The sequence below is a fragment of the Salvelinus namaycush genome, chromosome 42 (assembly GCF_016432855.1).
Source record: "Salvelinus namaycush isolate Seneca chromosome 42, SaNama_1.0, whole genome shotgun sequence".
Classification (NCBI taxonomy): Eukaryota; Metazoa; Chordata; class Actinopteri; order Salmoniformes; family Salmonidae; genus Salvelinus; species Salvelinus namaycush.
The window spans coordinates 16,030,883-16,319,240 of NC_052348.1; the positions used below are offsets into that span (position 1 = coordinate 16,030,883).

The 288,358-nt window shown below is 44.3% G+C and overlaps 7 protein-coding genes and 1 long non-coding RNA gene across 20 annotated transcripts; 4 read left to right on the forward strand and 4 right to left on the reverse strand.

Moving 5' to 3' along the window:
• The first annotated feature begins 843 nt into the window (after positions 1 to 843).
• On the forward strand, positions 844 to 25,923 carry LOC120034758 (hydroperoxide isomerase ALOXE3-like). Its single transcript, XM_038981362.1, has 15 exons — positions 844 to 851; positions 1,212 to 1,362; positions 9,708 to 9,918; positions 10,145 to 10,226; positions 11,865 to 11,987; positions 12,723 to 12,826; positions 12,946 to 13,115; positions 13,845 to 13,988; positions 14,484 to 14,687; positions 14,926 to 15,012; positions 16,832 to 17,001; positions 18,506 to 18,627; positions 25,207 to 25,307; positions 25,407 to 25,577; positions 25,744 to 25,923. Exons 1-15 carry the CDS (start codon positions 844 to 846, stop codon positions 25,921 to 25,923), a joined length of 2,028 nt encoding a protein of 675 aa, XP_038837290.1.
• An 8,034-nt stretch (positions 25,924 to 33,957) lies between these two features.
• Positions 33,958 to 103,056, reverse strand: npnta (nephronectin a). 3 transcript variants are annotated; one of them, XM_038981905.1, is made up of 14 exons: positions 102,741 to 103,056; positions 95,208 to 95,308; positions 89,516 to 89,572; positions 84,950 to 85,042; positions 74,384 to 74,482; positions 66,904 to 67,023; positions 59,527 to 59,646; positions 56,971 to 57,105; positions 56,119 to 56,241; positions 54,016 to 54,513; positions 48,058 to 48,147; positions 45,287 to 45,385; positions 44,353 to 44,612; positions 33,958 to 35,506 (listed from the first exon to the last, which is right to left on the reverse strand). In XM_038981905.1, exons 1-14 carry the CDS (start codon positions 102,809 to 102,811, stop codon positions 35,396 to 35,398), a joined length of 1,977 nt encoding a protein of 658 aa, XP_038837833.1. In that variant the 5' UTR covers positions 102,812 to 103,056; the 3' UTR covers positions 33,958 to 35,395. The 3 variants fall into 3 exon arrangements, with proteins under 3 accessions (XP_038837833.1, XP_038837834.1, XP_038837835.1); XM_038981906.1 differs by lacking the exon at positions 89,516 to 89,572; XM_038981907.1 differs by lacking the exons at positions 74,384 to 74,482; positions 89,516 to 89,572.
• A 10,553-nt stretch (positions 103,057 to 113,609) lies between these two features.
• On the reverse strand, positions 113,610 to 176,005 carry gstcd (glutathione S-transferase, C-terminal domain containing). 2 transcript variants are annotated; one of them, XM_038981834.1, is made up of 13 exons: positions 175,952 to 176,005; positions 175,377 to 175,623; positions 174,984 to 175,211; positions 174,179 to 174,643; positions 172,129 to 172,395; positions 168,933 to 169,026; positions 138,836 to 138,951; positions 138,406 to 138,450; positions 137,737 to 137,865; positions 126,925 to 127,058; positions 125,445 to 125,475; positions 115,764 to 115,833; positions 113,610 to 114,698 (listed from the first exon to the last, which is right to left on the reverse strand). In XM_038981834.1, exons 2-13 carry the CDS (start codon positions 175,575 to 175,577, stop codon positions 114,517 to 114,519), a joined length of 1,962 nt encoding a protein of 653 aa, XP_038837762.1. In that variant the 5' UTR covers positions 175,578 to 175,623; positions 175,952 to 176,005; the 3' UTR covers positions 113,610 to 114,516. The 2 variants fall into 2 exon arrangements, with proteins under 2 accessions (XP_038837762.1, XP_038837761.1); XM_038981833.1 differs by having other exon boundaries at positions 113,922 to 114,698; positions 175,377 to 175,591; positions 175,952 to 175,974.
• A 237-nt stretch (positions 176,006 to 176,242) lies between these two features.
• Positions 176,243 to 180,496, forward strand: ints12 (integrator complex subunit 12). The gene is made up of 7 exons (XM_038981555.1): positions 176,243 to 176,374; positions 176,788 to 176,958; positions 177,469 to 177,627; positions 178,124 to 178,320; positions 178,541 to 178,700; positions 179,079 to 179,231; positions 179,557 to 180,496. The coding sequence occupies exons 2-7, from the start codon at positions 176,800 to 176,802 to the stop codon at positions 180,175 to 180,177; spliced, it is 1,449 nt and encodes a 482-aa protein (XP_038837483.1). The 5' UTR covers positions 176,243 to 176,374; positions 176,788 to 176,799; the 3' UTR covers positions 180,178 to 180,496.
• A 116-nt stretch (positions 180,497 to 180,612) lies between these two features.
• arhgef38 (Rho guanine nucleotide exchange factor (GEF) 38) lies at positions 180,613 to 200,418 on the reverse strand. 9 transcript variants are annotated; one of them, XM_038981550.1, is made up of 18 exons: positions 200,293 to 200,410; positions 199,881 to 199,943; positions 199,477 to 199,551; positions 198,888 to 199,163; positions 191,635 to 191,825; positions 191,145 to 191,262; positions 190,701 to 190,848; positions 190,563 to 190,580; positions 189,837 to 190,036; positions 189,342 to 189,478; positions 188,962 to 189,066; positions 188,417 to 188,539; positions 186,920 to 187,117; positions 186,396 to 186,575; positions 186,015 to 186,149; positions 185,148 to 185,349; positions 182,999 to 183,318; positions 180,613 to 181,429 (listed from the first exon to the last, which is right to left on the reverse strand). In XM_038981550.1, exons 4-18 carry the CDS (start codon positions 199,123 to 199,125, stop codon positions 181,247 to 181,249), a joined length of 2,496 nt encoding a protein of 831 aa, XP_038837478.1. In that variant the 5' UTR covers positions 199,126 to 199,163; positions 199,477 to 199,551; positions 199,881 to 199,943; positions 200,293 to 200,410; the 3' UTR covers positions 180,613 to 181,246. The 9 variants fall into 9 exon arrangements, with proteins under 9 accessions (XP_038837478.1, XP_038837481.1, XP_038837482.1 ...); XM_038981553.1 differs by having other exon boundaries at positions 199,311 to 199,551; XM_038981554.1 differs by lacking the exon at positions 199,881 to 199,943 and having other exon boundaries at positions 200,293 to 200,418.
• LOC120034898 lies at positions 197,026 to 201,298 on the forward strand. Its single transcript, XR_005474082.1, has 2 exons — positions 197,026 to 197,157; positions 197,751 to 201,298. It is a non-coding gene; the product is annotated as an uncharacterized LOC120034898 (long non-coding RNA).
• A 6,138-nt stretch (positions 201,299 to 207,436) lies between these two features.
• ppa2 (inorganic pyrophosphatase 2) lies at positions 207,437 to 216,521 on the forward strand. Of its 2 annotated transcripts, none has more exons than XM_038981304.1 (12): positions 207,437 to 207,688; positions 211,608 to 211,672; positions 212,315 to 212,359; positions 212,477 to 212,530; positions 213,118 to 213,237; positions 213,817 to 213,903; positions 214,431 to 214,557; positions 215,037 to 215,164; positions 215,379 to 215,464; positions 215,685 to 215,754; positions 215,895 to 215,934; positions 216,094 to 216,521. In XM_038981304.1, exons 1-12 carry the CDS (start codon positions 207,514 to 207,516, stop codon positions 216,120 to 216,122), a joined length of 1,026 nt encoding a protein of 341 aa, XP_038837232.1. In that variant the 5' UTR covers positions 207,437 to 207,513; the 3' UTR covers positions 216,123 to 216,521. The 2 variants fall into 2 exon arrangements, with proteins under 2 accessions (XP_038837232.1, XP_038837233.1); XM_038981305.1 differs by having other exon boundaries at positions 207,681 to 207,780.
• Positions 216,522 to 219,565: 3,044 nt separating this feature from the next.
• On the reverse strand, positions 219,566 to 240,200 carry tet2 (tet methylcytosine dioxygenase 2). The gene is made up of 9 exons (XM_038981855.1): positions 237,067 to 240,200; positions 236,879 to 236,969; positions 235,393 to 235,486; positions 234,579 to 234,787; positions 224,802 to 224,952; positions 224,593 to 224,682; positions 223,906 to 224,043; positions 223,345 to 223,702; positions 219,566 to 222,828 (listed from the first exon to the last, which is right to left on the reverse strand). The coding sequence occupies exons 1-9, from the start codon at positions 240,179 to 240,181 to the stop codon at positions 221,402 to 221,404; spliced, it is 5,673 nt and encodes a 1,890-aa protein (XP_038837783.1). The 5' UTR covers positions 240,182 to 240,200; the 3' UTR covers positions 219,566 to 221,401.
• Positions 240,201 to 288,358: the final 48,158 nt, after the last annotated feature.

Consider the following 288,358-nt stretch of genomic DNA (forward strand, 5'->3'; position numbering starts at 1 on the left):
CTTACATGTGTGATTTAATGAAAGTTTGATTTTATATAATTTTTTTGAATTTGGCGCTCTACATTTTCCCTGGCTATTGGCCAAGTGGGACGCTACCGTCCCACATATCCCAGAGAGGTTTTAAGGTATCCCCAAAAATATTTGATGAAACATTGAGTTTGGCCTTACTGCTCTTAGCCCATAGAAAACTTCATACATGGATGAACAGATTATCTAAAGGAAGATTGTTCTGAAGTGTCTGTTCTATATCTGAGAGATATAAGAAAGATCAGGAAACTATTTATATATATATATGTTTTTTACATGTATTTAACCCCTTATTTTAGGCACTAAACTATCTTCATATATACTTCCATTCATTTTTTGTAACTGGTTCCCCGCTACCTTAAACTAGTCTTGTGATGCTTGCAGGCTTCCTAGAGCAAAACACATGTTTGTGATAGTCTCATCTTACCATAGAGGGGTCATTATAGTTTGCAGGGCAAACCGTTCGGACGCTACAGATGTTTTCATGAGAAGACCGATTTTTGGGATGTCTCATGGTCTGACAAACACAGCTCTAGCTCTGCCATCTTTCACCCTAGATGCTGAAGGGCGACACCGGCGGATGCGATGGATTTAGACGCATCCCATGCAAAAAATGATCTCTAGCTGTCACGACTTCCGCCGAAGTTGGTCGACGTCACCGACCTTCTAGCCATCGCTGATCCATTTTTCATTTTCCATTGGTTTTGTCTTCCATCACACCTGGTTTCAATCCATCAATTACATGTTGTGTATTTAACCCTCTGTTTCCCCTCATGCCTTTGTCGGTGATTGTTTGTTGTATGTTTTGTGTAAGTCATGTTCTGGTGTGCGATGGGTTTTGTACCCATTTATATTATTTTTGTATATATTGGTTTTCAGAGTTTTTTAGCATTTATTAAACTGCTCCGTTTATACCAAGTTCACTCTCCTGCGCCTAACTTCCCTGCCACCAGCACTCAATACAGAATCACCGACCCATTTATGGAGTCAGCAGGACAAGGTACCCCGGCCATAGAGGTGGAGGAGCGCGTCCAGGAGCATGCAGCAATACTTCACCATCTTGGTATCGCCATGGACCGCGTTGTCCAGAAAATGGACCGCTGGGAGAGACAGGGAGTTCTTCCAGCGCCTCCACCAGCACAACCGGAGTCTCTCCTGAGCGCCCCTCTTCATCCTGGTCCCAGTGGGATTCGTCTCTCCCTGCTCCAGGAGTACGACGGAGAGGCTGCGGGCTGCCGGGGGTTCCGACTTCAACTGGAGCTATACCTGGCCACCGTCCACCCGGCTCCATCTGGCCGTGAGAAGGTGTCCGTGCCTCACCGGCAAAACCCTGGAGTGGGCCAACGCTGTGTGGAGAGAGGGAGATGCGGCGTTGGACCAGTTTGAGGAGTTCACCCACCGTCTCCCGAGGGTAGAGCGGCGGGTGAACGCCTCTACCATCTGAGGCAGGATACGAGGAGCGCCCAGGAGTTCGCACTGGAGTTTAGGACCCTGGCTGCCAGCGCGGGATGGAACAACAGGGCCCTGATCGACCATTATCGCTGCAGTCTGCGCAAGGACGTCCGTCGGGAGCTGGCCTGCAGAGACACCACCCTCACGTTTGACCAGCTGGTGGACCTGTACATCCGTCTGGACAACCTGCTGGTTACTCGCGGACGTTCAGATCGGGGTCTGGTGGTTCCATCCTCTCGCACTCCCTCTCCGATACCCATGGAGCTGGGAGGGGCAGTGCGCAGGGAGACCGGAGGGGGTTCCTGCTCGTGCACCATCTGTGGCCACAGATATAGAGGTATAGCTACCCGCTACCGCTCATAGGAACAACGATAGAGTCAATGCACGGGGCGCGCTTCTTCACTAAAGTAGATCTCAGGAGTGCTTACAACCTGGTGCGTATCCGAGAGGGAGACGAATGGAAGACGGCTTTTAGTACCACCTCAGGGCACTATGAGTACCTCGTCATGCCGTACGGGTTGATGAATGCGCCATCAGTCTTCCAAGCCTTTGTAGGTGAGATTTTCAGGGACCTGCACGGGCAGGGTGTGATGGTGTATATTGATGACATTTTGATATACTCCGCTACACGCGCCAAGCATGTGTCCCTGGTGCGCATGGTGCTTGGTCGCCTGTTGGAGCATGACCTGTACGTCAAGGCTGAGAAATCCCTGTTCTTCCAACAGTCTGTCTCCTTCCTAGGGTATCGCATTTCCACCTCAGGGGTGGAGATGGAGAGTGACCGCATTTCAGCCGTGCGTAATTGGCTGACTCCCACCACGGTAAAGGAGGTGCAGCGATTCAACTACTACCGGGGGGTTATCCGGGGTTTTGGTCAGGTAGCGACTCCCATTACCTCACTGCTGAAGGGGGTTCGGTGCGCTTGCAGTGGTCAGCTGAGGCGGACAGGGCTTTTGGTCACCTGAGGGCTCTGTTTACCTCGGCTCCCGTGTTGGCCCATCCGGATCCCTCTTTGGCGTTCATAGTGGAGTTGGACACGTCCGAGGCTGGGATAGGAGCTGTGCTCTCTCAGCACTCGGGTATGACACCGAAGCTCTGCCCCTGTGCCTTCTTCTCGAAGAAGCTCAGCCCGGCGGAGCAAAACTATGACGTGGGGGACCGGGGGTTGTTGGCTGTCGTCAAGGCCTTGAAGGCGTGGAGAGACAGGCTTGAGGGGGCTAGACACCCTTTTCTGATCTGGACTGACCACTGCAATCTGGAGTACATCCGGGCGGAGAGGAGACTGAACCCTCGCCAGGCAAGGTGGGCCATGTTTCTCACCTGTTTTGTGTTTACCATTTCTTACAGACCAGGCTCCAAGAACGTTAAGGTAGACGCATTGTCCCGGCTGTATGACACAGAGGAGCGGCCCATGGATCCCCCTCCCGTACTCCCCGCCTCTTGCCTGGTGGCGCCAGGAGTGTGGGAGCTGGACGCAGACATTGAGCGAGTGTCATGTGCAGAGCCCGCTCCCCTCCAGTGTCCAGCTGGGCGTCTGAACGTTCCGTCTGCTGTCCGCAACCGGCTGATCTATTGGGCCCACACGTCACCCTCCTCTGGGTCATCCTGGGATCGGTCGAACGGTGCCCTGTCTCTGTGGGAAGTACTGGTGGCCCACTTTGGCTAAGGATGTGAGGGTTTATGTTTCCTCCTGCTCGGTGTGCGCCCAGTGTAAGGCTCCTAGGCACTTGCCCAGAGGTAAGTTACAACCCTTACCCATACCACAACGGCCGTGGTCGCACCTGCCGGTAGATTTCCTGACCGATCTTCCTCCTTCACAGGGTAACACCACGATCCTGGTCGTTGTGGATTGTTTTTCTAAGTCCTGTCGTCTCCTTCCTTTGCCCGGTCTCCCTACGGCCCTACAGACTGCGGAGGCCCTGTTTACACACGTCTTCCGGCACAACGGGGTGCCTGAGGATATAGTGTCTGTTTGGGGTCCCCAGTTCACTTCGAGGGTCTGGAGGGCGTCTGGGGGTCTCAGTCAGCCTTACCTCAGGTTTTCACCCCGAGAGTAACGGGCCGATGGAGACAGTTAACCAGGATGTGGGTAGGTTTCTGAGGTATTATTGCCAGGACTGGCCGGGGGAGTGGGCAGCGTTCGTGCCCTGGGCAGAGATGACCCAGAACTCGCTCCGCCACTCCTCCACTGGCCTCTCTCCCTTCCAGTGTGTATTGGGGTATCAGCCGGTTCTGGCTCCTTGGCATCAGAATCAGACCCAGGCTCCTGCGGTGGATGACTGGTTCCGGCGCGCGGAGGAAACATGGGACGCCGCCCATGTCCACCTTCAGCGCACCGTGCTGCGCCAGAAAGTTGGTACAGACCGTCACTGCAGTGAGGCCCCGGTGTTCCCACCGGGTCTGGCTCTCGACCAGACCAAACCTGCCCCTCCGCCTGCCCTGTCGGAAGCTGGGTCCGCAGTTTGTGGGGCCATTTAAAGTCCTGAGGAGAGTGAACGAGGTTTGTTACAGGTTACAGCTTCCCCCCGATTACCGCATTAACCGCTCGTTCCATGTGTCTCTCCTCAGGCCGGTGGTGGCTGGCCCGCTCCAGGAGTCTGAGGTGCGGGAGGTTCCTCCGCCCCCTCTGGACATTGAGGGGACCCCGGCGTACTCCGTTCGTTTCATACTGGATTTGAGACGTTGGGCGAGGGGCCTTCAGTACCTCGTGGACTGGGAGGGGTATGGTCCGGAGGAGAGATGCTGGGTTCCTGTGGAGGATGTGTTGGATCCTTCTATGCTGTGAGAGTTCCACCGTCTCCATCCGGATCGCCCTGCCCCTCGCCCTCCGGGTCGTCCCCGAGGTTGGTGTCGATGCGCAGCTGGAGCCGCGTGTCAAGGGGGGGGGGTACTGTAACGACTTCCGCCGAAGTTGGTCCCTCTCCTTGTTCGGGCGGTGTTCGGCGGTCGACTTCACCAAGCCATCGCTGATCCATTTTTTATTTTCCATTGGTTTTGTCTTGTCTTCCATCACACCTGGTTTCAATTCCATGTTGTGTATTTAAGCCTCTGTTTCCCCTCATGTCTTTGTCTGTGATTGTTTGTTTTGTGCAAGTCATGTTCTGGTGTCATGTTCTGGTGTCATGTTCTGGTGTGCGATGGGTTTTGTACCCTTTAATATTATTTTTGTATATATTGGTTTTCTGAGTTTTTTAGCATTTATTAAACTGCTCCGTTTATACCAAGTTCACTCTCCTGCGCCTGACTTCCCTGCCACCAGCACGCACTCATTACACTAGCTTAAACTGATGGATTTTGATGGTGATTTTTGTTTATGCTAATTCGATTTACGCATTGGCGCAGACATAGACATGAGGGGGGGTTAAACTGGTTGGAACAAGGGGAGAGAGTACATCCCAAAAACTGTCAGCCAAGTTCTCCAAAAAGTTGTATTATACCCAGTGGCGATCCATCATTCAGGGCATGTTTTGAGCCCCACTGGGCATGTTTTGAGCCCCACTGGGCATGTTGGTGTGTGGTCCCAAATCTCGGTTTTTGGTTCTTTTCCAAGCTTAAAATGATAAACATTCAACATTGGCGATGCTGTCAACGCAGCATGATTTCTGCCGTGCTAAAAACAACTTTCAACTCAGAACTGGGAAATCTGACTTCATTGAGTTCAAGACAACTGGGAACTCAGGAAAAAACTAGCTCCGACTGGGAAAATACATTTTGAATGGTCATCCAAGTCGGGAACTCGGGTCTCTTTCTAGAGCTACGACCTGAAGATCACTGAGGTCATTATGATTCAACCTTGTTTTTTTTCAGAGTTCCCAGTTGTCTTGAAAGCATCGTAAATCCAGAGAATGACAGACTTTGACAACATTTGATGACAAAATTTGCCCACGAAGGACAGCCGCACCACATTCCTGTTCAAGTGAGCACAGCACAAGGTGAGTCCAAAAATGTATTGTATGCTGCTGCATACATGATGCAATATGCCAGAGAGAGATGTATACTGTAGCTAAGAAAGTAATACTAAGTGTATGTTGTGTAGTAAGCTGTTAGAAGCCCATGTGCCTCACCCTAATAATTTGGTCTCTTTAGCCCTCTTAATTTCGCCTACTGTTCTGACTTGGTGGTGCACATTAGCCGCTAATCTGTTTCAGAGAAATGTATTCATCAAATATTGTAAAAGCTTTCATTGTCTGCTTATATGCACCCTTTATTTATCTTACTGTTCTGACTTGGTGTACAGGTAGAACACTGTAAGAACGGCCCATGTTCTGAATTCTGTCGGTGTACATTTAAAAGTGCTGAACAAAAAGTTATTGACTACGTCCATCCTAGCTCACTCATTAATGTCTTAATCGAAATGATCTGATTGCCTCTTATTTGCTTGTCGTCCCCTTATGCCATAGTTTGTACATCTCAATTGTCAGTAGAAACCACATTAGTTTAAGCAAGTCAGCCATATCAGCTATGTTTTTTTAAAGGCAGCAAATGACACTGAATGAACTGTTTCGCTGCCAGACAAGGCTCCGTTGATAGGCAGGTGTAGCAGTGGCAAGGTGTTGGGACTCTGCTGCTGGGACATCTTTATGTAGGCCCTAATGGTTTGTGGGCACTGTTTGTCACCGTTATAGTGCAATGCATGTATTGTTTAGTGTTGTGTTGTGTAGTGGCTTTGCTGGCATGCATCCCCAAAATTTTCTTTGGGTTTGCCCCACCGATTACCACAATCCATCTGTGTGTGGAAGTATATATGGAGTAGGGCTGTCCCCCAAAACTGTTGTTAGACCGAGAGTCGTCTGTTCCAATCAATTGGTTGGAATTTTAAAACCTGTATTTTCCAAATACAGTGCCATCGGAAAGTATTCAAACCAGTTAGATTTTTCCACATTTTGTTAGATTACAGCCTTATTCTAAAATGGATTAAATAAAATAAAAATTCACAGCAATCTACACACAATACCCCATAATGTCAAAGTGAAAACAGGTTTAGACATTTTTACAACTGTATAAAAAAAGTAAAAAACTTTCCTTATTTACATAACTATTCAGACCCTTTTCTATGATACTCAAAATTGAGCTCAAGTGCATCCTGTTTCCATTGATCATCCTTGAGATGTTTTTACAACTTGATTGGAGTCCACCTTTTGGTAAATTCAATTGTTTGGACATGATTTGGAAAGGCACACACTTGTCTATGTAAGGTCCCACAGTTGACAGTGCATGTCAGTTTAAAAACCAAGCCATGAGGTCGAAGGAATTGTCCGTAGAGCTCCGAGACAGGAATGTGTTGAGGCACAGATCTGGGAAAGGGTACCAAAATATTTCTGCAGCATTGAAGGTCCCCAAGAACACAGTGGCCTCCATCATTCATAAATCAAATCACATCAAATTTTTGTTGTCACATGCGCCGAATACAACAGGTTTCCGCTGATCACTGCTTCTCGCCAAGAGCTGTCTGACCACATAGTTTAAATCCTAAGCAGCTGGACCCCAGGATTACCACAGCTACATCCGATCCAACCCACAATATCTCCTCCGAGCCCACTATACCCTCTGTTCCTGAACCACTATCCATGAGTCCTGAATTTTTGGGATGTGCACTGCACAAGCCAGATGCCCCGAACAGGACTCCTTTCCCAAACACAAAGTTCCGATCCCCACCTTATCCCATCACTCCTCAATGATGGAATCACCATGCCTCCAACTTCAGGGGAAACCCGCTCCTCCAGCACTTGCAGTCAACCACGTACCTCCACCAAGAGCACCTGCTCTTCAGCGCCCTATGGACAACCTTGCCGCTTAACCAAGAGCACTTGTTCTCCAGCTTATTTACCCGACCGTGGGACAGAAAATGTTTGTTAACACACTCACAACTCTGGGCCTCCCATCCTATTCTAACCCTCTCTCGCCAGCTTTGTATTCATGTTAGCTGATAAAATTGCTGTACAATATGATCTTGTTGACATCTGATACACATTCAAATGTCATAAAAAAGCAACACTGCAAAGCTCTCCCTGTCCTCTGCCACGCCCTGATTTTATTACTGCGGATGATATCTGGAAATGTGCATTACTGAGACATGGTTAAGAAAGACTGTTCTGAACACTGATAACCTTTCTGGATATAACCTTTTTCCCCAAGATGTCTTCCAGTGGTGGTGGAGTGGCAATCTTTACCAAGGAACACCTTCAGTGCTCGGTTGTCTAACAATTGGTTTTGCTGGTTTTCAGCATTAAGCTTTCAAATAGCTCTTTGTTGATTGTTGCTGGTTGTTTTGTCCACCATCAGCACCGGCCTGTAACCTACTTGCCCTAAGCTCTCTCCTGGGCCTTACAGTAAGTATGAATTTGTCCTGATAGGTGACCTAAACTGGGACATGATTAAACCACCGGACCAAGTCTTAAAACAATGGGACTCACTAAATCTCTCTCAGATCATTACCAACCCCAAACACCCAGAAAAGGCTCCTCTCCTTGATGTTATCCTCACAAATAATCCTGATAGGTATTGTAGTGGAAGTTCTACTCAGGGACACTCAGTCAATATTAAATGAATAATCCTTCATTACCAGCGCACTGGAGAGTTTCCAACCAACTCAATGCACCAAGTACAATGGTCAATTAGGAGCTCTCTCCTCTGGGGCAGTCCCGTTATCCCTTATATTCTGGTTACAGACATGTTACATAGTTTATAGAGTTGGTTCTGACATGTGTCTGGCACAGTCTCCTATCTTAGCTGAAAGAACATATTCTGGGCGATCTGCCAGGTGGTCCTAAGGAGGGGTCATGTCGCCCCGCCCCCCTTCATATCTTTACCAAGCACAGGCAGGAACCAAGGATTATTTATGACACTAAGACAAGATGAACATTTTCAAGGCTGTCTCTTCACATTATAAAAATGTCCATCACAGTATCATACTGGTGCTTTCTGTAATAACCTTAGTGATCACTGTTTCACGGCTGGTCAGTTAAATGACTTGTCCGGATTTGTCATAGACGCTTGGAAGGCAGCCACAGTGCGTCCTTTATTTAAAGTGGGAGCTCATGCTGATCCTAACTGTAATAAAAAGTGTTGGAAACACTTGTAGTATTCTCTCTGGTATGCAATCTGGTGTCCGCTCAGGTTATGGATGTGTCACTGATTACCATCTCTGAGGGTTTAGAGCTCGAGGTAGTCACCTCATACAAGTACTTGGGAGTATGGTTAGACAGTACACTGTCCTTCTCTCAGCACATATCCAAGCTGCAGGCTAAGGTTAAATCTAGACTCGGTTTCCTCTATCGTAATCGCTTCTTTCACCCCAGCTGCCAAACAAACCCTGATTCAGTTGACCATCCTACCCATGCTAGATTACGGAGACATCATTTATAGATCGGCAGGTAAGGGTGTTCTCAAGCCGCTAGATATTCTTTACCATTCGGCCATCAGATTTGCCACCAATGCTCCTTATAGGACAAATCACTGCACTCTACACTTCTCTGTAAACTGGTCATCTCTGTATACCCGGCGCAAGACACTGGTTGATGGTTATTTATAAAAGCCTCTTAGGCCTCACTCCCCTCTATCTGAGATACCTACTGCAACCCTCATCCTTCACATACAGCACCTGTTCTGCCAGTCACATTCTGTTAAAGGTCCCCAATGCACACACAGTACATCCCTGGGTCCCTCTTCTCAGTTCGCTGCAGCTAGCGACTGGAACGAGCTGCAAAAAACACTCAAACTGAACAGTTTTTATCTCCATCTCTACATTCAAAGACCCAATTATGGGCACTCTTACTGACACTTGTGGCTGCTTCGCGTGATGTATTGCTATCTCTACCTTTTTGTCCTTCGTGCTGTTGTCTGTGCCAAACAATGTTTGTACCTTGTTTGTGCTGCTACCATGTTGTGCTGCTGCCATGTTGTGTTGCTACCATGTTGTGCTGATGTTGTGTTGCTACTGTACCATGTTGTGTTGTCATGTTGTGTTGTCTTTCTTTATGTAGTGTTGTGGTGTCTCTTTTGTCGTGATGGGTGTTGTTTTTTCAATCCTCAAAGGAGGCCTTTAGCCTCTTGGCAGGTCGTCATTTTAAATAAGAAGTTGTTCTTAATTCATTTGCCTAGTTAAATAAAGGTGAAATAATTTTAAAAAATGAAGATTGAAAAACAACAAAACAAACAACTTAGTCAATGTTGAGAGAAAGTTGTTTGTTTGCTGGGATCATTCTAACATATCATCTATCTCTCTGTAGGTGATTGAGCTTGATGTGTCCTGTCCTTCCTCCCTGGGCCATCTGGAGTTTGTGGTGCTGGAATCAGAGCCGTACCTCCCATTCTGCTTCCTCAACAATGACTGGTTCTGCTCTAAAGTTGTGGTGACCACACCAGAGGGAGACACAGTCAACTTCCCCTGTTACCACTGGATCTCAGGCAATGAGCGGCTGATGTTCAGGGAGGCCACTGGTCAGTATGTTGATATATAGATCATTGTCTAGGTTAAGTTCTGAGTATACCTGCTGTGCCTATTATACATCTGCTCGCTGAATGTAATTTGTAGTTTCTTTTGAAATGTGTGTCAAAGGGGCCATTTTTATGGAATAATGGTGGATATACTTTATATGGCTTAAGATGTTGATCAATCCCCCCAAAACATGAAAATAATCACACTTTATGGCCTTTTGTTAATAAGGTAAACTGATATTCAATGAGACCTGGCCAGAGGCCATAGAAGAGAGACAGAGGGAGCTGCAGAATCGGCAAAAGGTCTACCGGTGAGAGGCTGGTTCTGAGATCTTGAAACTCAATTCCTAAGATGCAGAAACAATTCAAAACAACATCCAAATGCTTTTGAATCAGCACTTTTAGAGAGCAATGAACTAAAGTGGTACCAACACGAAAGTAACTAAATGTGCACCTACTGTCTTTTAAAACACACTGTTGGGACCAAAGTTACTAAACTAAAACTGAAACAAAAATGAATCATGAAAAAACTATTTCCTAAACTGAAATAAATTATTAAGAAATCAGTTTGAAAAACTATACTGAAACTATTATCTTTGCCTCTAAAACAAACTAAAACAAAAAACATCAAATTATGTTCAGTTGTAGTTTGTTTTTCTATCAATTTAATCATGTTGACATACTGCTTTACTCATCTCATGTATATACTGTATTTTAGTCAATACAACTCCGACATTGCTCGTCCTAATATTTATATATTTCTTATTTCCATTCTTTTACTTTTAGATGTGTGTATTGTTGTGAATTGTTAGATACTACTGTACTGTTGGAGCTAGGAACACAAGCATTTCGCTAACATCTGCTAAATATGTGTATGTGACCAATAACATTTGATTTGACTACTAAGGTTAAAAAAAAGCATTGGATTGCTGTTAACATGGGCAAGTCACATTGAAATTGACTTTATCATTTAAATCTAACCTAGACTATGACCTGACCCATCACCTTATTTAATACTGCCCCCCATTGGCAAGAAGTGAAATCCCCCAAAAACACTCAAACTATAGTCCAACAACACATAAATGTCTTCTATCCTCCCCATGCATAGGCTATTTTCTGTCCCTTACACAAAAAATAAAACCAAAATAATATAAAAATGAAATGCTTTTAATCAAATGAAAACAGAATCTAAACTAGAAAATCAAGTCTGAAAATGAATTGAAACTAAACAGGTTATTATTTCTTTGTTTAAATATAAAAAATAAAAACAAAGAACTATAATAGCCTTGTTTGGGACTGAACCCTATGTACGTACAGTTTTATCCAAGTAATATCGAAGCTCTCTTGCAAATGTTTTATGTGGAGTGAGCCCACTCGCGATTGAGACGTCTATGTACCTTTTTTTTTTTTTTACAATGGTTCCATTGAAACAGATGCTCATGTCTTGCTTCACTGTGGGTTATACAACAACATTAGACCGGATGTGTTTCTTCAGCTGTCCAGTCCAAAATATTATTTTAACAGTCTAGGTGAAAATAATAAATTACGACATCTTCAAGTAACAATTATGTAAATGGTACTTATCCTCCAATGGAGACTTCTTTATAAGTGCCTAATTGTCCATTTATGTACAGATTTTTGTTTATGCGTACATGTGTACAGATGTAATGTATTATAGATCACATCTCTACTGTACCATGTTTGACTATGATTGTTTTTAGTGCCTCAACTCAATTTGAGTGGTCCACAATGTATAAAAAAAACGGTAGTGTATAGTTGTAGCATTTGTGGAATGACGCATCATTTTTCTAAACTATAAACTCTAAAGAAACAAATAACTCTTAAACACAGAAACATTTATGTGAAGTCACCTAAGCTACCATTTTGTATGTAATGGTGAACGATAGGCTGTGTATCCCGTCTTGATTTACCATGTCTATTCCCTTCAGTTGGAGTATATTAGCCGAAGGTCTACCCGAAATAATGAAAGTTGCCAGCGCTTCTGATCTCCCTGCTGAGGTCCGCTTCTCTTTCACCAAGGACATTGAGTTCACCTTCACAGCAGTCGAAGCGTAAGTTGGAGCACTGGTTTTCAAAATTGTTTTGCTTAATGTAAAACAGTCACATTTTGCTCTTCCCAGAGTACCCCTGAAGTATACCCCCTCGTGTGCATTTTACCTCTAGGCCTATGCTCTTGTGAGTCTTCACAAGTACCACCTGAGTATAGGCCAAGTATCCCCAGGGGAACATGGAACCCAGGTTGAGAACCTTAAGAGGCAGCACCAGGAAATGAATGAGATATTTAATCATCTCTATTGGCATATCCCCAACACACCTTTAAAAATACTTCCTTCACAGTGAGATGAGATGTGATTGTCCTACACCAGTTCAGGTAATTGTGATATTATGAGATGTTGGGAATGTGGCCATCAGGGTTGTGGTGGAACGTGGATTATAGGAATGGTGCCAGTAATAACACCCTCAGGCAAGGTTTTCCGAAATGAATTTGTTTTTAGCCACTCAAATCATGCCTGAAATCGTATCAAATAACAAGCCAATTAACCATCTAGCAGACATTATAACCAAATAGCTGAACTTTTCACCAAATCAAATGCCAATTGACACATAATATTAAGGATATGTGGCCTGTGAATGAATCGATCACCCTAGGGGGAGGATGTAGATGATGAAGAGTAGTGGACCTAGCTCAGAGCCCTGGGGGACATCCTGGCATTGTTAGCACCATTCTCTAATCAACAGCACCATCTTTCTCATGTTGAAGTAAAGTTCCTCCTCTATCCTGGCAGATTGGTGTCACTGAAACTAGAAACCCATTCCACCAACAAGAAACAATGGAAGAGCCTAGATGAACTCAGTCACGTTTTCAATAGCCACAAGACTGACGTCTATGGTAAGTTGGGCTCAGTCTTAAAGAAGGCAGCAATCAAATAGCTCACTGGAATCATTAGTAACTCATTATTATTTTGCACAAAGTTTCATTTTACACATGATCATTTTGTTTTTTTCTAGAATATGTCGAAAAGAACTGGAAGGAGGATGAGTTTTTCGGGTACCAGCTTCTGAACGGCATCAACCCCATGATGATCCATCGCTGCTCCAAGCTTCCAGAGAACTTCCCTGTCACAGAAGACATGGTGAAGGCTTCCCTTTTCGGAAAAAACCTTGAAGCAGAAATTCAGGTTTGTAAAAATGGAGTAATATATGTCATTCATCGTTCTGTTATTGCTCTAGTGGTTTCTTCCTCAGGAAATTGTGTGTAGTACAATAGAATATGCTGTACATTGTGTCAGTGTAACGACTTTCCTCTTCTTCTGACGAGGAATAAGAGATATCGGACCAATGTGCAGCGTGGTAAGTGTCCATTTTAATATAAAAAACTGAACACTACAAACATACAAAATAACAAAGTGAATGAACAAATGAAAATCGAAACAGTCCCGTATGGTACAGACACAGGAAACAACCACCCACAAAACACAATAGACAACAGGCTACCTAAATATGGCTCCCAATCAGAGACAACGACTAACACCTGCCTCTGATTGAGAACCATACTAGGCCAAACACATAGAAATAGAACAACAGAACAAAACATAGAAAAACAACATAGAATGCCCACCCCAACTCACGCTCTGACCACACTAAAATAAAGACATAAAAAAGGAACTAAGGTCAGAACGTGACAGTCAGTACTCTTCCTTTGGCATGGTGGTGTTGTTGGCAACATCTGCCTCCCTAACTCATTCATGTCCTAACCTAAACAGAAAGGCAACATCTGCCTCCCTAACTCATTCATGTCCTAACCTAAACAGAAAGGCAACATCTGCCTCCCTAACTCATTCATGTCCTAACCTAAACAGAAAGGCAACATCTGCCTCCCTAACTCATTCATGTCCTAACCTAAACAGAAAGGCAACATCTTTCTGGTTGACTACAAGCGTCTACATGGAGTGACTGCAAACGTGATCCACGGGAAACAGAACTTCTTGGCTGCTCCTCTCTGCTTGCTCTATGTGACCCCAGAAGATAAGCTCATGCCCATCGCAATCCAGGTACATCTCACATAAGAATGAGATCTATACTTCCGAAACCCCAATTAAATAATCTTAACAGAATGTTTGCCACTGGGAGTTCTCTTGAACCAAAAGGAGTCCCATAAATCAAGTTTATTTTAATCAAGTTTATTTTTTTATATAGCCCTTCGTACATCAGCTAATATCTCGAAGTGCTGTACAGAAACCCAGCCTAAAACCCCAAACAGCAAGCAATGCAGGTGTAGAAGCACGGAAGCATGGACATAAATATTGCCCAGAAATTAACTAATTGACCAGAAAGCAAAAAGCATGAGCAAAAGCATATACTGTTAGCCTAAAACTAAGGATTTGGGGGTTTCATGATTGATGTTATATCCTATGTCTACATGAACCATACAGGCAAAACTCGTGTTAAGCAAACAACTATTAAACTTCCGTATGTCTTTAAATTGTAACAATATACACATTCTCAATTAATGAAGCAAGCCATGATTGTTCTGCTTCCTTTCACAGCTGAAGCAGGTGCCTGGAGAAGACAACCCCATCTTCCTTCCTACTGACTCTGAGTATGACTGGCTCCTGGCCAAGATCTTTGTGAGGAACGCTGACTTCGCCGAACACGAGCTGAACTTTCACCTGCTGAGGACTCACCTGCTGGCTGAGGTGTTTGCCGTGTCGACACTGCGTAACCTACCAATGGTCCATCCCCTCTACAAGGTATATACCTGCTGCTGTGCATGCAGACACAGAGTTTGTTTTCAACTGTTATAACACTACAGTTGTGCAAGTTCTCATTTTCCTATTAACTCAATACTTTTAACATAATTAAGAGAACCTGAAGTATTTGCAAATAAATGTATTCATTGTATGTATTTTTTGTAATTGAAAGTTGCAGTAGGTACATAGCTTTTTTAGGTGTGAATTTCATGTATGATCGTTCCATCTTTCTCCATAGCTCCTGATCTCTCACTTCCGCTACACTCTGCAGATCAACACTCTGGCTAGACAGGCCCTCATATCAGAGAAGGGGGTGATCACAGAGGTACTGCCTATTCCATTCTTATAATGTTCTATAATACGTTAATACTTATGGAATGTCACAATGCTAGTGGAAACTGATTCAAAAGCATAAGAGAGCTCTGTGTTAAAAAAAGAAGCACCCTACTTTCTGCATGCTTATAAATGCACCGCTGATACAATCCATTTCCACTAGCATTGTTACATTCTCCAAAAATGATTATTCTGGACGTTCCTAAATTACCAGCTAACTTATTTAAAAACTGTTCAGATTAAACAACATGAAGTACATCTAAAATAAGGCCTTCTAAACACTATACGACTATACAATCGTAACTTTTGTTACGTACCCCAGCAAAAATGTCACTCAAACAGAAGGGGGAACTAACAGAGTCACTGACCAACAACCAAAACAAAACAGGTGGGGTTTTAGGAGGGGTTCTGAAAGACACTCATGGGGGTGTCCACTGAAAGTTGACTAGTAACAACAACTGGGACCTAAAAGACACCCACCATGAGCTCCGACAAAATTTGCCCAAGAAGAGGCAAACAAAAGAAAAACCCACATCAAAATTACAGACAAGAAGCAAACCAAAAAGGTGGCGCAAAACGAAATCAGACAAAGGAATGTTTTTCTAGAACTCAAATAGGGAGCACCACACCTAAAGGTGTTGACCCTCCACATATCTCAAGACATCTGGAGCACTGGGCCACCCACTCTTCAATAGCACCTGGGCCAGCACCGGTGAAACACCTGCCCACTAGATGGTAACCAGCACAGGTGTAACACATACTGTCTAATGAGGTGACACCAATCGGTGCGCCCTACATGCTAACGAGCTGTACTGTATGTGCTAAAGTCCAACCTCAAAACATAAATGGAAAAATCAAAGCCTGTAACACATTTGACACTGAGCTGGTTATCGTTTTGAGATGTATACCTAGCGACACATACCACTGTAGAGTAAATTGATCATCAGGCTGAACTGTCAGGCGTTGTCTAGCGACACATAGCGCGGTAGAGTAAACTGATTATCAGGCTGAACTGTCAGGCGTTGCCTAGCGACACATACCGCGGTAGAGTAAATTGATCATCAGGCTGAACTGTCAGGCGTTGCCTAGCGACACATACCGCGGTAGAGTAAACTGATCATCAGGCTGAACTGTCAGGCGTTGCCTAGCGACACATACCGCGGTAGAGTAAACTGATCATCAGGCTGAACTGTCAGGCGTTGCCTAGCGACACATACCGCGGTAGGGTAAACTTATCATCAGGCTGAACTGTCAGGCGTTGCCTAGCGACACATACCGCGGTAGAGTTAACTGGTCATCAGGCTGAACTACAACTAGCTGAAACAAGCCACCTGCGATTCCCCACATGGTAGCTTCTTGTCATTGTTGCTAGCTATCTGACCGTTCAGACTCATAACACACAGCCATCTGCCCCATCGATGCGTGTGCATCATGTTTGTGATATCAGGCAACCTGTCTTTGTCGCTTAAACCACAGAGCTGCCCTGGCGTCTGTCATTAACAAGTTCTGTCTTCGATAACCCTGTTTGATATTTAAAACATCGATCGCTGTTAGAATGCACTGCATGTCCTATTATATGACACAAGGGGAGAAGTGATAGGTTTTTCTCACTGGTTACATAAAATGGTTGGATGGAAACATGGTTTATGTGGCTGAAGTACCCGACAGGCTTGATGGAAACAGCACATTTTTGCAAAAAAAAAAAAATAATAATAATAATACTTTAGACCAGGGTGGATATTTTTTTCTTTGTGAAATAGATTATGTTATGATTTAAAAAAGGTGAACTATCCCTTTAACCCATCTTGAAGAATGCCAATGTAGGAGGTCCAGGGATGATGGAGTTCCTGAAGAAAGCGGTGGCCTCATTGACCTACAGCTCCCTCTGTATGCCGGAGGACATCACTGCACGCGGTCTGGAGTCAATCCCCAACTTCTTCTACAGGGATGATGGACTCAGGCTGTGGGCCATCGTTCACAGGTAGTTTGTGTACAAGTCTTTTGAGTTTTGTGGTGAAAAAATCCAAGATCTGTCAAGTTGACAGCACAATTAGATTTGTGCATTATAAGGAGGCTAGTTCATGCAGCTACATGTTTGCTCAGTTTACTAACTCCAGTTAACTCCTTCCTCCAAAGTAAATCATGCTGCCAGATTATAATGAGGTTTACAGTATTTATTGCAAAGATTTGTGCTCTTTTGCACTATGACAATGTAGCCCATAATATCAGTGCTGGGTTGTTCCGTGAAATGAGTGCCTTTTGTGTACCTTTGATATTTTTAAAGCCTGTTATATTAAAGCTATATTAAATAGACCTCATGGAAAATTCAAAAAAAAAATTATATGAATAAAGTCTTGCTAAAGTGGAAAAATTCAACATTTTAACATGTCCCTCTGTGCATCCTCTGTGACTTCTAGGAAGATTTTAACCCCCTTAACCTCAACATTTCTACAACTTTTCACCATTATTTTAAAGCTTTAGTTATTTTGTTGCTTTGACAAAGTCGTTTCTGAAGATTATTATATATTTCACATGATTAGTGATTAATAAAAATAAAATAAAAAATCCTAATTTTAAGGTCAATCCTGTTAAGTGAACTGAACTCTTTTTAAAATGGTGAACATTTTTTGTTAACAATTTTTTTTGTGAAGAACATTGAACATCTAGTCAAATCATAACAATTTGACTAGATGTCAAAAGCGTAACACTTCAACCCAGTTACCCACAGACAGACAGACAGACAGACAGACAGACAGACAGACAGACAGACAGACAGACAGACAGACAGACAGACAGACAGACAGACAGACAGACAGACAGACAGACAGACAGACAGACAGACAGACAGACAGACAGACAGACAGACAGACAGACAGACAGACAGAGACAGGCTAGAAATGTTTTCACAATTTTTATTATTTTTAAATGAAGCTTACATTCCTGGGTCCTCGTCTTTTCAGTTTGCTGCAGCTAGCGACTGCAACGAGCTGCAACAAACACTCCAACAGGACAGTTTTATCTCTATCTCATCATTCAAAGTCTCAATCATGGACACTTACTGACAGTTGTGGCTGCTTTGCGTGATGTATTGTTGTCTCTACCTTCTTGCCCTTTGTGCTTTCGTCTGTGCCTAGTTAAATAAAAATGTAATTTCCCCTCCCTGTTGCACAGAACAAGCTTCCATTCCCTGTCACCATGAGATGTATGGCTGATTTAAGATAACATCGTCAAAACACTTACGGTCAACCCTGTTACTTTGTTTGTCACTTAATAGGCACTTACTATAATATTTTTATTTTTATTTAACCTCTGATATATATATTTTTTAATGAAGTTTAACATGTGCTCTTTATGACAATGTTAAAATTAGGTGAAATAAAAATCACCAAGTTACACTACTCATAAGGCCCCTAACTGGTGGAACAGCCCTGTGTTTTGTCATAGTGTTTTGCTAATACCTGATGTTGTCCTGTGGTTTTGTATAGGTTTGTTCAGAAAATGATTGTTCACTACTACACCTGTGACTCAGACATCCAGAAGGACTCTGAACTGCAGAACTGGATCAAGGAGATCTTCTTCCATGGCTTCCTGGCAGAAACCAGCACAGGTTACACTTTTCTAATTTAAAAGACACAGTAGCTCTTTCTCAACTCTTAATCACAAGACTACATCAGTGCAATACAAATGTACAGATCTGATTTGTTGATGAGTGTTTCTGATAATACGTAATATCCAGAAACTTAATATCCAGAACATTCCAAGTGATTCCATACAGTATCTACTGTAGGTTTGAAACCAATTGGCATCAGATTTTCATGTGAATATTCTAAAATCTTTTTTCAAATTTTCCCACCAGTGGTGTTTCCACCAAATGGACTTGTTGCGGATAGAAATCAGTGCATGATGACAATTTACTTTTTCACAATTTTTATTTTTTTAAATCTCAAGTTCAATGTGTTTCCATCACATTTTAAACTCTATCGATAGTTTTGTCACAAACTGTTGCGTTAAATAGCAAATGTGCCTACTCTGGTCTTGGCACGTGTGCTCTAGCCAACAGCTGGCAGATACAGTGAGGATGGGTGTAGTCTACATTAGGAGATTATTATGGCAGTCAAGCATCTATCATCATGTCACCAGAATAAACCTTCGATATTTATTGGAAAGTAGCATCAAGCTCATCACCGTGCACTTTCACCACCCTGGGAAGTTCATCATAATTTATTTAATCTGTAGCATGTTGCTGAAATGTGTATGCTAAAAACGAGTGGCTGTGTCAGTTCCTGGAACCATAACCACGGAAAGCGAGGCCCGGCCCGTTGCAGCTCTATAAACTTTCCACAATAACCAAGTCGTAGTGGACCATACACCATATCTTTGCGTGACTCCAAGTTTTCTTGGATATGATGGTTATTATATCAATATTTGCACAAAAGATATTTCCACTGCCATTTCTTGCATAATTCATTTGACCGACACACAAATATCCCACAATGTCGAACGAACAAATGATCTGCTGTCATTTATTGTAATTGTACTGAAACTTCCTGTTTCCATCACAGCTGTCATTACTTTTTGTATACAGTTTGAATTACATAAAAGCTGTGGATGGAAACATAGTTACAGAAACTAATGTAATTTCATAGTTCTTTCAATGGTGGATGGATGACTCTCTTTGTGGATACAATCTGGATGATTACTCTTTGTTTTTTAAAAATCTTTAACTAAACACTTTTACAAGCATTCATAAACTGCCATTCTTTCTGTTCTCTTCCAACAATTAACAAACATCTGACCAATCAGAATAGCGCAAAGTAGTTGCAAGGTAGATAATCAATTACCATTCCAATTCACCACACTGTAGAACTAACAACAGTGGCTTAGAAAATAACTCTCATACAATAATCTTACATTTCTTCCCCCCTCCCCCTAGAGAAACGTCCCCGTTTCTACATGCGATAAGAAAAAAATAATACTGCTGGAGGTCCAAAGATCTGTAGACTTCTCACTTCAGTACATAGACTCCCCTGTCACTTAAGAGACTTACTCGGCGGCGACCTGGGTTCTCAGACGAACTTTGCTCCAGTACTGCTGGTTGGGGTGGAGACATCTGGTCTACTGAGGGGTCAGGTGGGTCAATGTCTAATGGGCTGGGCAAGAGGGGTCATGACAAGGGGCCTGGTGAGGCACAGGGGGATCCAGGGACGTCTCAGGTAAGTAGCGTTCCCATGTCTCACAGGGCCTAGAGAATCTGAAGGGTAAGGCACCTGACAAGGCTGTCAGGGTGAGAGATCAAGGAGGTGCAGGAAAGTGTTCCACAGGCTCATTCGTTCCAGATCGTTCCAGAGGTGTACGGTCTTAAACGATTTTAGTGGATCACTTGGGTCTTGTTAGATTGGTCCAGCAGGTACCTGACCCTGTAGATTACACCAGGGTCCTCTTCTGTAGATCCAAGGCACTCCTCAAAAGGGACCTTTCCAGTGATGTGAAAGCTTCTGATGTGCTATTGTAAGCCACACAAGGTCTCCTGGGTTGTAGAGAATGTGCATGACATTCGTCGTAGTTCCGTTTTTGTTGAAAGTGAGCATGTTCTCTGTTCTGTGTGGGAGACCCAAAGGACAGACTGGACCATGTCGGTGAGTTGAGCTGTATGATCTGCTGGCGATCCCGGTGTAGAGACGGACCACTGCAGTCCAGACGGGAACAGTAGCCTGGCTGACATCTTCGCTTCTCAACCATGTGTCAGACAGAAGAGGCTGAAATCCGTTGTAGAGAGAGTGCTGGTGTTGTAGGCCAGGGCAAGTTGGTTGAGGCACTCGTCACCAGGCTGTTGGGGCAGTGTCTTGGTCAGGAGATTGATGAGTGTCCGATTTTAAATTGTTCCACCATCCCATCACATTGTGGATGATGGGGGCTGGTTCTGGTCTTCTAAACTCCCAGCAACTGGCAAAGGTCTCTGCCTCAAACTGATGTTCTTGGTCAGTGTTCAAGGTCTCTGGTATGCCATGTTTTGACAAAGTTCTTGAAGAGACAGTGCTGGTCTTTCATGGCACAGAGGTTGACGCACTTTGAAAAATAATCCTGCACCGCAAGCACATAAAGTGCCTTCAGAAAGTATTCATACCCCTTAGCTTATTCCACAATACTCCATAATGACAATGCGAGAATTTTGTAATTTTTTTTTAGCAAATTTATTTAAAATTAAATGCAGAAATATCTAATTTACATACGTATTCACACCCCTGAGCCAATACATGTTAGAATAGCCTTTGGCAACAATTACAGATGTGAGTCTTTCTGGGTAAGTCTGTAAGGGCTTTGCACACCTGGATGCCGACACATCTTTCTAGCGAATTTACATGCTGAAGCTATGTTGCGCTTGGTGACCTCTGATTGTTTCATCCTAACATCGTTGGTACCAACGTGGATAACAATATCCCTATACTCTCTATGCTCACCAGTTTTAGACTTAGCCAGCACCCTCTTCAGGTTATCCTTTACGTCTGTAGCCCTGCTCCCTGGTAAGCAGTGTATGATCGCTGGATGATGATTTTTAAGTCTAATATTGCGGGTAATGGCGTCGCAAATGACTAGGGTTTTCAATTGGTCAGAGCCAATGGTGGGAGTCTTCAGCAGCTCAGAACCCGTAACGGGTGGAGGGGAGACTTGAGAAGGCTCTGCCTCTGACTCATTGCTTAATGGGGAGAACCGGTTTAAAGTCTCTGGCGGCTGAATGAGCAACACAGGTTGAGCATGCCAACAGCATTTCTTTCCAGGAGCCTTGAGAAAATTGTCTGGCTGTGGAGACTGTGCAGAGGGATTTATACTATTATCTGTGCAGAGGGATTTATACTATTATCTGTGCAGAGGGATTTATACTATTATCTGTGCAGAGGGATTTATACTATTATCTGTGCAGAGGGATTTATACTATTATCTGTGCAGAGGGATTTATACTATTATCTGTGCAGAGGGATTTATACTATTATCTGTGCAGAGGGATGTATACTATTATCTGCGCAGAGGGATTTATACTATTATCTGCGCAGAGGGATTTATACTATTATCTGTGCAGATGGATTTATACTATTATCTGTGCAGATGGATTTATACTATTATCTGTGCAGATGGATTTATACTATTATCTGTGCAGAGGGATTTATACTATTATCTGTGCAGATGAATTTATACTATTATCTGTGCAGAGGGATTTATACTATTATCTGTGCAGAGGGATTTATACTATTATCTGTGCAGAGGGATTTATACTATTATCTGTGCAGAGGGATTTATACTATTATCTGTGCAGAGGGATTTATACTATTATCTGTGCAGAGGAATTTATACTATTATCTGTGCAGAGGGATTTATACTATTATCTGTGCAGATGGATTTATACTATTATCTGTGCAGAGGGATTTTTACTGTTATCTGGACTTACTGGTGGCACAGGTGCTATGTCATTCTTTCCTACACTTAAATTACCCGTGCCTAACAATTGCATCTGAAGCTGGGCTTGCAACACGGCTATCCTCACCATAAGGCGATAGTTCTCCTGTATATTATGAGTACAGTAACTGCAGTTAGATGTTACTACTTAGTTTTTTCGGCTGGTGGAGGTCCTGTAGAACCATGTCCAGATAAAGCATCCATGGTGAAAAAGTTGAATGAAGAAAGTAGAGCGAAGAAAAAACTAAGAAGTTGTTGTTAAATGTGTTAAATGCAGATTGATGAAACTGTTATTAAAAGTAAAACTGAAAAGTTTGGCAGGTAGCCAAGTAGCAACAAACAGCACAGCAGCATGGGGACAAGTCATCCATCTTCATAGAGGGTGCAGCAACATCCAGGGAAGGTGATGTGGTACAGCAGGTCTTCCACAACTGATATCCAGCAGGGCATGTTGCTGTTGCAGGAAACCAAGCCTAGTATCACTGAATGGTGGGCCCCTCTGACAACTTGAAACTCATGCTTGAGATGTTCTTTCCCTAGGGGAAATGCATACTGACAAAGTCCAGGGAATGTCCAAACATTGTCCATTGACAGAGCGAGCAAATGCAAAGGATGTCTTCATGGGGCGCTTTTTCAGAGCTGGATGTGAAGTTCTGAAATCCTCACTGATGATGGAAATGGTCGATCCTGGGTCAAGAAGAGCAGACACTTCAATTCCCTCAAAGATGGCAAGTATGTTAGCTGAAACACCCTCTGTGGAAGCCATCTTGTCACTTTCGATTTTGAACCGTGTGGTGTCAACAAGGAGCTCTGGTGCACTGGCTGAACTGGTTTGCTCCTTAACAAAGAACTAGTGATCGTTTCCCTGCTGTGTGGAACCAGACACGTTAGACTGCCTAATGTCTGTCAGGGGACTGGAAGTGTACAATGCACCTGTAATGAGGGCTCACCTATGCCTCTATCCTTGGAGGTGGACTCGGGCTGCCGTGTCATCTGTCCCTTGCATCAGACTGGTGCCTGTAGTCTGGGTAGTGAACTCTTGGTGGGTAGTCTAGAGAGTAGTAGCGACAGCTTCCACCATCAGAGCTCCAATCACGTTGGCATTGGCAGTATTCTGGAGAGGCAATAAATTACAGACGGTGACACTCTGGGCCACGGCATTCAGGTGAGTAGTAGGCTCATGATGGATGTTGAGTTTGATGGTCTGGTGAGAAGCCGAGTGCTCTTCTGGCAGCATCATTGGATGGGGTGGAGGTCCTGTCGGCCCAGAAGCCAAAACACTGTGTGAGGTTCTGGTTTTCCACCTGTAGCTGGCGTACTTCACTCTTCAGGATATTCACAGTGAGAGTCAGCTATTTCACAGCATGAAGGAGCTTCTCATCCGTGTCATTAGAACGAACCATAGCAACCTAGTCTGGGGTCTGTGCCACTGGCGGGTATGCAGCATGTAGTTGGAGAGCTGCACGTGTTCTTTCAAAGCAACTTCCAACGAGCAGGGCATCACCGATGTCCTCCGCTCCATTTTCATGAATCTTCGCCTGCAAGGCTGGGTCCAATCCGGCTGCAAAGTGGTGAAACTTCTCCCCTTCCTGTGCCTTGTGGTCAAAGTCTGGGAAGGCCTCCAGAACCAACGAGTGATGTCAGCAATGTACACATCCAAGCTCTCACCAGGCTTCCCAGGGCGAGCATTCACATGTGTCTGAAAGAATGGAAGAGAGTGCTTGAGGCCAAGGGCTTCCTTGAGTTTGGTCTTGACAACAGAGTAGGTCTTCTGAACCTTTAGCGAAAGGCTGTCCCAGTAGAGGAATGCTGAATCAGCTAGGTGTGTGGGCAATACTGAGGCTAGCACAGGTCCAACTCCATATCTGGCAGATTGTACATTGCCTGCACAGCCACTTCAAAGCGACAAGACTAGCAAGCAAACAACCTGTGCCATCTCCCTGAAAAGCTGGTGGTAGGTACATTTTCAGGCGCCGTGAGAAGTGATGGGGGCTAAAGTCAATAGCATTGTCCAAAGGTCCAGCTTGATTAGCATTGTCTAATGGTCCAGCTAGTTTAGCATTAGCCAGAGGTTCAGGGCTATTGTTGTTCAGAGATTCTGTTTCAGACACGTTCCAAGAAAGTAGCAAAAAGTTGGCAAATAAGTTTACATTTTTTTGCAAAAGTGACAAAAACTGCAGTAATCCTCTAAATCTCTCAGAAAAAGATAGTAGCTAGCTCTTACCAGCTGTCCAGATGAGTCCTTCATCCTTGTGCTAGCTGGTGAAAGTATCTACAATGTCCATGGAAAAATACTTCCTGTTAGCTTCCAACAATTAACAAACATCTGACCAATCAGAAGAGAGCAAAGTAGTTGCTAGTTAGATAACAATTACCATTCCACAAAAAAATAGCTTATTCGGCTGTACGTTTCAATAAAACAAAGCATTTGTCCACAATTCATAGATTTCTGATTGACTCATTCACTGACAATGAAGCAAAGCGAGCAGTGTACAATGATACATAATGTATCATGTGACTAGTTTTGCAGCTGTCTGCATTCAGCACTACAGAGAGAAAGAGGGAGAGAGGGCAAACTCCACCAAATTAGTTTCAATGTATGGAATCACTTGGGAATTTCTGGATTTTAGGTCAACTTCCCTTCCATGGTTAACATTCCAAAACTATATCCCGGATAATTAGCTAAATGTCAATACAGTGTCTGAATGAAGTGGTTTACTGTACCATCTCCATGCAGGAATCCCTCAGTCTTTCAGTTCAGTGACAGAGCTGGTCAAGTTTCTCACCATGGTGATCTTCACAGTGTCTGTCCAACATGCTGCAGTCAACAATGGACAGGTGATGAAACCTATTGTGTGATTTTTAGCTTGCCGTGTTTCTGATGTATTATATTGGAAAAGCAAAGTAGTTTGATCTATTTCGCCATTGTCATTCCAGTTTGATTTTGGGGGCTGGATGCCCAACTTCCCCATCTCCCTGCAACAACCACCTCCCACCACTAAGGGGCAGTGTACTGAGAGCACCATGCTGAAGACCTTCCCTGACATCAATACCACCGTCAATGGCATGGCAGTGGTGTACCTTCTGAGCGCGCAGTCCACTGACTATGTGAGTATATGAGAGAAACTGTAATAAAATATATTCTATAACTTTAAAACATTTCATTACAATCCCAATCGAATTGTTTCCTTAGTAGTCATAATTAGTATATCAGTGGTTCATGAAACAACAGTTTCCATGTTATTTCAAATTTCATCAACTCTTGCCTACTTAGGTCGCTCTTGGAAATGGCTATCAGGATCACTTCAGCGAGAAGACCCCTCTGGAACTGATTCACAAAACTCAAGATATGATGAAGAAATGCAACTTTGAAATCCAAGGCAGGAATGTCTCTTTGCCCCTGTCATATACCTACCTGAATCCCAACAATGTCGAGAACAGTGTGGCCCTGTAAAATGAGTCGGGGGTCGTATTTTTTAGGCACCAAATGGAAGAAATGCACAGATACAGGGAGAGACTACCTGGACTTGTCCAATAAGAACCACTTGTTTTCATTTTCCATTGAAGCATGTTTTACAACCTTTTTCTACGGTGTGCCCTAATAAATGCAACCTAGGTATTTGACTTTGGTTCAATTGTTAGATACATGTTGCACTTGAACTAGAACTTGAACTGAAACAAAAATATTATAAATAACATTTTACTTAACCCTTCTATTATGTTAGAAAAGACTATACACGATTGATGTTCTGGGCCAATTTGGAAATTACATTAAGTACAGTTTCCCTTATCAAAATGTGCCTGCGGATCTGACTTTTCCCAGACCTTTTCTTCTGAAAACAATGTAGTTCTCCTTCCCTTCACCTTTCTCACTGTCAATCAAGAATGATAATTCTTCAAGTTTTACCGGTGAAACCTCCATGCAGTATCTGCATACCAACCATTTAATCTCAATCAGTTTGATCTTCTTGAGTTATACAGCGTTTCAAACTATCCTACAGTGTTGTTTTGAATGATGTACATTGTGTGAATTGTGGAGCAGATAGTGTTAACTGTAGAATAGCCTACCTGTGTATTTTGCCTAGTGGACCTATTAAGTTTTGGCCACATGAGAGAAAAATGCCCTGGTGTTTTTGTCTTACAGTAATGTAATACTATGCTATTATAGTCGGTTCATTATGTGATCTTGCAGACATTGATTCAGCTTTGATCCATCTTTATTAAAGAGCACCATTCGTCAGAGTAGCCTGTTCTCTAAGAGCAGAGCAATGACTGTGGTAATGTAGAGAATAAACACATGCACAGAATGTGATGAGCAGAAGATTCAGGATCTTTAGTCCGGAGAATAAAAGATCAGGGAAAAGTCAGATCGTCAGCAACTCCGTTTAATTTAACCTTTACTCCACTTCAAATAAATGTTGCTCAGCCTCTGTGCAGGAAGCAGCTTGTTTCTAGGACACATCGTTCAAGAGTTATAAAGGTCAAAGTGCAGGTCAAATTTACCCAGAACATTGTAGATGTCTCGTTTTTTGTTGTTGTAGTGGGTTGTATTTTACAAGTGCATTACCCCTACCCAGACAAGTAGATGAAGGGTCAAAGTGCAAAAAATATTTTTGTGATTTCAATCAAAATATTCAGGTCAACTTAAGTTTAAACTTATGTTTTTTGGGGTGGCAGGTAGCCTAGTGGTTAGACCGTTGGGCCAGTAACCAAAAGGTTGCTGGATCGAATCCCCGAGCTGACAAGGTAACAATCTGTTGTTCTGCCCCTGAACACTGTCATTGTAAATAAGAATTTCTTCTTAACTGACTTGCCTAGTTAAATAAAGATTTTAAAAAATTACTTCTGTGTCATCATCATACACTTTGGTCTAGTGTGGCACAATCAGTAGAGTGAACCTTAAAATAGTCATTAACTCCAATCTCCTAGGGTCATGGCTATCCAATTAGGGAGCGAGAGACACCACTCGCTGTTTTTTTCTGGATCAATGAAAGTCAATGAACTAAGTAGACCAGACTCAGCTGTTATTGCATTGGTGTCCAAGTTAAGTAGACCGGAACTGACAAAAATAAATAAAGGAAACGACTTCATTTACAGTGCATTCGAAAGGTATTTTGTTACGTTACAGCCTTATTCTTAAATTATGTAATCATTTTTCCCTCATTAATCTACATACCCCATAACGACAAAGTAAAAACAGTTTTTCAAATTTTTTCAAATGTATACAAAAATACAACTGAAATATAACATTTACATAAGTATTCAGACCCTTTACTCTGTACATTGTTGAAGCACTTTTGGCAGCGATTACATCTTTGAGTCGTCTAAGATATGATGCTACAAGCTTGGCACACCTGTATTTGGGGAGTTTCTCCCATTCGTCTCTGCAGATCCTTTCAAGCTCTCTCAGGTTGGATCGGGAGCGTCATTGCACAGCTATTTTGTCTTGGCTGTGTGCTTAGGGTCGTTGTCCTGTTGGAAGGTTAACCTTCGCCCCAATCTGAGGTCCTGAGCACTCTGAAGCAGGTTTTCATCAAGGATCTCTCTCTTTACTTTGGTCCATTCATCTTTCCCTCGATCCTGACTAGTCTCCCAATCCCTGCCGCTGAAAAACTTCCCCACAGCATGATGCTGCCACCACCATGCTTCATCATGCACCATGCTGATTGGTCGAGTGCTGCAGAGATGGTTGTCCTTCTGGAAGGTTCTCCCGTCTCCACAGAGGAACTCTGGAGCTCTGTCAGAGTGACCATCGGGTTCTTGGTCACCTCCCTGACCAAGGCCCTTCTTCCCCGATTGCTCAGTTTGGCCGGGTGGCCAGCTCTAGGAAGAGTCTTGGTGGTTCCAAACTTCTTCCATTTAAGAAAGATGGAGGCCACTGTGTTCTTGGGAACCTTCAATGCTGTGGAATGTTTTTGCTACCCTTCCCCAGATCTATGCCTCTACACAATCTTGTCTCAGAGCGCTACGGACAATTCCTTTGACCTCATGGCTTGGTTTTTGCTATGATAATGCACTGTCACCTGTGGGACCTTATATAGACAGGTGTGTGCCTTTCCAAATCACGTCCAATCAATTTAATTTACCACAGGTGGACTCCAATCAAGTTGTAGAAACATTTCAGGGATGATCAATAGAAACAGGATGCACCTGAGCTAAATTTAGAGTCTCAAGTCATGTTGTCTGGTATTTCTGTTATTTAAAAAAAAAAAATGTTTGCTAAACTTTCTAAAAACCAGTTTGCGCTTTGTCATTATTGGGTATTGTGTGACCAGGAGATCCAGGTCACACAATACTAGAGATCCAGTGTAGTCCCCCTGGGGACAGGTAGCCTTGGAAGGGTAATATCTTTCACCTACAGCTCCCTTCCTCTAAAAGGGCAGTGTGGGGAGTAAACTTCAAAATGGCCGCTTCCTACATCCCATAGTGCCTTGCTGCTGAGAGCAAGTGATGTTCTTGATTTATTACCAGTGTAGCTTTCAATTGAAAGCCAGAAGGAAGAAGCCAGAAGGAGCCAGAAGGAAACTACTGTCCATGCAGCCAAGTTAGAGATAGTAGCTGTACCTATACTTTGTGTGTTTGCCTTATGTAAGAAACTATTTTATATGTTGGCTGATCAAGAGCTTTTCGATTTCATTAAATAAAGTATTCGTTTTTATCTTCATCCTTGTCTCTATGTTCATGGTCCATGCGGCCCAAGCCTGTGCTTTATTTTGCACACTAACTTCAAAAGATATTCATTTAGAAGCAACCTTTGTTTTGGGAAGAAATTGGAATAATAATGGTGTTTAGATAAAAGTAAGATTTGCTACAGCAATTTGTAAGTTCTTTGTGATAGCTGTAACTGTTATTATCACTACCAAATCAATAACATCTGATGTCAAAACACGAAATGTTGTGCAACTTTCATACTGTAGCAGGATATTCCATGTAGATTGCATTTGCAAGTTTACATAGAATGGTTGTAAGTTGAACTATACTGTACTGAACAAAAATAATAACGCAACATGCAACAATTTCAACGATTTTACTGAGTTAGTTCATAAGGAAATTAGTAAATATAAATAAATTCATTAGGCCCTAATCTATGGGCATGGGCACAACCATGAGTGGGCCTCGAAGGGCATAGGCCCACCCACTTGGGAGCCAGGTCCAGCCAATCAGAATGCATATGAGATGCTCTGATTAGCACTGACTCTAGCCACCTCATGCTCCTTCACCCTCGTCGGGCACTCCAAAGACGTCTACAAAGGTTGCTTCTAAATGAATATCTTTTGAAGTTAGTGTGCCAAATAAAGCACAGGCTTGGGCCGCATGGACCATGAACATAGAGACAAGGATGAAGATAATTCATACGACATGCATCAACCACTCCAGGGATATACTTTATTTCTTTAACATCAACTTCCCAAAATTACCCCCTTGACGGGTGCCCTGATCCGAAGAGCTACCCACGACATGGCATGCTTCTCAAAACACATGCTCTTTCTGCTCTGCAGAAGTAGAACAAATCAAAACTAGCCCAGTACTCGTGATCCTCACAGCTTGAACTTTACCGAATACTTTTTGCACCAGTTTAGGTATCTCAAATGGGTTCAAGTTTGGTATTTGGGTTACCTGCTCCTCTTCTACAAACCGTATTCCTAACATGTAAGAAGGTACATTATCAGAACTTAACATTTTGTTTTCCAAAATAACCTTGATCCTTTTTGCATTCCTTTGGACAACAGTCCAGTCCACTATTCCACCGCCATCAGATTCAAGATCCACGTTTGCACCTGATCCCGCCATTCCTCTCACCATTCCTCTCACCATTCCTCTCACCATTCCTCTCACCATTCCTCTCACCATAACATGGATGGACATGGATTGTTCTTTCTGACCTGGCGCGCCAAAGCCCCCGGTGCATTGCAGGTGCTGTTAATTTAAACTATAATGAGGCAATTCAGGCCAGGTGACCTGTAGAGCAGGGGGTTAGGGACCATGTCGTTTCCTATTTAGTATGTAAATCTTGGTGGGGCAAAAAATAAAAAAAGTGGGATGCATGCCAGCAAAGCCACTACACATAAAAACATAGCTGATATGGCTGACTTGCATAAACAAATGTGGTTTATAATGACAATTGAGATGTACAAACTATGGAATAAGAGGACAACAAGCGGATAAGAGGCAATCCGTAATTTCTATGAAGACATTAATGAGCGAGCTAGGACGGACGTAGTCAATATAACTATTTGTTCAGCACTTTTGAAATGTACAGCGACAGAATTCAGAACATGGGCCGTTCTTACAGTGTACTCCCTGTACACGTCAGAAACGTATGATAAATAAATGGGGCATATAAACAGACAATGAAATCTCTTACAATATTCGATCATTACATTTCTCTAAAACAGGTTATAGGCTATTTGTGCACCACCAAGTTAGAACAGTAGGCGAAATTAAGAGGTGAAAATAGTAAATTATTAGTGTGAGGCACATTGAACGCCGTTTGGGTCTTTGCGTGTCAAAAAATATACGTCATATAACACTATTTGACTGGTTAAATAAGCTGTTAATTTGACACGCCAAATAACACAACTATATTACAAAATGTTGTGTGTGCTGAATTTGCACATGCAAGTCAAGCACCACAACTACTATCAGTAGCACTGTCAAAGCTGTACACAATAAAGTAGCCAAACAAGCACACACCAGGCCACGAAGATGTGTTTACAATACCACGTTGGTAGAAATAGAGCAAATTATTAGGATGAGGCACATGGGCTACTAACAGCTTACTACACAACATACACTTAGTATTACTTAGCTACAGTATACATTTCTCCCTTGCATTTTACATCATTTATGCAGCATACAAGACATTTTTGGACTCACCTTGTGAAGGTGGCGCAGCGGTCCTTTGTTGGCAAATTTTATCATCACACTTTGTCATCAAAGTGTGGCATTCTCTAGATTTATGGTGGAAAAAAAACAGCCACTCCATTGAATAGCAGGCTAACGTTAGTGTTTTTTTTTACAATGCTTGCAGTTAGCCACTGATTCCTTCCAAACGACTCATTGTTGAATTTGCGATTTCCAACTTGTTGTGTAATCTTTATGTACAATGGCCGATCTGCACCGATACGTTTTATCTATAATTTCTCTTCGTTATTTCTCTTCATATGACAAGGATTAAAAAGGATTTGCCAGTAGATTGTCAACTTGATGACAACTGATGATGACTGCTAGCTAAGACTTTGAAAGTAAGATGTTGACATGATCAGTCCAATCAAAGCTACTGTAGATAAAACGTGACATGATGTCATTCTTTCTGTGGCCAATGACCTTGAGCCTTCTTGGATGGGCACTTCTAATGTAACTCTATGGCAGAACCCAAGGGGCTAAAATCTTTGAGCTCTAACCTTAGAATTGGGGATGACGTACTGTCCCATGAGTGACAGAAAACTGTGCCAATCAGGCGCAACGCTCTGTATTTTCTGCTGGCTGCCCCACCACCACCATAGAAAGCACTGAGCTAGGCTGAAACACCTGCATTTTGGAGCTGCCTTACTCAAGAAAGCAAAAAGGAGACCATGTTTGTATGCGGCTTTATTAACTCAATTATTATTATTTTTACATTGTTTGCAAACTGATAATATCATGTATTAATGCCAAAATAACAAGCAAAACAGGCAAGCCCCCCCCCCCCCCAAAAAAAAGTATATGGATTTGTTTTTACCTAATAGTGTGGTGCTCAAAACAGTTGGGTTTCTGAGTTATTTCATAGTTTTGATGTCTTCACTATTATTCTACAATGTAGAAAATAGTAAAAATAAGGAAAACCCCTGGAATGAGTAGTTGTACCCTGGAATGAGTAGGTGTGTCCAAACATTTGACTGGTACTGTATATACAGTATATATATACACACTGAGAATACCAAACATTAGCAACACCTTGCTAACATTGAGTTGCGCCAGCTTTTGCCCTCAGAATAGCCTCAATTCGTCAGGGAATGGACTCTACAAGGTGTCGAAAGCATTCCACAGTGATGCTGGCCCATGCTGACTTCAATGCTTTCCAGAGTTGTTTCAAGTTGTCTGGATGTCCTTTGGGTGGTGGACCATTCTTGATACACACGGGAAACGGTTGTGTGAAAAACCAAGCAGATTTGCAGTTCTTGACACAAACCGGTGCGCCTGGCACCTACTACCATACCCCATTCAAAGGCACTCAAATGCTTTGTCTTTCCCATGTGATGGAACATTTTATGTTGTTGCTTTTTTTTTCTACATTATTCTGTTCTATGTTTGTGCTTTTCTAATAACCGTTTTCTGTGTTCATGCAGGTGACTAATTGAACGAATCCTCACTATTAGTAGCTTTAATTGGGAGTACTCCCAGACTCTTGTTTTGAGAATTAAAGATCTCTCAGTTTCAAGGTCTCTGTTTAGATAGAAGAAGCCTCGTGATGTATTGGTCTGTCACATGAATGAAGCAAACGTTAATGATGAACGAATAAGCTAAATTATGCAAATATAACTTATCTGTATATAAGAGATCTAACAGGACTGCCTCGGTAGAGCTCCTGATCGACAAAATTATGACAAAAGGTTTTCCTACTAATTATTTGCCTCCTTTTGAATGTCATTGTATTTCCAAGCAACTGTAATGCACTTTGGATGAAATCTTCATCAGGGCTCATTGACGATGCATTGAGTAGAATCCTCAGTCGGGCATCAACCCAAAATGAGCGTTCAAAACAATATTGTGACAAACATGAATAGCCCTCTATATATGAGTGATTATGTCCAACACACAATTCCAATACATGGAATTGTTCTCAATTCCATGTATTGCTAAAATAATGGTTTACAGAAATACAGGCAGGCACCACATTACTACAAGACAACACAGCTTGCTCAATCAAGCATGATGGTATTGTAAGTATAAAAGCAAAGCTTCCTTTCATGTAATTAAAAAAGCTTGAAAAGGTAGTGGAATGGGATTAGTGTGGTGTGTGAAGAATCCAATACTTGAACTTGTATGCGGTACAAATTACATTATTGTTGGCACACCTCCTCAAATAGTATAAATTAGGCTCTTTGAGAAGGTTTGAATCCTAAGCAACCTGCATACACATTGTTTGAAGTACAATAGACCAACATAGCACAGGAGGCTGCTGAGGGGAGGACAGCTCATAATAACGGCCGAAACGGAGCGAATGGAATGGCATCGATGTATTTGATACCAGTCCACTAATTCTGCTCCAGCCATTACCACAAGCCCGTCCTCCACAATTAAGGTGCCACCAACCTCCTTTGCAACATAGCTACTGTAGTAGGTCAAAGCTATGTGCCGGAAAACCTTAGTGGAACATGGGTGGAGTGGTCATTGTGGTGCTCATGTGAATTTCTGGCTTCAGTTTTTTTGTTTTAGATTTTATGTAAAAGTTTGTCACACAGAAAAGACAAGGACAACATGACAATGACACGCTTAGTCAAACATGTATCAGTCAATGTCCCTTTATTTACATAATTGGCTGAGTATATTATGAGAATTTGGTGAACTGATCCAAGCATATAGGTCAGTTTGAATTTCCAACAGATCAGAACCTTCATTATGGCAGATGACACAATAATGCAACTGTGTACTGCGAAACGTTAAAAAACTACTGAGGAAGCGATCTAGTAATTCAACATAAAGCATGAACAGATGGTAATTTATGTACTGTAAACAGCCTTGTATTCCCACAAGGTTCAAATGTTTATCCATATATTGATCTTGAATTATAGAAACAAACGAAAAGCATACATTTTTCAACTCCAATTAATACTTAAGTCTGAATTTACATAAACGTATAAACCACACAGCTTAATATGAGCATGAAAGTGTTCTAGAATATGTACACACGACTACATTTACAATAATACACTGGGTGAGAGCCAGAAATCGTTGATACCGTCATCGCCAGTACAACCAACTTGCACTTAATAGAACAAAGCACATAGAGAGAAATCACGGTCAATCTTAAAATTCAGAATTCATACGCCACTTCTCCAAGACCCATTTCAGAAAGTCTTGGAAATAATCCATTCAAATAAAACAAATCTTACAGTGGGAGAAAAAAAAGATAATAATGTCTTATCATGTGAACTTGCATACGGTTGTAGCAATAGTAACATACGAGTGCCTCAGCACTAGTTTTACAGAATTTGATTTGTCTAAATAAACTCAGCAGGGTTTGGATTTTTCATTCTCCCCATTATCATTACAGGTTGGTGTCTTCTCTTGTTGTCCCTGGGTCGCGTTCATTAGGGCGCAGAACAGGAAATGTTTTTAAATGCTCTGCAATGGAAAATGTAAATAATTGTTTCTTATTGGACAAGCCCTCGTAGTCCCTCCCTGTTTCAGTCAGTTTTTCCCTGTTTGGTACCTAATGAACACGACGCAGGTTAAAACAGTCAGACAATCTAAATGATGGATAACAAACAATCAAATGTGGCTTCTGACTAAAATTTGAAAGCAAGATGATGTAACATCGATGAAGGCCTTTGGGCGGTGTGGTTGGCTGGGTGGCAGTGCTCACAGGGACGTTTCCAAGGTTACCAGGGGCATGCACACGTTAATAGTGAGGGACCGGGTGATGAAGAGTTGGAGAGAGTGGGTAGGGGTGGTGGGGGATCACATGGCGGATCCTCTTTCTCCCCTGTGGTTTGGGGCAGTCTTCTTATTGGTGGACAGGTTTGGTGCAGTCTAGTTATTGGTGGACAGGTTTGGTGCGGTCTTCTTATTGGTGGACAGGCAGAGAGAAATGCCCCTTCTCGCCAGAGGTGCTCTTGGACCCTCTATGGGGGTCCAATCAGAGTCTGCTCCTCCCTGGGCTCTATCTTCTCTCCACTTCTCTCTTTCTTTCTCTCTCCATCTCTGTCTCTCTGCTGTGTGTATTAATGTCTTCTCAGATTGTGCTCCTCGGTGCAGGAACCTTTTCTCAAGGTGATGTCATCCACGGCCATCTCTCCGCTCCGGCCGCGCCCGCGCTCGCCCTTCAGGATCACCTGGGAACAACAACACAGCACAATAAATAAGTTATTTAGCTTATATAGCACTTTCGATTACAAAATGTAATCTCAAAGCACTTGGGAATCAAAAACAAAACAAAAAAACAGGTACAACTAATTATCAAAATGGAATGTGAATGGTGTCTAGTCAGCTTCAGACAGAGGTAGCATGGAAAGGCAGTCTGCTCTGGCTTGAGAGGAGGGGGGGCATCGATGGTTAGCCAGGGAGAAAGGCAGTCTGCTATGGCTTGAGAGGAGGGGGGCATCGATGGTTAGACAGGGAGAAAGGCAGTCTCTGTTATGGCTTGAGAGGAGGGGGCATCGATGGTTAGACAGGGAGAAAGGCAGTCTGCTATGGCTTGAGAGGGGGCATCGATGGTTAGACAGGGAGAAAGGCAGTCTGCTATGGCTTGAGAGGAGGGGGGCATCGATGGTTAGACAGGGAGAAAGGCAGTCTGCTCTGGCTTGAGAGGAGGGGGGCATCGATGGTTAGCCAGGGAGAAAGGCAGTCTGCTCTGGCTTGAGAGGAGGGGGGTATCGATGGTTAGACAGGGAGAAAGGCAGTCTGCTCTGGCTTGAGAGGAGGGGGGTATCGATGGTTAGACAGGGAGAAAGGCAGTCTCTGGTATGGCTTGAGAGGAGGGGGCATCGATGGTTAGCCAGGGAGAAAGGCAGTCTCTGGTATGGCTTGAGAGGAGGGGGCAACGATGGTTAGCCAGGGAGAAAGGCAGTCTGCTCTGGCTTGAGAGGAGGGGGGCATCGATGGTTAGCCAGGGAGAAAGGCAGTCTGCTATGGCTTGAGAGGAGGGGGGTATCGATGGTTAGACAGGGAGAAAGGCAGTCTGCTCTGGCTTGAGAGGAGGGGGGTATCGATGGTTAGACAGGGAGAAAGGCAGTCTGCTCTGGCTTGAGAGGAGGGGGGCATCGATGGTTAGACAGGGAGAAAGGCAGTCTCTGGTATGGCTTGAGAGGAGGGGGCATCGATGGTTAGACAGGGAGAAAGGCAGTCTGCTCTGGCTTGAGAGGAGGGGGGTATCGATGGTTAGACAGGGAGAAAGGCAGTCTCTGGTATGGCTTGAGAGGAGGGGGCATCGATGGTTAGCCAGGGAGAAAGGCAGTCTCTGGTATGGCTTGAGAGGGGGCAACGATGGTTAGCCAGGGAGAAAGGCAGTCTGCTCTGGCTTGAGAGGAGGGGGGCATCGATGGTTAGCCAGGGAGAAAGGCAGTCTGCTATGGCTTGAGAGGAGGGGGGTATCGATGGTTAGCCAGGGAGAAAGGCAGTCTGCTCTGGCTTGAGAGGAGGGGGGCATCGATGGTTAGACAGGGAGAAAGGCAGTCTGCTCTGGCTTGAGAGGAGGGGGGTATCGATGGTTAGACAGGGAGAAAGGCAGTCTGCTTTGGCTTGAGAGGAGGGGGTATCGATGGTTAGACAGGGAGAAAGGCAGTCTGCTCTGGCTTGAGAGGAGGGGGGCATCGATGGTTAGACAGGGAGAAAGGCAGTCTGCTCTGGCTTGAGAGGAGGGGGGCATCGATGGTTAGCCAGGGAGAAAGGCAATCTGCTCTGGCTTGAGAGGAGGGGGGCATCGATGGTTAGACAGGGAGAAAGGCAGTCTCTGGTATGGCTTGAGAGGAGGGGGCATCGATGGATAGACAGGGAGAAAGGCAGTCTTTGGTATGGCTTGAGAGGAGGGGGGCACCGATGGTTAGCCAGGGAGAAAGGCAGTCTCTGGTATGGCTTGAGAGGAGGGGGCATCGATGGTTAGACAGGGAGAAAGGCAGTCTGCTCTGGCTTGAGAGGAGGGGGGCATCGATGGTTAGACAGGGAGAAAGGCAGTCTCTGGTATGGCTTGAGAGGAGGGGGCATCGATGGTTAGACAGGGAGAAAGGCAGTCTGCTCTGGCTTGAGAGGAGGGGGGTATCGATGGTTAGACAGGGAGAAAGGCAGTCTCTGGTATGGCTTGAGAGGAGGGGGCATCGATGGTTAGCCAGGGAGAAAGGCAGTCTCTGGTATGGCTTGAGAGGAGGGGGCATCGATGGTTAGACAGGGAGAAAGGCAGTCTGCTCTGGCTTGAGAGGAGGGGGGTATCGATGGTTAGACAGGGAGAAAGGCAGTCTCTGGTATGGCTTGAGAGGAGGGGGCATCGATGGTTAGCCAGGGAGAAAGGCAGTCTCTGGTATGGCTTGAGAGGAGGGGGCAACGATGGTTAGCCAGGGAGAAAGGCAGTCTGCTCTGGCTTGAGAGGAGGGGGGCATCGATGGTTAGCCAGGGAGAAAGGCAGTCTGCTATGGCTTGAGAGGAGGGGGGTATCGATGGTTAGCCAGGGAGAAAGGCAGTCTGCTCTGGCTTGAGAGGAGGGGGGCATCGATGGTTAGACAGGGAGAAAGGCAGTCTGCTCTGGCTTGAGAGGAGGGGGGTATCGATGGTTAGACAGGGAGAAAGAGAGTCTGCTCTGGCTTGAGAGGAGGGGGTATCGATGGTTAGACAGGGAGAAAGGCAGTCTGCTCTGGCTTGAGAGGAGGGGGGCATCGATGGTTAGACAGGGAGAAAGGCAGTCTGCTCTGGCTTGAGAGGAGGGGGGCATCGATGGTTAGACAGGGAAGAAGGCAGTCTGCTCTGGCTTGAGAGGAGGGGGGTATCAATGGTTAGCCAGGGAGAAAGGCAGTCTGCTCTGGCTTGAGAGGAGGGGGGTATCGATGGTTAGACAGGGAGAAAGGCAGTCTGCTCTGGCTTGAGAGGAGGGGGGCATCGATGGTTAGACAAGGAGAAAGGCAGTCTGCTCCTGGCTTGAGAGGAGGGGGGAATCGATGGTTAGACAGGGAGAAAGGCAGTCTGCTCTGGCTTGAGAGGAGGGGGGCATCGATGGTTAGACAGGGAGAAAGGCAATCTGCTCTGGCTTGAGAGGAGGGGGGCATCGATGGTTAGACAGGGAGAAAGGCAGTCTCTGGTATGGCTTGAGAGGAGGGGGCATCGATGGATAGACAGGGAGAAAGGCAGTCTTTGGTATGGCTTGAGAGGAGGGGGGCAACGATGGTTAGCCAGGGAGAAAGGCAGTCTCTGGTATGGCTTGAGAGGAGGGGGCATCGATGGTTAGCCAGGGAGAAAGGCAGTCTCTGGTATGGCTTGAGAGGAGGGGGGCATCGATGGTTAGCCAGGGAGAAAGGCAGTCTGCTCTGGCTTGAGAGGAGGGGGTATCGATGGTTAGACAGGGAGAAAGGCAGTCTGCTCTGGCTTGAGAGGAGGGGGGTATCGATGGTTAGCCAGGGAGAAAGGCAGTCTGCTCTGGCTTGAGAGGAGGGGGGCATCGATGGTTAGACAGGGAGAAAGGCAGTCTGCTCTGGCTTGAGAGGAGGGGGGTATCGATGGTTAGACAGGGAGAAAGGCAGTCTCTGGTATGGCTTGAGAGGAGGGGGCATCGATGGTTAGCCAGGGAGAAAGGCAGTCTCTGGTATGGCTTGAGAGGAGGGGGCATCGATGGTTAGACAGGGAGAAAGGCAGTCTGCTCTGGCTTGAGAGGAGGGGGGTATCGATGGTTAGACAGGGAGAAAGGCAGTCTCTGGTATGGCTTGAGAGGAGGGGGCATCGATGGTTAGCCAGGGAGAAAGGCAGTCTCTGGTATGGCTTGAGAGGAGGGGGCAACGATGGTTAGCCAGGGAGAAAGGCAGTCTGCTCTGGCTTGAGAGGAGGGGGGCATCGATGGTTAGCCAGGGAGAAAGGCAGTCTGCTATGGCTTGAGAGGAGGGGGGTATCGATGGTTAGCCAGGGAGAAAGGCAGTCTGCTCTGGCTTGAGAGGAGGGGGGCATCGATGGTTAGACAGGGAGAAAGGCAGTCTGCTCTGGCTTGAGAGGAGGGGGGTATCGATGGTTAGACAGGGAGAAAGAGAGTCTGCTCTGGCTTGAGAGGAGGGGGTATCGATGGTTAGACAGGGAGAAAGGCAGTCTGCTCTGGCTTGAGAGGAGGGGGGCATCGATGGTTAGACAGGGAGAAAGGCAGTCTGCTCTGGCTTGAGAGGAGGGGGGCATCGATGGTTAGACAGGGAAGAAGGCAGTCTGCTCTGGCTTGAGAGGAGGGGGGTATCAATGGTTAGCCAGGGAGAAAGGCAGTCTGCTCTGGCTTGAGAGGAGGGGGGTATCGATGGTTAGACAGGGAGAAAGGCAGTCTGCTCTGGCTTGAGGAGGGGGGCATCGATGGTTAGACAAGGAGAAAGGCAGTCTGCTCCTGGCTTGAGAGGAGGGGGGAATCGATGGTTAGACAGGGAGAAAGGCAGTCTGCTCTGGCTTGAGAGGAGGGGGGCATCGATGGTTAGACAGGGAGAAAGGCAATCTGCTCTGGCTTGAGAGGAGGGGGGCATCGATGGTTAGACAGGGTTTGAGTGTGTCAAGAACTGCAATGCTGCTGGTTTTTAAAATCTCAACAATTTCCCGTGTGTATTAAGAATGGTCCACCACCTAAAGGACATACAGCCAACTTGACACAACTGTGGGAAGCATTGGAGTCAACATGTGTCAGCATCCCTGTGGAACACTTTTGGCACCTTGTAGAGTCCAATAATTGAGGCTGATCTGAGGGAAAAAGGGGGTGCAACTTAATATTAGGAAGGTGTTCTGTATATATACTACTGTATACTGCTTTACACTCTATATACTACTGTATACTGCTTTACACTCTATATACTACTGTATACTGCTTTACACTCTCTATATACACGACTGTATACTGCTTTACACTCTATATACTACTGTAACCTGTTTTACACTCTCTATATACTACTGCATTTCTTTACACTCTATATATACTACTGTATACTGCTTAATACTCTCTATATACTAGTGTATGCTGCTTTACTCTGTATACACTACTGTATACTGTTTTACACTCTATACTACTGTATACTGTTTTACACTCTCTATATACTACTGTAACCTGTTTTACACATTCTATATACTACTGCATTTCTTTACACTCTATGTACTACTGTATACTGCTTTACTCTCTATATACTACTGTATACTTATTTACACTCTCTATGTACTACTGTATACTGCTTTACTCTCTATATACTACTGTATACTTATTTACACTCTCTATATACTACTGTATACTGCTTTACTCTCTATATACTACTGTATACTGCTTTACACTCTCTATGTACTACTGTATACTGCTTTACACTCTCTATGTACTACTGTATACTGCTGCTTTACTCTTTATATACTACTGTATACTTCTTTACACTCTCTATATACTTCTGTATACTGCTTTACACTCTATATACTACTGTATACTGCTTAATACGCTCTATATGCTACTGTATACAGCTTTACACTCTAATATTATTACATTTTTTTACTTTACCCCCTTTTTCTACACAATTTCGTGATATCCAATTGGTAGTTACAATGTTGTCTCAGGAGAGAAGGTTGAGAGCCATGCGTCCTCTGAAACATGACCCTGCCAAGCTGCACTGCTTCTTGACACACTACTCGCTTAACCTGGAAGCCAGCCGCACCAATGTGTCAGAGGAAACACAGTCCAAATGATGACCGAAGGCAGCTTGCAGGCTCCCGGCCCACCATGAGGAGTCGCTAGAGCACGATGAGACAAGGAAATGCCAGCCGGCCAAACTCTCCACCTAACCCAGACAATCAAGAGAATGCCAAGAGTGTGCAAAGCTGTCATCAAGGCAAAGGGTGGCTACTTTGAAGAATCTCAAATATAAAATATAACACTTTTTTTGGCTAATACATGATTCCATATGTGTTATTTCATAGTTTTGATGTCTTCACTATTATTCTACAATGTAGAAAACAGTAAAAATAAAGGAAAACCCTTGAATGAGTAGGTGTGTCCAAACGTTTGACTGGTACTGTACATATACACTACCATTCAAAAGTTTGGGGTCACTTAGAAATGTCCTTGTTTTTGTAATAAAATCACATTTTTGTCCATTAAAATAACATCAAATTGATCAGAAATACAGTGTAGACATTGTTAATGTTGTAAATGACTATTTTAGCTGGAAACGGCTGATTTTTTATGGAATATCTACATAGGCGTACAGAGGCCCATTATCAGCAATCGTCACTCCTGTGTTCCAATGGCATGTTGTGTTAGCTAATCCAAGTTTATAATTTTAAAAGGCTAATTGATCATTAGAAAACCCTTTTTCAATTATGTTAGCACAGCTGAAAACTGTTTTTCTGATTAAAGAAGCAATAAAACTGTCCTTCTTTGGACTAGTTGAGTATCTGGAGCATCAGCATTTGTGGGTTCGATTACAGGCTCAAAATGGCCAGAAACAAAGACCTTTCTTCTGAAACTCGTTAGTCTATTCTTGTTCTGTCTGAGAAATTAAGGCTATTCCATGCGAGAAAATGCCAAGAAACTGAAGATCTGGTACAATGCTGTGCACTACTCCCTTCACAAAACAGCGCAAACTGGCCCTAACCAGAATAGAAAGAGAGGGAGGCCCTGGTGCACAACTGAGCAAGAGGCAAGTACATTAGTGTCTAGTTTGAGAAACAGACGCCTCACAAGTCCTCAACTGGCAGCTTCATTAAATAGTACCCGTAAAACACCAGTCTCAATGTCAACAGTGAAGAGGCGACTCCGTGATGCTAACCTGCTAGGCAGAGTTGCAAAGAAAAATACATATCTCAGACTGGCCTTTAAAAATAAAAGATTAAGATGGGCAAAGAAAACAAACACTGGACAGAGGAAGATTGGAAAACAGTGTGAATCAGAATCTACGTTTGAGGTGTTCGGATCAAGAAAACAGACACTGGACAGAGGAAGATTGGAAAACAGTGTGAATCAGATGAATCTACGTTTGAGGTGTTCGGATCACAAAGAAGAACATTCGTGAGGCGCAGAAAAAAAAGAAAAAAAGATACCGGAGGAGTGTTTGACGCCATCTGTCAAGCATGGTGGAGGCAATGTGATGGTCTGGGGGTGCTTTGGTGGTGGTAAAGTGGGAGATTTATACAGGGTAAATGGGATGTTGCAGAAGGTAGGCTATCACTCCATTTTGCAACGCCATGCCATACCCTGTGGATGGTGCTTAACGACCACAATGCCAAAGGTCTGCATGGCTGTAATTGCTGCAAATGGAGGATTCTTTGACGAAACCAAAGTTTGAAGGACACAAATATTATTTCAATTAAAAATCATTATTTATAACCTTGTCAACATCTTAACTATATTTACTATTCATTTTGAACTCATTTCATGTATGTTTTCATGGAAAACAAGGACATTTCTAAGTGACCCCAAACTTTTGAACGGTAGTGTATATATAAACTCAGCAAAAAAAGAAACGTCCTCTCACTGTCAACTGCGTTTATTTTCAGCAAACTTAACATGTGTAAATATTTGTATGAACATAACAAGACTCAACAACTGAGACATAAACTGAACAAGTTCCAAAGACATGTCCGGGAACTTGTCCAGAAATTGAATAATGTTTTCCTGAACAAAGGGGGGGGTCAAAATCTAAATTAACAGTCAGTATCTGGTGTGGCCACCAGCTGCATTAAGTACTGCAGTGCATCTTCTCCTCATGGACTGCACCAGATTTGCCAGTTCTTGCTGTGAGATGTTACCTCACTCTTCCACCAAGGCACCTTCAAGTTCCCGGACATTTTTGGGGGGAATGGCCCTAGCTCTCACCCTCCGATCCAACAGGTCCCAGACGTGCTCAATGGAATTGAAATCTGGGCTCTCCGCTGGCCATGGTAGAACACTGACATTCGTGTCTTGCAGGAAATCAACACACAAAACGAGCAGTATGGCTGGTGGCATTGTCATGCTGGAGGGTCATGTCAGGATGAGCCTGCAGGAAGGGTACCACATGAGGGAGGAGGATGTCTTCCCTGTAACGCACAGCGCTGAGATTGCCTGCAATGACAACAAGCTCAGTCTGATGACGCTGTGACACCGCCCCAGACCATGATGGACCCTCCACCTCCAAATCGATCTTGCTCCAGAGTACAGGCCTCGGTGTAACGCTCATTCCTTCGACGATAAACGCGAATCCGACCATCACCCCTGGTGAGACAAAACCGCGACTCATCGGTGAAGAGCACTTTTTGCCAGTCCTGTCTGGACCAGTGACGGTGGGTTTGTGCCCATAGGCAACGTTGTTGCCGGTGATGTCTGGTGAGGACCTGCCTTACAACAGGCCTACAAGCCCTCAGTCCAGTCCCTCTCAGCCTATTGCAGACAGTCTGAGCACTGATGGAGGGATTGTGCGTTCCTGGTGTAACTCGGGCAGTTATTGTTGCCATCCTGTACCTGTCCCACAGGTGTGATGTTCGGATGTACCGATCCTGTGCAGGTGTTGTTACACATGGTCTGCCACTACGAGGACAATCAGCTGTCCGTCCTGTCTCCCTGTAGCGCTGTCTTAGGCGTCTCACAGTACAGACATTACAATGTATTGCCCTGGCCACATCTGCAGTCCTCATGCCTCCCTGCAGCATGCCTAAGGCATGTTCACGCAGATGAGCAGGGACCCATGGCATCTTTCTTTGGTGTTTTTCAGAGTCAGTAGAAAGGCCTCATTAGTGTCCTAAGTTTTCATAACAGTGACCTTAATTGCCTACCGTCTGTAAGCTGTTAGTGTCTTAACGGCCGTTCCACAGGTGCATGTTCATTAATTGTTTATGGTTCATTGAACAAGCATGGGAAACAGTGTTTAAACCCTTTACAATGAAAACCTGTGAAGTTATTTGGATTTTTTAAAATTATCTTTGAAAGACAGGGTCCTGAAAAAGGGACGTTTCTTTTTTTGCTGAGTTTATATATATATATATATACACTGTATATACACTACTGTATACTCACACTCTCAAGTCCCGTGCCCCACAGTGTGATCTGGGTATGTCTCCAGCCGCTGCCCCCCGTCCTTCCCCACACGGCCGGGCTGTACTGCTTCCCTTTCTTCACAAACACTTGGAGCATACCCACATGGTGTCCTGCCAGCTTGTGGCGGAACGACAGACACAGGTTACCGTCGTTCCAGGGAGGAGTCAACGGGAGGACCAGGCGCGCCCCTCGCCCGCTCTTCTTGTCGCTCACCTCAGGGATGGTGAGGTATTTTCCACCTGTGGAGAGGAAAGAGGAAGAGAAAGTGACATCACAATCAGGGTAGTGTTCAATAGGAGAAAACGGGGGAAAACGTTTGGAAATGAAGGAGATGCCAGAACACTGGTTTTAGTTTTCAGATGCATGTGTCTCAATCAGATGGCTTCATCTTTTTGTTATCGGCAGCTCCATTTGACAGAATATTGTCCTCATTGAAATCCGTGCCGAAAACCCCCCAAAATGTCCTCCTGGGACTATAAAGTTATACTACTAAACAGAGTCAGACTAGGCTGAATTACATTTACTCTTGACATATGATTGAGTGGAACCATTGCAAAAAAACACACATCTTGTTTTCTCTGAACAAACTGTCCGCCTGTAATCAAGTGTTTTGTTTTGAATACTGTTGAATCAGACTGTCAGACTTGTTTCTCAATGAATAATAACCACAGCTAGTTCTACCAAGGATCAGACCTTCCTGTGTAAAACCAGCAACACACTTTTAGAGCCAATGTTCTAATATGAAAATAAAACTTCCGTGCTTATCATTAAAATGTTAGTATCTGAATTATTTTTGCCTTCCCTGAGGAAATATTGTTTCCTCTGAACTGTTTGTAGCCATGTCCAGAATAATCTGGTTTGCATTAATCTGGCTAGCAAAAAGTAAAGTCTAAAAAAGTGAACTGGTTCTTACCAGATGGGTCCGGTGTTGTCTCCCAATGCAGGTCGCCATCCTTGTCCCGGATCCAACCGCAAAGGCCGTTATCAAATGAGCAGCTCAGGTAGCCAGCCTCTGAAGAGGAATGTAAACAACATTGTTTCACATATTACAAGTTTACCCCACAAAGGCTCTCCTTGCGTGAACTAAGCTCACACAAAGGCTCTCCTTGCATGAACGTAGCTCACACCTTGGCTCTCCTTGCATGAACGTAGCTCACACAAAGGCTCTCCTTGCATGAACGTAGCTCACACAAAGGCTCTCCTTGCGTGAACTAAGCTCACACAAAGGCTCTCCTTGCATGAACGTAGCTCACACCTTGGCTCTCCTTGCATGAACGTAGCTCACACAAAGGCTCTCCTTGCATGAACGTAGCTCACACAAAGGCTCTCCTTGCGTGAACGTAGCTCACACCTTGGCTCTCCTTGCATGAACGTAGCTCACACAAAGGCTCTCCTTGCATGAACGTAGCTCACACAAAGGCTCTCCTTGCGTGAACGTAGCTCACACAAAGGCTCTCCTTGCGTGAACTAAGCTCACACAAAGGCTCTCCTTGCGTGAACGTAGCTCACACAAAGTCTCTCCTTGCGTGAACGTAGCTCACACCTTGGCTCTCCTTGCGTGAACGTAGCTCACACCTTGGCTCTCCTTGCGTGAACGTAGCTCACACCTTGGCTCTCCTTGCGTGAACGTAGCTCACACCTTGGCTCTCCTTGCGTGAACGTAGCTCACACCTTGGCTCTCCTTGCGTGAACGTAGCTCACACCTTGGCTCTCCTTGCGTGAACGTAGCTCACACCTTGGCTCTCCTTGCGTGAACGTAGCTCACACCTTGGCTCTCCTTGCGTGAACGTAGCTCACACCTTGGCTCTCCTTGCGTGAACGTAGCTCACACCACTCCTGCTGTGTGCCTTTGATTCCAACGGATGCAGCATCATTTCCATTCTCTCTTATGTTCATGAAAGAACATACAGAAGATGTGAAAGAAAGGTGGTGAACGCACAAGTTATTACAGAACAATAAATGTTGATTTCTCTCAAGCGGTGGACTGAGAGCGCCGTGATGGATGAAATGGGAACGAACTGATCTGAATTGCCTGCGAAGTAAACCTTAATTTCACAAAATAAATCTGATGATAACTGTGTGTGGATTTGTGTGTGCGCGTGTGTGTGTATGCTTGTGTGTTTATGTGAGTGCATTGTGCATTCGCATCTGTGTGTGCACGCGTGTTCTGTGTGTGTGTGTGTGTGTGTGTGTGTGTGCGTGCGTGTGTGTGTGCATGTTCATCGAAGTGTGTCAGCCACCGTATCATTTAATTTAGCCACTCCGCATAAAACATCAACAAATACTTTGTGGTCATGACAGTGAGTAATCGGATACGAATGATCATTTCAATTTTGATTTATTTGTTTTGGACATAAGCCATAATAATTAATGCGTCGCAAGTACATTGGGTCTTGAGATTAATCTAGCATTCATCATTTTGACCCTGAACATAGGGTCGTGAAAAGCACATAGCTGTAACGGGTGTCCTCCTCCTCTTCAGACGAAGAGGAGGAGTAGGGATTTGAGGACCAAAATGCAGCGTTGGAGTTAGACATAATATTTATTCACAAGAACCAGACGAAGACGGAAAACTCTTGAACAAATTACAAAACAACAAACGAAGTAGACAGACCTGGACTACGAACTTACACGTAACGAAGAACGAACGAACAAGTACTGACTACAAACAAAACGAACTCACGATACAGTCCCGTATGGTGCAACAAACACTGACACAGGAGACAACCACCCACAACAATCAAAGTGAAAACACCTACCTTAATATGGCTCTCAATCAGAGGAAATGAAAACCACCTGCCTCTAATTGAGAGCCATATCAGGTCACCCTTAAACCAACACAGAAACACATAACATAGACTACCCACCCAAACTCACGCCCTGACCGTCAAACACATACAAAACAACAGAAAACAGGTCAGGAACGTGACAATAGCGGGATCATTCTCTGAGCCAATGAAAGCAATGTTTCACGCCAAACCGCTGATCCGATCTTGTACGGCGTGCCAAAATAAGCCCATAGTGGAATCATTAGGCAATTTAAATAGTGTTTTATTGACATCAATAAATCACATAAGCAAGCCCCAGATGTGGTGGATAACGCTCTCAAATACAAAGAGTACACTGCTCTTCCTTATTCAAGTGTGTGTGTGTGTGTGTGTGTGTGTGCGTGCGTGCGTGCGCATGTGCGTCAGCGTGTGTGTGTTTGTCTAACTGCCACATCGGTACCAGTGGAGGCTGCTGAGGGGATGACGGCTCATAATAATGGCTGGAACCATGTGTTTGATGTTGTTGATGCCATTCCACTCATTCCACTCCAGCCATTACCACGTGCCCGTCCTCCCCAATTAAGGTGCCACCAACCTCCTGTGGTCGTTACATTAAACCTTCAACTCAACCAATCAGTCAATCAATCAATCATAAAGCAATGCATTCTGGGTAGGTGTCATATAAACAAGCAGGATGAATTTAATCTGCGACTTTCCCGTGACAGTGCATCAAAAACATACCAAGTCACTATCATATCTTTCCCTTCGCAGCCTTTTTCCAAAGCGTTGCAGAACGCTGCAGAAATTAATCTGGGCTGGCGAACGTAACTCGCTCATCATCGTTTGAGTTACGTCCTCTGTAGGAAGTGTTAGGAAGCGTGGAGATGGTTAATGTTTGACAAATGTTTCTGTTTACCTGCGTCATCCTTCGCTTCGTCGGCCGTGTTGCCCAGCTCAATGTCAAAGTCGACCCCCAAGACGGTGTTGTGATCATGGTTACGTGGAACTAGGGGAGCAAAGAGAAAAAGCGAAATCAAGAGGTATTAGGGAAATTAATAAGTGTGTGTGTGTTTGTGTGTGCGCGCTGCATTAACAGAGAATAAAAAATACCTATTTTGTTGATAATGATAGATAGTAGGGAGAAGAGCAACATCCTCTGGGATATTTGGCTGTTAATCAGCACACCTACCTGGCAGTTGAATACGTTCTCAGACAGGTTTGACCAACGCCATATAAGAGCATGAATATCATTTGGATAGAGACAAAATACATGGCACCTGAATTAGACCAAAATACATTCAAACTGCAGTACACTGTACTACAAACGGGTTCACATATTAGGCCCATTCTGCCTACTGTACACAACTCTGCTAATTCAGAACCTGTGATTAGTAGCCACAGAGCAAGGGGTGTGGTGGAGGTGTGTGTGTGTGTGTGGGGGGGGGGCTCTTCAGCTGTTTCTGATGCAATGGCCGTGTAAACGATGTGACGTGCGCACGCACACACGACCCTGGGGCCCTTCTCTTGTGGCACAGTGACACAGCCACTACTGAAATAACCCTCAGTCTCTACTGACATAACTGTGGTCATACTGCCTTAAATACTGAAATGCCAAGCCGCCCCAAAGCCTAAAAGGTCACAGGTCAAATGGAAACATGGGAGTTTGTGGGAGCTTAAGACTCACCTTACTCTATGTACAGTACTTCTTGTCTAGCTCAACGTCACTCAAAGGTCTATTGACCAGGTTTAACTTGTCAAACATGATGTTAGATTAAGTAGCCTATGGAAAATGATATTTTGACAATGACAAAATCTGGTAATAACACGCATGTTATCATCAAAGAAAAATAGGATTGATAAAACATAACTGCCAACACCTCAATCAGGGTCTGATACACTGATACTGTTCCACAGGCACGACACTTGACCTCTGAATACTAACCCCTGGCTCTCCCACCCCACCTTGTGTCCTAGCAGTCTACTTCATTTACCCCAGTGTTAGCCGCTAGCTTGGGCCACTTCTGACCTGAAATTGATGTAGCACGCCTGCCTGCCTGCCTGCCTGCCTGCCTGCCTGCCTGCCTGCCTGCCTGCCTGCCTGCCTGCCTGCCTGCCTGCCTGCCTGCCTGCCTGCCTGCCTGCCTGCCTGCCTGCCTGCCTGCCTGCCTGCCTGCCTGCCTGCCTGCCTGCCTGCCTGCCTGCCTGCCTGCCTGCCTGCCTGCCTGCCTGCCTGCCTGCCTGCCTGCCTGCCTGCCTGCCTGCCTGCCTGCCTGCCTGCCTGCCTGCCTGCCTGCCTGCCTGCCTGCCTGCCTGCCTGCCTGCCTGCCTGCCTGCCTGCCTGCCTGCCTGCCTGCCTGCCTGCCTGCCTGCCTGCCTGCCTGCCTGCCTGCCTGCCTGCCTGCCTGCCTGCCTGCCTGCCTGCCTGCCTGCCTGCCTGCCTGCCTGCCTGCCTGCCTGCCTGCCTGCCTGTCTGTCTAATCAGGAAGCAGAGGACTGTGCACAGATTCCCTGGCAAGACACCAGGCTCTCCAGCAATGCCAGGCATCCAGGCCATAGACGTATCCAGGCCAAGGAGGGGGGAAAGGGGGGTCCCCATAGGGACCCCTGCTGTCCCCATAGGAGAACCCTTCGAAGAACCCCTTTTGGTTCCAGGTAGAACCCTTTTGGGTTTCATTTAGAACCCTTCTGTATGGAACCCAAAAGAGTTCTACCTGGAACCAAAAAGGGTTCTCCTACGGGGACAGCCGTAAATTTTCCATACGCACAAAAATCTTATTTCTCTCAAATGCTGTGCACAAATTTGTTTACATCCCTGTTAGTGAGCATTTCTCCAAGAAAATCCATCCACCTGACAGGTGTGGCATATCAAGAAGCTGATTAAACAGCATGATCATTACAAAGGTGCACTTTGTGCTGGGGACAATAAAAGGCCACTCTTAAATGTTCAGTTTTGTCACACAACACAATGCCGCAGATGTCTCAAGTTGAGGGAGCGTGCAATTGTCATGCTGACTTCAGGAATATCCACCAGAGTTGTTGCCAGAGAATTGAATGTTCATTTCTCTACCATAAGCCGTCTCCAACGTTGTTTTGGAGAATTTAGCAGCACATCCAACCTGCCTCACAACCGCAGACCATGACTGCGCCAGCCAAGGACCTCCACATCCGGCTTCTTCATCTGCAGGATAATCTGAGACCAGCCACCCAGACAGCTGATGAAACTGAGGAGTATTTGTCTGTAATAAAGCCCTTTTGTGGGGAAAAACTCATTCTGATTGGCTGGGCATGGCTCCCCACTGGGTGGGCCTATGCCCTCCTAGGCCTACCCATGGCTGCACCCTTGCCCAGTTATGTGAAATCCATAGAATAGGACCTAATGAATTCATTTCAATTGACTGCTTTCCTTATATGTTCTGTAACTCAGTAAAATGGTTGAAATTGTTGCATGCTGCGTTTATATATTATTTCAGTATACAACTTGAGCCCAGGTCTGGCCTACTGAAGTCCATGGCAGTTGGACACGACAATGTACAGTGCCACTTTACACTGTGAGAAACAAAGGGCTAAGTATTTCTTCAGGGAATCAATCTCCCTCGGCCAGCAGCTGCACTCCCACGCTTAATAAATCTGATTTACTCCACTGTGTTAGCCGTCCTTGTCGCTAGCGCTCCTCTTGACCCTGTCTTGTTTAATTCTGTGGCAAATATTTGGGCAGTCAACGGGGCTAAAAGCTCAAGAGGGGATTTTCACATACTCTGCTAACCAAGCCAAGCACAGGCTTTTTCAATGCACATGTTTATTTTTTTCAATGTGTCTTAAAGGGATAATTTTCTGGATTTGTACCCAATTCATAATTGTTTTCTTACCTCCAGAGAAGTTAAGTGTTTGTATTAGAATTTAAATAAAAGCTTTATGGAAAGCCGTGTGAAGTAAACAATGCATGGGATGTGAGTATGAACGTGTGACAAACACATTTGGGAAAACACTTCTCTTCCAAAATCGTACTTATATTGCAACAATATCACTCCAGAATATCTGTGTTTACTCTCTTGAGGTAATGAATAAATTAAGATTGGGATAAAAACCTGGAAAACGATCCCTTTAAAGAGGAATTTGATTACCCGTTGGTGACACATTTATGAAATGTTTGTGTGGGTAAGAAGACAGAGTTTTCCTGGGGTACTTCTTTGCTGCAACCACTTCAAGGAATGAATGGAAGGGAGGACGCATCTTCAAAAGGATTCCAACAGGACCAAGAAAGTGGTTATCGCTCAATCCCTCTTCCTCAATGACTGGCACGCGTCATCAATTACGAGCTAAAAGTACTAAAACTTTTCTTTTACTTTACAAAACGTTTTACTTCATTTACTTTACTAAAAGTAAACAAACAGAAATGTACAAACAAGCTGATGCTTCCAAGTTCTTAACCACTTAAAAATAGATATCTTTTTTAACCTTTATTTAACTAGGCAAGTCACAATGACGGCCTACCCCGGCCAAACCCTAACCCGGACGACGCTGGGCCAATTGTGCACTGCCCTATGGGACTCCCAATCACGGCCAGTTGTGATAAAGCCTGGAATCGAACCAGCGTCTGTAGTGATGCCTCTAGCACTGAGATGCAGTGCCTTAGACTGCTGACCACTCGAGAGCCCAAGTCTAATTCAAGCTTCTGCAAAGGACAACAGAAATCTGACAACAGTGTTCCTTATGCTTTGACGATCATTCTTGTCCTCTTGAATCACAAATCTAATTAAAATATTCTATTGATATGGCCGGGGCATCGTCCTTTCCTCTCCCTCTCATCTCATTCAAACAAGGCATTTCAAAGACATTCTCCGAGGCTATTCAGCTGAATATACGGATGTCTTCCTCCAAATAACGCAAACTGATGTGAATGCAATCTACCCGCTAGTTTTATTAATTTTCTAATTACGTGAGGCCATCTGGCTAGTTCGGTGGGAAACATGATCTATCTCACCTCCCAGCATGCACCATGGCTGCTGCACCGCCATCCTTTCATCCTCACAGCCTATTGATGTCAGAGGGCCTTGGCGATGACTTTTAATCAACAGCGTTCAAATGGGCACTGGGATTTTCAGATGTTTTGTAATCCAGTATTATATTAGTCTGATTGCAGATCTGTTTGTGCTGTCTTTCCAGAACAATATAACGTCACACTGACCATTGGAGCTGGCAAGCCAGATCTGGTACCAGGCTAGTGTGTTATAGTGCAGGCTAACTGTGTAAGGTCAAGTCTGGTCCAATGAGAATAAAGATGTGAGACTAGTACCAAGTCTGCATTTTTTGGATTATTGTCAATAACTGCATAGCAAGTGGTATTATCATATGGTGAGCCTATGCTATGACCTTGAATATTCCCCCAAAAGCCATGTGTAACGGTGTTCCTCCTCCTCTTCATACGAAGAGGAGGAGTAGTGATTCGACCAAGGCGCAGCGTTGTGATATGACATGATATTTATTTAAACAAGACGAAAACAAACTATACTTGACTAACTAACAAAACAATAAACGATGTAGACTGACCTGAACGTAAGAACTTACATGTAACACGAAGAACGCACGAACCGGGAAAACAGACTACACAAAAACCATACGAACAAACATACCGAAAACAGTCCCGTGTGGCGCAACATACACAGACACGGAAGACAATCACCCACAAACTAACAGTGTAAAACAGCCTACCTATATATGATTCTCAATCAGAGGAAATGAATAACACCTGTCCCTGATTGAGAACCATATAAGGCTAATTAACCAACACACTCCCACATAGAACAAACAACACAGACTGCCCATCCCAACTCACGCCCTGACCAACTAAACACATACAAAACAAGAGAAAACAGGTCAGGAACGTGACACCATGAGCCAGTATGGTTTCCATGAGCCTGTATGGTCCGTCTTGAGTTCTCTACCAGCCCTTAACTGTGTTAAAATAATGTTTCTCTAGCCTCTATTACCCCCCCCCCCCCCCCCGTACTGGCCTAGATAGATAGTGGAATATACTGTGGCAAAAAACTGACAATCCCCCTCAGTTCAATGGCATTCAGATGTTCTCCAGTTTCTGTTGAAAACGGGGTAAGATAATAATACACACGTGATTTCTCTGGACCGCTTCACAACTGATTTGTTGACAGAAAGACATAGTGTTTTCATTCTGTCATTGGGAATGGTTGGATGGACATATTTCACAATCATGCCTGATATATTACGAACCAGATGAAATAAATATGCATATGCAAATGGTCACATCCAGTTGGCAGAAACTTGTCAAGCATCTTATCAAGATAAATTGACCGCATATGGGACTCACCACCTGGATTCGGTCTTATGTAACAACATTTTAAATTGTGTTTTTTTATACATTAGATAAAAGTAGAGACTCAGAGCTAGAAAATGGTATATCATAGACTGCATTTGAGGAACAATGGGAAAGTAATTCTGCTTTGAAAGTTGATCAACTTGTATACTCAATTTTGAGAATATCGCCTTTGAATGTTTTGCTATCTAGTGAAGAGCTTTTCTTTGTCTGCACCCATTCAGCATCGTTCACACCCTCTTAAGCTTTAGCCCCACCCATCTCGTTTCGCTGTCGGAGCGCACACTTGACTCTCCGGACGATAAATATTATTTATCTTTTTAAACAAATCTGCTGAAAAGTAGCTGAGGTGGACATTCAGAAGTTTATGGATGCCACACACACACACACACACACACACACACACACACACACACACACACACACACACACACACACACACACACACACACACACACACACACACACACACACACTCTATGCATAACAGTCCATGTAAACCTCAAGCAAAACAAAAACCAAACTTACTGTGGACGTCACCTCTCTGTTTGGTGACATCCTTCTCGATGGTGTTGTCCACTGGGGTGACCGGTTCAGGCTGTTTTGGGGGAGGCGGGCGACGTGTGGGCACGTAGGGGGGGGTCCTGCGGGTGGGGGGTGGTGGAGAGGTGATGGCGGGACGCCGTGGGGGCACATAGGGCTTACGGGTGACTACAGGGGGTCTCCTGGTGGGTATGATTGGTGGTCTCGTGGGGACCACTGGCTTACGAGGGGCGGGGGGCATCGTTCTTGGAGGAGGTGGGGGAGGTGGTGGTGTGGTTGTAGAAGGTGCTCTAGTAGTAGTTGTAGTAGTAGTGGTCGTTGGTTTGGGAGTGGTTGTGATTCTTTTAGGGGCGGTGGGGGCGACTCTCTTGGCGGTCATGGGCGGTCGGATCGTGGTGGTGGTCCTCTTGTGGTCCGAGTCAGGGATAATGTTGTGGTGGTTCGGGGGGAACCTGGGGGGATCGATGACCACTTTGGGAATGGCTGGAAGGGAAAAGAACACAGGAAATGGATTGAGAGCTGAATTCTGGGTCTTGTTCATTTGGGAACGCAACATAAAAATGTTTTAAAATGTTTGCAATGGAAAACAAATGTGCGGTTCTAATTGGAGGTGTCCAGATAGTCCCTCCCTGTTTCAGTGTATTTTTTTCTTCAGTTTGGTGCTTAATGAACACGACCCTGACTGCTTCGGTGTTAATGAGGCATAAAGAAGTGGTGACTGCAGTGACCAACTGACCCTTGGAAAGAAAGGCCAGCTCTTTCATCTGCAATGACTTTACCTGAGTAAACAAGCAACCAGCTTTATCTCTGTATCCATAAAGCATACCCCCCCTCATTGAGGGACTTTAAATATTTTATCTTCGAAACCAAATCACCCCCTTATATCAAGACTAATTTTCTAACATTTATTACCACTTTATCCCCTGATAGAGCAGTCATAGTTCTCAGCCCTGAGCTAAAGCCAGCCAGCCAGCCAGCCAGCCAGCCAGCCAGCCAGCCGGCCAGCCAGCCGGCCAGCCAGCCGGCCAGCCAGCCAGCCAGCTAGCGGTATTCATGTGGGGAGTGATACCAACCACACCTAGAAAAATCCCTGCACTCAGGATCACCCCCAAAGCCTCTGATGTCATGAAGGAGAGACGCGAGACCCATTTATTGTTTGTCCTCGCATTCCACAGGTCGGAGGGCAGAATAGAAAAGGCATTTAGGGACGACTTGAGGAAAAAGGGCTTCATGATTGAGGACTGAAGGGGGGTGAGGGTAGGGGTGTGGGGCTTCTCAAAGAGAGTCTCGGCTCAAGCTTTCTCGGGTTACGGAGGGGCTTTGATACAGCATGTGACACACAAATAGGGTATCGCAAATCAACTCCCTCTCCCTTGAGCCACTTCTGTATCACACCGGTAGGGCGACAGATTGTTTCAAATACCAGTGTCGGGATTTTGCTAGTGCTCTAGGCGGGCGGAGGGGTTCTGTGTGCTGCTAGCTACACGGGTAGCATCCCAAACGGCACCCTTTTCCCTATAAAGTGCACTACTTTTGACCAGGGCGTATAGCATTCTGGTCAAAAATAGTGTACTATATAGGGAATAGGGTGAAATTTGAGATGCCGACACTGACTGGCATACAGCAGTTCAGTCAAAAGATTCAACTACTGGGGATATATAATGATAATAGATTACTTTTATTTTTGCCATTGAGCCGCTGTGCGAACAGCAACAACAAAGACAAAAGAGACACACAGGCGTCTGAGTGGTCTATCAAGTTAGAGGAAGAGGACACTAGCCGGAGGAAGAAGAAAAAGAAAGAGATATCTGACGTCTGGAAAACGTTTGACTGACCCTTTTTTGTCTTTAAAGATAAAGATGGCCGTACTAGACGATAAGGGGCGGGGTTATCTCACTCATGAGTGACAGCCATTACAAAGACAAGAGTTTCAGCCCCTTGCTCTTAAGTTGCAGACTACTTTTCCTACCCCGTAATCTCGTCCACCCTCCAGCCTTCAAAAAACACGACCAAAGAAAATAAAAAAGGGGGCCCTGTCCCCTTTAAAAAGAGAGAGGGGCCGCGGGGCCATTCAGTGGCCTAGCTTACGTTTGCAGTCATGGCCCATCCCCCTGTAGCCGTCTTTGCACTTGCACTTGTAGGAACCAGGCGTGTTATAGCAGGTGGCGAAACTGCTGCATTGGTTTTGGCCTGAGGAGCACTCATCCACATCTGAAAGACAGGAGAACCACATAGCTGAGTATGAGGGAGGGAGGGGAGAGACAAATACAAAAAGAAAGAAGGAAAGACAGATAGACAGACCGACAGACAGAAAAGAGAGCTCTTGCACAGCACATAAACACAGTGAAAGGCAGCAGAAGTACAGCATGCTAATTGGCCAAGGTTAATTTCCCCTTCACTCAGAGAGGGAGTTCAGCGTTTATGTCAATGTCTCCTTTTATTAGGGGAAGTGCTATTTATTAGAGTGAAGAGAGAGAATATTCAGTACACTGAAAACTTTACGAAGATTGCTTGTTAGTTAATTAAAACCCTCACCCATTCAGATAACACGTTATGAGGAGTTTAGTTAACACTGCACAACTGACAGTGTTGAACGTTTGATTGTTGACATCTCGAAGGCGAGAGAACAGAGGAGGCGTTATTCCAATAGACTGCTTACTGAATTATTCTCTGTTCAAGATTAAAGAGTGAATGTGATTTGTTCAGAGAAGACGCAGTAAATACTTAGAGATTTGACAGGATTTCATAAGGTTATGCCGTTTTTCCTCTTTCTTTCTTTCCGCTCCCTCGTTCTCTCTGTCCATCCCTCTCTTCTTATCTCTCTCTTAAAATGATTAATGTAAAAACAACACCTACGCTCCAGACGCCTGCCCGTTTTGACCTTTTGACCCTTAAACCCCAGGTAAGGCGTGTGGAAGCCTGGATGACCTCATTACGTACCTACGCACTGGTACTTCCCGTTGATGTATTGCAGGTCGAAGCCCTCGTGACACTTACAGATGTAACTCCCAAATGTGTTGATGCACTTACGGAACCGGGGACATATGGCCATGCCGGTCGCACACTCGTCCACGTCTGAAAGTAAGAACATTACAGATTAAACTACAGTTTATAGTTGAGTCTTTATTAATACTTAGAAGGAGAGGCATTAATACTAAGACGGAAGGGCTGTACAATATCATGGCTCTGATTCAATACATGTAATAAATACCAACGTTTAATCAGCTAGCCCACCTTCATCAGGGTTTCAATTCTTTATTAATAAACATATAGTTTCACCTATACCAAAGCCGTATATATATCCATGTAAATCAATGGAAATATATGTCTCTTCGTGTATGCTTAGGTTGGCTAGCAACACATCAACGCATTTAGGTATTACATGAATACATATATAAATATAGCCTCCAGGTTCATCTGCATCTTTCAAAATAACAGCATTTCCTCTCTTTCACAGGTCTTTTCTCTCCTTATTTCTTCTTTTCTCTCCTTTGGGTTTATTCAAACATGAACGAAAGCCGATTATGTATTAAATCCTATGATCAGAACAATACACACCACGGTTGTGAAGGTTTTAACAGCTTATTCCGTCAGGGTCGACTCAAATCACCTCTGTAGTTACATGGGCAGGAATTAATTGAAAGGACTACAGACAAAGGGTGAGTCTTTTTCACTTAAAGCCATGAGTTAATGTGGTGTAAAATGTTTCATGAGGGAAACAACTCTGACAGTTACGCCAACTTGAAACTTACCGAGTGTTATAGAGAGTCTAAGAGAAAGATGGATGCATACTAATGGGTAGCCTACAACAGGCCAAAATATGTACACGGTTTCCAATCAATCACTGCTTTTCTGTCTGAAAACCCACCCATGAAAAGAACTGCTTGTCTAGAAAGAACAGCGCTGTTTCATTCAATCACTTCATATTTAGTGTTTATCGGCTTATATTCAGTTCTGCATAGCTGTTTTTTCTGCTGACAAACCCTTTGATTAATTGGGCATTTTCTATGAGAAGGATAAATGAAATATGAAGCTGTCTAGTTTCTGGAACAATCCAAAAATCCCAGGAGTTAATCATTAATCAGCACTCATTAATCGCAGGATGACTCGTTAATCATAGCATATTGTCCTCAACATGTCTCAACTCTCGCCTCTCAATCTCCATCGCCTGTCAATATAGATCTAGTCCACGGCAAAAGATTACAGCAAAGAATTTTTGCATTTCATTTTTTGAGGGATTTGACATGGGTTTGCCATGGGCCTCTTCACTTGCCAGAGGAACAAAAACAAAATAACAAAGAGACTACAGTAGACTAGTAGTCTGGACCAGACATGTAACTCATCCAAATCATCCTACCCTGGAACAGCTATCAACTCTCTCTGGTATAAGAATATTTTGAAGATAAAGTCACCATGCAGAGTTTGAGAGTTTGAGAGGACGATCTCCCCCTGATTGCTTTGGAGTTTGTGTTATTGAAGAATAACATAAATTGCTAACACTGGTGACCCTTGACCTAAGTCATTATTTAAAGCAGACACCCTCTTCCATAAAAAAAACTCCTCTTTCCGAAAAGGGTTGAAGGGGTCTCCTCAAATATTTCCAGAGCCATTGTAACACCTGTGGGCTAGGAACCTCTCTCTCCTTCTACAACAGTGATTGAAACCACACCCCCTCTGCCTCCCCTCAGTCTCAAACTGCGACTGGAGTGCATCGCCTTAAGGCTCAGCCAAGCCAATCGACAGAGCTTGTATTTAAGCTGAGCCAATAGACAGAGCCTGCACTTAGATGTGACATGGATTAACTGCCTCAATTTGTCCATTTGAGATTTACTCATCTGAGTGGTGGCATGTAAAAGAGAGAGAGATCCCTGGTCATTTTACTCCCAGTGAACTTCAGTCAGTGCATTCACCTTCATTAAGAAAGGCCATTATGCAGTCTCCACATAGTAAAAATGTAATTAGTAGCTGAGAGAGAGAGAGAGAGAGAGAGAGAGAGAGAGAGAGAGAGAGACAGAGACAGAGACAGAGACAGAGACAGAGACAGAGACAGAGACAGAGACAGAGACAGAGACAGAGAGAGAGAGAGAGAGAGAGAGAGAGAGAGAGAGAGAATATCACATCACCGTTGAGGTTGTCAAGGACATTCAGAATGCCAATGGGCCAGCAAAGAGTGTTTGAGAATAACAGGTAGGTTTTTCTCCCTGCTGCTGTCTTCCCCATTTAAGGGATTATTTGATTTTCTAACTTGTGTTTTCATTGCTGCCAAAGGTATTTTGTCGAGCTCTGTGGCAATCAAATTTCATTTGATCATCTCTTCAGCAAATTCAAAGGCTGACAAGACAAAAGAAACTCACCCGTCTCAGGTTTCTCTATTACAAGAAAAGAAGTAACGCTTCTTCTGGCGTTGAATAATTGAATAAGGCGTGTTGTGTGGATGTGCACGTGTGTGTGCGCTTATGTGCGTGCTGATATATTTAACACTAGAACAGAACATACCCACACAGGTTCTTCCGTCCGGCGCCAGCTGAAGCCCTGGCGACGGGCACTGACAGCGCACCTCTCCCTTCAGCACCTCACAGCCATACTGGCAGTTGGCCATACCACAGGTACGGGTATCTGGAGGGGATACAGCAGCAGGTTATAGCTAGCTCTCTCATACACACACACACACACACACACACACACACACACACACACACACACACACACACACACACACACACACACACACACACACACACACACACACACACACACACACACACACACACACACAGAAACACAGACAGAAACACACAAACAAACATTAAGGACACACACACACACACACACACACACACACACACACACACACACACACACACATAAACACACACACAAACATTAAGGAGACACACACACACACATAAACACACACACGCAAACATTAAGGACACACACACACACATACACACACAAACATTAAGGACACACACACACAGATCCCACACACAAGCGGGTGCGTGGACACAGGAAGACTCACAGTGAGGATTAATTACAGCAATATACTCTGGATCACAACCTAGGTAGAGTGGAATATTGGCACTCACAAAATACCCTCCCTTCACTTTCTTTTCAACCCTTTCTCACCCTCTCTTCTCTCGCCCTCCTGTTTGTCCTGAAAACACCCCTCTGTAGTTCCATTCTCATTGGTCGTTCAGGAGTTCAAGCTGCTCTCCAAAATAACATGAAATCATTTCTTTGTGTGGAGCCCCCCCCCCCCCCCCCCCCCCTTCTCTTCCACAACATGTCCAAAAAAGGAAATGAAAGTTGCTACGTTTGTTGCTGCAGCAGGAACTCTGGAATAGACTGGAGGAGAGGAGGGACGCAGGCCAGGCTGATAAAACGTTAGAGTAGCCTGTTGATCAAAGACGATGAGGAGGAGGAAAGGAGGGACGCAGGCCAGGCTGATAAAACGTTAGAGTAGCCTGTTGATCAAAGACGATGAGGAGGAGGAGAGGAGGGACGCAGGCCAGGCTGATAAAACGTTAGAGTAGCCTGTTGATCAAAGACGATGAGGAGGAGGAAAGGAGGGACGCAGGCCAGGCTGATAAAACGTTAGAGTAGCCTGTTGATCAAAGACGATGAGGAGGAGGAGAGGAGGGACGCAGGCCAGGCTGATAAAACGTTAGAGTAGCCTGTTGATCAAAGACGATGAGGAGGAGGAAAGGAGGGACGCAGGCCAGGCTGATAAAACGTTAGAGTAGCCTGTTGATCAAAGACGATGAGGAGGAGGAAAGGAGGGACGCAGGCCAGGCTGATAAAACGTTAGAGTAGCCTGTTGATCAAAGACGATGAGGAGGAAAGGAGGGACGCAGGCCAGGCTGATAAAACGTTAGAGTAGCCTGTTGATCAAAGACGATGAGGAGGTGGAAAGGAGGGACGCAGGCCAGGCTGATAAAACGTTAGAGTAGCCTGTTGATCAAAGACGATGAGGAGGAAAGGAGGGACGCAGGCCAGGCTGATAAAACGTTAGAGTAGCCTGTTGATCAAAGACGATGAGGAGGTGGAAAGGAGGGACGCAGGCCAGGCTGATAAAACGTTAGAGTAGCCCGTTGATCAAAGACGATGAGGAGGAGGAAAGGAGGGACGCAGGCCAGGCTGATAAAACGTTAGAGTAGCCCGTTGATCAAAGACGATGAGGAGGAGGAAAGGAGGGACGCAGGCCAGGCTGATAAAACGTTAGAGTAGCCTGTTGATCAAAGACGATGAGGAGGAGGAAAGGAGGGACGCAGGCCAGGCTGATAAAACGTTAGAGTAGCCTGTTGATCAAAGACGATGAGGAGGAGGAGAGGAGGGACGCAGCCCAGGCTGATAAAACGTTAGAGTAGCCTGTTGATCAAAGACGATGAGGAGGAGGAAAGGAGGGACGCAGGCCAGGCTGATAAAACGTTAGAGTAGCCTGTTGATCAAAGACGATGAGGAGGAGGAAAGGAGGGACGCAGGCCAGGCTGATAAAACGTTAGAGTAGCCTGTTGATCAAAGACGATGAGGAGGTGGAAAGGAGGGACGCAGGCCAGGCTGATAAAACGTTAGAGTAGCCCGTTGATCAAAGACGATGAGGAGGAGGAAAGGAGGGACGCAGGCCAGGCTGATAAAACGTTAGAGTAGCCCGTTGATCAAAGACGATGAGGAGGAGGAAAGGAGGGACGCAGGCCAGGCTGATAAAACGTTAGAGTAGCCTGTTGATCAAAGACGATGAGGAGGTGGAAAGGAGGGACGCAGGCCAGGCTGATAAAACGTTAGAGTAGCCCGTTGATCAAAGACGATGAGGAGGAGGAGAGGAGGGACGCAGGCCAGGCTGATAAAACGTTAGAGTAGCCTGTTGATCAAAGACGATGAGGAGGAGGAGAGGAGGGACGCAGGCCAGGCTGATAAAACGTTAGAGTAGCCTGTTGATCAAAGACGATGAGGAGGAGGAGAGGAGGGACGCAGGCCAGGCTGATAAAACGTTAGAGTAGCCTGTTGATCAAAGACGATGAGGAGGAGGAGAGGAGGGACGCAGGCCAGGCTGATAAAACGTTAGAGTAGCCTGTTGATCAAAGACGATGAGGAGGAGGAGAGGAGGGACGCAGGCCAGGCTGATAAAACGTTAGAGTAGCCTGTTGATCAAAGACGATGAGGAGGAGGAGAGGAGGGACGCAGGCCAGGCTGATAAAACGTTAGAGTAGCCTGTTGATCAAAGACGATGAGGAGGAGGAAAGGAGGGACGCAGCCCAGGCTGATAAAACGTTAGAGTAGCCTGTTGATCAAAGACGATGAGGAGGAGGAAAGGAGGGACGCAGGCCAGGCTGATAAAACGTTAGAGTAGCCTGTTGATCAAAGACGATGAGGAGGAGGAAAGGAGGGACGCAGGCCAGGCTGATAAAACGTTAGAGTAGCCTGTTGATCAAAGACGATGAGGAGGAGGAAAGGAGGGACGCAGGCCAGGCTGATAAAACGTTAGAGTCGCCTGTTGATCAAAGACGATGAGGAGGAGGAAAGGAGGGACGCAGGCCAGGCTGATAAAACGTTAGAGTAGCCTGTTGATCAAAGACGATGAGGAGGAGGAAAGGAGGGACGCAGGCCAGGCTGATAAAACGTTAGAGTAGCCTGTTGATCAAAGACGATGAGGAGGAGGAAAGGAGGGACGCAGGCCAGGCTGATAAAACGTTAGAGTAGCCTGTTGATCAAAGACGATGAGGAGGAGGAGAGGAGGGACGCAGGCCAGGCTGATAAAACGTTAGAGTAGCCTGTTGATCAAAGACGATGAGGAGGAGGAAAGGAGGGACGCAGGCCAGGCTGATAAAACGTTAGAGTAGCCTGTTGATCAAAGACGATGAGGAGGAGGAAAGGAGGGACGCAGGCCAGGCTGATAAAACGTTAGAGTAGCCTGTTGATCAAAGACGATGAGGAGGAAAGGAGGGACGCAGGCCAGGCTGATAAAACGTTAGAGTAGCCTGTTGATCAAAGACGATGAGGAGGAGGAAAGGAGGGACGCAGGCCAGGCTGATAAAACGTTAGAGTAGCCTGTTGATCAAAGACGATGAGGAGGAGGAGAGGAGGGACGCAGCCCAGGCTGATAAAACGTTAGAGTAGCCTGTTGATCAAAGACGATGAGGAGGAGGAAAGGAGGGACGCAGGCCAGGCTGATAAAACGTTAGAGTAGCCTGTTGATCAAAGACGATGAGGAGGAGGAAAGGAGGGACGCAGGCCAGGCTGATAAAACGTTAGAGTAGCCTGTTGATCAAAGACGATGAGGAGGTGGAAAGGAGGGACGCAGGCCAGGCTGATAAAACGTTAGAGTAGCCTGTTGATCAAAGACGATGAGGAGGTGGAAAGGAGGGACGCAGGCCAGGCTGATAAAACGTTAGAGTAGCCTGTTGATCAAAGACGATGAGGAGGAGGAAAGGAGGGACGCAGGCCAGGCTGATAAAACGTTAGAGTAGCCTGTTGATCAAAGACGATGAGGAGGAAAGGAGGGACGCAGGCCAGGCTGATAAAACGTTAGAGTAGCCTGTTGATCAAAGACGATGAGGAGGTGGAAAGGAGGGACGCAGGCCAGGCTGATAAAACGTTAGAGTAGCCCGTTGATCAAAGACGATGAGGAGGAGGAAAGGAGGGACGCAGGCCAGGCTGATAAAACGTTAGAGTAGCCTGTTGATCAAAGACGATGAGGAGGAGGAAAGGAGGGACGCAGGCCAGGCTGATAAAACGTTAGAGTAGCCTGTTGATCAAAGACGATGAGGAGGAGGAGAGGAGGGACGCAGCCCAGGCTGATAAAACGTTAGAGTAGCCTGTTGATCAAAGACGATGAGGAGGAGGAAAGGAGGGACGCAGGCCAGGCTGATAAAACGTTAGAGTAGCCTGTTGATCAAAGACGATGAGGAGGAGGAAAGGAGGGACGCAGGCCAGGCTGATAAAACGTTAGAGTAGCCTGTTGATCAAAGACGATGAGGAGGTGGAAAGGAGGGACGCAGGCCAGGCTGATAAAACGTTAGAGTAGCCCGTTGATCAAAGACGATGAGGAGGAGGAAAGGAGGGACGCAGGCCAGGCTGATAAAACGTTAGAGTAGCCCGTTGATCAAAGACGATGAGGAGGTGGAAAGGAGGGACGCAGGCCAGGCTGATAAAACGTTAGAGTAGCCCGTTGATCAAAGACGATGAGGAGGAGGAGAGGAGGGACGCAGGCCAGGCTGATAAAACGTTAGAGTAGCCCGTTGATCAAAGACGATGAGGAGGAGGAAAGGAGGGACGCAGGCCAGGCTGATAAAACGTTAGAGTAGCCTGTTGATCAAAGACGATGAGGAGGAGGAGAGCAGGGACGCAGGCCAGGCTGATAAAACGTTAGAGTAGCCTGTTGATCAAAGACGATGAGGAGGAGGAAAGGAGGGACGCAGGCCAGGCTGATAAAACGTTAGAGTAGCCTGTTGATCAAAGACGATGAGGAGGAGGAAAGGAGGGACGCAGGCCAGGCTGATAAAACGTTAGAGTCGCCTGTTGATCAAAGACGATGAGGAGGAGGAAAGGAGGGACGCAGGCCAGGCTGATAAAACGTTAGAGTAGCCTGTTGATCAAAGACGATGAGGAGGAGGAAAGGAGGGATGCAGGCCAGGCTGATAAAACGTTAGAGTAGCCTGTTGATCAAAGACGATGAGGAGGAGGAAAGGAGGGACGCAGGCCAGGCTGATAAAACGTTAGAGTAGCCTGTTGATCAAAGACGATGAGGAGGAGGAAAGGAGGGACGCAGGCCAGGCTGATAAAATGTTAGAGTAGCCTGTTGATCAAAGACGATGAGGAGGAGGAAAGGAGGGACGCAGGCCAGGCTGATAAAACGTTAGAGTAGCCTGTTGATCAAAGACGATGAGGAGGAGGAAAGGAGGGACGCAGGCCAGGCTGATAAAACGTTAGAGTAGCCTGTTGATCAAAGACGATGAGGAGGAAAGGAGGGACGCAGGCCAGGCTGATAAAACGTTAGAGTAGCCTGTTGATCAAAGACGATGAGGAGGTGGAAAGGAGGGACGCAGGCCAGGCTGATAAAACGTTAGAGTAGCCTGTTGATCAAAGACGATGAGGAGGAGGAAAGGAGGGACGCAGGCCAGGCTGATAAAACGTTAGAGTAGCCTGTTGATCAAAGACGATGAGGAGGAGGAAAGGAGGGACGCAGGCCAGGCTGATAAAACGTTAGAGTAGCCTGTTGATCAAAGACGATGAGGAGGAGGAAAGGAGGGACGCAGGCCAGGCTGATAAAACGTTAGAGTAGCCTGTTGATCAAAGACGATGAGGAGGAGGAAAGGAGGGACGCAGGCCAGGCTGATAAAACGTTAGAGTAGCCTGTTGATCAAAGACGATGAGGAGGAAAGGAGGGACGCAGGCCAGGCTGATAAAACGTTAGAGTAGCCTGTTGATCAAAGACGATGAGGAGGAGGAAAGGAGGGACGCAGGCCAGGCTGATAAAACGTTAGAGTAGCCTGTTGATCAAAGACGATGAGGAGGAAGAGGAGAAAGAGAGAGGAAGATCAACAAATACTTGAGGTGACCTAAAAAAAAATACATAACTGCCAACTGTATGGACAAAACATTATGAACACCTGCTCTTTCCATGACCAGGTGAAAGCTATGATCCCTTATCGATCTCACTTGTTAAATCACTTCAATCAGTGTAGATGATGGGGAGGAGAAATGTTCAAGAAGTATTTTTAATGCTTTTAACAGTTTCCCTTGTGTATCAAGAATGGTCCACCACCCAAAAGCCATCCAGCCAACTTGACACAACTGTGGGAAGCATTAGAGTCAACATGGGCCAGCATCCTTGTGGAATGCTTTGGACACCTTGCAGAGTCCATGCCTCGAGGAATTGAGGCTGTTCTGATGGCAACGCAATTTGGAATGTGTTCTTAATGTTTTGTACACTCGGCATATGTAGATAGAACACACATGGATATTCTGATGTTATACTTCAACGGTATCTTGGGGTTTTTGTTCCTGATGGGTAAAAGTAGTTCATAATAATCAAATCAGAAAAATAAAACAACCTTACCTGTCAAAGAGGGGGCCTCCACATTCAAGTGGGGCGATATCATTACTGCTTTCATCAAAGGAACACTCAAGTGAGCACTTTCATACTTTTATAAGGTTCTCGATAAGATTGTGTGGTTGCAAAAGGTGCAAGGAAAGGAGAAAGAAAAATAGCAGCGGTTACTGGAGGGCAAGCACAGACACACCATCACCTCTACAGGATGAGTCAGAATACCTTTAGGGCTAAGCAATACAAGTCCCATTTTATATACAAAGGTTAAAGTTCACGTCTACTTCATATTTGACTGGGGGTGCGTCCCAAACAGCACTCTATTCTCTATACAGTGCACTACTTTTGACCTGGACCTATAGTCATTTAGGATGCATACTGGGGTTGGCTCCCCAGAGCCTGCCTGTAGCTGTAACGGTGCCGGTCGGTGACGGTGAGTGGATAGAATGGGATGTTGACTTTATTTTCCTAAACATTTCATCACAACAGGAGAGACTGTAGTGTTGTCAAAGGTCTAAACGTGGATGTGAAAATGGACTTCATAATTGGAGAGAGAGCACAGTATTCTAATGGCTTTAAAGAGGGAATACATTTGAGGTGAGGGAGAGGAAGCGAGAGAGAGAGAGAGAGAGAGTGAGAGAGACAGAGAGAGTGAGAAACAATGAACAGAGAGAGGGCGGAGAAATCAAGAGAGAGAGAGACAGAGAGGAAAAATGAAGAGACAACAGACTGACAGAGAAATACAAACAGAGTCAAAGAAGAGAAGAGGGACAGTCCGTCACACTGTTCACATCACACAGACCCACGTCATGTGACATTCCACTCACTTCCACAGGTCCCGTCAGGCATCAGCATATAGCCATTGAGGCAGTAGCACTTGTAGCTGCCGTATGTGTTCATGCACCTGTGTTTGCACGGCCGGGGCTTCAGACCGCACTCGTTCAGGTCTGGAGGGAGAGAAAGAGAGGAATCAGAAGGAGGTAGCGTGGGGGACGGAGAGGAAGGAGAAAGAGAGGGAGGAGAAAGAGAGGAAGGAGAAAGAGAGGGAGGAGAAAGAGAGGGAGGAGAAAGGGACTAATCATAAGGTAGCGTGGGGGACGGAGAGGAAGGAGAAAGAGAGGGAGGAGAAAGAGAGGAAGGAGAAAGAGAGGAAGGAGAAAGAGAGGGAGGAGAAAGAGAGGGGGGAGAAAGGGACTAATCATAAGGAGGTAGCGTGGGGGACGGAGAGGAAGGAGAAAGAGAGGGAGGAGAAAGAGAGGAAGGAGAAAGAGAGGAAGGAGAAAGAGAGGGAGGAGAAAGAGAGGAAGGAGAAAGAGAGGAAGGAGAAAGAGAGGGAGGAGAAAGAGAGGGAGGAGAAAGAGAGGAAGGAGAAAGAGAGGAAGGAGAAAGAGAGGGAGGAGAAAGGGACTAATCATAAGGTAGCGTGGAGGACGGAGAGGAAGGAGAAAGAGAGGGAGGAGAAAGAGAGGAAGGAGAAAGAGAGGGAGGAGAAAGGGACTAATCATAAGGTAGCGTGGAGGACGGAGAGGAAGGAGAAAGAGAGGGAGGAGAAAGAGAGGGAGGAGAAAGGGAGGAAAAGCAGGAGTTAGGCTTCTTCAGCCCACACTTATTTTGTGTCTGGAGGTAGGGAGAGAGAGAGAGAGAGAGAGAGAGGGAGAGAGAGAGAGAGAGGGAGAGATGGGGGGATAGAGAGAGAGAGAGAGAGAGAGAGAGAGAGAGAGAGAGAGAGAGAGAGAGAGAGAGAGAGAGAGAGAGAGAGAGAGAGAGAGAGAGAGGGAGAGAGAGAGAGAGAGAGGGAGAGATGGGGGATAGAGAGAGTAGGAGAGAGGGATGAGAGAGAGAGCGAGAGAACAGAGGGATGAGAAAGAGAGAGAGAGAGAGAGAGAGAGAGGGAGAGATGGGGGGATAGAGAGAGCAGGAGAGAGGTACGAGAGAGAGAGCGAGAGAACAGAGGGATGAGAGAGAGAGAGAGAGAGAGAGAGAGAGAGAGAGAGAGGGAGAGATGGGGGGATAGAGAGAGCAGGAGAGAGGTACGAGAGAGAGAGCGAGAGAACAGAGGGATGAGAGAGAGGGAGAGAGGGAGAGAGAGAGAGAGAGAGAGAGAGAGAGAGAGAGAGAGAGAGAGAGAGAGAGAGGGAGAGATGGGGGGATAGAGAGAGCAGGAGAGAGGTACGAGAGAGAGAGCGAGAGAACAGAGGGATGAGAGAGAGAGAGAGAGAGAGAGAGAGAGAGAGAGAGAGAGAGAGAGAGAGAGAGAGAGAGAGAGAGAGAGAGAGAGATCAAAGGGCACAGTGTCAATCTGGGTCAAGCCCAGCACATCATTTGTATGGAGTATATGGGAGGGAGTGGGGTGTGGAGGGTGGGGGCCAGTCTCAGGTAAGTGCCTAAAGGAAGTGAAGTGTTTCCATGTTCAGACAAGCCCGGCCGCTACCTTCCTCCTCTCCTCCTCTTTACACAGGAAGACACAGTTAACAGCTGTTCCAACTGACCAAGCTGCTTATTACATGCTGCAAATGGTAAAAACAAATCGCTTCCTCGTACGTAACCTTTTCAAGTTCATACCGAAGGTGACGTTACTGTTGTGTATCGCCTTCACAACTCCATCGCTGATTTCAGGGTGTTTCTTTTTGTGACCGTAAATGTCTGGAGCTCCACCCCTCCACCAGTCTATGCAGATATTATTAGAAAACTATCCCTTGTTAAGGTTAGACGCTGTGTGAGCTCAGAGAGAAGAGAATGTACCCGAGGCTCAACACCTGTCAAATACTGCTGAGAAAAACTCAAGTCATTATCTTTACATTGGTCTGAAACACACAAACACTAACTCAAGTCATTATCTTTATATTGGTCTGAAACACACAGCCACTAACTCAAGTCATTATCTTTACATTGGTCTGAAACACACAGACACTAACTCAAGTCATTATCTTAACATTGGTCTGAAACACACAGACACTAACTCAAGTCATTATCTTTGCATTGGTCTGAAACACACAGCCACTAACTCAAGTCATTATCTTTACATTGGTCTGAAACACACAGACACTAACTCAAGTCATTATCTTTACATTGGTCTGAAACACACAGCCACTAACTCAAGTCATTATCTTTACATTGGTCTGAAACACACAGACACTAACTCAAGTCATTATCTTTACATTGGTCTGAAACACACAGACACTTACTCAAGTCATTATCTTTACATTGGTCTGAAACACACAGACACTAACTCAAGTCATTATCTTTACATTGGTCTGAAACACACAGCCACTAACTCAAGTCATTATCTTTACATTGGTCTGAAACACACAGACACTAACTCAAGTCATTATCTTTACATTGGTCTGAAACACACAGACACTTACTCAAGTCATTATCTTTACATTGGTCTGAAACACACAGACACTAACTCAAGTCATTATCTTTACATTGGTCTGAAACACAGACACTAACTCAAGTCATTATCTTTACATTGGTCTGAAACACACAGACACTAACTCAAGTCATTATCTTTACATTGGTCTGAAACACACAGACACTAACTCAAGTCATTATCTTTACATTGGTCTGAAACACCAATGTAAGTTGAGTAAGTCTTCCATAAGAGTACTGATGTCCACGGTTGAAAAATTATACAATTCAAGGGGTTACTTTTTTGTTAATGCACTGCACCTGGAGTGGACACCTTTTGAAGTGTGCTTGGAAGTAGGGTCCCTTGGGAGAACAGGGACCACCAGGAGTGCTTAAAAGGATACTTCAGGATTTTGTCAATGAGGCCCTTTATCTACTTCCCCAGAGTCAGATGAACTACTAGCATGCTAGCAGATACCCAGAGACTTCCAGTCATTGGGATAACGCCAGTTAGCATGGGCTGGCGAAGCTACCGCTAACTTCCTGCATGCTGGACACAGAGGCGTACAAATAGTATCCACGAGTTCATGTTCATCTGGGGAAATAGATACAATGCATCATTCCCAAAACCCAGGAGTGTCCCTTGAAGTGTGTGTGTGCGTAAGGAGGGGGGTGACACACATATACACTCACACACACCCTCACAACAACATTAAAATAACATCTATCTAAGTTACACCCCCCCCCCCCCCCCCCCCCCCCCCCCCCCCCCCCCCTTCATGTCTAATTGAGGCATGCCATGTCAATAGATCTCCATCTCAGCTGTACATGATGGCCGGTCGTTTTAAAGCCTGGCCCACTTCAGAGTAAAACCATGAGCGGCGCCATCTTTAGCTCTGGGGCAACGTGCGGAATGGTATTGCATTCTTTGGGTGCTTTGGCCACTGGCATGCCCGTCTGTATCGGACAGATGCTACAGATTTAAATAGATGAACGGGACGAGGAGCGGAGTGTACCTCGGTCGTGTACCTCGGTCGTATACCACGGTATTAATGTGAATTGGCTAGCCCGCTAAGGTCATGTCAGCACCGTGATTGGTGGTAGGGGAGAAACGGTCTGTTTAAATCCTCCGCTGTGCCATTGGGCTTAAGTCAATTTCCAATGCAGTAAATGTTAGGGGATGACTGACAGTCTGACAGAACGGGTTGGCGACGGTTTAGAATAGAACACCGTGGCCCACTAGAATACAGTAAATGTTAGGGGATGACTGACAGTCTGACAGAACGGGTTGGCGACGGTTTAGAATAGAACACCGTGGCCCACTAGAATACAGTAAATGTTAAGGGATGACTGACAGTCTGACAGAACGGGTTGGCGACGGTTTAGAATAGAACACCGTGGCCCACTAGAATACAGTAAATGTTAGGGGATGACTGACAGTCTGACAGAACGGGTTGGCGACGGTTTAGAATAGAACACCGTGGCCCACTAGAATACAGTAAATGTTAAGGGATGACTGACAGTCTGACAGAACGGGTTGGCGACGGTTTAGAATAGAACACCGTGGCCCACTAGAATACAGTAAATGTTAAGGGATGACTGACAGTCTGACAGAACGGGTTGGCGACGGTTTAGAATAGAACACCGTGGCCCACTAGAATACAGTAAATGTTAAGGGATGACTGACAGTCTGACAGAACGGGTTGGCGACGGTTTAGAATAGAACACCGTGGCCCACTAGAATACAGTAAATGTTAGGGGATGACTGACAGTCTGACAGAACGGGTTGGCGACGGTTTAGAATAGAACACCGTGGCCCACTAGAATACAGTAAATGTTAAGGGATGACTGACAGTCTGACAGAACGGGTTGGCGACGGTTTAGAATAGAACACCGTGGCCCACTAGAATACAGTAAATGTTAAGGGATGACTGACAGTCTGACAGAACGGGTTGGCGACGGTTTAGAATAGAACACCGTGGCCCACTAGAATACAGTAAATGTTAAGGGATGACTGACAGTCTGACAGAACGGGTTGGCGACGGTTTAGAATAGAACACCGTGGCCCACTAGAATACAGTAAATGAGATACTATGATAAGTCTAGTTTTGACTTCCAATTGTCCAATAGCACTAATTCACATTAAACAACTAAGAGAAGCTTCTCTATTGGTGTCAGTGGTTTATATAAAAACATTAAGGTTTTAGTAAATAAAACACATTCAGAAGTTGTTTTTATTGTACTAAATGCTGAATAATTACTTTACCCCACAAGCAAATTAATCTGTTACAGATTTATATCCAACATAGTGAATTGTGAAAAAAAATCTGTAAAATCTCTGTCTGTGTGTTTCATCTTCTACACTTGATACCCTTAAGTACTAAATGAGAAGAGATGGCCCATCTGGAGCTGTCACGACAAAGTCATCATATTAAATACCGACTCCCACCAAGACATACAACTAGAAATCGTTGACAGAATGAGAAACTAAAGTGGCCATTTCAGCTCTGAGATTTCGAATCCAGGCGCAATTACTTGGTCATTTGTATTATAAAAAGAAAGACTGTCTCTCTCTGTGGAGTAACTTTGGACAGACAATCATTAGCACCTGTCGGTGTTCTTTATCATCAAAAAGTGAATTCATACGTAGAATGGAGTGATACGAAACAATGTCATTGAGATTTCCATTGGGCGATAACCACACTGGATATATTGGGTGCTTAACATGTGTTATAAAAATCCTAATCCTTTTTAGCGTTAACTTCCAAGCGTAACTCAAACTTGTTTCAAGGTCAAAGAACAATTCCCAACACTTCAACACAGTCTTGTTAGCATCATTAGCACTGTCACTACTGACATACAGTGATTGTCGCTAACTATCATTAGCATCTCCTCAGCTACATGGCCAAACACATCAAACAAGACAAAATGCCCTCTCAACTAGCGACAACTCATCCCAGACATCTCACCCTGTCTGCTATTTTGGTCGCCATCCCTGTTTTTTTTATTGTCACCTTTCATTTGGCCAGTACCCTCCCTGACAGTTCAGTAATCGCACACGCACACGCACACACACAGAACCCTGGAGCTGGTATTTGCCAGCCATTTCTCCCACTGTCACTGCTGCTTTGTCTGCCGGAGCTCTGCCTTCATCATTAATAAGAGCTGCTGTGGAGAGAGACAAGGGTAAAAGGCAAATAAACATTAAAAAAAACATTGTCCATTGAAACTCAATTGAAACTGGAGAGAGAGAGAGAGAGAGAGAGAGAGAGAGAGAGAGAGAGAGAGAGAGAGAGAGAGAGAGAGAGAGAGAGAGAGAGAGAGAGAGAGAGAGAGAGAGAGAGAGAGAGAGAGAGAGAGAGAGAGAGAGAGAGAGAGAGAGAGAGAGAGGAGATTCGCTTGTCCAGGCAGTGACAACTGAAAACATCTTGAAAATGTAAATGAAGAGGATGATGGGAAAGGAATGGGTCACGTTCTGAGACAGCACAAGCGCCAAGCAGCAACTGGCGCAGCCAAATGACATACACAGCCTGGCTGAGTCTGTTCCCTGTTGGAAGATAGACAAGATAGAGGGAGACTGGAGGAGATAACGAACGAGAGCGAGATGAGAGAGGAGATAACAGAGAGGACTGACAGATAGGAGAGATAGAACCACCACTTGACAAGGTCTTTGGGAGTCTATTGTATGTGTCTCTGGAGTTGACCCCTTCACTGAGATATTACTATTTACTGTCAATGAACTGTCGTGATGCATCGAGAGAGGGAGAAAAAGAGAGAGCCATTTTTTAAAACCAGGCAAGTCAGTTAAGAACAAATTCTTATTTACAATGGCAGCCTAGGAACAGTGGGTTAACTGCCTTGTTCAGGGGCAGAACAACAGATATTTACCTTGTCAGCTCGGGGATTTGATCTAGCAACCTTTCGGTTACTGGCCTAACACTCTAACCACTAGGCTACCTGCCGCCCCAGACACAGAGAGAGAGAGCGAGAGAGAGACAGAGAGAGAGATACAGATAAAGAGAGAGATACAGATAAAGAGAGAGAGGATAAGGAGAGAGTAGTCCAAGTGATTTATTGGGTGGACTGCTTCAAGGTATGCGTCGGCGGTGCGTTTCTGACACGCCACTATCACTTGCTAACAGATTACCCAGGGGGCTCTCTGGTCAAGAACATGCAGGTCTTGAAATAAAACAACACGATAACGCCGGACAGACAGAGTGGTCCATTGTTCGAAGGTGGCTGAGAAACCATGACAACCCATGTATGTGATGGTTCCCCTTCCGAGCTGTCGGAATTTCAGGAAAAATAAGAGAAGGTGGGGGGAGAAAAAGAACGAAAAACAAAAACAGAGGAAGAAATTGGGAATAGCACAGCAGCTTTCAGTGCTGATTGATGAAGGAAAAGGCCACTGCTTCAGAGGGATAAAGGAGAACAGAGAGAGAGAGAGGGATGAAGAGAGAGAGAGAGAGAGATGAAGAGAGAGAAAGAGAGGGATGAAGAGAGAGAGAGAGGGATGAAGAGAGAGAGAGAGGGATGAAGAGAGAGAGAGGGATGAAGAGAGAGAGAGAGAGGGATTCAAATAAATACAGGAAACCGAGTTGCTGGAATAGGAGGAATAGTAGCTGGAATAGGAGGAATAGTAGCTGGAATAGGAGTCCAGAATAGAAACAGGGTTAAGTGCAAAGAGGCACAGAGTGGTGTGGCATATTGGCATCATGGCATGCTTGGCGTTCGCTCTGCCATTCCTGCTGCCAGGCCAGGCTCTGGCATCGGCTCTCCTAGAAGGAGGAGGGGAGGAGAGGAGAGGAGGAAAAAAGGGGGACATTCATTCTCACTCGGCCCAAGCCATAGAGGACTGAGCCATGCATGTGGGGCATACAGTGGGTGCTGGGTGTGGCGGGGAGCGGGGGGGGGGGGGGCACCCTTCACCACCTCACGTTCCACAGTTTATCTCACCCTCCATCAACACCCCTGCTGGAGGCTGGTGGTCCACAGGAAGAAAGATAGGGGGGTGACTGTCCCATGTTAGGGGGGTTACATAGTCCAGTTCCTCTTCTTAAATAGGGGAGGGAAGGGGGAGACAAAACAGCACACAAGGAGAGAGAGTGAGAGCTCGCCGCCGGTGGGAGAAACACCCACGCACACACTCTGAGATTAGTACACCTCTGACCACGACTGCATTCCTGGAGAGCAAGAACGACATTATGCAGCAAAGAGGATTACACATTTGCAGACTAGAATCACACCAAAAAAGAGAGAGGAGAGAGAGCCTGTTTCTCCTTCTTCTCCGGACTTCTCCTCCCTCCAGCATTCCTTTGCGTCAGCGATGACATGAAAAGGCGTCTCGGAGTCAGAGAGAGTAATCAGTCTGGCTTCTGGACTTCAGTGTGTGTGTGTGTGTGTGTGTGTGTGTGTGTGTGTGTGTGTGTGTGTGTGTGTGTGTGTGTGTGTGTGTGTGTGTGTGTGTGTGTGTGTGTGTGTGTGTGTGTGTGTGTGTGTGTGTGTGTGTGTGTGTGTGTGTGTGTGTGTGTGTGTGTGTGTGTGTGTGTGTGTGTGTGTGTGTGTGTGTGTGTGTGTGTGTGTGTGTGTGTGTGTGTGTGTGTGTGTGTGTGTGTATGCTATTGAGAGAGTAGTGACTACCTGATTGAACCAGGCAGTAATACCTGGTCTAAGTACTTCCTTGCCAACTTGATACAGTCCAGGGCCTCTTGTCTGCCTTCCTTCCTGTCTGACTTTGCCTGCCTGCTTCCCTCCCTCCCTCCCTGTCCACTGACCATTAGGTGACCTTGATAAGGGTGGAGGAGAAGGGTAATTGAACAATGCAAAGGCCTGGGTGACACAAGGCTAATCATATGATGACATGTAAAGTATCATTTGTAATCCTGTGGCAGCTGCAGTGTTTGACATTCAACTTTAAAAATATCACCCCAACTAAACAGAGAGAAAGAGACAGAGAGACAGACGGAGACAGAGACAGAGAGACAGAGAGAGACAGACGGAGACAGAGACAGAGACAGAGACAGAGACAGAGAGAGAGAGAGAGACAGACGGAGACAGAGACAGAGAGACAGAGAGAATGGCGCTCAGTTGGTAGAGCATGGCGCTTGCAACGCCAGCGGTGTGGGTTCAATTCCCACGGGGGACCAGTACCAATCAAAAGTATGAAAATGTACGTGCTCTAGATGAGAGCGTCTACTAAAATGAAGAAATAGATAGATATCTAGATAGAGTGTAAGTGCGTGCTTGGTTTCCACATAATAAACACAGCAAAAAGCGTTAAACAGGGGTGTTTCACTTCATCTAACTACAGAGGTTTAAGGCTACTTCCAAACCTTATATTAGCTAACGCTCTCAGAACAGAAAGAATAGAACGCGCTTAGGATGACATGAAGGCCAAGCGTTACTCAACTTGAGGTACGTGAAGCATAATATTTGGAGAGATGCCACCGCCGCTGGCTCGCTGACACGTATGTGAGAGAGAGAAATGTAGGGGGAGGGGGGAGAAAAAAGAGGGAAAGAGAAATGTAGAAAGAGAGAGAGACAGAGCAAAATAAATGGACAGAGGAGGTCGCATAATCTGAAACGGTTACATGGCGCTCGCTCCCTCACAGGACCGTTTAATAGCATCTAAACAGCGGGAGACAAGGGTTTAATTGAAACCTCCCGTAGAAAATAATCATCTTATTAAAGGGATTTTGATCTGCGGGAGTGACGGAGCGGGGGGGAGTGGGTCTGGTACGTTGTCTCAGTGCTAACTGGATTATCTTGGTAATGAGTTTGATTTGGTGTGGTACAGCATCAGTACCCATCTGGCCCCGACACCATGGCCCCAGCATGACAAGATGTCATTCTGTTAAAGGGGCCATCTGCGATTGGTAAATCCATTGTTGGAACTGCAGAAAGTAAATACATAAAAGCGTTAACATTTGAAAACAAGCTGGACGTGATTCTGATCAGTAATTGTGACAGAGAGAAACATTTTCAACAGTTGGTGTTATTGCAGGGGATGTTTGATCAATGACACGGAATTAATAGCAATGCACAACGTATAATTGTAATACCTCTAATCACAACCCTAAGTTGCTGGAATAATTGCTCACTAATATGAATAGATCATGGGTATACATTGGTCTAGCCATTACAGTGGTACAGGAAGAAAGAGCGACATAATGTCATGTTCCTAACCAAGCTGGAACCTAGACAGAGAGACTTTAAAGTAAGAGGGAGAGAGAATTCTCCTCAACGATCACCTCTATGGTCCCTCTTGTCGCTGTCACAAACATCTGCTGTGTCGTGGTGCTTTAACACTGTTGTTAACCACAGTGCCTTGAGGATCATTCCTCTGTGCTCACCACTCAGTTATTGTGGAAGCAGAATGCCTAGCCCCGAGCATGCACTGCACTGCACGTGTGTGTGTGTGTGTGTGTGTGTGTGTGTGTGTGTGTGTGTGTGTGTGTGTGTGTGTGTGTGTGTGTGTGTGTGTGTTATACTTGTAACTACTGCTTGTAAACATGTTTCTCTGTTTACAACGCCACATCACTATTTCAACCATTACAGTTCACCTCACCATCTAAATGGGTGTCTAACCGAACATAAATGAAACATAAGATAGATCGATCGAGTATCGGCATAAAGGAAAATGAACATTCACAGTGTGTCTTCGACTGACATTAGAACGACAAATCAACGGTTAACAGCAAATCACTACTTTGAATGGAGAAAAGAAATCCAATCTTTAGGTTTTGAATAATTAATGATGTTTCCACGGCGACGTGGAATGATTCCCGCTGAAGGTTATATCTATTAGACGTATTAGACATACATTATCTCTAAATAATCGATCGCTTGAAAAGTCCCCAGATTGCCCCTTTAATGAGCTCTTCAGTCAGGGACACCAGATGTCATAGCCAAGTGCTTGTCTAAGGCCCGGCTCTGCCAACTGAGTTCCATGCACACTTAAGCATTTGATATTTTTTAAATGATAGTTTGTCAGACAAGTCTAATTATTATTAGTACATTGATAAAAGAGCAACGTCCGTCCTAGTCGAAGTAAGGAAGTTAGAGGTGTTCATTAGAGCACGCAACGGAAAATGTTTTAAAACATTTTGCAACGGAAAATGATTTAACATTTTTATTGGACCTGTCTAAGTAGTCCCTCCCAGTTTGAGTCTGTTCTCTTCCTTTGGTTACTAACGAACATGACCCATGTTTGATTCTTTTCTAGCGACTACATCAAAGTTGAGCCGTCCAGCCAACCTGCCATGGGCCACCTTAGCCTGAGACATGTACGATGACTCATTTCTACATTCCGGAAAGGATTTCAACTCCCTCTCCCTCTCCCCCTTCTCTCTCGCCCCCTCTCTCTCGCCCCCTCTCTCTCTCTCTCTCCCTCCATGTTTTTAATTACATGCTATCCTATTCCTGTCTTAAGGCGTGAATTCCACAAGTAGTTTCAAGCCACTCGGATTTACCTGAAATTAACCCTCCCTGACTGAGGGGGTCATTCAATTCAATATAGAGGCACAGACACAGACACATGCACACACACTCACACACTGTGTTGTAACTCTCAACAGACTACTCACTGTGTTGTAACTCTCAACAGACTACTCGTTGCACTGCATTTTCAGCCTGCTCTCTGAGTTATCTCAGGATAGTAATTGAGATGTTATCTGCAGAGGTTGCACTCCAGGCATCATTCACTGTGTGTGTGTGTGTGTGTGTGTGTGTGTGTGTGTGTGTGTGTGTGTGTGTGTGTGTGTGTGTGTGTGTGTGTGTGTGTGTGTGTGTGTGTGTGTGTGTGTGTGTGTGTGTGTGTGTGTGTGTGTGTGTGTGGCCCTGGTGCACAGCAGGCATTTCCATTTGTGCTGATTCAGGCTGTTTCTACCACCCTCTCCTGTGCGATTATAGTATCTAACTACTATGGAGAGAGCTAGCCTGCATCCTGCATCAGCTATGAATCAATGAATAAAACGGCAACATTACTACACCTGTTCCTGTTGCTATGTATGTGTGCATTGTAGACAATAAACAATGATTATCATGCCATCGCTCAGGGCCGGGTGAAGTTTGACTTCCATTAGTTTCCTTTGGAAAATGTTAATGTCAGCAGGTCTGGATGGAGGTGGATGAAAGGGGCCTTGAAGCACTGAGTAAAGGCATGCTGGCTCAGATTAGAACGACCACTAACTCACTACGGCTCTCTCTCTTTCACTGACTATCTCTATCTCTCACCAACTCTATCTCTCACTTACTATCTCTCTCTCTCTCTCTCATCTCTCACTAAGTACCCATCCCTCTCTCTCTTGCTTTCTCACTATCTCTCTCTCTCTCTCTCTCTCTCACTCACCAACTCTCTCTCTCTCCCTCCTTATCTCTCACTAACTACCTATCTTTCTCTCACTAAACTCTCTCTCTCTCTCTCTCTCGCTCTCTCTCTCTCTCTCTCTCTCACACTAACTGACTAACTCTCTCTCTCGCTCTCTCTCTCTCTCACACACTAACTGACTAACTCTCTCTCTCTCTCACACACACTAACTGACTAACTCTCTCTCTCTCTCTCTCTCTCTCACACACTAACTGACTAACTCTCTCTCTCTCTCTCTCTCTCTCACACACTAACTGACTAACTCTCTCTCTCTCTCACACACTAACTGACTAACTCTCTCTCTCAAATTCAAATTCAAATTCAAGCTGCTTTATTGGCATGAAAAACATTGTGTCAATATTGCCAAAGCAACAATGTATACAATATACATTGTAATAAAATTATAAACAATGACAAATAATAATATAGAATGGCAGTAAATAATAATACAAAATTAAATATAAAAATAGTAACAATAAAATGGTAACAGTCAATAATCGAATGTAATGTAATAAAAAAATGAAACTATAACTAACTTATAACTAAATAACGGTCATCTTCACCATTACATTGGTACTACAACTACTATCATCATTACCACTACTACCACCACCACCATCATTAAACTGCTATCATTACCATTACCACGATACCATTACTACTTGGAATGATCAACAACAATAATAATAGTAATAACAATAACAGTAATAACAATAATAGTAATAATAAGTAAGTTACTGCTTACTATGCAGATGTTATTATTCAGTGTCCCTCAGGCTATGGCAGGCAAATACATATTTGGCTGCAAGAGGAGCCATTGCTCCTTCGCCCATGAGTATTTTTAGTTTTTCCTCTGGGTTTAATAAGTTAAAATTTGGAATAAATGTAGACATTTCTGTGAATAATGAATCTCTTGGTGAGGAATATTTATCACAGTAAAGGAGAAAGTGCATCTCTGTTTCTACATCCCCTGTCGTGCAGTGACCACATACACGCTCCTCTTTGGGTAGCCATGTCTTTTTATGTCTGCCGGTTTCTATTGCCAATCGGTGGTCACTCAGCCTGTACTTGGTAAGGATCTGTCTCTGCTTCGTATCTCTGACAGAGTAGAGATATTCAGCCAATTCATATTCTCTGTTTAGGGTCAGATAGCAATTTAGTCGGCTTTGGGATTTTGTTTCGTTTTTCCAATGTTGTATATATGAGTCCTTTGATTGGTTCATGATTTTGTTTATTGGAATTCTTTCTTTTGAAGCAGTGCTGGTGTCAGCTTGGTTGGTGAGGTCCAACACCAGCTGACTGAGAGGGCTCGTTTCTGGGCTCAGCTCTTTGTAACGGTTCTCCTCTTCCTCTTCATCCGAAGAGGAGGAGCATGGATTGAACCAAGACGCAGCGTGATACTTCGACATTAATTTATTAGACACGACAAAACAACGAAGACAAAAAACGAACTATACTTGAATTAACTAACAAAATAACAAAACGCATGTAGACAAAACCTGGACGTAAGAACTTACATGTAACACGAAGAACGCACGCATATGGAAATGACTACATAAAAACCGAACGAACAAAATGAACAAACAAACCGAAACAGTCCCGTATGGTGCAACATAGACAGACACTAACACAGGAGACAACCACCCACAAACAAACAGTGTGAAAACACCTACCTTAATATGACTCTCAATCAGAGGAAATGAAAACCACCTGCCTCTAATTGAGAGCCATATTAGGTCACCCTTTAAACCAACATAGAAACAGAAAACATAGACTGCCCACCCAAACTCACGTCCTGACCAACTAACACATACAAAACTAACAGAAAACAGGTCAGGAACGTGACATAACCCCCCCCCTTAAGGTGCGAACTCCGGGCGCACCAGCACAAAGTCTAGGGGAGGGTCAGGGTGGGCATCTGACCACGGTGGTGGCTCAGGCTCTGGGCGAGGTCCCCACCCCACCATAGTCAATCCCAGCTTACGTCTCTCCCTCAGAATGACCACCCTCTTACTCCGCCCACCTAATATACCGGGTAACATCAAAATAAGGGACAGCTCCGGGACAAGGTAGCTCAGGACAGATAGGTAGTTCAGGATAGAGAGGTAGCTCAGGATAGAGAGGTAGCTCAGGATAGAGAGGTAGCTCAGGATAGAGGGGCAACTCCGGACTGAAGGGCAGCTCCGGACAGAGAGACAGCTCTGGACTGAGGGGCAGTTCTGGATACATGGCAGCTCTGGACTGAGGGACAGCTCATGGTTGGCTGACGGCTCTGGACGCTCATGGCTAGCTGACGGCTCTGGACGCTCATGGCTAGCTGACGGCTCTGGACGCTCATGGCTGGCTGACGGCTCTGGACGCTCATGGCTGGCTGACGGCTCTGGACGCTCATGGCTCGCTGACGGCTCTGGACGCTCATGGCTAGCTGACGGCTCTGGCTGATCCGGTCTGGCGGAAGGCTCTGGCTGATCCGGTCTGGCGGAAGGCTCTGGCTGATCCGGTCTGGCGGAAGGCTCTGGCTGATCCGGTCTGGCGGAAGGCTCTGGCTGATCCGGTCTGGCGGAAGGCTCTAGCGGCTCCTGTCTGGCGGAAGGCTCTAGCGGCTCCTGTCTGGCGGACGGCTCTGTAGGCTCATGGCAGACGGGCGGCTTTGCAGGCTCATGGCAGACGGGCGGCTTTGAAGGCTCAATACAGACGGGCAGTTCAGGCGCCGCTTGACAGACGGGCAGTTCAGGCGCCGCTTGGCAGACGGGCAGTTCAGGCGCCGCTTGGCAGACGGGCAGTTCAGGCGCTGCTTGGCAGACGGACAGTTCAGGCGCCGTTGGGCAGACGGCAGACTCTGGCCGGCTGAGACGCACTGTAGGCCTGGTGCGTGGTACCGGAACTGGTGGTACCGGACTGGAGACACGCACCTCAAGGCTAGTGCGGGGAGCGGTAACATGACACACTGAGTTCTCAAAGCGCACTATAGGACTGGTGCGTGGTACCGGGACTGGTGGTACCGGGCTGAGAGCACGCACCTCAGAATGAGTGCGGGGAGAAGGAACAGTGCGTACAGGACTCTGGAGACGCACAGGTGGCTTAGTGCGTGGTGCCGGAACTGGAGGCACTGGGCTGGAGACACGCACCATAGGAAGAGTGCGTGGAGGAGGAACAGGGCTCTGAAAACGCACTGGAAGCCTGGTGCGTGGTGTAGGCACTGGTGGTACTGGGCTGGGGCGGGGAGGTAGCGCCGGAAATACCGGACCGTGCAGGCGTACTGGCTCCCTTGAGCATTGAGCCTGCCCAACCTTACCTGGTTGAATGCTCCCCGTCGCCCGACCAGTGCGGGGAGGTGGAATAACCCGCACCGGGCTATGTAGGCGAACCGGGGACACCATGCGTAAGGCCGGTGCCATGTAAGCCGGCCCAAGGAGACGTACTGGTGGCCAGATATGTAGGGCCGGCTTCATGACATCCGGCTCAACGCTCAATCTAGCCCTACCAGTGCGGGGAGGTGGAATAACCCGCACCGGGCTATGCACACGTACAGGAGACACCGTGCGCTCTACTGCGTAACACGGTGTCTGCCCGTACTCCCGCTCTCCACGGTTAGCCTGGGAAGTGGGCGCAGGTCTCCTACCTGCCCTTGGCCCACTACCTCTTGGCCCACTACCTCTTAGCCCCCCCCCCCCCAAGAAATTTTTGGGGTTTCTTCACGGGCTTCCGTGCTAGCCGCGTACCTTCATAAATCCGGTCTCGAGCTTGATTCTCCGGCTTCCATCCACGTCTCCTTGCTGTCTCCTCATACCACCGCTGTTGGGCTCTCGCTGCCTCCATCTCCTCACGAGCGCGGCGATATTCCCCAATGTGCGCCCAGTGTCCTTTTCCCTCTAATACTTCCTCCCAAGTCCATGAGTCCTGATCTCTTGGCCGCTGCTCGAACTCACGCTGCTTGGTTCTGGATCGGTGGGTGGTTCTGTAACGGTTCTCCTCTTCCTCTTCATCCGAAGAGGAGGAGCATGGATTGAACCAAGACGCAGCGTGATACTTCGACATTAATTTATTAGACACGACAAAACAACGAAGACAAAAAACGAACTATACTTGAATTAACTAACAAAATAACAAAACGCATGTAGACAAAACCTGGACGTAAGAACTTACATGTAACACGAAGAACGCACGCATATGGAAATGACTACATAAAAACCGAACGAACAAAATGAACAAACAAACCGAAACAGTCCCGTATGGTGCAACATAGACAGACACTAACACAGGAGACAACCACCCACAAACAAACAGTGTGAAAACACCTACCTTAATATGACTCTCAATCAGAGGAAATGAAAACCACCTGCCTCTAATTGAGAGCCATATTAGGTCACCCTTTAAACCAACATAGAAACAGAAAACATAGACTGCCCACCCAAACTCACGTCCTGACCAACTAACACATACAAAACTAACAGAAAACAGGTCAGGAACGTGACACTCTTGGGTTTGAAGTGCTTTAAATTGCAGACTCGAATTTGGACTTCAATTTAGATGTAGCCAAAATTTTAATGATCTTTTCTGTATTTTCATTATTACTGGAAAGCGGCCCAATTCTGCCCTACATGCATTAGTTGGTGTATTTCTCTGGACTTGTAGGATTTTCCGACAGAATTCTGCATGTAGGGCTTCAATTGGATGTTTGTCCCACATTTTAAAGTCCAGTTTATTGAGTGGCCCCCAAACCTCACTTCCGTAAAGAGCTATTGGTAGGATTACACTGTCAAATATTTTGGTCCAAATTCTAATTGGGATGTTGATTTTGAATAATTTCATTTTTATTGCATACAATGCTCTGCGGGCTTTTTCTTTGAGTGCATTCACTGCCCTATTAAAGTTTCCCGATGCAGATATGGTCAGACCAAGGTAGGTGTAATTTTTTGTGTGTTCAATGATGGTGTTGTTCAGGGTGAATTTATATTTGTGTTTCTGACATCTGTTTTGTTTTTGGAAAATCATGATTTTAGTTTTTGGGAAATTTACTGCCAGGGCCCAATTATGGCAATATTGCTCTAGAATATTAATGTCCTGTTGAAGACCTTCTTTGGTTGGTGATAGAAGTACCAAGTCATCAGCATATAGCAGGTATTTCACCTCTGTGTCAAATAGTGTGAGTCCTGGGGCTGGAGAATTGTCCAACATGTCTGCTAATTCATTGATATAAATGTTGAAAAGATTTGGACTCAAACTACAGCCTTGTCTCACACCTCGACATTGTGAAAAGAATTCTGTTCTTTGGTTTTTGATTTTTATTGCACACTTGTTTTCTGTGTACATACATTTTATTAAGTCATACACCTTACCACCAAGCCCACTTTGGAGAAAAATAATGACTCTTTTTTTTTTTTCTCTCTCTCTCTCTCTCTCTCTCACACACTAACTGACTAACTCTCTCTCTCTCTCTCACACACTAACTGACTCTCTCTCTCTCCCTCTCTCTCTCTCTCTCACACACTAACTGACTAACTCTCTCTCTCTCTCTCTCACACTAACTGACTAACTCTCTCTCTCTCTCTCTCTCTCTCTCTCTCTCTCACACACACTAACTGACTAACTCTCTCTCTCTCTCACACACACTAACTGACTCTCTCTCTCTCTCTCTCACACACTAACTGACTCTCTCTCTCTCCCTCTCTCTCTCTCTCTCACACACTAACTGACTAACTCTCTCTCTCTCTCTCTCTCTCACACTAACTGACTAACTCTCTCTCTCTCTCTCTCTCTCTCTCTCTCTCTCTCTCTCTCTCACACACACTAACTGACTAACTCTCTCTCTCTCTCACACACACTAACTGACTCTCTCTCTCTCTCTCTCTCTCACACACTAACTGACTCTCTCTCTCTCCCTCTCTCTCTCTCTCTCACACACTAACTGACTAACTCTCTCTCTCTCTCACACACACTAACTGACTCTCTCTCTCTCTCTCTCTCTCTCTCACTAACTGACTAACTCTCTCTCTCTCTCCCTCAGAAGACACCAAGTGGTCTATCCAATCTTAGTGTAGGGTGTAATCACAACGTCATTAAGCGTCATTAAGCATCACAATGTCACAATGTCACAATGTCACGATCACAACGTCAACCCAGTTACTGATCGGCGGTGAGGAAGACGGTCTTACCTTGATTGCAGGTTTTTCCAGTGAAGCCAGGGTGACACTTGCATTTGCTGGGTCCTACGCAGTCTCCATGCTTACACCCGTGCTGGCACAGAGCTGTTTGGGGAGGATTCCCATAGATAGGAAAGAGGCAAGTGAGAAGAGCAATTCCACACTCACAGCCTGTTTTCATAAAGCGTCTCCGAATAGGAGTGCTGATCTAGGATCAGGTGCCCGGTGTCTATGAAATCTAATTGATTATGAGCTAAAAGGCTAAAATGATCCTAGATCAGAACTCTCAGACACTGTGAATACAAGCCCTGGTCTCAGATCAGATGTGAGAAAGCATTTAATCCTGTCTGACTTGTGCAGTAACTTAGTGTGCATTACTGTTGATCTACTTTAATTTATTCGTTTTTTTAGAAAATCATTCAGAAAACATTTTCTTGCATTGTTGGTTAGTGGCTTGTAAGTAAGAATTTCAACGTAAGGTCTACTACACCTGTTGTATTCGGTGCAAGTGACTAATAATATTTTCTTTGATTTGTTGATTTACTAAGTACGACAATGCAAGCACAGCGGCACGTGTGTGTGATACTTGTGTGGGATTAGGGGCGATGGGAATTGTGGTTCAACAATGACCAGAGATAACATTTTCATGTGAAACCATGTTTTCATATAACTTATAAACTGTATTACTGTACAGCGCTGGCTTAATGGGAGAGAGAACCCTGTTTCCTTGTTGATTTTGATCCATTTCAAACCGTACAAGCCCTAAGCGATTAAAACACTTGAACTTTGTGCGAGCACTGAAGCGCTGATTCTCCTGGCTTTGAAAGCGGCTGCACTGATATTTACGGTGGAAAACGGCCAACACAGCTAAACGAGTAGCCTAATACCTCACTATTAGCACGGCGCTAAAGCACACAAAAGCAACCGCTTGCCGTGAACATTATGTTCAGTATCAGGCAGTAGAAACAACATAAAACATCAGATTTTCTGGCTGCTGCTTGTCCGTTGTGTGAAGTGATGTTTAGGGCAACTGAAGGCATTAGGACTTGAGGCAATAGTAATGCTTTACAGTATCTCTGTGTGTTCTGGTGTTGGAGACGCCCGAGTCCCAAATGCTACCCTATTCCCTTCATAGTGCATTACTTTTGACCAGAGCTCAATTGACCCTGTTCCAAAGTAGTGCACTACATAGGGAATAGGGTGCCATTTGGGACACAAACACAGAGCTGGAGGCTTGCTCTGCTTTCTGTTCTGTCTAACTGTGCTGCTCACTGTGTTCACTGCAGCATACTAACCATGGCTGATATACAGGGGCCTCAGCCAACTGGTACTAATTTCCATTAAAAGCTTCATTAAGTCCGTCATAATAGGGACCAATCAGGCTCGTTAATTATCCCTACGGTTGGAGTTGGAGACGGGGGTGGGGGGTTATAGGTGTTTGTGCCGGGAAGCGGGGTGAGTGTGCGTGTGCGCATCATGATTGGACACGTCTGGGCGAGCTCACTTATCTTGTCACAGATTTATTGTGCGCCTGATACCGTCATTATGTGAAGTACAATGTAGAGGTGCAGTGGGAAAGAGTGGAGACTCAACATCATGACTGATGCTTAGTGGAAATAGACAATGGACCTGTACAGAAGGCTAGCTGAGCATTGCTTAACCATAAAGATATAAGCAAGCATGAAAAGTATTTAATTGTGGCACTGCAAGTACACCCTACAGATGTAGGATCTTAATTTGATCACTCTTTGTTGCTGAGAATTGTCCTGCACAGCATGGAAAATGTACACTTGTAGTGTATTCAAGGCTTAAAAAGTCTTCTAAAGTTTGCAATTTACATGTTAGTCATTTAGCAGATGGTGTTATCCAGAGCAACTTACAAAAGCAATTAGGGTTAAGTGCCTTGCTCAAGGGCACATCGATAAGAGTTTTCACCTTTTACATTTCAGAATTCCTCTAAAAAAAATCTCTGTTCATCATAATCCACATAATAATTCACATTTCCTGTTGCTGCAGGATCATTTTCCTGCTGTAGCAAACCGGCTCAAATTAAGATCCTACACCAGTATATAGGTTACCCAAAATGCCCATTCACAAAAGGTCAATTGAAATCGAATTAGGTAGCTTTATGAAGCGTATCATTGCGGCGGTTAAACCTTTGAGCATGGGGCGTTGGAGGTGATAGAGGGATAGTGTTCATATTTCGGCTTGGAACATTGTTCATATTGAATTCACAGCCATTAGTGGGGATTCCTTCACCTGGAGGAGATAGCATTGTGTAGTCTCATTCCACTTTATTAGAATGTGTAACCTAATAGACAAGACAGTGTTAGCCCATTTTCCAAACCTGGGATATATGAGATAGGGTGTTAACGCGAGGACGCAGGTGAGCTGTGAAACCTCTAGATTACGCCCCTGATTAAAAATCAAAAAAGGGTTTGACATATTTTGGCGGGGGGAGTTGAATCAGGGAAACGTCTAAAACTTGTTAGGTCAAGTTCAAGTCCTTATCTGGTCAGCGATTTGGGCCAATTAAAGTCGATGAAATCATTTATTAATACAGCTGACACGGTCACTGTCACGAGCTCTGAGGGGTTTTTATTTTAAAGTTTTTCCACAGAGGGTAGTATGAGGACAAGCATGCTCAGAAGTAACCCATCCCAGGCTGTTGGGTTCAGAGAAAGGTTGGTCTTTTAAAATCTGCGGTGCGGCCCAGGGAAATACCCTGTGTTCATTAGACCACATCCAACGACATGAGGAACTAAAAATGGCCGCCGCAACCGTAGAGGATCAACTACATGCTCCAATTCAACGCGCTTCTCGTTCCCTGAATACCTACTGATGACATCGCTTCACACCAGTTTGCATCAGGCATTCCTCTGGCCATCCATCCTTAGAGCCCCCAGTGTCCAGACTGGAGCCTGAAGTCACGAGCTCTGCTGGTCAGCTGCTGCTAGCAACCTAGCAGTGCCAAAAGCCCTGGTCTGGCCTAGAAAGCCTATGTATATTACAATCGCCAGAACACCCCCCATCCCCAAAGAACATTTTGACGGCAGTTTTAGCCTCCAATATTAGTTTATTATCATCAAGTTCAATCCCACGGTCAATCAAAACAAGATATTTCATTAAATAGTGATCCATTCTGACTACTACATTTGTCGTGACACAGGACCATATGCTGACACAGACCAATCACGAGCAGGCTACGAGGAGGCTCACGCCCGGTGGAGTTGGCTGTCTCAGGCAGGATGAAAACGACTACATCGACCATGATCCTTTGCTAGTTACGGCCACTTTTACCATGATCCTTAACGATGTCTTGGTGCCATTCAGCCCCATTCAGAAATATGGCGTGGTTCAAATTCAAATAGTTCCGGCTTCCATAGGAACACGTGGATGCCGTCAGCGCTATCACCATCTACTGGTTTTAATGTCTACGCTAAGGATGTTGGTCGACTTTTGGTCTCTGGGGGTCCTATCAGATGTTTGTGAACTTCATTGGAATGAGGAAGTATGCTCCAGCTACATTGACTAACTACTGTCACTTGACAGTGTTTGGCAAAGACAGTTGAAATGTTAAGATACAGTATATGATATTGTCAAAATCGTTGTATTTGGGTAGAAGAAAATATGGATATTTTTTTTTACTGTACTGCTTGACAACACATTGCTAGAAAAACCCTTATTTGACAGCGAAGTTCATTTCGTGCAATTCTACACATTTTGCCACAGGGCAGAGAGGAAAATTAGCTATTTTACATCTCATTTCCTAAAATTATATGCATTTGCCACAGGGTGTAGAGAATTTGCATGCAGTTTTTAATATGATACAGTATCTGAGTAAGACTGAATAACAAAATCAATGGGGGCCCCCCGGCTGGTAATTCGACCATGATTACTAAGTTTAGATAGCTGGCCGCTAGACTAACTTACCAATCTAAAATAGTTCAGCTGACATGGCTAATTGAGTGACTATCAGTGACATAACAAGAGAAACACTGCTGATGCACAACCACATTGTTTTATTGCACCTTGTTTATTCTACTAATTTAACTTGCAACAGTCAGTTGAGACCCCAACTGAGCCCCCGCCCCCCCCCCCCCTAAAAAAAATCTAAACAATATATAATCTTTAATCACTGATGTATCCATTTTGAAGTTTGGGAAGTAGTCTACATTGAACTACAATTATTTTACATAGGCTCTTGGTTGATGAAGTTTTCATGTACTAACTAGGCAGATGTATATAGTTTATATAAGGATATCAAACTCACAGGAAATGAATAACTAACACTTAGCCATCTGAGGGCATCACATAGCTCTCAGTCAAGTTGCTGGTGTGAACGCCAAACATCTCAGTCATGCTGCTGGTGTGAACGCCAAACGGGGGCTGCACCAGAGTTCTCAAGCCAGAAGGGGAGGAGATATTTCTTAGCCAAGGGGGGAGGATGAGGGAGAAGGGGGGAGGTGGCTATTAATAAATCAGAGAAGCCAGGATTCAGAGGATGTGTGTGCCTCGCTGCCTTCAGGACCCAGTCTTGCCAAGAATTATTTTAAAGAAATATGTGGAGCAGCTGACCTTGTGGCGGACACCTTATTCTCCCGACTACTCTGTGGGTTAGAGCGAAGACGCCTGCTGCAAAACAAATGTGCAAACACAAAGAAAAGAACATTCCAGCAGGCGTTTTGTCTTGGTTGGATGAGAGAACAGAATCACGGCATGAGAGAGCCAGAGAGCCGTACTCGGGTCTCTTTTTGACGAGTAAAGCATTCTTGAAATGATGCACAAAGCACAACAAGGAGTCACACACATTACATGGTCACAAGCACAGAGAATGGGCGTCGGATGTCACTTCCCCTTCGCAACATGCAATGTAGCTAGTAGCTACATCTTGAATATGCTTACAAACGAAGTGAAAATTAAATTTAAATGAAAGTTAGCATTAGCCGCATGGAGAACGGATGCTTCTCATCACGGAATGTTGCTAGTAGCTAATAGCTTTGTTTGAAATATGTTTACAAATTGGAGTTTAGTTGAATTAGTTACATTGGTGGTCAAATTGTGCCGTGGTGTCCGCAGAGATTATGCGTGGCATCATGCTGGCTAATTGCATGTTTGTGGAACGTTCACATCACAAGCCGAGAGAAGAAAGATAAGGTGTTGAGTGATGTTCAATTCAATTTCCTCCTCCATTCCTTTGATGGATAGAAATAGCACCACCGGCACCACATTTTGAAGGAGGCCGCAGCATATCTTTCTGTGTCTGACAAATAATTGATACAAGTGCTTAGGTATGAACAGATTGATATTTGACAAAGTATTTGATCCTTCCTAGGCCCACGTTGAATTGAAACACAATCTATTGATTTCTCCCTTTCAGAATCCATGTACTTTTTATTACCTTACCTTCCTTGTCTCTTTTACCTCATGATCACTAACAGATCAAACTACATGATTAAGTTTCTATTGAATGGATTTCCCCCATCCAGCTAATATCAGATCAGTGGCCTTGAAGAAAACGAGACAAAGAGAAGCTCTTTAAGACTATTATTACTAATGGGTGCTTAAATAGGTCCTATATTTGGAAATGTGTTTTTTGCATTTCCTCAGGGGTCACGGCCAGGGTATTGGTTAAACTGTATCAGTTTACACATTTTGTCACTCACTCATTGGCTTCCATTACCAATTAAAAGTCCTCTCCTAAGTCCTCTCCTAAGTCCTCTCCTAAGTCCTCTCCTAATCCAAGCTACTTTGTACTTCGAGAGGGAAACCGACTAAACAGTCTCGGGGAAAACTGCACTGAAGATCCGTATCCTCTTGGATTTCTTTACGAAATCCGGGATCAAAGCAATAGACCGGTAAGAGAGAGTTAATTTGGGACTTTCTATTTGGAGGGAGAGCGAGAGAGAGAAAGGAGAGAGAGAGAGAAAGGAGAGAGAGAGAGAGAGAGAGAGAGAGAGAGAGAGAGAGAGAGAGAGAGAGAGAGAGAGAGAAAGGAGAGAGAGAGAGAGAGAGAGAGAGAGAGAGAGAGAAAGGAGAGAGAGAGAGAGAGAGAGAGAGAGAGAGAGAGAGAGAGAGAGAGAGAAAGGAGAGAGAGAGAGAGAGAGAGAGAGAGAGAGAGAGAGAGAGAGAGAGAAAGGAGAGAGAGAGAGAGAGAGAGAGAGAGAGAAAGGAGAGAGAGAGAGAGAGAAAGGAGAGAGAGAGAAAGGAGAGAGAGAGAGAGAGAGAGAAAGGAGAGAGAGAGAGAGAGAGAGAGAGAGAGAGAGAGAGAGAGAGAGAGAGAGAGAGAGAGAGAGATGGAATAGGATGCAACTGAGGAGGCTTCTAGATATTTGATTAAATTCATTAAAGAAATCACAGTCCATCTGTGTCATTTGTTTAGTGTTGGTTTGATTAATTGCAGCTCTTTGCCATCATTTTAGTATAATCCGAGAGCTTGTTATGACTAAACGACTAGGATGTGAGGACTAAGGGAAACTTGTTGATTTGCCAGTGGTCTATTCTCATCCTGACTGTGAGTTAAAACTGAGGGACATTCTGATGTGTATGTAATCATTGGAGATATACTGCAAATGCTTAGCAAGGCAAATGCATCTCTATTTATGGTGGCACTTGGATAAAGTAAAGTAACGCTGCCTGTGATTTAAACCACCCAATCGCATGACATGTCAGTGTAGTACCAATGGAAATGCTTGGCCTATAATAAATATCTCGGTTCTCTCTTTCTGTCCCTCTCTCTCTCTCTCTTGCTCTCTCCTCTCTCTCTCTCTCTTTCTCTCCCTCTCTCCACCATCTCTCTCCTTCTCCATCTCCACTCACTCCCTCTCCCATCTCTCCTCTCTCTCTCTCAGTTGTGGGGACAGGGAGCTTTAAATTCGGGGCAGACCCATTCCAGTTCTCCATTCTTTGTGAGCAGTCACCCAGACCGATCACTGAACTCTTGCAGGGCTGGAGACAGCCAGAACCCGATAGCACCGCCAATCTAATCTCCGGGGCCCCAAAACTGCAGTGGTGTAATCTGTAATCCATGACAACTGGCCTCCCTCCGTCTCCGAAGTTTAAATCAGCCCTACGGCGGCATGATGGAGTACTGATTGAGGTCTCGAGTGATTGGACTCGTGTGGTACGCTCGGTCGGGGGCATTTGAAGGCGTGAGCGAACACTCTGGTTTTTCTCCTATGGCATTGATTTATCACAACGTCTGAGACGGATGGCTGGCGGGAAAACGATACGGTTTCCTTCAAAAACAGGTGGTGGGTAAAAGTAGCTTTTGCCGAGAGGGGGGACGACTCTCCGAGGTGAAGGCGACGTTTTCTCGTACTTGACATGGAATGTGTGAGACTCCTGATGGGTACTTTGGAACAGTGTTAAGAGAAAACAGCCAGATAACACACTGCTGTTTAATGAACAGAAACAAGGTCCTGTCAAAGGTATCTACTCACCCAAAGGACTTTAACATGTCAATCAAACGTCAAGCGGAAACACGGCTTACTCTACTAATCCCTGTCACTGTAGATCTGGTCTATTACTCAATTGTCTAGAAACTCTGTCCTCTCCTTGCCTCCTGTCTTCTCCTTCATTGCACTGATCTGAGAGAACTGACCAGGTGAAAGACAGCCTTATGATGGGCTTGATTCCACCATATTGTTTTCACCTGTCAATTCATTTCAAATCAATGCAGAGGATGGAGCTAAACCCAAACAGAATAAAACAAATATTTGGTCTGATCAATGATGTTATATTCTGTCTACTCTAGAAACTGAGCTAACTTCCTCTTCCTGGTTGATCCAACATGGACAGCTGGGAGGACCTGAGCCAAGCCCAAAATGACCAGGAAGCAACACTTATTGAGTACAGGGATTCCTGCCAACACGACAGCAGAGCTCTTAGCTAACTAGCCTAGCAACATGTTGGTGCCTTGGCTGTCACAAATAATAGCAACCACAAAAGCATCCCATTCTGCCACTTTGTCTTGAGCCTCGTCTCTTGAGTTCCCTCCCAGCACAGTCTTGGTCTGGCTCTAAGTCTGAGTCGCTATGTCATTACCATAACTTGTTTTTCTCAAGCTAGGATCTATGTGAGAATGCAATTACCATATTCTGTTTTTCTTTTCACCTCAAATGAGGAGCGAGGGATAAAGAGGAGAGGAGAGTCAGCTGGCGGCGAGGCAGAATGTTAATCTGACACGATAAGTGGGCCTACAGGCACTAAGGTTACTCAACTCAACACTAACACTCTCACCTAGGGGAGAAGGGAAGGGAACGAGGTCGACCGCCTTAACAGAGCATCTGAAAGGAGGGCCTGATGCCAGACCTAAACCAAGTGAAGGTTATTGAGCTCAACACCCTCGCCTAGGGGAGAACGAAAGGGCAATAAGCGGGCCACCATTACAGTAGCCTGGTCCCAGGTCAGTATGTACTGTCTTGATAGCTTCTCTGGTCATTGTAAGACAACACAAACAGATCTGGGAACCAGGCTACCATAACAGGGCATCCAATGGAAGGCCCAGTGCCAAACGGAAAAAATAGAGCTCAACGTGAAGTAAATACCTTTGGACAGGGACCAGCAGTGTGACATTTTAGTTTAGTCTAAAAACGACAACATGAACAAACACCAAAAAATCTAGCATGATTATAGCATGAGTCATGACAAGTGATTAGCAAAACAACAACAACAACAACAAAACAGCTAAACAAAATGCATATGAGGTGAAAGGTTATGAAGGTCATGTGAAGTATTATAACGATGACATGAAGCATTATAACCCATCCCCCACCCCCAGGCTTCTAGGTTAGTAGATTGACAGAGACGGAGCCAACATGCAGCCCAGCCTCTCTCTGTCTACTCTCTACATGTTGTGCGTAAGTACGCCCGTTGTGTCACCCATCACACTTCCGCAGCCGAAGCAACAGCTGTACCATCATGTGTGCAGCAAGCCATGCAGTGGATCTCCCATTTGTCAGGCTGCTCGACACTTTCAGAGCTCCCTATTAATATCATTCACACATCTCTGCAGGATATAATTACACAGTATGGCAGCAGCCAATACTTCTCTGTTTCCATAAGAGTCAATATTTGTCCATAGGGCTAGATATTTTATTAAGGGTCAATATAATATCAGACGGTGGTATAATGTAATACTGTTGCAAAAAATGTGTTCATTCATACAATTAGGTATATTGAGGCTACTGTAGGCTCATTCTAGCAAAACAAGGTATATTGAGGCTACAGTAGGCTGATTCTAGTAAAACGAGGTATATTGAGGCTACAGTAGGCTGATTCTAGCAAAACAAGGTATTTTGAGGCTACAGTAGGCTCATTCTAGCAAAACGAGGTATATTGAGGCTACAGTAGGCTGATTCTAGCAAAACAAGGTATATTGAGGCTACAGTAGGCTGATTCTAGCAAAACAAGGTATATTGAGGCTACTGTAGGCTGATTCTAGCAAAACAAGGTATATTGAGGCTACTGTAGGCTGATTCTAGCAAAACAAGGTATTTTGAGGCTACAGTAGGCTCATTCTAGCAAAACGAGGTATATTGAGGCTACAGTAGGCTGATTCTAGCAAAACGAGGTATATTGAGGCTACATTAGGCTGATTCTAGCAAAACAAGGTATATTGAGGCTACAGTAGGCTGATTCTAGCAAAACGAGGTATATTGAGGCTACAGTAGGCTCATTCTAGCAAAACGAGGTATATTTACAGTAGGGGCATCCTCTGAATCCATGACTGGATTTACTCAACATGCCACCAAAATGATTCCCTGCACACCTGCATTTACATATACATGACATTTACTAAATATTAATTCACAGCAATCATTTACAATTATCTGTTTACATGGCTACAAGCTTATAATGGGAATCTGCTCACTAGAGCCTTATTCTCGGCTAGAATATCTTTCCCCCAACACGGAAAACTCAACAGCAAATGTCAAGTGTATTTTTCACTTTGTGTGTGTGTACGTCCACGTATGTGCCTATGAACAAGTGTGTGTGCCGTGTGCTCGTAGGTAGAGTGTGTGTTTCAGAGCCCTTAGTTACTATATGTCTTCTGTATAGCACTTTGTGACATCGGCTGATGTAAAAAGGGCTTTATAAATACATTTGATTGATTCTACACTGGTGTTTAATCCTCTTTCTACATCCTAATTGTGGTTAGATCCCAGCAGCTACACCCTGGTAACCCACGGCAACCCCCGTTGGAAACCCTGGTTGCCCCCGGTAACCCTAACCCGGCAGCGGGCACGGTAGAGTTGGCACTACTCACGTTGGCAGTGGCCCCAGGAGCGCCTGGTCCATCCCCAGCAGCAGTCGATGCGGGCGCCGTAGCGACACAGCCCATTGGACGAGGCCATCTGCCGAGGCCACCTGTCAGGAGACAGCTCTATCAGTTCACAGCCAATTAAAATAGACGAATTTAAAAGCCAGCAGGGTCTGTTGGTTCTTGCCCACCATGCCAGGAGAGAGAGACAGAGACAGAGACAGAGACAGAGACAGAGACAGAGACAGAGACAGAGACAGAGAGAGAGAGAGAGAGAGAAGTCTCATTCAAAACAAAGCCCAAGGCACTGACTGACAGACTGAATATATGTTTGTTCATTCTTTACCCAGCACATAATTAAATGTTACTTGTTTTCCAAATGCTAAGCTACTCCCATGTCCCTCAGAATGTGTAAGGAAAGTAAACAAACTTATCTGTGAGCGAGCTGGCACAAAAAACACAGGACATTTCCCAATCAGCATGTTGGCATTTATTGCACAGGGGAGCCATGTTGGTTGGTGTGATGTCAGAGCTGAAGCCTTACGGGTGAGACTACAGAAGAACAGGACCCAATGTAACTAATACGACAAGCTTCTCTCCACATCGGTAATCACTGACACTTTAATCTGTGGGGCCAGGCAGAGACTCACATAGCTCAGAATGAAGGTGTGTGTGTGTGTGTGTGTGTTTAGAGATTAGCCTGCGGTGAGTTATCATTGTGACGTTCATAATGTGATCCCCCCCATCTTCAGACTGGGGTGTATTCAGTGATGTGAAATGTTCTGAACATCGCAGATAGAATTAAAATGAATAGATCTGACACAATGGCATGACAGACAGTCCTATCTGCTCTGCACACCACAGTTCTATCTGAACGTCACAGTTGAACAAGCCCCTGCTCTGAGTGCTAATACCAAAGGACGTAGAGGCGTCATGAGCATCGACTGTCTGTGTGCCAACGTCCAAATGAAACATTATCAGAAGCAGAATGTCAGAATGTCATTTGCTATTAAAGAAAGTGGGGAATGATAATGCCATCTTTCAGAAATTGGAAAGAACATGAGGCTAGTGCCGTTTTCATCCTGGCAATGGGCAAATACCTTATGACAGTTCTTGTATGAAAACCAGCCTAAATTATGTTTCTGTGAACTGACGTTACGTTCTGTTCTATTTCAGAGAAATAGCTTCTTGGCAGAGTAGAGTAGGATTACTTATTTATCTGTAGCGGAAGCACAGCACAACATATTTTTAACAGGAAATAGAGAAAGATTAAGCCCATTTAAGGATGCCTCGGATGGGGACAACTATCAGAGCATGGTGTTCTGTGACGTTAGCGAAATGAATCAGAGACAGTAGAAATAGAATGAACAGAGCTGACATAATTCTAAATTCTACATGACACAGAATCATCTCCATTCTAGACAATTAATTTATATCTGAACGTTTTGTAACGACAGAGAGATCAAGGTTCTGATGCTTGTTATCGAACCGAAGGAGCCAAAGGTGTCTTGAAAAAAAACACTTGGCATAAGGGGCGTCTTGCCTTGCTCTATCGTGCCTCAGCATTGAGGGCTGAGGAGACTGAGATTGACGTGGTTGTGCATGCGGGACACGTCCTACCCTCCTGCTAGCCCATCCAGTTAGCCTCCATTGCCAAAACTCTGGAAATGCTAATGTCTGCCCCCGCTGCCAATCACTTCACAGGAGAGAAAACCTGATGGAAGATGCTAAGTGGAAATGGCAGGACCAGGGAAAATGTTTGTACGCAGCATGGCTGGCAAGGAGAGAGAGAGAGAGAGAACAAGAGAGAATCAGGAGCCCTGAGCACAATCCAATAGGAGACACATTGGGAATGTTAAGGAGAGAAATAGGGAGAGGAGGAGAGAAGAGAAGAAGGGAGGAGAAGATAAAGAAGCAGAGGAGAGGGCTCTGGAATTGATTGCCAGACATGATTGTGAATTGGGGGCCGAGAGTTACCGCACACACACACAGCAGGACCACTGACCAGATGGAGCCACAGGTCACCCACCCACACACACACACACACACACACACACACACACACACACACACAACAAACACACAACAAACACACAACAAACACACACACACACACACACACAATGAGCACCTGGTCAGATACAGGGATATCGTCCCATTGCCACAGCTTGCACTGAAAACACATAAACCCTCTGCTGATAGCTAATAGCATGCCTTGCTAATAACTATCAATATTGAATGTAGATCAACGGGTGAAAAACATCATTAAAATAGTTGATTAACACATAATAACGAGGAGGAAGAGTTGCTGCAAATTGGTCCATCATCGTATTACTAATTTAAACATAACTCCTTGGCTGTTATTATTCAGGGGTAATTTTTATCCACCCGCGTAAAACTAATAGGGCCTAAAAGTGATATGATATTGCGGGCATAGCCTCGCCAACTGAGTGGGAGGATGATAATTGGTTTGCCTGAAGCGTTTTAGCAACACAAAAAGTGGCAGTGTAGTCGACCCTGTGCGGCGGGCAGGCAGGGCGGCAATGCCAACGAACAGGCGATGATGCAAATGAACTTTGAGCGGCACCTCATAAAGAGACGTGTGATGCCATGCCAGTGGAACAGGAGGTGAGGTGGGAGGGAGAGAGAGAGAGAAAGAGAGAGAGAAAGCGCTCTCTGTCACTCTGTCTCTCTCTTTCCATCTCTACCACTCTCTCCCTCCATCTCTTTCCCTCTCTCCCACCATCTCTACCACTCTCTCCCACCACCTCTACCACTCTCTCCCTCCATCTCTACCACTCTCTCCCACCATCTCTACTACTCTCTCCCTCCATCTATACCACTCTCTACCTCCATCTATACCACTCTCTCCCTCCATCTCTACCACTCTCTCCCTCCATCTCTACCACTCTCTCCCTCCATCTCTACCACTCTCTCCCTCCATCTATACCACTCTCTCCCTCCATCTCTACCACTCTCTCCCACCACCTCTACCACTCTCTCCCTCCATCTCTACCACTCTCTCCCACCATCTCTACTACTCTCTCCCTCCATCTCTACCACTCTCTCCCTCCATCTCTACCACTCTCTCCCTCCATCTCTACCACTCTCTCCCTCCATTTCTACCACTCTCTCCCTCCATCTCTACCACTCTCTCCCACCATCTCTACCACTCTCCCACCACCTCTACCACTCTCTCCCTCCATCTCTACCACTCTCTCCCACCATCTCTACTACTCTCTCCCTCCATCTCTACTACTCTCTCCCTCCATCTCTACCACTCTCTCCCTCCATCTCTACCACTCTCTCCCTCCATCTCTACCACTCTCTCCCTCCATCTATACCACTCTCTCCCTCCATCTCTACCACTCTCTCCCACCATCTCTACTACTCTCTCCCTCCATCTATACCACTCTCTCCCTCCATCTATACCACTCTCTCCCTCCATCTATACCACTCTCTCCCTCCATCTCTACCACTCTCCATCTATACCACTCTCCCTCCATCTCTACCACTCTCTCCCTCCATCTATACCACTCTCTCCCTCCATCTCTACCACTCTCCATCTATACCACTCTCCCTCCATCTCTACCACTCTCTCCCTCCATCTCTACCACTCTCTCCCTCCATCTATACCACTCTCTCTCTCCATCTATACCACTCTCTCCCTCCATCTCTACCACTCTCTCCCTCCATCTATACCACTCTCTCTCTCCATCTATACCACTCTCTCCCTCCATCTATACCACTCTCTCCCTCCATCTCTTTCCCTCTCTCCCACCACCTCTACCACTCTCTCCCTCCATCTATACCACGCTCTCCCTCCATCTCTTTCTCTCCCTCCATCTGTCATAAAACTGAGCATAGCTCTCGGCTGTTGGAACACGGCAGAATCATGCACACAACCGTGCTGTTATAACATGATTTATCAAAGTAGAACTGAATTATGACTAGGTCAGTTATACACTACGGTATGTTGGAGTGATGTCCCATCAAATTCCCCATGTAAAATTCATATTGTGTTATTACTGTAATCATTCTGAACACGGTGCATTGTAGAATAATTGCGTTGACGGCAGATCAGATAGATGTATGTCTTTATACTTTTTATCCATGTCTATGTCTGACCATCTGTGTATGAATAATACTTAATTGCAGTAAGCTGTGAAGGAACTGAAGCACAGAATTATCACGTTTGACATTCCTTTGGTGCCTTGTCAGGAAAACAAACCACTAGACAGGGTCTTCACAACAGACGCTGGGGGAAAGTATCCATGTTAGTCCATCATCTAGCCCAGCGTCCGTCCGTCCGTCTGTCCGTGTGTGTGTGTGTGTGTGTGTGTGTGTGTGTGTGAGATAGGCCAATCTCTGCTGTTTGACAATGAATAGGATGACATATTGCTCATATAGCAGCACCCGACACTTAAATGGCACTAAGAGACATAATTATATTGCATGATAATAATCCGTGTCTTAAAAGTGTCCCTCAGAATGATGAGAGTAATAATAACAATCCATCTATGGCTGCAATGTTGCTTGACAGTGACACACACACACACACACACACACACACACACACACACACACACACACACACACACACACACACACACACACACACACACACACACACACACACACACACACACACACACACACACACACACACACACACACACAACCTTTGCATACACATTTAATCTAAATACCTGAGGACAAGTAGCACACTCATGTTAAAGAGAGCATCGCTTCATAAATGTTCATGAAAGTGGCTCGCTTTTATTCTGAAAACGACTAGTACCACACACTTCTATAAGCACCGGTTGACAAGTAGCTTTTTTCACTAGTCCTGCTGAATTACTTCGACCAATATCCAGGAAAATGGCTTGCTTTCTCTGTATACACTTATTCAAGTATTTTAACATCAACCCTGGAGGCTAACATAATGTCTGTCTATTTTTGAAGGTCTAATGTTGTTAGAATATACTAGGGATGTTTGGAAGGAGAGTGAGGACATGGTTTGGAGCAGTAACTTGGAGAGAGGAGGATTGGAATGTATTGGCTGTGTCTGGAGCAAAGCAATGTAGCGACATCATCATAGAGCGATAGCCTCCATGAGTAGTGGCTATTTAAAGGGAGAATCTGGATTTTTTTCCAAACTAGGATAAGATATCTCATCCAAGCTGTTCAATGGGCTGATTAATGGTCTGACATACAAACTCAGGATTGTGGCTTTAAAAAAAGTGAACTAGTCCTTAAAAAGTTATCTGATGTGTAGTCTTTCATCGAGGCAAAGTGTTGTGACCTTACCTCAGCTAGCCCATTTCCTGATTACAATTCAGAATCACTTACAGACCACATCACAACAAGATTAGCCTAGCGCCATTTTTCATCCTCGGACTAAACATTACTGACAACAATGTTGATGAGTAATGAAAACCCCTCAACAAGGAATTACAGGTACAGTTAATCTGTAATTAATCAGGCCTGTTTTGAGCCAATTTACCACTAGGACAAAAGGACCTTGCTGTGGCTGGCCAGTGAGCGGTGACGGCCCCTCAGTTGCTAGTTTAACCCATTAGCTCTCTCCTCCAAACAGCTAGTTCAGATAATAAATTACTTTCCTCCACAGCGTTCTCACGGGACCCTCTCCCTATGAATTTAGATTGAAGTCAGCAGGCCAGGTTTATAACCGGGGAAATAGGCCAATAATGACCCGCGTGACTAGCCGCGCTCCATCAGAGTGTGACGCTAATTACGTATGCTGCTCGTTTAATGTAAATTATCATTATGGGTTGGGCAGGGAAGGGCATATATCAGCACAACTCACCAGACTGGGACCGTGGCCCTGTCACAACACACTAACATTACCTAACATTAGACACTGTGACCAAGAACCTGGAGTAAACATCCACAAACACATACAATCACTCACACACTCTCACCTTCACACACACACACCCCAACCCGTGTTTAACGAGACAGGTAGGAAAGTTCAGCCCTATCAATCCCTAAGAAATATTCTATTGTCTCTGAAACCTTATTTGTGTAAGATATCAGTGAGGTATGGATTGTGCTTAGGGCTCAGTCTGTCTGACAATAATAAATGGGGGTGCAAAACCAAATTAAAATGCTTGACTGCGTTCCCTATTGCAGTAATATCATGTCTTAGAAATACTCTCCAACTCTATTTGTCTCACTCTATTGCTATTTGTACAGAGTCTAATCCAATTATAGTGTGAGACCTGAAACTCTATCCTATGGAGATACAGAATAAAGGTTGTCTTCAATGCACCATAGGACCAGCACTCAGATTGAGGATCCAATCCGAAATGCCACACTATTCCCTATATAATGCACTACATTCGACCAGGGCCCATTGGGAACTCCACAGGGACTAGGGTGCCATATAGGATGCAACCTAGCCTTCAGTTCCTCAGTCTACTGTATCACTCTCCCAAAGGAAACAGCCTTTATGATGATGAATACTGCAAGGCAAGTGCATTGGAGCCAGTCCAGTGAAAGTGAACCTGCCTTATTAATAAACAATCTTGAAAAGGTATCCTGAAGGAATACATATCTGGAATACCAGAGGGCTTACTGTGTATATAGGTAGAAAAAAGTATATAGGTCATTTTATATACAATGACCTAAAATGGAATTCGTGAGTATGATGTTTTTATTACTGCTTATTAAGAGCTGTATAACATTCATTTTATGGAGAGAGAGAAAAAATGACAGCTGCACCAGATAAAGTAGATGTAGATTTCAATCTCAGGAACATTCTTTAGATTGGGCACTTTTCTCCTTTCCAAATACTTCACCGGATTCGTGTTTGGACATGAACCACCCGGCAAGGTAGGTGCTGTCACCGTGTTATCAGCTCATTGAGAGGGAAATCCAAGCAACTGACTTTGACCAAGAAAGTAGGCTGCTGGCTACTCAGGTTTGGTAAATGTAGGCCTAAACACAGAAACACTGTGTATTACCAAAGATGGTGAAGAAACGCTGTGGTATTCGGCCTACGTACTAACATAGACCTAGTAAATCCGCATAAAAAATGCCAAACAAAAAGCAACAGCAAAAACATTACAAACATTTATTAATGTTCTTTTTTTTATATATAAAAAAGTACACCATTCATTCGAGATAAAGAATGATGTTATTTTTTATGAAAATAAGGGAGAAGAAAATAGATTATACTGGTATAGGTCTATTCCTTCCACTGTACGTCGAGTGCGACTACAGCCCGAATCATTTCAGCACATCAGCAACATTTCAGTCTATGCATTGCAAACTCATACGCTCACTATGTGGAAGTCGCGTTCATAGCATTAGGAATTAATAGCATCTCCGTGGTCACATTAACCCTCTTTTGAAACTCGCTCAGAGTTTACGAGAGCAACACCTTCTCCACATTCCACAATCACCAACGCAATTTGAACACTTCTAAAAACAACATAATTGATAGAATGGCGAGAAAAAAAATTACACAAAAATGTAGTCTTTTGAACAAGATGTGTAGATGTGTGCACTTACCTGCCGTCATTCTCAGCACTTGCCCCTAAACAGAAACCGTACAACACCATCAACTTTATCCATAATTCCATGGTTAGGGGAATGAGCGCACACCGCGCTTGCACTCCTAAAATCCAAGTGAAACGTCGGACTGTACACTGCAGTGTTCAATTGTTAAAACGAAACGAAACAGCGGAGATGTGTTCCCTCCCAACGTTAAACACGCACTGGCATGAGAGGAGATTCGCTGTTGTCCTTCAAACGGACACCGATCCTTTAAAATGTTTCGGAGAAACCAGCCCGTTGCTTCCTCGAGAAGTGACCCAGCGCGTGTGGAGCGGAGTGCACTCTACTGGTGTTAAATGGGCCCCGCAGGTTCCTTCTCTCTCGGTCTCTCTATCTCTCCGCACAAGTTCACTGGGCTGCTACCCAATGAAAACGCTTCAGCGCAGTCGGAGCGCGCACTGCTCGTCGATGACTGTTGTGAATACACTGATGCTAGTCATTTGTCGTGGTATAGTGCTGTGCCACTTTACGCAGAGGTAGGCTGGAAATCCATAGATTAAAAAAAAATTGCAAATTGGCGACGGTCCATTTATTCATTAATTTGGGAGTCCCAGTGAGACCAAGATCTCTTTCACAAGGGAGCCTTTCCATGTGTGATATAGGTTGCACTCACGCACTGGCTGTGCATACTTTGGATGGCTTAATTAATTGCATAGCCTGCTCAGACACGCAGTACCATCGCCCACCCAGTAATAAGGAGTTCTAGCCTCCTGCCTACACACCCTGTACATAATTTACAGCACAAAACATACTTTAGGACTAACTTCTGAGGGAACCCAAAGGTATCATAATATTTGCACATAAATGAACAGATTGTGCTTTAGAGGATAAACGTTGAAAAGGTCTCAGATAATACTTCACTGCAAATCCACCCATCCTTCAGTGACATCAACCCTGAATTGAACTCCCAGGCTAGATATTTGGCTCAACATTATAAATGTATTTAAAAAAGACAGTTCAATTCACTTTTGCGCATAGTCAATCATAATTAATCACAGAGGTACATATAGTTACATAAGGATTATATATATATATATATATGATCGGGCTGAGTTAAAACCTACACTCAGAATAAAAGGTTCTGGATAGAACCAAAAGGGTTCTATTGGTTGCTTCATATATGGCAACCCTAAAAGGTTCTGTGTAGAACCCTTTTGTAGTCTTTTGATCAGAAATCCATTGGGTTCTTCTTCACTGAACCAAAATTGGTTCCATATAGAACCCTTGTGTTCCATATAGGCTTTTATATGGAACCAATTTTGTTTCTATACTGAACAAAACTATAAACGCAACATGCAACAATTTCAATGATTTTACTGAGTTACAATTCATATAAGGAAATCAGTCAATTGAAATCAATTCATTAGGCCCTAATCTATGGATTTCACATGACTGAGCAGGGGCGAAGCCCACTGGGGAGCCAGGCCTAGCCAATCAGAATGAGTTTTACCCATGAAAGGGCTTTATTACAGACAGAAATACTCCTCGGTTTCATCAGCTGTCCGGGTGGCTGGTCTCAGATGATCCTGCAGGTGAAGAAGCCGGATGTGGAGTTCCTGGGTTGGCATGGTTACACGTGGTCTGCGGTTGTGAGGCAAGTTGGACATACTGCCAAATTCTCTAAAACGAGGTTGGAGGCAGCTTATGGTAGAGAAATGAACATTCAATTCTCTGGCAACAGCTCTGGTGGACATTGCTGCAGTCAGCATTGCATGCTCCCTCAAAACTTGAGACATCTGTGGCATTGTGTTGTGAGACAAAACTGCACATTTTAGAGTTGCCTTTTATTGTCCCCAGCACAAGGTGAACCTGTGTAATATGCCACACCTGCCACACACATATTATATGGAGACAGAAACAAACATTTTACCTTATTATAAGTAGACATAATTGCAAATGATTAAATCCTTCCAATTGAAAAAACCCCCGATTTAGTTACGAATTGAACTTTAGTTAAATGAGTTGACTCTTCACACGGCATGATTTCACTGAACAACAAAAGAAAGGGAATATTGAATGATCCTCAATGATCCATCGCATCTCCCAAAAATGTTTTCAACATACATCTGTAAAATGATAGTCTAGAAACTAAAGCTTTGGTTGTCTTCCTCTCAGGTTTCCATGTCTTCTCCCTGGACCTCCTCAAAGTCCACCTCTTGAACATTAGACTCTGAGGCCTCATCTTCACTGTCACTTTCCAACCTTGATGAGGATGGCTCGTTGTCAGGCTCAAAAAGCCTCAAATTTGCCTGGATAGCCACCAATTTTTCAACCCTTGTATTGGTCAGCCTGTTGCGTGCTTTGGGGTGTGTTCCCAAACAAGGACCAGTTGCGCTCTGAGGCGGCTGATGTTGGTGGGATTTGGAGGATGATGGAGGCAACAGGTGAAAGAGTCTCAGATCCACAATTCCCTTCCACCAGGTGGCTGATGAGATATGTTGGCACAACCGCCATATTGCATCTCCATCCCAAAGCCCTTGCTTGGAAGTGTAATTTGCCAGGCTGCCAACAACCTTGCCCTCACCCAGGCCAAGGTGGCGAGACACGGTAGTGATAACACCATGGACCTTGTTAATCTCTGCACCAGACAGGATGCTCTTGCCAGCATACTTGGGGTCCAACATGTACGCTGCCGCGTGTATGGGCTCCAGGCAGAAGTCTTCATGCTTTTTGATGCATTTCAGAACTGCAGTTTCCTCTGCTTGGAGCAACAGTGAGTATGGATTAGAGGTCGACCGATTAATCGGAATGGCCGATTTCAAGTTTTCATAACAATCGGAAATCGGTATTTTTGGGCGCCGTTTTTTTTTTTTTACACCTTTATTTAATCTTTATTTAACTAGGCAAGTCAGTTAAGAACACATTCTTATTTTCAATGACGGCCTAGGAACGTTCTGCCTCGTTCAGGGGCAGAAAGACAGATGTTTAACCTTGTCAGCTCGGGGGATCCAATCTTGCAACCTTACAGTTAACTAGTCCAATGCTCTAACACTGATTACATTGCACTCCACGAGGAGCCTGCCTGTGCCACGAATGCAGTAAGCTAAGGTAAGTTGCTAGCTAGCATTAAACTTATCTTATAAAAACAATCAATCAATGACTGTCATTGCTCCAATGTGTACTTAACCATAAACATCAATGCCTTTCTTAAAATCAATACACAAGTATATATTTTTAAACCTGCATATTTAGCTAAAAGAAATCCAGGTTAGCAGGCAATATTAACCAGGTGAAATTGTGTCATTTCTCTTGCGTTCATTGCACGCAGAGTCAGGGTTTATGCAACAGTTTGGGCCGCCTGGCTCTTTGCGAACTAATTTGCCAGAATTTTACGTAATTATGACATAACATTAAAGGTTGTGCAATGTAACAGGAATATTTAGACTCATGGATGCCACCCGTTAGATAAAATACGGAACGGAATAAACGTTTTGTTTTCGAGGTGATAGTTTCCGGATTAGTCAAAGGTATATGGTTTAGAGAGAAATAGTCGACGCGTTATAATTCCTGTAATAACTTGCGGCTGAACTTGAAAGGGGTTCCTTCGTTATTTTACCGTTCATGTCTTCCATAGAGAATGTCTTGATCTACTTCAAATAAGGTCTGTGTTTCATGCAGGCTTAAACCGCCTCGACGTTTTGATACCCGTGTAAATCTCACTAGGATAAGGTAACGTTTGTCAACATATTTTCATAAATCCACTCTACAAAAAAAATGATCTTCGCTTATATTTAGCCAATATTGATCAGAGTTACCTTGTCCTATGGATATCTACAGTTATAAAATTGGCAAGGTGGGTGTAAGCCTACACGAAACACAGACCTTATTTTAAGTGAATCTAAAAATATCCTATGGAATAAATGAAGGAACCGCTTTTCAGATTTTGCTAGAAGGTGTCATGGGAATTATGACTCGCACTTTGGTCGTCAATTCTTACCATGTCCATTATTAAAATAGGATTTCCTGCATATAGAAATTACAGTTTTTGTTTTCAACATTCATCACAGGTAACTTAAACTCTATTTTTATTCAAACAGTTGAGAGTATTTGTCTCCTAAGCAGACTCTTCAGTATCATTGTCACTTCAGCGCTGTGTGTGTGTGTGTGTATTTATGTATTATATTAAGTTAAAATAAAAGTGTTCATTGTTCATTCAGTATTGTTGCAATTGTCATTATTACAAAAATATGTGTGTGTGTATGATATATATATATATATATATAAAACATTATTTATTTATTTTTTATAAATCGGCATCTGCTTTTTTTGTCCTGCAAAAATCGGTTTCGCCCTTGAAAAATCATATTCGGGCGACCTCTAGTATGGATTTCTGCTCTTACATCTGCAAGCAGAGTCTGAACATCAGACAGGATGGCATTGTCTCCCTCAATCCGTACAATGGCTACTGCTATAGGTTTCAGGAGTTTTAGGTTGCTTACCACTCTCTCCCAAAATACATCATCAAGGAGGATCCTCTTGATGGGGCTGTCCATATCAGCAGACTGTGATATGGCCATTTCTTGGAGAGACTCCTTCCCCTCCAGGAGACTATCAAACATGATGATAACACCACCGGGGCAGCTTCAATGTGGTGCTCTTATTCTTCACACTTTGCTTGGTGAGGTAGATTGCTGCTATAACTTGATGACCATTCACATACCCAACCATTTCCTTGGTATTCATTGTTTTCCGTGTCATGATGTCCTTGAGGAGCAGATTCAATGCATGAGCAGCACAGCCAATGGGTGTGATGTGAGGGAAGGACTCCACTTTAGACCAAGCAGCCTTCATGTTTGCAGCATTGTCATTGATGACTGCCTTCAGCTCATCTGCAATGTGTGTCTGTTGTCCCTTGTGTCTGTGCTCTTGTAGAATACTGGTTGAGGGGTGGAAATTATGTAGTTAATTATTCCTTACCCACGAACATTCGACCACCCATCAGAAATTATTGCAATACAGTCTGCTTTCTCTATGATTTGCTTGACCTTCACTTGAGCTCTGCATCCAGAAAATTAGTAGATAAAGCATGTCTGGTTGGAGGGGTGTATGCTGGGCGAAGAACATTCAGAAATCTCTTCCAATACACATTGCCTGTGAGCATCAGAGGTGAACCAGTTGCATACACATCTCGATTCATAATTTTCACCTTGAAAAGAGGGACTTTTGTCAGAGGTTGCTTGTTGTGAGTGCTGAGGGAACTTTATGCACTTGCCCAGATGATTCTGCATCTTTGTTGCATTCTTCCCATATGATTTGGCACATTATTTGCAAATGTACAAGGCTTTTCCTTGTACATTAGCTGCAGTGAAGTCTCCACACATCAGATAGTGCCCGTGACATTTTCCTGTAAAGACTATAAAAAAAAAAAGTAAAAATAAATAAATACAATTCCCTGTACAGATAAATAGTTAAGCAGTTAGATTAAAACAACTCCTTTGTAAGATACATGTTTTAAAATGAAACATGTATGGAAACAGGTGAATTAACACTGCGCAGTTAGCAGGCTCAAGCAAGCTAAAACCCACATGGTAGCAAAAACTAACTAGCAGAAATTGTTAACAAGTTAGAAATGATTTAAAACACACTTTTCTGTAGACTACTATTTATTAGTTAACAAAAAAGCATGTATGTCATATAAAATATATTCACCCCACCCAGTATTGTAATCAAAACTTACCAGAAAGCATGTAGTCCTTGGCTCAGACAGTGTAGTAGTGTGGGCTCAAATGCATCTCATTAGTGTGCAAGATCTTGAGAATCAGCTGTACATGTAATGGAAGAATGCACTGTGCATGCAGAGGGTTGCAATTCCATTGAGTTGGGGATAGTTTAACCAAAATATGCCACAAGACCTAGAATTGCCTTATGTGTATCCCACAAAAAAGGTTCACTGTTATAAGCTAACTTTTTTGATGAATTTAAGCAAAATTCCCAGCCTCAACTTCCCATGGAAAATTTCCTGAAAATCCCTCTCCGTAGGCTTCCTGTATAGGTCCGTGCTAAAGCCACCCCCTCCCTTTGTGAAAATGTCCAGAAAACTTGTTACATCTGCATGAAAGGTGAGTGTGAATTTCAGATGCTCACTGCTTGTATTGATGGAGTGGAATTGATGAAGTTCCTCTGCTGTGCCATAGAATAGAAGAGCTGAGTCATCAATGAAGCGTTTCCAGAGCTTGATTTAGCCCAAGAATGGACTGTTAGGGCTGAAAATAACAATTATTCTCAAACAACCCCACATACAGATGGGCATAATTCAGCGCCATTTTAATACCCACAGCAGTTCCCTTTTGTTGAATGAACATTTCATTTTCAAACATGTTAGTGTTAGGGAGTGTACCACTGGGTCTTCGACTAAGACAGAGTGCCAGAGCTACCATCGTTTCTAGGCCTGCCTGGTGGGGGATGTTTGTATAGAGCGATTCAACATCAAAGCGAGCCATAAGCATCTCCCAATCAATATTGTCCATTGTCTTAAGGGTGTTAATCATGTCCATATAATCACATACATAGGCATCTTTTTTCACCAATCCCACAAATCCCTGTTTCTTGGGAGGGATTTTTGTATCTTTTGACCAATCAGCACTTACAAAAATGTACCATAGTAGTACAATGAAAAAAACACAATGGTACTATTATGGTTGTGCGTTACCATGGTAGAATGTATAATGCAGGTTAAATCCATGGTAATTCCATTACCCATTGTCTACATGATGAAATACCATGGGATTATTTAGGTGCTTGGCGGTACAATCATATTTCAAGGCTAAAACTATGGTACATTTCCATGATTCAGACTATACCATGGTATACGTGAAAGTACCATTGTAGCACCATGGTACATTTTTGTATCTAGATCAGAGGTTTCGACAATAATTGGGCAAAAGAGCAGAATTGGGCTGCCTGTTTAAATGAAGTCTACGTATCCCACTATGTCATTTGTAGTCACAGGTGTTGCTCCACTGTTTTTCATATCATCATGGTTGCTTGTTAGTTGAATTATAGCCTAGGCAGCTGTTTTAAGTTATTTAATTATTTAGAGAGGAGGGGAACATGTTTAACCAAGCAATTCTGACATAGACCATCATTTTGATCCAATATCAATATTGTCTTGATCCTCGCTATATGAGCCACATTACAATTCCCACAAAGTGGATTTTCCCTATTGGTGCAATGTGTAGGGTGTTTGCCTTTCACACCAGCGATGCAGGTTCGCTTCCCTGCCCCGACGTCCAATATCAATACTGTCGTGATCCTCGCTATATGAGCCACATTACCATTCCCACCAAGTGGGTTAGACTTATTGGCTTCCCTGCCCCGCCAATTGCGTCATTGGTGTCTGAAGTGGGATGGCGGCCACGAGGCCATCAGAATGCACAGCCTAGACCTGTGAGGTGGCTGAGTATTTCGAAGCAAAGGACGTGCCTTCCCATTTGGGGAAGGTAAAATCGCTTTATGAGACATGTTACAATTCCCACAAAGTGGGTTAAACCTATTGGCACAATGCGTAGGGTGACTTCCTTTCACGCCAGCGGCCTGGATTCGCTTCCATGCCCTGCCGTTCGCTACAATATCATTACAGAACATATCTTGATTATGACCCAGATAGAAAGTACCGTTAGCTGTTGAAATAACTTGATCTGTTATTCATAGAAACATGGTTGAACATGTAACCAAAACAAATGGTTGAATGTGTCTGGCTGTTCATGTCATTCAAACCCAGAGAGTCTGTGTAGATGGTTCAACCATAGGATCCAGTTAGTGGACATTATGGCCCAATACCAAAACAAACCCAGAGAGTCTGTGTAGATGGTTCAACCATAGGATCCAGTTAGTGGACATTATGGCCCAATACCAAAACAAACCCAGAGAGTCTGTGTAGATGGTTCAACCATAGGATCCAGTTAGTGGACATTATGGCCCAATACCAAAACAAACCCTAGAGTCTAGACCAGGGGTACTCCACTCTCTCCTACAAGGTCTGGACCCTGCTCGTTTTCTGTTCTACCTAATAATTAACTCCACCCACCTGGTGTTCCAGGTCTAAATCAGTCCTTGATTAAGGGGAACAATGAAAAAAGGCAGTGGAAATGGCTTCGAGGTCCAGAGTTGAGTTTGAGGGGTGTAGACCATATGCACTTTTGGAGATCTGAGAGGATTTGATATAATACATGAACAATTATACAATCAGCTTGCTATTTCCACACTGATTACTAGTCCTCCACTCTCTCCCACATACACTTGTGACGAGATGTTTATATGTCCGTAAGGTGTGCTTCCCTCTGCATTTGGCTCTTTAGTTGAGGGAGTGGTTCAGGTTTGAAACCAGCTGAAGTTCCGCTGCCGCTCTTTGAGAGAGCACTCATCTGTCCGTTTCTCATTGAAGAGTTGTCTCGTCTTCTGAGCAGTGACGCAGTTACTAGTAGCGTCTGTTTTTCAGAAGGCATATCAGTAAATAAAATGTTACAATGAGAAAAGAACCTTGTACTGATAGTAGAAAGGTGCAGCTACATTCAGCATGAGATCACTAACACATATCACCGTCCGCATCCAAACTTTCCAAGACAGGTTTTAAAACGATTTCAGACTACCTCAGGACTTATTTGTCGTAGCTATTTTTGATACATGGTAGAATTGGCTCTCTATTGCCCCTGTCCCTGAGTAGGCCATGAATCTTCTGCCTTGCTCTAGCATACAGGAAGAAACTGAGGCACTAGGCCTCCCTGAATAAACTCCACAAAAAAACTAGTGCGGTGTAGTCTGGTTACATTGAACCCTGTTGGTCCCTTTTAATGAACTCATCACTAGAATTTCAGATTTGTTTGGTTTCTATTCAAAAAGCAACAACTCACACCTAGACAGGTTAATTACTGGTGCTGGCCTGTATTCCATAGAATAAAATATATGGACTTGTTACTTTTGAGTTTCATCCTCTGAAGATAAAAGCCTCTAAAAATAACTGCAGCTGTATGAAATGTCCATGGTTGGATTGGAACTACTTTCATGCCCATTTTAACGGGAGCTTGTATATCAGTGCCTGCCTCTTCCTCAGTCTCTACACGCCTGCCAGCCCAGCAGGGCCAAATAATATAACCAAGGACATCGTAAATAAAGCCCTGGTATTTGTCATAGGGGGAAATTCATATCAACAGACCAAATATGGAGCCATAAACTGTTCCACTCTCTATCATAAACAATACGGGGTGTAATGAAATAGGGGAACGTTTATAATAGAAATAGTTAATAATCAGTGGTTAATAAAATAAACAGCTATAAGACCACTTAGTTCTAACTTCTAATTTAAACAGAGCGTTTTAGCAACCAATTACTCAACCTTGTCGGTTATGTTGAACGGTGTGGAACGTTTTTAAAACGCCTACAGGACTTTAATGATCCTGAACGAACCCCAGGGTGGCAGGACCTCTGCTGTACTAGAACACAATGATCTATGATGATTAATATACATCCCTCCTACACCAAGCAGAGAGAGGGCCACAAACAAATAGATTGGAAACGGGAACAAAATCCTCCCAGCAGGCTCATTAACTGCGAAATAAGCTCAAGCTTCGCTTTTACCTTCACACACACACACACACATCAGCCAAACCACTCTCTCTGAGCAAATGCACGCACGTACACACAGCCGACAGCCAACACTCTCCATTCCCTTATGAGCGTAGTTGGCTAAGGCCGGTTGCCTCTACCTGCTCGGCACTTCAGTATCCTTCCCTAATGCACGATTAGCCTGGCCATTCCCCACTACTCTCTCTTGCTGCCTATATGCATTTCCGTCATGCACACTTGGGCAGAGCTGCAGGCGCTGAAGGTCGGGCAGCAGTTAGGGGAAGGAGCCGTTTCCCTTTGAAATAATCCCATCCCCCTGGATGAGAGCAGTGTCTCTAGCCGTTCACCCCGGGATAGATTGACTCTGCTTGCGGAATTCAGATGAGGAGCTGAAGATTGGAAGCCTTGGAAGTGTCAGAACCCTTAGTGGAACAATGAGGCTGGGTGAGATTCCATTCTAGTACCTCCATGTTCTCATCTCAAGCCCTTTCAAGGAATTCTGTAAGGCGTAGGCCCCGGGCACAACGAATAAGGTGCATGGACCAGAGGAGGATGGTGGGATGAGCTATAGGAGGACGGGCTCATTGTAATGGTTTAAATGGAATAAATTGAACGTTATCAAACATATGGAAACCACGTTTGACTCCGTTCCTTATATGCCATTTCAGTTGTTACAATGAGCCCGTCCTTCTACAGCTCCTCCCACCAGCCTCCTCTGGCATGGACATCACATATAAACTACCAACTGCGAGAATAAACAGCTTTAGGGAGTGTATATATAATATATCATTACAACGAATGTTTTTTGTGGTTTCTCCCTCTACTAGTCTCTAGAAGCAACAGAGTGCACTCCATCCAGCACGCTGACCTTTCCAACAGCCAAGCCTTCATGAAAAATTCATAGATGCTGTTGATGTATTAGGATATGTAAAATACAGCCTTTTTTCACTGGCACAAGGCAAAATAATCCTTGAGGAATCATGGTAAATGCTGCATGAGCCCTGTTTGAGAGTTATGCTTGCTTTGATCAAATTCTGAACCTTTATATACAACATGAAATAGAACAAAGAAAAGCATTGAATGTCTCACATGGACGGCTTCCAGATAAGAATGAATAATTTAAAAACTAAGCAGGACAGGGATTTTTTGAGCAAGTTTTCTTTAGTTTTTCTTCTTGTAATACCTGATTATTGGTTAGGAGAGACGGGAGAAGGCCGAGCACTATTACAGAATCGCTATTCATACAATTAGCAAAAAATGGCATGTGGAAATATGATCAATTTATTTTTCCCCTGTTTGAGGTAGGAACATTCATTTGACTTAATGTAAATCCTGTTGGAGCAGACAAGAATGGCCACAATTTTGGCAAAAAATAGAAATGGTAAGAAGCAGGCTTTACGAGTTAAGACACTTTTGAAACAGAGCTAAAGTTTGAAACAGAACTAAATTGTCAATCCAGCTACATAATGCAGTGACCTAAATGTATATCAAATCAACAGTTGCGAGCCCTGATGTGGATGAAGTAATAGAGCAAAGTAAATGGTTAAAAATAAACATTTTACAAGACTTTTGGAATATACTCAAGTTCCAGTGTGTTTATTACTTCAATATCCACATAATTGCCCGCTCATTAAAACTCATTTAAGGGATAAAATAAAGACATTGCTCAGTTCCAATACCCATAAAACCATTCCAAGAGAACTAAACACTTGGACACCTGCCCCAGATCATCATCAGGGAAAAGGGTCTAAAGGGCTTTTTCTTGATTGTAGGTCAAATATCATCATCATCAATTCAACCAGGGTGATTCATTCTTCTCTGATCTCAAGACAAATCCCTCAACTCCTCCGAGATGATTGATTTGACTTAGTATCTTGGTCCAGCGACTGATGCTTTTTGTTTCCTTACAGTGCTGTATTCTCAGTTTGAAACTGACTATGTTGGGTCCTATTCTATGTTCTTCTTATTGGACAAGTCCCTCCCTCCCTGATTCACTTGGTTTCAAGACATTTCTCCCGACTGAACACAACCCTGGGTCGTGATCATTAGGGCAAACCGTAGCGAAACATTTTGCAACAACAAACGTAAATCTGTCTTCTTATTGGACAAGTCGAGGTAGTTCCTTTTGTTTTTTGACCTTCCTTTGAGTGCCAACTGACATGCCTCTGGTTTACTGTGTGGCATAGTTGTCCCCTCCAGCCCCGCCTCCAGCCCCGCCTCCAGCAACACCCACCAGCATGTTGTTCTTGGGGGAGCAGCTGTCTGGCTCCATGGTCATCACCCTGACAGAGTACCCATGAGTCTCTGCTGCCCAGGAGCGGTCCAGGTCCACCAGGCCCATGCACTGTTTACCTGGAGGAGAGGGGTCAAAGACCACAGTGATGATGTCACTGATAGAACAATAATGGAGTTAATTTATATTCCACACACTGGCAACTAAGAGGTGAATTGCAGTGCACAGAGACAGTACATAACTAAAACAACTGACAGAATGTTCCCCTGTCTCACAGTAGAATTGTCTTTGTTCTAATCATTCTTAGAATTTGCTTTCATATTACTATGGATAAACAAAGTGAGTCCTTTGTGGATAACACCCGTAGGCCTCTTCTGTACTGTAGCAGCCTTTAAATCAGTTTATTGAGGCGGAATAAGACATGAAGACATTCCACCAGGATCTGTTCATCTTTCCTTATATGACCCTCATTCTCAACATTCTACTGCAGACGCTTCCTAGACCGGCCTCTTCAGTACCAACAACTCTCTTCTTGCCTATTAAGACTTTGGGATCACTTCCACTGGCACTCTCCTATCAAAGCTTGCTTTAAAGGCAAAAGCCCACTAACCGCATTACGCTGCTCAGTGGCTCTGAAGCAGACCCAGACAGACAACAAACGCGTCTACAGCACTCAAGAGTCTCAGACGGACCGACGCTCAGATCTGACGGGCTCGGGGAATAAGGAATAAGATCAAAGATGGTAAGTGTGAGTTGAGGAGAGGTTGAGGAAGGGGTGTCATGGCGGCGGCAGCACCCCGTCAGCGGAATCTTCTATGACAGGAAGTGTCAGGTAGGGAACGTACGAGGGCGGTTCAAAGTGAAAACACAACGGGGAGTACCTTCACTAATTATTCACAAGTATTGAATGTGCTGGTATAGGATATGTTTTGCCTTTAAAATCACGATGAATAAGATTCTATGGACAGGGGGCAACAAGCCTACTGAGAGGCACTTTTTAAATACGGACCCAGGTACTGAAGGGAGTATCAGTTTGATGGAGATATACAATAATATCCCCTTTGACTTTGCGGTCAACATGAATCGGCGCCAAATGACATTAGTGGCCTGTTTGTGTTAAAAGGTGCTCATTTATTTGGGGGTCAATCACAATGTGTGTGTGTGAGTGACAGTGTGTCTGTCACCTATTAAGCGTCGTTCTGAAGGCAGCTGGACAGCCGTCTGGTCTGCGAAGCGGCAGAGGATCATGTGCTCCTAAATGGAGGGAGAACAGAGAGAGAGATGGAGGGAGACCAGAGAGAGAGATGGAGGGAGGGAGAGCACAGAGAGAGAGATGGAGGGAGAAGAGAGAGAGAGATGGAGGGAGAACAGAAAGAGAGATGGAGGGAGAGCACAGAGAGAGGTGGAGGGAGAAGAGAGAGATGGAGGGAGAGCAGAGAGAGAGAGATGGAGGGAGAGCACAGAGAGAGATGGAGGGAGAGCACAGAGAGAGATGGATGGGTGGAGAACAGAAAGAGAGATGGAGGGAGAGCACAGAGAGAGGGATGGATGGAGAACAGAAAGAGAGATGGAGGGAGAACAGAAAGAGAGGTGGAGGGAGAACAGAAAGAGAGGTGGAGGGAGAAGAGAGAGAGATGGAGGGAGAAGAGAGAGAGAGATGGAGGGAGAACAGAAAGAGAGATGGAGGGAGAACAGAAAGAGAGATGGAGGGAGAACAGAAAGAGAGATGGAGGGAGAGCACAGAGAGGGGGATGGATGGAGAACAGAAAGAGAGATGGAGGGAGAACAGAAAGAGAGGTGGATGGAGAAGAGAGAGAGATGGAGGGAGAAGAGAGAGAGAGATGGAGGGAGAACAGAAAGAGAGATGGAGGGAGAGCACAGAGAGAGAGGTGGAGGGAGAAGAGAGAGAGATGGAGGGAGAGCAGAGAGAGAGAGAGAGAGATGGAGGGAGAGCACAGAGAGAGATGGAGGGAGAGCACAGAGAGAGATGGAGGGAGAGCACAGAGAGAGATGGAGGGAGAGCACAGAGAGAGATGGAGGGAGAGCAGAGAGAGAGAGATGGAGGGAGAGCACAGAGAGAGGGATGGATGGATGGATGGAGAACAGAAAGAGAGATGGAGGGAGAACAGAAAGAGAGATGGAGGGAGAGCACAGAGAGAGGTGGAGGGAGAGCACAGAGAGAGGTGGAGGGAGAAGAGAGAGAGATGGAGAGCAGAGAGAGAGATGGAGGGAGAGCACAGAGAGAGGGATGGAGGGAGAAGAGAAAGAGAGATGGAGGGAGAACAGAAAGAGAGATGGAGGAAGAAGAGAGAGAGATGGAGGGAGAGCAGAGAGAGAGAGAGAGAGAGATGGAGGGAGAACAGAGAGATGGAGGGAGAGCACAGAGAGAGAGATGGAGGGAGAACAGAAAGAGAGATGGATGGAGAACAGAGAGATGGAGGGAGAACAGAGAGATGGAGGGAGAGCACAGAGAGAGAGATGGAGGGAGAACAGAAAGAGAGATGGATGGAGAACAGAAAGAGAGATGGAGGGAGAACAGAAAGAGAGATGGAGGGAGAACAGAGAGATGGAGGGAGAGCACAGAGAGAGAGATGGAGGGAGAACAGAAAGAGAGATGGAGGGAGAACAGAAAGAGAGATGGAGGGAGAACAGAAAGAGAGATGGAGGGAGAACAGAAAGAGAGATGGAGGGAGAACAGAAAGAGAGATGGAGGGAGAACAGAAAGACAGATGGAGGGAGAACAGAAAGACAGATGGAGGGAGAACAGAAAGACAGATGGAGGGAGAACAGAAAGACAGATGGAGGGAGAGCACAGAGAGAGAATGTTAACTCAAACCACACACAGCTACAGCTAAAACTCATCAGCTGACACACCAATATATGCACACATGACTAAGTTGCTTTGAATAAAAGCATCTGCTAAATGGCATATTTATTAAATGTTTTATTTACACAGACTTCAACCAACCCCAGCAGTAGAATGTTCGTTCCAGGCTTTCCTGAAAGTCTCTGTATAAAGCCATACTGTACATCATTAGAGCCACATCTCTGACCTCTGGGAGAATGAGTCTCCTTCCTGCTCTTACCACTTCCTAATTTTTCTTCCCCAGAAGGTAAAAACACCAAAACCCAGAGAACAGTAGGGATCTTCTCATGTCTTTCTTTATTCACCATCTTGTCATCTTCTACACCCCTTTTTCTACAACCCTACGGTAAAAACCCCAACCACAGGAAAACACTAGTTATCCTCTAGCTCTAAGTGATTCCATTCTTCACTGTGGAAGGATCAGGACAGTACCGTCCTAGCCAAGGTTTAACCACTATGACTCAGCGCCAAGCACCAATACCTCACATCATTAGCGTTGTATTACAGCCGCGGAAGGCTATCTGTCATGGCGCTCCGCTGTCAGTCTGTTCAACTAGCTCAGGGGGGAAAGAGTGCACACCCGAGACTGTGATTGGTTGGTTCACTGTGTTACAGTAGCAGTGAAATGCCATATTGGTTTCTGTTAGCCACCACCACAGCCACTGGCCTAAGGTTTTAGAGTGAGGTGAAGAGGAAATTCAGCAACTCTGAGGACAACTGAAGTTGATTAAAAAAAAATCTTAATTTTGGCCTTTAGCCTTCATCAGGGTTTTAGAGTGGAAATAACGTAGTCACAGTAATACAGCCTCTCTTCGCTAAGACGAGGAGCAAAACACTAAAGGAAGCACCAGTGACTAGATCAATAAAAAAGTGGTCAGAGTAAGCAGATGCTAAGCTACAGGACTGTTTTGCTAGCACAGACTGGAATATGTTCCGGGATTCCTCCAATGGCATTGAGGAGTACACTACATCAGTCGTTGGCTTCATCAATAAGTGCATCGATGATGTTGTCCCCACAGTGACCGTACGTACATACCCCAACCAGAAGCCATGGATCACAGGCAACATCCGCACTGAGCTAAAGGCTAGAGCTGCCGCTTTCAAGGAGCGGGACCCTAACCCGGAAGTTTATAAGAAATCCCGCTATGCCCTACGACGAACCATCAAACAGGCAAAGCGTCAATACAGGACTAAGATTGAATCATACAACACCGACTCTGACGCTCGTCGGATGTGGCAAGCCTTGCAAACCATTACAGACTACAAAGGGAAGCACAGCCAAGTGCTGCCGGTGACACGAGCCTACCAGAGGAGCTAAATTACCTCTATGCTCGCTTCGAGGCAAATAACACTGAAACATGCATGAGAGCACCAGCTGTTCTAGAAGACTGTGTGATCACGCTCTCCGCAGCCGATGTGAGTAAGACCTATAAACTGGTCAACATTCACCAGGCCAGACGGGTTACCAGGACGTGTACTGTGATCATGCACTGACCAACTGGCAAGTGTCTTCACTGACATTTTCAACCTCTCCCTGTCCGAGTCTGTAATACCAACATGTTTTAAGAAGACCACCATAGTGCTTGTGCTCAAGAACACTATGGTAATCTGCCTAAACGACTACCGACCCGTAGCACTCACGTCTGTAGCCATGAAGTGCTTCGAAAGGCTGGTCATGGCTCACATCAACACCATTATCCCAGAAACCCTAGACCCACTCCAATTTGCATACCGCCCCAACAGATCAACAGATGATGCAATCTCTATTGCACTCCACACTGCCCTTTCCCACCTGGACAAAAGGAACACCTATGTGAGAATGCTATTCATTGACTACAGCTAGATAACAACACATCCGCCATGCTGATCCTCAACACAGGGGCCCTCAGGGGTGCGTGCTCAGTCCCCTCCTGTATTCCCTGTTCACACATGACTGCACGGCCAGGCACGACTCCAACATCATCATTAAATTTGCCGATGACACAACAGTGGTAGGCCTGATCACCGACAACGACGAGACAGCCTAAAGGGAGGAGGTCAGACACCTGGCCGTGTGGTACCAGGACAACAACCTCTCCCTCAACATGATCAAGACAAAGGAGATGATTGTGGACTACAGGAAAAAGAGGACCGAGCACGCCCCCATTCTCATCGACGTGACTGCAGTGGAGCAGGTTGAGAGCTTCAAGTTCCTTGATGTCCACATCACCAACAAACTAACATGGTCCAAGCACACCAAGACAGTCATGAAGAGGGCACGACAAAACCTATTCCCCTTCAGGACACTGAAAAGATTTGGAATGGGTCCTCAGATCCTCAAAAGGATTTACAGCTGCATCATTGAGAGCATCCTGACTGGTTGCATCACTGCCTGGTACGGCAACTGCTCGGCCTCCGACCGCAAGGCACTACAGAGGGTAGCGCGTACGGCCCAGTACATCACTGGGGCCAAGCTTCCTGCCATCCAGGACCTCTATACCAGGTGGTGTCAGAGGAAGGCCCTAAAAATTGTCAAAGACTCCAGCCACCCTAGTCATAGACTGTTCTCTCTTCTACCGCACGGCAAGCAGTACCGGAGCGCCAAGTCTAGGTCCGAAGGGCTTCTAAACAGCATCTACCCCCAAGCCATAAGACTCCTGAACACCTAATCAAATAGCTACCCAGACTATTTGCACCCCCCCCTCTTTTCCACCGCCGCCGCACATTGACTCTGTACCAGTACCCCCCTGTATATAGTCTCACTATTGTTATTTTACTACTGCTCTTTAGTTACTTGTTACTTTTATTTATTTTTCTTATCTGTATTTTTTTTAACTGCATTGTTGGTTAGGGGCTCGTAAGTAAGCATTCGGTGCATCTGACTAATAAAATGTGATTTGATTTGACTAAAGGAATTCATTGAAAATGAAATAGAATAGAATCGTTATTCATATTGTGATGATTCTGCACAGAGGGAGGTTAAGAGAGAGAGAGAACATGCCGGAAAATGAATCCGGTTGCTTAAAATGGAATATTGATTTCTCTTTCCAGACTGCAATTATGCGATCAACTATGTGGTCAAATTTCTTTGTCAAAGTTTCTTTCAAACTAGACAGAAAAAAACAGAGATAAATGACACACACGACTTTCCACCACCAAATACCCTAAATTCACTGCAAAATACACAAGCAGTATTTTAAGATGGGGAGAAAAATTATTCTTTCAACTGTAAACCAAATCTTTTAAGACATTGGATTTCCTGCAGAGAATAGACCATTACCAAAATATACTGGTAGTAGTCAGTTTTCAGACACATCAACTGTCACATTCCAGTTGTCATGGCGAGGCCCTATAGCAGGTAGTGTAGTGAGTATTGAGGCCATACATCAGGGATCATTGACTAGAATCAGTTGCGGGACGATTTTGTTCTTGAGTAGATGGTCAGGGGTCCGGAAGACAATTACACATAATTTGTAGACTATAAAATGTACTGCAAGAAGCACAAGCAGATACACTACCATTCAAAAGTTTGGGGTCACTTAGAAATGTCCTTGTTTTTGAAAGAAAAGCAACATTTTTGTCTATTAAAATAACATCAAATTGATCAGAAATACAGTGTAGACATTGTTAATGTTGTAAATGACTATTGTAGCTGGAAACGGCTGATTTTGTTATGGAATATCTACATAGGCATACAGAGGCCCATTATCAGCAACCATCACTCCTGTGTTCCAATGGCACGTTGTGTTAACTAAATCAAAGTTTATAATTTTAAAAGGCTAATTAATAATTAGAAAATACTTTTGCGAAGTTAGCATAGCTGAAAACTGTTGTTCTGATTAAAGAAGCAATTAAACTGACCTTCGTTAGACAAGTTTCTGCAGCATCAGCATTTGTGGGTTCGAATACAGCCTCAAAATGGCTTTTTTTTGAGAAAAATAACTTTCTTCTGAAACTCATCAGTCTCTTCTTGTTCAGAGAAATGAAGGCTATTCCATGCGAGAAATTGCCAAGAAACTGAAGATCTCATACAACGCTGTGTACTACTCCCTTCACAGAACAGCGTAAACTGGTACTAACCAGAATAGAAAGAGGGGTGGGAGGCCCCGGTGCACAACTGAGCAAGAGGACAAGTACATTAGAATGTCTAGTTTGACAAACAAATGGCTCACTCGTCCTCAACTGGCAACGTCATTAAATAGTACCCGCACAACATCAGTCTCAACATCAACAGTGAAGAGGAGACTCCGGGATGCTGGCCTTCTAGGCAGAGTTCCTCTGTTCAGTGTCTGTGTTCTTTTGCCCATCTTAATCTTTTCTTTTTATTGGCCAGTCTGAGATATGGCTTTTTCTTTGCAACTCTGCCTAGAAGGTCAGCCTCCCGGAGTCGCCTCTTCACTGATGACATTGAGACTGGTGTTTTGCGGGTACTATTTAATGAAGCTGCCAGTTGAGGACTTGTGAGGCGTCAATTTTACGTTATTTTAATGGACAATTTTTTAAATTTTCTTTCAAAAACAAGGACATTTCTAAGTGACCCCAAACTTTTGAAAGGTAGTGTATATTTGACTAAAACATGATCATTTCAAACCTTGCTTACATTTGTTTATTATCACATACAGCACATGGCCTAAAGTATGTGGACACCTGCTGGTCCAACATCTCATTCCAAAAGCATTCATTTGGAGTTGGTCCCCCCTTTGCTGCTATAACTAATAGTTGTACTAGTTCCCATCCTGACAGACACCTTGTTAAGTTCGCTGATGACACTGCCTTGATCAGCCTGTTGCATGATGACGAGGAACATCATGGCCCGGTCCTAGATGACTTTGTAGAGTGGTGTGAGGAATCACACTTGGTTCTCAATACCAACAAGACCAAAGAGATGTGCATAGACTTCAGGAAGTGTACAACGCCTACCTCTGCAACATCTATCAGAGGTCAGAATATAGAGATTGTAGAGGAATACAAATACCTGGGTGTCCTCTTGGACAATAAGCTCCAGTGGAGTAAATGTACAGACCTGATCTACAAAAAGAGCCAACAGAGACGGTACTTTCTCAAAAAGCTGGGATCTTTTAATGTTGACTGTACTATACTGACTCTGTTTTACAAATCTTTCATTGAAAGTATTTTAACTTTTTGTATTGTTTGTTGGTTTGGCAATGCCACTGTCAGCTACAGAAATATGCTGAGAAGGATTAACACCACAGCAAGCAAGGTACTTGGAGTCAAACAGACAGGCCTGGATGAGATCTTTAAGGTCAGGGCCCTCCGCAAGGCTGACAAAATAATTTCAGACCCAAGCCACCCCCTGTACCCCTGTTTTATTGGTATGTAACTGTTATGAAAGTTGTATTGGCAATTTTGTTTTGTATTTAAACACCACTTTAAACATGTACATGACACTGCAACAACATTTCCCCATGGGAACAATAAAGTCAGGAAGTAAGTAAGTAATAACAGCCTCCGCTCTGGGGCGGCAGGTAGCCTAGTGGTTAGAGCGTTGGGAATCTGTCATTCTGCCCCTGAACAAGGCAGTTAACCCACTGTTCTCAGGAGGCTGTCATTGTAAATAAGAATTTGTTCTTAACTCCCTTGCCTAGTTAAATAAAGGTTACATTTAAAACATAAAACAATTCAAACTATTCTGGGAAGGCTTTCCACTAGATATTGCTGCAGGGACTTGCTTCCATTTAGCCACAAGAGCATTAGTGAGGTTGGGCACTGATGTTGGGCGATTAGGCCGGAACTCTAATTTCATCTCAGGCTCGCAGTCGGAACTCTAATTCATCTCAAAGGTGTTCGATGGGGCTTTGTGCAGGCCAGTCAAGTTCTTCCACACCGATCTCGACAAACTATTTCTGTATGGACCTCGCTTTGTGCAAGGCGGCATTGTCATGCTGAAACAGGAAAGGGCCTTCCCCAAACTGTTGCCACAAAGTTGGAAGCACAGAATCATCTAGAATGTCATTGTATGCTGTAGGGTTAAGATTTCCCTTCATTGGAACTAAAGGGCCTAGCCCGAACCATGAAAAACAGCCCCAGACTATTATTCCTCATCCACCGAACTTTACAGTTGGCACTATGCATTGAGGCAGGTAGCGTTCTTCTGGTACTTGCCAAACCCAGATTAGTCCGTTGGACTGCCAGGCGGTGAAGTGTGATTCATCAGTCCAGAGAACGTGTTTCCACTTCTTCAGAGTCCAATAGCGACGAGCATTACACCACTCCAGCCGGCGCTTGGCATTGCACATGGTGATCTTAGGCTTGTGCTCGGCTGCTTGGCTGTGGAAAACCATTTCATGAAGCTCCCGACAAACAGTTGTTGTGCTGATGTTTCTTCCAGAGGCAGTTTGGAACTCGGTAGTGAGGGTTGCAACCGAGGACAGATGATTTTTACGCAATACGCGCTTCAGCACTTGGCGGCCCCGTTCTGTGAGCTTGTGTGGCCTACAACATCACATCTGAGACGCTGTTGCTCCTAAAGGTTTCCACTTCATAATAACAGCACTTACAGTTGACCAGGGCAACTCTAGCAGGGCAGACATTTGACAAACTGACTTGTTGAAAAGGTGGCATCCTATAACGGTGAGCTCCTCAGTAAGGCCATTCTACTGCCAATGTTTGTGTGGCTGAAATAGTCGAATCCCCTAATTTGAAGGGGTGTCCTAATACTTTTGTATATATAGTGAATGTCTCTCTATTATGCGTGGGAATAATTTGGAACAGATTTCCAAAATTAAAATCACTTGGAGCTGATTTGCTGTTGTTTTTACAGTCTTAAGTCCAACAAAAAAAAAAATGTATTTTTTCCCCCAGAAAACTTGGGGGGCCAAATAAAATCTAATGCGGGCCAAATTCGGCATGCGGGCCGCCAGTGGGGGAACCCTGCCATACATCATTAAGATATTATGATGTCATCATCTCCTACCAGTTCAGTGCACTGTCGGTGTCAAGTGATAAGACTTAGGCCCTGTTCTGATACTCTGAAAAGGCATCCTGCCTTCCTTGAAGTAATCACTGATCTGACATAGAGCCTTGCTTTTACCTACCAAATATTGATGACTCCAAGGAAGGGAGTGAACTAAGGATGCATCTGTCCTCCTGTGTGGCTCAGTTGGTAGAGCATTGCGCTTGCAACAACAGGGTTATGGGTTCGATTCCCACAGAGGACAAGTACATCTGCTAAATGACTAAAATGTACATTTGGAATATTATTTGAACCTCCGCTGACCTCAATCAAGACATGAACTTTCTCAACATTCAGTCTCTTGACCGTCGATCTACTCATGATGACTAATGATGTTGTTGTTTTGAAATTGCTTGTTTTTTTGTTGCCGTTGCTTTACAGCGCCTTGACATTTCTTTATGTAATGAACAGCGCTGTAAAAGTTTTATAAATGATTATTAGTATTAGTGGTATTGTAGCGATGTAGTTCCTGTAAAAGCTGGCTTTAGTTCCCAGGATACATTCAGGATAAATCAACAGGAGAGCTATTTCTGAGGTCAGATGAGGTCTACCTCCCCTCCTCTCGCTCTCTCCCCTTCTCGCTCTCTCTACCTCCCCTCCTCTCTCTACCTCCCCTCCTCTCTCTACCTCCCCTCCTCTCTCTACCTCCCCTCCTCTCTCTCTGCAAAGAGTCAGCGAATGGAAAAGAACATGACTAGGACTACACTTGAAATTAAACCATGCACGTGTTTTGCATCTAAAACAGGGCTCTTCCGGAGTCTATTAGGTTTTAGTAATGATATATATATATATATATTTAAATAACCTCTTGTAATTCCTGGCAAGGGAGCAACAGGTTTCAGCATGAGTGTAAATTATTACCGTATGCTTTATAACTGAGGGGTCAAAACTGTTGTAGCCTGTGTAGGAGAACACTGTTCGCAATTACCATAAATAAAAAAGACAAATTAAATCTGACTTAGTTCAATCTTCGCTGCTGATATGCATCCAAACAAATAATAGATTGCGTGGGAAATCTAGCGCTCATTTGAAATGAAGTGAACCTACCTTGTAACTCAGTGTCTCCAGAAACCTTTTGCTGCAAAAAAGAATTTGAAAGAAGTGAGATATTTTGGGAATAATGGTCAGAGAAAAGACGATTAAAGTGTAAAAACTTTTCAGTAAATCTGCACGTTGTGCTTTTCTGTGGGAAAACTATTTGTAGTGCATTGTACTAGTGTCTATTGTTCACACTGACATTCACATACTAAGTCCATCTTCTTTTGTCTTGATAAGTCATGACATAAACTATCTTCTGATGATAAACTCCATACGTGACAAAAAAACAAAGCTCATTTTGAGCAAGTTCTTTATCCGATGTCCTGGGAAACAGGCAGTTTGATTGTGATGTTAAAGAGTAGCGAGAAAGAGCTTAAAGCTAGCTAATAATCAACATGGCACTGAAGACGTCAAAGGTCATGTCACGGGCAGTCAGACCACTCAGTTGAGGACTCTAATGTTTCACTTGGCCGGCTATTGCCTCTCGGTCACATACTCCATAGCTAGGTACTGTAAAAATGATGTACACACATCCAAAGCTCCAGAGCAGGTGCTGAATATAAAAAAACTCAGGTATTCTGCAGACTGCACTTGGGAATTTAAACTTGGTATGTTGACTCTTGGTGAAGTTTGTCTTCGGGACCATAACCTGAGGATGAACTAGTTAAGGCTGTGGTGTAGTGCAGAGTAGCATGAATACTGACACTGCTACAGGGCCCACCTCATATCTAGTAACAGCCTTTAGCTATGCCAGTAGCAGTGATATAGCACAACCTTCAGTGCATTCTCTCTTTAGAATACCATGTTTTGTGGTCATTGATGCCTTTGTGTTGTCAACATGTCATGTATCCTTCCTCCTAGTTCTCATACCAGCCACTTCACAAACCAGTCAGTCAGAGTGCTGTCATGGCAACAGGAACAACAGCACAATAAACTAGCTCCTACATTTCTCTCCCTCTCCCTCGTGTTCATGCCCTCAAGCACATTTCACACTCTTCGGATCATACCTCAGCCTAGGAAAATATCAAGGCATCAAACACATAAGTTCGGCTCCGGCCCCAGAATGAAATGAGCAGAAGACATTTTCGGAGTGATCAGTGATTCGTGTTCGCCAACTTATTTGGTTATGCAGTAGTTTTTTTACTCTGTCATTTTGTGACAGCAGCCCTGTACTGAAAGATCATTCTCCTAATGCTGATTGAATGGACTGAATGAGAGAGCAGGGTGACACAGAAGTCGTAGATGCTGTGGAAGAAAACATAAGCCAGAGACCAACGCAGATAGAGGAGGCAGAGAGGTACAAATGAAGATGGAGAGAACGATGGAGCGAGAGAGAGGCAGAAATGGTGGGAGATACAGTCGATAAAGATAACAGAAGAAGATGGGTAAGGAGGCACAAGATAAAGACAACTCAGACAGACCGACAGACAGACATTGAGACAGAGAGACAGGCAGAAATACATGCATTGAGACAGACAGGCAGACAGACCTCCTGGGGAAGGTGAACTTCAGTGTGTTCTGGATGAAGCCGTAGCAGCAGGGGCTGACCACGAAGGTCGCTCCCGCCTGGATACACTGCTCTACCACCATGTCTGTCGCAACGCCACACGCATGGAGGGCCACCTGGAGACACACACACACACACGTTAAAACACAGGCACACGCATTCACACACACGTTAAAACACAGGCACACACACACACGGTCACACAAATTTGTTAAAAATTACCCAATCAGAACACCCTCTTTCTCTGCATCCATCGCATCATCACGGTACGATACACCTCATTGGAAAACATCTAGCAAACCTAACCCTGAGTCAATAGGGAAAACAAACCGAACCGTTTGGAGAAGAAAATAAAAACTCACTGATTAACTAGTTAAAGAAGCCGTTTGATGCTGAACGTGTGGAGTAAACAAACTTTTGAGTCGTTTAGCAGTGGAGGCACGGACGGACCGGGTTTCCCATTGAGCAGGTAAACCGTGACGCTCTGCATCTCAATACACATTACCAGAGGAGTGGTTAGAGGATGCTGGGTGGAGACAGAGAGAGAGCAAGAGAGAGAGCGATGGAGAGAAAGAGATGGAGAGAGAGATGGAGTGAAAGTGACGGAGAGAGAGAGATGGAGTGAAAGAGATGGAGAGAGAGAGATGGAGTGAAACAGATGGAGAGAGAGAGAGCGATGGAGAGAAAGAGATGGAGAGAGAGAGAGATGGAGTGAAAGATGGAGAGAGAGATGGAGTGAAAGAGATGGAGAGAGAGAGATGAAGTGAAAGAGATGGAGAGAAAGAGATGGAGTGAAAGAGACGGAGAGAGAGAGATGAAGTGAAAGAGATGGAGAGAAAGAGATGGAGTGAAAGAGACGGAGAGAGAGAGATGAAGTGAAAGAGATGGAGAGAGAGAGAGATGAAGTGAAACAGACAGAGAGAGAGAGAGATGGAGAGAAAGAGATGGAGTGAAAGAGATGGAGTGAAAGAGATGGAGAGAGAGAGATGAAGTGAAACAGACGGAGAGAGAGAAAGCGATGGAGAGAAAGAGATGGAGTGAAAGAGACAGAGAGAGAGAGATGAAGTGAAAGAGACAGAGAGAGAGAGATGAAGTGAAAGAGACAGAGAGAGAGAGATGGAGTGAAACAGACAGAGAGAGAGAGATGGAGTGAAACAGACAGAGAGAGAGAGATGAAGTGAAACAGACAGAGAGAGAGAGATGAAGTGAAACAGACAGAGAGAGAGAGATGGAGTGAAACAGACAGAGAGAGAGAGATGAAGTGAAACAGACAGAGAGAGAGAGATGAAGTGAAACAGACAGAGAGAGAGAGATGGAGTGAAACAGACAGAGAGAGAGAGATGGAGTGAAACAGACAGAGAGAGAGAGATGAAGTGAAACAGACAGAGAGAGAGAGATGAAGTGAAACAGACAGAGAGAGAGAGATAAAATAGCAGACTACATCATTTCCTTGACGAACACAACGTCCTGAGCAGAAGCCAGATTGGATTTCTAAAAAATTATCGTACAACAGACCACATTTACACCCTCCACACTCTAATTGATAAACAAGTTAACCAAAACAAAGGCAAAATCTACTCGTGTTTTGTAGATTTCAAGAAAGCATTTGATTCAATTTGGCACGAAGGTCTTTTTTATAAACTAATAGAAAGTGGTATTGGAGGGAAAACATATGATTTTATTAAATCAATGTACACTAAAAACAAATGTGCGGTTAAAATTGGCAACAAGCAAACAGACTTCTTCTCTCAGGGGCGTGGAGTGAAACAGGGCTGCCCAATAAGTCCAACATTATTTAACATCTACATTAATGAATTGGCAAAAATATTAGAAGAATCGGCAGCACCTGGTATCACCCTACACAACACTGAAATCAAGTGTCTGCTGTACGCAGATGACCTGGTGCTGCTGTCTCCCACTAAAGAGGGGTTACAGCAGCACCTAGATCGTCTTCACAGGTTCTGTCAGACCTGGGCTCTGACCGTTAACCTAAAAAAAACAAATATAATGATATTCCAAAAAAGGTCGGGAAATAAGGATGACAAATATAAATTCTATTTGGACACAGTTCTATTAGAACACACCAAAAACTACACATATCTAGGACTAAATATCAGCAACACAGGTAGCTTTCACATGGCTGTGAATGAGCTGAGAGACAAAGCAAGAAGAGCATTCTATGCCATTAAAAGGAACATCAAAATTGAAATTCCAATTAGAATCTGGCTCAAAATTTTTCAATCAGTTATAGAACCAATTGCTCTATATGGCAGTGAAGTATGGGGTCCACTCTCTAATAATGAATTTACCAAATGGGACAAACATCCAATTGAAATATTGCATGCAGAGTTTTGCAAGACTGTATTGCAAGTACAAAGAAAAACTCCAAATAACGCATGTAGGGCAGAATTGGGCCAATACCCCCTCCTCATTCGAATAGAAAAAAGAGCCATCAAATATTACAACCATCTAAAAACAAGTGACCCCAAAACATTCCATCACACAGCTCTACAATGTCAAGAGATGAAACCAGAGAAGAGTCCCCTCAGCCAGCTAGTTCTGAGGCTCAGTTCACCAACCCAAACCAACCCCATAGAGCCTCGGGACAGCCCTCAGAAAATCTGGCCCAACCAAATCATCACAAAACAAAAAGAAAAATATATCACCTATTGGAAAGACACCACAAAAAATCAAAGTAAACTTCAATGCTATTTGGCTCTAAACAGACAGTACATGGTGGCAGACTATCTGACCACTGTGACTGATAGAAAACTGAGGAAAACATTGACTAGGTACAGACTCAGTGAGCACAGTCTGGCTATAGAGACCGGTCGTCACAGACAAACCTGGCTGCCCAGAGAGGACAGGCTGTGCTCACTCTGCTCCAGGGGAGAGGTAGAGACAGAGGTGCATTTCCTACTACACTGTGACAAATACTCAGACCTAAGAGCATATTTCTTTCCCAAAATTATAACTCAATACAAAGAATTTGAAACTATAAAAGATGAAGAAAAAATCAAATATTTATTGGGTGAAAAGCCAAAATGTGCAGTTTTGGCAGCCAAATATGTGTCCTCCTGCCACAACCTGAGGGACAGCCAGTGAAAAATGCAAAGTAATGTTGATAATATTTCCCATTTACCTTAGTTTTGTTTTGTCTTTCATACCAGGTCATATGTCTTCTCAAGTCATGTTGACACTGGTCTACTACCATTGATTTAATATATTGTTGTTCTGATTAATATTGTTGTTGTAGTTGCTGTTAATGGTAATCCCATGTCCACTACTACTATTATTATTACTGTTGGTTCCACCATTTATTTATATATAAATATATATATATTTTGTATATATATACATATATATTAGATTTTTATTTTTCGATATGTATACTTTGACAATGTAAGTAATAATGAACTTGCCATGTCAATAAAGTCAATTGAATTGAATTGAGAGATGGAGTGAAACAGACAGAGAGAGAGAGATGAAGTGAAACAGACAGAGAGAGAGAGATGAAGTGAAACAGACAGAGAGAGAGAGATGGAGTGAAACAGACAGAGAGAGAGAGATGGAGTGAAACAGACAGAGAGAGAGAGATGAAGTGAAACAGACAGAGAGAGAGAGATGGAGTGAAACAGACAGAGAGAGAGAGATGAAGTGAAACAGACGGAGAGAGAGAGAGATGAAGTGAAACAGACGGAGAGAGAGAGAGATGAAGTGAAACAGACAGAGAGAGAACCTCTGGGACTCTACTGTAGCAGACTGTTTTCCTAATATCCTTGTCCTGGGGGCCCACTTCAAGTCGATATCCATTAGTACAGTGTTAGTTGATCAGTTGACAAATTGATTCCGGAGTGTTAGTACCGTCTGAAATACACCAGATAAGCGGCATGGTTGGGGTACTCGAGGAGAGGTTTGGTAAACACTGGATTAGTAGATGTTGATAACTCTGAGGAGAGCCTCTTGGACTGAGAGCTAAGACATTCTATGGTAGGTGGACTTGAGCACCAGGAACCACGTTTAGTTGGGAGTAGGTTGGACCAGGGCCATGTATTTAGAGAGTTGGGCCAATGAGGTTTCTGCATTATGAAGCATTTACATGACACTTCAACATTCTATGGCAGCCATGTTAACTCCCCATTAACATTACAGGCGGAATATTTAAACAATGCTATGTAACTATCTGAATGTCGAGAACTAGAACAAAATATATAACATTGTAAAGGTTGTCCTAACTCTCTAAATATAATACATGTTGATTCGGCCACGTACAACAGAATCTGTTCAATGTGCGAGACAGCCTCTTCCAAGACTTAAGATTCGAATTATAGCAAATCCACCGCTAAAGAGCGATTAACGACCATTCTTTCGGGATGAACGTCCCCTAACGTTACATTAAGTCCACATCAAATGTATGGTGGCAGGCTGACTGCTGTAATCCATCACAGCTCTAACATATACCACCTGCTCCTTCACATCCACGTCACAGCTTGGCTTTTCTCTGTGGATTCTGACATTTACCTAACTATAAAACCGCAAAGTGTTTGTATACGCTCCTCTCTCATTCTGTGGTCGAGGCAGAAGGCTTCAGATCACCTCAGCCAGGCATTTCCAGGGAGAGTTGGAAGGGCTCCTGAGAAACACACTGCAGCCTAGAGATTTAAGGGCCCTTAATCCTCCTGTTGTTTGGCTGCCAACGTAGCGCCGGAGCGCCTCTCCTCCCCCCACCACACTGGGGCCCTGCAGTACCCTGGCCTGGGTTGGCCCGTCTTTGGCATGACTATCTGGAGGCATCGTTCCAGTCACGTCGGGGAACTAGAAGACAGGTACTTATAGGAGGACCAGAGTGCTGGAATGTTAGATGCAACTCTTTAAGCCAGGGTTCCTTAGTCTTTTGTCCTGGAGACATACTGTAGATTCAGGTTTTCATTCCAACAACATGGCAGCATCTCGTTAAACCTATTATACCAGTGAAGGGAAATCCCTGTAAAATGGTGTAGTGAGGTCAGTATAGGCAAAGTATCAGAAGTAGAATGGCCGACAACAGCAATACCACCAAGACCGCCAGCGACTTCAGCACGTGCAGCGCCAGCGGAAAAGAAGAGATTAAGAGTAGAAGCTACTAGCCACATATTGGGAACACATTCCGAGGCATCCTTCTGCCTTTTTATCGTCGGCCATCTTGGAAGCTAGCCCTCCTCCTTGTAGTAATGTGATAAAGATGGAAGTCCTTCCTGCCAACCAGACCAGAGAAATGTTGTTGTTGGCTGTTTTGCATTTCTGAGGAGGAAGCACTGCATACAAATTCCAAATGTATTCTTTGTTCTTGAAACACTTGGAGGGTACTACTCTGTGTGCTTGTATTGGTTACTTACTCTAGAGGGAGCGCTGCAAAGGACAACACAGACACACCATGTGATAAAACAAGACTAAAGAAACAATTGGAAAACTAGACTAAAGAAAGGAACTGTCCACGTGGGGAGAGCCTGTTTCCATTTAGCCAGAGGCTTCTGTGGAGGCCGGTATCAATTATGGATTAATGCGAGCCGATAAAGGATGGAGGATTGTTTGGAAAAAAGCACTCTTTATTAGTCTCACCCGTCTTTTGGGGGGTGGGAAGAGATCTTATAGAAGATTCTGGTCCACAATATTTTTGTTCCCCCTCTCATCTTTGCATGAGTACAACTTCTCTTCATAATGAATAACAACAGGCAGTGGGCTGAAATATGAGCTCTGAAACTCATTATTCACAGCTCATACACCCTGGTCCACACACACACAGTCTCAGTGTGAAAAACACTTCACGGTTAACCACGGCAATATATCACACCCCGTGTGCATCGGTGCTTATTACCTCTGGTATTGAATTAACATTTTTCCCCGGTATTACTTTCTACACATTGTGGATCATTTGCACTCTTATCAAATACTGTATCATAAATGATGTACTTGTCAGGGCTATAGGGGGCTCTGTCAGTGATGAGCAGAGATAACCTACCTATAGTACCTACCGCACAGAGCAGCTTTGCTTTGACTCCCACTGTTCTAGTCTACGCAGACCCTAAAACTCATCTACCCCTGCTGGGTGGAGAGGGCTAGGGAGGGAGAGAGAGGGGGAAGAGAGAGAGAGAGAGTGGTGGGATAGATAGAGAGGGGGAGAAAGCAGAGAGTGAAAGAGGAGAGAGAATGAAGGGAGAAAGATGAATAGATAATGCGATAGAGAGAGGAAGAGGGAGCGAAAGAGAAAAGAGAGAGAGCGAGAAAGAGAAAGGGAAGATAAAGGGACAACACTGAAAACTGACGCAGCTCCAGATCAGATTTTCTCAGCAGTATCCAGACGTTACGCTCCACTACTCCTGTTCCTCTGAGGACCTGGCTCAATGTTTTTCCCCAAGGAGAGGAGTGGTGGTGAGGTGTAGGCCTCAGCCATCACTCTAGTACAAGGAGAGGAGGGATACACTGGTGGATATTCTATGAGATGAGATCTATGGAGGACAAACCCTCGTCTCCAACAGCGCAGCTCTGATGCCAAACTGATTACACACCTGGCCTGGCACACGCCTTGCTCTTCCAAAATGAGAGAGCAAGCCTCCATGGCTAAGAATAGGGAACAACCTAATTAGCCTGAGTAAATGACTATCTAGGGCTATAAATGGAGTCATGTATAATACATACTGGGATTATTCAGCATGATGGGCTGCACCTGGGGATGAGGGAGTGGGCACTAACTGACAGCACTAAATAATATGCCGTGCATTCACACCACGGACAGGTGCACACGCACGTACACACACTACATGGCTGAGTCCACACAGATAATGTGTTAGAAACTCTGGGCTATTAAAAAGTTTAAACTCCTCTGCACAAAACCAAGGGAATTGTTTCTCAATAAATCTTTCTCCTTAATGCATAACCACTTGCTAAAGGTCTCTCCACCTGTGTGTGTGTGTGAGTGTGTAGAAAAACATTCCCTGACAACAGTAGATACCAAACACACTCCCCAACCCACACAGTACTGTGGAGAGTACATTGCTGTGGAGCGGGTCTCCATGAAGTGGCTGGTCTGGACCTGTAGTTAGGCCCTAGTTCTAATAACAGCAGGTATAAATATACATTCTATTGGTGCCACAGACAGAGAGATGGGAGGAGGAACCTTTCAGCACCATATACACTATATACAAAAGTATGTGGACAACCCTTCAAATTAGTGTATTCAGTTATTTCAGCCACACCTGTTGCTGACAGGTGTAAAATCGAGCACACAGCCATGCAATCTCCATATACAAACATCAGTAGTAGAATGGCCTTACTGAAGAGCTCAGTGACTTTCATTGTTTGCACCGTCATAGGATGTCACCTTTCCAACAAGTCAGTCCGTCAAATTTCTGCCCTGCTAGAGCTGCCCCGGTCAACTGTAAGTGCTGTTATTATGAAGTGTAAACATCTAGGAGCAACAACAGCTCAGCAGCAAAGTGGTAGGCCACACAAGCTCACAGAACGGGACCGAGTGCTGAAGCGCGTAGCGAGTAGAAATCATCTGTCCTCGGTTGCAACACTCACTACCGAGTTCCAAACTGCCTCTGGAAGCAACGTCAGCACAATAACTGTTTGTAGGGAGCTTCATGAAATGGGTTCCCATGGCCGAGCAGCCGCACACAAGCCTAAGATCCCCATGCGCAATGCTAAGCGCTGGCTGGAGTGGTGGAAAGCTCATCGCCATTGGACTCTGGAGCAGTGGAAACGCATTCTCTGGAGTGATTAATCACGCGTCACCATCTGGTAGTCTGACGGACAAATCTGTATTTGGCGGATGCCAGGAGAATGCTTTCTGCCACAATGCATAATGCCAACTGTAAAGTTTGGTGGAGGAGGAATAATGGTCTGGGGCTGTTTTATATGGTTTGGGCAAGGCCCCTTAGTTCCAGTGAAGGGAAATCTTAACGCTACAGCATACAATGACATTCTAGACGATTCTGTGCTTGCAACTTTGTGGCAACAGTTTTAAGAAGGCGCTTTACTGTTTCAGCATGACAATGCCACTGTGCATAAAGCGAGGTCCATATCGAAATGGTTTGTCGAGATCGGTGTGGAAGAACTTGACTGGCCCTGACCTCAACCCCATCAAACACTTTTGGGATGAATTGGAACACCGACTGTGATCCAGGCCTGATCGCCCAACATCAATGCCCGACCTCACTAATGTTCTTGTGGCTGAATGGAAGCAAGTCCCCGCAGCAATGTTCCAACATCTAGTGGAAAGCCTTCACAGAAGAGTGGAGGCTGTTATAGCAGCAAAGGGGGGACCAACTCCATATTAATGCCCATGATTTTGGAATGAGATGTTCGACAAGGAGGTGTCCACATACTTTTGGTCATGTAGTGTACCTTCTATTGGTGTCACAGACAGAGAGATTAGAGGAGGAAGCCTTCAGCACAATGTCTGTCTAGTCTGAAACTCACTACGATGACTCACTGTCTGAACACCTCGTAACATAATATACCTGGGACAATAGATGGACATAGAATACGTTTTACATTTTGTTTTTAAAAAGGTATCACCTCAGATACGGAGATGAGCGAGATGCAAGACTTCGCTCACACACAGTATCTGCACACGTGCACGCGTTCGCTTCACACATTCACAGTGGAGAAGTTGAGCCTTTCCTTCAACGCTCTTAGTTGTGGAAATTCACCCACTACGCTGTTTCTTTCTGCATCTACGTCATATCACAGAGTCTACCTTCAACATCATGTTTGACCTCTTTTAGGGAGGGACTGATAGACAAATATAAACCCCCTGGACCTCAGCCTGGGGGAAGCAGGGAGAAGCAGCAAGCCTGAAGTACAGTCCAGATTCTAGTCTGAATCTCAGCTATGATGACTCACTCTGTCTGAACACCTAGTAACATAATGTACTGGAAGGAGAGACGGCCATAACATGTTTTACATTTAGATTTAAACATTATGTTTCACATATTTTAGAGACATCATATACTGTAATATAACATAATAGACATTTAGTTTACCAATCAATTATTATGAACGATGATCTGACACTTGATAGTTAAAGGTGAATGTTTTCATTGTATCTGTCCCTATCAAATAAATACATGATTAACACCAACATTTAGCATCTAGGTTTAATACACACTCAGGCGAGAGAGGTTACTTCCTGCCCTGGTTAACCCTGACTGAACTCTGACCTCACCGTGATGAGTGAAGTGACATAATGGGGAAGTTAGCATCCAAGCTGGTTGAACCAAGCTAATGAATTCCTAAATCAAACAAGCACCTGTTCTGTGGCCAACAACCAACACAAGCAGATCAAAATAGACCTGATAATAGCGTAATTAACGACAACTCATTTAATTTGGGACTAATTAGGCAGTTCAGGTCGTTAGAGTGCCGCTGATGAACGTGGGCTTTTATTCGATTCTGGCAGGAGAGGAGAGGAATTGAAATACACTGCGGGAGACCCACACACACACACACACACAGTGTTACACAGACTCTGTGTGGAGAGAGGAGAGAGCAAGTAACTTAGAACTGCGGTAGCAGCGTCTCGCTGAGTGAAATAAACCACAATCACAATTATCTAGCACAGCAAGGGAGACTTGTGTGTGTGAACGAGCCACAAAACACACACACACACACACACACACACACACACACACACACACACACACACACACACACACACACACACACACACACACACACACACACACACACACACACACACACACACACACACACACACACACAGGCTGATACAGATGCAAACGAGTCAACTAGCGGAGTCAGATGATTCATGTGGTCAAAATGAGAGGTCAACGTAATAAACGGTGCAAATAGCTGGGGAGTTGAAACATTTTGACTTTATGATAAACATTTACTCTTCCAAACGGTTATTCCTTCTAACCTCTGCCTGAATAGCACATATTGCTCCTACATCTTTTGGCAGGGTGTTTGTTTTCACTCCACTTCAACGCTCTGCAAAGTAAGCAATTAGAAGGAAAATGTGTTTTCTTTTCAAAGTATTGGAGGAAGAGGAGGAGGCGGGGGAGAAAAAGATACTTCTAATGAAAATGGAGCACTGAAAAGCTTGGTCGTAATGTTCTTCTGATAAAATCCTCAGAGAAGGGAAGGACAAGGTCCCCATTATAATCAACTGGAGAGCTGAAGTTACCAAAATAAGCAGTAAAAAGTTTTTCTAAGGAAATGTCATTTGTTTCCTCTCAAACATTCAAACATACGTATGTGGGCTAAACTTATAGCAAAATAAGTTCCAGTTCTGGGAAATCATTCTAAATCCATAACTGAACAAAAAAGGAATCATGCTGCTCACTCTGTGACAATGTAGATAAGACACTTTGAGAGCAGAGAGAATGAGGACGATTCCTTTCGTGTGCAAACTGAGTCTTCAAGTGTCACATTGACAAGTTGAGAAGATGAGCCATCTAGAAGTACTGGTGAAATCAAACCGTTTGTTAAGCTGCCTTTGACAGTAGTAAGTCTCATGGTGTACAGTAAGTACGTCAAGTAGAAGAGATGGAATGAGCTTCTATATTAATGTCTGTGTAGTGAATATGAATGTCTCAGTGGGTTAGACTAGCATAGTTCTGGCAACACCTTGTTGTGGGTTTGATTTCCTTATAGGACTCACAAACTGCATGTACGTGCCACTGTCAATGTCGACAGTCATGTAAGTTCCTTTAGACAAAAGCATCTGTTAAATGACCATATTAAATGATATCAAAAACAAGTTCTAATATAATATTCATCTGTACTCACCCCTATATGGAAGGGTCCAGTGAAGTAGTCCAGGTTGGCATGGATGAAGCCTATGTTGGTCAGGCCCAGTTCAGCACTCCTCACCTTCCCCCTAACCAGAGACTCCTCCTTGTTCTCTATCAGGATCACCTACAGTTAACCATACAAGATTACCTCTTACATTTAGCTAATCAACTCTGGTCCTCTGTTGCTCAGTTGGTAGAGCATTGCTCTTGTTACGGCAAAACAAATGGATTCCCGGGACCACCCATACGTAAAAAATGTATGCACGCATGACTAATTCCCTTTGGATAAAAGTGGCTGCAAAATGGCATATTATTTATTTATATATTATTACCTCTTACACTTTGCTAATCTAACGCTACTCTTAGTTGACTCTTACCTCCAAGGTTATGAATAGCTTACTGGACAGCTATAGGCTAAAAGTCTAAGATTTATTTGGGAAAATTCTACAATTCTACAATGTAAAATAATAAAATTATCCTACTAAGACTGTTATTTGCAAAGACATGAATGAGATACGACATGCTCGAAAATCTAAAATTCTCTGGAAAAACACAACACAAATGTGTAACTCCGTACCAATTATGTCAAGCCACCCTAATGAGAGCAAATGGCGAGCTAGTTTCAACTTGGTAGACAAGACAGTTGTTTCAACTTTCAACCTACCTGGCAGTCGGGCAGCGTGTGAGCCAGAACGATCCCGACGTGGCCCTGGAGAAACACAACATGGAAAAAGACAAGACAAATACATACGGAGGAAAAACAAGGCTCAAAGAGAAGCCGAGCACATCAAAGGGGTTGTGTGATCAGTAGCGGCCTACCGCTCTGTCCATTCCAATATTGACCCATTACCCACCCAGTCAGTGCTACTGCTGTGAAGTGTACTGTACACGCCCTTCATCACTCCACTCCGTCTCCCTCCTGTCTGTCTGTCTGTGCATGGAATAACAAGGGTTTTCAAAAAGAGAGAGGGGAAAGAAGACAAGAGAAGAAATGCACCCTTTCATCCTGATTTCTGACAGACAGACTAATGAGGACAGACGGACGGAGAGGGATGGAAGGATAGAGAGACGGACCGAAGAACTAACGGACGCACCCCTCCGCTGCAGAAATCCACCACTGTGTCCCCCGGTCGGGCCAGCTCTGTCACCATGGCGACCAGGTTGTTCAGCTGCTGCCGTTTCCTCGCGGCGCGGACGTCAGACATCTTCCCTGCAGACAGCGATGAAGATTCAGTAAAAAGGAACGTTGTGCTCATGCAATATAATTATAATATATACCATTCATCAGATGCTTTAATATTGGTGTCCCCAGCGGGAATCGAACCCGCGAGCCTTCACAAACTTAAGTAAGTCTCATATAAGTGAAATAAGAAGGTATTGGATGGAATGGTAATATCAACATCTTCATATCTGTACAATACCAGAAGTATTTGCTTAGTTTCTATGTTTGACTGGAAGATGAATCAACATTATCCAGTCACAGTACGGTCAATTCAGGTGGGACATATTTCCTGTTCTCATTCAAACATGTTTGAATTGCTACATTTCTTCTACCCTTTCTTTCTGTCTTTTCCTTTCAGGAAGGAAAAACTTTTATTACCCAGGAAGATGCTCTCTTTTCTTCATATGAACGCAGAAGTGCCAGAGAGCGTTCCTATTTCATGTGTTCCTGCTTTGAAGTGCACAACATTGTCACACTGTGTTTTACAGGCACAGAGCTATGATGATACAGTACATGCTGTAATCCAGCTACAAGGGCCACTCATCATCATCCCTCATCAACAACAGTTCCTACCGACCGAGTGCAAAACACAATTCAACAGGGTGAAACAAAACAAGCGACAGAGCCAAAATGGAGTGGAAACTTTTCTGCTACTGCAAAGAAACAGAGCCACTTTAGTGGTATGCAGCTCACAGCATGTACGTGATTAACGCAATACACTATCCCCGTGTTCCTCCTCATCCAACTCCTGTCTCTCGTTGGCGGCGGTGAGCCAAGCGTGGCGTGCGTCTGCGGTACCGTTTCTGGCCCATAAATCTTGAGTGATGATTGCTTCGTTTACCCCGGTGCCATGCTATGATACCCGCTGGAATATCAGAAACACATTAATGGTGGCCTTCCCTTCTCTCCCCAGATCACTGCCGCCTCCGCAAATTGATATACGGGCGACGCACACACACACAGAACGGGTGGCGGGCTGAGTGAGAGAGAAGCGTCGACAGTAGCGGCGGGGTACGCCTATATTCTCATCACGATAATACAAATAAGGAATTTCACAGCCCTTGCCCTCGCCATCGTTATTTACCTCGCACCGCTTCATATTAAACCGGCTCCCAGGAGTACAAGAGAATGGAAAAAGCAAAGAGAGGAGCACGTCACAAACCATGGGGTGGTATTGACCAGGTAGCAGCAGCAACTTTTCATTTAGATGAGTTATTCAGATCCACGTCTGTTCTCGGCTAAATAGCACGGCCTCCTGTGAGGCCTACTATTGAGCGCTTTTATGCCGTCGGATTGGAGGAGCGCTTCGGGGTCTTAATTGACAATTGCCTTGCGCGGTGGGATGGCGGCTGAAACAAAACGCGCCGAAAGCCGAATGATAAACCTGGGACGTGACGAGTGGTACAATGGAGAGAGATGAGATGAAGGCAGGGTGAGTGCGAGAGATACGCGAGGGGCCAAAGCCCAACAATAAGGCTGACATGAATGATAGTGTTTTATGAGAGGCCGAGTACAGAGTAGAGACAACAGAGACGTGGCTCTGGGGCCTGTTCAGGAGGATTCAACACTACAGAGTGTTCAGATAAAAATGCATTGTGTAGAAGAGACATGCCTCTCTGTCATGTAGAATCATGTTAACTCTACACAAGACATTTCTATCACCACTATTCGGGTACGGGCCTGTGGGATGGATGAGTGGGATGGTAGGAGAGGTCATTTCGTGGCTCACCAACAACCACTCCACTGTAAGCATGAAAGTGTTGATGAAGAGGGGGCAGCACTAGACGGAAGTAGAGAGGCTATTGTCCAGTACAGACAGAGAGCTGGACCTGGGTCTTTCATCCTTCTTTATCCTTCTCTCATCTGCAGCAGAGAGGAGTGACAGTGACCCACATGGCCCTGGCTGAATAGCCGTAATTGTGCAACCAGCAATTTCCATTCTGCAACACCTAGCAATTTCCACACAGCGAACCGTTCTCACACGAATAGAATGAGAATAGAAACCGGAAAACTATACAAGTAGGACAAATGTAGTATGAAATAGCAGTGAGTGTATACTAACGTAGTTATTACACTGTAGTTTGGCTGATGAAGTTGTGACTGTGTTTTTGCCTTATTTACAGCTGAATTAGCTAAGGGTCTGAGGAACCACCGCCAAGTCCAACTCCTCATTTAGAGAGATAAACACACAGGCTGATCTATTACACTGTTCTGTGGCTGGTTTCCTACACTGTCAGCACGTATCACCGAGATCATTCTCACACACACACACACACACACACACTTTATGCAGCCAGAGGAAATTACCTAACAACTCCTATAAGTTTACCCATTAATCTCCCCAATCATGTGTTAATTAAAAACCTTGAAGGACATATCCCTTTCAAATCCTCAGCTTGTAAGGAAGCACTAATCCTATCATTTATTTAATTAACTCTGAACTACAGGTACTCCAGTTAGGTTGCATGGTGCACCTGGTAGCCTGAAGTGATTGGCTAAGGACAGAGTGTCTGTCAATCTGCACTACTATGTCTATCAGTGCTGGAAAGATGTAATATCATATCAGCATGATGTCAAGTGCTATCACTCAGCAGCATGTACTCGGTGTTACACCAATGGCATGTCTCCCAGGAACTCTGTGTGTGTGTGTGTGTGTGTGTGTGTGTGTGTGTGTGTGTAAACTCTCTGTCATCATCAGCTCCAGTTCTAACCCCACAGGGGATTATGCTACTCTGTTACAGGGAGGGGAGACTTCCGATATGGAACACCACAAGATTCCCAGTGCCCCGGATGGAGATTACCACAACAGGGCAGGGTAAGGCAAGGCAGGGTAAGGTAAGGCAGGGTAAGGTAAGGCAGGGTAAGGTAAGGTAAGGTAAGGCAGGGTATGGTAAGGCAGGGTATGGCACAGGAAGATCTCCTGAGTTTGTTTTAGGAAGAGGACCGTTGGGAAGGTGTGAAGAGGGTCATTTCAATCCATCCCACCATCTCAGATTGCACTGAAATGGTTTCTGTTGTTAGAAACAGATAAGACAATTTGATTTATCTTTCAACAAAATAATGTTTCAGGAATGCTAATCTTATAAGTTTCTAACTACAGAAATGATTTCAGAACAATCTGAGATTGTGGTGTTGAAATCGTCTTTCTAGTGCTTTTTAAGGTGGAACGACTCAAGGGCAAAGCGCACACACCCTGGGAAGGGCGAAGCGCCAGCCCTATTTATAACTCTCCAGGACCTCAGGCGTTTTCCTGGTTACCTTCATCCCTTTGTTGACAGAGGTTTTTTGGGTATGCGTGAGCACACCTGAAACATTCTGGCTGGAGTTGGAGACTGCAGAGAGAGGGTGTATAATTAATTTTATAATGACGGTTGTAACAACATGGCTGCATCCCATTCCCATTCTGAGAATTTTAAATGGGAGTTTTTATTTAAGGTTTCCGGACCTAATAACCACTAAACAACGTCTGCTCGCACTAATTGCGGTTGCTTGGCTGCCTACTTAAGACTAACAAGTGCTAAAATAGCCTTACACACCTGTAGTTACAATGCTCTCTCCCTTGTGGTTGTGCTCCCAAAAAAAGCAAGCAATTCCTTATCAGTTAATTCATTCACTCTTTGTCTGATATAGCCTACAGTCTTCAGCCATTAATCCAATCAAGTACTGCTTCTAATAAAATAGAATAGAATATTCCTGGTGTTCTGGTTTAGTGTGATAACACATTGTTGTTTTCCTGTCCTTTTCCCAGCCTGCACCAGGTCATGATTAGTGCACATGCTGGACTGGACTGTAGAACACCCAGCCAAGACGTCTCCTTTCCCATGAAATGAGCCAAACCCCATCCCACACTCTCCTCCAACTCCCCCCTCTGAAATTAAAGCTAGACATTTCACTCGTTTCTTGTTTTGGCACACACTCAGGGCCAGGCTGTGCCTCTTACGTCTGCTCTGAAAAATGGGGCAGGATTTGGACACCCAGCTTGACTAAAAGCCTCACAAACTCGCTTTCAAAGTCCGGAAAGCTCATGAATAGGAATGTCTGTTTTAAAGGGTGGCCCCGGCACCGCATCTCATTAAACCCATCGATTGAGATGATAAATAATACTGGTATAAATCAGCTGTAATAGCAGGTGTGATCTGAGCTACCTGTTTTGTTGCAAAGGATTTACTCATAGCCTAGTCAGAGAAAAACATTGCATTGACACAAAATACGACACAATACTGATTACTGCTACTGCCTTGCAAGGAGAGCTCTGCTAATACTGTGGAAGTATAGGTTTGGTCAGCCAGTACATGTTATATGAATTTCCCATGTACTAACCCCCCTAGCAGACAATAGGAATGTATGCAGGCTTTATGTTGACTACAGATCCAAGCATGCTGCATAACTATGATGATTCATGCTGCTTAATCTGAATGAGGGCAACCAAAGGTAACGAATACCTGAGGGCTGCATCACGTCAGACTAGTAGCTCAAATAAGACAGGTTGGGTTGGGGTTGCCAGGTTGGGTACAGGTTATTAGGTTGAGGGAACCTCCAAAGTGAAAACATGTCTGGACTGTAAAATACTGTCGTTTCTGGATTCTGTCTATGCAAGGTGGTTTAGTAGAAGCCCTAATAATATGGTGGATCTTGAAAACAACGGTAGGTTACTCAACCATCTTCATTGTAATTCAGGAGGGATTGTGGAGTGAAAGGAGGACAATCTACATATTGATTTATGCACTCCCCCCACAGCTACATTCCTATTTGGTTTCAAATTCAGAGCCAATTTATAAACCAGCCGCAGCAACAACAGTGAAGTATATCATCAACAGCCTGCGACTGTCATCAGGCGAGGGCTCAAAACAAGCCAAAGCCGACACCTGTGTGACAGGTGGACCACATCCCACATTCTACCCTCGACTTCATCTCTATCATTATCATCCATCTTATGGACACAAGGACAGAAGAAAAGACAACGAAAGAAAAACAGACACTTCAGTGACTGCGAAACACAATCTTACGGTCGGAACAGACGTTCTCATTTAGACTCACCGAAGAGGCATGTGGCAGGTACGTGCTTTTGGGAAAGAAACAACTGCCTCCATTGTAAACAGAGTGACAGACAGGAGACAGATTATTAAACTAGCGTAAGTCAGTCGTAGTACAGGAGCTAGCCTATAGCATAGAGCCACTAGCATAAGTCAAAGTTGTAGTACAGGAGCTAGCCTATAGCATAGAGCCACTAGCATAAGTCAGTCGTAGTACAGGAGCTAGCCTATAGCATAGAGCCACTAGCATAAGTCAAAGTTGTAGTACAGGAGCTAGCCTATAGCTTAGAGCCACTAGCATAAGTCAAAGTTGAAGTACAGGAGCTAGCCTATAGCTTAGAGCCACTAGCATAAGTCAAAGTTGTAGTACAGGAGCTAGCCTATAGCATAGAGCCACTAGCATAAGTCAAAGTTGAAGTACAGGAGCTATCCTATAGCTTAGAGCCACTAGCATAAGTCAAAGTTAAAGTACAGGAGCTAGCCTATAGCATAGAGCCACTAGCATAAGTCAAAGTTGAAGTACGGGAGCTAGCCTATAGCTTAGAGCCACTAGCATAAGTCAAAGTTGTAGTACAGGAGCTAGCCTATAGCATAGAGCCACTAGCATAAGTCAAAGTTGTAGTACAGGAGCTAGCCTATAGCATAGAGCCACTAGCATAAGTCAAAGTTGTAGTACAGGAGCTAGCCTATAGCATAGAGCCACTAGCATAAGTCAAAGTTGAAGTACATGAGCTAGCCTATAGCATAGAGCCACTAGCATAAGTCAAAGTTGTAGTACAGGAGCTAGCCTATAGCATAGAGCCACTAGCATAAGTCAAAGTTGTAGTACAGGAGCTAGCCTATAGCCACTAACATAAGTCAAAGGCCTAGTACAGGAGCTAGCCTATAGCATAGAGCAATCTGTTGAGCAGAGTGTGTTGTGCAGCCAAAACAACAGTGGAGGAGATAAGGAGGACAAGGGCAGCCAACCAGAAGCCACCGTAGCCGCAACATACTACCCATAAACCCTTTCTCCTCTAGTGGAGCAAGATGGAGGTCATCCAACGGAGAGGAGCGCGGTCACAGTCAGTCACGTACGCTCGGAGGCAGTGGAGACGGATGTGTGTGCATGTGTGTGTGTGTGGCCACCCACAGAGACAGTGGCCACCCACAGAGATCCACCACTTTGTTTATTGTTGCTGCTGTATGAAATGCAGTCATTCCCCTGTCTTCCTCCCCATTGACTTGACCCCCTAGATGTCATTCTGCTCACATAGTGGGTTAGCTAGTACACCTGTTTGGTAAGTGTGATGGGATCTGATTGCAAGTTTCTTTCTGAAAGACGACCCCTGTTGTTTAACCTTACACTGAGTTCTGTCTGCTATGTGAGAGGACTAGCTGAGCAGTAACAGAGTTGCTGGTGGTGTTGGTGTTGTGTGTGTTTGAGAAAGAGAACTTTGCCATTTTGCCACAGATCTGTTCTTGGTGGTGATAATGACAACTGGGCAGGCAGCCAGAGAGGACAGCCAGAGTGAGGCCTAGGGGATTCTTAGCCTTGGATGGATGCCAGGGGGGGTCACCTTCCCCAGTCGGGTCCGGGGTAGGGCCACCCTGCTGGGGTTAGCTAGTCAGGCGAGCCTGGGGATTCACGGGGCCGGCCTCTGGGCTGACACACTGACAGGCGAGCAGGATCCCTGCTGGCTTTTTTTTCCTGGCACAGAGCCTTTATTTCTTCCTTTTCTGATGCCGCAGCGCTGTGACGGGCCTATGAGATGCAGCGGAACTCTGACGGGGCCCTATCAGATTGATCAGAACATAAACAGTGGGTAGCCTCGCTAGGGGGCCCTGTGTTTAGATCACAGGGATCTGGATGAGTGCTCCCACCACTACCGTCAGAGAGAGGAAGATGCTGGTTCAAAGACAAAACAGACTGGGCTGACATAAGTATGCATACATACATAATTTAAGTAGGCTAACAATGCATATAGGCTATATTATTCCTTCTACGTAGCCTATTCGTATTCATCAGCACTGATCACGTCAATGTAAAAACAGGAAGCATGGAGCACAACCATATATAATCGCATAAAAGCAGCATACATCCAAGCAAGCTTTAAATAAACTAAGCATGGGCTATATTCCTTTAATATATTATTTGCAAGCACGAGGCCTAATGATCAAGTCAGTGTTCGACAGGAAGCACACATTATATCCATGAGTAAAATTACATTTTAAAGTGTAAAGTTGTTCTATCAAGTAGGCCAAGTGATATTTCAGGGTTTAGAGAGAGGCCTTTAAAACATTGTCAGGCTCAATGCCCTACAACAGATTTTTCACACCACACAACCACTTAAGTCAAGGCTAACAAGCAAAAGAGAGTACTACGCCGACATTAACAGAGGCAGAAAAACTGAAAAGCTCACAGGGGTAGGCTTGGGCGGTATACCATATACCGGGGTATTTTGAAAAAGTCTAAGCTCTTTGAAGTTTTTCAATACATGTGAATATTTGTAACTACTTTTCAAGTTATTACCTGCAGTCAACTTGTGCAATACGTTAGGAGATAAAGCAGATTGTGTTCTTCAATTCACCCGTCACATTATTTTACATTATGAAGCTTACCGTAGTTCCCCAGAACAGTTGAGCCAGTCACGTGTTTGTTTGTAAATAGCACAACGGGAGAAAGCGATAGCATTCTATATCTATCGGCGAGTCTGTTGTGCGGCGCACATGATGTGATGAAGTTACACTTGTACACAATTCACTACTAAATGATATCTTATAATGGCTTTCTGCCAGAAGTCAGAGAGAGCTCTGGGTGAGTTCTGTACAGCTGCCATTTTTTCTCCTCCATTCTTCTCCCATCTGCTCAATGTACACATGCTGCTCTTCCTTCAGAAAAGCATGCATCACAACTTTGTTCATTTGCACAATCTATCTTGTTCACTTTCACTTGTAATTGTCCACACTCACCGAAAACGACATTCGGTAGTTACTAGCTATGCTTGTATAACTTTATGAGCTGGATTTGCCTGTCTTTGCAATTCGTTTGTTCGTTTTCACTTTTTTCCCCGCTCGTTAGCATTTATCTAACAGCGTCTATGTGATTTTGCAATTAATTTGTGACAGTTTTGTTAGCATTCTGGTAAAAGAGGCCTAATGGGCTTTCTTGCGTTTTTAGCGCCCCCTTGTGTGCTATGCCGATAATACAGTAAATCCCAGGATGAGAGAAAGACGGTAATATGATGTGAAAATCTGGATTCCGCCCAAGCCTACACAGGGGTAAAGTGGGGACTGCTTCATCCAAAATCGAGGATGAAGAATTCAACGAGCTGGGGTGAGGCCTTGCATTGATTTCCTGCCTGTTAGCGACACACGTGCGTAGCCATTAAGATGGAGTTTCGATCGCCTTGTAAAAAAGCCACATTCGCAAACACAGTGATGGAAATAACAGACTGCTCATAAAAGACGTACAGGAACAGCATGCATGTAATCCAACAGTTAAAACAAACCTCAGACTTGCTCCTAAAAGGCATTGGCCAATTGTGGCCTCAGTCCAGGAGAAATATCAGGGTGGATATGCAGTGTTTGTGAGAGACCGTTGCGAATTTGTCACACTAATTGCTGAGCGAAAACCCTGAGAAGGGTGGAGATAATCCATTTAAGAACGTTCGAGTCAAAAACTGAAATAGCCAAGCCAAGGCTTGTTTCGTTGTATATTCACAACTAGTAGCTCGACCAATGTCTTTGTGCAACAGGTGTGCTTGTCTTCCAAACACCGTGTTGCAGGCCCATGCTCAAATCTACAATGATACAAAATAAGTTACTTTACATCTATTAACATCCCAGAGCTGAAGCAAGCAAGAGCCTCCTTGAAAGATGCAGAGAAAAAAAATCTCACAATACAAAGCCTGCTGGAGGAAGTTTGATAATGACCTATGCTATCCAAGGAGCAGAAGCTTTTACGTAACAGTCACAATGATTCTGTGAATTGTGTGGAAAACAAGCTTGAGCACAACTATCGCTGACAGAATAGTCACTGCCTGCTAGATTTCTTTAGCCTACACGCTATGACAAAACATTCTCCATAAAACCCTGTTCCCACACCAGAGTAAAGTCAACCAAGTTTAGGTCTAATTATGTAATACAAACTTAAAATTACACCCAAATTATCTCCATTCATTGTAATTCAAGATCCCCCCATACATTTCGAAGCAGCCAGCCAGGCATATTTTCCTTGTTTGTTTAGCTTGGGTGGTGATGGCAGCAGAAGCCGCTTGGGCTTGCTGCCTCTAGAAATAATAACCGTCTCTGAGCAGAGACAGATAAAGACTTGTTAAAGAGAGTTGCACTGTTTTTAAAAGACACCTTCAACATCCCCGTTATATGACAAGTCCCTGACAGACGCCCAATGTTTCCTTTAATGGACGCCACAATATCTAGTTGGCAGCTACTGATTATTACCTTGGCCTTCCCACAAAACTCTTCCCTCTCTCTACTCCTCAGCCATTTGAGATTTGAAATGGCTTGCTTAGTGAATATTGATGTGTATTATTGATGTGTATATTGTATATTGATGTGTATGCAGGACTCACCTGAGAAAGAGGCCTTGGTCTCAGCATAACTGCATGTTGAAATAAAGGTTAAATAAATTGTGTTGGCACGGTAAAAAAGCTACCCACGGGAGCGAAGATTCTCACTTACTTACAACCATATGGTCGTCATTAGCAGAGTCTATGAACCAAGAAGACAAAAAGAAAAACTAACTCGGTCAATCTCGAGGGTGTGTTGACGGCAATCTACGCCGGCGAGGAAGTACGTTTTCACAGCACTCCTCTGGGAAAGTGTGATGTTTTAACCAGAATCACAGACATTCTGAAAGCACTACACTACGAGGGACACCATAATGGGTAGCGGTGATACAGTCCAGTAGATATTGTAGATGTGGAAATCTGACTACGGACAGTCACAAACCCACAGATCGTAGCGCAGCAATCAATAGTCGTGCAGAACTACGTTTTCACAGCATTCCTCTGGGAAAGTGAGATGTTTTAACAAGAATCACAGACATAAATTCCCAGAAACCCCTAGTCTGAGGGACACCATAATGGGTGTTGTGGTGATTCAGTACATACTGTAGATACATGCTGAAGATAGATACTGTAGCAATGGGAAGTCCACTATGGGAAGCCACAAACCCACAGACCTTAACTGCACCTGAGCTTCTGAGGCATGTGAAACTGCTTAACGCCAACCCATAAATAACAATGTAAGTATCAGCTATGATTTAGCTAACGGGTAAAGACCCTGTTAACTGTTGTACTGGTTTCGAGAACCACACATTTACACTCTTAAACATGGATGAGCACAGTCAGAGAAAAGATGATCATTCCTGCTCGGAAAAGCTAAAACTGTTGACAAGTTGTCATCGGAAACGTTTCCTTTGCACATATGCTTCAGTCAGTGAAACCTTTCAGTGTAGTAGGATGAGAAAGTGGTGACAAGAAAACAAAAGGTAAATGAAGTAAAAGACCAGGGGAAATAACTTCTCACCACGCATCGCTCAACAGCTTTGGAATGTCTGTCAAAACATACACGGTTTAGTTCAGCTTTAGCCAATGGCACCGTTAAAAAGAAACATTTTACAATCTACACAAGTGTAGGAAAACAAATCCTCTGTGTCCCTGACTGTGTAGGTGGCAAAACAATATTTTGGGAATCACAAATGTCTTGTTAAAACACAAGAAAATGTCAAAATCTGTGACATACAATTAAAATATGGAAAAAGTGATTCCACTTAAAACATTTATTGATATCGCTTCTTCATGAGCAAGATTACAAAAGACTAAAGGATAACAAGACTGGATTGAAGGGCGAGTTGAGAAATCGAAGATATGCTCTTGAGATGAGACGTCAAAATAATAAAATAAAACAATTATTTACACCATCCCATCTGTTCCAAACAACACTCTCACTAACAGCTAATCATCCAAAACTGAAATGAGCTGCTGGCTAAATCTGGAACAATGTATATTTTCTCAAGTTTACTGAGGCTGTTTTTGTTGTACATTGTCCCTGCTCAATTCAACTCTAGAAATAAACTCAATAGATAAAACTCATTAAATAAAACCCTTCATCCCATCAATGGCCACCCAAACCTGGGAAAGACGTCGTCATTACCCACAGATCCTGTCAGCTTTACTACAGTAACCCCCAGTGTGTTTTGTTTGGGGTACATTCATCCTTTAGCCATCTTTGGCTCTGTTCTTCATCGCCCTAGATGTCAGTCAATGAGTAAGTGGCACGATGCTGCAGTCTTCATAGAGACCATGTCATTGTCTTTTGGCCAGTAACCTTTGGGAAATTCCCGAAAACCCCAGGCAGCCGGTGGAGGCTGTGCTGAGCTAAGCTCTATCCCCAGGATCAGAGAAGGCTGGCTGGGCTCCAGACCCTGTCCTCCTCCCCTCCCTCCGCTGGCTGGATCTCAGACGGGAAAAGCCATGGCAGGGCTGCTAGATCCAGAGCCCCTCTGCTTGGAGAGATAAAGGGATTCTGCCACCGCGGTCATTAAACCACCCATCAGGAGGAGACATGGTTGCCCAAAGTCAAAGACAGACAAAGACGGAGTGAGCTTTAGGAAGAAAAAGTTGCTCAGGCCTGGCTCTCTCCATCTCTCCCCTCTGTCCCTGAAGTCTGTGTGAGGGGGTCACTCTGGCAGGCCTCTTCTATTCTACCTCCCGTCATGCTCTCTCCCTCTCTTTGCTCTCCCTCTCTCTGCCTGAATTCATTAGTCCTTTAGCACCCACATTTGATACCAGGGAATGAGCCACTTTGTCTGGATATCGACCGATTTCCTTATTAGGAACCTACATTTCCAAATGTCTCGGGGACATCTGAATATAATTTGTTTTTAAGGCAAGCCAGCCGGGGATAATGGCCGATTGGTCACAAATGCTACATGGTGCCCTTTCAATAATTATAGAAGGGGATTTGGATGAATCAGTATTCCATTACAATGTGTCGCCAGCATACAAAAGAGGAGAACTTTAAAAGGAAACGCCATTACTCAGTTTTCTTCTTGCACCTCCTCCAACCATAAATGAGTTGCCATCTTTCTCAACTGGTTTCTGTTGGAAACAAAATGGCTGCCAACATTAATTCTCAGTGCAACAGAAGGAAACCAGCCAACTTCCTGAAAAGGAAGTTCCTTAGTTAGAGAATGTTCTATCCAAACTGAAGCTGTGTAGCCAATCACCTTTCACGCCTGTTGCTGTTATGGAGACGAAGGCTCTAGTAGCTCCATGGAGAAGTGACATCTGTTTGTTTTCAGATCCACTGAGCCGCATGCAGATGTAGACCTGTTTCACACTCCTAGACCAAACCAACAGGTATCCATTTACACACACACACACACACCTTGTGACAACACACCCCTATCGGTGCCTCGTCGGGACAGCAGTGTGGAGGCGTGAAGGAAGACCAAACTCATCAAGGGGAAGTGAAGGTGTGGATATAACACACACACACACACCTCAGACATGAATGAGAACATCATCCACACACAGCCTATTGTTCTAGCCTCTTTACTGTGCCGAGTATGGGGGCGCCAGCAACCCCTCAACCGCAAAAACCCATCTAACCGCGTTTTTGAAACCGTAAAACACTGTCATAGAGCCTTTGCAATTTAGCACCACGTCTGTTTGACCCCAAGACATTCAACACACATCACCTGTTGCATTGTTCTTCTTGCCCTTCTGTTTGACCCCAAGACATTCAACACACATCACCTGTTGCATTGTTCTTCTTGCCCTTCTGTTTGACCCCAAGACATTCAACACACATCACCTGTTGCATTGTTCTTCTTGCCCTTCTGTTTGAACCCAAGACATTCAACACACATCACCTGTTGCATTGTTCTTCTTGCCCTTCTGTTTGAACCCAAGACATTCAACACACATCACCTGACATCACATTGTTTGAACCCAATACATTTTTTAAATGTAACCTTTATTTAACTAGGCAAGTCAGTTAAGAACAAATTCTTATTTACAGTGACGGCCTACTACGGCCAACCCCAGACAACGCTGGGACAATTGTGCGCCGCCCTATGGGACTCCCAATCACGGCCGGATGTGATGCAGCCTGGATTCGAACCAGGGACTGCAATGACGCCTCTTGCACTGAGATGCAGTGTCTTAGACCACTGCGCCACTCGGGAGCCCACACATCACCTGTTGCATTGTTCTTCTTGCCCGTCTATGCGATTCACAATAACAACGCTGTAAGTTTAACCCTGTTAAATAATGTGAGGAATGCTAGAGACGATACCAGTTTGTGGAGGGGTGAGAGATGAAGGGAGTGAGAGAAGTCACTCCGACACTGCTGACGCCAGTTAGGAGGGGAGAGCAAGCACAGCATCGAGACAAGGAGTAATAATACATAGTTGTTGGCGCAGTGTGTCAGAGCAACGTATGTGGGCTGCTAGAGAGGAGGGAAGGAGAGAGAGGAGAGAGGGGTAGAGAGAGAGTAGAGAGCAAGAGAGAGAGTGATAGGGAGAGAGCGAAGGGTAGAGAGAGAAGAGAGAGTACGATGGGGTAGAGAGAGAGTAGAGAGCAAGAGAGAGAGAGAGAGAGAGAGAGAGAGAGAGAGGGGTAGAGAGAGAGGGGGGTTGAGAGAGGAGAGAGAGGGGGGTTAGAGAGAGGAGAGAGAGCGAGGGGTAGAGAGAGAGAGAGAGAAGGGTAGAGAGAGGTGGGTAGAGAGAGGAGAGAGAGCGAGGGGTAGAGAGAGAGAGAGAGAGAGAGAGGGGTAGAGAGAGGAGAGAGAGCGAGGGGTAGAGAGAGAGAGAGAGAGAGAGGGGTAGAGAGAGGGGGGTTGAGAGAGGAGAGAGAGCGAGGGGTAGAGAGAGGGAGAGAAGGGTAGAGAGAGAGGAGAGAGGGATAGGGAGAGAGGGGTGGGTAGAGAGAGGAGAGAGAGCGAGGGGTAGAGAGAGAGGGGGGTTGAGAGAGGAGAGAGAGCGAGGGGTAGAGAGAGAGAGAGAGAAGGGTAGAGAGAGAGGAGAGAGGGATAGGGAGAGAGGGGTGGGTAGAGAGAGATTGACAAGAGGAGACAGAAAACATGCTCCCCTCGCTCTTTTTCACTCTCTCGCTTTCACACACATACACACACTTTCTTGCTGCAGTGTGCCACACTGTGAACCTGCTGAACTCACACAAACCCCTCCTGCTGGTCTGTGACATAAATAATGTAAGTAACATAAATAAGGTAAACTGTTGCTACAGTTACCAAGGGATAAGAGTCTTAAACAACGGCATTTCTTGAGTGAATCAGCTTTACCTCAAACAGGCGGCTCCAGTAGTACTCTTTTGTGTGGCATTAGGCCTCCACCAGACACGAGGCCTACTCAAGCTTGCATTGGGATTCCACTAGAGATGGAATCCTGACAACTGCCTGGCTTGAGTTGGGCCTTGGAGAAATGTCCACAGACTGCTGGCATTTACTTCCATACCTATCTCATTTTTATGTCTCTGTGTCCAGTTTGAAGGAAGTTGAAGCTAGCTGTGCCGGTAAACTTCCAGTCATTTTGCTAACGCAAGTTACCAATGCCTTGCAAAACTTCCTTCAAACTGCACGCAGACATAACAATTGTATCTAAGTTCATCGAAGTCTGGGTAAGCAAAAAAGGGCTTAATTTCCCAAATCTCACACTATCCCTTTAAAGCTACAGCACCAGTCGAAAGTTTGGACACACCTACTCATTCAAGGGTTTTCCTTTATTTTTTTTACTATTTTCTACATTGTAGAATAATAGTGACAACATCAAAACTATGAAATAACACATATGGAATCATGTAGTAACCAAAAAAAGTGTTGAACAAATCAAAATATATTTTAGATTATTCAAAGTGGCCATCTTTTTCCTTGATGACAGCTTTGCACATTTGAAATTCTCTCAACCAGCTTCATGGGGAATGCTTTTCCAAGCGTGTTGAAGGAGTTCCCACATATGCTGAGCACACGTTTTTCCTTCACTCTGCGGTCCAACTCATCCCAAACCATCTCAATTGGGTTGAGGTTGGGTGATTGTGGAGGCCAGGTCATCTGATGTAGCACTCCATCACTCTTTTTCTTGGTCAAATAGCCCTTACAGAGCCTGGAGGTGTGTTGGGTCATTGTCCTGTTGAAAAACAAATGATAGTCCCACTAAGCGCAAACCAGATGGGATGGCGTATCGCTGCAGAATGCTGTGGCAGCCATGCTGATTAAGTGTGCCTTAAATTCTAAATAAATCACTGACAGTGTTACCAACAAAGCACCCCCACACCTCCTCCTCCATGCTTCACGGTGGGAACCACACATGCGGAGATCCTCCGTTCTCGTACTCTGAGTCTCAAAGATGCAGCGGTTGGAACCAAAAACTAAAATTTGGACTCATCAGACCAAAAGGACAGATTTCCACCGGTCTAATGTCCATCGCTTGTGTCTCTTGGCCCAAGCAAGTCTCTTCTTCTCATTGGTGTCCTTTAGCAGTGGTTTCTTTGCTGCAATTTGACCATGAAGGCCAGATTCATGCAGTCTCCTCTGAACAGTTGATGTTGAGATGTGTCTCGTACTTGAACTCTGTGGAGCATTTATTTGGGCTGCAATCTGAGGTGCCATTAACTCTAATGAACGTGTCCTCTGCAGCAGAGGTAACTCTGGGTCTTCCTTTCCTGTGGCGGTTTTAAATGACAGCCAGTTTCATCATAGCGCTTGATGGCTTTTGCGACTGCACTTGAAGAAACTTTGACATTTTTCATATTGACTGACCTTCATGTCTTAAAGTAATGGACTGTCATTTACCTTCGCTTATTTTAGCGGTTCTTGCCATAATATGGACTTGGTCTTTTACCAAATAGGGCTATCTTCTGTATACCATCCCTACCTTGTCACAACACAACTGATTGGCTCAATTAAGAAGGAAAGAAATTCCACAAATTAACTTTTAACAAGGCACACCTGTTAATTGAAATGCATTCCAGGTGACTACCTCATGAAGCTGGTTGAGAGAATGCCAAGAGTGTGCAAAGCTGTCAAGGCAAAGGGTGGCTACTTTGAAGAATCTCAAATATGCCTTATATTTTGATTAGTTTAACACTTTTTTGGTTACTACATGATTCCACGTGTTATTTCATAGTTTTGATGTCGTCACTATTATTCTACAAAGTAGAAAATAGTCATAATAAAGAAAAACCCTTGAATGAGTAGGTGTGTCCAAACTTTTGACTGGTACTGTATGTGCTGGATGTAAACCACAGCTTGATGCTTTTATTGTCTGGTGGCTATAAGATGCAGAATGAGTTCAGACAGTGTCAATGATATTCATGACATATAATCAAGGAAGTAGAGACAGCAGGAAAAAGTACTTTTGTAAAGTCTAAATAAATGCAGATTTTCAGAATGAGACACTTTGGTTGGTATGTGTTTTTCAAGACGACACTGCTTCGCAAATAGATTTGCAGGGAACTCGACTGTTTCGCACAAATTGTTTATTTTGATCGTAGTCTAGAGGATAATCAGGAGCTCATCATCTCACTTCTCCAGACACAGTGGGCCTCGATTGGCGCGACACGTAGGCGGACCGAAATTGGATCCTTGAAAGTGTGAATGTGAGCAACGAAATGATTTACTTTTCACTGAAAACATATAATGTTGTCACAGACCGGCACAATCTGAAAGTATTTTTTTCCATTAGTCCACTGTTGATACAGTCCCAAAATGTTTTACATGTCAGCAGTTTTCAAGGTTTTGGAGTTTCAAGAAGCAAAGTGTCACCGGCCACATCCTCATGATGATGCAAAATGCATGATTCATTTGACATAAATACCAAAAGATAGTGTATTTCCCCTTTAAATAAGAGAACTTTATCGATTGTCTGTTTCACATACTACTACTGTACAATGCTATTGATGTTATCATGGAAATTTGTACAATGAGCACAAATTATACAAACATACTCAAAGCCTCTCTTATGTTCATTAGAATCCTCTGTTGGGTGAAGAATCGTCTGCTTTGAAACCACAACAGACAGACGGAACGAATGAAAGAGATGAGGAAGCGGTCTCTTTTGGGTTAATGCCTCTGAGTCACTCACTCAGAGTCGCAGCGGGTGTCCAGACAACCTTGGAGAATTCTTAATCAAGCAAATAAATGGTTATGTGAGCTAGGAATTATGGGTAGAGAGAGCCGGAGTGTGACCACAACAGAGAAGACCTATAGTTATGGAGCTGAGCCACCATGCATTATATAAATAAGTTGAGTCACTGTGGTGGCACCACTGGTACCCCCATTAAAATAAGAGGTTGATTGTCATGATGAGAACAAGTGACAGGTCTTAAAAAGGGGGAGAAAGAGGTCTTGGCATGAGGAAAAGGGCAGCACCCTTCTGTGTGACCTTCTGTAATGAGCAGAATGACAGCATTTATTCACACGTTCTGACACACAATTATAATTATCCCTGTAGAATCTGTGAGGGACATCGTTTTCTTTTAAAATGAAGTGATCTGCATTGCATTACTTGTAGGCTCTGCATTAAAAAAAGAGAGTTGTGTTTGTCCACCATTAACAGAGACGCTTGATTGTCATGGTCAGAACAAGTGACAGGTCTGAAGAGGGGAGAGAGAGAGGTCTTGGCATAAGGGGAGAGAGAGGTCTTGGCATAAGGGGAGAGAGAGGTCTTGGCATACGGGGAGAGAGAGGTCTTGGCATACGGGGAGAGAGAGGTCTTGGCATACGGGGAGAGAGAGGTCTTGGCATACGGGGAGAGAGAGGTCTTGGCATACGGGGAGAGAGAGATATTGGCATACGGGGAGAGAGAGATATTGGCATACGGGGAGAGAGAGGTCTTGGCATAAGGGGAGAGAGAGGTCTTGGCATAAGGGGAGAGAGAGGTCTTGGCATAAGGGGAGAGAGAGGTCTTGGCATAAGGGGAGAGAGAGGTCTTGGCATAAGGGGAGAGAGAGGTCTTGGCATAAGGGGAGAGAGAGGTCTTGGCATACGAGGAGAGAGAGGAGAGAGGTCTTGGCATAAGGGGAGAGAGAGGAGAGAGGTCTTGGCATAAGGGGAGAGAGAGGAGAGAGGTCTTGGCATAAGGGGAGAGAGAGGAGAGAGGTCTTGGCATAAGGGGAGAGAGAATAGAGAGGTCTTGGCATAAGGGGAGAGAGAATAGAGAGGTCTTGGCATAAGGGGAGAGAGAAAATAGAGAGGTCTTGGCATAAGGGGAGAGAGAAGAGAGAGAGGTCTTGGCATAATGGGAGAGAGAAGAGAGAGAGGTCTTGGCATAAGGGGAGAGAGAAGAGAGAGAGGTCTTGGCATAAGGGGAGAGAGAAGAGAGAGGTCTTGGCATAATGGGAGAGGAGAGAGAGGTCTTGGCATAAGGGGAGAGAGAAGAGAGAGGTCTTGGCATAAGGGGAGAGAGAATAGAGAGGTCTTGGCATAAGGGGAGAGAGAAGAGAGAGAGGTCTTGGCATAATGGGAGAGGAGAGAGAGGTCTTGGCATAAGGGGAGAGAGAGGACTTGGTATGAGGAGAGAGGACTTGGTATAAGGAGAGGGCAGCACCTTTCTGTGTGACCTAATGAGCAGAATAACAGCATTTATTCACACATTCTGACACACACTTATAATTATCTTCATGGAGTCTATGAGAGACATACTGTAGTTTTCTTTCAAATGAAAGTGATCTACAACTAAATTGCTTCTGGCATAAGGCTTATGATGCTCCAGCTTACAGATGCCACTTCTAAATCACAACAAAAAGGACTGAGGCATAACCTGTAACCACTTTAGGGTGCTGACTATTTAGTGAAATAGTTTTCTTTCAACATTTCTCTCTTACAAATGCCGTTTCTATGATCACTTTAAAGACATTAGGCAAAACCACTCTTATTGCTTGTTTCAGCTGGCTTACTTTCTAGGGGAGAGTGTCTCCGTATACCCCAAAGCTCACATTCTCAACATGCGACAATTGGAAGTAATTAGTTAATCATGAGTCTAGACTAGTGAGAACAGAGTAACCTAAACCCTCTGAAAGCTTAGGGGAGCTCCAGGCAGTTTCCCCCTCCATCGCTGCGAAGAACAAGTGCTTATTGAGCAAAACAAAACTGGGAATCGGAAAGAGGATGAATATTCATGATATGACATTCGCGGGGAGCAGACGATTATTCCAAACGCACACAACCCGTGGTGCTGCATTCAAGTTTAGCCGTCGACTCAAACCTCAAACGGTTTCAACAAACAGTGAAATTCGGTTGAAATACCCCTGAAATCCACCTCAAGGGAACCGGTTGTGTTTGAACTGCAATCAGAAATAAAATGCCAATTATCCGCCTAATTGGGCGGAACAACCCTTGAAGCCTCTTGTTGCTAGGTCTAGTTGTATTGGGATCTTTAAATAGCCCATTTAAAGGCTTATCATCAGTTTAATTCATTGAATATGGGTAAGAAAATTGACCTTTTCCCATTTTCCCCTGAAACCTGGATTGGCAGTAGACGCCTGGGGACGAGCACCTTTCGACAAGTATCTGCCACGTAGGCAGACAGTTCCTCCTCTACCTCCCTCTCTCCCTGTTCCCTTGTCACTCACATCCCTGAAAGAACCACCACAACCCATCCACCGCACACCCAAAGACAGACAGAAATATAAATGAGCGCACACCACACACACACACACACACCGATGCACACACAAACTCAACACACTCACACAAGGGTAGATAGAATAATATACATGCGTGCAGGCCTACACACCTTCTGACAGGGGAGTCATTCTACGTTCCCAACAACACGTCTCCCAGTGAGACAGACTTCACCCCAGGGCCCTCAGACGGACAGCTCTCTGACAAGTGATGATCAGACAGACTCCTCTACTCTCAGGCTGGCTGAGCCTTAGACCAACTGTATAACAGCATAATGTACAGAAGAGTGTGTGTGTGTGTGTGTGTGTGTGTGTGTGTGTGTGTGTGTGTGTGTGACTACTCATCGCAAAGATTGGCTGAGAATTGTACATTTCTATCTTAATGTGCATTGGGCAAGTTTTAATGGTGGTGGAAAATGTCTGTGAAAACAAGTGATAATGCAGTCTATCCAGAAGGGATATAATCTACACACAGTCTGTTGGTGATTGCTGCTAACATCTCCGTCAAACTGACAGCATCTCAGCCCATTCTAAATATGGACTTTTCAAAGAGACGTATTCATTCTATATCAACTGTCAGACAGTCTTCCTTCAGAGAATTCCCATATGTGACTACCTAGACAGCACTAACTCCTACCGGTTTATGCTGTATAGGTTTTATGATCAAAACAGAGATGAATATGATATTGATATTGCCTTGGAATATCCATAACAAGCATCCAACCGCAGCAGCAATCAAGAGTTCATTTCTGTCCGGTCTATACCAATACATTGCCTTTGATGTGTCTTCCTGCAACACACATAACAGGAGGTCCTAATAGCCATACCGTATGACTAGCTTGGTAGCTCATATCATAAGTGTATCAGGTGCGCATCCCAGATGTGAAAATACTCATCGGGTCCTTCACATATTCTCTCAGCATGTATTGGACTAGATGTGAAAGCGTGGGGTAAGACAAGTCTACTGTTCTGGAGCTCAAATGACAAAACAGAGGATGTTTTTCTTTGCGTGGGTGGAAGGAAACTTTGCTGAGATGAAACATTTTGGTGGAAAATTGAGTCAAATACTATCCCATCCCAGGTCCAGCTGTTAGAGTCTTGGGACTGTTTATATATAACCGATGGGCTAAGAACTGTAGCGATCAGCTCAAGAGTGGTACTGTTAGGGTCAATCCACATTGGAGTCCATTTTGGGTAGTGTGTAGAGGTAGACCGATTATGATTTTTCAACGCTGATACCGATTATTGGAGGACCAAAAAAAGCCGATACCGAATAAAATCGGCCGATTTATGTATATAAACTCAGCAAAAAAAGAAACGTCCCTTCTTCAGGAACCGGTCTTTCAAAGATAATTCGTAGAAATCCAAATAACTTCAAAGATATTCAATGTAAAGGGTTTAAACACCGTTTCCCATGCTTGTTCAATGACCCATAAACAATTACTGAACATGCACCTGTGGAACAGTCATTAAGACACTAACAGCTTACAGACAGTAGGCAATTAAGGTCACAGTTAGGAAAACTTAGAACACTAAAGAGGCCTTTCTACTGACTCTGAAAAACACCAAAAGAAAGATGCCCAGGGTCCCTGCTCATCTGCGTGAATGTGCCTTAGGTATGCTGCAAGGAGGCATGAGGACTGCAGATGTGGCCAGGGCAATAAATTGCAATTTCCGTACTGTGTGACGCCTAAGACAGCGCTACAGGGAGACAGGACGGACAGCTGATCGTCCTCACAGTGGCAGACCACGTGTAACAACACCTGCACAGGATCGGTACATCCGAAATTCACACCTGCGGGACAGGTACAGGATGGCAACAACAACTGCCCGAGTTACACCAGGATCGCACAATCCCTCCATCGGTGCTCAGACTGTCCGCAATAGGCTGAGAAAGGCTGGACTGAGGGCTTGTATGCCTGTTGTAAGGCAGGTCCTCACCAGACAACACCGGCAACAACGTCGCTGGACCAGACAGGACTGGAAAAAAGTGCTATTCACTGACGAGTCACCAGGGCTGATGGTCGGATTTGCGCTTATTGTCGAAGAAATGAGCGTTACTCATGAAGGGTAGGTGAAGGGTCCGTCATGGTCTGGGGCGGTGGGTCACAGCATCATTGGACTGAGCTTGTTGTCATTGCAGGCAATCTCAACACTGTGCGTTACAGGGAAGACATCCTTCTCCCTCATGTGGTACCCTTCCTGCAGGCTCATCCTGACATGACCTCCAGCATGACAATGCCACCAGCCATACTGCTCGTTCTGTGCGTGATTTCCTGCAAGACATGAACGTCAGTGTTCTGTCATGGCCAGCGAAGAGTCCGGATCTCAATCCCATTGAGCACGTCTGGGACCTGTTGGATCGGAGGGTGAGGGCTAGGGCCATTCCCCCCAGAAAGGTCCGGAAACTTGCAGGTGCCTTGGTGGAAGAGTGTGGTAACATCTCACAGCAAGAACTGGCAAATCTGGTGCAGTCCATGAGAAGGAGATGCACTGCAGTACTTAATGCAGCTGGTGGCCACACCAGATACTGACAGTTACTTTTGATTTTGACCCTCCCCCTTTATTCACGGACACATTATTCGATTTATGTTAGTCACATGTCTGTGGAACTTGTTCAGTTTATGTCTCAGTTGTTGAATCTTATGTTCATACAAATATTTACACGTTAAGTTTGCTGAAAATATATGCAGTTGACAGTGAGAGGACGTTCTTTTTTTGCTGAGTTTATTTGTAATAATGACAATTGCAACAATACTGAATGAACAATGAACACTTATTTTAACTTAATATAATACATAAATAATTCAATTTAGTCTCAAATAGATAATGAAACATGTTCAATTTGGTTTAAATAATGCAAAAACACAGTGTTGGAAAAGAAAGTAAAAGTGCAATATGTGCCATGTAAGAAAGCTAACGTTTAAGTTCCTTGCTCAGAACATGAGAACATATGAAAGCTGGTGGTTCCATTTAACATGAGTCTTCAATATTCCCAGTTAAGAAGTTTTAGGTTGTAGTTATTATAGGAATTATGACGTGTCAACTATTTCTCTCTATGCCATTTGTATTTCATATACCTTTGACTATTGGATGTTCTTATAGGCACTTTAGTATTGCCAGCCTAATCTCGGGAGTTGATAGGCTTGAAGTCATAAACAGCGCTGTGCTTCAAGCATTGCTAAGAACTGCTCGCAAATGCAGTAAAGTGCTGTTTGAATGAACGCTTACGAGCCTGCTGCTGCCTACCACCGCTCAGTCAGACTGCTCTATCAAATCATAGACTTAATTATAATAAACACACAGAATACGAGCCTTTGGTCATCAATATGGTCAAATCCGGAAACTATCATTTCAAAAACAAAACTTTTATTCTTTCAGTGAAATATGGAACCGATCCGCATTTTATCGAATGGGTGGCAACCCTAAGTCACAACCTTCAACATCATGTCATAATTATGTAAAATTCTGGCAAATTAATTACGGTCTTTGTTAGGAAGAAATGGTCTTCACACAGTTCGCAATGAGACAGCCGCCCCAAACTGCTGCATATACCCTGACTCTGCTTGCACTGAACGCAAGAGAATTGACACAATTGCCCTAGTTAATATTGCCTGCTAATATGCAGATTTAAAAAATATATACTTCTGTGTATTGAAAGAAGGCATTGATGTTCATGGCTAGGTACATTTGTGCAACGATTGTGCTTTTTTCATCACCCATTAGGCAGAATTGAAGTGGGCTGTGATTCGATGGCAAATTAACAGGCAGCGCTTTGATTATATGCAACGCAGGACAACGCAAGACAAGATAGTGTCTCTATGTAGCCTCGCTACTTTTATAGCCTCGCTACTGTATATAGCCTGTCTTTTTACTGTTGTTTTATTTCTTTACTTACCTATTGTTCACCTAACACCTTTTTTGCACTATTGGTTAGAGCCTGTAAGTAAGCATTTCACTGTAAGGTGAAATGTATTTGGCGCACGTGACAAATAAACTTTGATTTGATTTAGTTAACCTAGTAATATCATCAACCATGTGTAGTTAACTAGTGATTGTGAAGATTGATTGTTTATGAGATAAGTTTAATGCTAGCTAGCACCTTACCGTGGCTCCTTGCAGCCACCAGGTCCTTTTGATACTGCACTCACGTAACAGGTGGTCAGCCTGCCACGCAGTCTCCTCGTGGATTGCAATGTAATCGGCATCAAAAAAGGACGATTACCGATTGTTATGAAAACTTGAAATCGGCCAAGCCGATTAATCGGTCGACCTCTAGTAGTGTCACCTCATTTTAACATTCTGTCATAAAGAGCACATGTTAAACTTCATACAAAAACATGTTCTCTCATTTCAAGAGGTTCAATTAAATAAAGTGGTTATATTTGGTGCCTATTAGGTTCCAAATCAAGTAACAGGGAATAGTTGTATTTAAAAAGGAATAGTTTCACCATATTCAAATAAAGTAACAGGGAATAGTTGTATTTAAAAAAAGGACATTTTTTGCACCTCCTGAGTGACGCAGCGGTCTAAGGCACTGCATTGCAGTGCTTGCGGCGTCACTACAGACCCGAGTTCAATGTGTCACAAACGGCTATGACCGGGAGTCACATAGGGCGGCGCACAATTGGCCCAGCGTCGTTTGGCCAGGGGGGCTTTAATTGGCTCAGCGCGCTCTAGGGACTCATTGTGGCAGGCCGGGCGGCTTTTTATTTCACCTTTATTTAACCACATAGGCTAGTTGAGAACAAGTTCTCATTTACAACTGCGACCTGGCCCAGATAAAGCAAAGCAGTGCGACACATACAACAACAAAGAGTTACACATGGAATAAACAAACATACAGTCAATAACACAATAGAAAAAGTCTATATACAGTGTGTGCAAATAAGGTAAGATAAGGGAGGTAAGGCAATAAATAGGCCATAGTGGCAAAATAATTACAATATGGCAATTAAACACTGGAGTGATTTATGTGCAGAAGATGAATGTGCAAGTAGAGATACTGGTGTGAAAGAGCATATTTTTTTATTATTATTATAATAGATAACAGTATGGGGATGAGGTAGTTGGATGGGCTATTTACAGGTGCAGTGATCTGCGAGCTGCTCTGACAGCTGGTGCTTAAAGTTAGAGGGGGAGATATGAGTCTCCAGCTTCAGTGAACATGAACCAAACAAGGCAACAGTAAACATGTCATCCCCAACGAATGATGCAGCTGTGGGGGACAATAATAATCTTCAGAAATGACTGTCAAAGCAACAAAATAACTAGAGCTTTACAGTAATGGTGAAAACTTGGGAGACATTTTGTGGTTAAGTGGGTTCAAATCTTCCTTCAAGTCACAGTGTGCGCACTGTTGTCAAAGCAACCGCACCACATTTAACATCGGTACTTCACCTCCACCAAGCCAAAACCCCCGCCCTGACAACACCTTGGCCTCCACCAACACCTTCACTACAGCCTACACCCCCGCCCTGACAACACCTTCACTACAGCCTACACCCCCGCCCGACAACACCTTGGCCTCCACCAACACCTTCACTACAGCCTACACCCCCACCCTGACAACACCTTGGCCTCCACCAACACCTTCACTACAGCCTACACCCCCGCCCGACAACACCTTGGCCTCCACCCCCGCCCGACAACACCTTGGCCTCCACTTACACCTTCACTAAGCCTACACCCCCACCCTGACAACACCTTGGCCTCCACTGACACCTTCACTAAACCTACACCCCCGCCCGACAACACCTTGGCCTCCACTTACACCTTCACTAAGCCTACACCCCCGCCCTGACGACACCTTGGCCTCCACCAACACCTTCACTACAGCCTACACCCCCGCCCGACAACACCTTGACCTCCACCCCCGCCCGACAACACCTTGGCCTCCACTTACACCTTCACTAAGCCTACACCCCCGCCCTGACAACACCTTGGCCTCCACTGACACCTTCACTAAACCTACACCCCCGCCCGACAACACCTTGGCCTCCACTTACACCTTCACTAAGCCTACACCCCCGCCCGACAACACCTTGGCCTCCACCAACACCTTCACTACAGCCTACACCCCCGCCCGACAACACCTTGACCTCCACCCCCGCCCGACAACACCTTGGCCTCCACTTACACCTTCACTAAGCCTACACCCCCGCCCGACAACAACTTGGCCTCCACTTACACCTTCACTACAGCCTACACCCCCGCCCGACAACACCTTGGCCTCCACTTACACCTTCACTAAGCCTACACCCCCGCCCGACAACACCTTGGCCTCCACTTACACCTTCACTAAGCCTACACCCCCGCCCTGACAACACCTTGGCCTCCACCAACACCTTCACTACAGCCTACACCCCCGCCCGACAACACCTTGGCCTCCACTTACACCTTCACTACAGCCTACACCCCCGCCCGACAACACCTTGGCCTCCACTTACACCTTCACTAAGCCTACACCCCCGCCCCGACAACACCTTGGCCTCCACTTACATCTTCACTAAGCCTACACCCCTACCCCGACAAGGCTTAAGCAACAATGATCCTAACATGAACTCCTTGTACCAAAACAAGAGCTTGTAATGAGAATAATGTTATAGGCATGACAGCTATGTGCCTCTCTCCCTCCCCTGCCTCCTCCGTTCCTCCATGCGTGGCTGCAGGCACGGCACCTCCTCTGTTCCTCCGGCATCCCTAGCCGCGTCCTCAGAGCATGCGCAGACCAGCTGGCTGGAATGTTTACGGACATATTCAATCTCTCCCTATCCCAGTCTGCTGTCCCCACTTGCATCAAGATGTCCACAATTGTTCCTGTACCCAGGAAAGTGCAGGTAACTGAACTAAATGACTATCGACCCTTATCACTCACTTCTGTCATCATGAAGTGCTTTGGGAGGCTAGTTAAGGATCATATCACCTCTACCTTACCTGACACCCTAGACCCACTTCAATTTGCTTAACACCCCCAATAGATCCATATCTGGACATGAGGAATACCCATGTAGGAATGCTGTTCCTTGACTATAGCTCAGCCTTCAACACCCTCCAAGCTCATCATTAAGCTCGGGGCCCTGGGGTCTGAACCCCGCTCTGTGCAACTGGATCCTGGACTTCCTGATGGGCCGCCCCCAGGTAGTGAAGGCGCAACAGCGCCTCTTCAACCTCAGGAGGCTGAAGAAATTTGGCTTGGCCCCTAAGGCCCTCACAAACTTTTACAGATGCACAATTGAGAGCATCCTGTCGGTCTGTAACACCGCCTGGTACGGCAACTGCACCGCCCGCAACCACAGGGCTCTCCAGAGGGTGGTGCGTTCTGCCCAATGCATCACCGGGGGCACACTGCCCGACCTCCAGGACACCTACAGCACCCATTGTCACAGGAAAGCCAAAAAGATCATCAAGGACATCAACCACCCGAGCCACTGCCTGTTCACCACTCTATCATCCAGAAGGTGAGGTCAGTGCAGGTGCATCAAAGCTGGGACCGAGAGACTGAAAAACGGCTCAAGGCCATCAGACTGTTAAATAGCCATCACTAGCCGGATACCACCCGGTTACTCACCTTGCACCTTAGGGGAAGCTGCCCTATATACATAGACATGGAATCACTGGAACTTTAATAATGTTTACATACTGCTTTACTCATTTCATATGTATATACTGTATTAGAAAATGGGTGGTTCGAGCCCCGAATGCTGATTGGCTGATACCTGTGGTATACTGTCTGATATACCATGGCTACGACAAAACATTTGGTAACCAGTTTATAATAGCAATAAGGCACCACAGGGGCTTGTGGTATATAGCCAATATACCGTAGTATATTGATCATATACCACACCCTCTCGGGCCTTATTGCTTAATTCTAGTCTATGCCACTCCAACATTGCTCGTCCTAATATTTATATATTTCTTAATTCCATATTTTACTTTTAGTTGTGTGTGTATTGTTAGATACTACTGCACTGTTGGAGCTAGGAACACAAGCATTTCGCTACACCCGACATCTGCTAAATATGTGTATGTGACCAATAACATTTGATTTGATGCATGGCTGCAGTGACGGCACCTCCCTGCTCATTTTTCTGCTGTCTCCTTGTGAGGTGGTGGTAGAAGGATGGGTGTGTTTGGTGAGGCGCTGACAGACGTTGAAGGCCCAGTCACTACAGGTCCATGACAAATTGTCTGTCTCATCTCCACTCTGACTAATTACCCTGACTCAGGAACACAGAGGGAACCTACCTACCTACACTACAGCCAGCAGCAGCAGTCACACGGATCTCTTTAGAGCCTCTGTTCATCAACTAGAGTACCCAACAACATCAAGTTTCTCTATGATTCACCCACTCAGAACGGTCACACTGCCCACACTACTTAGCAGTGTATAGGAGCAGAGAAAGAGAGCAAGACAGAGCTAGAGAGAGCGAGACACCGAGAGAGAGCGAGACACCGAGACAGAAACACACCGAGAGAGAGAGAGAGAGAGACACACACACCGAGAGAGAGAGAGAGAGAGACACACACACACACCGAGAGAGAGAGAGAGAGAGAGAGAGAGAGAGAGAGAGACACACACCGAGAGAGAGAGAGAGAGAGAGAGAGAGAGAGAGAGAGACGCACACACCGAGAGCGAGAGACACACACCGAGAGAGAGAGAGAGACACACACACCGAGAGAGAGAGAGAGAGAGAGAGACACAGAGAGAGAGAGAGACAGAGAGAGACACACACACACACCGAGAGAGAGAGAATGTGGGTACGCTTGAGTGTCAATTTAGCAAATGTCTGGACTGGAGTGTATATAAAGAGATAGCATGTCGGGGTGATAAAGAATGCATGACTGGAAAGGGAAGGACAAGTGGAACATTGCCAATGTCTGGACAGTTATGTGAGAGGTTGGAGGTAACTAAAATAGCTAAATCATCCAGAGCCGGTTAAGTTCAAGTTTCTGTGTTAAACTACTTCTGAATGAGAACATGTTTTGTTCTCGATACTGTCTGCTGAATTCATTGGAAAGAAACCGGAGGACGGTTGTCGGAATACCTCCCGTATCCGCCCACTGGCCGGAACCACACATAGACACAACGAAAAAGGAAGGAAAATTCGTATAACAGACAACACTGACCAAAACAACATGTACCTTCACACCCACACAACATCCTTGTTTGAAATCCAAGATTCAGTTGGATTTCAGTTTGGGGCATCTCAATAGTTTGAAGATGCACCTTCGTCTTCTCTCCTTTACACAAATAAAGGACATGATGCCACTGTAGTGTATTGAAATTAGTTCAGTGTATGGTGGGATGCATTTCCTCACTCTATTACCCACTGTACTGAACCCACTGCTGTGTGTGTGTGTGTGTGTGTGTGTGTGTGTTCTTGCTATCTCTACATACACATTCCTCTATAATGACCTTGATGTACACCAGCTGCTTTAATGCACGTTAAGATGAGCCGTAAGCATGACACACATGTGAATGTGCACACACACATGTGTAATGGAACCCCTTCACGCTGCGCTAGAATAACACTAGCATCTATCATCCTCATTAAGGCGCACAAACACACACCTCATTTATTAGCCTTCTCAGGGTATAATAAACACACTAATAAGGAAAGTGCTCGCTCGCCCCCTCCACCTCCAAGGAGAGACTCATTTCTCTGCTTGATTCGCGACACCTGGGACTGCAATCAACCCTGCTTCCACCACCTTTCCATCAGACACGGCTGCCACGGCAACAGAGCCGCCACTGTGTTCCCGACGACGGCTCTACGGTCCGAGGAGTGTGTCCCTGTCCCGGTGACAGGCCTGTTTCTCACTTAGCCCCAACCACACTGGGAGAATACATCACAGCAAGGTACCGCTTCAGAATTCATTAGGGTGGGCACCTTGGAGAACGCATTACGTCTCGAAAGGCTCGGCCAGTCACAGACACTTCCACTGATTGTGTGTGTTTTGGTTTGAGAGGGGGCGACTCGTCGATGGAACTCACCAAGCCAAAGTAGTAATGATGTTTTATGCAAACACTTATGCATCGTGTACCCGGATGCTCCCGCACATATCAATGGTGTTTGATATGGCTTTCTGGCTCAGTAAGGGTGATTGGATGAGGAAGGGAAGGAGAAAAGGATGGAGAGATGGATGAACGAAGGGAGACAGGAAAGGAGAGAGGGAAGAGGGGAGAGGGATGGAGAGGAGAGAGGGATGAACGAAGGGAGACAGGAAAGGAGAGAGGGAAGAGGGGAGAGGGATGGAGAGGAGAGAGGGATGAAAGTAGTACCTTCAGTGGGGTTGACGGCCTCCGGTAAGCTGTCCCAGGGGAGGGTCCAGGAGGGGCAAGGATGAGGTGAGAAGACGGCCTGAATACCACTCTCCTGCGGGAACACCCACACACGGACACACACACCATCAATGTTACCATAGAAACTTCTCTCTCAGAGCCAAAAGGGTCTTTCCGGTCTCAACCAGCAGTAATGAAGTGGTTTACAGAGAGTAGGGAGCGCTCCTCCACCCTGACCGCCGTTAACCCTGTTCCAATCTGAAGAACCACCTGAGGACAAAGACCGCTTTTTCTTTCCAATCCTTTTTTTCTCTCTCGTTCTCTCCGTGTAGAGAAACACGCTGTCTGTTAAGTTGGCCTTGTTACCCGGCTCATAGGGGGATGGAGGTGTTCTCCAGAACTGAAGAGATAGATATTACAGGTAAAGAGCTACGGATGGGGACAAACACAGCATCTTTGAACACTGGCCTTTGGATACTGGATGAAAGCGTTATGAAAGCTTAGTTCACAAAGAACATTCCTCATCAAAAGTTAGCAAGATATTAGAAGTAGTACTACACAGAATTGCCTTTTATCTTTCATTGGTACAAACCAATGCCCTCTTTCTTCAGGCATAAAAAAGGGCAGTTGTTTTCTAAACGGCATACTAAATCACCAAGGACATTCTTCATCGAAATCAAAAGCTTTGAGCTAACCTTCCTTGGCAGATTTTTTATTGTTATTTTTTTCCATTAAAATAATGGACTTCATGGAAATATGTAAGTATGAAAATAAGGGCATTTGCTGTATGCCTGAGGCAGTAATTCAGAGGGAAAAATCACAAACTATAAAAATCACCTTGAAAAGGCTGCCTGTTTTATGTCATTGTTGGGTAACAAAAATAAAATGGCCTCTTGAACCAGTTCCAAGCTGGTGCACTACAGCGTAGGAGACAGTAGGTACATACTGCAGAGATACATTTGGAAACTGTCACTCTTATTTCTCAGTGCACCTGGCAAGAAGCCTTTGGAAGACTGGCACACACACAGAGAGCTGGGGGAAAGAGGCTCTATGACTGACAGACATCACTGGGCATGTCAATCTTCTCCATCACTACAGTGTGTGTGTGTGAGTGAGTGAGTGAGTGAGTGAGTGAGTGAAATGGGAAGACAAGGTGAAGCAGCTCTGTATACAATTATATTCTCAGCTTCACAGTAGGAGGTGATTCAGATTGTTTGTGTGGTGGACAGATGAGATGTAGTGCTGGTTTTGGTAAGCAGCAGTGAGGGATAGCACGTCACACTGTTGGAGCCTAGCCCTCTCTCTATCTGTCGTTCTCTCTCTCTGTGTGCCCTGGGCTGGCCTCTACACACACAGGCCCCTTGGCTCCACCAAGGCCCCAGACCGTACAACAGCTGCACTCCAGTCCTGCCGGTGACGACCACACAAACACATGCACACACACACACAAAGCCAACCACCCCCGAAATCCGTCTGGGCAGGCGAGGGACGGCAGTATATGTGTGTGGGCAGTATGTGTGTGTGTATGTTCCTATGTCAGTGCATGTTCTAACTGTGTGCACCTGTGTCTACTCCGTAATCGACCAGTGTTGAATATCACATTCTAAGAGGGCAACTTGTTATCAACATTTACGATTGGCTGATGCACTTCCTGCCGTAGTTGGATATCATATCTGTGTGGCCAGCAAGAAATCTCAGATTTATACTTGGGACCAGCCGTGCCAGAGAACAGTGAGGGTGTTCAGGGTTAGGAAGGTTTGAGCCAGCTGAGGAAGCAGTTTCCTGCCTTGACAGCTGTGTCGGTTTATGTCCCACTGAAACCGCTACTCCATAACGTGTTCCAGGCAGCCATTTGGAGTCCAGCGCTAACCATGCTAACAGTGCTAGTAATTACACCCTGAGAGGCTGTAGGCTATATTGAGTGTGGAGTAATTATGCTAGCGGGTGTGTACTCTGAGCAGTGGTGGTGTTTTTTTGCAATTACTACAAGCAGGATAGTCTGGCTGTAAAATTGTATTCTTTTTGTATTGGATTCAGTGTTTTTATTCAAATCAAAGTCTGAGGGGAAAGTGAAAGATGTGCACTATAGTGTAAAGTGGTGGCAAATATAAAAGTGGCCTATGGGATGAAAATGTCGACTTCAATTTGATTACCTGTCAAACAATTACACAGCAAATGCGGTTTACACTTAGTCTAATGACATGTCTGTCAACAATTAGAATGCGACGAGTGTAGCTGGTCAAAACGACATGTAATGTATACTCATGTGGAATGTCTGTAGACCATCGCTGCGACTCTCGGTTCCCTTATTGCACAGACATTTAAAAAAGTTAATGTCTCTGTGACTGTCGCAACGTCCGTTGTCGTGGTTACTGGGCTGCTACAGCAACAAATCCAAATGTGACAAGACGTTGCCAGAGTTCTAAAATTCACAGACAGAATGACCTACTTTTATTTCGTCACACTCACAACCGTAAGCAATTTTACCTTTCAGGTAAAGATGATGTTGGGTTTATTTTCCTCAATTAATAAAAAGTAGCCTGCGTAAGTTCCGACGTCGTCAGCTATAAAGTTAACGTTACTCTGTTCATTTTTTGTAACTGGCTAGCCAGCTAGCTATTCAGCCAACAAGCTCGCAACGAACCAAATCATTGTTTTTAGAAAGTACCTTTGAGTTGCTTGGCTGACGTTTTGTGCTTATCATTTTTCATAACGACAACGTCAAGTTTGATGTTGGACGAAAATATAATGTTCATTATGTCACAGCGACAACAGTCCACAAACATATCGATAGACCAACTGCAAACCAGCCTTTAAAGTAACAGAACGCAACAGCAAGGCCGCAATAATCTGCGAGAAAACCTTCAATTATAGGAAGCGGGACAATTTTACAACCAATTGGAGTGCATAAATCCTTTATCGTTGCAGCTCAGGGACACAGTCAGTAGGAAGAGGGAGTCCTATATTGGGGCAGTTCTGTGTGTTTGCACGCGCGATGTGCCTAGAGGCATTCAAGAGAGAAAGGCGCTGCTGCTAGAGAGCATGCGAGTTTTTACCACTGACAGCTGTCCTGAAACCTTCAATGTGCCTCATCTAATCCTCCCAAAAATAGATGGTGGGAAGGCATGAGGAGAGAGTTGATAGAGGGAAAGAGACCGAGAGGGAGTGGGAGAGAGATTAAAATATATTCAATTACTTTGAGTTTAGTCATCGTGGGCCTGGGGCCTCCAACGAAGTGCACCTCCTTCGTCGTCGTCTCCAGGCTTTCCTGTTTCGCTTGGCTGGGCTGTTGTGCTTTGGCTATGGTTGGGGGGCCGGTAGTGAGGGCCTTGGGGGTGGAGAGGGCCATCCCACAGGCCTGGGCCGCCCTGGGGACCCCGGGGACTTCCTGGACCTGGAGGTACCAGCGCAGCAAGAGAGGCAGCTGGGACAGCATGCTGGCGTTGTGGCTCTGGAGGGATCTCTGTGGAGGAGGTTGAGGGGAAAGTGAAGATGGGGGCCTGAGTCAGCTAAGTGATTCATCAGAAGTGTCATCTGCACTGAACCAAGAGCCCAGGTTCCACCAGGCTGATCCCCTCCACTCATCACCCCTCTGGAGATGGAGGAGAGAGACAGGCACTAAGAAAGGCAAGGGTTGGGAGAGAGAGAGATGGACAGCTGTAGAGGGGTGTGTGTGCGTGTGTATATGTTAGTTATTCTATCCTTGTGGGGACCTAAAATCCCCACAAGGATAGTAAAACAAGAAAATGTCTCCCTCTTGGGGACATTTCCCACATTCCCATGAGGACAAAGGCTATTTTAAGTTTAGGGGTTAGGTTTAGGGTTACAATTAAGGTTAGGGTTAGAATTAGGGTAAGGGGCTAGTGGTTAGTGTAAGGTTTAGGGGTTGGGGAAAATATAATTTTGAATGGAAATTAATTTAAGGTTCCCACGAGGATAGAAGAACATAATGTGTGTGTGTTTCCAAGAGAGAGAGCGAGAATAGAGAGCGAAAGAGAAACAGACAGAGCATAGAAAGAGGGGACAGTAGATAAAGCCAAGGGTCTTTTCTCTGGCTCTCTGTCCTGTGGATCTGTGGATAGACAGCAGTGGCTGTGTGGGAGAAGAGAGGAGACATGCTAGGCTGAGTGTGAAACTGGAAACCACTGGAGCACAGCTGACCCCTAAGAGTCACATTGTGAGAACTTCACTTAATTCCAATCCCAGGCTATACAGCTATGAGAACAGGAGGAGAGATGGAAGAGAAGAGGAGAGAGGTGTGCAGAGGAGACCCTGTTGACCGCTTGGCTCCAAGGCATAATAGATCGATAACTAACACCCCGTGGTGGCATCTCATAAAAACCCAAACCACCAAAACACTAAACAAAATATGGGAAATCTATAACTAAAATGTTCCCAGGAAGATTCAGCTAGGGGCAAATTAAAATAACTTTACAAACTAACTTGATGATGAACTACAGTAAGTGATCGGCAGCAAATCTCCTCCTTTCAACACCACTCTCGCAGCCATGACAATGACATCATTTTAAAATCAGCACGTCGAACCAAGCATGATCCCAAAGCCGGTTCATTGAAATGCATATCAACCAACTACATTTAAAATAGACCTATTTGTCATTGTGGTGCTATCATCCACAGCCAGGTGGACCACCTTTGAGAATAGAATCTGTGCCGACACACACACAGTCTTAAGAAGGCACTGTTCTGCCTGGTTTCCACTGTATAAAGCCTCTGTGGGTGTACAGGTACCACCTGATGAGACATTCAATGTAGAAGGGTGTCATGCATCATTTCAGAGGCCTTCATAATACGGTCGACATGGCAACAGGTTTAAGTACTCAAATGAGGTAGCAGGTGATGACAGGGGACATTAGGGTAATATGCTACTGTTAAAATAAAATGTGCCACACACTCAGAGCTACCACTTGTCTAAAACTAGCATGGAGACTAAACAGGCCTGGGAAATGCAAGTTGCATAAAGATTGAAGAAACACGATTGCAAGAGAAGTGCTGGTAGTTTACATATTTAGTGACCAGCAGAAGGGAGGCTCGGTCCGTGGAATATAAATCAAGTGCATAAAGCAAGAACTCTGTAGCCTGAGTCCCAGATCTGTTTGTGCCGTTTTGCCAGTGACAGCAATGGAGTTGGAAAGACAGCACAAACAGATCTAGGACTCAGGCTAAGAGTTCTAGACTAACTTCCCTTCAAACATATAACTAACAGAACCTTCAAGGGCCTTCCTTACCAGGTATTGATGGATACAAGGCAGCAACACCACATCAGTCAGAGTGAAGTACAGCCCCTCTGCAAACACATGCTCCAGCTGCGGCAGCTCTGTGGTCTTCACTTTCCTGATGTCAGAGCTCTCCCTAGTGGTCGTGGACGGAACTGCACCACTATCCACATTCAGCTTGGCCAGGGCTGCTCGGAGTTCTAGCCCGCCAGCGGACTGCGAATCCTGGGGCTGGGTGATGTCTGTCCCTTGGTCCTCCTGGAGGTCCTGAGAGATTTTCTTCTGGTTCTTCTTCTGCTGCTGGAGCTTCTGCCGGCGGATCTTGTCATCGTTGTGCACCTTGACGGGCTCGCCTAGTGTCTTTTCGAGGTTGAGGAGGGCAGAGGGGAGGTGCAGGGATGGGTTAGTGGGCTGCCGGAGGTGGGCCTCCACGGCCGAGGGGATACTGAGCTCACACAGCCTGGTCCACTGGCTCACCTATAAGGGAGAGGAGGAACATGCATTCATTTTGACTAATATTTGTGGCATTGGTGTAATGTAGAGTTGTATTTTTATACAGCAGTACTGTGTGTCCAAGACAACTAGTAGACAAGTTTATCCCATCTTATTCACTAGCTCATAAAAAAAATCCCTTTGGGAGAATATAAGATTCAATTGGTTTTCCAATGGGAAAGCTCTTACAGATGTGACAATTTAATTATGCCTAAAAACAAAAAAGAAACAAAAACACTAATGTCATGTATACACAAACAGAATCATTCATAGTTTTGCCAATAGCACTGCATGCATATCATAATAATTGAGTGTTGCCCCTTACCTCAGCGCAGGCCTTCAGACAGGTCTTCTTGAACCCTAGCAGTGATGCTGCATCCTTCCTTCTGGGGTCTGCCTCACAGGTCCGGTCTATAATATGCCTGAGCACCACAGCCAGCCCGGCCCTGCAGTATCTCCCAGTCTCATCCAGTACGGCGGGGAGACGGCAGCCCCTCACCAACACAGGCAAGTCCTTGACATGGACCATCGAGACAGCTAAAGACTTTGGTACCTGTCGAAGAAATATTGTTGTTACACATATTGATGTTGACATGTATTCATTCCCCATCACTATATTGTGTACTATAGTTGACTGAAACATGCTCAGTAAAGTTTTTCCCAACTTCTTTGCCTGTCATTACTGTCTACAACGCAAAGCAAATCGACAATGACAAACCTGTGACTTCCAGGATTGTGAGCTTTGTGTGTCAGGCTTGGCAGAGACGAGGAAGACTTTGAATGACGTGCACTCGCAGTAAGACAGGAGGAAGAGCGAGATGGAGGTGTGTAGGGGAACAGAGGGCTGCTCGTTTTGGGAGGATAGTTCCAGGTAGAGACACTCTGGTTGCTGCTCCTCATGTGGGTCTGTCTGCGTCATTGTGACAGGAGGTACTGAATAGGTTGAATATTGGTGTCAATCAAACCTGTAAACACGACAAATGGTATTGTGGCAACAAACTCTGACCAAAGTTTGCTGACTAAAGTCAACTCCATACATCTCAAGATGAATGTCTATATCGTGAAGTAGAGTTTAGTCTGCTAGACTAAAGTTGCTAGCTAAGACTTGCATATGCTTGCATATCCAACGTTAACTTAATTTACCTACTGTTAGCTAACGTTAGGTAGTAGCTGTCTAGCTAGGTATACATTGAGCTAACGTTAGTGCTCTACATAGACAGTTAGCCCACGCCTCGTTTCTGTTTAGATTCTGACTATCAAGCAAACTATGATACACTGAAATTAGCTACTTACAGTTCATGTGAAGCTCACTGTGCACGTTGTTATAGTAAGCTCGTCACTTCCTCAAGTAAGTTTCCACGTGTAACAGTCAATACAGACCGTCCTGATCAATGATACATACATTCAAATACATACCACAATTAAATGTAAACATTGTATTACAAAATGATTTATACACTATATAGTTATAGTGGCGTATTTTGAATACAGTCTAGATAATCAAAATATGCTACGGGTAATGTCGAGGTCCGTGCAACAAATTAGCTTGCTTGTTTCTTCGGATGTATTTAGTGGATGGACAAGAATGCCGCTAGGAAATAAAGGCGTTTCAGCTACAGTAGCTCAAATGCCACTTGTTAAGTTACTGTAAATATTTACGTGTCATAATAACCACATTAGTGTGAGAAATATACGTTAAAGATATTTGAGAGTAAGGTAAGGTAATCAAACATGACGAATCTCAACTAACCTTTGCTAGCTTACTAGCTAGCTAGCTACTTGGGCTAGCTAGCAGGTTTCCCACCCAAGGCTAACGTTAACTTAGCTACTTGGTATAGCTAGATAGCCAACTGGACACCTTGCGAGACAGTCACGTACAAGTCAGAATTTCTTACCTAACAGTACGTACATGCAAGTTAGTGTAGAAGCAGTTGACCTTTGTGTCAATAGTAACTAGTTGGTTATGTTTTCTGTCTAGCTTTGCCATCCAACAATATCACTTAAGTTACTCACTAGCTGTCAGATTACCAATTAGCCAGTACTATATTTATCAACTGGATGAGGCTAAAAACAGGTAGGGCCTATAGTCAAAGCCTATGCCATATTCTACATATCCTTTATATCTACAGCTCAGTGTGATCATGGCTGTATCTATGAGTCTGGAGTTGGACCCTGTCTTCCTAAAGGGACTGGGATACCTGCACTCAAAGAGCAAAGACTCTGTGGATAAACTCAGAGCTCTGCTGGACGAGTCTCTATCTGGCAGAGGGAGTGATTCCTCTTACCGCTCATCACTGAAGGTATGGACTACTGTGGCTTAGTTGGTAGAGCATGGTGCTTGCAGTGACAGGATTGTAGGATCGATTCCCAGGACTACCCATACATACAAAAATGTATGCTCACATGACTAAGTGGCTTATGATAAAAGAGCATATATTATTATTATACTATATGGCATTCATTCACCTCTCTTCAGAACATGATGTTGTCATCATTTTACAGGCTTGTGTGATTATATTCTAATGATGTCATCATATGGGGTTTTGACAGTAGTCCAAAGGGAATCCATAGACCTACATGATTGAGGTGTAAAATATGAAACCTTACCTAGGCACCTGTGTCTTGCTTTACCCGTGTCACTCGTTATTATTTCAGACATCCCTTCGCTGCCGCTTCTCTCTAGTTCTTTCAGTCACTCCCAACATTTGTTTCCTGGAGAAGTAGCTCTAAAGCCTCGTGTTAAAAAATAAAAAAATGTATTTGTCACATGCGCCGAATACAACAAGTGTAGACCTTGTGTCTATCAACAGGAGGTGGAGGTGACGAAGGTGTCGGTGTCCAAGATGAGCATAAATAAACAGGACTCTAAGTCCTCCTCCAGCTCCTCCTCTTCATCTAGCAGCAGCAGCAGCAAGTCCAGCAGCTCAGAGAAGAGCAAGAAGGAGGTGGAGAAGAGGCCTTCAGAAAAGGTACGAAATGGAATGGATGCTGTGCCTGAGTAGGGGATAGGGATTTATTCATGATCTGGGCTAGTTTGTTCCAGAACCAAACCAGTACTGCAAATCATGGAAAACATGATTCGTCGTACATAATGTTATTACATAGAATTTTAAGACGTTCATCCATATTCCAGTAATTCCATTCCTTTTGTTGAGACAATCTAGAACCAAACATGCATACACAATTATCCACTGTACATACATAATGTTATACATTGGATACATAATTGGAGTAATTTGTTCAGTGTGACATATCTTCAGTTTGTTGAGATGACACAGAACGTAAACTGTCACGTAAAGGTCATTCGTCAACATTTTAGTATGAAATCCGCATTTGTTGAGGTCGAAGTAGAACATACCACCTACATATCAACTTTATAAACCTTCCTAACACCTTTATATAACCTTCCTAACACCTTCATAACACCGTTATTAACCCTTATAGCACCTTCCCGTTTTCTTCCAGGTGAGGGTAGAGCCAGGTGAAGGACCTGAACCGTCTAAGAAGCTTCGCCTGGAGCCCAAGCAGCAGGAGAACCGCTCGTCCCCCATCACAGTCCAGCCCTTCAAAGACATACCTCTGCCTGACTTCTCCAACTTCGACGCAGAGACCAATGCTGACGACTTCGCCATGGAAATGGGGCTGGCCTGTGTGGTTTGCAGGTACGTACCCGGAGGTTTTTGAATGTCACCTGGGTAGCAACTGAAAACGAAAAAGTCAATATAGTCTTTTCCTGTTTGTCAATTTTTTCCATTTGGTGCCTAATGAACACTACGTCTAACTCTTTCAGTGATGAATGACTGTATGTACTGTGTGTAATGTATTTTCATTGATAAATAAAATCAATCAATTAATCTATTAGTTTCATTTTGATGACCTCAGGCAGATGACGGTGACATCGGGCAACCAGCTAGTGGAGTGCCAGGAGTGCCACAACCTCTACCACCAGGACTGCCACAAGCCCCAGGTGACGGACAAGGACGTCAACGACCCGCGCCTGGTGTGGTACTGCGCCCGCTGCACCCGGCAGATGAAACGCATGGTAAGAGATGGATAGACGACCAAGTCATCCTGGCTGAGTCTGAAATGGCACCCTGCTTCTTACACAGTGCACTACTTTTGACCAGATCCCTATGTGCGCTGGTCAGAAGTAGTGCACTATATAGGGAATAGATTGCCATTTTGGACGCAAACCATGTGACCAATACTTATAACAAGGTGTATTCAGTGAGTTGAGACCTTCTGAAGGTTGCAGATAGAAATGTAATGAACAGAGCTGAAACGATTCCTTACTCTACCTGACAGACAATCATCTATTTTCTACACAATACATTTCTATCTGAATGTTCTGTAATGTTGCACACTCCCAAAAAGACTCCAGTTGAATGGGTTCTTATGCTGTTGTTGTTTTTCCTGCCAGGCCCAGAAGACCCAGAAGCCTTCACAGAAGCCGACACCAGCCGTTGTGTCAGCAGCCCCCGTGGTGAAGGACCCTCTGGTGAAGAAACCGGAACTCAAGGTCAAACCCGACACATCCAGCACCTTTCAGGCCTTCAAACGAACTGAGGTGAAGGTAAGCATTACAACACCAGAGCTGCATATTTGAAATACAAGTCATATTTAGGTAAAAATGACATATTTCAATAACATATACCTTGTCTAATGCAACCTGATCATGTAATACCCAGACATTATACAACATTACATGGCATACAGTGCAATAGCCTTTTCAAAGATGGCGGACATTCAGGTTGAATGTAAAGACAAAATGTATATATGTTGTCATGCAAACTGACCATGTGTGTAATACCTGGACATTATACTAGGGGAAAGGATCAGAGTTGTTTTGATGTGCTTAGGAGTATTGCATCTCTAACGCTTGTTTCTTTCCCTCCTAGGCTTCTGCAGCAGTATCTGCCAACCCCTCCAGTAGCAGCGGCTCCTTGCAGTCGGGCAGCGGCCTCACAGGGTGGGCCGCCTTCGGGGCCAAGACCTCCGCTGGCCCTGGCGCCAGCACCAAACCTGGCTCCTCAGGGCCAAGTGGAAGTAGCAAGACCTCCTCCACCTCTACCCCCCCTGGCCAGAAACCTGCCGGACTCTCTGGGCTGGCCAGCTCTAAGACGGGCGGAGGACTGGGCGGCAGTGGCTCCAAGATGGCGATCGGAGGAGGAAATGGAAATAACGGTGATGGTGGAAACGGCTCCAGCTCTGTGCCTCTGAAGCCTCCTCCACCTCTGACCCTGGGGAAGCAGACCCTAAACCGGTCCTCCAGTGGGGAGAACCAGGGGAGGGGGACAAGTCCTGGGTCCTCCCCCAGTGGGTCTCAGCCCAGCCTGGGAGGGAACGGCGGAGGGTCTGGGGGCAATGGAGCAGGGAATGGGACCGGTAACGGGTCGAAGGTGGCGGCTGAAGCGCCAGGGGGGGGCAAGGCGCCCACGTCCCAGGAGTCTCAGCTCAACGCCATGAAACGCCTGCAGATGGTGAAGAAAAAAGCGGCTCAGAAGAAGCTGAAGAAATGAATGGAATGAGGAGTAGTGAGGGAAGGAAGAGAAAGAAAGAAAGAAAGAAAGAGAGAAGTGTGTAAGTAAGATGTTAGAGGTGGAAGTTATGAATGGGAGGAGTGCCAGAGCATTGAATTAACTGTAACATGGATGTAACCTAATCCAATTGAATACTTGAATTTCATTGATGTATGAAATGCTGCTGGAGATACTGTTAGTGGCTATAATGTGCCTCTTCGTTCTGTTGAAACTCAGCCACGTCACAGAAAATTGAATTAACAAGTTTGTTTTGGGTTTTTGGGGGGGCAAAATGTAATAAAATGTATTATTTTTATGACATAGTAGAATTGTCTTCTTTTTTTGGGGGATAAATCTCAAAAGTCTGAAAAGGACATGAGATCATCAGCAAGCAGTCATCAAATGAACAAGCCGTTAATTGAACAGGATCACGCACCACTGATAAAGACTCTTTATTCATCACTGATGAGTGATCTAAAATATACATATTACATGGAGGAACTGTATAACTCTAAAATGCATTATCTCTTTCAAAATACATTTGCTTGACATATATTAGAATAAATCGTTATTTTCATTGGGACAACACACATTCACAATATAAATTCATCAACACTGCAGGTGGCAATACTAAGTGCTCAGCACAATGATAGCTTCATTCTTAGTGCAAAATGCATATATGCAATAATCTTAACAGTCATGATCTTTTGATAATGACATTTTCTGGTCATTCTTTTTTTTTATATAGACAGACAGATTACAGTAAAACCCTATCCCAAATCAACCCTACGCCTGTGGAGATTTGAGAGGATATAGTAATAAATCTACCTTGTCCTGATATGCTGGCCAGAATTTTCACCATGTTGCTACGGTACAACTATCAAATGTTCTCAAATCTCCACAAGGCCATAGGGCCAGTTTCCTGAACAGAGATTTGGCCTAGTCCTTGGGAGTCTCTATTAAAATTGCATTTTTGTCCAAGACTAGGCTTAATCTGTGTCTGGGAAACCTGCCTGTAGGGGCTAGGAGTCCATTTGGGATTGGGCCTTCTTAATCCCAATCTATTCCTTTATGCGTATGACATTTTGCCGAGGTAGTTGGCTGGGACGTAGCCCTTCTGTCCGTTGGCCTCGGCCAACCACCAGTCCTTGTTGCCTCCCAGGTCGCTGAACTTGAGGATCCTCACATGCTGGTTGTCCTGCATGGTCAGCTCCTGGTCACAGCGTGCCTGGAACCCGTAAACCGCATAAAACTGGAGAAACAGACAGAACATTCACGATACAGCAGTTATTGTACCATGCATACAGTATACAGGAGGCTGATGAGGGTAGAACGGCTCATAACGGCTGGAACAGAGCAAATGGAATGGAATCAAACGCCTGGGAACCATGTGTTTGATTTATTTGTTACCATTCCACTAATTCCGCTCCAGTCATTAGAATGAGCCTGTTCTCCTCAATTAAGGTGCCACCAGCCTGTGTGATGTAGTGGAGAAAATGTTAGGTTCATGTTCCTCAGAATCTGACCCCAAACTAATTGGTCAAGTGCCCCAACATACAGTTATTTACTAAATTAATTTGAAATACAATCTGAGGAAACTTTTAAATCCAAAACGTGTCAAGGTATTGGTTAATTGCGATAGCACAGTGTATTCCATTGGCAAAATTTGCTGTACGGTCTACTGAATTCAGTGTGGTATTTCCTTAATTCACCAGTCGGTGTCACTGTTAGTCCATACAAAAGAAGATACAGACCCCATCACAACTGTAGTCCCAAACCCACCATCACCAATATCCATTTACAATCTATATTAACCGCCTCATATTCTGATGGAGGTCAAAAGCGTCCTCCCAGGTCGCAGCAAACCAAGACATAGAAAGAACAGAGCCTGCCCAGCGGCTGCTAAAGGGACTAATGTTGAGTGACAGCGCTGGTGTCGTATAAATGTTATTCACTCCATATAATCTCTATGCGAGATGGAAGTGTGACCCTAAACCTATCAGAGCCAGACTTAACAGGCACAAACACATACCGCCCCAAGGCTTCCAACAGGCCTAATAGTGTGGGTTTTCAAATCATCTGCACTATAAACCAGCACACTTAACTTTTTACTGCTCCATGCAATAACCACCCTCATATTTCATACCACGACTCTGTCATACCACGGCGGTCATAGCACGGCTCTGAGGAGGCCTTTACAGGCATCACTATAAGCTAGTAAAGATACATTGCTTGCTTAGTTAAATCCTTTTTGTAGATTGTTATATTAGCTTGTGATCGATGTATTTCCTGTGCTTTGCTTTCAATGTAATCTTTATTGTTTGTACATTACAATGTAGCCTGTATATCAAATAGTACATTTTGACGTGTTGTTCAGCGAATGGAGTTCGCCATTCATTCTATTGAGATTATTATGTCAACTATGTAAAGCCTACTGAAAGGCACACCTAAGCCCTCTGTTTACTCTGAGCCCTGACAACTGAACCAGGATCGGTCCTTCCATTTCGTAATGCACCTGTCACGTAGACACATATTATAGAAGTTTATATATTGCCTGGCTGGGCTGATGACACAGTGGATTGCTCAGTCAGATGGAACAGAGTAAATAGGTATTTTAACGTCATAGATTTAGCCGGTGGTAACTTGTGAAATAGACACTGGCTGGAATGCGGATTTAACCAATCAGCATTCAGAATTAGAACCACCCGTTGTATAAAGATATATTATGCTACATAGTGCACCACTTTTGGCCAGAGCCTGTATAAAGAGTAGGGTCCATAAGGGTTCAGAACGACCCTTCTTTAACCTAGTGTTACCCCACCTGCTGGTTGTCTGGCTCTGTGTCCACATCCTGGCGGATGTCTGGCTCTGTGTCGCCCTGTAGGCTGGACGGGGTGGAGCATCTGTCAAGCGAGGTACTGGAGGTGTTGTAGAGGCTGAAGTTAGGTATGCTGCTCCGGCTCCGTATGCTGTTGTTCCTCCCGCTGCCCGACACAAACAGGCTGAGGTTGTCAAAGTCCTCGTCCAGCACCACGATGGGCTGCTGGGGCTCTGTGATCCCCGTACCCTGACCTGGTCGACCCTGATCCCTGTTGGGGTTGTACTGCTTCAGGAAGGATGAGTACACGTAACCCTGGGTGCCTGGGAGAGAAGGAGAACAGGGGGATGTTTGTGTCTGTCAGACATATCTGGGTTCAAATAGTACTTGAAATCTTCCAGGTGCTGTGATGAATGTGGGCTTGAGCCTGCCTGGAGTGCCAGATGGGCAGGGTTTTCACTTTACGAACTATTCCATTGATTCACATAAAGTATTTGAAAGAAAAGACTATAGGCTGCTATTCAAATCAAATGTTATTTGTCACATGCTTCGTAGACAACAGGTGTAGACCAACAGTGAAATGCTAACTTAAGGGTCAACAATGCAGAGTTAAAGATAAGGGAAAAAAGAAGTCTGTGAGAGAGCTAGGTGCAGGGAGGCTCAACAAATGCACAGGTGGTTTGGTTGCATGTGAATAGGGTTCTTTGTGAGACTGGGTGTACTGTGGGTAAGTCACAGGGAGATCGGTGTCACTGTCAACGAATGAAGGATGAAAGAAAGAATTGTGTGATTGCGCGGCCCATAAATTGCCTCTAAAACGAAGGTTTCCTTAAACCGGGCGTATTGTTGCAATGGGAAATAGTAGTTTTGTTTACTGCATTGGTAGCATTAATATCGGCCATATAATAAACAGCTTCTTATGAAGACTAGTAGTCCCAGTGGATGAAACAAATCTGTGAAGTAGTTTCAGAATGCAGTCGGTACCGAGAAACACACACACACACACACACACACACACACACACACACACACACACACACACACACACACACACACACACACACACACACACACACACACACACACACACACACACACACACACAAACCTTTCTACAACTCCTTGCAAAAACTTGGCTGATTTGAGCCTTGTTATTCTGGAGTACAGAGAAGCGCGGCAGGCATCTCCTTTCTCCTCCTCAGCCTGTGTTTCTCAATGCCCCCAGGGAGAGGCTTTGTACTCTAAGTAACTCTGCTTACAGCGAAAGGCGGCTCGCCGCAAACAACTGGCAGGCACTCAGTGCTAGATGACGTACGGTGCGGAAAATACATGGTAACAAACTCTTTGAGTTGGCCTTGTTGTGAGGCAGCAACTCTCTAGAGAGTGAGAGACAGAACGAGTCGGTGAGGTTAGTTTGTTCCAAGTATCACCGTGACATCACAGTCAGAGGCCTCTGGGAATTTCCCCAGCAGGCTGGCTGACTTGTCAGCTGTGGTAGGTTAGTAATCAGGAAGTGAGATGTGTATCTATCTACAAAACCCGCCACAGGACAGAAGAGCTCGGAGTTTAGTTCCACAGTAGTGAGGGGGGATGTTTGTCTGGAGTTAGGTCATATAGATCAGACCTGTAGGATGATGTACTACAGTACCCATAATGCAAAAGACACACCTGTACAATGGACATAAACTGAGAGCATTATGTCTACATTACATAGACCTTAACGGTTGAAGTAGTGAATTAAACATCCTCTATTTGGGCGGTCTATCACCGGTAGTTTAGATAAAAGTGCAATTACAATTTTCTCATACAGATCAAACATTAGGGCTGTGACAAAATCTGTAATATATTTGTTCCATGGCATAAATGAAAACACTTAGCACATCAAACTCTTTTGTCCTTTTAAAAACCCGCTGAATGTCAAATTAATAAATGTGACTGGATGTGTTTCCAACATTAGAGCTGATTTCTAAAGAAGTTCAATCCGCTTTGTGTTTTGTTTCCTTGCCACAATAGTAACGAGTATCACCATACCGGTATCGTCCGGCCCTAACAAAAATGGCACACATCCAATAACTAAGCCACTGTAGCAACATGAGACAGGATGATCCAACAGCGTCACATCACATAATCCAACCTATGATAATGAACTTACTGCCAGTGTCAACCAGCCAGCGGCCCCGGCTCCCCAGAGGGTCTGTGTCCTCTAGCAGGCCCACCAGCTCCCCCTCCAGCAGGCTGACATCCTGCTCCTGACACCCGTTACAGTTCCTCTTCAGCTGGTACAGCCTGTCAGCTGGATACTCGTCCAGCACCCTGGTCCTGTTGCCCTCTGTCTGACGCTGGATCTCTGGGACCTGTGGAGGGGGAGAAGGGAGTTAGGGTGATATGAGCCGAGTCATCAGTGTCCCAATGGGGGAGTGGGGGAATGATCGCTAACGAGTCCCCTTGGGTTGGTGGGGGTGGGTGGGGATGGGTCTCAGGAGGGGAAGGTGGTTCGAAACCCATCCAAAGGAGTCTTGCGCTGTTCAGATACAAGCACATGTAAGCGTATGCACACACACGTACACAAAAACACAGTTTGTCTTGGGGGAGTAATAACTGGAGTAGCACTGGGGTTGCCAAGCGTTCTATTTAATCGTAACCCAGAGAGCTCGGCAGAGTCTGGTGGCTCCGATAACTTCTCCAACATTGTTCTTTAATTGACTTTTAATTGGTTCAATTAAACAAATAAGGGAGCCAATCCTGGAATAGGTGGTGAGGCTGTGGGGTAATGCTGCTTTTACCTAGAGCCTACTGGCATTACGGCAGATAGCTGGCTCAGTGAGGATGCTCCAAGATGTGTTTGTGCTGTCTTATCAACTCCTAATGTCATTGGCATGACAACAGCTATACAGCACAAACATATCTGGGACCAGGCTAGCCTTTAATTACCTTAGCTTATCACATACTGTAGTAATAATGGGGGATACATTGAGGGAAGTCCTTCCAGCTTTCAACCATGTTTTCTTCCCAAACTTACAGCTAAGATTTTCTTTGTTTTCTCGAAGCTGACTTTGCGTTCTATTAGAGTCTGTGCGTTGTCCTTGACGAGAGTCAGGTTGTTGAGCTCTTCCATGATGCTGCTTTGGACTTCACTGATGTTGGACAAAGGAGCCTGGACAAATCAAACATTTAATCATACTTTATCATACTTCAATGTGTGGTATTTTGCATAAACTCACAACACACTGTGTCCACCACAAATCCTTTCCCTTTCATACTACAAAATATATTGCTGTTCAATTAAAGTGGCCCCTCTATTTCACCACACAAAACTCCACATAAACCACCTATCGCCAAATGCACCTCTGCTGTCCCACTCCCTCCCTCAATCTCCCTTACTCCCCCTTCCCGTCCTCACCGGTAGTTGCTGTATGGAGGGTGCGTGGTGGCAGGCCGTGTCCATCAGGCCTTTCAGCAGGGTCACCAGGCAGAGGACACAGTTGGACAAGATAGTATGGGCGGCCATGTTGAATCTCTGCAGCTCCTCCACCAGCTGAGCATTGAGGGCTGCGTAGTCCCTCCGCGCCGCAACCTGTCCCTGTAGAAACAAACAGATTTAAACATTTTAGCAAAGACCTTGATAGCATTCTGAAATTGTCATATTTATTTAACATTTATGATTTTTTTATTGTAACAGCTAAAATAATTCAGTTTTTAATGAGAACTGTTATAATGCTGAAAGACCAATAAACTAAACTCTCAATAGCAAAATTATTTTTCGGTTTTAATATTGTCGCTAAAATGCTATAATCCCTACAAAATTAGCTATTTGCGGCTTCAATATAACATTTAGGTATGTTCATTCTAATAGGTTAACGGAAATTGTTGCTAGGTAACATCGCTGCAAACGATCGCTACAAACGGAATCCTTGTTGAACTCACCTGGTCCTCGGATACAGGTGATGGAGAGGAGGAAGAAGAAGAGGCAGAAGACGTGGAGGAGGAGGAGGGAGAGCGCTCCAGGCGGCTGCAGTAGTCCAATAGTTTGTCGTAGCGTTTCTGGATGAGTTTCTGCGGGGCGGCGAACATGCCTTGGAGTGAGGAGAGGGGTGCCAGGACCAGATGTGCCATCCTCTCTTTCTGAAGGGGTCATATAGGGAAGCAATGATGGAGAATGAGTGTTTTTCCATACATTACATGAATCTTGCCCTGGAGACAGCTCTGCAGAGTGGTCACTAGCTGACACAGCCACAAAGTCATAAAATCTGATTTGAAACCTAACCTTAACCCTAACCTTAACTACACTGCTAACCCTAATGCCTAACCCTAGCCTTGAAGACCAAAAAGCTATTTATTTTTTTCATACATTTTTACATTATAGCCAATTTTGACTTTGCAGCTGACCCATCTAGCGGACATCGTTCAGTTCTGCCTTCAGGGCAAGATTCATGACAATAAACATCAACCTGCGTTTTTGGTGTGAGATCACACAAACATACAGGGAATCGAAATACTGTAGGGCATTTATTTTGCATAGATTACAAAATAGAGGCCCTTGTCTCATTATATATGATTGTGGCTGTGGGAATCAATCAAATGAGGCACGAAATGGCCTACAAATTGGTCTGTCGCAAATAGTTCTGCCATGTGCACTTTAGTTTGTATAATCTCCTCTGAAAACATCTTGCCTTGCACAATTCGAATAATGATGTGCCTATTTCGAATAGTAACAAAAGGCATCATAATGAAACTCGTTGATACAAAAGAGCACCCTTATTCTCCACCCAGAGGGCAGGTGCGTTGCAGTTTCAGAGGCTAGTTGCTGTATGAGCTGTACTGAGCTATTAGCGCTGTTAGCTATTAGCGCTCATTAAAGTCTCTGTGGGCCCTCGAGTGGCTCCTCATCCTTCACTGAGAGCACCAAGTAACACAAAGAACTCTATTCAAAAGGCTCGTTATCTCGGAATGAGCAACAGAGCTATCCCCACAGAAAGGAGGGCAGACGGCAGAAGAGAGGGGTGGGGGGAGACATTAAGCGGGAGAGAGAGACAGAGGAGTGTGAGGAGAGTGCAGTTTTAGAGGGGTAGAGGGAGAGATTAAATGTTTCACCAGGCGGGAGTGGAAGCCGAAAGGTTGACTGACAGATCACTCACTCACTCTGACGGAGGAGTGGAGAGAGAGAGAGGGAGCCGTGTAAGCGCAGGAGGGCACAGCTAGGGCAAGCAGGCCCCACAAGTGAACAGCGTCCACGGAAGAAAGGATAGACAGGCTGACAAGCAGGAGAGAGAAGAGAGGAGAAGAGCCGGTGGCCTGAGAGAGATGGAAGACGGAAGAAAGGAACAAATAGTTAAGTTGTCAAAAAGAACACACAGCTCCTCGACAGGAAATAGTTTGTATTTACTGTGAGAATAGGGTATCCAAATGTGGAGTCAAACTTACAAAGTGCTTGTATGGGTTGTTGCCGTTCTTCAGGTGCTGAGTACCGTTTGTGTCTATTTTGTCTGGATCCTTCATGATGTCCTCCAGGTCTGCAGCATTCTGGACCGCGACACCTACCATCTCCTACACAACATGTAAAAGACACCGTCACTATTGCTTTCCATGGGTATTACGCCCGTATGTCCATATTATTCACTGGAACATTGAGATTGTCTACACCACCTTATTTGTTCTGAATATTAGGACATTTTCAATCCATCCATCCATCCATCCATCCATCCATCCATCCATCCATCCATCCATCCATCCATCCATCCATCCATCCATCCATCCATCCATCCATCCATCCATCCATCCATCCATCATCATCCATCCATCCATCCATCCATCCATCCATCCATCCATCCATCCATCCATCCATCCATCCATCCATCCATCCATCCATCCATCCATCCATCCATCCATCCATCCATCCATCCATCCATCAATCAACCATCAAACCATCCATCCATCCATCAATCAATCAATGGCTGGTACATGATTACCTGTATGTGTATCAGGTAACAGTGGACGTTCTTGACTAGTTGTCTCACTGCTTTCTCCAGACTCCTGAACAGCTTCTCCTCCTTGTCGAACACCTCATCTCTCACCTAGAGAAGAGGGAGGGAGAGAGAGACAGAGAGAGAGAGGGAAGGAAGGAGTTTACTCAGTGGTTCAGATAATATTGACCTTTCCAGCTCCTTCGACTAGTATTTACTTTTTAATGAAGGCAGTTTGTTCTATTGATAACAACAAGACAAAAATAGGTTTTACACAAATGTCCCCAAGTTGTGGTTATGTCATTAACACATGAAGTGTATTTACTCACATTCATATTATAGAACTTAGTGTAGAGTGGGAGAGGTGTAAGCAGGTAGATATTTACCTGTGGCTCCACACCTGTGAGGATCTTGAGGTATCCTGTGAGCCTGTCAGACTTCTTCCTGATAGAGTGGATGCTGAACTTATTCAGTTTACCCATGAGTGTCCCCCCATCCTCCTCGGTCCTCTTGTACTTCATCACTACAACATGACAGAGAATCAGATGTAAAGGACAAGACCAAGTTGGAGCCACACTCTACAATTAGGAATTAGAATACTAATGTTAAAAATAACTTCATCGGATCTCTATGGTTGAAGCACTAAAGGGGTCCTGACATTTAGTAATGGGATGTAAAGCATGGTAATAACTGCCATACAGTATAATACTTTAATTGCTTCCAATCTTAACTACAATGTTCTGTGTTCTATAAAATGTTCAATGTAACAATGGTTTATGTCAGTTCTACACATTTCTCAGACAGTGTATTTAGATCGTGTGTAGGTGATATCTACATCACACATTTCTCCATCTCAGACTATAGCATATTTAGAGCTGTACCGATGTCCTTCCTCCTCTTGAACTCGTTGATGTTGACGTTGATGATCTTGGCGGCGGTCAGGGCCTCCTGGAGGGGCCTGTTGTCAGGGTGGTCGCTGGGCGTGGCCTGCCACAGCTCCCCGAGCAGCAGAGGGTACTTCATGACCCGCTGGACCGGCTTGATGAGCAGAGAACCCATGTCCAGCAGGTTGGGTTTACCCCTGAAGACCACCACACAGCTGGATGTTAATAATAATGGGACTACACTAGAGGCAAAAAAAAGCTTTCTGCAAAATTCTGCCAATTTTGAACAGAAATTGCTGCGGAAAATTGAAAAAGATCCCAGCAGATTTGTTTGGGTTACACATTATTACACAGTTAATAACACACGCTAGAAGAGTTAACATGTTAGAGCATGGCACTTGCAACGTCAGGATTGTGAGTTCGATTCCCGGGGCCACCCATACATTAAATGTATGCATCCCATGACTAATTGGCTTTGGATAAAAGCGTCTACTAAATGGCATATATTATTATTACGATTACACAGACAATAACACAGGATGATACAGTTAGTTACACATAACTAGTCTGTCAATTTTATTATACATTTAATAACATTGTTATACTTAATACTAATTTAAACCACTGAAAATCAATATAGATATGAGATACCTTTTGATATTATAGTGTAAATTATTCAAAGATATTCTTACAAGAACGATGATACAAATCTGGTGTACTTACTCTTGGTCGTATATCTGCCTGCAACGAGACACAAAGTCATTGGTTTAATAAAAGTAGTTATGGCCAACAGTATAAATGCCTCTTTGGGTGGAAATGCTTAGTTGATGAATGAGGGGGAAGTATCAAGCAGTGACTCACTTCAGTGATAACACACAGGTGATGAAATGTTGCTTTATTCCTTCCTCTTTCTCATAGGACTTGAGTAAAGAGTTAGCGTCGTCGTGGTGATAGCAGTAGATTTTATAGACGTCCTCCAGCGCTGCTTTGGCCTGAATGAACACTTCCCCTACGGTGGGAAAACAAAACGTGATACATTTGAATTAACCAGTATTAAATCCGTCAACCTGAGTGGCTTATTTAGAAATGTGGCATATTATAATGGCAGTATGGTCAAAACAAGGGTCATGTTCATTAGGTCACTCAATGGAAAACGTTTTTTTTTAGTTTTGAAAACGAACATTTGCCTTTCTTACTGGACCAGGTAAGTCCAGGTAGTCCCCTCCCTGTTTCAATCCATTTTATTCACTAAGTTTCCCTGATGAACACGACTCAGGTGACTGAGGTTAAACAGAGGTCACCTACCTATGACTAGTGCCTCAGGGTCTGGCTCAGCTGTGGCCTCCTGCAGCCGGTGGAGCAGCGCGGCCGACACCTCACACACTGTCTCCATGTTAGTAAACAGACGATCCACGTCCACCACCTGGAGCCACACACAGAGAGAGACCTTTTAGACACATAGCCAGTCATACATATACTTCAGTGTTCTGTAACAACCCTATAGCCTATGTTAGCCTGGCATGATCTCCCCCAAGTGTAGATATCCCTATTGGGGCAGTGGCTATCTTGGGAAGAGCACACGCCTGATATTCGCTACACTGGTGTCAGAAGTGGGCTGTGTGCAGTTCAAACACCATGCATCGTCTTTTGAAAATCACTTCATAAACCAACTCTGCCTGAATAACGAACAATACAACATTCACTACCAAGCAAGGTAACACAAGGTAACCACCCCTCTGTATCTCTGTAAGCAGATGATATCATCCACTGAGTACTCTGTCTACTTCCTCGTTACCTGTCTGTCTCTGAGGGGCTTGACCACCTCTCTGATGCAGAGCTCCAGGTCGGTGAGGAAGTCCCTCTCCGTCTGCACCAGCTCCTGGATGACCTTTGACCTGCGGCTCATCTTCCTCAGGCGGACCTCCGCGGGGTCGAGGGCCGGGGAGGCCAGGATCGACGACAGGGGGGACAAGGGCGCCATTTTCTCTTAAGACAGGCACAGGGATAAGTTTAGGATGTGTGTTGGATGGCAAGGTTTTCTTCTATGCAGAATATACCCACTGGGCACAGAAGTCAATTGAATGTCTAGTCTATGTTGCTTCAACGTCATTTCATTGAAATGGAAACATGGACGTGGAAACAACGTTGATTGAACCAATGTGTGCCCATTGGATAGTCTCTGTCTGAACAGATAATGTACAAAATATGACATAACACAATAACATGGTGAGATATGACATGATCATTGACACAATAAACGTGTTAACTACACATCATATATCTACACATCAATTAAAATGTGAGATCTGTTTAAAAAGGGGCCGTATCAAACGATCTATTCCTGCATTCACTGGCAAAGTAAAGAGAGAGCATACATGTACAAGAGCCCTCTGCATGAAGTTGTATTTACATACATGGGCACGGTATGTAATGCATGAGAAAACATCCATCTCTCCCAACACTGTCGACTGACTTCAAACCTCCCAACCCTCTGCCAGTGTTTCACGCTGATCTAATTGTTTTGACTGAACTCCGACCAGCCCCCATTAGCATGCCTGTCAGGTTCCTCTCCTCTTTTTTCATCCTTTCTTTTTTCTCTCTTTTTTTATCGCCCTGCTCCCCCTAATCAGTCCCTAGCTGGCAGTCCTTTGCATGGCGGGTGAGGAGAGAGAGAGAGAGAGAGAGTGTGTGTGTGTGTGTGTGTGTGTGTGTGTGTGTGTGTGTGTGTGTGTGTGTGTGTGTGTGTGTGTGTGTGTGTGTGTGTGTGTGTGTGTGTGTGTGTGTGTGTGTGTGTGTGTGTGTGTGTGTGTGTGTGTGTGTGTGTGTGTGTGTGTGGTGTGTGTGTGTGTGTGTGTGTGTGTGTGAAGAGGAGTGAAGCGTGTGTTCAGGGAAGGGAGATGTTTCCTTTCCGCGTCTGCTGCCTAATCGACCTCAACACACCACTTCCCCCTCTCCGGGAGAGAGATAGAGAGGGAGGGAGATAGATAGATTGAGAGGGAGGGAGAGAAAGCGATAGAGAGGGAAGGAGAGAGATAGAGAGGGAGGGAGAGAGATAGAGACGGAGGGAGTGAGAGAGATTGAGAGGGAGGGAGGGAGGGAGAGAGAGAGAGATTGAGAGGGTGGGAGAGAGAGAGATTGAGAGAGTGAAGAGGGAGAGGGAAGAGAAAAAGAGGGGAGAGAGAGAGGAAAAGAGAGAGAGTGTGGGTGGAAAGAGAGAGAAGAGAGATGGAGAGAAAGAGGGAGAGAGAGAGAGAGAGAGAGTGAGAGAGAGAGAAAGCGACAGAGAAAGAGACAGAGTGGAAGGAGGAAGAGAGAGCTGTGTCAGGTTACTGAACTAATTGTCTCGCTGATGTAATGCCACGGCGTGTGCAGGCATTCCATCTGCTCCAGCTGGGGGGATGCACCTGACACACAAACACGCCATCCCGCTACACAACCCAACCCCACCCCCAGCACACATCAAGACAGTCAACAAAAATCTGACGCACAAACACCCACACACCACACCACACTCATACATGCATATGCGTACACATTACACACCCAGCACCCTCACAACACACCCCTCCCACCTCTTCCCCACTTCTCAGTCTCACACTCCTACCAGTGGATTCATGTCAACACACCCCTGGCATTCACTTGTATACATGCGGTATTAAAACGTAACATTCAAAAGCTTTGACATTGGAGAGCTATTTGACCATTTTTCACAGAGAGGTGGAATGAGGATATGATGGTGTCATGTCCTTGGAAGGGCAGGAGAAAAGACAAATGCCATGTCAAGCCCTCTAAAGCTGCAAAAAGCTAAATGGACACCTTCACCCCTCCTGGCTATCAGGTTCCAATGGCCCCTCCTAAAAAATATAATACTTTATAATTCTCCCTAAAAGAATGGTGGTCAATTACTATATTTTGGGGAGGCAGGTAGCCTAGTGGTTAGAGTGTTGGGCCAGTAACCGAAAGGCTGCTAGATCGAATCCCCAAGCTGACAGGGTAAAAATCTGTTTTTCTGCCCCTGAACAAGGCAGTTAACCCACTGTTCCTAGACCGTCATTGTAAATAAGAATTTGTTCTTAATTGACTTGCCTAATTAAATAAAGGTTAAATACAATAAAATAAAAAATTAAAAAATTGTTGTAGCAATTAAAATGACTTGACATCACATCATGTTAATTAATTAAAATAAAGTGTTGAAATTTAAATAAATGTGAATAAAACGTGTGTCGCATTACAACATAACGTATGAAATACAGTATAACGGCTATTCAAGAGACTGCTGCAAGTGAAAAGAAAGTGCAGATTCAGTGGCAGGGCTGAGTACCTTCTAGCCTAGCTCCCTGCCTGGGTAAGACCTGAGACCTTCTAGCCTAGCTCCCTGCCTGGGTAAGACCTGAGACCTTCTAGCCTAGCTCCCTGCCTGGGTAAGACCTGAGACCTTCTAGCCTAGCTCCCTGCCCTGCCTGGGTAAGACCTGAGACCTTCTAGCCTAGCTCCCTGCCTGGGTAAGACCTGAGACCTTCTAGCCTAGCTCCCTGCCTGGGTAAGACCTGAGACCTTCTAGCCTAGCTCCCTGTCTGGGTAAGACCTGAGACCTTCTAGCCTAGCTCCCTGCCTGGGTAAGACCTGAGTACCTTCTAGCCTAGCTCCCTGCCTGGGTAAGACCTGAGACCTTCTAGCCTAGCTCCCTGCCTGGGTAAGACCTGAGACCTTCTAGCCTAGCTCCCTGCCTGGGTAAGACCTGAGACCTTCTAGCCTAGCTCCCTGCCTGGGTAAGACCTGAGACCTTCTAGCCTAGCTCCCTGCCTGGGTAAGACCTGAGACCTTCTAGCCTAGCTCCCTGCCTGGGTAAGACCTGAGACCTTCTAGCCTAGCTCCCTGCCTGGGTAAGACCTGAGACCTTCTAGCCTAGCTCCCTGTCTGGGTAAGACCTGAGACCTTCTAGCCTAGCTCCCTGCCTGGGTAAGACCTGAGACCTTCTAGCCTAGCTCCCTGTCTGGGTGAGACCTGAGACCTTCTAGCCTAGCTCCCTGCCTGGGTAAGACCTGAGACCTTCTAGCCTAGCTCCCTGCCTGGGTGAGACCTGAGACCTTCTAACCTAGCTCCCTGCCTGGGTGAGACCTGAGACCTTCTAGCCTAGCTCCCTGCCTGGGTAAGACCTGAGACCTTCTAGCCTAGCTCCCTGCCTGGGTAAGACCTGAGACCTTCTAGCCTAGCTCCCTGCCTGGGTAAGACCTGAGACCTTCTAGCCTAGCTCCCTGCCTGGGTAAGACCTGAGACCTTCTAGCCTAGCTCCCTGCCTGGGTAAGACCTGAGACCTTCTAGCCTAGCTCCCTGCCTGGGTAAGACCTGAGACCTTCTAGCCTAGCTCCCTGCCTGGGTAAGACCTGAGACCTAGCCTAGCTCCCTGCCTGGGTAAGACCTGAGACCTTCTAGCCTAGCTCCCTGCCTGGGTAAGACCTGAGACCTTCTAGCCTAGCTCCCTGTCTGGGTAAGACCTGAGACCTTCTAGCCTAGCTCCCTGCCTGGGTAAGACCTGAGACCTTCTAGCCTAGCTCCCTGCCTGGGTAAGACCTGAGACCTTCTAGCCTAGCTCCCTGTCTGGGTAAGACCTGAGACCTTCTAGCCTAGCTCCCTGTCTGGGTAAGACCTGAGACCTTCTAGCCTAGCTCCCTGTCTGGGTAAGACCTGAGACCTTCTAGCCTAGCTCCCTGTCTGGGTAAGACCTGAGACCTTCTAGCCTAGCTCCCTGTCTGGGCAAGACCTGAGACCTTCTAGCCTAGCTCCCTGTCTGGGTAAGACCTGAGACCTTCTAGCCTAGCTCCCTGCCTGGGTAAGACCTGAGACCTTCTAGCCTAGCTCCCTGCCTGGGTAAGACCTGAGTACCCTCTAGCCTAGCTCCCTGCCTGGGTAAGACCTGAGACCTTCTAGCCTAGCTCCCTGCTTGGGTAAGACCTGAGTACCTTCTAGCCTAGCTCCCTGCCTGGGTAAGACCTGAGTTATTGAAATAAAACAGGTCCACAAAAGAGGACCAGCATGTTGTTAAATTAAGCACTTCTATCACAATATAGTCATATCATGGGTCAGTGTTTGATAGAGCCATAATGTAATGGTCTATGTAGTCCCATTGGCCACCATTATGCTGCTGTATTATGCTGGTGTGGTTGCAGGCGCAGGAGTTCCCATGAAAGAGGACACGCCAGCCTTTTCACCAGGCTTGGCCATTGAAAACGATCTAACGTACGGAAGCCCTTGGAACACAAGGACCCTGACGGATCACGTATCGCCACAAGGAAAAATAACACGTTAGATGCCCCCGGTCACCCCCCTGCAGAATACAATAGGATTGAGAATGTCATTGAAGAAAGGACTGAGTTCAAGTACATTAGGGGAATAGAGGTGGAGCCTCATAGGAAGGGCAAAAGGGCCAATGCTAACGGCTGAAGCAGTTATTAAACCACTGGCTTTGGGTTTAGCTGCGGTTTGTATAGGATATCTCACCGAGTTGCGCTTGGCTCCAGTCATCTCTCCTAATGGCCCACAGGTGAGAGCTGGGCCTGAGGACAGTAGCTAGGTTGATAGGGGCTCTTTGTACCCCGTAGTACAGACACACTATCTGATGCAATAACAAGACACAAAAGGCCCTTGTTGAGGCCAATTCACACACACACACACACATACACACACACACACATGCACGTACATACACACACACACACACATGCACGTACGCACGCACACACAACACAACACACATGCACAAACACACAACACACACATACACACACAAAGACACACACACACACACACACACACACACGTGTCATGCATACCAATTGACCAGTTTGTCTTGTGAATATTTAGATACTTAGTAGTGGATGACTGTTCACAGCTTTCAATAACTCACTATAAACTGAGGAGGTGAATTACCGTATGACACTAGCCAGTGTGCAATATCATATCAGGGTGGTAACGCTTTGTGACTGACCATAACTTCTGGTTGCTATGGACCTTGAGGCCAGGCTTGATCAACCTGTTTCACAGCAGACAGAATGATAGAGGAGAACTCAGTGTTCAGGGACAACTCGCACACTTCCCCATGTGACGCCACCATTATGTCAATATTTGCAATGTACCTGTACACTTATACTCAAGGCAGCTTGTTTAGCGTGATGGAGAAACCCTTTAAAGTGGGCGGTGGCGGTGACGATCAGTTTACTGAAAACAATCAGCTGTTTGAGAACTGAGTTGTGACGCTGGTCCTTGGGCACAAGTCAAGAAAACAGAAAGTGGTGATAGGCAACGAGTGCCTGTGTTTCAGGTAAACAGTGGATGTGCTGACAGGACAAGGAGTGTCCTACATCACACTCTGTTCACTACTTTTGACCAGATCCCTATGGGCGCTGGTCAAAAGTAGTCCACTATGGAGTGAATAGGATGTCTCGGTGTTTCAGGTCAACAGTAGGTGTGCTGATAGGTTAAGTGTGTCCTATTCAGCACGTCATTATAATTCAAAATAGTTTAAATGGCTCTTTTGCTTGGTTAGATGGGAGATTGACGGTATTGTTTAATTGTGTAAACTAATGCCCCTAATTGACATTAGCAGGAGTGTGGGTGACCATTGTTCCCTTCTTGAGAAAACCTACAGAACTAGTGGCACAAGAATCTCTACATAGTTAACCTCTTATTTTCTGTAAGGCAGCCAGTGACTACTTGGCTGGTTGGCATTTATTAGGATGACTCATGTACTGGAGGCAGCTCTGCAGGGTAATCATTAGCTGGCACAGCCACAAAGTCGTAAAATCGTATTTTAAACCTACCCCTAACCACACTGCTAACGTTATGATTAACCCTAACCTTAAAATAAGTTTTTAAAAATGTCAAGATTTTTACAATATATAGTCAATTTTGCAGCCCTGCCTCCAGGACAAGATTCATCCCAATAAAAGTCAACCTGCGCCTGAAGGTCTACATTCCAAGTGCGTGACAACACCTGATGTAATGCAGTAGAGGAAGGACAGGTGAGGTGAGTTTTTGCTGATGAGACACACTGACTGTCTGGGTAAAGTGAGAGAGGCTAAAAGGACACTGCTGACCTGCAAAATGACAAACGAAAGGAAAAAAAACTGACCTTAACATTGACCTTAACCCTGACCTTAACCCTGACCTTAACCTAATTTGAACCAATTCTGAAATGAAATATTGGTTTGCAGGTCAGGAGTGTATCTGTGTAGCCTTTTTCGGGAAAAGCTATGTCAGCCATTATGACGACCAGTAATGATACTTTAGTTCAATTTTGAACCCAGATTGTGTTAAAATAAAAACAATCTTATGATAAATGTATAAGAATTTGACTTTAGAGAACGTCAAGGCTGACCATGTCGTGGCAGCCACCTAGACATTGTTTAGGCTGTAGTAGCACAGTAGTAACACTGGTGTTGACACGTGTCCATATATCTGGATGTTCACACTTCCCCTTTAAAGTCCCAGAGACCACACACTGGTTTAATAATTAAACGCTTCAGTCAGTGATAGAAACCCTGTTGTAGTTCACTCATAATAGGTTTACTTATCTGGTTTAATACTGAGCCTGTAGCTACAGTATAGCCACTCCTCCGTGCTGTAAGGCTACTGTGGCTCGGTTGGAGCACGGTTTGCATATGTGACCTCATCCCTGCGGGAATAGCTTGGTGCTCCCTCAGTCACATAACAACACAACAGGTGCTCGGCAGAAGCATCCATAGCTACAGTGCCCTTCGTCTATCTGGCTTTCACCCTCAAGTCACACGTGTTCCTCTGGAATCTATGACGCTACGGTTGATTTGCTGAACGTCTATAAATGCTTCCCTGTTGATTACTGATAGTCTATTGATAGTTTGTTGAGTATCCATCTACAGATGGAATATCCAAGTAAAGTGTCACCTTTTCTTTTACAAAGCACTTAGGAGCAGAACTTACTATCGTTCAAGTCAACAGGAAGCTATGAGATGTTAAAACCTGACCTATAGCTAACCTAGTTGCCGTAGTTATGACCTCAGGGGATCCAATTACCTTTAAGTTTGGCACTGTACTCCGTTTTGTCCGACTGACTCCTCCGCACTAGGGTCCCAAGGTTGATGTCACCTTTAATATCAGCGGCGGTGTCATCGTTGGCCACCACGATGGTGTCCGTCTTCCTCCTCTCCAAGTGCATGTAGCGCAGGAAATTAGGCCTGGTTCTCCTCTTGATCACTTTCTCTTTTTCCTTCTCTTTCTCACTGCCGTTGTTGGCCTCCTTGTTGGGATCCATGTCGACCAAGAAGCCCTCTTCTTCTCCCCCCGTGCTCTCTGTCCAGCCAGGGAGAAAGAGAGAGGGAGAGAGGGACGGAGGAAGAGAGAGCCTGAGAAGTGCAACAGGTGTACTGTAGTGCACTACTGCCAACGCCACACAGGTACTGTGGCCCCTCCCTCTCCCAGGCACCTGCCCTGCCGTACCTGTCACAGGAGAGCTCTGTGGCCCCTCCCTCTCCCAGCATACTGCCTGGCATACCTGTCAGAGGAGAGCTCTGTGGCCCCTCCCTCTCCCAGGCTCCTGCCTTGCCGTACCTGTCACAGGAGAGCTCTGTGGCCCCTCCCCCTCCCAGGCTCCTGCCTGCCATACCTGTCACAGGAGAGCTCTGTGGTCATGCACCCTCCACTGCTGTGCAATGCAACTTCCCCGGGAACACCTGCATCTCTAGAGAGAGATAGAGGGATAAGAAGGGAGCAGTGGAAGAGAGAGGGACTATGACCACTACACTAACAAATGTACTATTTTGGATTTACTAAAGAGAAGGGTCTCAAGGGATAACATGCAAAGCAAAAGAATGCATGGAAAACTCTAGGTATTACATTGGTTACAGTATGCGTCAAGACAATGAGCCAGTGTTTGTACATTTTATTTGTAATGTAAATGATGGTTATTGTTTTTTTTCCATTTGAAGAACCTGGGGTCTTTAACTAAAGGTGTTTACTATTCAGAATACACAAAACAAAAACACATCACATATATAACCAATAGATAACCTTTATTCCTGAGAGCTCAAGGAATCCCACATCCATGTTCATGAGATCATTATTTCCCACCAACTGTAAAATTAGATGCATGAATTCAACAAGTGGGTTGCTGTGGGGAAAAAGTCTGTTCAAATGTCAATTAAGTGATTCATTGCAGCAGATGCTGCACTTTAGGCAGATAAATATTGAAGGATAATAACAGAATGCACAGAATCCACATGTTCACAAACATACAGCATATTCTTCATCATAGAGAAATGTTGACGATAACGCTTAAAGTGGGTCCAGGAGGGCTACAAGCTATAACTAGGGCCCAGAGGTTTCCCTGATGATTTCACTTGGTCAGGGAAAAAACCCTGGTCCTAATCATACTGTATATTAACAATGATGAAAAGGTGGTTGGAAAAAATTACTTGCTTACCTTTATAGGTCAAATCTCTTCTAAACTACAGCAAAGTAAATAGGGAATTAAAACGAGAGCACAAAGCACCAGGTCAAAGTGCACAGTGAGGAGGGAGGAGGGTTTTAAAGCGTGTATACTCATCTGCGTACAGCATTTGACCTGTGTTGACCATTCCTAGTCGACTGGGCTAGCCAATAGGTTAGCTTATGTAGTTAAGACAAGCTACAGCAAACATTGAAAGCGATCAACAGTCATGAAGCACTGACTGCACTTGAGAGAAAGAGAGAGGGGCATAATGGCGTAGTTTAAACATCATGTACTCTATACAGTCTGTCCAGTAAATGAATGGGCCAATTTGAAAAACACATTTTATTGAACCTACAAACGATTTGATCACAGTAACACAATAATACACACGGTTCTCACTCTGCTGATAAAACTGCCTTACATTAGTTTCAAGTTTCAATGTCACATGCACAAGTACAGTGAAGTGCCATTCTTGCAAACTCAAAACCCAACAATGCAACAATGCATTATCTTTCATACTTCAGCCAGATCTGGTTCAACAGGTACATTGGCCATACAACAATAAGCTACTACAATGGTTTCTAGACAGGTAGTGCATTCCATGGTGAGAGGACAATGAATGGAGGCATCATTTCCCTCCCCACTGAAGCACAGGGCGATAAAGGCTCATATTGTGTTTCCAGCTCACTGTGTAGTGTGTTGTAAGACACCTGTTAGTCCTCCATTAGACTGTGTTGCTCCCTGTAAAACATCTCGTCCACTCCAATGATACTCAACTCCAACTCTATCTTCTTGACAATTTAGTAACAGCGTAGAGACTGTACCTCTGAATTACATTTTCCTCTCATACTTGTGTCGTCCCCCCAAAACGAATATATGCAGCTTTTACAAAAGTGAAAAAGCAAAGGCACATGCATGATATTTAATCACCTGACTTATTTTTTTTATCAAGGTCAACACAGTGTGACATACAATAAAGTTACAAAATGCACTGTGACATCGACTCAGAGTATTCAAGTACACATAGTAAACATTACACATCAGGTTGAATGACGTCATCCTGATTTTCTTTTATTCCAGAATAATACTTCCTCTTGTGTGCCAAGCCTGTTCAGTCTGCTGAAGTTCATATGCCCTGGGGGAGCTTGTGGAAGTTAGGTAACCATGGGTGTGGACTGAGGTTCCGGCTTGGCATGGGGCTGCTATGCTGCTCAAAGATAGACTGGCTACAATGACTTCACACATGAGAGAATGGGATTGTCAAGAAGTGACAAACAAACTCAAGATAAAACACACAATAGATGCGGTAAAGAGGTCAATGGAACTCGACCAGAACAATGGAAATACCATGGAAACGTGTGGGGGAAAGATCCCACATCTCCTCATTTACCCCCAGGAAAATTAGCCTACATTTAGGCTATTGTTTACATGTGTATTTCACACTATATTGAGGTAAAAATCTGAGTATAATACTTGTATGGATGTCAACCCCAATACATGTTCATGTCATCGTCACCAATGAACTGCATTACAGTTAAAAATTACTTTGAGTACCACCACCGATTTCTCTATGCTAGCTATGCTACCAGCTTATACGAGCAGGAGTTAGCATTTAGCAGTCACTTCTTCTAAACCTGAAAAGGGACTACTTCTAAATGTTCAACATGGTCTCAGAGTATTTTGTATTATTCTGTACGTAAATCCGAGATACTCCATTTAGTATCATATGTTACGTTTCGTATGGTATGTTACGAATTATAAACTGGGTGGTTTGAGCACTGAATGCTGATTGGCTGATAGCCGTGGTATATCAGATCGTATACCACGCGTATGACAAAACATGTATTTTTACTGCTCTAATTACATTGGTAACCAGTTTATAATAGCAATAAGGCACCTCAGAGGTTCGCGTCGTGCCTCTGAGAACAGCCCTTAGCTGTGGTATATTGCTTAATTTTAATTTGCACAATATGTTACAAATTTGCTAAACGTACAATATGTTACGAATTTGCAAAACATATGGGCTCCCGAGTGGCACAGGGGTCTAAGACACTGCATCTCAGTGCTAGAGGTGTCACTACAGACCCTGGTTTGAATCCAGGCTGTATCACTACTGGCCGTGGTTGGGAGTCCCATAGGGCGGCGCACAATTGGCCCGGTGCTGTTAGGGTTTGGCCGGGATAGGCTGTCATTGTAAATAAGAATTTGTTCTTAAAACTGACTTGCCTAGTTAAAGGTTCAATATTTGTTTTTTTAAAGTATATGTTATAAATTCTAATTTGTTGTGGCTAACGTTAGCTAGGTGGCTAGCCCTAACAATAGCTAGCTCTAGGGATTAGGAGTTAAGGTTAAGGGTTAGCTAAAAGGGGTTAGGGGAAGGGTTAGCTAACATGCGAAGTAGTTGCAAAGTTGCTAATTAGCTAACATGTTAAAGTTGTCCGTGATAAGATTCGAACATGCAACCTTTGGGTTGCTAGACGTTTGTGGTATACGGCCACATTGTGGGCCTGTTAAAATACATCAATCATGAGTCATTGGACAAATATCCACTTTGTTAGATCACATTTGTTGAATGTGCGCCAATCCGGCGTCCCTCTATCCCCCACGGTCTGTGTTCCAATTACCTCTTACCGCATCTATGTCTCAAGTGACTCCCTCCAGCAGGCTACTGAAGGCCTACATACGGGTCAAAGTCAATCAATTCATCTATGTCTCAAGTGACTCCCTCCAGCAGGCTACTGAAGGCCTACATACGGGTCAAAGTCAATCAATTCATCTATGTCTCAAGTGACTCCCTCCAGCAGGCTACTGAAGGCCTACATACGGGTCAAAGTCAATCAATTCATCTATGTCTCAAGTGACTCCCTCCAGCAGGCTACTGAAGGCCTACATACGGGTCAAAGTCAATCAATTCATCTATGTCTCAAGTGACTCCCTCCAGCAGGCTACTGAAGGCCTACATACGGGTCAAAGTCAATCAATTCATCTATGTCTCAAGTGACTCCCTCCAGCAGGCTACTGAAGGCCTACATACGGGTCAAAGTCAATCAATTCATCTATGTCTCAAGTGACTCCCTCCAGCAGGCTACTGAAGGCCTACATACGGGTCAAAGTCAATCAATTCATCTATGTCTCAAGTGACTCCCTCCAGCAGGCTACTGAAGGCCTACATACGGGTCAAAGTTAATCAATTCATCTATGTTTGTCGTGATTAAAGTACAGCGCCTTCAGAAAGTATTCACAAGCCTTGATTTTTTCTACATTTTGTCGTGTTATAGCCTGAATTTAAAATGGATTCATGTCGATTTTTTTTATCACTGGCCTACACACAGTACCCCATAATGTCAAAGTGGAATTGTGTTTGTAGAAATTTTTACAAATGAATTACAAATTAAAAGCTGAAATGTCTTGAGTCAATAAGTATTCAACCCCTTTGTTATGGCAAGCCTAAATATGTTCAGGAGTAAAAATGTCACATAAGTTGCATGGACTGTGTGCAATAATAGTGGGATTTCTGAATGACTAGCTCATCTCTGCACTTCACACATACAGTGCCTTCGGAAAGTATTCAGATCCCTTGACTTTTTTCACATTTTGTTACGTTACAACTTTAATCTAAAATGGATTAAATTGTTTTTTCCCCTCATCAATCTGCACACAATACCCCATAATGACAAAGCAAAAACAGGATTTCTGTTTGCTAATTTATTACAAATAAAAAACTGAAATAGATCCTTTACTCGGTACTTTGTTGAAGCACCTTTGGCAGAGATTACAGACTTGAGTTTTCTTGGGTATGACGCTACAGGCTTGGCACACCTGTATTTGGGGAGTTTCTCCCATTCTTCTCTGCATATCCTCTAAAGCTCTGTCAGGTTGGATGGGGAGCGTCGCTGCACAGCTATTTTCAGGTCTCTACAGAGATGTTCGATCGGGTTCAAGTCCGGGCTCTGGCTGGGACACTCAAGGACATTCAGAGACTTGTCCCGAAACCCCTCCTGCGTTGTCTTGGCTGTGTGCTTAGGGTCGTTGTCCTGTTGGACAGTGAACCTTCACCTCAGTCTGAGGTCCTGAGCACTCTGGAGCAGGTTTTCATCAAGGATCTCTCTGTACTTTGCTGACTAGTCTCCCAGTCCTTGCCCCTGAAAAACATACACACAGCATGATGCTGCCACCACCATGCTTCACCGTAGGGATGGTGCCAGTTTTCCTCTAGAAGTGTTGCTTGGCATTCAAGCCAAATAATTCAATCTTGGTTTCATTTGACCAGAATATCTTGTTTCTCATGGTCTGAGAGTCTTTAGGTGCCTTTTGGCAAACTCCAAGCGGGCTATCAAGTGCCTTTTACTGAGGAGTGGTTTCCATCTGGCCACTACCATAAAGGCCTGATTAGTAAAGTGCTGCAGAGATGGTTGTCCTTCTGGAAGTTTCACCCATCTCCACAGACGAACTCTGGAGCTCTGTCAGGGTGAGCATCAGCTTCTTGGTCACCTCCCTGACCAAGGCCCTTCTCCCCTGATAGCTCAGTTTGGTCGGGAGGCTAGCTCTAGGAAGAGTCTGGGTGGTTCCAAACTTTTTCCATTTAAGAATGATGGAGGCCACTGTGTTCTTGGGGACCTTCAATGCTGCATAAATATTTTGGTACCCTTCCCCAGACCCTTCCCTCAACACAATCCTGTGTCAGCGCTCTACAGACAATTCCTTTGACCTCATGGCTTGGTTTTTGCTCTAACATGCACCGTCAACTGTGGAACCTTATATAGACAGGTGTGTGCCTTTCCAAATCATGTCCAATCAATTGAATTTATCACAGGTGGACTCCAATCAAGTTGTTGACACATCTCAAGGATGATCGATGGAAACAGGATGCACCTGAGCTCAATTTCGAGTCTCATAGCAAAAGGTCTGAATACTTATGTAAATAAGGTATTTCTGTTTATTTTTTATAAATTATAAAAACCTGTTTTCACTTTGTCACTATAGGGTATTGTGTGTAGATTGCTGAGGATTTAAAAATATATATATTTTAGAATAAGGCTGTAACATAACAAAATGTGGAAAAAGTCAAGGGGTCTGAAAACTTTCCAAAGGCACTGTACAATTATCTGTAAGGTCCCTCAGTCGAGCAGTGAATTTCAAACACAGATTCATCCAAAAAGACCAAGGAGGTTTTCCAATTCCTTGCAGAGAAAGGCACCTATTGGTAGATGGGTAAAAAATAAAAAGCAGACATTGAATATCCCTTTGAGCATAAAGACTTAAAAAAACAAAAAAACAATTAGTTACTCAGTCTGGCTTCCAACTTACTCTTGAAATGTTAATAGTAGAATGCACTAGTAGAATATTCTTGTTACAGTATGTCAGTCATTGCAAACCTTAGAGAGATATTTATAACTTGTCAGAAATGCCCAGATCAACTAGCCCATGTCAGCTAACATTTTTTAGCTACTGTAGGTTTTTTTATCCCAAAGATTTTGTTGTAATGTTTGAGTCACTGAAATATCACGAATACACATTAGACATGGCAAAATGTATAGAATTGCAAGAAAATTTGCTTTAATACTGCAAAATGTTCTCTGTACCTCATGACAAAATGTGTAGAACAGCAGGGAATAAGCTTTAAAACCTGCAAAAAAATGTCCATATCTGTGTATGTATGTGTGTGATTGTGTTTGTGTACATCAATAGTCTATTTATGAACATGGATACACTTTGAGATTTCAAACCAAGGACAGGTGCAGCTTAGTCTACCACCCGCTGGTGTTTATAGCACTGATGTGTGCATCTTTTGTTTGACAACCTGGGAGGCAATATGACAATAAAAGAAGACTGAGGGGAGGGAGAAACGCTGAAATGGCTAGTGTGGGTGTTTGTTTATCAACGAACGCTAGCTGGGCACAAAAACAGCAGATAAGGACTTTGGTCTCTGTGGCTTCGCCAGCTTAATTACCAGCTTCCAGAACCATTACACCATTCAGGATGTGCTAGAGATAAGAAACACAAAAGCTAGGGCGCTACAAAGCCGTTACTATGGTGGCCATAAGGAGGACCCCGTCGCTTGAAGGAGGTTCAGAAACTAGTGGGCAGATTAGACAGCTAGAAGATTGGCTGCTGGGGATTTGAAGGTCTGGAGTTGTCAGTGTCACAGCTTTAGGGAAAACTGGACATTAGCCTACAATATAGCCTAAGAAACTACCATTGTGAAATGAAATGGTATGAATCTGTTATTTAAGCAATAAGGCACGAGGGGGTGTGGTATATGGCCAATATACCACAGCTAAGGGCTGTTGTTACGCACAACGCAATGCAGAGTGCCTGGATACAGCCCTTAGCCGTGGTATATTGGCCATATAGCACAAACCCCCGAGGTGCCTTATTGCTATTGTGGCTTTCAGCGAATCAGCATTCAGGGCTCGAACCACCCACTTAATAATGTATAATTAGTAGCCTAACTATGAAAAAACAAATGTTTTGCAACAGAATCGGCGTAATGAAGACCCCATGTCTGTAATTGTATTTTTTATTGTACTTTAATTTTTTTTCTAGCATATATTTTTATTAATATCAGTCTGTGACCTTTTCCAAGATGGCGGTGAACAGGGCCAATCTGCATAACGTTTTCATGCTACACAGGAACAACTTAGTGAGCTCGCCATCTACTCTGACATCGACCTCAAGAAGCCCCTCCAAGGTCAGAGTTCAGCACCTCGCAAGGTCATGTAGTGTGTCATAAATAGTCCTATTTTTTTTTTGAAGAGATCTTTGTAATCAAAGAAAAATAAGGTAATACCACCAATTATCAATTGTTTGTCAATAGTTGCACATATCACTTGAGGATGAGAAAGTGATTGCTTGAGTATTTGGGCCCAATTAGTGCCCATGTCTGTAATGTTGAACAGGGGTTGTCTTGGCTGCACTGTATTCACTATTACAAACAAAAATGTGATTCAACACATCAACAGACAGAGCCACGTCGACCAACACAGTCAGTAACACAAGACAAGTCTACATTCTCCCATTGATGGATGTCAGCCATTTTCTTTTGGCAAAGGTCTCCTGCGTCTTCCATGTTCTCCTTCCCTTGAGGAATGACCTTGGCTGAAGATAGGGGGCGGTAAACGATAAGGTAGGAACACATTCAGGAGTAACGCAGCATCGACGTGGGGAAATACTCAACGGGAAGCAGGAACTAAATGAAAAGAAGCCACTATAATGCGTTTGCTTCTGCGCTCTTCGCTATGGTACACATCGGCATTTCTTGGTTCGCATACTGCCTTTAAAAGCGAGCTTGTCACACAAGCAATTACCTCATATCTGATAAAAACGATGCATTATCAAACCGAAGAGCGAGGACGCCCGAACTCCTCTGACTACAGGATGTATTTTAGTAAGTTATTAGCCTAACGTTACCGCCATGCAAGACACGGTAGCTCATTCCTTCACCGATGACCAAAACGTGGCCGCTAGTTAGGGTAAATGGTACGGTATTAGCTAAGGATACATATTTCACAGTTGGTTTGGTAACTTACAATTATGTCCGCGTGGCATCGTTGCATTCGATACATTTCAAGTGTGAGCCGTGTTTTGACTGAAAAACATCCATAATATTAGGTCTAACACGTTGTTGGATTAAAAACTCTACATTTAAATATTATTATGTTGCAACACTTTCAATTTTCAGAGCTCTTGAATTTTGATAGGACATGTTTTTAGTGGCTACAATGTTGCCGTTCACTTTAACCTTTGTCACGTGTTCTGTCATTGAAGACTTGTTACAAGTCGCCACAAAGTAATCCGTTTTCGCTTTTTATACGGTCTGGCTGTTAGGCTGTCACATTACAAGTACAGGACTGATATATAATTAAGTCAAATTTGAAATACTACTTTCTATGGGTTGTTAAACTGTGCTCCAGTGTGACATTAATAATGGCCGGTTTAAAGACAGGTCCCCATTGAATGTTTTCATTGCAGAAGACATTGATGGGGTATTCCGTTTTAAATTTGCTTTGTGGACCTCGGTCCATATAGGTCAGTGTCACCCGTCTGACAGTTAAAGCCATTGAGGGGTAGGGCATGTTGTCTTTAGTGTGAACTCCTTCACCCATGTACTATGGGAAGATAAGAAATGCACTCATTTACAGAGAGCGAGCGAGTGGTCACACCTATTGGTTTAAAATGTTTAGATTATTGTTATCTGGATGATGTAGAAAATTGGGTGAAGTCAGGCAAATGCCCAGATCAATGCCCTTTGCCTGAGGGATTTAACCCCATAGATTGTGATTTAATGGAACCTATGCATTTTGCTTGTTAGAAAACATTGCCCTAATCCAGGTCAATGAGTTGGGGTTAACCTGGGTTTTGATGGGTGCCAGATTAGTTACTTAAAGGGCAATTCTGCCATTTTCAACATCTCCATCACCAAACTAGTTTCTACATGTGAAAACAGTGTGTTACTATGACCTGTGCTTAAAGATAAGAAGAAAGGTCCTTAAACAATGCTTCTCTGTGACATCACAGGGTAGGATTTAAAAGTAAAAAAGTGATTTTCCAATAGAGGATATTTTATTGCTCCTCACATCACCGCAAATATTAACTTTTGATCATGTCATCGGGGAGAACTAACTTTATATATTTTTTCTTCTACAAAACGTAGAAATGCTCAGTTTTCACACGTTGACTCTGGTATTGTGCCGGAGATAATGAAAATGTGGTTGAAAAGGGGTGGAGTTAACCTTTTTGAAGCGTTAAAGTGGAACACTATTGCATTGCTACATTTTTCTGTGTAGGGGCCTTACATTTTCTGTACCTACCAGTGGAAGCTCCTCAGGGGAGGACCGTCCTCAGTGAATTTCAATAAAAATAGTGAAGCATTAAAGTTATCCATTTTTAGATTAAACTATACTAAATATATTCACATGTCACCAAATAATTGACTTTTAAAACACAGTTCTGCAATAAAGGTCTACAGTAGCCTCAGCAGCACTCTGTAGGGTAGCGCCATGGTGTAGCCAGAGGACAGCTAGTTCACATCCTCTGGGTACATCCTCCAGTGTAACTGTTAAACTGCTTTCTGACTGTATACTGTACGGCATGATTGTAGCTAGCAGGTTTACTAACTCGTTAGTTCTAGTCGCTATGTTGACTGTGACATGACAAGGATGTAGGCTGTGTGTAGCGGTTATAGTAGTCATGATATGAAGGTTTAGCTTGGAAAGATTTTTTTAACCTGGTTACAGACAGCTGATGTGTTGTGCACTGAAGTCCAAAAGCTAAGGGAAAAGATGAGAGGAAGAGATAGTTGCGAGAAGGAATTATATATATATATACACTGCTCAAAAAAATAAAGGGAACACTAAAATAACACATCCTAGATCTGAATGAATGAACTATTCTTATTAAATACTTTTTATCTTTACATAGTTGAATGTGCTGACAACAAAATCACCCAAAAATGATCAATGGAAATCAAATTTATCAACCCATGGAGGTCTGGATTTGGAGTCACACTCAAAATGAAAGTGGAAAACCACACTACAGGCTGATCCAACTTTGATGTAATGTCCTTAAAACAAGTCAAAATGAGGCTCAGTAGTGTGTGTGGCCTCCACGTGCCTGTATGACCTCCCTACAACGCCTGGGCATGCTCCTGATGAGGTGGCGGATGATCTCCTGAGGGATCTCCTCCCAGACCTGGACTAAAGCATCCGCCAACTCCTGGACAGTCTGTGGTGCAACGTGGCGTTGGTGGATGGAGCGAGACATGATGTCCCAGATGTGCTCAATTGGATTCAGGTCTGGGGAACGGGCGGGCCAGTCCATAGCATCAATGCCTTCCTCTTGCAGGAACTGCTGACACACTCCAGCCACATGAGGTCTAGCATTGTCTTGCATTAGGAGGAACCCAGGGCCAACCGCACCAGCATATGGTCTCACAAGGGGTCTGAGGATCTCATCTCGGTACCTAATGGCAGTCAGGCTACCTCTGGCGAGCACATGGAGGGCTGTGCGGCCCCCCAAAGAAATGCCACCCCACACCGGTCATGCTGGAGGATGTCACAGGCAGCAGAACGTTCTCCACGGTGTCTCCAGACTCTGTCACATGTGCTCAGTGTGAACCTGCTTTCATCTGTGAAGAGCACAGGGCGCCAGTGGCGAATTTGCCAATCTTGGTGTTCTCTGGCAAATGCCAAACGTCCTGCACGGTGTTGGGCTGTAAGCACAACCCCACCTGTGGACGTCGGGCCCTCATACCACCCTCATGGAGTCTGTTTCTGACCGTTTGAGCAGACACATGCACATTTGTGGCCTGCTGGAGGTCATTTTCCAGGGCTCTGGCAGTGCTCCACCTGCTCCTCCTTGCACAAAGGCGGAGGTAGCGGCCCTGCTGCTGGGTTGTTGCCCTCCTACGGCCTCCATGTCTCCTGATGTACTGGCCTGTCTCCTGGTAGCGCCTCCATGCTCTGGACACTACGCTGACAGACACAGCAAACCTTCTTGCCACAGCTCGCATTGATGTGCCATCCTGGATGAGCTGCACTACCTGAGCCACTTGTGTGGGTTGTAGACTCCGTCTCATGCTACCACTAGAGTGAAAGCACCGCCAGCATTCAAAAGTGACCAAAACATCAGCCAGGAAGCATAGGAACTGAGAAGTGGTCTGTGGTCACCACCTGCAGAATCACTCCTTTTTTGGGGGTGTCTTGCTAATTGCCTATAATTTCCACCTTTTGTCTATTCCATTTGCACAACAGCATGTGAAATTTATTGTCAATCAGTGTTGCTTCCTAAGTGGACACTTTCACAGAAGTGTGATTGACTTGGAGTTACATTGTGTTGTTTAAGTGTTCCCTTTATTTTTTTGAGCAGTGTATAACAACAATGGGATCATGCTGTTTTTCTGTGGGCGCTATGAAAGTGAACTGTTTCTGTGTGATCGGGTGTATTCATTACGCCGATTCTGTTGAAAAACATTTCTTAAACGGAAGCAAACGAAACGTGGATAAAAATAACTGAATTTGTCCAATAGAAATTCACATTTGTGACTGCTGGACTAATGATTACTCCCTAGATCAGCTAGATGCAGGCAAGAGTATCTGATCACTCAAAATGATCTACGTTGTAAACTTTTATTCATTGGCTAGGTTGTTGCAGCCTCATGATGGTCACAGGGAAAGTTTGAGTCATGTATAGCCTAAACTTATGAATGTTGCATCAAGCACTTGCGGTATACCAACAGTTCCAGAAAGGTTTGAGAATGAGTACAGTACGTCAGTCAATTTACTTTGCATGCGTTTGTTTTCTTCTAGAAACCTCTGACGGGAAATACATCTCTCCCTTTCATGATATTCCACTTATCGCCGATGGAGATCAGGTATGCTCTCGATGGTGCTACACATTTTGTTCAATCTGGCTCTATTCTTACTTGGTGGTTGTAGCTTTTATGAAACCGGTCTATGTGATGCAAGGAACGAGTCAATGTTTCCATATTTCCTTTTTGCGTGTGGAAATTATAATGGGTGTGAGTATGGAACCTTTTAGGCAGGCATTTTCAAACAGAAGCCACATACATTGTCATTGATTTTTGGTGCGTTCAAGTGCTAAGACCACGTGTCAAACTCATTCCACGGAGGGCTGAGTGTCAGCGGGTTTTTGATTCACCCTTGTACTTGATTGATGAATTAAGGTCATTGATTAGTAAGGAACTCCCCTCATCTGCTTGTCTAGGTCTTAACTGAAAGGAAAAAACAAAAACCCGCAGACACTCGGCCCTCCTTGGATGAGTTTGACACCCCTGGCTTAGACATAAAATCTCTGAAAAAGCATGATTTTATCTGACAAGGAAATATGTTTATTGAATATATAAAGGTTACGCATACTTCTCAGCGGGTTTGTCAATAGTAAGGTGACCTGCAAATGTCTAGCCATTTTGTAGCACCTCACGTGATGATGTCAGATATTGTGTAGGTCTACCAAATATGTCTTTATTATTAATGTAATTTGTGTCTTACTAAAGGAAAATGATGTGCCATCTAAAAAACTGAAGAAGAATGACAATGAGGTATTTGCTCATGCTGACATCTCTACTACAAACAAAGAAAAACAATTGAATCTCTTTAATGAATGCTGAACGCCTTGATTATATTATCTTTGTTATAGTTCGTATTTTGTTTTACAGGTTCTGTATAACATGGTTGTGGAGGTACCTCGATGGTCCAATGCCAAAATGGAGGCAAGTATTGTTTTGGGAGCCTGTCAATGTTACTTTAAGTATTAATCTAATACTATGGTGTGTCCATATACAAGAGAATTTAAGACAACCACCGACATAAAGGCGGTGGACTTTTGTCCGACGAGGTTAGTTGTCCGAGCTCTATTTTGACTGATCCAAACACCGTTGAGAGCTTTCTGACGTGCTAGCACACTGGTCTTTGACTAGAAACAGCCAGACAATAGATTAATAATGCATCTGTCTTAAAAAGAAAGGTCCTATAAATATCATCTTCCCTTAATTTATAATGATGTCCTTGCACCAGGGAACTTGTTAATGATATTTAAGCACTTCAGGCAGAGGGAGAGAGAGCTGGAGCTGTGTGAACTTTGAAAGTTGATGGAAAAGGTCAACTCACGGTCTCCAGCAGTGGCAGCTGATGGAATAGTAGAGGAGAATGAAAGTGCAAACTGGGTTTGTGGGTACTATTTATTTTATGAGGATTTTAAAATGGACGCCCTTCTGATGTCACTGTCTCTCTTAAGATGGTAAACTGCTGACCCAAGTTTAGACTGTCATCGTGTGTTAATTATGCATCTTTCTTTTAGATTGCAACCAAGGAACCACTGAACCCGATCAAGCAGGATATGAAGAAGGGCAAACTCCGATACGTGGCCAACGTGTTTCCTCATAAAGGTTACATCTGGAACTACGGGGCGCTCCCACAGGTGAGACCTCTGTCACCTCTGAGTTGATCATCCCGCTGTTGCGTTACGGTGTTCTCTTGTTACGGAGTTGATCATCCTTCTGTCGTGTTACGTATTTCACCATCCCTCTGTTTTCTTCTGGAGAGATTCTAAATGGACATCTATCCCATTGTTAACCCTATTCGCTGGTCCTTCCGCGGAAAACACTAGAACGTCTCAGTGGAAACTCGACTGCCAGTAATGCATTTCTTCTTTCATCCTCTGGCAGTATTGATTTGGCCAAAGTGAATGACTAATACAGGCGGATACATGGAAAACACTTCACGATTCATAAAATGGGTCTTGTTGGTGAAATCCACAGCGTGTGGCCCTGAGCGTTTTCAAATACGAGTGCATTAAGCAGCCTGCCCCGCGGACATCATTGATTTGCCCATTACTTATTATTATTGTCTGCTGCCCTCCCCACTGGCTGAGAGAGATGCACTGTGGTCGGCTCAACAAATTTGACAGTTCATCTCACGATGTTCGAAATGACGGTATACAAACAAAGTGTTTACATGGCTAATGTTGTTAGAGCTGTCTCTTCTCGTGTTGAAACAGACATGGGAAGACCCGAACCACACGGACAAGGACACCAAGTGCTGCGGTGACAACGACCCCATAGACGTCTGCGAAATTGGCACGCTGGTAAGAGTGTCTAGACTTTGGCTAAATTATATCCAAGAATAATAACATTACTTGTATGTATGAAAGTTAATTTAGTCAGTTAATAGTTCATTTACAAACAATATGTGTCTAGACATATTATAATTAAGCAATAAGGCCTGAGGAGGTGTGGTATATGGCCAATATACCACGGCTAAGGGTGATCCTTACGCACGACGCAACGCAGAGTGCCTGTATACATCAATTAGCCGTGATATATTGGCCATATACAACAAACCCCCGAGGTGCCTTATTACTATTATAAACTGGTTACCAACATAATAAGAGCAGTAAAAATAAATGTTTTGTCATACCCATGGTATACAGTCTGAGATACCACGGCTGTCAGCCAATCAGTATTCAGAGCTTAAACCACCACGTTTATAATATTGATTTATAATATGTATATAAAGTATCTCGTATAATGTAATACATGTTAATGTATAGCATGTCATGTATATTGTACTTTTATCTGAGGAGTTGTCTGTCTGCTTACCTGTGTCCTGCAGGTGTGTTCCCCAGGTCAGGTGATCCAGGTGAAAGTGCTAGGGGTCCTGGCCATGATCGACGAGGGAGAGACGGACTGGAAGCTGATAGCCATCAACGTTGACGACCCAGAGGCCCCCAGCCTTAACAGTCAGTCTTAGGAACTTGTCACTGTTGTAGTAGACATTCTCAACACATCGTACACATATTAGGCTCCGTTTACACAGGCAGCCCAATTCAATCAAATAGTGATAAAAATATCTGGTCTTTTGACTAATCAGTTTTGAAAACGATCTGATGTGTAAAGATTGGATCTGACTGGTCAAAATACCAATTAGTGGAAAAATTATCAGAATTGGCCTGCCTGTGTAAACCCAGCCTTAAACACATTGTCCGTAGGACAGTAACCTAGTGTGTTTGATCTCAGTATTTTACATTTTTGTAATTTAGCAGACACTGTTATCCGGAGTGACTTACGGGGTAGTGAGTGCACACATTTGTCATATACTGGTCCCCCGTGGGAATCGAACCCACAACCCTGGTGTTGCAAGCACCATGCTCTACCGAATGAGCCACACAGGACCAGCATATGTTTAGAATCACAGTGTGCTCTCTTGTATTCTCCTCAGGTATCGAGGATGTCCGCAAGAGCAGATCAGGTCATTTGGAGGCCACGGTCGACTGGTTTAAAAAATACAAGGTGCCAGACGGCAAGCCCGAAAACCAGTTTGCGTTCAATGGACAGTTCAAAGACAAGGTACATATAGTTTCTCCATTAGGGCCACATACTATATATTAAAGCATAATAGCTGGTATATATCGTACTATTTTCCTGAAAGTGTTCCAGTCCAGTGCCATGGTAGTTACTTTAATAGGAGAGACTCTGATGGTGCATTCCCTTCCCCAGGGATAGCAAATGATTAGTTTCTTTCTATTGTCCTTTGTCTCCCTCCATTCCTTCTCCTCTTTAGGACTTTGCTGTGGAGGTCATTAAGTCCACTCACGAGCACTGGAGGGCACTGGTGCAGAAGCAGACTAATGGTGGCGAGATAGATTGGTGAGGAGCGTGTGTGTGTTATCCCAGCAGGGTGTGTTAGCCCACAATTCTGTGTGTGTGTGTGTCATGTTCATCCTACGTTAGACATAATACACTGCTCATGTGGTTGGTCAGCTAACAGCCCTCCAGCACCCCTTCTGAAATGACAATAAGCCTGCATTATATGTTGTTGATTTTTCTGTGTTGCTAGATAATGACCTAGTTTCTTCTTTAATAACAGTAAAAACGTCTCTGTCTGCGAGAGCCCTTTCAAATTCACTGGGGAGGACGCCTGCAATGTGGTCAAATCGGTGAGAATATCAATTCAGCTCTGTGTGTGTTGTAACTATAACTAAGCTTTGTGTTTTCAAGCAATGTTGTCAGGAACATTCTTAGTATCGCGTTTGGATCTGATAGTCTTGTGACATCATATCCTGTGCTTCCTCCTTAGGCTCCTGCTGGTGGCGAGGCACTTCCTGTATCTCCAGAAGGTATGTATCAAGTGACTGACTTGCTTGACAATGAGACCCATTTTAGCCACATGATTGAATTGACAAGAAATAAGAAATGCATATATTCATATTATAACTATGTATATTTTACATTCCCTTATTTATTGTCACATTGATATCCACTATTGTCTGTTACAGTGGACAAGTGGCATTTCCTTTCCAAGTGATTCTGGACTGAAGTCCTGCGACGCAAAAAGCTGAGAACTTTTGTCCTATATTCAAATGAAGCACTTCAAGTACTGTATTTTTTCTATTGTTACTGCAAATGTTTTAGTATTCAGCTGATTTGGTTATTCCCATCTAAATTTGTAAATGATTATATCATGTTTTATTGCATTATGTTTGAGACTGACTGTTCTTGTACAGACCAGGCCTATTGTATTTTATTTAAAAGTGCCAAAGTGCATTTCAGTAATGGGTTGTATGCTATTGAAATAAGAACGCATTCTTTGATATTTGCTATTCATAATTTCTCAATTCGAAAACTACATTTGCACAGTTTTCTTTGTAAGGTATCCAATGGTTGGATCCACCTTCTTTTGATAAATAAAAGCATCCAGGTGTGAGACGCTGTGCCTTCGATTGACACCAACAACATTTCCACTCACAAACATGCAGACCAAAATAAATATTTTAAACACTCAAATTCAAATGACAACTAGATGTGAAACTTAAAACGTGCTTTAAATAAATATAAATTTTATTAAAAACACCCACATCTCAGCAATATCAGGAATGATATCATAAACAGCTTTCAAATAAACTGCATTCAGTACATTACAATACTTACAGCATTATAACATTCTTAATTCCATTTTTAGCATACCAACCTTAAAGGGGAACAAGGGAAGCAGTAACAAAAAAAGACGGAGGCAGAAAATAACAAAATGTTTTAAAAACTTTAGTGTCTCGAACTGCAAAATACCAACACGTGTACATTAAACTGCTAGCTTAACATAAGAGCTGTGCACTCTCCTGCGTTAGTCAAGCTCAAAGTCATTCAAGTAATGTTGAAACACACTCCAACACTCTGAAGCTTTTCAAGTATGGCTATGCTCGGCACCCGCTATGTCTCAGACACTCCTTTTCACCACCACAACCTGCTACTGTCGCTGGGTCCTGTACACTGAAATTCAACATTAGAATGTTCTATTCTTTTTTTTCACAGAAACTGCAATCCTTTACAAAAACTATTAAGTGACTTTAGCTAACAGGAACCTTAGAGCTGTAAACATTGCTGTTTTTTGACAGTGAGTGCGGCAATCTACAAAACCCAGGAACATTATCTAACTGAGCGTCCTGTGAACCTGGAAAAGACTAAAAGATAGATTTGAAAGAAGATTGCTGATAGAAACATGGGCCGTGGGTACATTTGACAAAATTACAAGAAACCTACACCTTTTAACATATTACAATAGTAGGTTGTTATTAAAAATCAACAATTGTATTTCCGTAATACAAACACATGGTATGTACAATGTGGCATAATTTATTTTAAACACATTTACAATAATCTACTGATTTTCTTATCTTAAATAAAGTGTTTTGTAATATTTTATTACATTGTTTTTTTTCTGAAGAAAGAAAGGAAGTGCTTTGGGAAAACGATAGTATAAATGTTAGCGTGGGGGGGTTGTCACTCAGAAAAAAACGTTGACTCATCATATATCATTAAAATCAAATGGAGAGAAAGATAATCGTAATATAATTGTTTAGTGGTTATAAATACATTTCACTATTAAACTATACACAGGCACACAAATGTGCGTCATCTAGCATCATAACTGCCCTGGTCTTGCCTCACAGTAAAAGCGAACGCATCGCTCTTTACCTTGTCAATGCCATACTTTCCCTTTAGTCAATTCAGTGCATATTATATGTTCAAATTTACTTCAAAAGTATACCACCAATCTACTAGCTAAAGCATAAGTACACAAAAAAAACGCAGGTCGTCAATTTCATATTTTGCTGATAGTTTAGTTTTGTGTTTTTTAAGTGTGTGTATTTGAGGGGGGGGGAAAGAAACCCACACACTGCTCTTGCTAGTGTCACTGCTCTTTATTAAGCTTTACGTATCAGCCTCAAGGCCTTCATCAGAAAGCTCTGACAAGCCTTGAGGCCGATACGTAAAGCTTAATAAAGAGCGGTGATACTAGCAAGAGCAGTGTGCGGGTTTCTTCTTTTTTCTCCTCTCAAATGTTACCGTGCACTTGCAACAAAGATAGCCTTGATGTGCGAGTGCCTTTTTTAAGGGTGTGTGAATACAGTACCAGTCAAATGTTTGGACACACCTACTCACTACTCTTTTCTTTATTTTTTACCATTTTCTACATTCTAGAATAATAGAGAAGATATCAAAACTATGAAATAACACATGGAATCATGTAGTAACCAAAAAAGTGTAAAACAAATCAAAATATATTTTAGATTCTTCAAAGTAGCCACCCTTTGCCTTGATGACAGCTTTGCACACGCTTGGCATTCTCTCAACCAGCTTCACCTGGAATGCTTTTCCAACGGTCTTGAAGGAGTTCCCACATATGCTGAGCCATTGTTGGCTGCTTTTCCTTCACTCTGGTCCAACTCATCCCAAACCATCTCAATTGGGTTGAGGTCAGGTGATTGTGGAGGCCAGGTCATCTGATGCAGCACTCCATCACTCTCCTTCTTGGTCAAATAGCCCTTACACAGCCTGGAGGTGTGTTGGGTCATTTTCCTGTTGAAAAACATATGATAGTTCCACAAAGCGCAAACCAGATGGGATGGTGTATCACTGCAGAATGCTGTGGTAACCATGCTGGTTAAGTGTGCCTTGAATTCTAAGAAAATCACAGACAGTGTCACCAGCAAAGCACCCCCACATCGTCACACATCCTCCATGCTTCACGGTGGGAACCACACATGCAGAGATCATCCATTCGCCTCCTCTTCGTCTCACAAAGACACGGCGGTTGGAACCCAAACTCTCAAATTTGGACTCATCAGACCAAAGGACAAATTTCCACTGGTCTAATGTCCATTGCTCATATTTCTTGGCCCAAGCAAGTCTCTTCTTCTTCTTATTATTATTAGTGTCCATTAGTAGTGGTTTTTTGCAGCAATTTGACCATGAAGGCCTGATTCACGCAGTCTCCTCTGAACGGTTGATGTTGAGATGTGTCTGTTACCTGAACTCTGTGAAGCATTTATTTGGGCTGCAATTTCTGAGGCTGGTAACTCTTCCTTTCCTGTGGTGGTCCTCATGAGAGCCAGTTTCATCATAGCGCTTGATGGTTTTTGCGACTGCACTTGAAGAAACTTTCCGGATTGACTGACCTTCATGTTTTAAAGTAATGATGGACTGTCATTTTCCTTTGCTTATTTGAGCTGTTCTGTCATAATATGAAAATTCCACAAATTAACTTTTAACAAGGCACACCTGTTAATTGAAGTGCATTCCAGGTGACTACCTCATGAAGCTGGTTGAGAGAATGCCAAGAGTATGCAAAGCTGTCATCAAGGCAAAAGGTGGCTATATAAAATACATTTGGATTTTTTCACACTTTATTTGGTTGTTACATGATTCCATATGTATTATTTAATCGTTTTGATGTCTTTACTATTATTCTACAATGTAGAATATAGTAAAAATAAAGAAAAACCCTTGAATGAAAAGGTGTGTCCAAACTTTTGACTGGTACTGTAAGTAATTCATTGGGATTCAAGATGGAGGCAAATCGCTGAATGAGAGGAAAACTAGATGAATGTACAGAAATGAGTTGAAATATCCCTGATTTTGCTATTATATCAAAGCTTAAAGTTCAAGTAATTCTTCCTAGTAGATCGAGCATGAAGAAAGCAGTAAGCAATGAACTCAGCCTTGGTGGTGGCCTGAAGTCTGTTATTGTAGTTAACTTTTTTTGAAAGTGACAACAAAGGAAGGAGAAAGAAATGCCTTTGTATCATGCTCCTGTAATATTGCCAAACTAGTTCTGAGGTATATGGCAAGTAGGTACTTTAACTGTACATCATTCATTAGCCTTCTCAACGCCCCTAGGGTCTCACATTATATGTTCGCATAGCAGGTTGAGTAGCACCATATGTATTTAAAATCAGTTCAAACCCAAAGAAATATAACTTTTCTTTACAACACTAAAATCCTTAAGCGTTAAAAAAAGAGTAATTAATTTACTGTACAAATCTAATCTTTTATCATACAACTAGATTACAATTATTTAAAGATCAACCACAGCAAGCCAGCTGCCTTTGAAACCGTGATACTGACATTTGAGCTAACCCTGTTTCATGTCCTACACCAAAGGAAGGTAAGGAACATGTTCACAAAACACAACAGTCGCATGACAACACGTAATATATCCACAATTCAGGTTTTTTCTGTGAACCTGTGGTCAAGAACTCTGAAACAGTTGCTGACAAAGTAAATAAACCTTGAGAGAATATTCGAGAATCACATTTTTTGTTGTTGAAACATTACCGTCTAAAAATGCACCTTTTTAGAATGGCTCGATTTACAATGTAAAGGACATGATAACAACTGTGAAACTGAAAGCACCAGAAAGTAAAATGTAAAAATTCGATTGGCATGATATTCATACTGTTTTACAGGTAGGCTACAGTAATTTAAATCAAGTTTTTGTGATAAATCTATCAATTTCATGTCTAGAAAATAATTCCTTTGTTGTAACTGTAGACGTTTTTTGCACCAATCATCTGATCTGAAGGTATTCTCAAAATATTTCACCTTCAATATCAAAAGTGCTTTTTTTTTGCTGATGATATTTTGTCGATTTTGTACAGTATTTTCAGTTTCATCCATTTTCACACAAATCATCTGGAGAAACGCGTTTATCTATGCAAACTGATTTGGTTCAAACATGAAGACATTTGAACAAAACTGTATAATAAAGACACGCTCCACTTTTAGCACCGTTATTGTGGTGTGTCCACAAAGTTCAGTGTTTTTACAGTATGTCAAGATTATATATATAAAAAATAATGTTTAAACGCTTAATTAGAAAATTAAAGCCACCAAAAAGAAACAATGTTTCCAGTAAATATAGAAGTCCTGATGTATTGGACCTGCAAAGCACCCGAGAAACGTTAACAGTGTGTATCTTGTAAAAGTAACCAGATAATAAATACTTCCTTAGTAGAGGAGGGTCAACCAACCAATCGGTAAGGTCCGAACTTTCAAGAGGTGACAAACCTGATGTACTCCATAACATGGTACGACTTCCAATTGATCAAGGTCCTTCTCCAACTACGCTGTGTGTTCTTCTGACACGGTTGCTTACCGTCAGGAGAGAGAGGACGCTCTGTGTTTTGAGGCTAGTGGTGCTTCAGCTTGAGGTTTTAAGATAGCACCGTCAGTATAGCACCGTGAGTTTTAATTCTCAGTGTTATTCCTCGTGAGTGAACCCTACAGAACAGTATGAACATCTCTTGTCTAAATGAAGCGGCTGTACGGCCCTGTGACCTTGGTAAAAGCGTAGGGCGACGTGTTGACGTAGGTGTTTGTGGTGCACGACATGGACCTCTCCATGAGGGTCTGGATGAAGCGCTTGTACGGAGGCTCCCCTTGCTGCTCCGACAGCTCCGGGTGCTCCCTCTTCGCTCCCTTCTTAGTGCTCTTGCTGGGTGTCACTGTGGCGCCCTCGGCCCCGTTCCTCTCGGCGTCCTCATCCTTCTCCCGTTGCTTCTCGGCCATCTTGGCCTCCCACAGCGCCAGGCCGTGCTTCGCCTCGTTCATGTTCTTGTGCTGGTAAAACACCAGAGAGATGCGAGCGGGGTGGTTGCGTTTGGGGTTTTTTAGCGGCGTGGTGGCATGCATCTCCCGCTTGGCACACTCGATGAGGATGGAGCCGTGGCTGGGTGCCACAGCCACCCCGCCGATCTCCGGATCCAGGAAGTTGTGCTCGTTGTCGGACCACATGGCCGGCTTCTCCTTGGGTGTGGTGGGCGTTGGCGGACCCGACCTGGGCTCCTGCTTGATCATGGGGGAACCCCCATGGAGGTGTTCGTTGGGGAACCCTGGTTGCGTGGGTGTCATGCACGGGCTTTGGAGACCCATCTCGGTCTTGACTTGCATACAGAAGGGGTCCTGGGGGCCGCCCGGGGGGAACATTTTGGTGCTCTGGGAGAGGTAGGGATTGGGGTACCCACCAAACTGATTAACTTTGCTTACTGCTGCTGCATAGTCCAGCCCTGGGTGGTGGGCTGAGTGCGGCCTGGAGAGGGCATCCAGGTATTGGGCATCGGTGGCACCGCTGGGACCATACGAGGGGGGACCGTAGGGGCTCATGGGGTGAATGCCGGACCTCATGCTGCTACAGTTGCTGTAACCATTGATCTGTAAACCGGGCTCACCATACTGCGGCGGGTAGTTGACCCCATACCGTTGGTGCGCACCATACTGCTGCTGCATGTCGGGGTAAAGCGCTCCTGGCCTCTGTTGCCGGTACATGTCCAGGTGCTTTGGGTTCGAGGTGTAGTAAGGGTGGTAGTTGTCTAAGGGCGAACCTCCGTTACACTGGTAACCTGAGTAGGGGCTACCTGGAGTCATGGGGCTGGGATAAGAGCTCGGTGGATTCGACCCATTCATGTAAGAGGTGGGTACGTGCAAAGGGGAGGGGTAAGGGCTTGCTGAGGCTGGTGGCTGGGGGTACATGCTACCTGGCTTGGAAGTGCTTTGAAAGGGGCCGGGGTGGTTGGGGAAGCCGGCGTAGGGGCTGGCTGGATGGGGGGAGCCAGGGAAGGCGTGAAGGGCGTTCTGGTGCTGCTGTTGCTGGAGTTGCTGGAGGTGGGCGCCGAGGGGGTGACCTGGCGGCTGACCTGGTGGCTGGGGGGTCGTTCCCATGGCACCTGGAATTGGACCTGGGAGAAGAAAGCGTGATGGAAACACGTCTTAGAAACAGGCTGCATAACTAGGGCCCGCTGTTTTGGGTGATCATGTCACATGACCTAGATTTTTATCTTTATTTTAAGTATTTTCCAGAAATTAGAATTACACCAAAAATGCAAACAATTGTCTGAGGATGGTGCTGCACCATCGGACATAAAATGGGACAGTTTGATGAAAAAGCTTTAAATGAAAGGTTCAAATCCAAGTCATGTGACAAAACACAGGGCCCTAAGCAAAACATAAAAAATGCTAAGAAATACTGTAGACTGACTGTGTACGATATCACCAGTCATTATCCAAGATGATGCCAAGCATGCATGTTGATCGATCTATAAAGATTCAATCTATTAGAGGCTGATGGAATGCTAGAACGTGCCGGAGGAGAACAACAGTATCGTCTGTGTCTTCTATTCTAAAATATCACTATAGTCCTACTACATTAGCGTCTTGTGTCTGAACCCTACTACACTGTGTACATCTCCACCCACCTGTCCCTGGAGTGCTCTGAGCTATGCTCTCATAAGTGCTACTAGATTTCAGCTTGGCCTGTAGGGCTTTCTCCGCCTTCGAAGGCGTGTCCGGTCCCCCGGCATTCTTGGTTGCGGTAGCCCGCTTGGCGTCCAGCTTCTTCTGCCGGCAGGACTTGGCGGGCTCGGAGAGCATGCGGATCTGGCGGCGGAAGGCATTGAGCACCTGGATGGCGCCCGTTTTGATCTTCTCCTGCTGGCCCTCTGCACTGCCAAATTCGTCCGTTGGCGAGGCCTTGTAAAGGGGCAGCACATGGAGCTGCTCGTCCTCCGGAATCTTCCCGATCTGGCGGTTGTCCTCCTTGGTTAGCGTGCACACCTTGGATAGATGGTGGGTGGGAAGAGACAAGCTTGAGTGCTCTGTTTGCTTTTTACAAATGTTTTGACTAGTGTTATTTTATTTACTTCTGAATATCCACTGGGAAGAGGCATCTTCTGTTTATTGCAGTAAACAGAAGATTTATTGCAAACATTTGATACTGTATTGGCATTTTGCTCTGTCATATTTAGATGTTGGCTTACAACAGTGCTGCCCCCCTGCATGTTGTGGAGGTCTCTGTGAGCGTGAGCGCAGAAATCCATACAGGCGGTGACCCCGGAGAACGGTCGCCCCTCCCCCTTTCCTAGACGGCAGTCTGGCGCCCTTTGCTCATGTTCCACCTGTGGATGAACAATATGGGAGTTAGTCACTGTCTGCAGACAGGTGGCGTCATTCCTCAGGCGAGTCACTGTACTACTGTAGATAAGTGGTTCTATCTGGCGATAAGAGAATGTGGGTTACTGGGTTAAGTACCAGTATGTCACAGAAATACCAGGGTTGTGTTCAGTTGAAAATGTTTCGAAACATCGAGAAAAATGGAGGTACAACTTGAACTTGTCCAATGAACACACAGATTTTTGTCTGCGGTTGCAAAACATTTTGCTACGGCGTGCCCCACTGAACACGACCCTCAGTGCAAAGAGAAGACATGGATTCCCATAGGGTTTATGTTACGAGCATAAAAATCAGTCTCACTAAATGAAACTTATCACTGTTCAAGCTAATAAATAATTTCATTTAAAGGCTCTTGTTGGGGATGTAGCCCCCTTTAAATTAATCATGGGTAGGATTTTTTTTTAAGCTTGTGTTGAGTTGTTAATGTTGATTTAATGCTATACATGTAAAATGTCTGGCAGTGCAGTACATGGAGGCTGCCCAGAAATCCTTACCTGGTTTTGATAGGCGTCCGGTGCCAGGGTTTTGTATGTGGGGGCCATTAGGGTTGCCAGATTCTGAAGGTTTTGCTCCAGCCTTTCTTCCTGATAGAGAAGCAAAACACATTATTTCAGTGTAGCTTTGTTTTGATGACTGGCAATGCATAATTAGAGTAACACTAAATAAATATGTTTATTAATACAGTATGTACTGTATGTTTCACCTCTTTCGGGTCGTCCCCAGTTAGCTTGAATTTGCGTGGGATTTTGCTCCTGGCAAACTTGCAGCCGTTGTAGTACATGCTCCAGGAGCAGCCGAAGGAGAAGGAAGCGCCACAGGCCTCTGGGTCCAGCCCCTGGCACGCACACGTCCTCCTAAACAACAAGGATGAGAGGAATAACTCTGTTATATAATTATACTGAACAAAAATATGAACGGAACGTGCAACAATTTAAACTATTTTACTGAGTTATAGTTCATATAAAGAAATCAGTCAATTGAAATTAATTCATTAGACCTTAATCTATGGATTTCACATGACTGGGCAGGGGCACAGCCATGGATGGGCCTGGGAGGGCATAGGCCCAGCCAATCAGAATGTTTTCCCTCACAAAAGGGCTTTATTACAGATAGAAATGCTCCTCAGTTTTATCAGCTGCCCGGCTGGCCTCAGATGATACTGCAGATGAAGAAGTCGGATGTGGAGGTCCTGGGCTGGCATGGTTACACGTGGTTTGCGGTTGTAAGCCGGTTGGACTTACTGCCAAATTCTCCAAATGACGTTGGAGACAGCTTAAGGTCGAGAAATCAGCATTCAATTCTCTGGCAACAGCTCTGGTGTACATTCCTGCAGTCAGCATGCCAATTGCACGCTCCCTCAAAACTTGAGACATCTGTGGCATTGTGTTGTGTGACAAAACTGCACATTTTAGAGTGGCCTTTTATTGTCCCCAGAACAAGGTGCACCTGTGTAAAGATAATGTACTCCTTAACAACAAGGACAAGAGGAACAACTCCTTTATATCAGGCACATGTACTCCTTAACAACAAGTACGAGAGGAACAACTCCTTTATATCAGGCACATGTACTCCTTAACAACAAGGACGAGAGGAACAACTCCTTTATATCAAGCACATGTACTCCTTAACAACAAGGACGAGGGGAACAACTCCTTTATATCAGGCACATGTACTCCTTAACAACAAGTACGAGAGGAACAACTCCTTTATATCAGGCACATGTACTCCTTAACAACAAGGACGAGAGGAACAACTCCTTTATATCAGGCACATGTACTCCTTAACAACAAGGATGAGGGGAACAACTCCTTTATATCAGGCACATGTACTCCTTAACAACAAGGACGAGGGGAACAACTCCTTTATATCAGGCACATATACTCCTTAACAACAAGTACGAGAGGAACAACTCCTTTATATCAGGCACATGTACTCCTTAACAACAAGGACGAGAGGAACAACTCCTTTATATCAGGCACATGTACTCCTTAACGACAAGGACGAGGGGAACAACTCCTTTATATCAGGCACATGTACTCCTTAATAACAAGGACGAGAGGAACAACTCCTTTATATCAGGCACATGTACTCCTTAACAACAAGGACAAGAGGAACAACTCCTTTATATCAGGCACATGTACTCCTTAACAACAAGGATGAGGGGAACAACTCCTTTATATCAGGCACATGTACTCCTTAACAACAAGGACGAGGGGAACAACTCCTTTATATCAGGCACATGTACTCCTTAACAAGGATGAGAGGAACAACTCCTTTATATCAGGCACATGTACTCCTTAACAAGGATGAGAGGAACAACTCCTTTATATCAGGCACATGTACTCCTTAACAACAAGGACGAGAGGAACAACTCCTTTATATCAGGCACATGTACTCCTTAACAAGGATGAGAGGAACAACTCCTTTATATCAGGCACATGTACTCCTTAACAAGGATGAGGGGAACAACTCCTTTATATCAGGCACATGTACTCCTTAACAACAAGGACGAGAGGAACAACTCCTTTATATCAGGCACATGTACTCCTTAACAACAAGGACAAGAGGAACAACTCCTTTATATCAGGCACATGTACTCCTTAACAACAAGGATGAGGGGAACAACTCCTTTATATCAGGCACATGTACTCCTTAACAAGGATGAGAGGAACAACTCTTTTATATAAGGCACATGTACTCCTTAACAAGGATGAGAGGAACAACTCCTTTATATCAGGCACATGTACTCCTTAACAAGGATGAGAGGAACAACTCTTTTATATCAGGCACATGTACTCCTTAACAACAAGGATGAGAGGAACAACTCCTTTATATCAGGCACATGTACTCCTTAACAAGGATGAGATGAACAACTCCTTTATATCAGGCACATGTACTCCTTAACAAGGATGAGAGGAACAACTCCTTTATATCAGGCACATGTACTCCTTAACAAGGATGAGAGGAACAACTCTTTTATATCAAGCACATGTTCTCCTTAACAACAAGGACGAGGGGAACAACTCCTTTATATCAGGCACATGTACTCCTTAACAACAAGGACAAGAGGAACAACTCCTTTATATCAGGCACATGTACTCCTTAACAACAAGGATGAGGGGAACAACTCCTTTATATCAGGCACATGTACTCCTTAACAAGGATGAGAGGAACAACTCTTTTATATAAGGCACATGTACTCCTTAACAAGGATGAGAGGAACAACTCCTTTATATCAGGCACATGTACTCCTTAACAAGGATGAGAGGAACAACTCTTTTATATCAGGCACATGTACTCCTTAACAACAAGGATGAGAGGAACAACTCCTTTATATCAGGCACATGTACTCCTTAACAAGGATGAGATGAACAACTCCTTTATATCAGGCACATGTACTCCTTAACAAGGATGAGAGGAACAACTCCTTTATATCAGGCACATGTACTCCTTAACAAGGATGAGAGGAACAACTCTTTTATATCAAGCACATGTTCTCCTTAACAACAAGGACGAGGGGAACAACTCCTTTATATCAGGCACATGTACTCCTTAACAACAAGGACGAGAGGAACAACTCCTTTATATCAGGCACATGTACCTCTTAACAAGGATGAGAGGAACAACTCCTTTATATCAGGCACATGTACTCCTTAACAAGGATGAGAGGAACAACTCTTTTATATCAGGCACATGTACTCCTTAACAACAAGGATGAGAGGAACAACTCCTTTATATCAGGCACATGTACTCCTTAACAAGGATGAGAGGAACAACTCCTTTATATCAGGCACATGTACTCCTTAACAAGGATGAGAGGAACAACTCTTTTATATCAGGCACATGTACTCCTTAACAAGGATGAGAGGAACAACTCCTTTATATCAGGCACATGTACTCCTTAACAAGGATGAGAGGAACAACTCCTTTATATCAGGCACATGTACTCCTTAACAAGGATGAGAGGAACAACTCCTTTATATCAGGCACATGTACTCCTTAACAACAAGGACGAGAGGAACAACTCCTTTATATCAGGCACACGTACTCCTTAACAACAAGGACGAGAGGAACAACTCCTTTATATCAGGCACATGTACTCCTTAACAACAAGGACGAGAGGAACAACTCCTTTATATCAGGCACATGTACTCCTTAACAACAAGGACGAGGGGAACAACTCCTTTATATCAGGCACATGTACTCCTTAACAAGGATGAGAGGAACAACTCCTTTATATCAGGCACATGTACTCCTTAACAAGGATGAGAGGAACAACTCCTTTATATCAGGCACATGTACTCCTTAACAAGGATGAGAGGAACAACTCCTTTATATCAGGCACATGTACTCCTTAACAACAAGGACGAGAGGAACAACTCCTTTATATCAGGCACATGTACTCCTTAACAAGGATGAGAGGAACAACTCCTTTATATCAGGCACATGTACTCCTTAACAAGGATGAGAGGAACAACTCTTTTATATCAGGCACATGTACTCCTTAACAAGGATGAGAGGAACAACTCCTTTATATCAGGCACATGTACTCCTTAACAAGGACGAGAGGAACAACTCCTTTATATCAGGCACATGTACTCCTTAACAACAAGAACGAGAGGAACAACTCCTTTATATCAGGCACATGTACTCCTTAACAAGGATGAGAGGAACAACTCCTTTATATCAGGCACATGTACTCCTTAACAACAAGGACAAGAAGAACAACTCCTTTATATCAGGCACATATACTCCTTAACAACAAGGACGAGAGGAACAACTCCTTTATATCAGGCACATGTACTCCTTAACAACAAGGACGAGAGGAACAACTCCTTTATATCAGGCACATGTACTCCTTAACAACAAGGATGAGGGGAACAACTCCTTTATATCAGGCACATGTACTCCTTAACAACAAGGACGAGAGGAACAACTCCTTTATATCAGGCACATGTACTCCTTAACAACAAGGACGAGGGGAACAACTCCTTTATATCAGGCACATGTACTCCTTAATAACAAGGACGAGAGGAACAACTCCTTTATATCAGGCACATGTACTCCTTAACAAGGACGAGAGGAACAACTCCTTTATATCAGGCACATGTACTCCTTAACAAGGATGAGAGGAACAACTCCTTTATATCAGGCACATGTACTCCTTAACAAGGATGAGAGGAACAACTCTTTTATATCAGGCACATGTACTCCTTAACAACAAGGACGAGGGGAACAACTCCTTTATATCAGGCACATGTACTCCTTAACAACAAGGACGAGAGGAACAACTCCTTTATATCAGGCACATGTACTCCTTAACAAGGATGAGAGGAACAACTCCTTTATATCAGGCACATGTACTCCTTAACAAGGATGAGAGGAACAACTCTTTTATATCAGGCACATGTACTCCTTAACAAGGATGAGAGGAACAACTCTTTTATATCAGGCACATGTACTCCTTAACAAGGATGAGAGGAACAACTCTTTTATATCAGGCACATGTACTCCTTAACAAGGACGAGAGGAACAACTCCTTTATATCAGGCACATGTACTGCTTAACAAGGATGAGAGGAACAACTCCTTTATATCAGGCACATGTACTCCTTAACAACAAGGACGAGAGGAACAACTCCTTTATATCAGGCACATGTACTCCTTAACAACAAGGATGAGAGGAACAACTCCTTTATATCAGGCACATGTACTCCTTAACAAGGATGAGAGGAACAACTCTTTTATATCAGGCACATGTACTCCTTAACAACAAGAATGAGAGGAACAACTCCTTTATATCAGGCACATGTACTCCTTAACAAGGATGAGAGGAACAACTCCTTTATATCAGGCACATGTACTCCTTAACAAGGATGAGAGGAACAACTCCTTTATATCAGGCACATGTACTCCTTAACAAGGATGAGAGGAACAACTCTTTTATATCAGGCACATGTACTCCTTAACAAGGATGAGAGGAACAACTCTTTTATATCAGGCACATGTACTCCTTAACAAGGACGAGAGGAACAACTCTTTTATATCAGGCACATGTACTCCTTAACAAGGACGAGAGGAACAACTCCTTTATATCAGGCACATGTACTCCTTAACAAGGATGAGAGGAACAACTCCTTTATATCAGGCACATGTACTCCTTAACAACAAGGACGAGAGGAACAACTCCTTTATATCAGGCACATGTACTCCTTAACAACAAGGATGAGAGGAACAACTCCTTTATATCAGTTACATGTACTCCTTAACAAGGATGAGAGGAACAACTCTTTTATATCAGGCACATGTACTCCTTAACAACAAGGATGAGAGGAACAACTCCTTTATATCAGGCACATGTACTCCTTAACAAGGATGAGAGGAACAACTCCTTTATATCAGGCACATGTACTCCTTAACAAGGATGAGAGGAACAACTCTTTTATATCAGGCACATGTACTCCTTAACAAGGATGAGAGGAACAACTCCTTTATATCAGGCACATGTACTCCTTAACAAGGATGAGAGGAACAACTCCTTTATATCAGGCACATGTACTCCTTAATAACAAGGACGAGAGGAACAACTCCTTTATATCAGGCACATGTACTCCTTAACAAGGATGAGAGGAACAACTCCTTTATATCAGGCACATGTACTCCTTAACAAGGATGAGAGGAACAACTCCTTTATATCAGGCACATGTACTCCTTAACAACAAGGACGAGAGGAACAACTCCTTTATATCAGGCACATGTACTCCTTAACAAGGATGAGAGGAACAACTCCTTTATATCAGGCACATGTACTCCTTAACAACAAGGACGAGAGGAACAACTCCTTTATATCAGGCACATGTACTCCTTAACAAGGATGAGAGGAACAACTCCTTTATATCAGGCACATGTACTCCTTAACAAGGATGAGAGGAACAACTCCTTTATATCAGGCACATGTACTCCTTAACAAGGATGAGAGGAACAACTCCTTTATATCAGACACATGTACTCCTTAACAACAAGGACGAGAGGAACAACTCCTTTATATCAGGCACATGTACTCCTTAACAAGGATGAGAGGAACAACTCCTTTATATCAGGCACATGTACTCCTTAACAAGGATGAGAGGAACAACTCCTTTATATCAGGCACATGTACTCCTTAACAACAAGGACGAGGGGAACAACTCATTGAATGCTATTCATAAAGCTCCATGGTAGATTTACCAAGTGCTCCCTCCTAGAAGTACATTTGCCAAAACCCTTAATCAACACCTACTATTTATTGTCATAGGCTTGGTTTAAATCCTGTGTATAAATCTTTAATCAAACACATTGCTGTGAATTTATACATTTCTAAATACCAGGTGGTACGGTTACCATTCCAAAAAAGGTTTATTACGTACAGTTGAAGTCGGAAGTTTACATACACCTTAGCCAAATACATTTAAACTCAGTTTTTCACAATTCATGACATTTAATCCAATAAAAAATTCCCTGTCTTAGGTCAGTTAGGATCACCACTTTATTTTAAGAATGTGAAATGTCAGAATATTAGTAGAGAGAATGATTTATTTCAGCTTTTATTTCTTTCATCACATTCCCAGTGGGTCAGAAGTTTACATACACTCAATTAGTATTTGGTAGCATTGCCTTTAAATTGTTTAACTTGGGTCAAACGTTTTGGGTAGCCTTCCACAAACTTCCCACAATAAGTTGGGTAAATTTTGGCCCATTCCTCTCACACGCTTTTTCAGTTCTGCCCACAAATTTTCTATAGGATTGAGGTCAGGGCTTTGTGACGGCCACTCCAATACCTTGACTTTGTTGTCCTTAAGCCATTTTGCCACAACTTTGGAAGTATGCTTGGGGTCATTGTCCATTTGGAAGATCCATTTGCGACCAAGCTTTAACTTCCTGACTAATGTCTTGAGATGTTGCTTCAATTTATCCACATAAATTTCCTTCCTCATGAGGCCTTCTATTTTGTGAAGTGCACCAGACCCTCCTGCAGCAAAGCACCCCCACCAGATGATGCTGCCACTCCCATGCTTCACGGTTGGGATGGTGTTCGTCAGCTTGCAAGCCTCCCCCTTTTTCCTCCAAACATAATATGGTCATTATGGCCAAACAGTTCTATTTTTGTTTCATCAGACCAGAGGACATTTCTCCAAAAAGTATGATCTTTGTCCCCATGTGCAGTTGCAAACCGTAGTCTGGCTTTATTTTTAATTTATTATTTTTTTTCTGAGGTCTTGGCTGATTTCTTTTGATTTTCCGATGATGTCAAGCAAAGAGGCACTGAGTTTGAAGGTAGGCCTTGAAATACATCCACAGGTACACCTCCAATTGACTCAAATTATGTCAATTAGCCTATCAGAAGCTTCTAAAGACATGACATCATTTTCTGGAATTTTCCAAGCTATTTAAAGGCACAGTCAACTTAGTGTATGTAAACTTCTGACCCACTGGAATTGTGACACAGTGAATTCTAAGTGAAATAATCTGTCTGTAAACAATTGTTGGAAAAAGTACTTGTGTCATGCACAAAGTAGATGTCCTAACCGACTTGCCAAAACTATAGCTTGTTAACAAGACATTTGTGGAGTGGTTGAAAAACTAGTTTTAAAATGACTCCAACCTAAGTGTATGTAAACTTCCGACTTCAACTGTATACTCCCAATATATTAATTCAAATATAATTGTAATTGCGAATAGGTAAGTATGGATAATTGAGATTTATATAGGAGCTAGTCATCGCTTCCAAGTGGGAAAGTGTAGTTTTGAGTACACAAAGAAACTCCTATAACTTTTACTTATGAGTCAGCCTAGCAGTGAAAAATTACATTGGAAACCTGCAGTTAAGCCTGTCCGTCTTATGTCCCATGCCTATGTGAATAACATGGTAAAAGGAAAATAGCATGTCGATTTTGGCTAGCAGGGTGTGCATTCATAGTATACTATCGGCAGTTGTTTGATGACATGGTGAATGACATTACATCATGCTGAAACGGCAGCTACACCATTACACATGCGCTCCTGTAGAGTGCAGACATTATACCTCCTGTTTGAGCGGTTGAGACAGATTGAGACAGATGCTGCCAGTAGAATAGTTAATGCAGTCATTGTGTGCATTGACTAGAACAAGCTGTTCTACCTGACAGAGTGTAGCCACGTACACAGCGCTTTGGAGATCTAAATTAGTTAGCTATGTTATACATGGAATAGCCTGGTCCCAGATCTGTTTGTGCTGTCTTGGCAACTCCTGTGAATGGTCATTGTCATGCCAACAAATGACCATAGTAGTTGGCAAGACAGCACAAACAGATCGGAGACCAGGCTAGACACAGAGGGATAAAGCATTAGAATGTGTAACTGACTGAGTGTAGGATGATTCTGATGGACCAGCTTTGGGCAAACTTTGTCACAAACAACGCTATGACATGGTAAGTGTGATCACTTCCTCTCATCACGGGTTGGGTTGAATAGCTTTCAACTATCAATAATTCAGCACCAGGTAACTCATCCCAGATAGGGTTCAGGGTATTGTAAAGTGAAGCTACCCAGGAGACAACAGAAGGGAGTGCGTGAATGAGCTGTTCTGTTCATTGGTATCAGGACCGGGACAAGCTGGCCTTTGATATTATGGTATATCAACTGACCAAATGCCCAGCTAGTGTGTGTCATGCCTGGTTGTCAGTTAAGCAGGTATGGTTAAAATGTATCCCCTATCATAACTCTACTACCTTAGTTTGTTTTCAGGTATTATATTCAATTTGAAGATGTACACTGAACAAAAAGATAAATGCAACATGCAACAATTTCTAAGATTTACAGTTCAAATAAGGAAATCAGTCAATTGAAATAAATAAATTGAAACAATAAATGAAACTATGGATTTGACTGGGAATACAGATATGCATCTGTTGGTCACCGATAGGCCTACCTTAATTTTAAACTGGTTGTACATTTGAATTAAAAACGTATTCTCCTGAGGCGTTCTTTCCTGTTTTGAGTGTACTATTTTGCAGTGTACTGTATTTGCATAGCAATGAGTAGCACAATGTGGTTGCAGTCCCCCTCAGTAATGTCTTGGATTATTGCACTTTGTCCGTGTCAAATAAATAATATGACTAAAATTAGAAAAGGTGAAGAAAATGTGTGCGCTTGGTTCAGCTGTCTAAACACATGTATGGTCTGATTAGAAGCAAGGGCGCAACTTTCGTTTTAGAAGTGGGCCGTACATCATTTCTATTTTTTATTTTTTGCCAGATGGATAAACCCTCCAAACAGTGTACCCGACCGCTCGGAGGCGTCCACATAGTCCTAAAACACACCACTGCCTCGTTTAGGATCACATTCCAATGCTAAAACTGGGGGGGGGGACAAAAATGCAATTTCAGAATGTGGGGGGACACCCGTCCCCAGTGAAAGTTGCGGCCCTGATTAGAAATTACGATTTTAGAGGCAAAGGCCCTTACTCCTCGTTGATGGCACATCGTCGCTGGGTGAGGGCTCCGTGTCTCGTCAGCGTGTCGCTGAGCTCCATGTAGAGCTGGTCTGCCATGGTGGTGGGGATGCCTTCCCAGATCAGGATGATCACCACGATGCACGCCGCCTCGCACTTGTGGCGCTCCCGCTCACGCACCAGCACCAGGAGCTTCTCGTCCACGCTGCCGCGCCGGATCACCTGGAACACACCAATGTCTTGATTTATTTTATTTGATTGTAAATCTCATTGAGATTAAGTGCCTTTTTCCCCAGAGGCATCTGGTCTGAGATCACAGCGAGATAGTACAGTAAAGTTTCCCTTCAAATTACAATATGTTGCGTTTTCACAATTGACAATTTTGCTCTAAATACCAATCCTCGATTCTAATTTCGGCTATCCCAATTGGGTGGCAGGTAGCCTAACGTTTAGAGCGTTGGGTCAGTAACCGAAAGGTCGCTGGTTCTAATACCCTAGCCGACAACGTGAACAATCTGTCGATGTGTCCTTGATGAAGGAAAGGAACATCTTATTAAGATGTCACCACCACCCATGACTTCAACTCTATTCCTAAACCAATACTGTCTGATCAGTGATCACCAAAGTATGGAAGGTACACGTTACAGCATCCCCAATTCAGAGTGAATCCTCCATATATTTAGATTTTAGTACCCTAATTTGCTCCAGAGGCGCTGTACTACTATGGCTGACCCTGTAAAACAACACATTTCCCTGCACCTATCCGGTGTGTGATAATAATAAAAAAATGAATTTCGGAGATATTGTCATACTTCATTCACACTTACCCATTTAGCAATGGGGCATCCCTGTGTACTCTTCCCTTCTTTGCCTGTGTACACCACTTTTTCAATCCTGATGGCACTGCCAGTTAGCCCAGACCTTCAAAAGCAAGAATGATAGTTAGAGTAGATGCATGTGATATAGTAACAGAAGAGTGTACGGCAATACAATGAGAATATGAACAATGTTTGTTAAGTGTGGGTGTAAATATGGGGTTCAGAAGTGTACAACGTTACAGAGCGTTCTGATTGTAACGTTACAGAGCGTTCTGATTGTAACGTTACAGAGCGTTCTGATTGTAACGTTACAGAGCGTTCTGATTGTAACGTTACAGAGCGTTCTGATTGTAACGTTACAGAGCGTTCTGATTGTAACGTTACAGAGCGTTCTGATTGTAACGTTACAGAGCGTTCTGATTGTAACGTTACAGAGCGTTCTGATTGTAACGTCTCCACATTAAATGTGATATATATGATATATGCAATGATATATATATATATATACATACACTAGATGACTGACAGGGGGCGCTGTGTTGAAACCACAGAGCCTCCATCTTGGCACTCTCCCACCATTGTAAATAATATTTTGGAAGCTTTAGAAATGCATTTATTAATGTCTACATTTTGTTTTTGCCACGTTTATTCTATTACAGACACCTTAATGCATACTTTTAAATTATATGATGTCACCTAAACATACAAATTAAAAAAATAGAACATTTTCCTTAAAATATAATTTTTTAGAGATCACTAATGTTATTGTCCCCACCACAACAACAAAATACATGTAATTTTGTCCTTAAAACACTGTAGAAATCCATTCATTCCTAACACGGCCTGCTCCTACTGGGGAGTACCAATATGACATCAAAGCCTCTCAATAGCATCAGCGATCCAGGGCTTATATACATCATTGGAAAAATACCATTTAGCAAACGCTGTTATCCAAAGCAGCATACACTCATACATGCATACATTTTACGTACGGGTGGTCTCAGGAATCGAACCCATTATCCTGGCGTTGCAAGAGCCATGCTCTACCAACTGAGCTACAGAGGACCACAGTCACACAGCTACAGAGGATCACAAATGTAAAAGGAATGGAACAAATACAGACTTGATGCACGTATTCCCAGGTTAAATACTAATGGAATGTCTACGTGTCATATCCATTTATATGCCACCATGTTGAATTCTGGTGAGTGGTAAAATCAGGAACCTGTCACTCTAAGTATGGAGGTCATGTGACCAGAAAGTGATCCCAAAATGGCTCTGGTGTGAGAAAGCTTGAATTGAAATGTTTGTTTGAAACCATGAAAAGTTCAGTAATTGTGCACAGAAATACCTGTTCCTATGGTTTATTTGCGTGTGAGAAAGCAACCGTTAAAATGTTTGTTTGAAACATTGAGAAGTTATACATTCAGTAATTGTGCATAGAAAAACCTGTTCCTTTGTATTATGTGGGATGACTCGGGATAAAACAACCCACCTTGTCTCCATGATGTCACGGATGGCCTTGATATTCGGAGCGGAGCCCAGGTGAGTGTAATACGGCCCTTCGTCCTTCTCACTGATTGACTCTGTATCAAAACAAAGAAAGAGACATCCCCCGTACCCAAATTAGACATCAACCAACAAATAATCTGTGTGTAAAGACAGACATGAAATGTGACTCACCCACGCAGTGGCAGGAAGGGATATCATACTGGGTCTTGATAGGAGTATCCAATAGGTTTTTAATGGGAGTATCCAAGAGTTTCATGGGGGAATTCATAAAACTCTGGAGCAGGGGTTCCTGCTTGGGGGTGAAGTCTAGGTGGGGTCTTTTCAGACCATTGGAGCCAGGGCGCCCCATCCCCATGTCCTCCATCCCACCCGACCCACCGTCCAGGTCCGCGTGGGTCGAGAGCACCGTCACAGCGCCAGACTGCTCCACCTTGACCTTGTTGGGTGACCTGATGACGAGGGACTTCCTGTCGAAGACTGGCGAAAGCTGATACTGTCTGAGAGTCTGCTCCATGGTGGCTAGGATGCTCCGCTGGGAGCTGCTCTGGCTCCGCTCGCCGCAGCACGACGTCTGGGGCTGTAGATTGTACTCCTGCTTGACCTGGATGCCCCCCGTTACCATACCCATCTCCCGGCCCTGTTGTTGATGCTGCATCAAGGGCGGTGGTCCAGGCCCTTGGTGGTGAGGGTGTTCGAACCGCGGCCCATTCACCATCTTGATGGTCCGGACGCCGTGCTTGAAGTCTACAGGGGTCTGTGGATGAGGGGGACCCAGAGACCCCCGCTCAGACTGCCTCTGTAGAAGATGCATCCGCAGGGCCGCGTGCCTCTGGAAGTCCCCCTGGGGGCCCCCGTGTCCCAGGGGTGGAGGCCCCCCCCTCTGGAACTGGGCGCAAGACTCCTGCTGATTCTGCTCCATTTTAGGATACATCTGCTGTTGCTGTGCAGACACCTGCTGGTTTAAAGCACCGTGTGGTAAGTGAGGTAGCGGTTGTGGGGGGGTCTGGGTAAGGGGGAAGTCCATGTGGTTGGGGTGTGGTTGTCGGAGGTGGGGCGGCGGCTGCTGCTGGTGGGAGTATTGCTTGGGTCCGGGGCTTGGAGTGTACTGCCTCTGCTGTTGTTGTTGGTGATGCTGTTGTTGTTGTTGCTTCATCTCCAGCTCCATCTCCATCTCCATGGTATTACTGCTGCTGTGTCTCCATGACGCCTGCTGGGACTGCTGTGCGTCGTTGGGCTGAGAGGGGTCTACAGGATTGTACCCAGGGTTGTTTCTCATCATAGACTGTATCTGCTGCTGGTGCCCAGGCTGGGGTTGACCACCCTGACCTCTGTAGCCTCCACCAGGGGATTTCAGCTTCTTCTCTAGCCTGATGTAGTCCTCCAGCTTGAGTTTGTTCAGCAGCTGTTGACCGTCCATCGTGCCCTGGTTGGGGTCCTGCGACTGGGGTGCGTTGACCGACTGCTGTCCGTCGTATTGAGATGGATGGGACAGCGGGCGTTGCTGCTGCTGTTGATGTTGTGGACGTTGTGGCGGCTGCAGAAAGCTAGGTGATAGTATTTCCTCTAGATCTGGGTCGCCTTCACATAAGTGCTCTGGCTGCATGGGGGCTCGAAAACAATTCTCTCCTTGCTGCTGATGTTGAGGAGGAGGAAGATTACACTGCTGCTGGTGCATGTGTTGTGTATGTGGCTGCTGTTGAGGAGGAAGATTACACTGTTGTTGGTGCATGTGAGATGGGCCTTTAGAGTCGGCCTGCTGCTGCCACTCTGGGGCAGTGTTGTGTTGGGCAGGAGGCGCTTGGTGAGGCGACTGGGCCGGCCGCGGCTGCTGTTGCTGGTAGGCCCCTCCGGTGGGTCCTACATCGAAGCTTTGTCCCCCCGTCTGGAACCTCCGTGCTGAGTCGGGCTCCAGCATCTGGCCCCGGGAGTTTAGATCTATCCAGCCCATCTGGGAATTAGGGCAACCGGGATCCGCTCCTCCTCTCTGCTGCTGCTGGGGTGTGTCTTTCATCATCACGTTTTGATTGGAGCGTTGGGGTCCAGGCTCACTGCCACCGGGCAGGGAAGCTGGGCCCATGGAGCCCTGGGGGCCCGTAGAGTCAGCTCCACAGGGGTTCCCTGTCTGCTGTTGCTGCTGCTGCATCCCATACTGTTGCTGCCGGCGCCTCCCCTCACTCTGCCCCATGCCTGGGCTGGGGAAAGGGCCGGGGCTGAACCCAATGGCCTCTTCTGTCTGCAGCGGAGTACTCTGCTCTAGAGGGGTCAGGAAAGAGTTCTGATGGTTAAACTCCTGGTTAGGTTTCCTGTAAATGCCCTCTGTGTTGTTCTGATGTTGTGAGACGTCAGCGGGCTGCTGCTGCTGGTGCTCTCCTCTGTAACTGTTAGAATACCCATTCACCATATACGGGGAGGCTGAGTTGTTATATCCATTGCTGCCTTGCCCTTTAGGGGCTGCTACCCCAGTCTGCTGCTGTTTCTCAGAGGCAGGCATCTGGGCTGAAATGGGAGGGAACCCTGAGGTAAGAGAGGTAGGTGACTGCGTCGTGGCTTGTTCGGGCAGTTCAGGGAGTTCGTTGGTGAGTGAGCTAATGTCGTCAACCAACCCCACCTCCGGTTGAAACTCCTGCGTGCCCGTCTGTTCTGCGATGGACACTTGTTCTGGGTAATACTGAGACAGAGTTTTCTCTAGAAGGTCACCAGGTGTGCCTTCAATGGAATTGGGGCTCACTGTAGCACCGTTAGCTATTTGCTTGTTCCTCGATAGTGAGAAAATATCCCCTCCATTTGAGAAAGTATTACAGTTTCTCTTATCCAGTCTTGTCCCATCGCAGTCAAACTCCCCAGGCTTTGTCAACTCCGGGAAATCGTCCATGATGTCTCCACCATCCTTTTTGTCCCACATCTCCTCTCCATCCCCTCCATTAATCTCCAAATCCGATCTGAGTTTCTTGGCCTGGTGAAGGCCCAGTAAGGACTGGTCACAGAGCGCATGCTTCAGATCCCTGCCATTGATCATGTTATAAGAGCCTTGGTCGAACAGTCCCTGCACTCCGGCAGGACTGCTGCAGTTTTCCCTGTGTCTCTTCATTGGGTTGATGACCCCTGCCACGGCCTTGTTGTAAAGGTTCCAGTTTCCGTCCCCGTTGATCTGCTGATGGGCTCCTTCCGGCGACTGGGTGCCATTTTGGAGCTTGGCGGTGATCAGGTTGTCTGGTTGAGTGGCGGCGCTGAGTTGTGCTAGTATCAGACTTTCTTCCGTCTCCTGGCTGGCCTTTTCTGTTTCCATCTGGCCTGCTCTGAGTCCATCCACAGGGCTGCCCTCTGTGCGTCCTGCAGGGGAGACGGAGAGAGAGAGAGAGGTATTACTAACCATGAAATACAGAAACAACAGACAGTGATAAGGTATGATTACACATTTAAACAATCATGCGAATGTGCACATAGCACTGATCTTGAATTAAGGTGGAAATTGGTATTATATGATGATAGACTATTTTTATACAACCATCCTATGATTCGTCAAATGTCATCACTAGTTTCCACTTTCCCATAACATTACATTTGTTTGAAACGAAAGGGAAAAAACACACATTCTCTCCTAAATTGAATGGAATTGGATGTATTTATAAACACTGAGGACAAAACACATGTGGGCGGCAACTCTTTGCATGGGGGTGGTAGCCTAGTGGTTAGAGTGTTGGGCCAGTAACCAAAAGGTTGCTGGGTCAGTAACCAAAAGGTTGCTGGATCAAATCCCTGAGCTGAGAAGGTAAACATTTGTCGTTCTTCCCCTGAACAAGGCAGTAAACCCACTGTTCCTAGACTGTCATTGTAAATAAGAATTTGTTCTTAACTGACTTGTCTAGTTAAATAAAGTGGCGGGAAACAGTAATTGAGTCTGAAATCATCGCCAGCCTGGGTCACAGAGTTGAGTCAGGGGAGTAATATGTTTACACTTGGCTCTGAGTGGATATCAGTTATGTGACATGAAGGAAGAGTCACAGAATTAGATTATCCTCAACTGGGTGGCAAGCAGGGAGAGAAATAAGAATGCTGGAGGAAGGTTATCCCAGGACAACGTGCCGGGTCAACATGGAGTGACAGGGAAGGTTATCCCAGGACAACGTGCCGGGGCAACATGGAGTGACAGGGAAGGTTATCCCAGGACAACGTGCCGGGTCAACATGGAGTGACAGGGAAGGTTATCCCAGGACAACGTGCCGGGTCAACATGGAGTGACAGGGAAGGTTATCCCAGGACAACGTGCCGGGTCAACATGGAGTGACAGGGAAGGTTATCCCAGGACAACGTGCCGGGTCAACATGGAGTGACAGGGAAGGTTATCCCAGGACAACGTGCCGGGTCAACATGGAGTGACAGGGAAGGTTATCCCAGGACAACGTGCCGGGTCAACATGGAGTGACAGGGAAGATTATCCCAGGACAACGTGCCGGGTCAACATGGAGTGACAGGGAAGGTTATCCCAGGACAACGTGCCGGGTCAACATGGAGTGACAGGGAAGGTTATCCCAGGACAACGTGCCGGGTCAACATGGAGTGACAGGGAAGGTTATCCCAGGACAACGTGCCGGGTCAACATGGAGTGACAGGGAAGGTTATCCCAGGACAACGTGCCGGGTCAACATGGAGTGACAGGGAAGGTTATCCCAGGACAACGTGCCGGGTCAACATGGAGTGACAGGGAAGGTTATCCCAGGACAACGTGCCGGGTCAACATGGAGTGACAGGGAAGGTTATCCCAGGACAACGTGCCGGGTCAACATGGAGTGACAGGGAAGGTTATCCCAGGACAACGTGCCGGGGCAACATGGAGTGACAGGGAAGGTTATCCCAGGACAACGTGCCGGGTCAACATGGAGTGACAGGGAAGGTTATCCCAGGACAACGTGCCGGGTCAACATGGAGTGACAGGGAAGGTTATCCCAGGACAACGTGCCGGGTCAACATGGAGTGACAGGGAAGGTTATCCCAGGACAACGTGCCGGGTCAACATGGAGTGACAGGGAAGGTTATCCCAGGACAACGTGCCGGGGCAACATGGAGTGACAGGGAAGGTTATCCCAGGACAACGTGCCGGGTCAACATGGAGTGACAGGGAAGGTTATCCCAGGACAACGTGCCGGGTCAACATGGAGTGACAGGGAAGGTTATCCCAGGACAACGTGCCGGGTCAACATGGAGTGACAGGGAAGGTTATCCCAGGACAACGTGCCGGGTCAACATGGAGTGACAGGGAAGGTTATCCCAGGACAACGTGCCGGGTCAACATGGAGTGACAGGGAAGGTTATCCCAGGACAACGTGCCGGGGCAACATGGAGTGACAGGGAAGGTTATCCCAGGACAACGTGCCGGGGCAACATGGAGTGACAGGGAAGGTTATCCCAGGACAACGTGCCGGGTCAACATGGAGTGACAGGGAAGGTTATCCCAGGACAACGTGCCGGGTCAACATGGAGTGACAGGGAAGGTTATCCCAGGACAACGTGCCGGGTCAACATGGAGTGACAGGGAAGGTTATCCCAGGACAACGTGCCGGGGCAACATGGAGTGACAGGGAAGGTTATCCCAGGACAACGTGCCGGGTCAACATGGAGTGACAGGGAAGGTTATCCCAGGACAACGTGCCGGGTCAACATGGAGTGACAGGGAAGGTTATCCCAGGACAACGTGCCGGGTCAACATGGAGTGACAGGGAAGGTTATCCCAGGACAACGTGCCGGGTCAACATGGAGTGACAGGGAAGGTTATCCCAGGACAACGTGCCGGGTCAACATGGAGTGACAGGGAAGGTTATCCCAGGACAACGTGCCGGGGCAACATGGAGTGACAGGGAAGGTTATCCCAGGACAACGTGCCGGGTCAACATGGAGTGACACACACACAGTGTGGGAACCAGCACGGTTGAACATGTTTTACGTATAATAAAAGGAGGTCAGACTTTCTGTAATACTGTCCTGTGAGTTTCTGCCTTTATGAAATCAGAGATGGTGAAATTTAATCAGCTCCATTTCCCTTAGAAGTGCATTAAGTCAACCGAGCTAAATGTAAAAATACCACGAGGCCAGATGCATAATATTCCCAGTCTACATCCATCATGCTGTACCTGATGGGAGAAACACCAGTGAAGTTGAGGAATATATCTTCTGAATGTGCTGCTCTTTTTAGACACACATGAACCCAATGGCACTCAGATTCTCACGAACACATTTGCAGCCAGAGCAGTATGAATGCTTCTCTGAGACAGACTCTCTCAGGCAAAACATTATTGGGTAGACAAAACATGACCAAATTATGTACATTCACCCCCCTCTCAAAAACCCCCACACCCTCAACCCTCCCCACCCTCGACGCAACGAGGCATTAGAAACTGTCTCTGTCTCGATATAGAGAGGCAGTTTCAGGAAGGAAGGGGTCTCAATAAAGAAAGAAAAGCCAGAGGCAGCTTGCAGCATTCTTTGCGTGAGCAGCGTATTCACAACACAGCACACAGCTCCGAACCTGAGCAGCTGTCTTTGGGGCTCAGCTTGGCGAGTGAGGCTTCACTCCACAGCTAGAAGCAGCCGAGCATGTTTACAGAAGAGCGGAGAGAGAGAGAGAGAGAGAGAGAGAGAGAGAGAGAGGAGACATACCAACGGCTCCTCTACTCCTCCACCATGCCTCTTTCTTCTCAGGCAGATGCTGCTTGTATCAAACAAAGGGGTGCATGTGTCTGATCACATGGCTAGACACTGACCTCATTCCATCAACTGCAACACGCTGGGAGTTTATGCTATAGAATGACTTGTAATACGTGCTGGAGGATAAGATGACACTGCCCTTTTCTTGAAGGAGAGGGCGGGGAATAGGTTTTGTTACATTTTTTGCTGGGGACTGGTACCTTTTTTCATACAATATTGAAGAATAAAGGTATATTTGTTAAAAGATATTGAATGGGATCTTAAGCATTTACACATTTGTAACGTATTGTACGAATTGGAATTGGATGACGTTGTGCACAATTTTCGGGGACCCGTTTTGGCTCAGAGCGCTAATTTAAAAACTACTGGCTGAAATTATACAAAACCTCTGTATCATCACTTTAAAGGTACATTAAATATATTTGTTACAGGTATAGTATATATGTATATACACTGAACAAAAATATAAATGCAACATGTAAAGTGTTGGTCCATCTTTCATGAGCTGAAATAAAAGATCCCAGAAATGTTCTATACGCACAAAACGTTTCACTAAAATGTTGTGCACAAATTTGTTTACATCCCTGTTAGGAGAATTTCTCCTTTGCCAAGATAATCCATCCACCTAACAAGTGTGCCATATCACGAAGCTGATTAAACAGCATGATTATTACAGAGGTGCACCTTGTGCTGGGGACAATAAAAAGCCCCTCTAAAATGTGCAGTTTTGTCCCACATCACAATGCTACATAAACAGTTGACATACTGACTGCAGGAATGTCCATCAGAGCTGTTGCCAGAGAGTTGAATGTTGATTTCTCTACCATAAGCCATCGCCAACATCGTTTTAGAGAATTTGGCAGTACGTCCAACCGGTCTCACAACCGCAGACCATGTGTATGGTGTCGTGTGGGCAAGCAGTTTGCTGATGTCAACGTTGTGAACAGAGTGCCCCTTGGTGGGGGTATGGGCAGGCATGAGCTATGGACAACATACACAATTGCATTTTATCGATAGCATTTTGAATTCACAGAAATACCATAATGAGATCCTGAGGACCATTTGTTTTAAGGTATCTGTGACCAACAGATGCATATCTGTATTCCCACTCATGTGAAATCAATATATTATTTATTTAACTAGGAAAGTCAGTTAAGGACAAATTCTTATTTACAATGACAGTCTAGGAACAGGTTAACTGCCTTGTTCAGGGGCAGAACAGCAGATTATTACCTTGTCAGCTCAGGGATTCAATCTAGCAAACTTTCAGTTACTAGTCCAACGCTCTAACCACCACCTGCTGCCCCTAGATTAAGGCCTAATGAATTTATTTCAATTGACTGGTTTCCTCATATGAACTATAACTCAGTAAAATCTTTGAAATTGTTGCACATTGGGCTTATATTGTAGTTCAGTATCTATTTATTACATCAATACTGAGTTCCACATTTTTCAAACTGTTGAAACATGACTGAGGCTGCATCATGTAACAACGATATTCTCCTTCTGTAATGTTGACGTTTGAGACAGACGGGGTAATATTGGTAATATTACAGATGGTAGATGGGAAAAGAGCTTGCTATGCGTCTGCTGTTTAGCACTGCTATTCCTCACCTTCTGCCCCATTGTAATGTACAGGTAACTGCCAAAATAAAGGAAACACTTGAGTAAATGAGCCCCATTAAAGACAGTATGTTGGCGTTTCCTTTATTTTGGCAGTTACCTGTACGAGGGGTGGTTGAGGCCAACTATCTTATAGGAAACTTGGCTTTATCCCCTCCGTATTGTCATGTCAGTAAGGCCATACTCTGGACAATATAACCCTGGTTCCACAGAGGTGTGAGTCCCTGGTAGCCAAGACAGACAGTCTACTCTGTCCTATATTGTAGTTATGAACTTTATCATATGGGATTAGAGGTATAGAGTTCATGCAAAACTCCTAGAGGACACCTAGCGGGACGATTGGGCTGTCGCAGATATTGAATTACATTATGGATTTGATTGAGTGTATGCTTATCAAATCCATGACCTTTGGTCTGGCCGTTGTGACAGACAGTCAACTAAGTTCACACTCTGGGCTGTCTATTGTTCACAAGGTCAAGCGATGACATCACGGCAGAGTCACGATCGGATAACACTGGATAGGCAGGAAATAAGATGCTCGATTCTCATATTATAATATGAGTCGGCCCATGCAGTGCTCACACACCACATCTCACCCCCTTTGAGTCATTCTGGTCTGTTGTGACTTGACAACAATGCTGACTTGTCCTGTCCATTGCACCGCAATATCACCATCTTAGTAAACATCAACACAGCCAAGTCTTTGTCAAATTTTCAACAGGCAAATTATGCTGATGTAGCATAATTACAGTATGTCCTTGTGTGGAGATATTTCAGAGAAGGGTTTCAGAGCTACTGCACACCAATGGGCCTATCGTAGCTAGGTGAGAAGCCAGTTATAGGCTGTTGAGGGTTGTATTGCATTGTGATGCAGTGAGGCATCTCTCTCCAAGAAGAGAGAGTGAAAGAGCAATACTGTGAACCTTCCCCCCCCCCCCCCCCCCCCAGGGAAGCAAATATAGATTCCAGCGATGGCATTGATTTCTGTCTGCCACACGCCATTATTAATGCATGTAACATTCGCAGCATCTGCAAAATAATTACAGCGCGCCAGGGCCAGAATCCAGCCACAGTCTAATCCATCATAATTATGAGCAACTCCTCTGCAGATGTCTCAAGGAGGAGCTGGCCGCGGCTCAAAAAGGAAGGGACTTTTCTGTAAAATATCACTGAAAGAGAGAGAGTTTCGGTGGTTAGTTTGACGCGGTGGGCTTCTAATGTTTGTCGACAGCGCCATTAAGCCGGGAGAGCGTTGTCATCCCGCCGTTGAGATTTATGCTGTATCGCATTAGTGGAAACCAAGACTGTTCTCAGGACAGGTCTGCTGCTTTTGACTAGCAGAAGTGACTTTTCATAGCAAGTTAGGAGAATTAACGTGGCAGGTTAGGGCAATTAAGTTAAGGTTAGGAAAAGGGTTTGGGCAACCAAGACTGTTGTCAGGGCAGGTCTGCTGCTTTTGACTAGAGCGTTGTCATCCCGCCGCTGAGATTTATGGGCCGTGGAAGACAAGGGGTGGTCGTGCATGGCGTGGTGGCACAGGGCTGTATCTCAATAGTCTAAGATGGCTACCTTTTCTCTTTCTTTACGCATCTCCTTTCCCTTCATCATTGATGATTGGAGGCCCGGGCCGTGCCTCAATATTCTAACATTGAGACAGGGCATTGAAATGACAACTTCCTCAGATCTCTGTTCTCTTAGGGACCACACACACCACACGGAATGATGATCTGCTGTTTGTCTGCAGTTTGTTCAGCGCGGTGTGTTTCAGGGACCACCCGCTGGTGTACGTCTGACTGCTGACATTTTTGTCCTGTTCTACATGTAGAATCAGTTTGCAAATTACGGCTGGCACTATATTCAGAAGTATTAAGTACTGTTGGCTGGCAAACGCTACCGGTATGTCCGTGACTTTTAAAGCTCTCAAAACTCATGTCAGCAAAAATGTGTGTTTGAGGGCCACTAAATCATGTCCTTTCGTGCATGGAGCTCAGTGCGGGGGCCTCTAGAACGAAACCGCCAAACTGCCATGGTCCGATAAGAAAAACATGGTCCCCAACCTTTGAAAAACATAATTGGATCCAGCTTTAGATTCCCATGAAAACTCTCTCCCTCCCTTAAAGCGCGTTCAGCTCTATACGAAGCCGAAGACTGGTGTAGAAAAAAAGAGGGAGATTTAATAATAAATAGTAGTGGCCGCGTGGTATGTTTCATTTGGCACAGTGTGTATGTGTGTGTCTGTGTGTGTTTGTGCACGTGCACACCCAGTCAGTGACCTGGAGGCCATTACAGTTGCTTATGATCATGCAAGAGAAGCTGTCACCTTCAAACTGCACACTTAGACACACACTCTCTCTCTCACACTCTCTCTCTCACTCTCTCTCTCTCTCTCTCTCACCTTCCAAGCCTGAACTCCATTAGGGCAAGAGAAGACTAAAAACAACAGTGAGAAAAAGTTGTGTGTGCATACTGTATGTCTGTGTATCAAAAATCTACTAATGCACATATTGATGTATGGAGAGCTAGTAGTAGATAGTAGATACGGTGTGCTGGCTACAGCTCAGTACAGACTAGGTTGAGGTCGAGAGGAGAAAGGGATATGAGTGTATGTAGAAAAAGCTCATATGTAACCGATTCAGCTCCACATATGCTGTATTCCATGTGTCTGGCAGGGCAGGGAGTGCATGGTGTACAGTTCAGTTTGTATGAGTTTCTGAGAGGGAAGAATTTAAATGGGGCACCTGCTGGGGCAGACTGACAGGAAGAACGTAATTCATCATACCCAAAGTTTAGATGGAAAGTTATTTCGACTTCTATGTCGAGGGTCATAAGGTTCACACTGTAGTGTGCTTCCAGCACTCCCAATCTTTTACCCTTTGGTGAGAAAAAATATGTTTTATTATCACATACACAGGATAGGTGCCGTGAGATGTTGTTTTGCAGAGTCAGCCATAGTAGTATGAACCCCTTGGAGCAAATTAGGGTTAAGTACCTTGCTCAAGGGCACATTGACAGGTTTTTCGGCTCAGGTATTCATTTAACTGGCCTAACCTGCTGCCCTCTACTCCTACAGTTTCTGTTATTCACAATACAGAGACATTTCTTTACAGAAAAAGTTACTCGTCCACTAACTTGAGGCGATCAGATCAAGCCATTATGGCTCATGTTTGCCCACTCCAGCTATGCAGTTGCATTGTCTGTTGGGAAACAACAATAAACTCAGAGGAAACTGGTCAAACTCAAGGCAGGCTGGCTGGGCATTAACAATGTCCCCCCCTGAGACTGTGTGTCATCCCTCCAGGACATTACCACCTCAGCACCAGACCCCCGGTGTTAGAGTGATAAATCACACACTAACGAGCCAGCCTGCCAGGACAAAACGGGGTGCTGCTCTCCCTGTCACAACAGAGGTGACAGACCAACTGGAGGAGGAGTGAGAGGTAGGGAAATGGGAATTCTCAGGTTAACATCCAGTCCACTCTGGTGGTGTCTCTTGTGAACATGTCCCCAGGTTCTGATGTTGAATTGGTCTCACGTGACGTGAAAATGCCCCGAGCTGAGCTCCGAGTTTGAGTATAAAGTTGTTGTTGTGATTAAGATGTCTATTGTCTACTCTAAGACTGAGTATGTCTCAGGATCAGGTCGACAATGAAAATAAAATGATAACGGAGAGTGGTGGAATGTTCTATACATTATAGCAATTTGTGAAACAGTCCCTTTTGCAAGTTACAATTACTTAATTTCCAAAACCGTTTCTAGTAAACTATCAATAAACAATCAATAGCTGTCAAGACTTGAGTAATTAAGTATGCCTTGGGCAAGTAAGCTTTGTCTGAGCCTGAATGGCCCATAGACTTGACTAAACAGGAATATAAGCAGAATATGACACGCATCTATATCCTGAATGAAACAATATACCAGGGTTCCTCAACTGGCGGTCTGTGGGCCGAATCTGGCCCGCGGGTGATTTTATTTGGTCCCACATTTTTTCTGAGCAAATTTATTTAATTATTTTTGTTGGACATAAAAGACTGTAAAAACACCAGCAAATCGTCTCCACGTGATTTTAATTTTGGAAATCTGTTCCAAAGTATTCTCACACATAATAGAGAGACACGTGATCGTATACAAATGTAAGCAAGGTTTGAAATTATTATGTTTTAGTCAAATATTATATCTGTTTGGGTTTCTTGCGGTCAATTAGCCGTCTACGAATTATTTGCAATTATGTTCTGGCTCCCTGACCATCCGCTCAAAATAAATCGTCCCACGGCTGTATGTAGTTGATGATCCCTGGTATTGACCATCTATTCTAGAGTGCATGTCCTTAGTTATGATGCTGGAAACACATGGTGAAGATCAGCCATTAATAAAGCTGAACTAACTAATGTAGTTCCACTCAGACTGAGGAGCTATTGGGACCCTTAAAGATGACGAGTCTTCCAGCAAGCTGCTGATGTGTGTGTGTGCATGTGTGTGTGCATGTGTGTGTGCATGTGTGTGTGCATGCGTATTGCTGAGGTAATCCCTTTCAGACACAGCTGGATGTACCGTGCTACGGGCGTCCCCTCTCACCCTCCGCCATCATAATCAGAAGTGACAACGTCCCTTTGTCCAACATGGGGGAACCCTCTTTGTTAGATAGCTTCACATATGGCTCCAAAATACTTCAACATCTTTTCACGAACCCAAAAGGCAAGACTTAGACAAATAATATGGTCAACTTGACAAAAAAAAGGTATGGCCCCAATATAAACTACTGTCCCATGTGACTTTGTTTTGTTAAGTCTCCCTCTCCCTCTATGGAGTTAGGGTGTAAATCAGTAACTAAGTCAGAGGTAAAGCACTATCAGTGATCTGCTCCCAGCCCATGGCGCCCAGCCTCCCACTGGGCCAAGTCAGTGTGCGGCTCCGCTCCGGATCCTCGGGGACTCCGCTCCAAAGTTTAGTGTTTGCCGAGCAGAGCTGAGCTGCTTGTCACAGTTGGATACACCCACACCGACACAAAAAAACTCTCTCTCTGAGAACACAGATAACAAAGCCAGAGATCCCAGCTGAGTGCTGTACAAGCGCACATGCACACACACACTTAGAAAAATGTCCAATGTTGACTGTGCCTGGTTCCAAAAAAATAGGGACAGATTGGCTGCATTCTGTGTACTGCTAATTAAAAGGAATGATTCACAGTCTTCCTATTGTAGCTCAGGAGTCTTCTGCATAATATGAGAAACCAGTGTCCACAACAAACATATGTTTCTATTGGGATCCATTGTGTTACAGGGCTTCACTGAAGATGCCTGATAGAACTTCACATTACTGATGCGTTTGATCTATTTTAAGTTTCCCTCTCCAGTTCCTAATGCCCACCAGGGAAAAGCTAGGTTTGTTATTCATTAAATGACTCCCTTGCTTTAAAGGTAGACTCAGCAATATGATGTTGATGCAGAAAGCAAACAGCGTAGTGGGTCAATTTCCGCAACATCTAAGAGCGTTAAAGCGCGAGGCTCAACTTCTCCACTGTTTTGGTCCCGTGGCTACCACACAGTAACAGCCTGAAGCGAACCCGTGCACCACAGATACTGTGTGTGACTGTATCTGTGTGTGACTGTGTGAGAACGAAGCGTTGCATCTCGCTCATCTCAGTATCTGCGGTGTGGCAACATCATTCCGCTGAGTCTACCTTTAAAATGGAATTCAAATTGAGCTTGGTCCCTTTGTCCCTCCAATGGTGTGTGTGCCCTTTGTTTTAATATTGTTGCTTGTGTGCTGGGTTTTCTAGCGTATGCTAGCGTACCTGTAGACTTCCAGATATTGCGCTAACGCTAGTTAGCATTGGCTCGCAAAACTACCAGAATCTTGCCAGAATTGCCAGAATCTTGCAGTATCCCTTTAAGCCTGAGGGTAAGGGGTTTGATACTGGCAACAGTCGGTTATTGCTGTTAGACAATGTAGACAGTGTGCGCACCAGTGTCACTTAAGGACACTGGCAAAGGGACGAGCGTGCAACTGTCATGAACAAGACATTTTAAGCATTAAATGTAAGGATTGTGTGACTTTTTCCGACAGGAGAAGATTACAGATGTTGTAGTGTATAACACACCAGCCCATTCTTTCCTCAAGGCCCCCATTATTAGCGAAAAATAATTATATTTCCGTGCTAAAACCCAACTTTAGACAGGCTCACTGGGCTAACGATGGACCAGCCCCTCTGGCATTTGCCAGAATTGCCCTACGTGTTGAGTCTGTATGTTGAGTCCGTCTCTGACCCCCACTATTGCCCAAGTCTGAACCTGAGACCAACTGAGACATGGTCCTTCTAGCGGCTGTCATTATCCGTGAATGTCACGTACGGCTGCCAAGTCGACTGCCAGTAGACCCTGTCTACTAACGCACCTCTCCTATTGCTGCTGCTCCATCTCTCTCTGAAACAACAAAAACACAGTGTGGGTCCACTGCAATGCACTTTGCTGCACTTAACTCTAGTTGAAAGAGACATGGATTATTTCTTGGAGGGAAATGTTGAGATTATGACATAACGAAAGAGCATTAGGGTCGAGATAAATGTCTGCCAGGCGTGTTTTGGAAAGTTTTTGTGTCAGTTCGTTCCAAAATGAATCACTCTGTTCATTGAATAGGCTACTAAGGGAAACTGACACCTGTTAAAGGGGGAAACTGCAGTTGCTAAATTTTGGGATGTATAAATTAATTATATATACCCATCGATTCTTATAGAATTTAACTTAGAAATGCCTTAAACTTAGTTCAACTGTTCACCTCATCAGAACCCAAAATATAAGCTTGTTTTACTCCAATGTTTGTAAACTAAATAAACATAAACAAACACTATATAGCCCTATAATATGGTTAAAACTATAATTTTGGACGGTCAGTCCTTGTATACATAGCTCTGTCTACAAATTTGAGAGTGGTTACATTTCTCCAGTCCCATCCTTCAGCTTTTTACAGAAACAGGAGCGGGGAGGACACTTTGTAATTGTTTCAACTGCTGAATGCTGCTTTAAGTCATATGTTGACCATGACAAGACAAACTGTCAGTAGGCCTAGTACAGTAGCCCCCCCCCCTCCTCAGAACCATTCATAGCCCTCCATTCATTTAAAGAGATTGAAATGGGACCTTGAAAACAACATCAGTATTTTGTAAACCTTCACGCTTTGGACTCCACGTGTCAATGTATGGTTCATACATTACACTGGTGGGGTATAAGGACATGCTCTGGGTCTGTATATGTAGTGTCTCAGAGTGCTGATCCAGGAACAGTTTAGCCTTTTAGATCATCATTTATATTATTATATGGACAGAGGCGACCTGTTCCTAGATTAGCACTCCTTCTCTGAAAGGCATTGTGAATACAGGCCCAGAGCTGGAGATATTCAAGAAGGACTCGTAAATCAGATGCACACCCCGGCAGTCAAGCACCTTTTTCTTTGTCCCAGAATGGTCCCAAAAATAAGCCATTATCTCAAGTGTATGTTTCCCCTTCTTCGCCAATAGCTGCTTAACTATGTTCCTGTCTGGCGATGCGAATGGGGAGCACGCTTCCATAGAGGCTGTAAATTTTGGGGAAACGTTTAAGTCACTGCCAACCTTGTTAAACTGGATTACAAATCCAGCACTTCCAAAGTAACTTTTCTTAGTGTTTTATTGTCTTTTGTTTTTACTATTTCCACTTGATTTCCTCGTTTAAATGTGCCAAACACCTACATAGTGAAATGTTATGCCAGGCCATGTGATTAAAAACACATTGTGGTGAACAAATGTTGCGTGTTTGTCTGGTCTGCCCAGTTTTTGATTTTCTGTTGTCAAGTTTTCCGTCAGTCAATGTAGTGATTGAGGTTTAAGATACATTTGTTGTACAGTATCAGTTGAGGTGGACATTTAAAAAGACTAGATAATTAACATGTGCCATTTTGGACCATAGATGTTGTATTTGTAACCCAGATGTTTCAAGCGTACAAGTCTCTGCATGCATGGTCTCTCTCTCTCTCTGTCTCGTTCTCTCTTTCTTTCGTTCTTCACCCTAATGCTTTATAATTACTGGGGGGGGGGGGGGGGGGGGGGGGGGGGGGGGTCACAAGGTAGACCACTGACCAGCCCAGGGCACTTTAGAAACAGCCTGCCAACAACTCAGTCACTATAGGACCTTTGTTAACTCATTAGTATAGTACTCCAGTACTACAGCCCTGGCTGGTTCAAACTACACTGGACTGTATGTTTATCAAGCACTTTAGCTAGTTCACATATTTACATGTTTATTTGAACAACATGGTCTCTATGCACCATTACCACAATGGGGTCCAATTAGAAGTTGTCTCAATGTTTAGAGTGGGACTGACCTCTCACCTCATACTGAACTGAAGCAACACACACACACACACACAAATGCATACACACACACTTTTCACAAATTACTGTACATCGTCTAACGTTGAAATGTAGTCTTTGTCTAATGCAAACGTTTCATCTTTTCACAAAGAGATGTTCTGTTACTTCACCGATACACCACTGTGAATAACAGCCTGGCTCCACTGTATCTGTCTTCCCTCTGGTCTAGCCAGGCAGCACTGGACTGGTTTCAAGCTGCACACTAGCTGTAGGCTTGAGTGACACCAAGTCATTGGCTTCCCGTCCGAGCTGTAATTGGGTCAGATGACTGGCGTGCTACAGCGGTTTAAATCCCTCACATAAATATAGACCTGGAAGACTCGCTTGTTATGCGGAGCTCCCCACACGACCCCCCCCCCCCCCCTTTCTCGCTACATTACTCCAGAGTCCAACTAGCTCATCCTCATGCAAACAACCAAGTGAGTAATCAAGAGTCCTCGTATGTTGATTACTTTATGTTAAGTTGCTGTAATGTAAAGTAACAACATACAATAAATTGATGTAATGTAAAGTAACACTTTACAATAAGTTGCTGTAATGCAAAGTAACACTTTACAATAAGCTCTTATAGCTAAGTAGTAACACTGCAGTTACTACAGTAACAGCATAGTTATTTGTTAGTGTTACGACTACTACAAGTATTACAGCAGCGTAATGTCAAGTGTACTGAGTTGATTCGGTCCATGGGGTAGTGCCTCAATGGTAATCCGCCCTGGATGCCTGAACCTAAACACTGTAATACGGTGTTGGTAATAAGAGAACTCATGTTTCATTGTACGACAAAGCTCAACTATGCCTTTAATTAAACAAATACAAAAATGACAAGTGAGCATTTCATTGTATCCTGACGAATAAACATTGATTTTGTTTTGGATCAGCTCTCTGAGACACTTTATAAAATACAGGACCTGGACGATTAATGGAAAGATGTGCTACTTTCTTTGCAAGTTTTATTCTGACGTCTAAGTTGCAAAATAATACCAGGCTCTGAAGTACTAGATTCTTTGTCGTGAAATATGAACTATTTCATTTTTTACTGGGACTCTTTTACGGCCTCCTGGAATCCACACATTATATTGACTCCTGTGGCAACAATACTGAACGAATGAACACTTTTTAAGTGCAATACTAGAGCAATAGTATGCAAAAGTCACGAATACAAAATACAAGTGAACACAAATACTATGTAATAAAGAACGTAATAGAATACGTTATATATTGAGAAAAAAAAGGAATATATTATGTCAAGTAACAGTATATAGGGCCTTGAGAAAGTATTTTTCACATTTTGTTGTTACATCCCGATTTTATTGCGAATTCAATTGCGAATTATTTATTTTTTGTCACTGGCCTACACACATTACCCCAAAATGTCAGTGGAATGATGCTTTTTGACATTTTTACAAATTAACAAAAAATGAAAAGATGAGTATTGAGTCAAGTATTCAACCCCTTTGTTATGGCAAGCCTAAATACAGTGCCTTCAGAAGGTATTCAACCCCTTTGTTATGGCAAGCCTAAATACAGTGCCTTCAGAAAGTATTCAACCCCTTTGTTATGGCAAGCCTAAATACAGTGCCTTCAGAAAGTATTCAACCCCTTTGTTATGGCAAGCCTAAATACAGTGCCTTCAGAAAGTATTCAACCCCTTTGTTATGGCAAGCCTAAATACAGTGCCTTCAGAAGGTATTCAACCCCTTTGTTATGGCAAGCCTAAATACAGTGCCTTCAGAAAGTATTCACAAAAATGTGTTGTTACAGCCTGAATAAAAATGTCATTGAATTGAGATGTTGTGTCATTGATCTACACACAATACCCCATAAGGTCAAAGTGTTTGTAGGGAATTTGAGAAATGTATTTTAAAAAATGTACTGAAATGTTTTGAGTTAATAACTATTCAACTCCTTTGTTATGGCAAGCCTAAATACGTTCAGGAGTAAAAATGTGCTTAACAAATAAGTTGCATGGACTCGTTCCATGTTCAATAACAGTGGTTAACATGATTTTTGAATGACTACCCCATCTCTGTACCCCACACGTACAATTCTCTGTAAGGTTCCTCAACTGAGTAGTGAATTTAAAGAACAGATTCAACTACAAAGAGCAGGGAGGTTTTTCAATGCATCGAAAAGACTCTGAATATCCCTTTGAGCATGGTGAAGTTATTAATTACACTTTGGATGATGTATCAATACACCCAGTCACTACAAAGATAAAGGTGTCCTTCCTAACTCAGTTGCCAGAGAGCAAGGAAACTGATCAGAGATTTCACCATGAGGCCAATGGTCATTGGTCATCGTTTCAGAGTTTAATGGTTGTGATATGAGAACTGAGGATGGACCAACAAAACTGTGGTTACTCCACAATACTAACCTAAATGACAAAGTGGAAAGAAGGAAATATTCCAAAACATGCATTCTGTTTGCAACAAGGCACTAAAGTAATATTGCAAAAAGTTTGGCAAAAAAATTAACTTTTTTCCCCGAATACAAAGTGTTATGTTTGGGGCAAACACAACACGTCACTGAGTACCACTCTTCATATTTTCAAGCATGGTGGTGGCTGCATCATGTTATGAGTGTGCTTGTCATCAGCAAGGACTAGGGAGTTTTTTAGGATAAAAATAAACGGAATACAGCTATAATCACAGTCAAAATCCAAGAGGAAAACCTGGTTCAGTCTGCTTTCCAACAGACACTGGGAGACAAAAGTACCTTTCAGCAGGACAATAACCTAAAACACAAATCTAAACTGGAGTTGCTTACCAAGGCTACATGAATGTTCCTGAGTGGCCTAGTTACAGTTTTGACTTAAACTGGCTTGATAATCTATGGCAAGACTTGAAAATGGCTGACTAGCCATGATCAGCAATCAACTTGATAGAGCTTGAAGAATTTTCAAAAGAATAAGGGGCAAATATTGTACAATCCAGGTGTGCACAGATCTTAAACTTACCCAAAAAGACTCACAGCTGTAATCGCTGCCTAAAGTGCTTCTACAAAGTATTGACTCGGGGGTGTGAATACTTATGTAAATTAGATATATATATTCTATTTCATTCTCAAAAAACATGTTTTCACTTTGTCATTATTGGATATTGTGTGTAGATGACTGAAAAAAACAAAATGTAATCCAATTTGAATTCTGTCTGTAACATCAAAATGTGAAATAAGTCAAGGGGTATGAATACTTTCTGAAGGCACTGTAATGAAGTAAAACGTGAATAGTGACCTGCTGAGCAGTAAGGTAGAGTAGCAAAACTCTATGGTATTACATAATAGCAGATGTGTGTGTGTATGTTGAGGTGGGTGTGTGTGTTGAAGTGGGTGTTGAAGTGGCTGTGCAGAGAGTCAGTGCGAGTAAACTTAAGGTGCAGGTGGTTGGCAGGTAGGTGGGACGCCAGGGGTTAGTTGTTCAGCAGTCTTATGGCCTAGAGGCAGACACTGTCTCTGTCTCTGAACCTGTTGGTCTGAGCCCTGATGCTCCGATACCGCCTGCCAGGATAAGTTTGACCTTTAAGATCATAATGACTAAAATAACACGGACAGGGAGACCGATCTGAGATCAGCTCTAGGAGACTCTTTATGAATATGGACCCAGTGTGCTGGAGGTTTTGGGGGACAGATGTTCATTCACACATGGCCATCTCACTGTGTGACCGATAAACCACCTCACACTTGTGATTTGTGTCACATGTGCTCGTCGCAGAATCCCATAATGCACCTCCGATGGTCACCCATGCCTCCTCTCTCTCTCTCAACATGTGACGCTCTCGACGCAACTCTGGCTGGCTCTTCCAACAAAAGGCTTCTGTGTCTGCAGCACTCCCAGTTAGTCTGCCTTCTCCCCCCTCCCCAAAACATTTGCATGCTGCATGGAATAGTGCAATGTTCTTTTTTCTCCAAACGCCTGCAACTCATTGAATCTGAAATGAAAAAGGTTAGGCAGCGTTTCAGGGCATTCACTGGAAGATCTGCAAGTACAGTATATAAGTACAAGTCTCTCTCTCTCTCTCTCTCTTACTCTCTTACTCTCTCTCTCTTACTCTCTCTCTCTCTTACTCTCTCTCTCTTACTCTCTCTCTCTTACTCTCTCTTACTCTCTCTTACTCTCTCTTACTCTCTCTTACTCTCTTACTCTCTCTTACTCTCTCTTACTCTCTCTCTCTTACTCTCTCTTACTCTCTCTTACTCTCTTACTCTCTCTTACTCTCTCTTACTCTCTTACTCTCTTACTCTCTTTCTGAAGCAGAATCGTGCAGACTCACTGCTGGTATACCAGACCTACCTGTTGGAGGCGCCCACTGTGTTCTCAGTGTTTGGGATCGGTGCCTGGATGACACAGTATACTAGCAATACTCTATCCTTCTGCATGAATGAAATGAGAATGTAGCAGCAGCGAGAGTGTTAAACTGAGGGGGGTGTTATAGGGGAGGATGTTGACGCAAATTCCATCAGCCACGTCAAATCAGATCAAAGCAGCCAGTTTGGCTGGTTAAGATGAAATCAGACCACAGATTGCTTAGAGCCGTCTAGCGGTCTACAAGCACAAACGTCATGCTCAGGACACTGCTTCTTCCTGACTGTAGAATGCTGAAAAAGCTCAACTTACTTACTTGAAGTAGGCAGCATATTCCCCTCACCTTCACTACAACATGTTCATGTTCAAGGATCTGTTGCCTGGCGACATCCACTGCTCTATTGGTCGCTCCATACATTCAGTATGAAACTGCCATCATAGAAGTCTCTAACCAATCAGATTATCAAAGCCAATGATGTGATACATGATCCGTGTAGGCAGGCTCTGGCCCAACCCATCGGTTTCTGGGACCAATGAGAATGTTCAGAATGTATTCGCATCCTACAAGACGTCGGGGAGGAAAGCAAATCCAGACTCATTATGGAGAGGAAATGGTAGTGGACGTGGCTGGCTAGTCAGGCTAAAGGATCTGACTTTAATATGCAAAAATATAAAAGATGAATGTATAATCTTGGTATACATATTCCACAAACCCCATAGAAATCCAACAAAAAACGATGGAGTGGATAGTCCATTCAAGAACAGTATATCCAACCACTGTGGCTGCATTTCCCCTTCAATTCACAAACATTTCAACTGATTGCTGCCCACACCTGCCTGCCCGTCCAGCATCACCACTCTGGATGGTTCTGACACTGAATATGTGGACAACTATAAATGCCTAGGTGTGTAAACTGTAAACTCTCCTTCCAGACTCACATTAAGCATCTCCATTCCAAAATTAAATCTAGAATCGGCTTCCTATTTCGCAACAAAGCCTCCTTCACTCATGCTGCCAAACATACCCTCGTAAAACTGACTATCCTACCGATCCTTGACTTCGGCGATGTCATTTACAAAATAGCTTCCAACACTCTACTCAGCAAATTGGATGAAGTCTATCACAGTGCCATCCGTTTTGTCACCAAAGTCCCATATACAACCCACCACTGCGACCTGTATGCTCTCGTTGGCTGGTCCTCGCTTCATATTCGTTGCCAAATCCACTGGCTCCAGGTCATCTATAAGTCTTTGCTTGGTAAAGCCCCACCTTATCTCAGCTCACTGGTCACCATAGCAGCACCCACCCGTAGCACATGCTCTAGCAGGTATATTTCACTGGTCATCCCCAAAGCCAATTCCTCATATGGCCGCCTTTCCTTCCAGTTCTCTGCTGCCAATGACTGGAACGAATTGCAAAAATCACTGAAGCTGGAGACTCATATTTCCCTCACTAACTTTAAGCACCAGCTGTCAGAGCAGCTCACAGATCACTGCACCTGTACATAGCCCATCTGTAAATTAGCCCATCCAACTACCTCATTCCCATACTGTTATTTAAAAAAAAAAAAATATCCTTTGCACCCCAGTATCTCTACTTGCACGTTCATCTTCTGCACATCTATCACTCCAGTGTTTAATTGCTAAATTGTTATTACTTCACTACTATGGCCTATTTATTGCCTTACCTCCCTAATCTTACCTCATTTGCACACACTGTATATAGACTTTTATATTGTGTTATTGACTGTACATTTGTTTATTCCATGTGTAACTGTGTTGTTGTTTGTGTCGCATTGTTTTGCTTTATCTTGGCCAGGTCACAGTTGTAAATGAGAACTTGTTCTCAACTAGCCTACCTGGTTAAATAAAGGTGAAATAAAATAAAATAAAAAACACTAATTCACTTAGCACGTTTACAAGGAGGAACTCCTCCAAATCATTTGGATATGAATTTAAATACATTTGAAAATATTCCCAAGGAAAAGCTGCTAAACTGCTGTGTCTGCGTCTTTACCCTGTGTCCCCTGTCTTTAGATCAGGTGTCCCAGCGACCAGAGGCCGTTGCTGATTCCTATCTGTTGTTGGGTAATTGTCTCTGCTCTCCCCCTGTCAATGTTTCACCTTTTCTGATGTTACAGAGGGGTACATCAACATATGAATAGAGGAGAAAGGGAAAGTTCCTCACTGGAACTAATTGGTGTTTGTCTCAAGTCACTCAATAATGTTGTAAAATTATTTTATATAAAATGTTTGCAACACATATGGATTACTTAGTTGCTATTAAAACAAGGAATGTCCATGTGAGTACCTCGCTCCTTCCTCAAACCTGCAGAAATAAAATTGTCAAACTACACTATATATACAAAAGTTAGTGGATTAGGCTATTTCAGCCACACCCATTGCTGACAGGTGTATAAAATCGAGCACACAGCCATGCAATCTCCATAGACAAACATTGGCAGTAGAATGGCCTTACTGAAGAGCTCAGTGACTTTCAACGTGGCACCGTCATAGGATGTCACCTTTCCAACAAGATAGTTCGCCAAATTTCTTCCCTGCTAGAGCTGCCCTGGTCAACTGTAAGTGCTGTTATTTTGAAGTGGAAATGCGGCTAAGTGGTAGGCCACACAAACTCACAGAACGGGACCGCCGAGTGCTGAAGCGCGTAGTGCATAAAAATCTGTTCTCGGTTGCAACACTCACTACCGAGTTCCAAACTGCCTCTGGAAGCAACGTCAGCACAATAACTGTTTGTAGGGAGCTTCATGAAATGGGTTTCCATGACCGAGCAGCCGCACACCAGCTTAACATCACCATGCGCAATGCCTGTCATCGACTGGAGTGGTGTAAAGCTCTGCACCATTGAACTCTGGACCAGCGGAAACACTTTCTCTGGAGTGATGAATCACGCTTCACCGTCTGGCAGTCCCACGGACAAATCTGGGTTTGGTGGATGCCAGGAGAACGCTACCTGCCCGAATACATAGTGCCAACTGTAAAGTTTGGTGTAGGAGGAATAATGGTCTGGGGCTGTTTTTCATGGTTCGGGCTAGACCCCTTAGTTCCAGTGAAGGGAAATCATAACGCTACAGCATACAATGACTGTCTAGATGATTCTCTGCTTCCATCTTCGTGGCAAAAGTTTGTGCAAAGCCCTTTCCTGTTTCAGTTGACAAAGCCCCCGTGCACAAAGCAAGGTCCATACAGAAATGGTTTATCGAGATCGATGTGGAGGAACTTGACTGGCCTGCACAGAGCTCTCTCCCATCAAACACCTTTGGGATGAATTGGAACGCTGGCTGTGAGCCAGGCCTAATCGCCCAGCATCAGTGACCGGCCTCAATTATACTCTAGTGGCTGAAGCAAGTCCCTGTAGCAATGTTCCAACATCTAGTGGAAAGCCTTCCCATAAGAGTGGAGGCTGTTATAACAGCAAAGGGGGATCAACTCCATATTAATGCCCGTGATTTTGGAATGAGATGTTCAATGAGCAGGTGTCCACATATTTTTGGTTATGTAGTGTAAATCCTGCAAAATTCTGGAAAATGTATGTATTAGTTGCCTTACACAAAAAAATGAATGGCCTTAAAAGGTTTTTTGATATAAAGCTCTCAAACTCTCAAACTCTGGACCTCGAAGCCAGTTCCACTGCTTTTTTACCATTGTTCCCCTATAATCAGGGACTGATTGCCCACCGGACGTGCTACCTGTCCCAGACCTGCTGTTTTCAACTCTCTAGAGACCGCAGGAGCGGTAAGAGATACTCTTAATGATCGGCTATGAAAAGCCAACTGACATTTACTCCTGATTATTATTTGACCATGCTGGTCATTTATGAACATTTGAACATCTTGGCCATGTTCTGTTATAATCTCCACCCGGCACAGCCAGAAGAGGACTGGCCACCCCTCATAGCCTGGTTCCTCTCTAGGTTTCTTCCTAGGTTTTGGCCTTTCTAGGGAGTTTTTCCTAGCCGCCGTGCTTCTACACCTGCATTGCTTGCTGTTTGGGGTTTTAGGCTGGGTTTCTGTACAGCACTTCGAGATATTAGCTGATGTACGAAGGGCTATATAAAATAAACTTGATTTGATTTGATTTCAACATGGTACACCAGGTGTGTGCAATTAATGATCAGGTAGAACAGAAAACCAGCAGGTTTCGGACTTCGTAGGGTAAGAGTTGAATTAAACCAGTTTAATGAGACGGTTGATACTCTTGCAGTACATTTGGATCAAAGTACAGATGTAGGATCTTAATTAGACCTATATTGTCACAGCAAAATAATCCTGCAACAACCGGATTTGAATGTTTAGTCCGTAATGTTTCTTGATCGTTGGTTTGGCTATTTTGTTAGGCTACATGAAAAGTGCAATACTGTTAATAAATCAAATCAAATGTTATTTGTCACATGCTTAGTAAACAACAGGTGTAGACTAACAGTGAAATGCTTACTTATGGGTTCTTTTCCCACAATGCAGTTAAAGATCAAAAATAAAACATAGAAATAGTGATGCAAGGAGTAAATACACAGTGAATAACAGATATCAAGTTGTGGTTTTTCAGTGAATTTATGTAAATCACAAAGCTAATCTACATTTCCTGCGGTACAGGGAAATTCTCAGCAACAAAAGATGAATCCAATTAAAGCATGTATCAGTAGTTTAAACAATAACAAAAAGTTGTCCTCGCCCGTTTCGGTAAAAAGTTGAGGGATGGGGCTGGAGAAATTGAACCACTCTCAAATTCATAGACTGAGCTATGGATGCAAGAACTGACCATCCATGATATACAAACTATAGTTTTAACCATGTTTTCAGGCAATATAGTGTTTGTTTACGTTTTACTTTGTTTCGAGTAAATCAAGCTTATATTTTCGGTTCTGATCGGATACGACAGTTGAACTAAAGCTCAGGAAGCATTTCTAAGTTATATTCTTCAAGAATCAATGGGTACATATTATTAAAGTCCAAAAATGTAGCAACTGCAGTTTCCCCCTTTTAACAGAATGTGTTGATTTCCCTTAGTAGACCATTCAATGTACAGAGGGATTCATTTAGGCAACGTAAGTCCAAATGGATGTAGCATCTGCTGATTGCCCCTTTTAAGATCCAACATCTGTAGCTAGCTATCCACATGGCTGTCTCTTTCCGTTATACGATGGATATCATTTACATTATACACAGGGCATGGATATTAGATTAACAGATCAAATTGTTTTCCGGTGGAGAAGTTCGATGTCTAAAGTTGAATCAAAAGGGCTACATTGCTGGCAAAGTTATCACATTTATTTTGAGAAATAACAGTAGTGTGGTATTTTATATGAGTATAATAGTTTCTATTATTTTCTGGAAACTGAATATCTCAACTTAAGCAGTTCTCTCTAGCTTTCTCTCTCGTGTCTCTGGTATAAAGTTGGTTAGTTTTGACATTCTCTTCTATAACAGTGCGGTTTCCCTGTCTGAGGTGAAAGAGTCTAGAAATGTAATAACGAGAAGCTCAAATGTGTACATTGTAGTGTACAGTCTAGCTCGTCAGCTCTCGCTCCTGTCTCTGGTTTGGTTTGAGGTGGTTTAGATTTAACATTCTCCTCTGCAACAGAACAGCTTCCTGTTGGTGCCTGCAGTCCAGGCCTAATCACCAGATTATGACACGATAAAGGCAGGGTGTGTCACATGACTTGCCTCTGGAGCCCTAGAGCACTGAACTCCCTCTCTCTGTGTCTCTCCCTCTCTCTGTTGTCAACTGGCTGTGGAATCCATTTCTGTTTCTGCAGACTGGGCAATCTCATCTAGTGGATGCATTTCCCAATGCAAATAAGAATATAAACTATGCACATTTTCATGCACCTTTTAAAAATCCTCAGACATTTTAGGAGTTTGTTATAAATACTGTAATATTCAGTAGAATTAAAGGGACACATCATGACATCTTCAAACTAGGCTAAACTGTAACCTAGTTTAAAGGCAGCCTGTTTGTATGTAATACCATTGCATTTACCGCAGTACTTTGTCTCAAATGACATCAACATACACGGTAATACCCTTCCTAAAATGTTTTCTTTGGATCTATATTAATAGATGACCTCAAACACACCTCACGCACTCATGTTTGTAATTTCATCCCAGAAACCCCCAACCCCCTAAATGAGGGACCTGAGCTTGGTCCTGCCTCTGCACCATACACCCCCAACTCCCTAAATGAGGAGCCCGAGCTTGGTCCTGCCTCTGCACCATACACCCCCAACTCCCTAAATGAGGGGCCCAAGCTTGGTCCTGCCTCTGCAATGTACACCCCCAACCTCCTAAAAGGAGGTGCCCGAGCCTGGTTCTGCCTCCACACAATTCACATAGTCTAATTGAAGGCAGATGTGGCACTCTGCTTCTCTGTGGTACCGATTCACATCGAGGTATTTGTGCTACTCCTGCTCTCTCTGTAGTATACAGTGGGAGTTAAGGGACGGTCTCTGTTACCTCCACAACTGTGCTTTGACATCTATTCATCAGCGTTTCGTCCACATAATGTGTTTCAAATTCCACTTCAGTGTTGCGTTTAGTGAATGAATAGAGATCATTTGAATATCTGTAGAGACAGAGCAATACAACGAGACATCGGAAGTCCGACTTTGTCAGACTCTTTAAGGTCGGTTCGATTTCAGTTCGATTATTAAAAAAGTATCACTGTTTTCGATTTCGGTTTCGATTACTTGAGTTGAATGCTGTAACAACACAGAATAAAACAATTAATAAAAGTCCAATGATGGTAGTGACTGCTCACCACTGTTTATCACTTATTAACTATAATTTATTCACATTACTTTACTTCAATAAAATATTTCAGTTGTATATATTACATTTGTTTTATTTGATGACTTTATTTCATTCCAAGTCATCTCATCTCGATAGAGCTGCTGCCTATGCTGTCTGACAAAATCACTATCACTTCAAAGTCAATAAGGCATACTTTTATGACTGCTGAATACCAACTATCAATCTCTTTGATCATGCATTTTCAGGTAGAGATACCTCACAAATCAACTTCTGCTCTCTACATCCCCTCACGATAGTACACTCTTGTCTCTTCTGTAGCAGGTGTAAAATAAACACAGCCCTGACAAGTAGATGCACAATGGATTATGGTCACTGTAGTTAATTACCACGTTTTATGTGCTAAACTATGTGGAATATTGGCCTGTTGGAAACTACAACTCCCTTCTATATCGCACAGTTCAGGCTGGATCTGATTTATCTCTAGAGAAACTGTGCAATGTGCGCCATTGAACTCACAGAAAAGAAACGAACGAAATGGAATTCAAATAATTTAACCGATATTAGTCAATTAGTTTAAAAAAAAACCGAAAAATAACAGAAATGGCAGTTAATCGCTCAGCACTATAAGTCAGACTTTGTTGATCCCGAGGGTAGGAAAAAGATCTATACTGATGCCTCAAATTCGGATTGAAATGAAAAGTCTCTATAGCTACTTTTTCATCAAATACCTGGTTATACTGGTTGAGTCCCAAATTGCACCCTATTCTCTATATAGGGCACTACTTTTGACCAGAGCCCTATGGCATACTACATAAGGAATAAGGTTCCATTCGGGATGCAGACACTGGCACAGATGTCAATGATAACCTGTCTGACTGGCTTTTTCTCTGGTTGTGGGTTGGGTCCATCCTTTCCCATCCACCTCTGCCCTGATCTCACACAACTTGCTCAGCAGGAAGTGTGACTGGGTCATTTGCAAGCCCTGCACACACAAACTGCCACAAGTCATTATACAACAACCGTACTATTAGCTGTGTGGTGTGCTGACAGTTAGATCTGCTCCGCTAACATTAGCCTCGTCTATTCTGTAGCAATATACCTTTTGAGATGATCCAAACAGTCAAGCCCCACTACGCTATCTTGCCTTGTACCGCTGTCTTCCTATCAGGGAAAAGTGGTGCGTTTCATTTGGATTGACTCTTGCTGAGTGGCTTACTTACTGACGTCAGAGTTTCTTATTGCTGATGGCAGCAACAAAACCCAAGCCTTAGATTTGATCCTGAAACACAGTTAGCATTTTCTGTTAATACTGCAACCTACTGCAACCAATGTTAGTGGTACCTATCATCTCTGTGCTGGTTTTCAATGGCGTCAATATGCATTGGCTGCATGGCCCTGTCCTCCCATATTCAGGTCCACAGAGGTCAGTGCTGATAGGTTGGGGTTGATCATTAGCCCAGACTGGACTGGAAATGTGTAACCTCGGGGTTTACCCCTCTGAACCAACTGACCCCGGATCATGGGAGACTCAGTCAGCCTGGCCCTGACCCTGCACGGCTTAGACACTGTAGTATGTGTTATTGACCTGTGCACACCAAGCTGCTATACAGATAAAGCCCTGTGTCGTCCTGTGTGTGTGTGTGTGTGTGTGTGTGTGTGTGTGTGTGTGTGTGTGTGTGTGTGTGTGTGTGTGTGTGTGTGTGTGTGTGTGTGTGTGTGTGTGTGTGTGTGTGTGTGTGTGTGTGTGTGTGTGTGTGTGTGTGTGCGTATGAAACCAAACACACACAACTGTGTATACCAGCAACATGCTTCACAACCCACCCAACCTCACACAGCACACTCTCCAATCCCTCTGCCTCCCTCTACACCAACCATCCACCATTCCCTTTGTCTCTGCGCCACAGTCAATATATCTGACTAAACTTGATGAACTGTTGTGCGCCGCAAAGTTAATTTCTTTCAGAGTGCACGGTAGCCATGGCGACCACCTTATTAGTGCTGAAGCCATCTGCTCTAAACATTAACCGGAGCGCGGCTGAGTGGACAAAAGCTGCACTGCCAGGGAGTACATGTGCTTTACGCATTGATCCTACTCAGAGTGGATCGATAGAAAGCCACATTTGTGGTTGTTGCTGCTATGGTAGTGTTCGGCCATTTTGATTTTCTGTTTTCTCAAAACCAGACTTCTTTTAGTTTCTTTTTTTTGGCTTGCAGGAGCTTGGAGCTGCATGAACTGTTTTGGTGAAAGCAGTTTGTTTCATTACCAAAATACTGAGATATACTACATTTCAAAAGCTATTTTCTCCCAGTGCTGCAGTGAAACTCCATATTTAGATGGTGGTTTAGTATTGCTGACTGTATGCTGCCTTGCACTGGAGCACTTTTGGTGCCGCTTTTGTGAGCAAATTGCTGTAAATGATTTAAATAAAAATGGAATTGACTACCTTATATGATTGGTCTGTTACACTTGACTGAAAGCATCTTTACCCACTGACCCAAGACTCATCTATCATGAAGCGAAAAATGTATGTCATTTTCAGGCCAACTTATGAGGGATCCCAATGTTTCTATTCTGCAAGCCCCCAGATCTGGCAGTATACTTAGGTCACCTCACTGGAACATTTATTTAGCAAATGCTTTGTTTCTATTTGAATGATCCAAATCCAACCCAGGGTGCCTTTAAACAGGAAGGGGAGGAGCCTTTAAACAGGAAGGGGATGTGCCTTTAAACAGGAAGGGGAAGTGAGCAGTAAACAGGGTGCAGGGAAACATATGAAAAGGAAATCATGACATTAGACACACATGGCAGTGGAGGAATCCAAAACCCAAAACGCCTTCTCAACAGATCTTATCATTAAATAGAACAGGGCTGGTCTGTATGAAAGACACATGAGAACTGGGGGCCTATCTAAAATATGTAGTAGTTGCACACAAAACAACAACAACAAATAGGCCAGTCGTTTTACATCTCTTCTCTTGGTAACATTTAACATTAAGTTTCTCTTGTGTAGTAATAACAATGTGTTACACAATACTTTAGTAATATAATTTAAATGATAGGCATTGTTAGGTTACATCCAAAGCATGAATGCAGTGCGTGCCCTGGATTTAAGTGAATGAGAAATATTAGTGATGTTCTCCACCGTTTGAGCTCAGCTGGCAAAATATTGATATCCTTCCACCGCATTGGTTTCCAAGCAGCCTGACCTAAACGACTGTTGCTATGGTCCCTCTTTTCCCTCCTCTCAACTGACATGAGGCACGTGACTCCCTCTCCTTATATGGAAGCAGCAGGATCACAAATCACTCTGAGGGAGGGATGCATTCTACGAATTAAGGTTCCCAGAGAAGGACATTGAGTTACCACTAATCAAGTGGCAGATTAATTTATTTTTCCTACCGTGCCATTTCTCTTACACCCATATATAGTTTTTTATGTTGCTCTCATTCATTTAAATGACTCAAAGAGCTATATGAATCATGAATCATGTTGCACTACTATCAGGCAGTTTAGTAGGTTACTGTGCATAGCTGTACATATAGAATGTTATTCCTTTCACGGTGAATGTCTTCCCTGGCCTGTAGGCCTATAGTCAAACACATCTGGAAGACTAAGCAAAGGACTGTGGTGTAGATAAGGATCGATTATTCAATCAGTAGAGCAGGGGAGGACACAACAATTCGCTCCACCAAGGGAATCAAAACATAAAGATGGCCGCCGCTGCTAAAACCTCCAAAACCTGCTGAACCAGACTTTTTCCGCAATTCGCAATGTAAATACGTACGTCTGCATGAAAAACAAACAGCCTTGACATTGAGAGGGGGAAGGGATTGAAAGGAGAAGCACCAGCTGCCGCACCGGTCACATTCCACTGAGGAAACCTCATCTCTGAGGCTGGGCCAGGCTGCTCGCTATGGGCCTTCAGAAGAAGTTAGTGATGTCATTCAATGCAAAGTATGGCCTTGGGTAAGGGTTATGCTCTTGAATGACATTCAGGACCAGCTGTCTTGTGTGCTCCATGTTGCTCCCTGTGTAGACAACAGGGGGAGGGAGAAGCCACTTTACCTGACAGCCATTTTAGTAGGGCGTGTGAAATGCCAGGGACCTCACGATATGATACTATCACAATACTTAGGTGCCGATACGATATTTATTGCGATTCTCACGATTCTATGTGCATTGCGATTTCGATACTGCGATTTGATGTTCGAAACACATTGCTCAGTATACTGTATGTCTGCTGCAGAAAGACAGTAGAGAGCATGAGCAAATGAGTTTTTAATCAGTCAGGGAAATAAAAGTGCTAAAAAAACGTTTGCTGACTTTTTGAAAAGAAGATGGAGAACAAACTCTAGGATGAAAAATACCAGCGTTGTAGCGCAGGTACAGCCCACTACCTCTAGCTAACTCTGTACAGTAGCATTTCAGTTATTTTTAAAACCGATTCTTGGAGTCAAATATAATAATAATAATAATAATATTCAATACATTTTAGATGGAGGCAAACAGTCTCAGGAGAAGCAGTTGTTTATATGTGGTCCCTGTGTGGATTCCTCAATCACGGGGGGAGGATTGGGTTCCTCTTCAGATCATGCGACTCACTAATGAAGGCATTAGTTATGGGGATACATTTTCAGATCTTAACCTTAAAAAAAATCACAGATCCGGATGCAGATTGTGCAGCTCGGTGCTTTGACAGTAAATAATTTCATCCTTCTCTATTGGCCTTAAAAGGAACACTTTGATTATCCAAATACACCCCTACTTTCTGGGTTCAGATCTCTAGATATCTGATTCTCCCTTGGGTCCTTAGAGTAGACTTTTTGAGTTATTGGCATTGATTGACCTCCTTCACATTTTGGATGGGTTTTGACCCATAACCCTTAGCTTCCCACCCTAACTCTGCTGGTTTGTGGTTGGGTTGTTCTTAGGGTAACTACTAGCCAAGCATCTTGATGAGGTGTGTGTGTGTGTGTGTGTGTGTGTGTGTGTGTGTGTGTGTGTGTGTGTGTGTGTGTGTGTGTGTGTGTGTGTGTGTGTGTGTGTGTGTGTGTGTGTGTGTGTGTGTGTGTGTGTGTGTGTGTGTGTGTGTGTGTGTGTGTACTGCCGCTCACCACACACTCACACCCACGTGTTATAAACCACAGCTAGTAGTCAACCATGCTGTATCAGACAGCTAGTAGTCAACCATACTGTATCAGACAGCTAGTAGTCAACCATACTGTACCAGACAGCTAGTAGTCAACCATACTGTACCAGACAGCTAGTAGTCAACCATACTGTACCAGACAGCTAGTAGTCAACCATACTGTATCAGACAGCTAGTAGTCAACCATAGTGTACCAGACAGCTAGTAGTCAACCATACTGTACCAGACAGCTAGTAGTCAACCATACTGTACCAGACAGCTAGTAGTCAACCATACTGTACCAGGCAGCTAGTAGTCAACCATGCTGTATCAGACAGCAAGTAGTCAACCAGACTGTATCAGACAGCTAGTAGTCAACCAGACTGTATAAGACAGCTAGTAGTCAACCATACTGTATCAGACAGCTAGTAGTCAACCAGACTGTATCAGACAGCTAGTAGTCAACCATACTGTATTAGACAGCTAGTAGTCAACCATACTGTATCAGACAGCTAGTAGTCAACCATAGTGTATCAGACAGCTAGTAGTCAACCATACTGTATCAGACAGCTAATAGTCAACCATACTGTATCAGACAGCTAGTAGTCAACCATACTGTATCAGACAGCTAATAGTCAACCAGACTGTATCAGACAGCTAGTAGTCAACCATACTGTATCAGACAGCTAGTAGTCAACCAGACTGTATCAGACAGCAAGTAGTCAACCATACTGTATCAGACAACTAGTAGTCAACCAGACTGTATAAGACAGCTAGTAGTCAACCATACTGTATCAGACAGCTAGTAGTCAACCAGACTGTATCAGACAGCTAGTAGTCAACCATACTGTATCAGACAGCTAGTAGTCAACCAGACTGTACCAGACAGCTAGTAGTCAACCATACTGTATCAGACAGCTAGTAGTCAACCATACTGTATCAGACAGCTAGTAGTCAACCATACTGTACCAGACAGCTAGTAGTCAACCATACTGTACCAGACAGCTAGTAGTCAACCATACTGTATCAGACAGCTAGTAGTCAACCATACTGTACCAGACAGCTAGTAGTCAACCATACTGTATCAGACAGCTAGTAGTCAACCATAGTGTATCAGACAGCTAGTAGTCAACCATACTGTATCAGACAGCTAGTAGTCAACCATACTGTACCAGACAGCTAGTAGTCAACCAGACTGTATCAGACAGCTAGTAGTCAACCATACTGTATCAGACAGCTAGTAGTCAACCAGACTGTATCAGACAGCTAGTAGTCAACCATACTGTATCAGACAGCTAGTAGTCAACCAGACTGTACCAGGCAGCTAGTAGTCAACCATGCTGTATCAGACAGCAAGTAGTCAACCAGACTGTATCAGACAGCTAGTAGTCAACCAGACTGTATAAGACAGCTAGTAGTCAACCATACTGTATCAGACAGCTAGTAGTCAACCAGACTGTATCAGACAGCTAGTAGTCAACCATACTGTATCAGACAGCTAGTAGTCAACCAGACTGTATAAGACAGCTAGTAGTCAACCATACTGTATCAGACAGCTAGTAGTCAACCAGACTGTATCAGACAGCTAGTAATCAACCATACTGTATCAGACAGCTAGTAGTCAACCAGACTGTACCAGACAGCTAGTAGTCAACCATACTGTATCAGACAGCTAGTAGTCAACCATACTGTACCAGACAGCTAGTAGTCAACCAGACTGTATCAGACAGCTAGTAGGTAACCATACTGTATCAGACAGCTAGTAGTCAACCATACTGTATAAGACAGCTAGTAGTCAACCATACTGTACCAGACAGCTAGTAGTCAACCATACTGTACCAGACAGCTAGTAGTCAACCATACTGTACCAGACAGCTAGTAGTCAACCATACTGTACCAGACACCTAGTAGTCAACCATACTGTATCAGACAGCTAGTAGTCAACCATAGTGTATCAGACAGCTAGTAGTCAACCATACTGTATCAGACAGCTAGTAGTCAACCATAGTGTATCAGACAGCTAGTAGTCAACCATACTGTATCAGACAGCTAGTAGTCAACCATACTGTACCAGACAGCTAGTAGTCAACCAGACTGTTTCAGACAGCTAGTAGTCAACCATACTGTATCAGACAGTTAGTAGTCAACCAGACTGTATCAGACAGCTAGTAGTCAACCATACTGTACCAGACAGCTAGTAGTCAACCAGACTGTATCAGACAGCTAGTAGTCAACCATACTGTACCAGACAGCTAGTAGTCAACCATACTGTATCAGACAGCTAGTAGTCAACCAGACTGTATCATACAGCTAGTAGTCAACCAGACTGTATCAGACAGCTAGTAGTCAACCAGACTGTATCAGACAGCTAGTAGTCAACCATACTGTACCAGACAGCTAGTAGTCAACCATACTGTATCAGACAGCTAGTAGTCAACCATACTGTATCAGACAGCTAGTAGTCAACCAGACTGTATCAGACAGCTAGTAGTCAACCATACTGTATCAGACAGCTAGTTGTCAACCATACTGTATCAGACAGCTAGTAGTCAACCAGACTGTATCAGACAGCTAGTAGTCAACCATACTGTATCAGACAGCTAGTAGTCAACCATACTGTATCAGACAGCTAGTAGTCAACCAGACTGTATCAGACAGCTAGTAGTCAACCAGACTGTATCAGACAGCTAGTAGTCAACCATACTGTATCAGACAGCTAGTAGTCAACCATACTGTATCAGACAGCTAGTTGTCAACCATAGTGTATCAGACAGCTAGTAGTCAACCATAGTGTATCAGACAGCTAGTAGTCAACCATACTGTATCAGACAGCTAGTAGTCAACCATACTGTATCAGACAGCTAGTAGTCAACCAGACTGTATCAGACAGCTAGTAGTCAACCAGACTGTATCAGACAGCTAGTAGTCAACCAGACTGTATCAGACAGCTAGTAGTCAACCATACTGTATCAGACAGCTAGTAGTCAACCATACTGTATCAGACAGCTAGTAGTCAACCAGACTGTATCAAACAGCTAGTAGTCAACCATACTGTATCAGACAGCTAGTAGTCAACCATACTGTATCAGACAGCTAGTAGTCAACCATACTGTATCAGACAGCTAGTAGTCAACCATACTGTATCAGACAGCTAGTAGTCAACCATACTGTATCAGACAGCTAGTAGTCAACCATACTGTACCAGACAGCTAGTAGTCAACCATACTGTATCAGACAGCTAGTAGTCAACCATACTGTATCAGACAGCTAGTAGTCAACCATACTGTATCAGACAGCTAGTAGTCAACCATACTGTATCAGACAGCTAATAGTCAACCAGACTGTATCAGACAGCTAGTAGTCAACCATACTGTATCAGACAGCTAGTAGTCAACCATACTGTATTAGACAGCTAGTAGTCAACCATACTGTATTAGACAGCTAGTAGTCAACCAAACTGTATCAGACAGCTAGTAGTCAACCATACTGTATTAGACAGCTAGTAGTCAACCAGACTGTATCAGACAGCTAGTTATCAACCATACTGTACCAGACAGCTAGTAGTCAACCATACTGTATCAGACAGCTAGTAGTCAACCATACTGTATTAGACAGCTAGTAGTCAACCAGACTGTATCAGACAGCTAGTAGTCAACCATACTGTATTAGACAGCTAGTAGTCAACCAGACTGTATCAAACAGCTAGTAGTCAACCATACTGTATCAGACAGCTAGTAGTCAACCAGACTGTATCAGACAGCTAGTAGTCAACCATACTGTATCAGACAGCTAGTAGTCAACCATAGTGTATCAGACAGCTAGTAGTCAACCAGACTGTATCAAACAGCTAGTATTCAACCATACTGTATCAGACAGCTAGTAGTCAACCAGACTGTATCAGACAGCTAGTAGTCAACCATACTGTATCAGACAGCTAGTAGTCAACCATACTGTATCAGACAGCTAGTAGTCAACCATACTGTATCAGACAGCTAGTAGTCAACCATACTGTATTAGACAGCTAGTAGTCAACCATACTGTATTAGACAGCTGGTAGTCAACCATACTGTATTAGACAGCTAGTAGTCAACCATAGTGTACCAGACAGCTAGTAGTCAACCATACTGTATTAGACAGCTGGTAGTCAACCATACTGTATTAGACAGCTAGTAGTCAACCATACTGTATTAGACAGCTAGTAGTCAACCATAGTGTATTAGACAGCTAGTAGTCAACCATACTGTATTAGACAGCTAGTAGTCAACCATACTGTATCAGACAGCTAGTAGTCAACCATACTGTATCAGACAGCTAATAGTCAACCATAGTGTACCAGACAGCTAGTAGTCAACCATACTGTACCAGACAGCTAGTAGTCAACCATACTGTATCAGACAGCTAATAGTCAACCATAGTGTACCAGACAGCTAGTAGTCAACCATAGTGTACCAGACAGCTAGTAGTCAACCATACTGTATTAGACAGCTGGTAGTCAACCATACTGTATTAGACAGCTAGTAGTCAACCATACTGTATTAGACAGCTAGTAGTCAACCATAGTGTATTAGACAGCTAGTAGTCAACCATACTGTATTAGACAGCTAGTAGTCAACCATACTGTATCAGACAGCTAGTAGTCAACCATACTGTATCAGACAGCTAATAGTCAACCATAGTGTACCAGACAGCTAGTAGTCAACCATACTGTACCAGACAGCTAGTAGTCAACCATACTGTATCAGACAGCTAATAGTCAACCATAGTGTACCAGACAGCTAGTAGTCAACCATACTGTATCAGACAGCTAATAGTCAACCATACTGTATCAGACAGCTAGTAGTCAACCATACTGTACCAGACAGCTAGTAGTCAACCATACTGTATCAGACAGCTAATAGTCAACCATAGTGTACCAGACAGCTAGTAGTCAACCATACTGTATCAGACAGCTAATAGTCAACCATAGTGTACCAGACAGCTAGTAGTCAACCATACTGTACCAGACAGCTAGTAGTCAACCATACTGTATCAGACAGCTAATAGTCAACCATACTGTATCAGACAGCTAGTAGTCAACCATACTGTACCAGACAGCTAGTAGTCAACCATACTGTATCAGACAGCTAATAGTCAACCATAGTGTACCAGACAGCTAGTAGTCAACCATACTGTATCAGACAGCTAATAGTCAACCATACTGTATCAGACAGCTAATAGTCAACCATACTGTATCAGACAGCTAATAGTCAACCATACTGTATCAGACAGCTAGTAGTCAACCATACTGTATCAGACAGCTAGTAGTCAACCATACTGTATCAGACAGCTAGTAGTCAACCATACTGTATCAGACAGCTAGTAGTCAACCATACTGTACCAGACAGCTAGTAGTCAACCATACTGTATCAGACAGCTAGTAGTCAACCATACTGTATCAGACAGCTAATAGTCAACCATACTGTACCAGACAGCTAGTAGTCAACCATACTGTATCAGACAGCTAGTAGTCAACCATACTGTATTAGACAGCTAGTAGTCAACCATACTGTATCAGACAGCTAGTAGTCAACCATACTGTATCAGACAGCTAGTAGTCAACCATACTGTATCAGACAGCTAGTAGTCAACCAGACTGTATCAGACAGCTAGTAGTCAACCATACTGTATCAGACAGCTAGTAGTCAACCATACTGTATCAGACAGCTAGTAGTCAACCATACTGTATCAGACAGCTAGTAGTCAACCATACTGTATCAGACAGCTAGTAGTCAACCATACTGTATCAGACAGCTAGTAGTCAACCATACTGTATCAGACAGCTAGTAGTCAACCATACTGTATCAGACAGCTAGTAGTCAACCATAGTGTATCAGACAGCTAGTAGTCAACCATACTGTATCAGACAGCTAGTAGTCAACCATACTGTATCAGACAGCTAGTAGTCAACCATACTGTATCAGACAGCTAGTAGTCAACCATACTGTACCAGACAGCTAGTAGTCAACCATACTGTACCAGACAGCTAGTAGTCAACCATACTGTATCAGACAGCTAGTAGTCAACCATACTGTATCAGACAGCTAGTAGTCAACCATAGTGTATCAGACAGCTAGTAGTCAACCATACTGTATCAGACAGCTAATAGTCAACCATACTGTATCAGACAGCTAGTAGTCAACCATACTGTATCAGACAGCTAGTAGTCAACCATACTGTATCAGACAGCTAGTAGTCAACCAGACTGTATCAGACAGCTAGTAGTCAACCATACTGTATCAGACAGCTAGTAGTCAACCAGACTGTATTAGACAGCTAGTAGTCAACCATACTGTATCAGACAGCTAGTAGTCAACCAGACTGTATCAGACAGCTAGTAGTCAACCATACTGTATCAGACAGCTAGTAGTCAACCATACTGTATCAGACAGCTAGTAGTCAACCATACTGTACCAGACAGCTAGTAGTCAACCAGACTGTATCACCACCACAACACCCCTGCCGAGTTACACTGGATCAATCTTACACACACACACACACACACACACACACACACACACACACACACACACACACACACACACACACACACACACACACACACACACACACACACACACACACACACACACACACACACACACACACACACACCATATTAACATGTTTGATTTTGGGTTTCAAGTGTTTTAATTCATGAGAACTACAGTCTAAAATCTGGTCTTTGATGTAAACAAATTCCCCTGGCGCTGTTTTGTATCTGTATTGGATTTAGACACTGTAGTGTAGTGTTCAGATGTTTTATCTAACCCTGAACTCTCTGAACTTTGCTAGCCCGACCTAGTCAGAACTCTACCCAGCTTGGCTATATTTGGAGTTGTAAGGCTCACTCAGTCACGTGGTGGTTTTGACTTACTCTACATTCTTGACAAAGGGAAAATTAACTCGTTTGTCATTTGCACAGCTGGTAACAGTAAATATCCCCCCAGATTTTAGAAAACCACATTTGCCAATGAATTGGCACCTCTTCAAATAGTCTGCCTCATCAAAAGGCAACATAGAGGAAACCAACACGAAAGATTCTCGGAAGGGGAGATATTAAAGTGAAACAAATCTAAACGCCTTCAGAGGTGTGTGTTTGATAATCCAATATTCCGCTTTTTGGGGTTTCATTTCTGCCATGACTTCAGCCATAGTAAACTTCTTTCCTTTATTCATCTGAGAAACGCTCAACCAGTAAAAGTTACAACCAGTGAGTAATTACAAGAAAAGCACCTTGTCATTCCATGCACTGGGCAAACTGAATACCCGTTTCTCATAACCTTTGTTTGATCTTTGGACTGAATATTGCAACACGGTATGAAAACAGATAGCATGCTTCTAGTTCAATTACTATCTTGGAGCCAGCCGTACTACTGTGTAGGCTTATTTAGGCGTTCACGTGCTCTGGAGTCTCTGCTGTCAGCGTGGCGGGAGCTCAGAGAGACGCTGACGCTGTCTTTAGCGTTGCCATGTTCTGCTTTCCAGACACTACCTTGGCCAGCGTCAATCTTCGTCTCTCGCTCACTCGCTTCACCTCTCCGCCTCCCCCCTTCCTTTCGCTTGTGGTGGTGTCGGGGACCAATGGCAGCGTTCAAATATCTTGAGAGCAAAGAGGAGCGGCCGAGTGGCGGGAACGGGGAAGAGATGCTGCTCGCTTTCGGAGCTGTTACGTAATGAGGTCTACTCTGGAATGCCTGGATGGTGTTTGTAAACAGTGGCGGCCATGTGCTCACACTCACGTGGAGACCGGAAAGGGAGTTCTGTCCTAGTCGTGCTCTCACCGGCACGTCTCCTCACCCCTGAGGTAAACCCCAACCGGCTGACATCGATACACACTTCAAGGGCCTAAAGAACACTCCCTCTGGTCGGCCCGTGCCACTTAGTCTCAACGAGACAGCCTTATCACTCCGAACCGTAGCCATAATTAAAACACAGACAGACGAATGGAAGGGCCAAGGCCTCTTCCAGAGAAAGAGAGAGAGAGTTACAACACTGTATATAGATATGAGTGTAATGTTTACTGTACATTTTTATTGTTTATTTCACTTTTGTTTATTATCTACTTCACTTGCTTTGGCAATGTTAACATATGTTTCCCATGCCAATAATGCCCTTAAATTAGAGAGAGAGAGAGAGAGAGAGAGAGAGGTGTTCTGTAGTGGGTAGAGATACAAGGTGTTGCTTAATCGCAGGAAGAAGATAATTGTGTAATTCTAGCGATGAGTAACAACCAGGGCAGGGCCAAAAAGAACAACTGTGGTTTCTATACCAACAGTCAAATGCCAAACAAGGACAGAAATGCTCGGTGATCTTTTGGGAAATGAAACTCTTTCATAATATTGTTTAGAAACACACACCATAGAAGCTGAAAAGCTAGAAGTGACTCATTTGAAGACAACCTAAAAGCCTTGTGATGAGACAATCTACAGAGGTTCTAATGTCAATCATAAAGTAGACTATCTGGACAACATGCACGTTGAATGACCTTCTAAAGAAATTGCATCCAATACACTCATGTAACAAGGCAGTAATAACCGATAGCAAGTGTAACACGGTACTTCAACTATCGAGGCTGGGAGCAGCAGAGAGCTAAATCAATATCTCCAGAGGTCAATATGAGACACAGTATGTCGCCATTTTGTCTGAGGAGGAGGAACGTGATCAACAGAGCCAGGTTGGTAGCTACACAAAGGCAATGCATTTTAAAATGTCTCTTTAACCTGTTCCACTGTGTCATCTCTGCAGCAGGGTTACCGTGGCCTTCGGGGTGGAAATGTGATGCGTGGCCTGCGGTTGGAGGTCAGCGGTAAAACCCAGCCCATTGTGAATGGACAGCATTTTTGCAGAAACCATGGAGACTGAAACCACTGGACATTCTTACCCCCAAAGCTTGATATTGTCTTTTCTCCCTTAGATAACATAAAGGGGAAGACGCAAGACGAGTAGTCCAACCATACCCAGCTTTATCAGTGGGTGTGGATTGATGAGAACAGCCATATCCATTCTTGTGATTGATCTTTCTGACTGGACTGCCCCCCCCCACACTCCTCTAGTCACCATGTGTTGACATTCTCCCTACTAGGATCTGTGGCGCAGATATGGTGCCTTTTTCCAGTGCTGATGTAACAACACATGTGGTGCTAATGAAAACAGCACAAAGGGAAAATGGAGGTTGTGTGTTCAAGACAATATCTTGGCTTGCCAAGTGACTCCTGTCTTGTGTAAAGACCTGTAAAGACCAAAATTACACAATCTAGTCCTTGCTTTAGGCACAATATTTTACCCATAAATGAAGTATGAACTCTGACTTTTTTGTCTCGCTTCATATCTGTACTTATGATAGCACACTATTATCTCTTGATAGAAGTTGAGAAACAAACTATTGTATAGCAATCTTGCTCTCTGATACCATGTAATGTATCTATTGAAATAAAAATGTCTTCCTCGACTAACATTCTGCAGTATCAATGATGTAAGCATTGCAATGTGCATTGCATTCAGTCTACTTACTGAGAAATGCAGTCAACAACTCAAGGAAGACACACTTAACTCAAGTCCATGCATCCTCCAATATTGGCTTGCAGCCGTTTGATCCACTACAAAATAAAGCTAGTCTTATCCTTTAGCTTAGGATAAGCATACAGCTCCAATATGAATCAAGTATAATTATTTTCACTCAAGGCCTATTTCTCTACATTATCTTGTCTGGGGCAAATGAGCCTCAAATGGCACAATTAATTTCAAAACATAAAAAAACAGTATACTACCTCATCCAGTCAAAACAAACTTCACGAGAAATATGGAGCACTACGGTGCACTCCCCTAGTTACGTTACGAGATAGGTTGACGCTGCGCAGTCATTGACCATGCTTACCAAATCAAAACAGAGCCGGAGCCACGCTGCCATTGTTGCATCAAAGGCTTTTGATGCCTTCTTCAAAATATAATTAAACTGTAAATATTTAAATATTGCTCTCTGTTCTCTGATATCACGGAGGAACATTTTAGTTTGTCGATAGTTCTGTGGTAAAGATATATATTTTAAAAAATTCTCTGTTTAGTTTATATGGTGGAGTCATTGACTAAAATGCAGATGAAGACTTGCCTTAATCAACAGTTCAAATAGCTTAATTAGCTTTGACGGTTGTCCTCGAGGCCCGTTTGACAAGGCACTGACATTTTTGCTTAAAATAACTGCAGTTCCCTCCAATACGTTTCACTCCGTTAGGCTAGCTTTAGCCTAACACATTTACCCTGGCATTCCGAGCTATCACAGGTGATATTAGTTTGTACCACTTGGCTGAGATTCCTTCATTGTTCTAGCATTAGCATATGTTAGCCTCTGCGCCGTGCACCTCCCCTTGGCTGTGGTGTTTATTTACAACAGCTCATTAGTAGCCACTTGTTGTGCTGTGCTCCCCCTGGGCAGGCATGCCTTACTTTGCATTTCACACAAACTACTACTGCTAGCTGCTATTGTGGGATGACCCCCGATTGAAAGTGCATGCAGGGCCAGCGCAATACACAAGCCCAAATACACAAATAAGGGCAAAAGATAGCAGGCTTTTATCTGTGTAATATTCTAGTAGGTCATTATGATGCTAATCCTAAATGTGGCCTGTTAGCAAATTCAGCAAAGATAACAGAGAAACAACACGCTCCATTAGCAACTAATTTGTTCAAGGGAAGAGAGGTGTTGGGCTAATAAAACCAGTCATCTTGGTTAGTGTAGCTTGGATGTGTGTAGAAATCCCTATTATTTGTTAGTACTGTATCTGACAGCTAGCATAGCATAGCTATGTATTGATGTCTAGCTAGCTAATGATGATGTGCCTCGGTTTGTTTTATTTTCAATTCAAGTAAATGTATGTAAAATAAATACATTACAAAATATGGCAAATTGTGACGAAAACAAATGTCAACAACATCGAATCATTTCTGCTCATCAGTAAAACATTATTGCAAATTGAGATTGAGTAAATGCTAGAAACACCTCCATTACTGCCTTTGTGTTGACAATAATCTGTTTATTAAAGGTGCTGTCTGCTGCCTTCTTGCATGGCAGTGCATGTGGTTTGCCCAGACACATTATCTCAGCTTCTCACAAAAGACAACATATATCATTTTATGTGTTAAATGATTAATATGTAAAACAGTAGGAAAACTGTTTGCATAATGCAAAGCTAACATGTCCTAATATGTTATATTATAGTTGTTGTTGTTCAATTGCTGGATTCTTAACATTTTCATGGTGACTTCATGGTGTAACAGAACTGAGTCAACTTCTGGGAGACATATGTGTTGGGGTCTAGTAGGGGGAAAAATCTATTTCAACCTTCGGAAAAGACCTGCTTCCACGATTCCAATTCTTGTGTCGTTCAGCTAATGGTGTGATCGGATTGAGTTTCAATTTCCTTTAAAGCTTCTGACCTCATCATCCCTCTGCTATCCACCACAATTCTCTTCTCTCTTTTCCACTCCTTGGACTGTGCTGGCCTGCCTTTGTGTCTGCTTGTCATTCACCGGTGAGTGCAATGAAAGCTGATTCACAGGATGCACAAAGCCAGAAGCTAGCTACACTCTCCCCCGCTCCCAGCTCTCTTTCCCAGCCACTATAGTCTTAGTGATGGACTGGAGGCATAGTGCTGTTCAAAATTAGACCCAATCCATCTTTTAGGCTTGAACATAGCAGAAAATAATCAACACAAGAACACAACCGTGAGACTACAAAGAAAAAAGGACAGAAACTGACTGCATGAATGATTTCTGGTTAAAGAGTCCTTCTCTATGATAGATTTGCAGAAGAAAATGATACACATTTTCCCTGGAAAACAAGCACTCAAATAAAACATAAAAATAAGGACAATGACCATTTTAGAGATGAGATATATTTTTCAACTGGGAGCTAGCTGCTTCTCTGTTGCACTGTACATCAGAGGGATTTGCCTTGTTCATAATGCCTCAAGAAAAGTACTGAACAAGGTCTCCATTTTCTACACTAGACACATTCCTAAGGCTACTTGAGTGTCCACTGACCAACATTAGAGGCAAAAAACCGGAGATCTCTCTATTTCAACTAGCGAAAAATAAAAAAGGAAATTGTCATCCATGTTGGAAGGAGAAGCTTTATCTAATATCCCCCACCTTATTAATTTAGCTAGCTCATGCTTTTGCTGAGGGAACATTAGCATGCCTTGTACTAAGCCACAGAGCCACCGAAAAGACCAACAAAAGGTCAAAAGGAGACGGACAACGAGTGCAAAAAACAAACGGAGCTGAGTCTTACCTCTTTTTACGTCCCTCCACTTTGTAGAAATTCCAACAAACCGTCTGGATCTCCTCTTTAACAAATCCTAAAGGGCCGCCATCTTGCTTCCTTCTGTTCTTCTATGAAACGGACTATCCTCCAACATCAATATTCATGGGGCCAGTCGCTGACGTCAACGTCGACTCTTATCATCAGGAGGAGAAGCCCGGTCGGTCGGTGGTGTGTCCCTGTTGGCCACTCTGAGTGCCACACATATGTAACTGGCAGAAAAGCAGCCAGCCAGCACGCCGTGTGGACAAGTTGTGTGTGTGTGTGTGTGTGTGTGTGTGTGTGTGTGTGTGTGTGTGTGTGTGTGTGTGTGTGTGTGTGTGTGTGTGTGTGTGTGTGTGTGTGTGTGTGTGTGTGTGTGTGTGTGTGTGTGTTCGGTGTGTGTGTGTGTGTTTGTGTTCGGTGTGTATGTGTGTGTGTCAGTGGTAGAGTCTTGCCTTGCTGGCAAAGCTAAAGTAATGAGAAAACCTCTCTCCTGGTGAGTCCCTCCACCACACAAAGGGCCTGGGCTTTCTTTCCCCCTTTTTTTTCCTTCTTCTCCTTCAGCCGCACACAATAGTGCACACTATGACTACGGCTGGCCCCAAGCACCGGACTGGATCTGCACAGTGACAGGACATGGGTTCCGCTCTGCCGTCCAATCCCTTTAAACTGACTCTACAAGCTCTCTGGGCTTATCTGTCTGTCTGAGAAACAGAAGATTGGAGAGTAGGAGGGAGGCGCACTCCCCCCTTCCTTTAGTCAGACAGGAAGAGTGTGTGTGTGTGTGTGTGTGTGTGTGTGTGTGTGTGTGTGTGTGTGTGTGTGTGTGTGTGTGTGTGTGTGTGTGTGTGTGTGTGTGTGTGTGTGTGTGTGTGTGTGTGTGTGTGTGTGTGTGTGTGTGACTCAAGGAAACTCATGCCGAGCTCTAGGGGGATTTTTCCCCCACCCCTCTCTCCGTCTTGACTTCCTGGTTCTTCTTTCGGTTTCATCAGTTTCTCTCAAGCTGTCATAGGTCGCAGGAGTTCCCCCATTGCCTCGTGGCTTCTTTACGACTCCTTGGAGACTTGCTTCTTCCACTCAGTCTCTCAAGACAGTTAGCTTCGTCTTCAGAGTACGCGAGTCGAGCCCTGCCCTCATTTCCAATGCTTCTTCTGGGTTTTGTTTTGGCATGCCTTGGCTGTCAAGCAGGCTCATTTTTGGAGCAGGCGTAAGACAACACTAACCTTTGAAAGGATCCATACAGGCAGCAACATCTTTTTCTTTATGTGTCTGCCAAGAGCCCCACCTCCTGTTGACATTGGCCACGTGGGCTAGTAGCGAGGGAGAGGGAGACGGCGGGAGAGGGAGACGGCGGGAGAGGGAGACGGCGGGAGAGGGAGACGGACCGAGAGAGAGCGAGAGGGACGGAGAGACAGAGAGAGAAAGAGAGAGGGGAGAGAGCGGGAGAGAAAGAGGGAGAGAGAAAGAGGGAGAGAGAAAGAGGGAGAGGGTGTGTGAGAGCGGGAATGTTTAAAAAGACAAAATTCAGCTCTGTGAGGTATTTGAGAAACGAGGACGGACCTAGCATGGCTGTCAGGACGTTTAATTAGCTGCTACTGTTTAACACACCACCCAGCCGAGGGCTTTGTTTTGAGTTTCCCTGACAGTTATGTAGTAGTTGCCACTGGTTCCATGAGCTACTACGCCTACCCTCTGTCAGCATAACAACTGTGTTGGACTGTTGCTATCATGATATAACCCAGAAATTAGGAAGTCGGCAAACTTGTATCTTGCATTAATGAAAAATTGCCGTTTTAGGATTTCGTTTAGAACTATTCACTAGGTTTGTGCTGAAATACTGTCGGTGAAGTGTTTGCAAATGGGCTGCGTATCTATCTTTCACCATTAGGCCTATTTGCTTCATTGTTTTGCAAGAAGAAGAGGCAATGGCACTACATAAGATCAAGACCAGCGTACTTAGTACGTGACTAAGTGTATGTCTATGTATGCTGATGATTAAACATTGTACACGTCAGTTACCACAGTAAGTGAAATCAATGCAACACCTAGAAGAGCTGCAGTCAGTTTCAGAATGGGTGGCAAGAAATAAGCTGGTCCTAAATACTTCAAAAACTAAAAGCATTGTATTTGGGACAAATCATTCACTAAACCCTAAACCTCAACTAAATAATGTGTAAATTGAGCAAGTTGAGGAGACTAAACTGCTTGGTGTAACCCTGGATTGTAAACTGTCATGGACCAAACATATTGATGCAACGGTAGCTAAGATGGGGAGAGGTCTGTTCGTAATAAAGTGCCACTCTGCTTTCTTGACATCTCTATCAACAAGACAAGCCATACAGGCTCTAGTTTTGTCACACCTGGACTACTGTCCATTAATGTGGACAAGTGCCACAAAGAGGAACATAGGCACATTACAATCGGCTCAGAACAGAGCAGCGTGGCCCTTAGATGTACACGGAGAGCCAGCATTGATAATATGCATGTCAATCAGTGGAGGCTCCTCAAAGGAGGAAGGGGAGGACCACCCTCAGTGAATTTCATTTTTTTTTAAATAGTGAAACATTTTTTAAAAAGTTATAATTTTTTGATAAAACTATACTAAATACAATCACGTCACCAAATAATTGATTAAAACACACTGTTTTGCAATGAAGGTATACAGTAGCCTCAACAGCACTCTGCAGGGTAGCACCATTGTGTAGCCGAAGGACAGTTAGTTTCTGGGTACATTGACATCAATACAAAACCTAGGACGCTCGTGGTTCTCACCCCTTCCATAGACTTACAGAGTAATTATGACAACTTCCAGAGGACGTCATCCAACCTATCAGAGCTCTTGTAGCATGCACTGACATGTTGTCCACCCAATCAAAGGATCAGAGAATGAATATAGTACTGAAAGCATAAGCTACAGCTAGCTAGCACTGCAGTGGTGAATAGTTCACTCAAAGAGAGAGAGACACAATAGTTGGAATAGTTTGGAACAAATTAATTTCTTTAAAAAATGAAGGAGAAGCGAGAGAGAGCTATATTTAGTTGTATTTCTTTCACCTACTGTACACTTAAGTAGTTAGTGAATGCAGCTAGCTAGTTTAGCTGACTCAAACATCCGGATTAAACAGAGAGGGATGCTATGTTAGCTAGCTGGCTATGGCTATCCAACACTGGAACTCCAGGTAAGCTTTTGGTTTTATTAATTCATTGCCACTGCGGCCCGTCGGTGTAACTGCTTGCTGCTGACTGTACACTGTACTGCATGATTGTAGTGGGTTTACTAATGCGTTAGTTCTAGTAGCCATGTTGACTATGATGTTAATATGGTGACACCGATGTAGGCTGTGTGTGTAGGCTGTGTGTAGCAGTTAGTGGTTATGATATGAAGGTTTTGCTTGTAAAGTGTTTTGTTTTGCCAGGTCACAGAGCTGATGTGTTCTGCACTGAAGTCCATAAGCAAAGGGAAAAGGTGAGAGGAGGAGAGTGCGTAGATGCGAGAAAGAATTATACAACGATCAAAGGGATCATGCTGTTTGTATGTGGCTGCTATGAAAGTGAACTGTGTTAGCTTGTGATCAGGGGTTTATTCATTCCAACGATTCTGTTGAAAAAGTTTCTTAAACGGAACAAAATAGAAACGTTCCATTTTTCCTTTGCAACAGTTAGACTAATGATTACACCCTAAAACAGCTAGATTCGGGCAAGAGTGTGCAAGGCGGTATTGAATGTGTCAATGTCTATCACCTTGATTACTCACATTTCTCTTGACCTGTGCACCTACGTTGTAAACTTTCATTCATAGGCTAGGTTGTATCAACCTCATAATGGGTATAGGGAAAATGTGCGTATGATGTAGTAACCTAAACCTATCGATGTTACATTGATCTGGGTGAATGGAATATGAATGACAGTCATCCAATATGCTGTAATAGAAATAAAGCCATTCTCATTAAAAAAACGTCCTCCCTCATCTTAAATGTCACCGACCGCCACTGAAGTCAATCTCTCCTGGCTCAGAGTGGAGGAGAGATTGACTGCATCACTGCTTGTCTTTGTGAGAGGTATTGATTGACATGTTTAAAAAAAAAAACAGAGCTGTCTATTTAAATGACTAGCACACTGCTCAGACACCCATACATACCCCACAAGCCTTGCCACCAGGGGTCTCTTCACAGTCACCAAGTCCAGAACAGACTCTGGGAACCAGACAGTATTACATAGAGCCATGACTACATGGAACTCTCTTCCACATCAAGTAACTCAGTCAAACAGTAAAATGAGGTTTTATAAAACAGATAAACCTACACCTTACGGAACAGTGCGGACTGTGAAGAGACACACACATCATTCACAAACACATGCTAACACGCACTCTACACACACATACATTTGAATATTGTTATTTTGCTTTATTGTTGATTTTGTATTGTAGATATGTTATGGTAGAGTAGTTTGTAATAATGTCTTGTGTTATGTATGGTTTTATTGTATGTAATTGTTATTGGACCGCAGGAAGAGTAGCTGGTGCAGTTAATGGGGATCCATAAATACAAATACAAAAATGCAAAGTACAATAGAAAACCGAATCGGAACCAAATTTGGCGCCTTGATTATATTTCTCCGGAATAGCACACCATGGAAAAAATACTAGAAATCCACACAATTGAATTCCCATATGAGTGCCTTGAAGACATTCCAAATACCTTCCAGGGGCCACTCTTTCGCCAACCACATGTTAGAGAGCCATTGCCCCCTCCTTCTATAGCTCTCTCTCTGTTAAATTCTTCCCTTTTATGTCCCTGTGCTGATTTTAACAGGTGGTTATTGTCTGAAAATAATCTGCCTTTGGCTCCAATCCAGGTTTATTAAAGAGAGAGACTCCACCCCTTCTTCCATCGGCCCTGACTGCTTGCCTGCCTGTCTGCCTTGCAGTCTCTAGCTGGCATTTGTTGACTCAATAGTTTCAGGGCTTGGAGCAGGAAAGGAGATTTGTTTTTACACACCGTGGGGGAGGGGCATGGTGCAGGGGCAGGGGTCGGGAGGGGTGGGGGTGGTCAGCATAGCTGCGGCTCAGATATGTTAGGGCTAGGAGTGAGACTGGGACTGGGGCTTTGCTTGCAGCCTGAGCTGCCTTGCTGAAGGAGGATTCCACATACCTCAACTGGTTCAGTGTGGAGGTGGTGCTGGAATGGGTATCTAGACAACCTACTTGTCCTCTAGTGTTGTCATGATAGGATCCAGTTGCTTCACATGATTTCAATTAAGAGTAGGCCTGTCCACTCTGCACCTTTCCGCTTTTTTTTCCCAGAGAGAGCAACTGTTGATCAAATATTGATGACATTGTAATAAAATAAATTCTAAGTAGTTATTCCTTTTAATCTTACCAGGAATCCAGCATTGACGTGTGCTTTAATTTGGTAGTGAGTGAATATTGAATAGATGTATAGGTGTATATTGAGGAGTGTGATGGATTTTGGGAGGGGGGAGGGGGAGAAGGAGAGGGAATGTTTTGTGCCTGTCTTTGTAGCTTGTCTTTCTTTTCAGAGACTGAGGTCATCTTACTGAGACAATCCTATTATCCTGCGTCAAGCATTAAATGCCTTTGATATTGGTCACAGATTTCCATATTTATGTAGGCTGTTGTATTTTTAAAAAATGATTTTGGGTTCAAAACTTGATGCTTTTTCAAACCTGCCTAATAGACGGGTGGGTTGACAACGTAACAAACATGATGCGCGCGTGCATCGTAGAGGCAAAAGGCTGTGTGGTGTTAGCAACAGCTAGCAACAATGACAACAAGCTGCCACGTGGGGAATTGTGGTTGCTTGTTTCAGCTAGTTGTATCTTCTTCTTGATACCATGTCTTGTTGTGTGGTGTTTTGACTTACATTTGTATTTACAGTGCAATTGGAAAGTATTCAGGTATTTCTTCCACATTTTGTTACTATACAGCCTTATTCTAAAATAAATCGTTTTTTCCCCCTTTTTTTCCCTGACAAAGCAAAAACAGGTTTTCAGAAATGTTTTCAAATGTATTAAAAATAAAAAACCGAAATACCTTATTTACGTAAGTATTCAGACCCTTTGCTATAAGACTCAAAATTGAGCTCAGGTGCATCCTGTTTCCATTGGTCATCCTTGAGATGTTTCGACAACTTGATTGGCGGAAACCTGGCACCATCCCTATGGTTAAGCATGGTGGTGGCA

Excerpts from the sequence above, each read along its gene's own strand:
- gstcd (XM_038981833.1), bottom strand. Across the intron at positions 174,644-174,983 it reads GTCTGAAGGCCTGCGCTGAG|GTGAGCCAGTGGACCAGGCT; the intron begins GTAAGGGGCAAC and ends TCTCCCTTATAG. Across the intron at positions 138,952-168,932 it reads GGCCGTCAACCCCACTGAAG|GGAAGATGTCTGACGTCCGC; the intron begins GTACTACTTTCA and ends CGCTGTCTGCAG.
- tet2 (XM_038981855.1), bottom strand. The coding sequence starts at position 240,181 with ATGGAAACAGAAAAGGCCAGCCAGGAGACGGAAGAAAGTCTGATACTA. Across the intron at positions 224,953-234,578 it reads CGATGTGCCATCAACGAGGA|GAGGACGTGTGCGTGCCAGG; the intron begins GTAAGGGCCTTT and ends CTTGTTGTTTAG. Across the intron at positions 224,044-224,592 it reads CGGACGCCTATCAAAACCAG|GTGGAACATGAGCAAAGGGC; the intron begins GTAAGGATTTCT and ends GTTCATCCACAG.
- npnta (XM_038981905.1), bottom strand. The coding sequence starts at position 102,811 with ATGGAATTATGGATAAAGTTGATGGTGTTGTACGGTTTCTGTTTAGGG. Across the intron at positions 89,573-95,207 it reads CTCCTGGGGCCACTGCCAAC|CAGGCGTCTTCGCTCTAACC; the intron begins GTGAGTAGTGCC and ends TTTGTTTTGCAG. Across the intron at positions 56,242-56,970 it reads CGGGAAGTACCAGTGCGTAG|ATGTGGATGAGTGCTCCTCA; the intron begins GTACGTAATGAG and ends CCTGTCTTTCAG.
- LOC120034758 (XM_038981362.1), top strand. Across the intron at positions 1,363-9,707 it reads CTCACCGGCAAAACCCTGGA|GTGATTGAGCTTGATGTGTC; the intron begins GTGGGCCAACGC and ends ATCTCTCTGTAG. Across the intron at positions 25,308-25,406 it reads CTGCAGTCAACAATGGACAG|TTTGATTTTGGGGGCTGGAT; the intron begins GTGATGAAACCT and ends TTGTCATTCCAG.
- arhgef38 (XM_038981554.1), bottom strand. The coding sequence starts at position 199,125 with ATGGATCCCAACAAGGAGGCCAACAACGGCAGTGAGAAAGAGAAGGAA. Across the intron at positions 191,263-191,634 it reads AGCCCCTCAGAGACAGACAG|GTGGTGGACGTGGATCGTCT; the intron begins GTAACGAGGAAG and ends GTGTGGCTCCAG. Across the intron at positions 187,118-188,416 it reads ACAACCCATACAAGCACTTT|AAAGAGAGGATGGCACATCT; the intron begins GTAAGTTTGACT and ends TGACCCCTTCAG.
- ints12 (XM_038981555.1), top strand. The coding sequence starts at position 176,800 with ATGGCTGTATCTATGAGTCTGGAGTTGGACCCTGTCTTCCTAAAGGGA. Across the intron at positions 176,959-177,468 it reads CTTACCGCTCATCACTGAAG|GAGGTGGAGGTGACGAAGGT; the intron begins GTATGGACTACT and ends GTCTATCAACAG. Across the intron at positions 178,701-179,078 it reads CCCGGCAGATGAAACGCATG|GCCCAGAAGACCCAGAAGCC; the intron begins GTAAGAGATGGA and ends TTTTCCTGCCAG.
- ppa2 (XM_038981304.1), top strand. The coding sequence starts at position 207,514 with ATGCGTTTGCTTCTGCGCTCTTCGCTATGGTACACATCGGCATTTCTT. Across the intron at positions 212,360-212,476 it reads TGAAGAAGAATGACAATGAG|GTTCTGTATAACATGGTTGT; the intron begins GTATTTGCTCAT and ends TTTGTTTTACAG. Across the intron at positions 212,531-213,117 it reads GGTCCAATGCCAAAATGGAG|ATTGCAACCAAGGAACCACT; the intron begins GCAAGTATTGTT and ends TCTTTCTTTTAG.